We start from the raw sequence: 288358 nt of genomic DNA on the forward strand, positions 1-288358 counted from the left end.
AAACAGCTATCTGGAGAGGCGCTTAAGGAAAACTTACCTGTTTTAAAGAGAACTGACTTCCAAGAAAACCAAATACATTTGAGCAATATGCAAGTACTCATAATTCCTGGAAATAAGGAAATAATAAGACTATTATGTTCTTGTCCTCTGCCTAATACCTGCCATTTACAAATGACCCCTGCATCTGGGCCTGGGTTTTTGCACATTCTCACTAACACTTGCAATGCAGGATTTTGCACACCTGACTGCGATAGCAAAATAGCAGTAAAATATCTTATGTGATAATATGCTTTTTCTTCAATATTCTGCTCTAGAAGGTATGGCAGAAGTGAATAAGCTACATACCCAATACTACTACCTATAACCTATAAACCAAAACCTCATATGGCTCTTGGGCCAGAATGTAAACATCCATATGAACTGATGCCTTTTAATATGCCCCAGTATTGAAATTGATTGGTATTGATAGGTATAAAAATAAATAAATAGATATCGATGCTTATGAATTGATACTGGTGTCTATTGTTGATCACCATAAGTATCTATGTCTATTGAAAGATATAGGTATTGATAGGTATCAGTGCTTATCTAAATCAGCCTATCAATACCAATCAATACCTACCTATCAATAGGTATTAAAAATTATAGGTACTAAGGACTATTGCTATAGATAGGTTTCAATATCAATAGGTATAGATGCCTGTTGATACTGAAATCAGTATCAAAATCAATAGGTATAGATTACTATTGAAATCAGTAGGTTTTGAAATCAATAGATATTGATGCCTATCTGTGTCTACTGATGCCTATTGATTTCAAAGTCAGTATAGAAATTGATAGGGTATCAATGCCCGCCTTTTGATACCTATTAATTTCTGTATCAATGCCTAATGATATCAAAATCAATATTGAAATTGATATGTGTAGATGCCTGTTGATACTGAAAGCTCTTGATGCCTACTGATTTTGAGACTGGTATTGACAGGCATTGGTATTAATAAGTATTCCTTTCAATAGGTTCCATGCTCTTTCAGTGCCTATTGCTATCAAAATTGCTATTGAAATAGGTTTTGAGGCATACCAGTATTGAAATTGTTTTCAAAATCAAGAGGTACTGATAACTTATCAGTAGGTATCAATGTTTTTTGATAGATATTGCAATCAGTATTAAAAATGATAGGTATTGATGCCTACCAGTATTGGAAGGTGTTGATACAGGTATCAATGCTGGTTGGTAGGTATTGATGCATGTTGATGCCTATTGTTATCAAAAGGTAATGATGCAGAGAGGTATCAGTGCCTGTCAGTATCAAAGTTTGAAAATCGATAGGCATCAGTGGGTAGAAATGCCAGTGGATATTGAAATCAATAAGTAGGAATGCCTATTGGTAACAAAACAGGTATCAAAGTTGACAGTATTGATATCTTTACTATGCATAGAGACTTGCAAGTGGGAGTATATACAACCACTGTGTTCCCAATAATTACTGTTGGCTAGCACATTGGTAGGAACAACATTCTATTAGGCCAACCAGAAATATTTGCACTGTCCCTAATGCAAACATTTGATGAGTTTCTGCTGGTCAGTCAGGTGGAGAAGTACTGGCTTCTGCTGCTTCTTGGAACAAGCTGTTCCTGATTTTGCTGACTTTTCATCACTATTATTTCTGCAGGGTTTTATACCTTTTCATGGCAGTATTTGTCTCTGAAGTCCTTGACTGCCAACTCAAAAATTTCACAGATTTCACTTTAGTAATTTTTTTTTTAACTTCTTACTACTTTTACTTATCTTGCATTGTTTTAGCTTGCATGCTCTCAGCTCAACAATAATTTCTCTATAAAGCTAAGCCAAGGTCATAGCTCTGTGCTTTGCAGAACTTGGCCTTATACCACAGAAATCTGAACGCCTGGGCCATGGGTCTGGGTTCAAGTCACAGAGAAGAGATGGCAATGGCTCACTGTGTCAGAATTCCTGTTTGATTAGACTGACTTCTATATCCTTTAAGTTTAATGGGGATGAATGTTGAACGGTCAGACTCACCAGGAGATGTCTCACTCTTAGACAGAATGATGAATGAATTCACAACTTGGAGAATACCTTGGTGTTTTAGTGATGTTGCACACATTAAATGAAGAGCAGAATCTGATTCTGATTCTTCTTGAGACAATCTGGACTCATATACAGATATGAAATTCAGTCAGTCCCAGCATCTGTATTTTATTTATGTATCTGAAAACATGTGTCCATATTGCTACAGACAATTGCTTTTCTTTCAAAGAAAAATGCCTGAACAGTGCAACTTTCTCTTCTAACTTTACTATTTCTACCACAGTCCCATTTAAATTTCCTTAAGGTACTTTAATACTAAACAGGTATCTTGCTTGTAATCTTTTTGCCAGTCCTAAAAGGTTATTCCAAAGTTAGTAGGCTTTGTAAGATTCCTGAAGAGGTACTGGGTTATTAAATCAGGGAAAGCTTTTATGAACAGAACCCTCATGGAAAACATGCTGTTCCTTTATCTTTTTCTTAATATTAAATGGTTTCTGCATCAAATATTTCTGCTGATTTCAGGGCGCATATATGTTAATCTGTTAGTTTGGAGAGGGACTGTCCTGGTGACATGAATCTTTCGATCTTCCTTCGTTGCCTCCCTTTCGTTTGTGTTGGAGAACACAAATTGAGTTCCTTTTAAATTAAACGAAAGCAAAATGGTACAGGACCATATTTAAAGTGCTTTAACTGCCAACAGTCATTCCGTGCAGGAGACAGGAGCAGACTGAGTACAAAGCATTTCCCCTTCCATCCAGAAATACCTTTAGCATGGGGTTTTGGTTTCCAGCAACACCTATTTTGCTCTTCAGACTTGCTCTGATTATGTTGCACAACTTGCTGATGAATGCATAGCCACAATTATGCTGTCTTATCATCAACCTCAAAAAAAAAAAGTATTTAAAGTAAGGTATGAGTCGTAAAAATAGGCTTAAATAGTAGTAGCATTTTGGTACTGTTTTCAAAAGAATACCATTTTAGTAAATGACAGCCTACAAGCTCAGTTTAGACCTTGCCATCATTAATATAGCCTATTGGAAAAAACAGGTTATCAGCACAGTTTGGTGTCTTAGTCTTTAAAGCACATGTTTAATATTTAACATCTATTTAATCCTGATGCTATCAGATGTGTGTGACAGAAGTTTAGTAGGAAATTCTACTGATGGTTACCAGAGTGAAATAGAATTCGGTTCTTTCATAGCTATTCTTTGCTGAGTTAAGAGAGTAGTAGATCCCATTTTAATCGCTAAAATAAACACAAAGGACTCGTATTGAGTGAATACATTTCTGAAATGCAAGAGCGCTGTTTCTTAATGATGGTGACTTCAGTGGAGCTGTATTTGCAGACCTGAATTTCACTCATTGGCATAGCAGCACTCCAGAAAACAACTTTCCTGTTTAAAATGTTGGACTGTTTGTTTTCCCATGGTGGCTTTCCTTCTAAACTGCAAGAGTACAGACAATGTAACTCCTGCCACAGCTCACACCATGGCGTGGAGATTTGTTTTTTAAATTGCCACAGCCATTTTTCTCTGAATATTTATTACTAAAGCAAATCATATTAAACAAAAATGATTCCTACTGCAGACTGTCTCACTCTGAAGGTTGCCTTTACTATGGAGGTAGCCCAAAAATATTAACCTCATTATTTACGAATAAAATAGCAAACTCCATGTACTTTCTGAATTCTCTTTAATTATTACAAAGTGTGCAATAATTGAGAAAATGCATTCAGAGAAACATCAGCTCTACGATGCAAAGAATGAGGCCACTTCTGCATTATTTCTATGAAATGTTCCACAACTCTTATGTGACAGTTTTTTTCTGTGTACCTTTGTTAATTAAGATCAGCACATGGCCTTCCCTACAGAAATGGTTCCGGGGAGCGGAAGAAGAAAATATGCATTGACTGCTATGTATTAGGTGCCTGGACTATCATAACTCAATGAAATTGGAATAGGAGTAGTCTTTAACCAACATGGTAGAAATAGTGGTCAGAAAATAAACCCTAGCCATTCTGCTGGGTAAGCAAGTAATGGCTCACCTGGCAGAAGATAGAACTTTTAAGCTTATCTGTGTAATACCATGAAAAGAAATCTGGATTTACAGGTCTTTTGCTACCCACATTTGGAATGGGGAAAACAAGTACTCCAGCTGAGAAGTGAGGAGAAGTTAATGTTTGGTGGGTCTTCTGTTTCAGAGAAGCAGCTCTGTGTAGAATAGGGAGAATTGTATACTTCTTGCAGGACTTTACTCTTGGACACTTTTTGGACTATTTAGAGAATCAGGTATGTATGTACATGGGTGTATTTAGTATACAAGACATTTTTAAAAGCTAAATCTGCAAACTGCTTGTGCTTCCTGAAGTGGAGATTTGCAGCTATTAAGTTGCACAGAGAGTTAAGGATCAGTTTGCTTCAGTAGCCATGTGTCCTGAAGAAATGAGCTGAGAATCAGCGTGTCCTGAAACAGAGATGTAGAAAAGGGCCTATTTTAAGAAAGGTGAGTATTGGTTGATTCAGGACAGCAGTTGGACTAGGAAGTCTCATGAAAGGGTGACTGATATAGAGCTAGTGAGTGCTCTGGAAATGTACCAAAGATGCCAAAGAAAGAATACTTAAGCCTGTTCAAACCAAGCGAGCCTAGAGACACGGAGACTAAATATGGAGGGCTGAAACCAGCAGCTTGATGAATGTCTAGACAGCTGTTTCAGACCGTGACATGTTTGTAACACCGAGCTGGATGGAGAAATCCAAATCTCATTCAGTCACAGGGTACTCACCCACTGTGAAAACCAGCAAGGCTCCCTGGCACAAAAATTGCTTCAGAAAGAGGGTGCTCTTGCTCAAGGAACCGCGCGGCCTTTAGTAACTAGGGGACCACCAGTGTGATGCTTCTGCGTGGCCACCAGCTTCCAAGTGACTCCTGTCTCTTGCTGCTGTTGCAGCTGCTGAGAGGAACAGCTGCCAGGAAGGGAAACAACATAAACAAACATCCATGAGGATCAGGAGAAGAAGAAATAAGAAGCATTAAAATGAAAGAAAAGACGCAAGGCAGGTTTTCCTCAATTAATGTAAGAATTTTGATGAGGAAACTTTATATTGACTAAGCAGAGTGACCTTTGAGGGAATGTATGATTTGTGTTTTGGCAGCTGGATCTAGCTTGTGATTTCTGGTGCAGAATTACTCTGAAAAGTTCTATTTACTTTGTGTATGTAGATTATACATATATTAGTAAAATGCTGTTGTGCTTTAGTTACCTATTCGTAGGAAGGGATGGCTCATCAGATTTTGGGTTCAAGCTAGTGCATTTTCCAGGAAAATCTGTACAGCAAGCTCCTGCTTCGAAGTAAGAAAATAAATTGCAGATTGTTTTCTTAGATAGTTGAAGTTTGATATATCTAATGAGCAATTTTCTCCTGAAAATGTTAGTGCTGTGGTCTGTATAAATGAAATTATTTAGTTCACCTACTATTTTTGCTGTTTACCAGAGGGCTTTTTGCTCATTCCAGAAAGGTTTAGTATAATCACGGCATAGATTTGGATATTACAGTAAAAACACTACAATGGTATGGAGGACCTGGAGTGAAGTAGTTCAAATGTTCTGTTGTTTTGGTTATCAATTACTGTTCTGTTTTCATTTTAGTTGCATGGGATGTAAGTGGTTTGATTCATTTGACCTTTAATTCCAAGTATGAAGGCTGGCATCAACAGGCACAAAAGAAGGGCTTTGACCTTGTATCTTGTGGCAAATTTAACATTTCACAGAGTATTCCAAGAAGATTCTAAAAATTGTGTCCCAAAATTGGGGTAAAAGAGATCAACTTTTATATTTGATGTCTTTTTCCTTCCAGAACTGCTACTGTAACACTAGAACAGAAAAATTAGTCATTCCTCAGTCTGGCACCTAAAACGGTGAAAAATAAGGCTGCCTCTCCCTATGAAATGCAGCAATCAGCAGTTCTTACATAGATGAAAAAAGGGAAAAACATCAGGAAATGAGGGCATTCCAAACTCCGGATCATACATTCTGCACATTCACTAAGGGACACGCTGTGGTTTGTCATTTACCACAAAATAGCTGTGGAATTGCCCTTTATGTATGATCCCTTCTCTTTGTGTGTGTGTGTGTTTGGGTTTGGTTTTTTTGTTTGGTTTTTGTTTGTTTGTGTTTTGTTGTTGTTGTTTGAGGTTTTTTTTGGGGGGGTGCAGTGTTTTGGTGGTGCATTTTGGTTTTCGTTTTTTTGTATGCGAGAGGAAGACGTCGTGCTCCAATGTCCTGTACTCTTATAGTACATGAAAAATGAACGCAAATAATCTTTTTTTCAAAATCCAAATAGAGCTCCAAATATATAAGAGAATATTTTTATAAGATTATTTTGGATTATCAGGAAATATGTGTATTTTCTAAATTAACAAAAATGGATATACATTTTAAATACACTGACTGTGGTGAGAATTCCTGTATATGTCCTCTTGTCTTTGTGAATATAAAAATATATCAGCACACAGAACATGGTACAAGGACTGATTAGGGAACATCAAAAGGGATGTGATGTAGTGGTGAACTTGGCAGTGTTGGGTATGATGATCTTGATGATCTTGAAGGTCTTTTGCAACCTAACTGATTCTATGAAAAGGAGAACTATAATATTTCCTAAACATTTAAATTCAAATCATTTGTACATAGTTTTCTTTTTTTTTTTTTTTTTAAACAATAATTAATTGCCTGGGGCACATGGCTTATGAAGTTGCCTAATTTTATGTATGATAATAGTCTAGTTGATGCCTTTGGACCTAAATGTGTGTAAACCAGTGTTTGTGGAGGTACTGGGTCTGCCTGGCAGGCAGTTAACTTTCTTCATAGCAGCCTCTATGGTAGTGAAAATACTGCACCGAAAAACTGTTGGTTTTGCTTTGTTTTCAAGCAAAATAACATTCTAATTTTTTAACCACTTGGGATCTGAGCTTTGATTTTTTTTCTTTTGCATTATTTTATACAAGAAAAGAGAAAAATGAATTAGCAGAGCAGCTTTATCCCAAAAGTTATTATGAGCTTACAATTCCCTCTAACAAGATTTTATAGAAAGATAACAAATCAGTACATATTACAGTTATTAGTGTTAATGTGATACATTAAAACAATTAAACTATTTAAATGTTAGTTTTTATAAATCATACTTTTCTAGAAGACTCCACATATGAAGTTCAGATTGAATTTGCAAATATCTATGTGCTTTATTGTTGCTTTCTGTGGGCTGCTTCTGGTTTTATCATAATGCAAAGCTGCACTGGGATGTTCTGATTGCCCTCTGAAGGTTCCCCAAAGCTCGGGCTGCTTGTTCATTCATGCACATGTCTATGAAGTTCTTCTCTTGGACTTATCTCACTAATCTCAATGCAATAGAAATATCTCTTGATTTCCACTGTGCTAGTGAGATCACAACTTTTGTCCTTTTATGATCCTCTTTGTCACTAGAAAAAAAACAATATTGGGAGGGCTTCTCTGAATGGAAAAGCAGCAAATTGCTGGTGACATAGCCATTGGTTGCCCCAGGAGTACGTGCTGCATCCTTCAGTTTAATTTTCTTAATATATGTAATTAATTAAGCAACTACAAAGTGATAGAAATGTATTTGTGGATTCAGTCTCTGTAAATTACTGATAAGCAGTTTGATACTGCAGGATGTTAGTGCTTTCTCTGTGGGAATGATGATTTCTAATGCCTCAGCAGTCATTTGTGAAGCTCATCATGTTTACCTATTAAAATGAAGTCATTACATTTTGCTGCAGAAATGTTAGAATGCTCTTGGTATTACCTGTATTTAGTTGTGAACTTCTGATCGTAATAGGAGCTGAATGTTTAGCTGAATCTTGGTGGACAGGACCCTGTGTTACAGGTAGATACTCTTTTAACTTTAGAGGGTGTCTGCAGAGACATGGAGGATTCAGCTGAAGTATCAGCAGTTAATTAAGCGGTGCGTGGTGCATGGCATTCTACAAACTGGAATTTAACAGAATTACTTCTTTTTTCCTTTCTTTTAAAGCCTCACATACTTGATCTTTCTCAAGTTGCAGTCTTCTGCACAGCAGCCCTATGAGGCAATTTTTAAGAGTGATGCATTTTATGGAAGACAAGGCATTAAGGTTTCTTCTTAGTAACTTGCTTTGTAAACATTTGGTATGGACGCTTCTGTGTAATGTCACTGGAGAGCAGAGCGCTACTCATGAGGATCAGTGACTTCAGGGTTAAAATAAGTATTTTCAACAAAGGTGAAGAGTGGTCTCCTAAAGGGTGGAAATAATTTAAAATACCTGAGCTGAATACCTAGAACTTGTCTAGAAACAGCTTTAGTACGTGCAGGTGCTAGGCCTATGTTGTGTGCCCACACTGGAGGCAGCTTCAATAGCTACATGTGCAGCTACTGAGTCTGCATGCACAAATGATAAATTTTTGAATATGAAAACCCATAGAACAAAATTCAGAGGCTAAAGAATTTTCATGAGTAGACTCAAGACTGAGCCTTCCTCCTTTCCTATGCAGCATTCTTGCTGTTTTTCTTCCCTCAAACTGTTTCAAGGAAACTGATAATTTAGCTCGAGCCCAGGCACATGGTTCTTAGTGTCATCTGTACCCAAGAGATAACAGTGACGTAACCTTCATGCGAAGAAAAAAAAATTGCAAATTTACTTGTTCTTTTTCTTGAGGAAATTCATGTGGTTTGATGCCATTGTTAAGCAGTGTAACATACAAACCTCACCTCTTAGAACACATATTATTTAGTTATTTATTGCAAGCTATGGCCTATACATACAGGAGTTTTTCCTGTATGTGGAACAAAATGATTTCTCAATAGGGAAGGGTAAGCTGAACATAGTGATGTTACAAATAGAGGTTAAAAATACAAAAAAGTGAAGACATTTTAGTTAGTGTTCTAAGTCTGTAGCATGTCCAGCATAAGTCTTATGCAAGCCTCAGACCTAAAATATTAGTGTTCTTTTAAAAAATGAGCATTAAGAGTTTTTTTTCTTGCAGTTTTTGAAAAGTGGTATAGTCAGAACAAAATGATGAAGTACAAAAATATGAGATATAATGATTTAGCCAAAAACTTGAGCTGAGCTGTGTGTTCTCCATCTCTTTTATTGAAGTTGAGGCATTGTGCAAGAGGACAAAAAGTCATGAAGCGGGATGAGAACAAGCAGGCCCTTTGGCTCTGCAGCACTGTTGCGAAATTCAGCTTGGATTAAGTGGAAGCATCTAACTAAACGGTAGCCCTAGACAATCGCATCTGGCTTCATTCTAAATAAGTTTAGATTCTTCCAGAGCCAGAATTTGCTGAACTACAGTTTTAGTGTTAGACATCAAAGTCCTTTGAGAACCTAGTCTCAGTAACCTAGCATATTTTTGGCTTTACTTGTGTTTAATTCTCTCAGACCAGGCCTAAATTTTCACAGGGTTAAATGTATCTATATTTGTGCTATGACGTGTCAAAAGGATTAGTGTCACAAACACCTTGCTAAATATTTTTTCATTTGGTGCATATGCTGGAAATGACATGCAGCTTTTAAACCCTCTGTTAACTACTACATCATTTGATGTTCAGGTTGAGATGGTGGTCTTCAGTTGGGGTAAAATGTATTGTTTGATACATCAGTGTATTTTAAAATATCACACAGTTTGAATGACAATGACTATATGGAATTATCTGTAATTATAAAACGTGGACCCAGGAAATATCCTTGTTCCACAGAAGTTAATGGCATAAACACTCATCCCCAGTTAAAAGAGAAATTTAACTCATGCTTTTGGTTTCAATGGTTGCTTACAAACTGTATGTATGTTAAAGGAGTTTTTAAAATAAAACAAATATCAATGACTTCTTCCCTTAACTGGGCTTAGAGATTTCCTGACTGTGAGACACTTGCAAAAGCGAAGTGTTCATGTGTGCATGTTGTAGAAAAGGATTTTGTGTGTATTTTGTAGCTTGATTTTCTGGACTGCAATTTTTTTCATGGAAAAATATAGAATTGAGGGTATTGGTGATCTTTGGCAACTTTAAAAGAATTTGAAACATTTAACCAGCCAATATTAATTATATTCTGAAGGGTAACCAGCTTATGGTTAATGGGGCTCCCTCACTGGGGCAGTATGTGACAGAAGTACTCATTTTCAAGAGCTATTCAATCTGTTCACATGAAAAGATGGGGCTTATGAAGTTGGTGATCTTGATCTCTTATTCCATTGACCAAGGTTTGGGACCTTTTTGCTGCCACTGGTTTCCTTCACTGAAATGGAACTCCAGCAGACAAGCTAACTGGAATGTCCGAGACGTGTGGCAGGCACTGCTGAGTGCACAATACTTGCAACACTTTGTTAAGGCAGTCATGAAAGATGCTTAATTTCCTTAAAAAGGGGGGGGGACCCCAAAGAACACACATGAGCAGCTTTTTGAAAAGCACAAAATAAACATGTAAAGGTAGAGCTATTGCTCTGAGATCCAGCGTCAGCTTGTTGGGAAAAGAAAAATGTCTGTGCTCCCTCTGTGCATCTCTGCCCATCAGTCAATATGTGCATTATTACAGATGTTACTGATCCAAAGCACTCCACCGGAGAGCCAGCACAAGTTGTACTCTGGCATGGGACTGTCTACTACAGAGCTGGCACTCTTTCAGGCTTGCCTGAACTTACCATCTGTAACCTTTTTTTTAAATCTCCCTTTGTGTGCTGTGGCTCAAGACTCTGCCTGGCTCTCTTAAGTAGTTGGGGCCATTTCCAGAAGAGATCTGAGACATTGGGGGTTCACCTTTAGCTTTGGCTGAGGTCAGAGATGCTGCTGTGGTTGGCTGAATATTTGAGAAGCCAAGTAGGCTGGAACTGTGGTTTTGGCAGTTACATAAGGGTACGTGTGCTCACTGCAGGATGTGCCCGTTCCTCCTCTACAGATACTAGATTACAGGCGGTTGGCACGTTTACTTTGCCCCAGTACTGGTGCTTCTACGTGAAGAAAGCAACCTGCCTCAGATTGTCAAAGAAACATAAATGCGCAATAGTTTAAAAGCATGCCCTGGATAAAAGAGATTCTTTCCTGCCTTGTGCAATTTGAGGAGCAAACATAGATGTTTACCCTGTGCCAAAATCTGCCCACATAAGCACATCAGACTTTTTTTTTTATGCTGTTCTGGAAGGTCAGAGACTATTTTGTTTGCTGCAGGGTTGTTTTTTTTTTTTGCTTAGTGAAGCAAGGTTCACAGGAGCCAGAGTAATGATTTGATTTCCAAGTTTTCTTCATTCTTCACTGTGGGCTTAGTTAAATACATCTGTGGCAGTCTTGGTTTTGAGCAGCAGCAAAAAACGGTAACTTCTAAATAAGCAATAAACTCCTTTGTATCATTTAAAAAATGTAACTTCAGAATTACTCTTATGAGTGGTATGAAATGACTCAAGGGCTGTTTATATCCTGAGTGCTTGCATTATGTGCACTGAAAATCCACTGTGCAGCTGTTTGAGGTTTTGCCTCTGAACATCTTGATGTACAAAGACTCTGCCACCTCCTGTAACTCTCACAGCTCTTCTAGAGTCTGAAGCAGAAATTTGGGGTCAGACACATCCGGTGTACAAATGCACTGTTAAGGATACTTGACCCTTTACATTGTGTTTGTTTCAAACAGCCCTGAAGGATCACACAGCTGTAATGTGTTCAGACTGAATCATGAGATTGAGTCTCCTCACTTTGCCAGGGGCAGTTTTCATTTGTATCTCTTTACTATTTTGTCTCAATGTCTTATTTGCCAAATAGATAATAATTTTCTACCTGATAAGGGTGCTGTGGCTTTTCTTGTGTTTGTGAATTTTTTGCGGGGTGTGTATTTCTGATAAGCTCCTAGCAACGCGGAAGCACAGCCGTGTGAATTGTGGTGTTTTGGCTATGTATTAATGCCGGCCAGTTACAGAGGCAGTCAGCGAGGGCCATTTGCTGTGAGGTTATGTGGCCCATTGATAATGTGGGATAAACTGCCTTGTTTATCCTGATACGTCCCTGTCTTTTTTGGGCGATGAGAGATGGAGGGAGACAGGTTAGCAAAGGAGTCAGCTTCCCATGCTGTGTACATCTTTTATCCTGGATATCCTGACCCTCTTGTTCCTAGTCCTTTTTGGTAGTGTTGAACCTCTGAATATATATAATACTGAAATGGAAGTACATGAGACAGCTTTTATTGCATTTATGCTGATTAAAACTTTCTAAACTGTTTCTTTGTGTGTGCTCATGCAGTGAAACTTGTAGAAAAGCTCAGCAATCAATATTGCCACAAGAAAAAAAGACATTTATTTTAGTTTTCTCAATCATTTTTCCTCTCTGTTAAACACCTAATAACTTAATTTCTAAAACATAGAATTGGCAAAGGAAAATAGCTCAAGTAAACAACAGTTACCTGTTTGTTTGGCTAGCATTTTATTTAGAAGTAATGGCTTCTTTACACCTTTGTTGCCTTATATGTGTGTACTATTGAGGTAAAATTTAATATTTGAGGTAGGTTTCAGGACAACTGCATCTGAAATCAGTGGATCCCTAATTATTTATGGAGAAAATTTACCCTTTGTCAGAATTATGATTGACACATCCCCTAAAGTGGATTTCAAGCATGGAAACTGATAAGTGGGTAAACTGGGGAAAGTGAGCTATACCTGTTGGGGATAAGCAGAATTATCTCCTCTGCATTGCAACTTATAGATAATTGTCCTAGGTACATTTTCTGCCATGGAGGGTGTATGATTTCTTGGCCTTTGTGGCAGACCTCAGTTTCATGGTCTGGAAACAGCTTTGAATTCAAGGAACTGTGAGTCATTGCATTTGGAAGAGGCTGAGGAGGGACCACAAAGAGAAGCAACTCTGGGGCGATTCCATAAAGTACCAAGTGGAACCCCAAAGGGCCACATGGGAAACTACAAAGCTACTTCCAAGGTTTCTGCACTTTCCAGAGATGTTACCACAAGCTGCTCTGAGTAATTTCAACAGCTGATTTTTTAATCTTTTTAATTTTTTTTTTCTGACTCTTCAGGGATCCAAAGTTGAAGTTGGCTTTTTTTTTTTTAAAGTCATTTTGGCACTAGGCTGTTACTGAAAAAAGAAATTGATTTTTGTTGTGCTTCCGCAATAAACTGGTACCACTATTCCGCTTTTAGCAACCGGTTATCAAGACACACTCTGTAATCAAAAAATCTGTGATCAGATTCTTCTGAACTTTTCTGGGACTCTTGTCACAGCATTTCATACATGATTTCTACCTGCACAAAGACAATTTAATATTGAAGTTCATTTAATTAGCCAGTGTAATGTTGCTTGATGAGCTGCCATATAGGCACATGTATATACTTCAACTGAGATTTGATCTGCAGCTACTGAACTCTCACTTGCCTGAGGTTTCCACAATCCATTCTTCTTGTACTATAGGGCATTACCTTGGCTGCTAATTACTTCTCTCATAATGTATAAAACTGTGTTGTTTACCTAAAAGGTGATGCAGCAGCTTCGCCCTGCTTAAGTCACAGGCCTGCAAGTTAACTGCCTGCTTGTAGTTGTTCCCCTGAGGTTCTTGTTCTACTGGTTTGCTGGCAGCTTCTGTTTCTCAATTAGAATAATTTGGAAACACAATTTCAGTAGCTATACTTTTAGATTTTGGAATTTATTAAGTTTTACCTATTAGGCATGTCTGTTCCCACTTCACTTTTAGATGAATATACCACGTCAGCAGTTGCATATCCATGCAATGACTGTGTCTGACTTGCAAAAATATTTTAAGATATCTGTGTGCAAAATGTCATGGAGTTATACTTTGTACTGTGTTATGTGCTACAGATCAGGCCAAAGGAGAGAATATCGTTTAATCATTAGAAACCTTGGATTGAGAGGCATGACTTTTGGTTTCTATTCTTGGTTTTAATGCTGACTTAACATGTGACTTGTGCAAGTGATTTAACCTTTGTATGCCTCTGCCTACCCACATATAAAATTAATATTATAATCTCTACTTCTCAAGTTTTGTCAGTAAAAAGACTACACTAGTCTGTCTGTTGCAAGCACCGTGTTTCATAACATGTTAAATATAACATCTGCACCTCTCTTCAGCCTCATCTCTTAATGGCACAGTTTCTACTCATTAGGGTACTGGCTCATGCACCCAGTTAGTGACCTCTCACAACAACTGCACTTCAATAAAACAAAGGAACTATTAACCAAAAGAATGAGGCTTGTAAGCATAGGAGAACGCGCATCTTTGGAGTATGGCCTGTGAATCTGCATATCACTCCCACAAGCAATCCTGGTAGCTGTAAACCTCAGCTTCAGATTAAAAAGGCAAAATATACTACCTGAGTTCAGTCTTTTTGACCCCTAATCCAGACACACCAAAATTCAGTGCTTGTAGATAAGAAGGAAGAAAAAGCCAGAACACCAGTTATTTTTTTATGCATAATCTTGTGGTCAGGTGATGTGTTGCTGTAAATGATATACGTGGATTAGACAAAACTGTGACAACTGTGTTCCTCTATGGTCCATACATTTTTTTTTTCTGCAGGAGCTAAAAATATTACACATATGCAATCTATAAGTGGTATAGATTTACGTATGCACGAGTAAAAATATTTTTCCCCTTACTCTCAAGTGAGTAGACCAGCTAGAGACAAAATGGACCTCAAGAGAACTCTGTCCTACTCTGCATCTGACTTATCTCTCTGCAATGCACACATCTCTCACAGGAGATGTGAAAGCTCTCTGGAAGTTCTTACTCTGGAAGATTAAGTACAAGCCAAAATCTTGACAGTGCTGGTTTGGCTCCACACTGTGTTCTTCCCATCACGTTCTTAGCCTTCAAAATAAAGAAGGAGAAAATGGAAGTAGAAGTTCTTTGGCTCTTTTGGATCCAGTTTCTAAGAACTGCTTTGAGTTTTAAGTGATATGTGGGCTAAGTTTAACAGTGGGGAAACTCAACTTCATTAGCTCTGTCTTCATGTGCAGAGACTCTGCAAGGACCAGTGGAAAAGATTCCAAGTGTAAAAAATGAGTATTATCACCTAAACCAAACAAACAAACACTATTTTATCAGACACTGCTGCAGCAACAGACTTCCACTAAAGGCTGGAAAAAAGTGCTGAAAAGCCACATATTCTTTCCTTGGCTTTGTGCATCTGCTCAGAAATAAGAGTCAAGAGGGAGACGTTAAGAAACTGTATAAACAAAAATTTAAATAAAATGTAATATGGAGTCACTGTACCTGATTAAACACAAGTTCTGTGTGTTAGTACAAAGCCTAACTCCAAGCCTGATACATGTCTTCCGAGTGCTTCTGGAGTTAGTGTTAATGCTGATACAAAGATGACTCGGTGACGCAGAGAGTCTAATTAATGTAAGACATTTTATTATAACAAAATGCCTGCTTTGCTGAGGGGCTAAATATCTGTTAGAGATGAGGGCTGAAATTCTGGCCCCACTGATGTCCATGGCAAAACTTTTACTGATTCTACCTACAGCAGAATTTGATGCATCACCTTGAAATTTAGCCAGTGGAGGTAGCAGAAAAGTACTGTGAGGTATTCTCTGACTGTTTGGTTCCTAATCCTTAGAGTCAAACTGTGGTCAGGTGTTTAATGCAGAATTAAGGTTTCTTTCTTTGCCTCGTTTGTCTTGCTTTTACCATCCTCCTCTGTTTCCTCCTGGGCAGCCTTCCTGCTCTGGCAGGTTTAGCCGGGCACTGAGGTGGGAGAGGAGCAAGTGAGAATCCCTCACACAGTCCATGCCGGTGTCTGCTGCTGCTGTTCTCAGGCAGGAGTCGTAACGGTGTCTTAAGCTGCTAAAGCTGTTTCTGCAGATCTTTTTTATTTTTTTTTAGTACTCTTGTATTAATGATGCTAGTGGCCTACTCTGGTATGCTCTGTTATATTCTTTCCTGTTTGACCATAGCTATATTAGTGTACAACTTCGTATCTGTAGTGCTTTAGCAGTACAGGATGTAACATCTCCTTTGTAAAGTGTTTTCTGATAATTTCCAAAATTATTCTTCTAACTACAACACTTCAGTTTTTCAGTATTTACTTTTAAATGTATGAGTACATTATTCCAGAACAGTCTCAGTGATACACTGCTGGCAGAGACAAAATAGCATCTTTGTTCCAGTTGCGTTACCTTCCTTGTAAAGACTGGACTAACTGCTTTTACACTGCAGAGAGCTCATGTTTGGTGAGTTTTCTACAGTAATGTAGAATAGCATTTTTAGCCACTACTTTCTAAAACACAGCCCACCACTCTGCAAACATTCATGTTCTGTTCCTACTTGGATGGCCTTGCATGGCTTCCAAGAGAAATGTTCCTGAAATGCAGATGTAACTTAAACTTGGCTGTATATGCAAAGGAAAACTAATTAAAGAAAAACAAAAATATTGCCTCAAATCCAACAAGTTTGAGAACGTTTCTCTCATTCCTCTTTAGAAATCAGAGTGCATTCACATTTAAGGTTTTCTCAGAAGCTGGTTCTGAACTTTCTTGGAAAGCATTTGGAAAAGTGGGACAAACAGCATTTCCAGTAATTCTTCAGTCTTTCACAATGGTCAATATTAAAAATCATATTTATCTAGTAGAGGTGCATACCTCTGTATAGGAAATGCCAGCTGACAATAGCTTGGCTAATCTTAATTTTTAGGGACATATGAGAAGTAGTCCACGAGCTCCCAAGGGGCTTGCAGACCACTGAGTGAAAAAACTCTGACCTAATCTATGGTTTATACCATAGCACAGCAGTGGGCACCTGCTGTTCAGATAATACAGATCCACAAAGTCCCCAGTCACTGATTCCTTTGGCTGTATTCAAAATTAGTGCTTGGGGTAGGTTCCGGGAAGCTCAGGGGTAAAATGATTGGTGTATGAATGTAATTCTGGCAGTAAGCGGATTATTTATCAGATAATATGACCTGGTGTGTCACACAGATGATCACAGGTGCCCAATACCTCTACTGTGAATGGCAAAAATCCAAGGTCCCAATCCTGCAAATATGAATGACATTAGTACAGCTACTTGTAATTAGACTGCTGATGTGTGCAAAGCTTCTCCATTAGGTATCTTGACAAGTCTGAATGCCAAGGTAAGTGTGAGAGAATGTAGAGAATGTGGGGTTTTAAATTTTGTTATTGTTTTCCTGTAGATGAAAATGAGGGGAGTCAAAAGTGTTAGTTTAGCCTCTAAAATTTCAAGATGCTTCAGGCTGTTTTATGAATAAAAACATGACTGTCTTCTCTTCACAGTGAAAAAATATCTTGGGGGGGGAAATGATATTTTTGTAGTAAACTACAACTTTTTAGGATGTGTCGCAATGTGATTTAGTTACTGGGTAGGTAGGTGGGTGAGACAGTAGGATAAATGACTTGGTTTGCATGGATGAGTAACAAACCAATTCCTCTGTTGAGCTAAGGTGTGATTCTTTGGCAGACTAATATTGCTGTGGAGGCTGCATTAACTTGTGTTTGTAGACTATGGGGATTACTTTCCACAGATCACCTTAATTCTGTGTCTGAGATTATGCTGAATCTTCTCCATGGTGTTTATTACCTCATAGTGTATTTGCTCAGGAATTCTGCTCAAAAGGGGGAGTTCTCCTTCACCCAGGGAGTACAGGTGCATGGACTGCAGTAAAGCATTTTATGTGGAAAATAAAGAAATCTGCATTCAAACGTACTTTTTTGATAATGGGAAGTTTAGTATGTAATTTGGTGCCAATTTAAGATAATTTTGCTCCCTGCTAGAAAGATGTGAACTGAACCGCAGTATGAATCGCTCTTTCTAGTCTTTGAGATGTATCAGAGTTAGGGAGCTGGAGGGATAACACTGGGGGCTGAGAATAGGGAGCCTGCAGTTTTATTCTTGCCCTGGCAATTATGCGCTATGTATGTGGCCACAGCGTTTAACTCTTACGTGCCTCAGTTTCTCTGCCCGAATAATAGTGAATTACGTGTTATGCATAGGGAGCCTGTGCAGCATTACGATTCCTGGTTGTGAAATCGGCTTAATTTTTTTGGAGAGAGGAGTTAATTGTTGCAGGGTAACGCCAACAGTGCCCCAGGCGGGATCTCGGTGCAGACACGTATAATTTCCCAGCTGCCAGCCTTGCAACGTTGCCTCTTCCTTTTCTAGCCTGCTCGAACACCAGCAAGGACGCGGCAGCACCCGGGCGGCCGCGCACCCTCGGGCTCCGGCCAAGTCGGCGCAGTTGGCAGCGAGTGGCTCCGCGGGGAGCCGCCCGGCCCTGGCCGCTGCGGAGGGAGAGGGGGGGACGGCGACGAGACCCAGCGCTGCCGGCGGGAACCCCGCGCTGCTGCGCGGCCCCGGCCAGGCCCGCCAAGAGTTAACGGCGGCTACCTCGGGGCAGCCGCCGCCACCCCACCCCGGCGCTCCATTATGATTATTTCCCCCCTTCCCTCGCCTGCCAGTTTTGGCAGGGGATTAAAGCAGCTCCCCCCTGTGGCAGCAGTGACCCAGAAACGAGTTTTATTCACGGAGTCCTTCCTCCATAACAAGTACAAACGTCAGTCAGAGGGAGTCTCTGTGTGTGTGAGAGTGAGCGCGGGTGTGTGTGTGTGTGGTGCAGGGAGCCGCTCTCCGCGCCCGCTCCCCGGCGCCGCGCCGAACTCATGAGGCGGCCCCGAGCCCTCCGCACAGGGGGAGCCCGGCCGCGCCGCCCGCCCTCGCCGCCTTCGCCGCCGCCGCCAGCAGGTAACCGTGCCCGCCGCCGCCCCGCCGCCGCCGCCGCAGCGCCAGCCGGGGGAGCTGCCAGCACAGCCATATTTGATGGGTTTTTTTTGTCGCTCCGGAGGCGGCGAGAGAGCAGTTTCGTGCCGAAGGTCGCTGCCTAGTGGAAATAAGATAGTACGTCATTAACATGGCGCCAAGAGCCGTGCGGCTCGGTCCGGGGCGAGGGGAGGCGGCCGAGTTGCGGCTCCGCTATCCCACAATCAACTTGTGCCGGGCTGGGGCGGGCGGGAGGGACGGGGCGGTGGGAGGAGGGAGCGGAGGTTCTGCTGCCGCCCGGCGCGGCGGGCCGGTGCCGGGAGCGGCCGCCGGCTTTTTGTTTCGCCACGGGCACCGGCGCGGCAAATAAGGACCGCGCAGCTTGGGCGTCGGGCGTCGCTGCAGGCTGCGCTGCGGGGGCATCGCCGTGCATCACCCTCCGCGGAAAGTAGGAAGCGTTGGAGCAACTTGGTAGAGAGATGGCAATGGCAGAGCGCAGGTCCTTCGCAGATATTGACGTGTAGGAAGGTGCCGGGGGGAGCCATGGCCAGTGTCTGTCACCGTGTCACCCCACATCTTCACCTCACCCGTCGCTTCTAACCGTGGGCGGGGAGCGTGTGCGTGGGGGAGGAGGTGTTTATGTGCAGCAGCAGCTTTGTAGTTACACTGACACCCCCCCCCCCCATCCACCCATTCGCACTTGGCTTTCGCTTGTAGGAAAAAAAAATGCTTAGAAAGCATGAAAACTGCTCATCGGTGAAATTAAGCAGAAGTTGCTTTTCGGAGCGGTAGAGCCGCAGTCTTGTGTTCGATGCGCGCAGGAGGGTGCGCTCAGGGGCACCGGTGGGTGTTCGCTGGCGGTGGAGAGCGGCGGGCTGTCATAGGTGCTTCGCCTCTCTCCCCTGCTCCGTTGCGAGCGCACGGTGTCTCCGGCTGGAGAACAAGTTGCGAGAGCCCCCAAATGCACGTGTTTGACAGCGTGTGCGCGGGGGGAGGCGTGCGGCGCTGCCCGGACCGCCGGGAGCGGGGCTGCATCCCCTGCCGCCTGGCCGGCCAGGCGGGGCAGCGGCGAGCAGGTGCACGGCGGTCCCGCAGCGGCCAGCGCGGCGCGCCCGACCCTCGCCCCGGGCCGGGGAGTTTAAAGTGCGAAGCGGGGCCCGCGGCCGGGCGCACACGTGTGGGGAGGGGGGGGCGCGGTGCAAACTTGGGGCTGGGGGAGGTGGGGCACCCCTCCCGCAGCCCCGCGGGTGGCTCGGGCGGGACGTTGGTCTGCGGGGCGCCGGTGAATCCGCGTGGCCGTGCCGGAGTTTGTTGACGGGGGAGCGGAACGTGGAACGGGCGATGTTGGAACGCCAACAACAACCGCGAGGTAGCGGTGGCAAGAGCCTGAAGTTGCTCGGGCGCGAGGCGGGGCAGCTCCGAGGTTTCTCTCTTTTGCCAGTGTCCCCCGGGGCCTGGCAAGCCAGGTCAGGGCTGCGGTGTTTCAGATAACCGCGTTATTTTCGTGTAACGGTCAGTCCCCGGCGTCCCGGAGGAGGCGGGGAGGAGTGTGCGGCTCCAGCGATTATTCCACTTGCTGAAATTAGACAAAGCCGCCCTGATGCTGCGGCCGCTGCCACCCTGCCTGTCTGCGGGCTCGGGTGGTTGCCTGCTCAGAGGATGATTTTTTCCTTTTCCATTCCCGTGGGCTCCCGCCAGTTCATTAGCGGCAGGCGGTGGGGTTGCCATTATTTTGGGGAGGGTGGAGGCAAAGGGTGTTTGTTTGTTTGCACCGCCTGCTGGTTGGTTTCCTGTGACAAGAGGTGATACACAGTTTCCAGAACTGTCTGGGAGTGGGAGGAGAGACAGACACAGAAAATGAGCTCAAGTCTCCCCCGTGCTGCTGCCGTTGCTCAATCCACTAAACCGCCGTCCTCGTCCCACCCCCAGCAGCGTGGAGACGCGGGGGAGGGCGGGGAAGGTGCTTTGGCCGTTTTCGGCAGTGACAGGGGTGCGGAGCGTAGGGAGCGGAGCCGAGGGAACCAAGTTTGATTTTCAGCCGGGGCCGAGCGGATTGGTGCGGCCGGCGGCGGGGAGGAGCGGGAGGGGGAGGCGAGCCGGGCCGTTTCAAATGGAAGCCGGGGGCCGTAGGGCTGGGGGTGGTGCCGCCGCTCAGGAAGGTGCCACCCCGCGGGGAGGTGTAGCCCGGCGGCCGGGCAGGGAGGCGGCTCCGTCTCCTCCCCGCTGGCGCTGGCTTGGAGCCGCCCGCGGTGCGGGCGTTAACGGCCGGCGGGCAGGCGGCGGCTGCGGTGCGATCGCTGCGTGGGGAGCAGCAGGAGCAGCAGGGTAACCGCCCCGAGCGGCACCCGGCCGGCCCAGAGCTGCCGGGCGTCAGGCGCCGCTTTTGAATTTCCTCTTCGAGCAGCGTCTCCTGCCCCCGGGAAAGGCGGCGCTGAGCCGGCAGCCGGTCGTTGACTCGGCGGGTGGCGGTCGCTCGTTAAGCTCGTTGGAGGCACCGCTCACCTGTGAGGCGATTTCAGAAAGCCACGCGTGCCGGGGTGCGTGCTTCTGCCTGACTCCTTGGCTCCCTTTTCCTTCCGATGACAGCTTTTTTCTAATAAAGTTCATTAGGTCACCCATGGGTGAAGTCTGTGAGATCTTGAGACCTGTCAGTCACCCAGTAAGAACTGACCATGTGTGACATACAAATGAGTGGTTTGTGTGGCTGCACAGAGGCGTTAAAAATAGCTTACTTCTCCTTAGATAGCTGTTAGGTAGTATTAGAAGTTATGACAGCATTTAGCAACATGCTTTGGTTGACATTTTAATGTTGAAGCAGGAAGATGCTTTTATGCTAGCTTCATGTTTTCTTTTTAGAGAAAGATTTAGCTGTCATTTGGAATAATTTCTTTTTTAAGCAGGCACAGTGTTTTAAGTAAGTCAAAAGCTGCCCACACTTGCAAACCTAAAACCTTTGTAAGAGTTATGCCAGAAATATGCTTGTTATGGTTCTGTTTCTAGAGATTTCTCACACTCAGTGGGATATTGTTGAAACAGCAAGGGTTGTACGTTTTAGTATCAGGATTTTCCCTCTGGCTTCAGATACCACTTGCTCCCTGCTTTTGAGCTATGTTTAATACATGTGTTTAAAATAATAATAATAAAACCCCTTTTCCCCTCACAGCTGCAGATTACCCTTCCAGCTTCTCTGGTTTCATTCCCAATTCACAGAATGTAATAAAAAAAGCTTCCCGTATTTCCTCAAATGCTTTCTCCATGTGGTTAGTACTGCTGCTTTGCGCTGCTGTTTTCAGCTGGAGCTGACCAAGCTGACAGCTTTTTCCTACGTGGAAGAGATGAACAGCAGTGGGTGCAGAGTGGGTTGAATTAATTCTTAGAGCGCAATTTATCATTGCTCGAGATTCTAGGCAGTGGGTTCTGCCAGCACAGTTTGGGAATAATTTGCTACCAATGCCCAGATTGTAAGCTAACATGAGCTGACTCGCACAGGTGCATAAATGAACATGTGGATTGCTGAGAAGTGTTGGGCTGATATGTCCAAATGGTGCTTTTGCTTTCCCTTGTGAAATTTCGAAGAGCTGTGCTAAAGTCAGTAGAAATATTCCTTTCGGGGAACACTCTTGGCCTTAGAACATACTTCTTTGTTTAATGAGACTTTGAAGACTTTTTCTCCAAATTTAAGGTCTAACTTTTTGTACCGTGTACTGTGCTACGTAGTACTGTAGTATTTTGAGAACTCCTTTATCTTTGTGACTATAAAATGTCACCGTAGAAGCTTTCATAGATGATAAAGAGGAGTTTTAGGTGGATTTTAATAGTATAACTTATTTCAAACGCAGTTCTGTGTTTTGTGTTTTTTTTTGTTTGCTTGGTTGTGTTTTTTTGTTTTTGTTTTTGTTTTTGTTTTTGTTTTGTTGTTTTGGGGTTTTTTTGGTTTGGGAATATAAGGAAAAAAACAGATTATTTTCTTGCTATTTCAGGTGTTGGTTGGTAAAGACCAGGGGGGTGTCATAAACAGGCTATTTCAGAAGTACTGTAGTAGAAGCCAAGTGTCTTCATCTACCATCCATTTCATTAAGACTATGTTACGGTGTACTTCCATTTGTACAGTAAGTGTTTTGAAGCAATCTCTTGTGTACTAGAGATAATTAGGTCTTAGTTTTATTGCAGTTACTGGGTTACTTTCAGGAAAAGCCAGTTTTTCAGTTTGTCTTCAGGGTGTACATGTGTCAAAGTTCCACTTTCTTCCAACTCTGTCTCTGCGGCTGTTCTGTGCATTTTATTATAGTGACACCCATTAACATGGTTACAGTTAATTGTCTGTCAGAGTTGGAATTATACACGCTTTTTACCCAAAGGTTTATACAGCCCTTAAAAATACTGCAGTAAAAATTGCGCTACGTAAAACCTTTGACCCGAGGATGTAGAATTTTTTCGTCTATAATTATTTTTTAAAAATCTAGTTCTGTTTAGCTATTTGCATAACAAAGACTGACACACTTTACAACTTTCTCTTTGATCATCTTTCTACTTGGGGTCAAACTGAGTGAAAAAGTGTACTGGGTTCTTAACTGCACAGTAGTAGCATAATAAGTGCTGTGGTGTGTTCATGGGTGTATTTGAGTGCACACTGCTGTGCCATTTATGGGCTAATGTCTGGAATTCTGCTCTGAGGAAACTAGGAAAAAGGATTCTGTTTTTTTTCACTTGTATCTGTGCAATGCCTGGAACTTCAGTGTGGGAGAAAAAGCGTAAAAGGGAAGACACTGACATTGCTGTCCAGTGTCGTTTTTGGGTTTTGTTGGTTCTTTTAAATTAATCTCTCGTAGCGTTAAAAGTGGAGGAACATGATAATGCATACTGGTAAAAAGAGTGGATTTGCTGTACTGTGTCACATTGCTGATTCTAACCCATTGCCTTGCATCTGCCAGCAAATTCTGGGAAGTAGACAGAAATGTCAGTGTTCCTAACTGTGTCAAGTTATTTGTGTAGAGTTAGATATTTGTTGCTCACCTCCGCAAGGATATGTAAATCCAAATGTAATTTTGTGGCCTGACATTGATTATATTGGATTATCATCTAGTCATTTCACTCGCATAGCATTTTACAAGTATTTTGAAAGAGGCTTAGTGCTCTCTCCAAAACACAGTAGCCAGAAGAAATGCTTCAGGCATTGTAATCTTGCCTTTAAAAACAATCTGAGCAATTGTACCATGTAAGTCCAGAGTCAGGTTTTGTATGTTTGAAGTTTGTACCTAATCAATGAGTAACCCCCAAACTTCGCTTTCAGAGCTAGCATGATGCAAAAGGATGGAAAAGCCCTTGCTCATGTGTCTCTGTAAGCGCAATGTCTGCAGGCTCTGGAGCAGCAGCAGAGCATGTGTCAAGCTGTGCCATCCTCCCCAGGGCTGCCCTGGCTCATCTCTGGGTGCTTGGTGGCCTTTGCCCCATCTGTGCCATTTATTGCAGTGGTGTGATTGCACAAGGTGCTCTTAGATGCTTTGTCCACCCTTGGACATGGCATAACATTGCCAGTGGAGTAAATCTTGTGTTTCATTGAAGGCTGGCATTTGCCCGAGTCCACTTTTTTTCCCCCGTCCAATAAATGGGTAAATGTAATGCAGTCCTCAGGAGAAATAACTATCAGCACACTGTGTGTTGGTCTGTCTGATTTCTAAAAGGCTAGTTTTAACATGAAGAAACAGTCATCTTCCAAGGAAATGAAACTGAAATGATGTATAAAAGTTGCTGGGTTATTAGGAATTTACATGTGTCACTGAAAATGCAAGGAATGTTTCTCTCAGTCATGCAGTGGCCTCTGTTACATTAGGGCTACCGGGCTCTTTAGTAGCTTCTCAGGTGTTGGGCTGATGGTGCAGGTGGACATTATGTGGGCAAATGTCCTTTTGGGGCTGGTGTAGGAATTTGGGAAAAACAGCTGTAGCAGTGTTTGTGATAGAAGATACAGTGCTCAAGGGCACTACTTGATTGGCTGTGCCTTGCTTCAGAGAAGCATTCGTTTTGCGAAGGGGACTGGGACGTTGTTTTGTGGCATGTGTGGGTGCAGTGAATGTTTTGTGGAAACTTCTTGACTAAACAGCGATTATGTGGTTTTGTGCAGTTGTTGGGAATTGAGCTCAGTAACCTGGGTGGTCTCTTCCTGTCCTGCAAGTGTTGCACGCTGAGTTCCATAGCTTTTACTTATTATTGGTATGAATCTTAAAGCTTGGCTTAAATGTTTTAGCTTTTCTATGCTTGCATATATATTCTCTTTGCTTACAGGCATAATAATCATAGCCAGTTTGTACCATTAAACTAGCTGTGGTACAGTGAGTCTTGATGAATCTGCCTTTACTTCTGACCTGTTGGAATTGACAGATCCACTTCAGTTTCAGAATATGTTTTAATGAGATCAGTGTCAGATCAGATGCATTATATATAAACCTGAGTATATTAAGTGTATGTCAAAATGAAGTCAAGTGAAAAATACCAACACTTCTATGACTGTGAAGAGTGAGAATTTCAAAGAGTAGTAGTATTGCTGGCACTTAAATCCCAGGTTAGGAAAGGGAAAAAAACATGAGATAAGTGATTTTACTGAAAAAATTCATAGTTCTTCCATTCTGCCTTTTTCAGTGTAAAGATACCTCTGTATTTTTATTGAAAGATGTCCCATGAGAATGAGTTATTATAATTTCTGGTTGTGTTTTGGTTGTTGTGTTGTTTCTTTTTTTTTTTTTTTTCTTCCCTGAAGGTTAAAAAAGTTACTTGACTTCCCAGTATCCTCTAAACATGCTGGGAAAATGTGCATGTTGGTGGCTGAGCAGGGAAAGCCTGCACCTTGAGTCAGCACCTAACCATCACTATCCAGAATCTGTGTTTATTTTTTATGTACTTTTTAGGTGACTTTGAGGTCACCGTCACCTGCCAGAAACCCATTGTCTTTGAGACAGAGGCACAGTGAGACCCTGAAGAGCAGCAGTATTTCAGTCTGTGTGGTTGTAACTCTTGTTAGCTGTTGTAGTGTTGCCTCTAGAATGTATGTTCTGAACTGTAGATATGACCATCTGGTGAGAGCAGCTCAAAATTATTTTAGAAGTTGAAAAAAGCTGCTTTATTACTTCTAATGACAAAAAAAAAGGGGGGAGGGCGTTAATCTTACGAGGTTTGAGACTTGTTTTGAGAAGCCAAATACTGCTTTTCCATCTGTCACCTAGCTCCCTGCAAACTTGGGTTAGGTTCAGAGATGGGAAAATGAGATCTCTGGATTTTGACTACTTTTTTTTTCCCCACATGGGTCTATAAAGGGACCTCATATGAACTTCATCAAATTGGGTATTTCTTTTAGTGTTACTCATGAGAGCACAGGCTTTTCAATGTGGCCAGCTTCAGAAACGTGACTAGAGTGGACAAGGAAATCAACTGCCTTGTCTAATACTCTGTACTTCAGGGAAGTGGCCTTTGTTCTGCTTCTTGTTTCCTGAAGAACTGTGGAGAGTGCTGGAATTGGGAGTTGTAAACACTACTCTCTTCCTTAAACAGCAATACATTTTGTTTTTTAAAATGTGTGGTAGGAAGTAGAAGCTTCTGAGCTTTTCCTTATTTTGTGACTTTGCAGAAATATGGCTAGGAGAAGGTGAACTCAAAATACACTTACCAAAAGGATGTGGAGGAGCAGAATTTCAAGTTCGCTTGTTCATTACAAGCTCCTGAGTGTGTCCTTATGTATAGGCTATGTTATTTTGCTCTGTGGTGCATAATGCTTTTCAGACTCTGTGGGAATGAACCAAGAAGTGAGGATTTTAACCATAAATACGCAAGTTATATTTCTGAGATAACTTAATTTTTCTTTTCTTTCCTTTTCTTTTTTTTTTTTTTTCCATATCTTCTTTCCTTATGGGAGATATTCCCATTCTAAGTGAGTATGTGCTTTTACATTGCTATGGCTAATATATCTTTCAAATACAGAAAAAGTATGTGAACTACTAGGGAAAGGTACCTTACAGAATAGGTATTTATTCCCGTGTTTTTTGCCATGTAGCAGCTAATTGATTGTTCAGTTCTGTCTTAGCGTGTTTTGGATCCGAATGTTGGCTTTCTGTCTTCACAAGTGACCATATCAGAACTTGGCTCTGGATCTACTACATTTATACCAGACCTGTGTTCAGATGATTTTAATTGTCCAGGCTGGTCTGTGTATTTATTCATTGGCACCATTTCTGTCTGCCATATAGACAGAGTTCTGTACTGCCGCAAAGCAATTCTTCTGGAGAGAATTCTTCTAGCACTATAAGAGGTTGTCATTTATGATTCTTTATTCCCTGGCATCAGACATTATGTCTGAACTTTGACTCTGTAAAATGGTGACGAAAGATCTTGGTGAAGTGAAGCATTCAGTTTACCTTTATTGAGCAAAATCAGCAGCTCAAGACTGTTCCCTGTTTCAAAGACAGCTGTATTAAATCCCACTCTGGAAAGTCACTCTGTGGGAGTGAAACTTCCCCACCACACACACTTTGCATGTTTAATATATATAAAAAAGGACTAAATCTTGCAGTGCTTGGGCTCTTACAACTACAGGATGTTTCAGAAAGATGGACCAAATTACTTACTGCTTTGAAATCGGGTCCGTCATTTTGAAACACCCTGTGTATTAAGTTCATTGGAAGTGTAAAATAGAGTCTCAGGTTCAGTTGCTTGTGATCTGCTCTTGATGATAAAATTCAAAAATGCTTATTTGTTTTCGTTTGAATAACTTTTGGAAGAGAAGATATTTTTGTGCTTTTGTGGAAGTAGTGTCAGTCTTTGGGTAGGCTTTTTAGATTTCCTCATTTTGTGAATTAGTTGTAGTCTTAGGGGAAGACATTACTGAGTTTACTACAATGAGACATGTTCTCAGTGAACAAAGTTGTAGGTAACTGTATATGAAGGGTCAGTGTCAAGAGTTTTGCTGAAAGGTTTTTAGAAGATCCCAGCTCACATGAAAATGAGGAGGTTAGATTTTCTGCACCTACCTAGAAACAGAAAAGTACTTTGACATCTGATTTCCAGATCTATGCCCCAAAAGTATGTATGAGGGCTTTGCTGCTAGCCGAACACCCAGACCTTGTTCATATCATGATTGATATGTGGTAAGCAGAGACTTAGGGGATTTGATGTGCATCTAGAGTCCTTGTCAGCTTAACTTATGGTGGATATGCCTTTCTGCTATTGTCTTGTCATATTTTTTCTGCTTTTCAACTTACACTTTTTAATAGCTTTTTACATGTAAATTCTGACTAGCTATTTACAGCTTCTTTAATGTTTCTGAGTTTAGTTTTTTCCATAGAGAATACATGTGAAAATACTAATGCCCTGCGAATAGCTGCTGAAACGATTTGGAACTTTTTGCCTGTACATCAATGATTCATGTGCAGTTGAACTCAGTATTGCTAGAAGTTGGGCATTTCAAAGGAGTTTCTATGTAATCAAATTGTGGTTTGTTTCATGGAAAATGGTGTTAGACATAGAGCTAGAAACATACCTGCAGAAGAAAGTAACTTTTACCTTAGAGGTAGTGCCTTCCAGGGTATAGGTGTTGCATGTTTAGTTAATCTGGAAAAATGGCTTGCTGCTGCTGATGTTTCTTTATATATATACACATACATATATATATACACACACATAAGTGAACAACTTAAGTATTTGATTTAATAAATCTGGCACTTTAAACAGGAATAAAACAGTTCCAAAAATGTATTAGCCAAAGTAAATATTTACATAAGTAGTAAAAATGTTATTGTATAGCAAATCTAGTGTTAGAATGGGCAGGGAAAGTTAAGCACATTGACTGCAGATATTCAGTGATTTTAAGACCTCTCAGAACAAAATGTGCTTTTGTTTCGGGGTGAAGGTGTTGGTGGGGTTGTCATTGATACTCTCCAGTCTTGTTCACCTGCTCGTATGATGACTGCCTAATTAATGATCCTTGAGACTTTCGCTGTTCATATTTCAGATGCTCTTTAAAGTTGTTTGTTTTCCTTTGTGTGCTTGTAAATCCTTGAATGCCATCAGAAACACAACTTGATGACTGTGTGTTATTCTCTTGGGTGAAGTGCTGTCTCATTGCTTTGCAGGCTGCCTGCTGCTTCCCGTGGAGATCATGAAACGACGTCGGCTTCCTAGCAGCAGTGAGGATTCTGACGACAATGGCAGTAAGTGCTCCTTTGTTGTAGAGTGCAGTAGATTATGAGTTTGAAAACACATTTTAATGCAGTGTTTTATGTGACAGAGCGATTTTGCATATTGGTTGGAGTGGTAGAAATGTGTATTATAGGAATCCAGTTTTGAACTCAGTCATTGTGAGTACAGGTGGATGGTAGAGCTGGGCCCCCCCTCTGCCTCCAGCCACTGTATTGACTATACAGTGTTAGTTAACAAGGCAAAATAAGTTGGTCATCTTCAAAAATCTTTGCAAGCAGCATAAATTATTACTACAAAACCAGAAATTGCATGGAGACACCTGCTAATGTTGTCCACAGCTTAGTATTTAACAGAAGTTTGCATTAGGATTTTAAATATGCTTCAGTGTTCCTGTACTCTCTTATGGAATGGAAAGATATATTGCTTCAAACTTGAGCAGAAAAGATTGATGATGCATAAAAGTTGTTCCTTACTTCGTTTGAAGATCATCTTACTTGAGGAATAATTTACAAGAATTTGAATTCAGTAAATCAGTAATTTTGATACAGGTTTATTTAACTGTTTCTGTACTGACATAACTAACACTGAGCTCTGTATTGTTTATCTCTTGTGTTTGGATTCCAGGGATTGATAGTTGTCATTTAAGAAGAAATAAAAACAGAAGGGGGGGGGGGGGGGGCGTGGAAGATGGCAGTTTGGGAAATGTGCCCAGGTATTTTATTTGCTCAAACAAGCAAGCTGATTGTACTTGACAATAGTGCACATTAGCCAGTTGTTAGAGAGGTTTTCCTGGTTTTAATTTGATCTGAGTGCACATCTTCAAATTCTGAAGTCTTTTGTGAGACTTCAGTCTGAAATGTAATAGGAAATGATCAAGGAAGCTTTCCAGGTGCTCATGAAAGCTCTAATCTCAGAACATAACTCTGTGCTGCACTGTGGCCCTGCACATGTGACTGCTGCACCTGCATGCGTTTCTTAGGAGTGTCTGTGCTGCGTGAGAAGTCTGTTCCACTATCTCTTATGGCCAAATCTGCACCTTAAAACAACCTTGGGCCAACTAGTGCTGAAATGAAGGAGTGGTAAAAGGATTGGAGGAGGTGAGAACTAGCAAGCTGATTAGGAGTCAGTCCAAATAAGGATTGAGTAAAATCTATTAAAGATGTGTGAGATTTGGCTTGTTTTGGAGAACTTCCTACAGATAGTGATTTTGGAAGGAAAAAATGACAAACCTGACCTATTTTTTCTTGGTTAGAATATTTACTTGGGGTTATAAACATTGAAACTGGTGTATTTCATCAAAGGTGACCTGGACTTCCCAAAAACAAAGATATGTTTTTACTTGTAAAATAGACAAGTAGCAGCAAATCTCATATCTTTCCTTAGAATTTTACTTTACCCTTTTCTCATTCCCTAGCAGCTTTATATAGTAGTGTTTAATTTTGAGAAGTGTTTATTTTAACTCTCTTACCTCTTCTTTACTCTTTGATCCTTTCATGTGGCAGTGTTACAGGCTTTACCAAATAAAATATGAAGCAGATAGTCTTGGAATTGAAGTTCTGCAATAGATATAGTTGACTGATCTGTTGCTGCTTATAATGCTTGTTTGTAATGTCATTTGGTATATAACTATCTGGAATAGAGCTGTGTGAATTATGTTTTCCAAAAAAACATATTTTCATCTGTTCCATAGGTCAAGATCTAAGAAAATAAGTTAGGGAAAAAATAGCCAACACCTTCCCCTTTTATAATGGCTCTGATTTAAAGCCTAATTAATATGAATAACTATTTCTCGAATAAATTATGTGGCAAAAGCCAGTGAAATTTTAAGTGTATTTTCAAGTATTGTTTGAAATACATACCACTTCTCTTTTATTACAGTTTTTTTTTTCTTGATTTGATTCTGTTTTTTTCCTATTGTGAAATTAGTGGGCAAATTCAGATACAGGTTCCTGCATATTCATTTTATTACTATGCACATGTTCAGAAAGATTAAGGGTTAATAGTCAGAAGCTGAGATAACATTTAATGTAGGGTCAGCATCTCCAAGGCTTTTTGTCATTCACATTTCCATGAGAACAATGTTGGACACTCAGGCCCTTTCCCTCCACTTTTCCTGTTATAGGAAATACCAGTAGTTCCTTGTAACTGTGTTTGAATGTCAAGGGTCTCCCCTTACAGGTTTCACCTTCATTAAATCTTTTCTTGTCTTTGGTAGAATTATTCATTACTTTCACTGTGTTAATTTCTGTATAGAGATTCATAATTACTTTGTCAGTAGTATGTCTGATTCACTATCTTGATGCTAGAGTTAGGAGGGTAAGCAAATTTTGTTGCCTAAAAAAATAAAACGTAAAAATTTATGTGAATTTCTGGGCTCTGTGTTGAAGCCTTGAAGCTTTTCAGTAGCTATTTTTCCTTCTCAGAGATTTGAGAGGCAGAAAACAATTAAATAGACTATTCTGAGCACTTCAAACAGCCATCTTCTAATTGAAAAGTTGAAATTTTAATCAACACTTAGTTGGAATCCTGTTGCCAAACATCTGCTTCCCTTCAGTCAGTGGCACCTCTTGACCCTCTGGCGCGCCTCTTGCATTCCCATCATACTGAACTCGATAGTCCTTCAGCTTAGAGAGCACTGCTCTCCCTCAGCTTGCAACATGGGGATTTGGCCTCCAACTGTTGGGTTTCTTCAGTTCTGAAATTGAGTTTTCATGCTGTGTCTCAGTAGTTTGTGTGATCAGGCGTCTGAGATTCATCATGAGTGTCACTGGATAAATGTTGTTGAAGTAACCTGAATGATGATGCTTGTCTGGGGTAGACTCCAGTGTGTATACTAGTGCCACCTGGAAAATATTTTGACATGAAGAAACACATATTTTATTTTATTGAAGTCATGAATCTGCATATTTATAAGGTAGTAATAATGAATGGATAATGGAATTTATCTAAAAAAAATTAATGAACCTTTATTGTTTTCCATTAGGTTACCAAACTGAATCAGTTTCCCCGATAGTCACAAGGTGATAGAAAACCAAACCTCATACCCCAAGCACTAAAGAAGTGTTACACTGAATATAGAAGGATACCTGTAGTTCTTCTGAGGATGAAAAAGGTGCTCTCCTTTTGTGAGATGAAAGAAGGGAGAACCATTTTCATTTGGTGTGAAATACAGAACTGAAGAAAGCTTAACAACATGGTTGCAGTCCCAGAGTACATACATGTATTCATTGACATAAGATATTTTAGTGTGGGTGGTTATACGCTATTTGTAGTATTTTAAAGCCTTGCAGCTTAAAGACAGAACCCTTGCTTTTCTCATCACTAGCTTTTTTTGCCCTCTGACTTGATCCTTTCCCAAAATCCAAGTGCAGGCTTCAGGCCACGAAAGTGTTTATTTTATGTCCTTCAGCCTAACTACTGAAAATTGTCGAGCTGTGTCCCCTTAAAATCAGACTTCTAAATCCTCATTTAGACATGAGGCCAAAATAGCGTATTTGAAGCACTGTGCAAGAGGCATCAGCGAAAGTTGTGCGCAGCAGTTCTGCAGTTAGTCCCTGGGTATCTGTGTGTGTTCTCAGAGATTTCGTCTTCTGAAATTAATAGGTCACTTTTGAACATTTTATCCATGAAATATAATTGAATGAAAAATGGCTGTAGGCATAGTTCTGGATTTTGAACTTTTATCTAAATACAGAGGAATGGTATTGGGAGAGGCTTGGGGAAGAGTTTAAGATTATTGGCACCTCAAAGTAACCCTTTTTTGTCAGCTGGCAGCTTGTTAGTTTCTGTCCCTTTCCAGATAATGTATTAGAGCAACTATAATAGATGTTAGTATTAGCCAGGCCCATCATAAAAGGCTTGTGATGTACATGTCATCTTCTTCCAAACCTGTATGAAGTAAATTAGTAATGTTTACCTCAGACCCAATTATGTCCTTGTTGTCCGCACAGCTGGCTAGGGCTTTGATATTTTTATGCAATTTTTGTTACCTTGTATTTCAGCGTGTTCCCCCATTGCAAAAGCTCCTTATCCTTACCATTCCAGGTCTCGCTCTAATTAAATGTTAGATACTGAAACCATTTTATCTTTCATGCTCTGTGTTTGACCTGACTTTTTAGCCTTGTTGGTCTGTAAATCTGTGAAGGTGCTTTGTGCTGAGTATTCCCTGTGCTTTGTTTCCTGGTGAGATAAAGCCGTGCAGTGGAGTAGTCTCCATTTATAGCTTCAGGGTATCCCTTTTGCACAAATTGCTTGGACGCATGGACAAGCGTTTGAGACAAGATCTGAAGCTCAGATAGTTGTAGGGAGCTTGGGTGAAATCCAGGCCCTCCCTGATGTCAGAGTCCTTGTTTTTTCACAGAATCACAGAATGTTAGGGATTGGAAGGGACCTCAAAAGATCATCCAGTCCAATCCCCCTGCTGGAGCAGGAACACCTAGGTGAGGTTACACAGAAAGGCGTCCAGGCAGGTTTTGAATGTCTCCAGAGAAGGAGACTCCACAACCTCCCTGGGCAGGGAGCGAGGAATTCAGAACATGATTTTCTTCACATTTTACTTGGTCCCATGATGCCTCTTCATTTATTCTTGGAGGGGTTATCAGTTCATCATACTCGTACGTGCAAAGTATCTGAAAGAAGTGCTGAAGATACTTGCAAATGAAAAATACTTCTAAGATTTACAAGGTTTCACATCAGTTCTGAGAAATTAAAGATTTAATACTTACAGATTATGGAGTGTAGTTCTGTAATTAAGATGGGCCCTCCTCTATCATTGCTAAACAGATGTTATTTTAAAGTTAAACATATTTTGCCAATATCCGTTGCTCTGGCTGAATGATGGGCATCGTAGATTTAGAAAGGGCTTTTCATCTCAGTGGACTGCTGTTGTGTTTGAGATGGATCCCAGAGTGCCTTCACAGAGGTTGCTGAGTACATAACCTTAGGTGTGTGTGTCATTTACCACAGAATTGCAGCCACTGCTGGTCTGAAGTGTGGTAATTACTTAGCAGTGTGCCTAATGCTGTGCAGCATTGCATGAAAGGGAAGTGAAGAACAGTTTTCAGTTGAACTGGCTGGTATGTGAGTAATGCTCTTTAAACAACAGAAGGTAACATAGTACAGTGCTAGAATTCAGGCAAAGCAACAAGTTTAGTGATCCCTGCTGTGCTTTTGGAAAAGGGTTGTGGCATTTGAAGTCATGACAGACGGTCAGAACCATCTTACCTGAAGGTTAAGCTCACTGGGGCTTTTGAGCAATCTGGAAGAGTGATTTGAAAGATTTACCTGGACTAATAGGATATCCTGTCTGAGGAAGGGACATCACGGGATCATCGCTGTCGCTTTTACAGAGGCACATTTCTCTTTACAAGACTGAGTATACCTGCCTAACTGCACTTGAATTGTAAGGCCTGACAACATCATGTTACCAGCCTCTGAATGCTAGCTTGGGAGTTGCTCAGACTGACTTTTATAACCTGTAGTAAAACTTGTGCTAAAACTTTGTTTACTGTGGTGGTAAAACAGTGCTACAGTGGGAAGCCTTGGGCTAGGGAGCTAGAGTGGCACTGTTAGGAGAGTGTCACTCTAGAGAGTTCCTGGAGTGTAGAGTTCCTCACTGTTAGGAGAGTGACATGTGCCTATGCGTATTTACATGTGTCTTCTTTGAGATTATAAAACTAAAATGTGTGCTACTGAGAAAAGCAATGATAGGAGGGAACTTGTATTGAACTGCTGTAGCAGGGAGCTGCAAGGACTGTTCATTATTTGTGTCAGATACTGAGCAATTGTGCCATGTTGTGGCAAAGCACTGCAGAGATCATATGGATCCATGCATTGTTCAGCAGCTGCCATTGGGTAGTTCTCAAATGACGCTAAATTCTGAGTAGCATCAGTGTTGATAAGAGATAAAAGGCCTTTGCTTTTTCTATCTTGATCTTGAATGAGATTATTTTGTAATAATATACTACTATATAAAGATAAGGAAGGTAGATGTACAAATCCTCCAGCGACAGAAACATGAGAAGGGGAATTTGGCTATGTGAAATGATCTCATAGGTTGTGTTTGCATACCTGTGGCTTTCTCTGTGATAAGGCCTGAAGACTTCTGCACAAACAGCTCTTTCTATACCTGACATAATGGAAAACTGCCATTGGAGTAGTCCGATTCTGTTTTATTTGTGCTGGAATTTGGGTCTGGACATGTGGAGTTACATCTAAGTGGCATGAAACCTTGCTGCAAAGAGTTCTGGGCCAAGCACTAAACTGGGAGACTCTTGAGCATCTTTGTTTCCTCTTCAGGCTGCAGTTCTTCCTGACAGTGTTGGCAGCAGCACCTCGTTGGTCTCAGCGTGAGTTGAGGAAGAATATAGGCATCTGGAAATGCCAGTGTTAAGCAGAAGCGACAGCCAGACATAAATCCATGTCAAGGATGTTTTGCTCTGTTGTGCTGCCTGGTGTAATGGTATAGCGGGAGTGTATTTATGAAGGGAGAAGTGCTTTCAGACACCCAGTGATCTGAGGCTTTGAAGTGTTCAGAGGCTGCAGCAGCAGGTAGTTCTCCAGGGACACAGCTGGGTGCCTTGCAGGTGGCTTTACAACAGCCTTGTGTGTGATACTTAATAGCTGAGCCTTTTCTGCTCATGCTGAGGAGTATAGTAGTTGTGGGGTAGAATTCCCAGAGGACCTCAATCGTTTTATTGGTCCTGAGGAGTTTCTGTTTTGATGGGCTTTTTTTTGAATGAAAACATATTCTTGGCAGATCATTTAATAAATAGATAGTTAGAATTGATTAAGTTTTTCCTTTTGGGAAGCATATGTTCTTCACAAATATGGAAAAAGAATTCACACTCCTTGATTGCTTTCTTTATTGTCAGGGTGTGTATATGTTACGGACACCTTGTAGGAGTGTTATAAAAACAGTGTTTACAGTGTAAGGTGTATATAATAGCCTAAGGGAACAGAAGGTTTCCCTACTTGAGTCTTAGAAGTCTTCCTCCAGCACCAGTAGTATGTTATAACTTTGCCTCTCTTGCTGTGAATTATACTTCATTAGTTGTTTGAGATTTGTTTAATAAGACACCTTTTATCTCTGGTTGCTAATGATGATAGTGATGAATATTTTGGATATGTTTATTTAGCTCTGTGCTTTGAAGTTGTGTATTTTTCTGATTCACATACCTTTTGGTAGTATGGGCTCTCTTAACATCTCGTTGATTTTCCATCTGCTGTAGAACTCATTTCTCTCATGAGGTTTATAATGTTATTATACAAAGGTTTTACGTCTTCCAAATCTCAGTGATTCAGACTTCCCTTATATTTTTTTTTTTGTTATTTTACCAAAGCTGGGTTTAACTCTGCCTTGTTCTTCTAGTATTTTTTCTAGTCTTCATGATCGTAACCCAGTCTGGGTGCAAGGGTAATAATCAGAAAACTGTTGATCAGTATAGCCATTTTTGATGTTTAATATGAGAGGATAATTTTGGTGAAAGGTGTCTGGAATCTTTCTAAAATTAATTAATGAGGTTAATGTGCTTTTATAATACAGAAGAGCTGGTTTGATTCCTGTGTTTGTTTTGTCCACAGTAGATTGTTCCTTCCGTATAATCCAGGAATGGTTCTTACTTCACATATTTAGATTTAAAGATTAGATCATTAATCACTGAAGTATTATAGCTATAATTGCCTGTGAACTTTTTCTTTCAGTGCAGTCCCTCTTCTGGATTAGATATGAAAATTATACTTAAAAGGCAAATAACATCCTTCATTTTCCTCCTGCCCTTTTGTTGGTATACTCCAAGTGGGCGGATTGCTTATGAAAGCAGCTTTGGGTGATTCAGTGACCTGGTCTTGGCACTGTTGACGGCAGCGAGATTTTGCCGTTAACTTTAATGGAAGCAAAGTTGAAACTCTTCTTTGAGTCTTCAAAAGCAGTTAAATTTAATGCTGTCATGGGCTGGATATTTTACTGTCATTTGATTGGCTTCTTTAATTTCTTGCATTTCTGTGGCTAGGTGGTGGTGGCTGGTTGAGTCTGTGAATGCATGCCTTATAGTTGGGTTTTGTTTATTCAGTGAGTAAATGTTTTCTCTATTGAGTGAAGCCCTTGCCAAAGGTCATCTGTTAGCTACAGTTACAGATCTTAGTAGGTAGTAAAATCTCAGTCTCATGAGAAATCAGTCCACCTTTTTCTCATAGTACTGTGTATAGACAGTATACACTACTCAGAAAAATACAATAGTCTCTTCAGTAACTTACTAAAAACGTTATGTTTTCGCTATGCGTACAACAATTTTATGTGCAAGGAAACAGCTATTAGAGAACTATGTAAGAAACTCTTTCTTCCCTTGTTGTAGGAAGTTGGCATGGAAAAAATACTCATTATAATGTATCCTGAGGAAGGCTGACTGTGTTTGAGTTGTCCCTTGTGCATAGAAATTTTACATAGTGTGCTTTCATCTAGTGCTTTAAAAAAGCAATTTAAAATGAAAATTCTGTAGTTTTGGTGCTAAGAGTTGACTCTTCATGTTGCATGAAATAGTCAATCAATCCAGTGTCCTAACTTTTGTGTACATGGACTGTGTCTAAAATCAGAAGTACACATTTAAGGCACTGTTTTGACATGTAGCATCTGCAGATGACACAATAAAGAAATGGGGATGGAAGATATGCTAGGGATTAGTTTACTCCTCACCTTTATATAATAGCTTCTCTGTGGCATGAAAGAGACCTGGAAATCCATCTTTTAATACCCACATTTAAAAAACAAAACCAAACACCACCACAACAAACAACAACAAAGAAAACCCCCACAAAAAACAACACAGGAGAATCCCCCAACAACACAAACCACAACACACACCAGAAGATCGGGTAAATGCGTGCTTGTATTCAGTTTATGGTAACTTGTCATCAGAGCTGAGTTGAAACACACAGATAGAGATCCAAAAATACATGATACTGCTACTGCTCTAATTTTGCCAGATGCACACGTTACTTGGGAACAACTGTGTTAAAGCCTCCGTAATCACCAGTTCTTCTTCCCAGAAACTTCAGACTCAAACATCACTTTACCAGTGCAGCTTGTTGTTCTTAATTCCTTGTTCTATATTCTGGCTCACTTCCCCAAGGCCAGCAGTGTACAAAACACTCAGATCCAGAATGAATTAGGAATTTCAAAGTGTCTGACTTGCTGGTACAGTGGTCTAACTAGCTGAATACCTTGCTGGCAGATAGTTGGTCAGATAGTCATGTCCTGCCAGTGGAAAATATCAGAACACAGGAAAAATGAATACTGGTCTATGTGGAGATATATATATGTGAGGTCTGTGTTTTCTAGTGAGTCTGTTGATTAAAGAAATCACATCTGTCTGAATGCTAAACCACTAACATATTGCTTTGTGTCAGGAAAAATCTGTTTTTCTGTTACGAATTTTAGCTGTATCTGACACGTTTTGAGTGATTTCACTTATTCCCCTCTGATTTTATTTAGATTGAGTTTGTGTATGGGCTGATAGGATCCTCAGATGGAGTTTATCTGTATTGCCGCTTGTGTTTTTTTCTTTAGTTTTCAAGAGAATATTTTAATAGCATGGTAGATAAATTATCTTGGGAGTCTGGCTTTCCACAGATGAGTAAATGGCAGTCGGTCACTTTTCTCTTTTTTTTTCCCTTCATAGAAATACAAAGTTGTAAAGTAGAGGGGCTTAGGAAAAGGGCCCATTACTTTTAAAAGCCTTTCAAATCACCAGCTTTTACATTAAAACACTAACATTTGCTTAAAAGAATCTTTTCTGTATTCTTACTTCAGAAGGGAATATTTTCAGCTGTTTGCTGCGTACCTTCCTTCAATTTTGACCATTATGCATGTTCTGTGTAACGTGTTATTCAGTGCTGTGTTACAGAGTGGTGTTTGTTGGGTTGTAACTACAACATAATGAATTCTTCTGATGACTAGTTACTCAGTCATATCTTTCCAATGAAAGTCTTGGAGAGTTGCTTTACTTTGAAAATGATTTATAGTTTTGATAGAGAACTTATCCCATCCTGTGCAATCTTTTTGAACAGTACTTTCTGATCTCCAAGAGGTTTCTGCTGGATGATGTGAAACGATGCTGCTTTTATGGACTGTAGCCTGATTTTTTTATTCCTAGCATCTGTGTGCCCAGGCAGTGAAGAAATAAGCAGTGTAGGAAGGCCTGTGCATCGAATCTCTTTTGTCTACCATTAATGCCCAGAGTAGCAAAATCTGTGTTCAGCCTGCAGAGTTCACCATGTAGGTCCTAGCGTCTCTGTCATATAGACTTGTTATAAGTCCTTCATCTCTCCAACCCGTAAGGGTTTATTTGCTTTTCTTTTAATTACTACTGTTTAGTTGGCAGTAGAAAATACCTGCCATATCTGTAAATCTTACTGAATTAAAATTAGTTCATTTGCACAGGTATAATATACGCTGCTGTTCAAAGCACCACCTTGTCAATGGAGTGTAGTTTCCTTCTCTTTTTCTTTCCTCCTGTTACAAAATTTGAGACTTTGTCAAAAGGTTTCAAGCCAAAAAGGTATAATTTGTTTTGAATGTAATCAATAACCATGCAGACAAACATCATACAACCACGCCGGGAGACTTGCTCGGGAGAAGAGACAACGGCGTGTTTTGTGGTCGCTACTGTGTCCATGGCAGTGCGTTTCATTTTGAAAAGGCTTACTCAAGTGAAAATTGGGTAGCCAGTATAGCTATTTAGGACATCAATACATGAGCTTCAAAGAGTACATCTCAGGCTATTGGCAGACCTCCTGCTCAGTTATTAATCTGTAGAAAGTGGTTTATTGATGCTCAGAGGGAAGCATGTTATGAGGCAGCTTTCTTCAAATGCTGAGTGAAAGGCTGATAAGTGCCGTGCAGCCAGTACATGAATTTATCAGTAGAAAATTATAAACAAAACCAAACCAGAAGAGTGATCACACAAGTTTATGACTGAGTAATTTTTATTTCATGGTTCATCTTGAAAGAGTCTTCTGGGGGTTTCTCATAGAAGCCTGATTCTGGCTTGCCTTATGTAGTCCCACTAAAGTCAATTGGCTGCCTCGAGAGTGTGGAGAGAGCAAAGGCTTTTATTGATGGCAACACTGTCTGCAAATGATAATTTCTGTGTCCTAGGTTTGTCCACCTGGTCCCAGCATTCCAGATCTCGACATCAGAGGACTTCGTGTTCCAGACATGAAGATCGTAAACCTTCTGAGGTATTTCTGGTATTCGATTTGCATTTCGTTACATCTGTCAAATACAAAGCTGTATACATGTAATGAATCCATTTCTTCTGATTTACACTTTCTTTTCTCTTTTGCTACATTTTAGCTGGCACCTGCCCCCTCCCCGCCCCCCTTTTTTTTTGGCAAAAGAAGAGGGAGTTCAGCTGTTCGCACAGCCACTGCCAGCACCAGTTTCTATCTGTGAATTTTGCTATAGTCTGACACCCATTCAACATAGCTGCAGAGTCTTTCTACTAGTATTTTAGGCATCAGGGTTTATTTATAGTTTGATTTGTGAACAGTGAAAATTTATATTAGGTGCATTTATTTCATGGTTGGTATTTGGTATTGGGTTTTGGTATGTGATCTTTGTTAATGTGCTTGTCAAACTAGAAATCTGCTTCCTGACAGTTCTGTCTTGTGTAATGCTTTGAGGAAATCCTATCAAGGGAGATATAAATCACTTTGAACTTTCCAGGATGGATCAGCTGTTAGTAACACATAAATGCGATCCAGTTCTTTGGAAATATTCTTGCTGAATCTCTGTGTCTTCAGGCATATACTACACTGCAGACTTTGCAGAGGCTGCGAAAAAAGCATTAGCTTTGGGTGGTGGAATTTCTTCATTTAACTTACTTCCCTAATACCTGTATTTCTGGTGCATTAGTGAGTGATGAGTGTTGAGAAAGAACATGCTTTATTAATATCCCCAGTGACAGTGTACCTGAGTCCCAGGGAACAGTTGTGACAAGAAGAATCCCATTCATTACTCAGTGTGAACTACACCTAATACTACTGGTGGTTTCTGATCTTCTTTTTTGATTGTTGGCTCTTAAAGACCTTTTTAAAAAAATATTTTTAACATGGAGACCTCTGATGAATTTATTCTTGCTGGTGATAGACTTGCTATCCTTAGTTATCTTTTGTACATCGCTTTGAAGTAAGCCCTTGGGCCCAGTTTTGAGAACTACCTTTTGAAAGGCTATCCAGAAATAATCCAAGATAATTATGAATCTTGCAGTTGGCTTGGTTTGTTTTTGTTTTTTTCTGCTTCTGTTTTCTTCTGTCCCTTTTCTTGTGTTTATTGTCAGAATCTTTGCAGTTTTGTGCTGTTCCTTCTTGTTTTCTCAGCCTGGATGGACTACTCATATACTTCCATTCAGCTCTGTTTCAGTCTTCTCCTCTCTCCCTCCCTGCCTATGTGTTGTCTCTGCTTGCCACAGCACGCTATTCTAATAAGTGTGCTGGCAGAAAAGTGACACTTGCTAAACTCCCTGGGTGGAATCCTGGTCTCATTGAAAAGGATGGCAAAATTCCCGTTGACTTCATCATGGCCAAGGTTTCACCCTTTAGCTTTGAAGCATTCAGTGCTTCTGAGAGCCAGCACTTCTGTAAGCTCTGCTTTGCTCCAGGCAGTCTGATTGCATCAGAAATTAGAGCAGAAAGAATGGTGTCACAGGGCCAATGGCCTGGGAGGGAGTTTCTTGGCTGTCAGGTGCTGCGTTAGTTAGCTTTTGAGAGAGTTTTGTGACAAATTTATCTGAGAGCCTGAGTTACTCTGGCTCTCAGATTGAGCAAGTTTTGCATCCCATTTTATATTTTTGGTCTTGTTTTCATTTGACATTTGATTGCTTTAATTCAAATCACTTGGAAGGGCAGGATCCCCTGGCCAGCTGTGCGTATTTGTTTTGTGAGCCAGTTTACTTTGTGGCTTATTTTTCATTTCTTGATTGGAGCCTCACAGGACTTGTAATTGGATTGCGTAAAACATTTTTTGTATTTCATTACCTGCATTCACCCTTTCCTTCCTATGGTAATATTATTCTTTATTTTTTAAGGCTGGCAGTTTTTCTGAACATGTCAAGACAAGTGTTAAGAAAAATGTCAAGATTTTATGCTTTTTTATGACAAAACCACAGCGGAAACAGAAACATACTGAGACAGAAGTAGGATAGTATGTGTGTGTTGGGAGGGAGGTGGGTTTCAAGAGGTTTCAAGATGTGCGGTGTGATAAGGCAAATCACACTTAGAAATATTCTCAGAAGTACAAATAACCACCATCTTCAGTCTTTCCCTTCCTAAGAATTGTAGGGAATCTGTTAAGATTTCAGGTGTGTGAATAGCGTATGACAGAAATGGCTATCCTGAGGAGACCTGCCTAATTTGTCCTCTGTATGGATTTGGTTCTTCCTCAGCCATATGCAACAGCTGGCTAACGTAAAACAGACAGTGTGAGCATTGCTTTGGGGCTGGGTAGGAGACTGGGGGATGGTGCCACTTTGTCCCATTAGGAGCACTACCACGATAATGTCTTTTCCTTTGGCACTGTGCCATGTGGGGCTGCATGGATGCTGACTCTCCCCACCACAAACCGAGAGGTCTGCAGGGAACTTTTGTTAAAATGTTACCTACTTTCTTCTTGTGCTGGTGGTGCTTACTTTTTTGTCACCTCGTTGCTTTTTAATAGTTTCCTTTGAATGTGGCATTTAGTAGTTAAAATTTGGGGTTGTGGAGGTGGGGAGTGCTGAGTGCAGTCACTGTAGCCTGCAGCAGCCTTGCCTTACAGGAAGAGTGGGGTGAGGAGAGCTGGGAGACATGTAGACAAGTGCAGGCTTGTAGTTTGGTGCCTGTGATAGCACCCTTTGCTTTCTGTGGTGCTGACAGGCAGTGGCAAACCAGGCTGAAGCTGCCGCAACAGTACTATAGCATGCCTGCTACCAGATTGAATCCCCTTTTATTTCATTCTGTGGCTTGTTGAAGACAGCACCACCGCTTATCTAATGCTGCTAACCCAAAAGCTGCCGCACATCCCGCTCTTTATAGAGGTGGATACCTTTGCAAAGGCAAAGTGAAATTAGAGTTATGATTCACAGGTGTTTGTAGATGTCTGAATAACAAGCACTTGTGCTGAACGTGGAGCTGCTACCAGAATTCCAGTTTGGGTCTTAGTTTATTTGATCTTTTGGGTTATTATTTTAAGTACTTGCACAAAGAATCATCGCCTTAGAATTTCCTCTTGCAGCTGGTCATTGCAGAGTCACGCCTTGATTTCTACCACAGGGAATTTCTGGAATGTCTTTGGATTAGTCAGAGCTCCAATAATTAAAAACCAAAACAAAACAGAAGAAACACCAACCGAAATTGTTGGAGCAAAGATGGAGGTAAAAGTGGTAGTACCTTTCAGCATCGTGTCTCCGGTGCAGGGGAGCATCAGGGCTTGTAGTGGAGTTAGCTGGAAGTCATTTTATCAGTATTTGCACCTTCTGCCACCCCTTTCCCTGCGATGAAGCTAAACTTCTGTCCTGCAGTGGGCTGGGTTAGTTCACTGTTGATACAGTGATGTTGTTACGCACTGTGCTCCATGGTTACCCTGAAGCTGTGAATCATAGAGTGTAAATATCAAATGTCAGTGTCTCTATTTTTCTCTCTTGGTCACTCTCTTTGCAGGTGTTCAGAACGGACCTGATCACTGCCATGAAGTTACATGACTCCTTCCAGCTGAACCCTGATGAATACTATGTGCTGGCAGACCCCTGGAGGCAGGAGTGGGAAAAGGGAGTTCAGGTGCCAGTTAGCCCAGGGACCATCCCAGAACCAGTAGCCAGGTATAGTGTGGAGGAATGTACACAAATACACGTACCTTTATGCTGGCAGCTTATGTCTACATTGCCTTGGCTTGTTGAGCTTTATTCCAGTGTCTAGCTAGAAAGGGCTCAGTTCTTGGAGACAAAGAGCAATCTGTGTCAGCTTTTTGAATGGTTGGAGAGGTCAAGAGTCAGGCCTGTTCTGCCTGTGTGTTGAAATATGAATGTTAGAGAATCATTTTTGGCATGACATTAGGATGGAGTATGGTGACAGAGCCTTAAAAAATAACTTCCCTTTTTAAGCCCAGACTTGACCTCACTCAGCATTGCTGGGAGAGCCCTTGTCTGATGCTTCTTGTGCTTAGTTCCAAGCCATCGGTTCCTTTCAAGGAACAGCTAGATGAGCTGGATTTAAGGGGCAGAGAAAACACAGTATTTATTTTGGTTTCACATTATTTTTTTGTTGTTTCATTTACTATCTTAGGAAATTTTTTGTTTTGCAACATTTCAGCTGTTTTAAGAACCATCCAGATGTGCATGTCATTAAATACACTAATGTGAGATTTTGTAGCTCTTATCCAAGAAACCCTTATTTTCCTTACCTTGTTTGGGACACTTAGATATTATTTTCTGTTTCAAATTAAACAACACAGTTGTAAGGGCAGGAACATGCTGCAGCCCATCTATCTATTTGATGCTTAGTTGGGATTGGAGTTGGAGAAAGTGATAAAAACAAGGATTATTGCTGTTTAATCATATTAGATTTCTTTGAGTAAGTCCACGCTGGCCCATAACACATTGCCAAGTGACTCACCAGTGCTGGTGGGGCCAGAACAGTCCAATTGCTGATACAGAGCAAAAAATTCTGGGTGGCACTATACTTCTTCTGTTAGATTTGCATCTGCCAGCTTTAACCTTGCAGTAGGGGGACTACAGGAATGTTTGTTAGGGCTTTTTGTGTTCTGTGCAGCAGCCTGCAGACAGCTGCACAGCCCCACTAGATCTGTACACACATCAGGTAAACCCTTTCCTTCCTTCTCCTGAAGGACTGAACCTGGAGAACTCAGCATTTTCCCCTCTACTGTGCAGTTTGGAAGACAGGAAAATACCATTTTCCTGCAGGCTTGAAGCCTTATGCACACTGGTCTCACGCAGTCCCTGCATAAATACACATTGTTCGTGTGTACTCACGTAGTCTCCTCACTGCTTTCTCTTTTAAGCATCTCCCAAGGCTGCGGGATGGCCAGGAGACCTGTGGACTTCACCAGAGGGAGACCTTCCAGGGGTTCCCCACTCCCATGTGTTTCAGGAAGGTGGTTTAGTGGCTATATCAGGTCCCAGTACTTGCTTAGGGGAGAGCTTTTCTTTGACAAGGTGCAACAGAGACGTTGCTCCAAATTTAAGCTGTTAAAGGAGAAAGAGAAAGAAGGCATCCACAGGCGTAGGTGTCAGCACAGGAGGTACCGCTCTTTTTTAGTTGCTGAGCTGAGTTGTTGTATGGTCGTACTGGTGAACACCTGCTGGTCAGAGTCACCCTCTGTTCCCTGATTGTTATGCTGTTTGCTCCCTCACTAAACACCCGGAGAGCCCTGCTATGGTGGTGCTGGAGTGCTGGAACTGTTCTGTGCCTCGATTTGAGAGGGGAGGGAGATGTTATTGTAAATTGAATTGTCAGTAGTCATACAGTAGCTGGTGTGGAACAGAAGGAAAATACAGTACAGATAGCTGATGATAATAAGGTATATAATAGAGAATAAAAGGTTTTTGCCTTGCAGCAACTAGTCAGGGCAGCAAGAGTAGGTCTGGGGGGTGGGGAAAGGAGTGAATCTGTGTGGTGGTTCAGTGTTTGTTGTCAGATTGATAATTCAGTTGAGGTTGTTGGTTTTTTTGTTATGTAGTAAGTGTTGTTTTTTTTCTTCTTTCTATCACAAAAAATGAAGAAATGAAGATGTTTTGAAGCCAAACTATTTGTGCTTATTTATTCTGTGCACTATAGTGGTATTTAGACAGCATGTGCAGAGTGCTGCTCCAGAGGCCGTGATTTCCACATGGAGAGGTACTCAGGGAAGAATTTACAGTACAGAAGATTCAGAGACCAGTGCTCAGTTTAAAATAAATTCTCTGTGAGATGTAGTAGTCTGTAATATTTTAATACTGTGCAGTATGACCAGGAACAGTTTGGGGAGTGTAGTTAGCCAGCAAGGGCATTCAGGTTCTTATTCTTCCACAGTCCTCTTCTGCACCTCAGAAAGCCCCAAATTCAGCATTTGGCCCTCCCCCATCGTGTCACAGATTGTTGTAGATGAGGGGCAGGAGACTGAAATTGGTAGAGGATACTGAGATCTGTGTGTGCAGATACAGCAGCAGCAGATCAGGCTCTTCTGATGGGAGGAGGAGTTAACATGTTGGACCTCAGGGGGATGCAAAATAGAGTAGGGGTTGTCCTGCTTGTTGTGGAGCTTAGGCTGTTCCCAGCAGATAGTTGTGTCTACATGCAGTGGTGCCATCTCCTCCCTTGTAGCACAAGAACACAAAAAGAATCACTGACTGGTGCTGCAGGAGGCAGTGATTTGGCATTGTGGCCTGTCACTTCTGGTGGTACCAGCATTACCTTGTGAAGTGGGTTTCATCCAGACTGACTGAATTTCAGAGTGTGCAGTTAACTAAGAGAAGGTGCAGTGTCCTCAACTGTGCTGCAGGTGAACTGACAGAATTATCTTGCTGTTTAGAGGCGAGTCATCAGCTTGCTGATAGAATAACTGCTGTCCTTTGTGAATTGGGCAGCTTTGCAAAGTTGTGGCATCACAGGCATCTGACCTGGAACAAGTTATGTGCTGTAGGTACTTTACTGTTTTCTGGACCAATGCCTGTGGCTGAACAAAATTTCAGTTGGCTTGCACCTAAAATACGCTCTCATGGTTGGTTCTTGGCCAACTGGAGCATAAAACCTGAGAGGAGGTAGTTTCAGCACCAGCTGATTAATATTTGCACTTGGTCCAGCATGACCTTAGTGATTGTGAAAGAGGAAATGCAGACCCAGAATGCCAAGAGCTTGGATCTGCTTGGGTAAGTGAACATGAAGCCAGCGCAGATTACGGAGTCTCTCTGGAAAGGTCTTTGGAATTTCACGAAGATGGCAGTGCTGTAGACACACTTGCAGGTGCGCACAGACACACACTCTCTACTGTAAGAAAGAAAACTTCAAATGGAGCAGCAAATACTATTTTTTTCCTTGAATTTTCTTGATCTTGGTATTGTAGTTAAACTGATGGATTTTTAAAAACAAGTCTTAAAACAGATTTAAACATCTGTGTGGACAGCAGCCATCACTACATAAATAAAGTGTTCCTGCTCTAGCTTTAAATAAGTGTGGATTTCAGGTAAGAGTAACGACAGTTCTATCCTCTGACATTTTCATTTCATTTAGAATTCTGGTAATTAATTTGGTTTCTAGACAGCTCCAATTTATTTCTTATAATGCTGCCAATCTGTTATGGAAGTGCACTGTATTGTTTTCTGTTCCCATCTCAGTGGTGCAAGATGATTGCTTAGATTATTGCTGATGGTTGTTAGTCACTTAGAAGGAAGCATTTTGAATTCTGTAGAAATAAGCCTCTCAGCAACCCTGCATACCTGATGTCTGCTTGTCTGTTTGTTTTAGGATTGTGTCTGAGACGAAAGCTGTCACGTTTATGCGTCCCAGGAAGTACATTGTGTCATCCGGTTCGGAACCTCCAGAACTGGGCTATGTTGACATCCGAACCTTAGCAGACAGCGTGTGTCGCTATGATCTCAATGATGTGGATGTAGCATGGTTGCAACTTGCCAATGAAGAATTCAAAGAAATGGGTGAGCAATGAGTGCTTGTGGTTTTGTTGCTTTTTTTTTTTTTAAAGTTAGCAATCTTAAGAATAGTTTTAGGGAGGGCAGCAGTGGGAAGAGATGGTAGTGATATCGAGAGATAATAATCATAGGAGTTGGGATAGTCATGGGAAACCAGGCCTGATGTGATTGAGCCCTAAGACACGTGCTTTCGTAACTGCTGAGTTGCATCTGCTTAGACCAGGTCAAAATCTGGCCACATGGGGTTTTTTTCTCTGCTGCTTTCCATTTCACAAGGAAATTCTCACAAAGTTCCCCTTTTGCCATCACGGTCCTTGAAGAAAATATCAGATAGACTATCCAGGTAGTTTTTCCAGTTAGTCCCTTTATTTAATTATTTATTTGTTTGTTTTTGTCTGTGTCATGTATCCGTATCATCTTTTTAGCTAGTGGTGTTCAGTGTGAAGAAGGGGCAGAGTCTTGGGAGGTCTGGAAAACCTACGCCAGCTGAATTGCACAGGGAATGAGACAGTAAGGAATTCCTGCTGTGATTTATTTGAGGAGCCTCCCAAACTTTACTGTGACCATGTGCTCCAGTTTTGAAGCAGGAAAAGATGCTGCCACAAGAGGAACAACTGTTCCCTTTTCTGTAGGATGGCTTGTGTGTGGGAAGGGGCAGGGGAGCAGGGAAAGAACAGAAGCATTCTTTCGGTAAGGTGTGCGCTTCAGGAAAGGATTTAACTGGAATTGAAGATGATGTAGATCAGCACAGAACTTTTACCACATAGATAAGGGGATAGATGTTGTGTCAGATGGAAGAGGTTTGGACATGTTAGTGAATACTGATTTTTGTTTTAGCATTGTGGCAGTTCCCTGCTTTGGGTTATAGTTAGTCATACGGGTTTTACCTAGCTGTAGCCCATACATGGCATGGTTCAAGACCTCTAAATCACAAACTGACAATTTATAACTCTTTAAAAAAAAAAAAAATTCTCCTACCTATGAAAGAAACTGATGATGCAGCCCCCAAGCCTTTTTTCCAGATCTCGAGACAGGCCTGCTCAGGTTTAGTGGTGGGCTTAGACATTTTGAAAATAGTACATGATTCAAGAGTGTAGGTTACCTTTCCAGTTATCTTCAGGAAAACAGCAGCAGCAAGCCCCCTTAGATTTTTTCAAATAAAAAGTTAAAACACTTTTTATGATTTGTAATTGATACTGATCCAACATAGATAATCCGCTCTGTTTTTTGCCAGAACCAGAGGAGGGCTACCACAGTGTTACACTGGGGGTATGAGTAGCATTAGTGATAGAGTGCATAAGAGGAGCAGATTGTGCAGATTCGTACCTGTGCTTGAAGGCCTGTGGTAGCCATTCTGCTACACCAACATGACCTTCAAAAGTGTGCATTGCACATGAACCACTGAACAGCTAGAATTTGACAGATCTGATCCTCAGTGTTGTGTTTTGGTGCAGTTTCTTGTAGTTTGCTTGCTCTGAATCTTTATCCACTTGGTTTTGCTGTACACAGAGGGAAATAAATGCTCCTGTCAGTACGAGGCAGTACATTATGGGTCTTGAAACGTGCCCGTGTGCTCCGTCAGATACTGCACTCTACAAATATTAATGGGCATTTGAAAAGCGAACTATATCCTGGTCTCCAGTTATAGCACTTGCTTTATGGTGTCCCTGCATCTATGAACTCCCTGTGTTTTGGGTACCTGTCGGAGTGCTTCAGGTACTGAAAATGTATATTCTGTCTATAAAAGAATGACTGTAAACATTTTAACTGAAGCTGCAGCCACTTGATTCTTTTTTTAACCCTTATAAATGCACAGTCAGTGGCTTATCTCTGAAGGGCTTTTTGTAAAGTGATAGCAATTGTGAGGTTAGAATTTAGTTTCAAACTGGTCTAAAACCTGCCATCATCTGCTTTGCTGGTGCAGTGTTCGGGGCTGCTGGGCATAATTCGCTCCTTGATCAGCAGGATTTTGTATGTTCCCTCTTGCTACCTGTCAGCTGCTCAGTTTGGGTAGCAAGGGATGCGCTGATCTCTTTTGCAAGGATTTACCTGTCAGTAAGGGAAGCTGGAAGTACTTTTGGAGAGTGATTGTCTTCTGATTTGGGTGAGCTAGAGACATTTTTTTGGTTGTTGTTTTGTGGAGTTGGTGGCTCAGTTATTCACAGAGAGCCACAGGGAGGATTATCTTGTTAAAACACTTGTTGCCGTCTTCTGTATGTCACAGTAAATGTTAAGTATTGGGAATCAGACCAAAAGCAGGATATCCTAAGCTTACACTTCATTGTACTGATTTAAGTATATGGAAATTATTTTGCTAAACTGATTTTGCAAGAGAAAAATGATGGTTTGCAGTAATGTAGCTTTCTTTGTTTTGTGTGCGCGTGGCATGACTTTGTACCGAAGGTTAGTGTAGTACCAACTTGGAAGCACTACAGCCAGCTCATTCTTGCACCAAGTGAGAGATGGAAGCCAGAGGGCGAAGCACTGTGCTCTCTTTTGATATTTCTCTTGCTGCTTCTATGATAGATATTGTTTTCACATCTATAATAGTAATTTAATTTAAATTTTGAATTATAAAATACTGTAATGTAATCAGTCTGTAGCTGTGGTGTCCTGAAAAATTTTCTGATGGATGCTGTTTGAAAAGACCGAATCCCACATTAGATGTTGCATTTGTTTTTTGTCCTGCAGTTGATGTTGCATTTATTACAACTGTGGCTTTGACTTTTTAAAACAAACTAATTTATTAGTGTAGCAGGGTCTGATGGAGACCTCGGTTGAGATTGCAGTCTGTTGGGCTGGATCTTGTAAAAGCACAACTATTTCTAGACAGTGCAAGTTTGCTACAAAGCAGTTTTTGTCATTGGTTCCCCACCTCTGCCTCCATCACTTTTGGTTCAAAACACACTCAAATCTTTCACCAGAAGAGTCAACGTCTGGGTTGTAAAATCAAAGCAAAATCCATAGACAGTGCTGTTTCAGAAGGAAAAACGAGAACAAGACCAGGAAGCCAAAACAAGTTTGTGAAAGTTTTTCTCAGGCTTTTGAAACATTGGTTTGGATACTCTGCTTCTATTAGTTTAATGCAGTTATAAGACTTAGTTGACTTTTTTTTTTTCCCACAGTTTTTCTAGTTTATGCTGGAATAGGAACAGCTGTCTAGGAATTAAATGTGTTAATGTGCAGGCCAGCTCTATCTACTCAGCTGCTAAAAAAAGAAGCTGAAGTTGCGTGTGGCAGTGGTTGTGACTATTTCCTTTAACTATTTGCCAGGGATGCCTGAGCTGGATGAGTACACAATGGAAAGAGTCATTGAGGAATTTGAACAACGATGCTATGATAACATGAATCACGCTATCGAGACGGAAGAAGGACTTGGGATTGAGTATGATGAAGATGTTGTCTGTGACGTCTGTCAGTCTCCAGATGGAGAAGATGGCAATGAAATGGTGTTTTGTGACAAATGCAATATTTGTGTGCACCAGGTATGGTGGCCAGGGCAGAGTCGGGGGGAGTGCAGGGGTGATGACAAACTTTTCCAAACCATTAAAGATTACAGGTTGGATTTTTTCCAGTGACAGATGTTGATCCATTAAGTTGTTGCGGAGTTCACCATTGAGTGGTGGGATGAATTAAGAAATTATATAATTGAGAAAGAGAATTGTTAAATGTAATTCTACAAATGTTCTGCTAAGTGAGTTAAAAGTGGTATTGTGTATGTATGAAGGAAGTTACTAGATGAGAAATAGCCTCCCCATAACATACACATGTGGTGTTGTACATTCTCACCTAGACGCTTCTCTTGGTATATTCTGTTCCTCCCTGTACACTTGTTATATTAACATACCTTTAGTATCAGCAACTTAGGCTCAGCAGGGAGGGGGAAAAAGAACTTTCAGGCAATCAGTGGGGACACTGGTAGGATTTATCATATTTTAATGGAGAACCTCCTGAGCTGAGCCAAGCTAACAAAGCACTATTATGTGGCACCTTTTTGTGGCAGTTAAGAAGTCATTTTAGCATGGAAGAACAGATACAATTTTAGCATATCTGTTTCCGTGGGTGCTTCTTGCTGTGTAAGGTGCCTTCTTATCAGCCTGTCCTTCCTTTCCACTTTAAGAAGTTTGCTTTTGTCATTCAGTGTTTGGAAAGCCGTGTTGCCCAATGAGGAAGAATAGCATTTTCTTCCATGTGTTACTTAAATGTGTTTGTACTAATGGTAAAGAAATATGTCTATGATGGCTGTAAGGTACAAGTGGATATCCTGCAAGATACTCAAAACTGACTTTTTTAGACCTGTAGAAGTTCTCCGATCCTTAGTTGCTGGTCACATAAGATCTGAAACTTAAGAGGGTTAACGTTGACAGTAATTTGAACAGAGGTCTCCAGAAAGATGCAGTCTTCTGGAAAAAAGTGATCTTAATCAGTTGCTGTTCTGTACTTTTCTCTTTGAAGAAGAAGTAAAACCCAGTGCTTTGGAATAACATCGAATATTGCACAGCAGAGCTCTTGTATTTAGGAAAAAATTCTTCACGTAAAAGGTTGTCAGACATTGGAACAGGCTGCCCAGGGCAGTGGAGGAGTCACCATCACTGGAGGGGTTTAAAAGGCGTTTAGACGAAGTTCTTAGGGACATGGTTTAATGCTAGAGTTAGGTTATGGTTGGACTCGATGATCCTGAGTGTCTCTTCCAACTGAAATGATTCTGTGATTTGTGGTTTTTGCCTTCTGAATTAGATACAGCCCAGTTCCTGTTACTTGTAGACTTTGTGACACTGAACTTCATCGTAGCGCACTGCTGTCAGGGTTGTCTGTCGGGATTCCCCTTGCTTTTGGGGCTGGTGAGCATGTTCTTCATTTTCCCAGTTGAAGTAGGCCGGGTTTTTTTGCATAACAGCTGATCATGGCTTCACCTCCTTTCACTGAGATATAATTTTGGGGAATGAATGGATAATGTCATTGGCTAAGTATATAAAGGTGCCCTGAGATCCTCAACAAGCTAATGTTTCTATAGTTTCAGAAATTCCATCAAGAACATTTTGAGAGTTGCAATAGGCTACATGTAAACAGCTAAAATGTTACAGAAATCCATGTTGTTTCCTGTGTTTTCTTCCCCTTTTCTGTAAATGGGAATACAGGCATGTTATGGGATCCTGAAGGTGCCAGAAGGCAGCTGGCTGTGCAGGACCTGTGCACTTGGTGTTCGGCCCAAGTGTTTGCTCTGTCCCAAGAAAGGCGGTGCCATGAAGCCAACCCGGAGCGGCACCAAGTGGGTCCACGTTAGCTGTGCTCTGTGGATTCCAGAGGTAGGTGCTGACCCTCTGCGAGCTCAGGGCTGCAGTGATTTTGAGGGAGAGAAAATCTGTTAAGAATGTTATTCAGCCTAGTCTGTGTTGCTACAATGAGTGTAGCATATATATATATATGACACTTAAGACAGAATAAAAGATTTTCAGTTTGATGTAAAGTCTGGCAGGATGCTGCATCATCTATAAAGAAAGTAGTTATGTTACCTTTGTCAACTAAAATTAGACCTCCAAAATTAGGTCTTTGCTGCTGGAAAAGCTCATTTAACAAGCACAAAACGTACCAGTTTATCTTGTAAATGGAACATTAAAGGTGAGTCAGGAAGGTTTGGATGTGACAGTGAGAATTCCTGCGCATTCTCATAATCAAAATATTCATCCTGTATGATAATTTTAAATTAGTGGCTTCACCTTGAAACTGTTTTGTTCATGCAGTGAGGAACTGATTTTTTTAAAAAAAGGAATTTTGATTTTTTTTAAGTTCCTTAAAAACTGAGAAACTTGGAACATGCTAATTTTGTACAGGCACGCAATGAATTTGATTTCTTTGGTAAAACTGATTCCCTTTTCAGTTAACGGTATAATAATCACTCTGCAATTTTTAACCTTTTTTATCTTAGGTGAGTATCGGAAGCCCAGAAAAAATGGAGCCCATTACAAAGGTTTCTCACATTCCCAGCAGTAGATGGGCACTGGTATGCAGCCTTTGTAATGAAAAAGTTGGAGCTTCTATACAGGTAAGTTAGTAGCACAAATGTCTCTGTGGTTTTTTTTTTTGTCACTTCTAAGTAGACACATAAAATATATATCTGCAGTAAATTTCCTGTTTGTTACTATGGTCTTAATTGCACACAAAGTGCTTTTGAAGGTTAGTGTGCTCTTACTTTCTCACTGAAGTCAGTGGAACTGAACACCTTCATTTTGATGATTAAGTTAGTTGTAGCTTTGAATTGCTAATTTTAGATACTGCTTAACATTGAACTGTTTTGGCCATAACTATTTTTTCTGTAACTATTTTATTGTTGGTCCAGCTTTTAAGTTGCTGAGGAGAATATCTGTTCATTTAATAGTAAACTTGTTGAGCAGTAGGAAAGAAACAGGTGATTCGACTGGCCTGCCTGAGATTCAAACAAGCCACAAGCTTGAGGAAATGAGCTCCATTTCTTCCATTGGTTGTGCGTAGATTCCAGAGCTCTTGGTGTTTCTTACACCCTCCTGGGTGTGAGTTTCCCAGGTCCCATTGCTATAGAAGCAGCGCCACGTTATCATTCTGACTTCTGATGACTGCCTGAAACAGCAAGACTGGGCAGAATAAAAAAAAGTCTAGTCTTCATAGTTCCAGAAAGAATGATTTCCGTTTGCAATAAATAAACTATAAACCCAGCACTATAAATGCATTTGTGGCATACCAACAACTCACATTCCTGGGCCAGTGCCAGATTGTTTCATTGCGTACTTCTGAAATTCTTTCTGCAGTTCTAATTGGATATGGATGCAGCCTTTGTGGCTTGCAGCCTGCGAATTGTTACTGTTAAATAACTGAATCAGTCTGCACCAGAGCATTTCAGACTGGGCAGTGTGGTTTCACGTGCATGTTCATATTGGGTTGTTAGCTGTAAAGCACTTGCAGATCCTTCACAGTGAAGATCACTCAAATGTTAAATAAGAATTTTGAGAAAAATTTTTCAATGTAGAGAGATTGAAAAAACACCTTACCAAGCTCCTGAGTTTTGAAAGAGGAGATACTTTGTTTCATGAGACACAAGACAGAAGTTTGATCCATCTTACTCGAGAACAAATCCTGAGAAAGAGTAAGAATGGGTGATCCCCTTGGGGCAATGTTGTGATTGTGTAGAAAGAGACAGTAAAATGTAGCTTAGTATCTTCACCTTCAAAGTGCTTGAAATACTTCAGCAAAATGACCTCAGAAAACTCCCTGAGACAGATAGGAAGATACTATTGTCTCGTAAGGAGTCTGAAGAAGGAGAGCGCTATTTTGTGGCTAGCCTAATATTACAGGATCCACGATGGTAAGACCAGCAGTAAGACACGAGAATTACTGAAGTCCTATACTTCTTAAAAAGTAGGTTTTATCCATTTCCTTTCTTCCTCTGCATTGACTCATTTGATGAGGTTGCCAGAAAAAGTTGTAAACCAGCAATGCAGTAATAGTTCCAGTGAAATCTATCAGTCCATTTCCATTTAAGGAATGTATAGTAACTGTTAAGTAGCAAAAATAAATCTGTTCACAGCATATAAATTTGCAATCCTAATACCTCCATATAGAGCTGTCCTCTGCTTCTTGGCCGCTGTTAGGTAGTTGAGAGAAACTGTTTTGTCCATTTTCCAGCCCTGTTCAGAGGGGTAGCTTAGAGTAGTTTAAGTTGAACACTTGGAGTATTTGTGTATGTTAGTGTGCAGGGGAGGGAGGGGTGTCCTTCCATATTTCTTCTGATACCACCTCTCCCCTTCTAGTGATGACACAGGATGATGTGCAGGCACGATGGCTGCCACTTCAGACAGTTCTGTATTTGAAACTGTGAGAGAAAGACAAAAAAAAATACAGCTTTGCCTGTATTTATAGGAGTTGTGTAAACCTTGATATCATTAAAACTAGCAGTGAGAAATATTCAGGTCTGTGCTGTGAAATTTTATACTGCAGAGAAGCACATTACACAAAGCCACTGCAATAGAAAGGAAGTAGCATTAACTGGATGAACTGAGAGAGAGAGACCCTCCAGAGATGATATGAGATGTGCACAACAATTAGAAAAGCCTGCAGCTGGAAGTATGCGTCAGGCTGGGCAGAGAGCAACTGCAATAAGCTGGGAAAATGAGGCTGCACATTCTCCCAAGTTCAGCAGATCTCCTTCCAATGAGACAGGCTTTCCTCTCTTCTCCCAGTAAAACATTAGCCACACTAAGAGCTCATTATTCTAAACTACAGCAACTTGGAAACCACGGCTAAAGTACTTTTCTGTACTGTTGGGTGTTCCTGTTGGGCTGCTTTTGCCCCGTTTGCTAGTAAGAGACAAAAGGGCAAAGGATGCTTTGGTATTTTTTCATTCCTTTTATATGTTGATTTTATTAAGGAGTGTTCATTCAAAACTTCTGCAGTTTAAACCCTGGTGTACCTTTATTTGCCATCTGGCTGCTGAGCAGGAAAACCCAGAGGAGAAAGATACTTGGCTTCTTTTTAAAATAATGTATAAACATCCTAGTGCAATGCATTTCTCTTTCAGGTTAGATGACTTGGGTTAAGCATAGTTTTGTTTCCTCCTAGTTAATAAATCTAATGTTCCTTTCCACTTCAAATTCTTTTCACTGGAGGCAGAGGTGTGAGTTGATACAAATACATATGTATGTGTGCATGTATATACATATGTTTAAACCTTTCAGTTTGTGTCTGGCAATAGCTGTGACAGCGTTTTGCAAGAGAAGGTTGCATATAATTGAAATGAAGTGCTAAATCAGCTGAACTTGTGCCCATCACACCATGATGGCTGGGTTCACTGGGAGGGAAGAAAAATGGCAAACAATTGAATTTCCTGTTCTCCTCATCCTGGAGGTGAAGTGAAAGGCTGTAGTCAGTGAAGCAGTGATTGACAGTGATTTAATATTTGGCATTATAAATTTGGGATAACAGGAATTAAAAAAATCCTCTCAGTTGAGGCCTTTTGGGTAGCATGGGTCCAGGTGCTGGGAAAGACTTAATTAAAAGTATCAGGCTGGCCTGGAGTCATGGAGATGTTTTTCCCTCTTTCTCATGCTGGCACAGTCAAAGGGGAAACGTTTTCCTTTGTGTAACACTGCCTCAAGTGAGCGGCTCCAGTGATGGCAAGAATGGTTCTCTTGTGGATTTGCTGGTTATTGAATTGTGTGAGTGGGCTAGGGAGGGGTTAACCACTCCTGTCCCACTGGGACACTTCATCATTGCCTGGCCTGAAAGCACTAAATCATAAACCTAATTAAAAGAGAGCAAGAAACTACATGCAGCTTAGAAGCCGAGCGTGGTGACAGGCTTGTTCTTCCAAAGCAGTCCTGGCTGCTCAAATAATTTTAGGCAGTGTGGCTTCTTTAATTTATATTTGATTAATTTTAATTTAATTTCTGTAGTGTTCAGTGAAGAACTGCAGAACGGCCTTTCATGTCACCTGTGCATTTGACCGTGGCTTAGAGATGAAGACCATACTGGCGGAGAACGATGAGGTGAAATTTAAGTCGTACTGTCCCAAGCACAGCTCTACCAAGAAGGCAGATGACGAGACTTTCAATGAAATCCCAGGCCAGGAGAACGGGAACGGGATTCAGGACGGCTCTCTTCCTGCCCACATCGACCCTTTCCACGGCATGAATCAAAACCAGGAGGAGGCCCACAGAGTCAGCCTCCGCAAGCAAAAGCTCCAGCAGCTGGAGGATGAGTTCTATACATTTGTTGACTCCTTGGAAGTGGCTAAAGCGCTGCGGCTGCCTGAGGAGCCAGTGGGATTCCTTTACCAGTACTGGAAGCTGAAGAGAAAAGCCAACTTCAATAAACCTTTGATTACCCCAAAGAAGGATGAAGAGGACAATCTGGCTAAACGGGAGCAGGATGTTCTATTCAGAAGATTGCAGCTCTTCACGCACCTCCGGCAGGATCTCGAGCGGGTAAGCTACTGGAGTGCCTGTGCTTGTGAGAAGTGTGCTGGCCTTCGTTAGCTGAGTTTCCAAACTACCCACTCAGTTCTTGCCCTTGGATGCAGGCACTCCCTGCTGTGTCTTAACTCAAAGTTGTATTGTCAGAAAAGACTGTTAACACTACATTTCTACAGAGCACAGTGGTTACACCAATTACCCTTTTCAAATAGAGGGCTGGTTCCCAGGGACAGCAGGTCTGGGCTTATAGCGTCCACTCTCCTTACAACTGGATTTTGTTGTGTTTCCGCTCATGCTTTTTTACTGATTGATGGCTGTGGACTGTACCGCAACTCCCAGATGGAGCTTTTTTAGCCTTTAAGGGCTTGCTTTGCTGCTTTCATCTGGTGCACAAGGAGGAGAAGATTATGAAACATACCTGGATTTGGAGCAGATCTGTTCTTCACTGACCCAGCATAGTGGGATGACATTTCATTGGACTATCTGTGTATTAGGTTTGGGAGGCACATGATTCCGCTTAATTAGGTTTTGATTGTTTAAAGAACAGTTTAATAGGATCAGTTTGGTGTTTTCATCTTAAGTATATTTGATCCTGTAACAACCTGAATTCCTTCCTTTTTCTTTTTTTTGGGAGAGGGCGGGGGTTAACTAGTAGAGAGTTTAAGATATGCTAGAGCCAGAAAGAGTACTGGTTATTTTAGTTTTTCACGTATATACAGCATAAGGCTCGGGTAGGCCACATATGGAACCTGGCCCAGGAGGTCGTCACCCTCAATAACGTGGGTGAACTAGAGCCTCTCTTCCAGAATAGTGTGTAGCCTTTCATTCAGGACAGCAGGTGCTCATGCATTTACTACATCCTTTGTAAAGGATCCTGATGGCTAATTATTTTTCTAATTAATTGCTGCAGTTTTTCTTTTAAAGTTTTTTTTCTAGTTTCAGCTTCCAGCCAGTGAGCTTTCTCTATCTCGGTGAGATAGCTCTTACCTAGTGTCTTTTGTTTCTTCTCAGTGTGCTCAGGGTTTCTTTTAATCTTCTCTCTGATCAGCTAAATAAGTTGAGTTTGTCAGTATGTTCTCTGGATTTTAAATTATTCTGTATGCATACTTTCCATTTTTAAGTGTGATGTCAAAACAGGATACATCACTCTAGTAATATTTTTAATATTTTACTACTGTGTTGTTCCCACCGATCATACATCCAAGATAACTTGGATAAAAAATAAATAAAATATGGGGCCTAGGGTTTTTTTTCTCCTTTTCAAGATAAAGTTGGGTAGACTAGATTATGAATGACATTCGTGACAGTGTCATCTATCTGGAAACAGATTTTGAAGTCACATCATTCAGTTCACTTAATGATTAACAGGTAATTCTGTGGGCATGATCCATCTGTTGTGCTGCTCAGATCAGACAAGGCAAAGAACAAAAGGCCGTGGACTGTATCAGGAATGGTACTGGGCCAGACTAATCCCTTCTGATTCAAATCCACAGAGTAATGACAGTTACTTAAAGTACTGTCTGTCCCGGGACTGGCAGCCTTGAATAGAGCAGGACCTTAGCAACAACAGTCACACTTGTTACATGTCTCCTTAACAATAGCAAGATGAGCCTACAAGGCTGTAATCCACAGAGCATCACACTGGATGCAGCTACACTGAACTGAGAGCAGCTTTGGAAACACCCACATCTACCTCTCAGCGATTCCCTCATCTGGGGAGGAGACAACTTTTAAGCTCTAGGAGAGCTGTGGTTGTGAACTTGAACAGTTGTCTAGATTGGACAGTCACATTTTAATGGCAGAAATGTAGTTTTCTTCTAAAACAACCTGAGATAGTCCAAATAATGAGTTCATTACCGTTTCCAGTCCCTGTTACCTCCATTGTTCTATGGCATGAATAGACTGGCCTGCCTTCATTTTGATTGATCACACTGCAATGGCAGGGTCATCAAGAAGACTGCTACTGTTGAGTAGTTCTCCACATTTTCCTACTATTAATTACGTATAATTTTCTGTTGTGTCTTAAGAATAAGAAGCAAATGGTGCTAGGCCATTTAATACTGAGTATATTTAAGCATTCCCATTGTCCAAGTTTTCTGTGTGTATATATATGATTCAGTTGTTCATAAAGCTACTTCTCTGCTGTGGGGCCTCCTGAATCTGATGAAATGATGTCGGTTAAATAGTATTTAAGACTCTTTTCTAAGAAGCATGTTAAAGAAGGTTAAATTTAAAGACACTACTAACTTATTTAAATAGTGTGTAGTCCTTAAACTGAATTAATTCAAAACACAGATCTATAACATAATAGAAACACGTCTCGTAAAACTCATCAACTTGATGTCTTCTAGGTGCGTAATCTTACTTACATGGTGACCCGAAGGGAAAAAATCAAAAGATCTGTTTGCAAAGTTCAAGAACAGATATTTAATATCTACGCAAAGCAGTTGGAACAAGAAAGAGTTTCAGGTATGCTTCAGTGTTATGTTTGTCACCTAAGACCACAGGCACCAGCATTGAAAGGTTTGGTTACAGCCTAATGAATGATTTTGAAGGACAAACAGGACCTCATTTATTCTCATTAAAATCCTGTGTAGTCCACCATGCAGCAACAGATTGGAAGCAAAAATGAGAAATCTGTGTAGCTCTAAAGGTGGGCACATTGCTGTAGAAACTGGTAAGTCTGTGTTCTTATCCATGGGGCACTGAACGGCTCACTGCTTCACATCCTTTCTGGTGTGATTCTGTAATGACTCCTTACGACAGAGAGACCGTGACTTACATTCCGGTGCCGTATGGTACCTAGTAAGTCTGTGGTTTATTACTGCCACTGCACTAATAATGGCGTTTTAAAGAAATGAATTTTGAAAAGGTAGCACTCTGGTTTTAAAATAACATGTTTTTTTCTGCCTGATCTCATTGACAGTATTATTTTCTCAGAAAGATAATGCAGTAACTTTGATGTTTTTAATCTATATTATTTGGTAGCTAATAAGCTATATTTTAGACAGAATCAATCAGATCCACTTGCTGGTTGCCTTTCTCCCCTTCTTTCAGAAGTGTCTCTGCTTTAGTGGATGTAGCAGTGCTAGGATTTATCTTTGCTGCAGGTGCAGCACAGCTACAGGAAAGTAAACTACACCAGCAGTATGTTATGAAACCACAACATAGCCACATAATAGTGATGTGAAGGTGCTGTACAGGCAAATAAATACCTATTTATGCTGAAGAATGTCAGGCATGAGGAACAGAGATAAAATAGGTACACTGAAAAGTGGTATTTACCCAGACATGGAATTGCTTGACTTTAACTTAATTTCTTTACATTTAAGGTGTGCCTTCCTCATTCTCCTCAATGGAAAACACAGTGTTGTTCAACAGTCCATCTTTGGGCCCTAATGCCCCTAAGATAGAAGATTTGAAATGGCATTCTGCATTCTTCAGGAAACAAATGGGCACATCTCTAACCCACTCTTTGAAAAAATCACACAAGAGAGACAGAGTAAGAAACAGCTCTGGGAATGACAGCAAATCCATGCTGAGGCAGCCCAGCCAAAGGGAAGGCGGTGCAGCTCCAGGTAGCTTTTTAAATTTTGACAAGACCTTTGCAGAAACACGGATTGTACCAGCACAGCAGAAAAATGGCATCGTTATACCAGACCACAGAAAAAGAAGAGACAATCGTCCACAGTGTGAGGTGATCAAGGCAGAGTTAAAGGAAAAGACTTCTAAACACAACCACAAACCGCTGAGACCCACAGAACTCTCTCAGAGGCAATCAGAAAATAAAAGGGCTGTGAACCACTCCAGTGGTAGGTCCGCACCTGGCACGCGGAGGGATATAGTGCCTAAATGCAACGGGGGTCTTGTCAAAGTAAACTCTAATCAGACAGTAGTTAAAGTGCCTATGACGCCCACGAGCCCAGTGAAAAACTGGGGTGGATTCCGAATTCCAAAGAAGGGGGAGAGGCAACAGCAGGGTGAGAGCCCAGAGGAGACCTGTCACCAGAACTCCAGCTACCCCTACCTGGGCATGGGCAGAGCTTCACCGAAGGACAGGGCAAAAAGGAAGCTAAAGCCTGACAGCGAGAATGATGGGTACATCCCCGATGCCGAAATGAGTGACTCAGAGACCGAAGTGGCTGAAAAAAAGTGCAGGCAGCAGAGGCTCAGCCCAAACAGCGCTATCAGCGGAAGGACGGACATTATTAGGAGAAGCATCCTGGCATCCTGACTGGATGCAGGGACACAGCACCGTGGTCAGCAGAGTCACTGCCTACAAGCCAACTCCACATGATTTATTGGTGTGAGAGGGGAGAGTTCTTAGACATGGCTACAGACTGACAAATTGATAACCCATTATTCCTGAGCTGTATAAACATGTTTACATGCACTTAAAGCGGTATTTTCTTTTCCCCCTGCCCCCCCAGTCAATTCTGCGAGAAGTTTGATTTTCCTTTACTTGCAACTTTCCTGAGTAAGCAGAGAAATGACATCACTACTAAAATAGGATTTGCGATGAACACTGAAGTAACTCAAAAAACACTTTTAGAAGGGGCCAGGGTAGGAAGAGGGAAGTAGGCTGCATTCACCCCTTTTAGCTAAAAAAAAGCACTGATAAAATTTTGCTCCCTTCCCCTGCCTTCTGGAAAAGCACAAGGTCTTAATTTAAGTAGTATGTATTGAATTGAAGATGGTTGTTCAACCATAGTGCACTGCTAAACCCCATTACAAATGGGCACTCTCCTTGGATGGTAGTAGATCTTCTCTGTTTGCAGAATGTTTTCTGTCACATTCAGTTTGAGCACAGATGGCAGCTCAAAACCCCCCATAAACCCCAGAGTGTACATGTAAATACATCTACACGATGACCAGATTTGACCATGACGTTATACTGGAGAAAAGGAAGGGACAGATAGGGGCTGCAGCTGCCTTGCAGCGCAACGGCTTGAGAAGAGTTAGACTGAGCACAGAGGAAGCTCTCAAATGGCTCATTTCTGAGAAAGGGGACAGGCTTGGGGGTTACTGCACCCTGTGGGATAGCCCATCACTGCTTAGTCAGTCACCTGCCTCCTGGAGTATGATGACAATTCAAGAAAAAAATTCTAAGGCACTAGTCTGTAGGATTTCCCAAAGCCCACCACAGATGCACTAATGGTATGTATTGGGAAAGCCAGGCTTATGACACTAAAGGGTTGCTTTAAAATGGATATGAATATATATTTTTAAATAGACTAAAATGGAAAGGCAATAAATTGTGATTAGCTCTTTACAGTCAAATGAAGAAAAAATATTTCATTCTATTCTGGACTAGATTTGATGGAAGAGGGAACTCATATTCTGATTGTGTACTTTTTTAATAATTGCAAATGGCAATAACTAGTAAGCTATGAGCAATAATATTAACAGAAAATTAAGATACTGTTTTGTACCGAGTGCACATATAACAGTGGATTGTTAGGAGCCTGTAAATTTTGAAATTCTGCATAGACTGAAGTCAGGTATGTACTCATGAAAAATTTTAAGCAGCAATGTGTTACAGAAAAAAAAACAGGCATAAAGAACACCCATGTGTTCCCCCCCCCCCACTTCTACTCCTAGCCTGCCATTATCACATCCACTTAGTTTTTAATGTTAAACCCTTGCCTCCTGAGCAGAGAACACTTTAAAATACAGAACTCTGCCATAACCAAGTCTTCCAGAGGATCCAATTAAAAAAAGGAAAAAAAAAAATGCTTATTAACACCCTATCTTGCTATGCAAGTTATCACTTAAATATTTCAACAGAATGCATCCCTGCCATTCGTTACAATACTCAGAAGTTTTATCCTTTTGATACCTTTTGGGGTGATGTTGAGGAAGGGTAAGTTTGTGTAAGATTAGTGTACTTTTAAAATACCGCTGCTGGTCCCAAGAAGTTAGATTAACCTCCTGACTTACAGAGGTAAAAGTCAAACAGGGCTCTGAAGAATCTGAAATGATGTAGTCACTCGGGATGTGTTAAAAGTTCTTATTTGATCAAATAGCAGACAAAAGGTAAATGCAGACAAGTTCTACTTGACATACAGCAACTTTTTGCAGACAGGCACTGTTATTTTCTGTAAGAAAGAACTCATGAACATATAGGGAAATGTTTGATAAGCCATAGGTGGAATAATCTAAATTTCAATTCTAAGTAAACATTTAACCTCACACCAGTTTGAAAGAGGTACCTTGTTAATTTGCACTATTATGAATGCTAATGTTGTGCAGAATTAATGCCTTACCTGTTTTGCTCCCCAGCGTTTAGGTTAATAAGCTTTCTAATGTTTCAAGTTAAGCTGAACCAAAACCAAAAAGCTGTAAGAAGACTGCAGTATGACCAGCTCTGTAGGTTAGTTTTGTCTCCCATGCTTAGCGCTCAGCAGAAGTGTCGTAAGTACAAAAGTGACAATACAAACCCTCCCCTGTATTTTACTGAGATAGAACCATTTGCTGAATTTGTTTTTAAGCGTTACCTTTCCTTGTGCAGACTGACCAAGAGATCTTTGATTATGATTGGTGTTTTTATCAAACTGTAGGCTAGTTGAACTTCTGTAAAGTTTCCTGGAATGCCATTTGTTAGGTTATAAACTCACACAAATCTAAATGAAGGGTTATAGGTGTTGTGTATAAATCTTAATTTCAGAAATCTGCGACAATTGTCATTACATTTGTAAAACCTTGTACAGAAGATTTTTCACTATGTGCCTAGCTTTGGTGTCCATTCAGCTGAAATTAATTGAAAAAGGTGCATGAAGAGAAACAGATAGAAATAAAAAGTATATGTAGAGATGACTATTTTATATTACATGGCCCAATCCTGTATTTATTTTCTCCCTTTTTTGAAGTATTTATAAAGACCTAGTTGAAGACAGCTGTATTTTTTTGTTAAAATATTCAGTAGAATTGTGCCTTTTTGTCTGTATGTGAATAAATGCTGTACATTTTTGCAGTATCCTTGCCAGCAGTGTTTTAGAGTTTGCAGTAGTTGTTTTGTTTGGGTTTTTAGATAAACACCTCACTGCAACAATACAAACAACTTCCATGGTTAAGGAAAGCATTTAATTTGGATTATTACAGGTATCAACATGCACACTGTAGTTGCAAGATTTCTTTTTTGTTTTTCCAAGGAATACGATGGGGTCTTTTTACTTGCTGCTGTGCCAGTGCAATCAACAGAAAATGGTATGTTTTTACCTTGAGATCCTCAAAGGGATGTTACATACCTCCAGTAGTTTACATTTGTTGATACACGATGCCCTTCCACAGTCGATAGTCTTCATACATGTTCCACTGGAAGAGGAACATGAGGTTTACCTGTAGCTCTTTGAGATAAGTATGCTGGGTGTACATTCACAGCGTGACCTGCCTGTAGTGAAGCGATGCTGACAGAGACCATTGGCTGTTCCAGCAGGATCTCTAGGAGACAAGGTGTGAGGGCACAATAGGTCCTTTCCTCTTGTTTCCTCTGAACTTGAGATGCAGAAACACAGAACAGACTTGGAGCGGAGCAAGAAAAGGAAGATGTGGTAAAGGCATACGTCCAGCAATACATCTTGAAAAACAGCTATGGTCCAAAATCTGTACTTGTATTGTGTGCATTCACATTGTGGGCAATTGTGAGTGGCACTCCTCAAAAATTTATTTCCAAGATGAAAGGATGGCACTCCTAAGACTACAAGCTCTTCAAGGCATGAATGACCTTCTTGCAGCTGCTTTACAGATCTTGGCTGACAGCAGCTTTTCTGAAAGGCACTGCACTGCTGAGGTCACCTGAGTAAGCTGGGTCAGAGCTGAGGGCAGCTTGCCAACCACTTAAAAAGACTGCATACAGTTTCCTGTATGCAGTGATAGATCTTTCAAGATGTGGCCTAGAGCAGAAAGGATAGGGCTCTTGGGAAGACCCAAAACGAAAGTCATGCTGCCTTCATAGTCAGTTTCTCTCACCTGTTGAGTGGAAACTCTTTTCCTAAATAAACAGTCAAGAACAATGTTTTACACAATGGGAAGCATTAATATTACTCTAGGGAATCTTTTAAATAAGCAAAAACTAGTGTTAGGGTGGGAGAGGAAAGTAGGGGAGACAAAAACTTTTCATTGGAAGAGTGACAGTACATATACATCAATAGAAACAAACGTAAAACCACCAAAACAGATGGTTGAAAGCCTTCTGCTGAATTCCATGAAACAATCTCATATCATGAGGGAAAAAGCAAAACTTAACTAACCAGCAAGCTTCAAGCTTTATTTGCCTCCACAAGTGCCTTTGCTCTGAAAGTACAACTTGTGAGGAACAGGCCAGCAGCCTCCTCTATAAGCCAAACAGAAAAGAAGAAGGTGCTCATAGGGTGATGAGCTTAACTTGACCACATTCTCTTTTCTGGTTCAGACAGATACATTTGATCAATTTTTAGCTGCTCAGAGGATTAGACAGACAGATGAAAGGGGGAAATCTTTTTCTTTCCTGTTTCATCTGCGGTAACTGCTTTGCTGCCCCTTAACTATTAGGTGCTTGTGTCATCAGCACAACTCATTCTGGCAAATAATGGTTACACAACAACTACACCACAAGTTGAAATGAATATTCCTATAATTAGAAGAGAACCAAGCAGGTGCCCTTCTGTGCCTCAAGAAACAAATACACAAACACCATTGCTCCAAAACATATGGTTACCTGGTATTTTCAGGTGGCTTTCACTTCACAAGCTAGAGCATCTGTTTAAGGAGTGAATGGGATTAATAGCTCACTCAAAATCTTCCAGGTGGTCTGTCATAATCTCAGATGTGCATTATGCTAATGAAAATAAGGTGCTAGTTAACTCCTTGTATATCATAGACACAGTTGATGGATGAAAATTGCACTACAACAGACGTTTGGAGCTTCCAGACAATGTGTCCATGTTGCTTTGAAAAATCTTTGAAGTCTTTTAGCAGAACAATAGATTACAAAGGATACAGATACATATCAAACTGAAAGCACTAGTAAAGGAGTGCACAACTGTAGGAAATAGTAATGAACTTCCTCTGCAGTAAGCAGAATTTTTTTCTTGAGGTTGCACGCATGTTGCCGGCTCTACTTCAAGACCAGCCAGGTTTTCGGGAGGTGGCACAATCTCCTACTTCCATGTGGTGATCAACCCAGGTTTGTCCTCTAAAATGCAAATATGGTGAAGATCCACTGCAACAGATGTGTTTTTAGTCCAACACTATTCATCAAGCATTGGGTAAGCCTTATCCATCAACTGAATCAGAAGTTGCAAACCAGAATTATACTCTTCATATTTAAAAGGAAGGACAAGAAATTATATCACTTTAAGTCCCAGATAGGAACACTTCAAAATCAGTTACACCTATCAAAGGTTTATAATGTATTCTGAAAGAGAAAACAGAGTTCACCTCCAATGTTAAGAGTAATCTATATAAAGTTGCTTAGCTATCAAAGAAAACCATGTACGCCAGAGGATACCCACATCTGGCATCTCTAGACTTCAAACACACTACTTCAAAATGCAAAAGCTGGATGACTTCACCGGCTTTGTGCAAGCTAAACTAATAGAGAACTGGAGATCCCAGACATACAAATCAAGAAAGCAGATCAACAGAAAAGAACAATTATAACGTACTAATTAGGAACAAGCAGCACAACTGAAGAAAATTACGGTCCTTAGAAACCAGCTGTATGAACAGCTGTAGTGGCACTTTGTTAACTGTTTCCTAGAGCAAACCAATCTGAATTCTTAAAAATAGAAGGCAATGGAAGCATTTCACAATTGTAACGCCTACCATAAAAACAACAACTATTCGACATTCATGATGTAATTAGTGTCTGAGTGCATCTCAGAAAAGTTCCCAAGTCACTGCACTACAAAGAAAAGTTAAAGGTATCGACTGTATGGGAGCAAAGCTGTTCATGAATTTCAATATAATGGTATCTGATCCCAGTGCACAATCCTGTCATAGCTGGAGCTGCTGATTTTTAGACCAAAAAAAAGACTTACTATGCCACAGCACTGTATCAGATTTTTTCATTTTCTACATTAAAGAACTTTATTAACATTTTGCAGTTGTCTTACAATCTTACTATGCATACAGATACCCCCCTTCTTACCTGAATAAAACAGAAAATATTTTATCTAAGCTATGCATTTAATTTTAATGCTCCAATATGAAGCTTCTCCAGAAATCTTCTTAACCCCAACAAGGTATGAATGAACAGTACATGTGTTCAAATATTTTCCAGATCCCTCAGGAGAGCAGCTTTTTTCTTCTGTGTCGTTATCAGGGTGAGCTGTAATTAAAACCAGATAGTTTCTTATAAAATGTTTTGTAAGATCAAAATATCATTAGAACTTCAATATGGAAGGTGTCACGAAGGAGAGGGAACAAGCACAGGTAAGTGGGAATCTGGGGTAAACAGGAGCATTTACAATACACTCTGTAGATGACTACTGCTTTTGTCTTGTTTCAGATGCCAAAGAATTCAAGATGATGAAAGATTAAGTAGCAGGAGTGCACTTTAAAGACATTAACATAGCATACACACATTTTAAATCCCTACAATCATTATCCTGTATTTTTTGTTTCTTACTGAATTACTATTATTTAATAATAAGCTAAAATTTATAGTCATTGAACAAAAAAGGTAATTTCTAGACTCCCTAATAGTCTAGCTCTAGCCTTTATTGGATTTAATTTTACAAGTAAGCTGGATAAAGTAATGAGGCTAGCCAAGTCACAAAGTAGCCCTCAACCTACAGATTCAGAATACAGGGAAGAGCTACCATGCTGAATGTGAGGAAGCACACCTGAACATTCAGTCTCCTGAGACCTAGAAGAGAATAAACACATTTCTTCAGATCCAGAAGAGTGGACAGTCTTGTAGCAGTACTGCTGGAGGCTCCTTTTTCCAGGCTTTAGTGGGAACAGTGCACCAGCACGTTGTGGGGGGAATGAGGGAAGTGTGGGGAAGGGGCTTAGCACAGAAGTCCTTATGTGCCTACGCAGAAGCCATGCCCAACAGCCGGCAGCAGTGACATCTGCCAGGCTGGAGAGGGCAAGGCAGTTGTAAAGTGGCAATAAGACCTGGACAACTATTCAGCTGCTAAACATTAGATCTCTGTTACCCTTCAGAGAGAGACTAGTGAGGAACAGTTGATTATCCCTGTTCTCAGGAACAGCAAGACCTCTTCCTATATGGGCAATGAGGCTAGGAATTTACTCCCTTGAAAAGTGACGTGACCACATTTTTTAAAGGAAGATACCACCTCAGAAGCATTAGAGCTCAACAGATCCACATAACAAACAGGAGGTAAAAAAAAATAATAATAAAAATAAAAATAAAATCACTCTTTCAGAGCAAATCTTCACCAGCTGGGTAGACCTTGTCATGATACAGCATTTAGAGCCAGGAAACACAGCTTATGCTATGGTAGCTTGGCAGCTATGCCCATTTATCCACTGCTGTTGGAAAAAAAATGCCAATGGTCCTAATTGGACAATTCAGATCAACCAAACATTTCCTCTCGGCAACTCACATGGGATCACTCACATTAAAAAGCTATCATTTGCAGCTGGGCTTCCTAAATCACTGTAAAAAATCAGGAGGCAGAAAGACCACCTTTACATAATAGGAGACCAACCTGAGTATCAAATTGCTTGGCAAATAAGTGAACCCAATGTATAAGCCCCCCATACTGGACACCCTACTGTCCAGCAGAGAAAATACAGAATTACAGGTAGCACAAGGTTTAGACAATTAAAGCCTAAATTTTCTCTCTCTGAAGAGAAGGAAACCCTAATATCCCTAATGTCTAGAAATATTGAAGAATACTGCTCAAAGTTGGAACTGAGTAGTAAGAGAACTGGAAAAAAGAAGGCAGCAGCAATTTGGCTCATCAAGTGATCACAATGGTGCACAAGGAGGTTGTAGGCATATAATGGCTCTAATAGACGCAGCCTGTCTGAAGGCCTCAAAATCACTGAAATGTGTACTAGACATGTTCACTATGGTAGTGAGATATGTCCACCATCTCTTCCTTCCCCCTTCCCATGGCCAGGAAAAAAACAAGTATTTCCTCTTCTGTCTGCACAGTTTTCAGTATTTTTGACATTACAGAACTTTCTGTGTCTGTTACAAGTAACTGGTGCTACCCGCAGCGGGGAGTACTTCTCCAACAGTCTTTGGTGACACAGCTACTGGAGGCTACTAACAAAATGCAGGTGGATAGACAAGGAATTAGCAACTTTGGGAGTTCACATGACATGGGAGAAGGGACTCAAGGTTGCAATTTGATGAACACTATACAGGTCCATGCAATCAGTTCTGTCCTGCAACCGCTGCACACCATCTCCCCACACTCTGTGCAGCCACACAATGAACTGGACCAGGCAATGAACTTGGCTGAAAAAACTACAAACAGAATTGCCACCAAACAGCTGTGCTGCCTAATCATTTGGATACATGCGGGTCTCTAGCCATCAACTCACCATGTGCTCTGTTGTAAATAAGATGCCCCATGACAGAGGCTTAGGAATTAGCACTTTTGCTCTTTATCCCATGAATCCATTGTTTGTGAGTGCTGCAGTAGGTTACACCAAGCTAAAAAGGTCTGTTTTCATGTAAAAGGAGCCACAGTTATTTAGGGAGGTTTTTTTCCTCTTTGTTAACTTGCTGCCATTTCTGAGTACGGAAATGATCATACACCTTCATTTTGAACCACACAAGTTTAATTCGCAACAAGTTTTTCCATAAGCAAGTCTGTACAGTCACTTAAACATCCTGTCAGAACGCCACATTTAACTGAATATGCATCAGTCTTGTGACGACGCATCCAAAATACAAGCTTGTTGTTTATATTAGTAATACTGCACATAAATTATCACCTCTGCCTCAGGAATGATACAAAGTGAATATTTTTGTAAAAATGCACTTAGTTAACACTTTGTTTTGTTAGTTTTGTACCTTTTGAGATGCTGTAGCTGCCCTCTGTTCGGCCTGGCTTAGTTGCCTTTGAAGCCTACTGATGCATTGTCGATATTCCATCATTAATTTTTCATCCTGTGTAAATGAAATACTCATTAGAAATGCAAAGTTCTTTGTACTGGATGCACACATACTGTAGCAAAAACTTTCAAAACAAGATGAACTTAAGAAGCAGAACAGTTTACCACTTAAAATAAGACTGAAGACTTACTGCTGACACATTTATAGAGAATTTCCAGCTCAACTATGGCACTATATGCATTTTCCAACCAGAGTAATCTGCAGAGGAAGTTTTACTCATTTCACCATCTTAAAGATGCACAAAAGCTCACATATAATATAATTTACACAATCTTACAATGTAAATGTTTTAGCTATACTCAAAAGGAAAGAATTATACTAGATAATACAAATGACATGATACTCTTGCTACAGGTTTATTCTGTTCTCTTCAAAGGGTATGTGTAAAGTCTTTCTTTACTTACAGAAATCTATTCTCACATCAGCACCATTTTTCTCCTCTAAATAATAGAGCATGACAAAAAACAACACAAAAGGATGTATCCTGAAGTGGATATTATCCCAGATTTATGAGGCTGACAGGACAGCTTCTAAAGAAGCCATTAATTATTGGACAATGCACATTCCAAAACAGCCCTGCCCTTACTCTTTAATGGATAATGCTTTTATCTATATGCATATATGCACATACAGTCTAAGTATGTATAGTATGCAGAGACTTTCATCTCTCTGCATGTGCTACAGTTATCCATAATGCAATGCCTCCTCCTTTTTAGAGGTACACATGCTTACACAGGCATAAATGACTCCAGAAACATTTCCTGAATCGTCTAAAATTGGTAGATTAGTAACTCTGAAAGCTGATCTGTCTTTTACCTGTTTGTGTAATTTGAGAGTAAAGTTAATTTGTCTTCCTGTCATTTGAACATGTCAGTCAGCAGAAACAGTGGGGTTTTCTAGCTATGACTACTTCTGTCAAACATGCTTAATTTTTTCTAAATCACCAACATAACTCATCTAAATAGGTTTCTGTTAAGATCTTAGCGTTCATGCATCAGGTGGTAACTGAAAGTAGTCGTCAGTCATTATCTTACCTCAGTTGCCTTTTCATTTGCCATTTCCAGCTGACAAAAAAGCTCCTGACTGCGAAGTTTTTGTTGACTCAGCTCTCCTCTATTAATCAGAAGAAAAAAATGCTGATTAACACACAGTGGTACATCAGTTGGTGGAATATAATTTCATAGATACTTTCTTGCATTGTAGGGGCTTATGGTGTAGTTTTAATTGCAGTGCTGCTCTTAAAACAGTAAAAGCACTACACAGCACTTCTTCATGATGTGTATTCAAAGCTATAATGGCAGAGAAATGAGATGTATTTGTTTGAATCCAGAGAACTTTGTCAAGAGCATTTGACATTTTGCAGGTTATTTCTGTTTATTGAATCTCATTTTATAGGCATGTTATCAAATATCCTACAAACATAAGCTGCATTTGCATAGTGCATTCAGCTTTTTGATTAACATTCTAACTAGTGTCCCATAGCCAGATTTCCATGTGGACATTTTTGAAGGTGCTTTGAAGTAACTAGAACTAAACCATTCTATACTTGTGAGACAGAACAGTGTAGCGCATCATGAGGAAAAGGAAAGTGTCACCTTCTTTGAAGTGTTCTTTTATATTGAATGAGTTTTAGTGATCCTAAATTTGTATAGTATTGAAAAACAAAATATCTGGGCTATGGTAGACATCTTTTGAGTTGGTACTCAAAGGAAACAGCTCTTGCCTTCTGTAATCACAAGCAGTGAAGAAGAGGAATGACCAAAGATCAAAAAAACCTCTGAACTTCAGTAATTCTAGTCAGAAGCAGATGCAAAACTGAACTAGCTGCTCTAAACTTTGACCAGTGTCTGTTCCACTAGCAACAGCTGTCACAAAAAAATGGTGTGATGAGGTTCAAACATCTTTGTGAAGAAAAATTCCCAAATTTATTCTCACTTCCTTTTCCTTTCCCAATTTGCAAGTATGCTGAAATGCAATCACCTTCATGAATATGTAGCTCATTGCAATGCCCAGAATGGTGATACTTACCCCGTAGTGCTCAGCCTAGGGCTGAAATGACACGCACTGTAAAGGAAGCTAAAGCCTTTGTCAGCTCCGGGGGAATGGAGGTAACGTGGGAGATACTGTAACCTCACATTTCCATCTCCAAAAAGCCTCTGCTGTTTTTAATGATTGCATTTAGTTCTCAACAATTATCTACTTTTAAAAACTTTTAAATAGTATTTCATAAAAGTTTGACTAAAAATGGCTGTATGGCACATGAAAGAAAAGGTTGCAATAGATGAGCTAATAGAAGGTTGCAAGTATACCTGCCTGGTAGTTTTCATTCCCTTGTTCTCAACCAACCCCTTTAACCAATCCCAGGTAGATATCATAAAAACAGTTCAGCATCTTTTGACTAGCTGCTGTATAAATAAGACTACATAGGCAGAGACTTAAACAATGTTAAACAGTTAAAATTATATATAGATTATACCTGTGTTACAACATGTGAACATTTTATATAAAATAAGAATTAAAGATGGATTAAAATTGCAGGATCAATATAGTATGTTAATACTTACAACTGCTATTGCAATTTGCCTTCTGTAATCAATATCGAGCATCAAGATGAAGAATTTTCAATATGGGAGTCCAAAGGAACAGCTGTTTTGTGAAAGTTCAGCTTTTATAGACCAAATGAGAAATTTTATGCAATTCCTGTTGTATCTATTCATAGATACCTTTTCAAAATAAACTCCCTAGAAAACTATTCAAACACTACTCCTTACAGTGTCTAGGCAGCTTATGTTCAAGTGTAACTATGCTAGTAAAAAGGCTTTGAAAATAAGGAAATTCTTATATCATGACAAACCATCTTTACTGTTACATCATCCTAGAAGACTATCCAAATAGTTTAATTTTCTAAATTAAAAATTCTTAAGTTAGTGAAAACAATCTGTCTCCTATAATTGACCTGAGGTGTGGCATTGGCATTCTTAGCAGCACAGGCCATAAACAGAGTTTACAGGCTCATGTACAGCTGTGTATCAAGAAGTTATTTTTATAATTACATCACACTGAATATGTATTTAAAGAAAACAGTTTAACCTTGTAAGCATAAGGAAAAATGATGGCTATTGAGCTAGACAAGTGATTCACTCTGGTTGTTAACCCCCCCCCGAGACACACATTAAGAGATTTTAATGTTAAACTGAGCAGTAACCTCAACTGCTGAATAATCAGATCAGTCCCTACTCCATATTGTCCTTGTTAAGTGAGGAGGAAACAAAAGGTGAGCTTTCGGTATTTTGGCAGACGGGTGATAAATCCGCCAGCTGTAGCAAGTACATTCTGCAAAGCTCTCATATGACAAATATAGCACGTGCCAGCTGTTTTTGCAGTTGAATTATACTATAATATGCTTCAGTTACTCTTAGTAATTATGAATTTTGTATACTGCTGGTACCTGCAGCTGTCTCTCATCCTGTTAATTTTTTTCTTTAATGAACATCTTAAAATAAGCAGCTACGGCTGCCAAACACTACAGAAGTGCAGCCAAGAATAATGTTTTAGAAACTAAGGAAACTTGGTCTCAAGATGCTGTGTGATTCCTGCAATGCCCTGTACAGGACGCAGGGAGGAGAAGGCAGTCCTGGCCAACGCTTCACACACATGCACCCGCAAAGGTCATTCTTCAGAGGCAGATTCTTTTCCATTATAGAAAAGACAAAATTGAGAACTCCCCAAATCAGACGTGGCTACCCATGAGTCAGGGACTCCAGCTATGACACAGAAATGTTTCAGAAGCAGAAATTGGAACAGCCACCTGAAATAGCTGCAATCAGGTGAGAACAACGTTATGACTTAAGCAAATTATATAAATTTAAAATCAATATGGCAAGGATTCCCTTTTAATAAGTACTGACAATTATAATTCAAGTGAACATTAAAGAAATGAAGCCACTCAATATAAGTTGTTCAAATCTATTTGGTTTATGTTACAAAAAATGTATTGGACTTTTTTTCCCCAAAAGTGACACCGTACTACTAGGCAATAGTGGCTGATGGTGAAGATTATTCATTTACAGATTTGTTAATACATGTATTAGTATTAAATTTTATTACATTTTAAAATTAGTTTTTTAAAGGTACTCTAATGCATTGTTACATGAAAGTAATTTCTAAAGTACTTATCCTCTTTTTCATTTAAGCCAACATTTATAAATTGTTTCATATACTGTCTCTTTTGTAGATTCAGTTTATATTTCTAAAAAGAGGACAGACTTACGTATACCTGTTACTACTCCTACTCAGGCTTAAGTGTACCTTAACTGAGCAATCATCCACATGTCTAACAGACCCAAGTAATATTCATAGCAAAGCTAAAAGAATTGTCAAATTCCTGTAAAGTCCTGTACTTTTTTCTCATCTGCAGTTTCCAAGATCTGCTCCATTGAACAGCATTCTACGGATAATTCAGTCATTTGATTGAATACGACACTTCTCGTATCCATGTGAATCTTGTTCCAATCCCTGGTCCAACCAGAATCATGGTCAACAAAATCGTGCTCTTTGTGTTGGCCACTGGTGAGGAGTCTGATAAGTGCTTATGTATATCTGCCAAATTCCTTCTTGATTTACCCCAATTCTTTTATTAGTTCTCAAGATTAGAACATGAAAATCTATGAAAAATAATAATATGCTAATTGGAAGAGATTAACCATCTATTGCTATTTGTATTATGACCTCTTTTTTACTTGTTTGACCTAGTTAATATAAGTACAACCAGTCAAGGTGGACTTTACAGAATGAACTACCTGCCTTAATTTTTTAAACCTGCATACAGTCTTTCACTTACTTTTTATTTTAGTAAATACTGGTAGATCTGATTATCCTGGTTTTGCTTACATTCTGTTGCCAGAACTTTCTCTCTCTCCCCTTCTCAACATATCCTGTATTCTCTTGTTCCTGAAGTTTCTTTCCTTCCAATTTATAAATTTCCTAACTACTCCTTTGGTATTTCTGATCTCTATTTCTATCTCTGCTGTCATTTATTTTTCTCAGCTTAAGTCTGAAGAACTATAGAGCTTTATATACAATGCTGTAAGGTACTAAGAACAGTTCCAGTCTCTTCCCCCACACTATGGCTATAGAAACCGCTTTTCTAGATTATACTACTTCAGTGAAAGCAAGAGCCTCAAGTATGTGTATATATTCCTCACTTTTGAAAGTAAATTTTTTCAAATGAAGACAAGAAATGAAAAAGAAGCTGGAAGCACTTGATACTGTTACTTTGCTACAGCTGTCAGGGGCAGATCACGTAAATCCCTTGCAGTTTTGGGGCATTCAAACTGACAGTGATCTTAGAGCTTACAAGTTTACAATTGGAAGCTCTACACCCTGCAGATCAGCAACAACAACATGGTTTGCTTCTATTTCTTATCAAATTCCACACATATCTGTGGAGAAGTGATACTGAAGATCAAAATACCTTTTAAAACATATACCTAATTTTGATTTGGTTATTTAGATTAGAGTTCCAGATATAGGGGGATGAAAATACCAAATAGAAACTCATGTCAGTTACTGAATTACTGAACATATAATAGTGAAATTAGTCATCAAGATTTAAAAGATCTTTTTGTGTTATGAAAAAAACCTACCTTTAGAAATAAGTTTGCTAGTTTTATAGAATTTCTATACTTCTCTCCTTACTATTTTCCATTTAAGCCCCTTTCACACTAGTAGTAACGAGTTGTTAGTCATGCTGCCAAGAGCAAGGTTTTTATTTGGAACACTGACCTATGTTGCAAGAAGCACTGACCTTCTTAGTTACCTTCAAGATTGACATTTGGCACAAGTGCACTGAAGCAAAACCGGTTCTTTGCCCTCTTGCAATGTGAAGGTGAGGTCTACTACCAATAAATCATTCTAAAAGCGCAGAGCATCTTAAGATGCTTCAAAGGATGCTGCAACTTTTTTCAAGTGAAGACTAATGCATTTTTATGAAGAAAATGGTGGGATTTAGCCTACAAGTATTCAATGCATTACCTACTGTTTCAACACTGGTTTTTAATTTCAAGTTCAGTTTTATAGGCAGCGATTACATGTTTAACTTGAGCTGAGACCCAAATGTCCAAGAAAGCACAGAATAATTTCCAGTGAAGTCTGAAAGTATGTCGAGGGTTTTGATTACAGGGTGACAATATAACCGTGGCAGATGTATTGTTAGCCCCCTTTTCCCTCCCTTCTCCCTTCAGTCCCTCCCTCTCCCCCCTTCCCACTCAGGACAGGCAATCGGGAGGGAAAGAGGGACAGAGAGAAGAGAGTTGGAAAAATTAAAAATGTTTTACTAATGCTATGAATAAAATAGAGAAAATAATACAAAATATACAACACCAATCTTGGAAGTCCCAGCAACTGCAGAGCTGGCACCCGAAATCCTGGATTGGACCCTGCAGCCAAATGGAGCTGGATTCAATCTCTCACTAGGCCTCAGTTCGCAGGGATGACTAGCAAGGTCCTCTCCTAATGTCGGACATAAGGAAAAGGGCCAAGATCCTCGTGATCTCCCACTTTTATATAGAGTATTCACGTGAATGGGATGTTATACTGAGTTGGTCAGTTCCTTGGTCACCTGTTTCTCGTTGCCCCTCTCGCGAGATGTGCATCAATTGTTATCATAATTTCGCATTCCATTGCTATGTTTACCAAAACCTGTATCTGATTTTCCAGGAAAATGCAGCTAATATGAAAGCTTTAGCTGAGAGGCAAATTCACTAAAAGAGAAACTTGTTTTTAAACAAAACCAGGACAAAGTATCAAATTATTTATCAACATTTTTACCTACAAGTTTGTCACTGATCTACCAGATTCTTGTATGATTTAAAAAAAAAAAAAAAAAAAAATCTTCACTCTGCTCTACTGTTAGATGTTGCAAAATTTACTTTTCCTTCTTTATTTTTCTAAAATTACAAATCACCCAATAAAAATGTTTGCTGATGTCGCTTTAATTCTTTGAAGTATTTATGTAATGCTGCCTTCATGCCCATGTATTACACTTCACAAACAAAACACTGCAGACTGAGAAGATGACAAACGAGCAGCACAGAATATGGAAAAGTTAACAGCTGCTGCTGGGAAGTTAGTCAGGAAGCCAAGATGTTTCAGACACCTTCACATGGAAAATGAAAGTAATGAGGAGAGAACTGAAAACCAGCAACAGATCATGAATCTAAGACCGAGCAATGGGAAACACCTACACTAACAAATGGGACACTGACTCAATGAGAGCTGCACTAACAGTAAACTTCTGGTGAAATGCAATATAAACTACCTCCCCCGAATACATGCATATGATTTCCTAAGAAAGTTTATAACTTCCTGAAAAACATTCACCTGTAAAGCACATTACTATGCTGCAGAAGTAATAACTCTTAATAAAAAAGAAATTCTGCTATATGTCACCAACGCAATCTCTGTATTTGCTCATATATTTACATGAATACGATATATCAAACAGTAACTTCATGAAGTGTAAAGGAATGTCTCAGACTTTCCTCAAAATACACTAAATAACCACAATATGCTGCTAAACTTGGAAAACTCTCAATTTAAATCTGAAAAGGGTATGTTGCTATCTGCATCTAAGTTCATAGCCCTGCTGCCCAGTCAAGACAAGATGATGTTTCTAATGAAGATACTAATTTTTCCTTACAAGCTCACAGCTTAACTAATCTTCTCAAAATGATATAAACTTTAAAATGCATTTATCTAGGAAAGTTGGGTCAACATCGGCCTTTCACTTGGACCCTGCTATAAGGCTTGGCAATACGATTTTCTGCATTAGCCTCAAGAGGGCTTTCAAACAGAACCTTTTATTCAATAGATCCTCTTTACCTAGTATCAGTCTATTATTTAGTGGCCTTGCTGGTATTTCTATGATAGATGCATTTGCGGAAAATTATTTTGCTTTTTAAATAAATCAGCGGCTTTATTTTCTATGACAACAAAATAAGAACTGATTTGCCATTCTATACTTGCACGCAAACCAGTTACTCAAAATGTTATTGTGATAGGATTAAAATATGATAATTATCAATTTATAATATGAGCAAGGACTCTAAATAACTACTACTGCTTAACAGTTAATTTTCACACCAACTGTGTTCTGCACTATATAGCTGGTAATACATAGAACATGAAAAATAAACTGGTTTTAAATTTTCTAGGTAATACTTATAGGTTCTGTTACAGCTATTTGTCACCGTAATATCAGAGCATCGCTGCACAGATGTAATTATGAAACTCCTTACGTCAGTTTAAAGTACAACCTTCTAGCAGAGAACAAACTTGCTTTTATTGCCAGTCTGCTTGTTTATGTGGCAAGTATTACCCCATAAAAACTTCTGCTTCTAGCTTATACAGTACGAAAAAGCATCGCCTGTTAAATCCTCTTTAGAAGTAACTGACTTTGCTTTTATACTTGCACCAAAATGTCTACTGAAGTGACAGAAAATCATGGACTTAGTGTAGACTTACAGTTTCGAATATGCGATTAATGCTTTTGTCTCTTCTGCTCATCAGGCAGTATTCTGTGATGCAGGATGTTGGAGTGTTGCAGGAGTTTTCCAGATGATGCCACATAGGCAGTCTCTCACATCAACAGGGACTTTTTCAAAATTTACTACCTATTTTTTCACACAGATTCACAAAACAGACTTCCTCTGACATCTGATATCTTTTCTATGTCAGCATTTTGCTGCAGATAAAGAAGGTCTAAAGCTTTTGGTCCACTACAACAACATTTTAACACCGAACATTAAAGCTTTACAAACGAAAGCAGATGTTTCACAGCTAATTCTAATTGTTTTGGAAGTCTGCAATTCTTCCCTTTTAATTGGAAGGTGCTGAACCAAATTCAGGATCTAGTTATGAACCCAGATACTCAGCTGTGAGAGGTTTTGTAGTTTCATTTACAGAAAATAAACTACAAGTTTAACAGCTTAAGTTTATCTCGGCATGAAACATTATATATTTTTTCTTTAGTTACTGCATTTATAAAAGATGTCAAAAAAGAATTAGTGAAGCGATAGCACTAGAACTGTCAGTGAACAAGCACAGCTCCCAGTGTCTCACGGACATGCTGAACAATCTGACGACTTCTGAAAGAGACTTTTTGCCTTTTTAAAGAACTCTTTAGTAATTTCTGAGAAATTACTCAGTATATAAAATATACTCCACAGTATATTTTAAGGCAAAATAAGCCAGCCCATATCTGGACAGATAAGGTAAAAAGGCTAAAACTCTTTGGTTAGGAGATGTGACAATGACCAGAGTGATTATATAGTACTTGATTTTCTAGAAAAATGGGCAAAAATATTATCTCAATTTGCATCTGAAAAATTTAAACTGAACTTGTTATCATAGGTAACAATTCACTACTACTACAGAGTGTTCTAAACACATAGAAAAGGAACACTTGAAAAAAAATGAAAGCCTTTCTAGGCTGATCACTGAAGCTGCTAGTAAAACAGAAAGGTCATCAATAAATGTTGTATCATTCTTGTATTTGAATCAGGATGAAACTCATAAGCGTTCCTCTATTTGGACAGTCTGTAAAATTAGTCATAATAGACACTGTCACTTTAAAGAGGAATGAAATTAGTTTCAAAGGGAAGAACTCCTCCATATGAGACTGCTACTTCTGAAGTTCACTGGAGGTAGGGTAGGGTAGATTTGTCATACTTGGGTTCTAATTCCAGTCACACCATAGGCATTGAACAACTAAGAAATGTCAAGCTATGCCTAAAAAGTTGTGATGCAAAAAATTGCACAGAATACTGGAAACGTTACGGTTGGAGCTGAGAATACATAAGCCATTATAGGAAAACCTGAAAAATTCAAAGATCACTCCAAAGGAAAGAAAAGCTAGAATTCACAGGTTTCCAATTTTAACAGGGCAAAAACTTTGCTTCCTTGTTAAATGATGGCAAGCAACTTGTAAAAATCAGCCCAAGTACTATACTTGAGTGCATGCTGCACATTAAGTGACTAAAGGGTCATTTCAAATTTCTCAAATTAACAGAGCTGCATACTCCAAATTTTTCTTCTAAAAACCACTGAACGCACTTCCTAAAAGACAATGATACGTGCAACATTATTATATTCTCCTCTAACCATTTTTATTTTAAAGAAATGAGATGCATGAAATCAGGCTTCCTAGTTTAGAGGCTGCTGTGTACCTGTCTGACAGTCTCCTCCGATTTTCAACCGGTTTGGGAGAGAAAGAGATCTTGAGGACATAAATTTCTTAGAAGTTCCATAAAAATATCAGGCTAATTTAATCTCTAATTTATAGGCTATTTGATCTGACAGAGATTCCTGAGCTTCGAAATCAAATAAAGCAGAGGCAAACACATATCTCTACCTCTGTTAAGAGAAAGTCTGTTTAAAATTTTGCATGCTGTAAGCACCAACTCTCTGGCCAACCAGAGTGAACGAGTGAGTGAGTGTAGCCACAGTTTGGCTGCTACTTGCCAGCCAAAGACCTGTGTGGAAGCTGAGTTGGAGGAATTAAAAATACCCATTTTTAATGGATATTAACATAGAAGTAGAAGGAAACACTACCTGTAGCAGTGTGCATTTAAAACAAAGATAAGTTTGTAGAATTTATTTCAAACATAACTTGCAAATGGCTAATTTCTTATTGGGAGGCTGCCTTCTCATTCCCTCATTTCCAGTAACTCCACTGTCCTCTCTAAACCAGCTGATGTCTCTCTGAACATAGGCTCACAGGCTCCATCCCAGCATCTAGGAATGGTGTGTAATCTCTATCTGTTTGGTGATATGCCCTTATTGTTATGCCCTTTCAAAACTGAAAATTTTCCTCTGTTCTGTGCTGGGAATAAGTTACCAGGCAACCAGTAGGAATTAAGAGAAAAATAGAGTTTATATCATATTTTTGCTTAAGGCAATCACACAACTCATTTGTATCCTCATTTATGACAGCAACTGCTCAGAAAAGAGCATTAGATGCATGTCCCAATAGGTTTTTGCAGCTTGTTTTCGAAGTCTGGAGATTCACTCCACTACTGATTTTATGGTGACTGTTCTGAACAGCTACAAATATAGGAGTTTTCATAATCCAAAGCTAAAATTCTCTACATTGAGCATGCTATATCTTGCAAGAGAAAATTAAAACGAATACCTTCAATTTATTTTTTGTCATTACAAAATTCACACACGTTAACAAGATGCAAAATTTTTACTTCAGTGCTTAGCTGCTAACTTTATAAAGAGCATCACACGTTCTTTTAGAACATTCTTTCCTGTTTTGCTGCAAGCACGTCATCTAGTCTGGGTGGTTTGCTCTTCATGGTTTTCACCACAGGTCTCCTGCCATACACCAAACTAACTACAACTGTTCACAACTTCCAGAAGAGGAACTAAATTGCACTTACTTTAGCTTAGTGATCCTGGCTTCTGTAGTTTCAGTAAGACTTTTTGTTTCTTCTTTCCACCGAATTGTTGCTTTTTGCTGAGCTAGTAACAGACGTCTAAGTTCAGCAGTAGACTTGTGACTGGTGTCTTCCATTTCCTTAAGTTGAGCTTCATATCCACTTTCTTTCAGAGCATACTCATGCTCCATTGTGCTTATCTAGAAAAAGTACAAAGAGGGTACAATCGAGTTTCTCATTTGTTACTACTTCTTCTTTACAACATCTGAGTTAAATTTATAATCATTTGTTGAAAGCATGTAACATACAATAATTAAACTTGTAATTATATGCTCAAATAGATACATGTTCCCAGAGCCAATTTAAGCAAATAGTCCAACTGACAATAAAGGATAATGAGCTGTGTATGCTTATTTTAGTAAATAATCTTTATCCTTCTCCCTTGTGTTTTCTCCACAGAAACACGTTCTTTCTTTTTCATCTAGTTAAATGCATTAGGAATTTCTTAACTGCATCTAAAATCCTTTGTACATCAGAGGAAAATGAAAGCAACCAATACATATTATCTGTGACTACAATAGAAGCCTGTCTGATTAAAAATGAGATAGACAAAAGATCTGGTATCTATATTTTTCAAGACTCTGATCCTTTGCTGTTAAATTACGTTTGACCAAAGGGTTCTGGAGTTGGAACTAGATTTCCTGTTTTATTTCACTGCTTCCTTTATCTTGTGGTGCAAAGCGGTAAGTGGATTTGAGATGGTTCCCATTCAGAATTTGTAAAATTGTTCACTGAAGTCACCTGCATTGCTGTGGATTCTTAGATCCCTTTTCAATATGTTTATATGCCTGGGGTTAAGAGCAAAACAGAAAGTACCAGTTTTCTTTGTTTAGAAAGCACATCAAGGATCAAAGTTGTTACTTCCTTCAGAAGCCAAAGGTACCATGAATCTGCTGAGGTTACTGTTAAGTCATTATCCCACCTGCAGTCTGTTCAGTTGCATTTAACAGAACACATTCAAAAAGAACATCCATCTTTCAGCTAATTATCTTGGTTGCAACTACTTGTATAGAAATATATTCTCTGTAGAGAAAATACAGAACCAGTGTTCGATAACCATACTATTAAATTATGTATTATTTACACACTGCTCTGACAACGTGGTGGACTAACAAGTAGACGAACACTCTGGGCTGAAAGTCACACAGGGATTCTTAACACATTAAAGACAGCAGATAAATGAAGACCTGGAATTGGAGTAGGTGAAGCTTGAAAGGAAGCTTGAAGGAAAATACGTTATTATTTGATCTTTTTATCTTATAAAAAGCAAAGAACGTTTGGGATCTTCTTAGTGAGCTTAAATTAAGAAATTATAATACAATTTAATTAGCAGAGATTGAGGTACTCAAGAAATTCTGAGGACACACAATGCTACAACAACATTATTTTTAAGCAGAAACCATGAAGCATAATTGAAACTCATCCTTATTTTAAACTTCTGATTATTTTCTCTTAGAAATGCTGCCTTACTAAGCAAATGTCAGTCTTACATTAAAAAAAATAACATATAAACCATACCTTTACTTTAGCATTTCGTTGAGCCTCTGACGCCAGTTTTCTCAAGCCATCCATTTCTCTTTGCAGTTGCTCATTCTCTTGCTGGAGTTTTAGCCTGTCTTCACTGATGAAGACACTCTTTTCTCTTTCTGAGGCCAGAGTGCTTTCCAATCTAGAGACAACTTCCTGGGAACGAGATTTCTCTTCCTCAAGGCTGAAAGAGAAGAAAAGTCTTGTTGGAACTCAAGAGTTGAACAACTCCAGAAAAAACATATATTGGGTCAGATTTTGGGGCTGACACCGTACAGCTGTTCCCCTGTTTCTTCCTCAAAGTTTGTATCAGCTCAGCACATTTTATGGGCTTGACAGCTAAAACTATAACCAAGTCAGCAAAGAATTTTATCAAGATGAGGGAATTCATAAAGACAATCTAACATTGCAGCAAGCTCAGGAAAATGACCACGTGAAACAGGAGATTTTTATTTTAATAACTTTTCCAGATTGCCAGCTGAGGATTGTTCTAGTGAAGTGACAGGATTTATGATCAGCAGAGTACAGAAATGACTGAAGCTTTCAGAGAATCCTACACTTTTCATGCTGAAAAAAACAACCTGATCTAAAAATGTGTACCATATTGTAGTTTTTACCATTGTATAATATTATTTGAACTGCAATAACATCTCTTAGCTCTGGACACAGACCTGAAATTCAGTATGCTATGTAAACATAAAGTGTTCTGCACATACTAGGAGATACCACACTGTAGGTGAATTTATACATTCTGCCCGAATATTTCAGAGTAACTTTACGTACAAACAGTATTGAAAAATGCAGTAAGATTCAAAATAATATACACCTCTTTCCATTTTTTTTGTTAAACAACTGCTTGCAGTTCTCATCTTTTAAAGAAAACCTTTCATTCTTTAGTGTGTTATCCCCTTTAATACTTTTATAGTGACTCATAATTGCCCTTGCTTCAGAATTATGGTAACTTGATACTATTCTGGCTGCTGGTTAAAACCACGTTACAAAAACCTAACACATAACCAACAATTTGTCAGAAATAATTTTCATTATTTTCCATTCCAATTTCTGTAACATCTATTCCTTACTTCATTTCCAGCTGTTTCAGTTTATTTTGTGTTGTCTGCAGAGTTAGCTGAAGGTCACATTTGGTAGCTTCTGCAAGTAAATATTTCTGATGCATTTGCTCTAGTTTTCTCGTGTCAGACTCATATCCTCTGTCTTGCCTGTAAACCTGAAGAATAAACTTACATGTGAGATCATCTTTACCTTGCACTGGAGATCAACAGTGTAGTACTGACAAGGAGGCTGCTCCTCATTGCGTCCTATTTTCCAGTGATTTAAAACAAAACTTAATTCTATCATTGTTGGTGCTACTTGGAAAAGAGTTTTCAAAGATCTGGCATTTATGTAGTTTTCTGTCTACTGAGTTGAAGTTTAACTGGAACATGTACCAACATTCTTTTGGATTATGTCAAACATCTCTCCTGTTACTTTTTAAACTTTTCAAAGAACCCTCTTTTTCAGTTTAGTATTAATGCTTTAAAATGCTTTCCGGATTTAAAAAAAAACAAAAAAAAACTTGAAATAATGACATGAATTTACAATTAAGAAAAACTACCCAAAAAATAATAAAATTAAAGGAACAAAAAAATCCATGAGAAATGGGAAAAATCAACATCACTTTTCCTTCTGAAAAGAGATCTTAAGCATAATGTCAAAATGCATGCAATTGCCTTACCTTTTCAAGCTCTTCTTCTACTGCTCTCTTTTCTCTAATGGCTCGTTCAATCTGACCCTGTTTTTCTGCACATTCCTAGTTTTAAAAGTCATATTAAAATAAATCTAATTTTAAAAAATCTCAAAAATTCAAGAAACGCCAAACCCCAAAACCAGCCATTGTAAATATAATTCTAGTCACTGGTGTGTAGGCATTTGATTATATTTACCTCCTTGTTATTTTCTCTATAGGATGAGTCTCATTCACTATACAGACCAAGACACACATAAATTTAACCCATAAATAGGTGCATATGCACCAAGCTCTTTTGGTCTCCCCATTTAATTTGTTACAAGTTCCTTCCTCATTGATTCAATAATATGATGATTGTGATGCACAGACTTTCTCTTAGCATACTTCATTTCATATACTTCATTTCTACATTCTCAACCATATATATGCAATACTGAACTTTCTGTGCTTTATGAATCTCTGTCCTGACTGTTAAAGACACCACACACGGTCACTTTTGTCAAGTAACACAAAGACACCGTATGTTCCATTAATGTCTAGAGATGTGCAGGATGTAAAGTGCTGTACAGTAGTAAAGCACAGTCCTAAATGATTAACCATTAATTGACTTTTACCTGAATTTAGCATCTTACTTGAACTCTCAAACATTTTGCTATCAAAACCATTTTCATCAGTCAGCACCATACCATCTGAAGAGCTGAAAGTTCTTCTGTTAGTCGAGAAATCTGCACATTATATGGCTTCTTTACCATGTCTACCTGTGATCAAAAACAAAGTGCAACCAGAAAAATCAATCTTGTGAACTATTTTTCCATCCTCTTTTTATATATATTGCCTATATGGGGCGCAGGTATATAAATATGAAAATATATGGGACTGCAATAACTGACAAATCTTACTGTATAAATGTTAGAAGAATGTTTATTATCAATACATACTACTTTAACTGAGGGTGTTTAGGAAAAAAAGCAGAAAAGACGACATCACAATAAGGCCTTTGAAAAAGAACAATAAGACTATCAGGAAAGCTGCTGCCCATTAGGTGCAAGATATTTGCAATTTGTGTAACATTCTTTTTAGATCACATAACAAAAGAACTATTTGTTAATAGTGTAGCTGGAGAAGCATGACAACACTTTTAAAAATGCTTTTGATATATGCACTTTTACTGAGATAATTTCAAAATAAGAAATAGGGCATTTCTAATTTCTAACTTCTGATTAGTAAATCATTGTCACAACTAGACTGAGTGGTTATCCCAGTTACTCCTGCACCTTCTCCAAACCATGTATGACATTAAATATTGCAGTTTTAAGTAATTCACACAATTTTTGTGATTCTTTCAAGTAACCACCAAATAGAAGGCACAAACCATCTTTATCCTCATTTTAAGGGCTCTTAAAATTTAGGCAGTATCTTCCTGAAACTTCTCGAAATGAAAGGACTGGAAAGAAAAGTAATCATTTCAACCCTATACAGTCCATATGCACATCATGTCATAGCGAAGAAAGTGAAAGGAAGAAAAAAACAGTTACACCACCAGAAATTTGCATATGAGACAACTGATATACATTGTTGTCCACTTGCAACAGAAAGAAGGTATTGGCAACACATGCCTGTAACAAGCCTTTATTTCCTCTGGAGTTTGCCATAAAATAAAGCAAGTCTCTTTGACCTGCAGATAATTATTGTGGACCTCTAGGTACATTAGTCTGCAGATGGGATAACATGGAATAAATTAATTTTGTGAATAGTCTTTTATCAGAAGATCTTCATTATTTCAGCTGCTCATAAAGACAATAACAAAAATCATAAACAGACTATCACATTTTTAATTTCTCTGGGTTTCTAAGTGTACTGTGATACTGAGCCTCTTGATTGTTAGCTGTACTTGGTAGAAGAGTCTTACTTGCCTAAATAAGGAATATTTTTAAATACTGAGATGCCAAAAGAAAGTGTAACTTTCAACAGGTCCCATCACCTGAACATATATGAGCTTCCATCAGCAACTTCCAAGATAAGCCCATGTATCAGAAATTAAATTCCTTGATCTCAATACAACACAGTCTGTTGATGTGCTACTGAACAGAATCTCTGAAATCAAAGTGCCATTCCTCATGTCTTCACAGTGTCTGCACAGACATCAACACTTGTGCTTCTTGAGAGATTTAAGAATTGCATTTAGTTCGGAAGAATATACGGCTAGATAACAACGCTGAAGAGTACTGCCAGTATGCTGCCTTGCAACCTATATCATCAAAACACTCTAAGATATGACCATGATGACCATGCACCATCAATAGTTTTTCACGCTGAGGAAAACCAAAATATTTTCCCAACTGTTTATCATAGCGTCACTGTACTGTGAACTACTGTCATAGGATAAAATTTATTAATGAATTGATGTCAGCTTTTAGTTTGCAAATTTACTAGCATTATTAAATCATTTAACTCTAAAATTTCTCACAATGTTAACAACGTTCTGCAAAAAATAAAGCAATTAGAATTCTGCATATCGTTCATATAACTTCCAGAAGAGGCTTCATATTAAATCGGTCAAAGATTTCAATTCCTTTTTGAAACATTTGACACTCTCCATGCAGTTCCTTTACCTTATATAAATTATGCAAACAGCTAAGCTAGGAGGAAAAAAACCCCAAACCTTCATCTGGGAAACTTGGGTACTCACTCATGCCTGGTTTGGGACTGACTTACAGTAGTTTCTATTCAACTGCAAGTCAGCTGTTTAATTCCTTAAAAACCGATACACCAAACCAAAAAGTGTCACTTTGCCGGCATTCACTGTGGGTTTTTGTAGAACAAATTTCATGGGCAGAGATGTACTTCATGCAAGTAAAATGAAATTTTGGTTCAAGTTTTCAACAGCAATGTCAACTGTTACTCCTTCTTATACACTCAGTATTTCCCCAGCTCCCAAATAAAGTCAAGAAGGCTCACGAGCCCTCATCTTACCATTTGTCCCTCATTAGCCTCCAAGGCACTTGTGCAGCTCACACAACATACTCTTTGCAGGGCTAACCATTCAAGGAACATTTGCAAAGTTAAGCTCTATTCAGGGAAGTAGTTCAGGCAACAGAAATCATTCACAACAGCAGCCACAGATGAGGCCAGCTGCCATTGCTGTGACTATTCTAAGGCTCAATGAATCTAATCTGAACTGCTATATAGACACAAGAGGCCAATGCATGACCCACACGGGCACTACCATCCTAACCATTAAAATGTGTATGAGCCCACTCTGACACATTCTTGGAAAACAACAACAAAAACTTTGCTATAAATATTTAAACTTTTCTTTCAGACTTAACCCAAAGTCATTCCTTCTAAACATCACAACTTACTTCCTTTCTAATTCTTGCAGCAGTATCTTCCGCAAGTTGAGCCATTTCATCTTTCATTTTTTTAATATCCTCTTCTTTTTGTTTCTCTGCAATTAGTGCCTAAAAAAAAATAACAACTTGAAATACTACTGATAACATTTCAGTTGTGACATCATATCTCGTACTGAGAGAAGAAACCACACCTAGCCACGGTTCAGAAAACCTTTTTTCCTTTTTCCTTTGGAGTAACTGACATCGAGACCCAACAGGAAAACTAGAACAGCGAGAACATTTTGCACTAAATGTACACTACTGCAAACCAGAACCACACAAAAAGTTAGTGTCGGTAGATGCCTTTTTCTACTGGGACTTATGGGTACTTTCAGATTTTGGCTGGACATGGAATTACACAGAAGCAAGCACAGGAACTTGGAGCAAAAGGCAAGGCTACTCCCCAGTGTTCTCATCTGGGGCTGGCACCTGTAATAGAAACCAATGCCAACGCTACCACCTAGAAAGTTCTCTGTTAGGAAACTAAATACCTGTACACACACACGCGGTCCTATGTATAGCTATGCATTTTTTAATGGCTGCTGTACTAAATCACTTACCTTCCAGAAAACTTAAAAGTAAAAAAATAAAAAAATATAAGCAATTAACGAATGTGTATGCAATGCCTTTCATGGTGATAACAATGAACCAAGGAGCTCTTTAGCATAAAATAATGGTGAGAATTACAGAAAAAGGTGTCATAAGGAACCCTTCCTGAGGAGGATGCAAGAAAGCTACTGATGTTAATATATAATAGGAGATACTGGTCTGAAAAGATGACAGAAGGTAATATAGAATTCTTGACGGGAGAGATGAAAAGTCCTAGGTGGCACTTGGAGAAAATGTAGATGCATAAAGGGAGAAAGACGTAAAAATGTCCCTAATGGATGACATAAATTCAGCCTATAGAAGGTTACTGACTTCAGGCAATAAAATGCCACTTCATTGGTCATATTCTCTTTTACTGCTGACATTCAATTTTATTTCTCAAACTACTCTTTTAAAATTCTTCTGATGTCTCTTGGTAAGCTCAACTTTGTGTGCTTTACAAGGTTAACATAAAAGAAGCAACATTATCATGACAGCCCGCTACTGCTACTCCCCCTCCCCACCAATCTGTTACAGAGCAGGGAGAAACCTCTGTGGCCACAGTTCACGACACAGAATTAACTCATATATATATATATATATATATATATATATATATACACACATATATATGCTGCATTTTTTTTAATCCTTTTCATTAATAAACTTCCCAGTTTGAAAAATTCAGGATGTTTTTAGCCAGAGCAATAAATCAACAAGTGTCTGCAAATTCCAGTTAATTCTTACTACAGCATTATACTAAACTGTTACTTATAAAAAGCCACTTATTTATCTGTGATTGTTCAGTTACTGTCTCACAGATAAAATTTACATGACAATAATTTTACTGGGCCACTTCTTTCTGTCAGCTTCATGTGAGTTCATAGCAAGCAGCATCCAATGATCTGCTGAACTACTTTTGGATGAGAAACGGTGTTCTAACACCACTCTGACGTACTAATACTTAGCAACTGGAAATGTGAATTATACTCTTTACCAGTAATTTTCAAATGAGAGTGTTTCTTGGTTTTTAAACTCTGAAAAAAAATGATTTATTTTTATCTTTGAGATTCTCCCTGCCACCAGGCTGTAGTGGAATGCTGCTAAGGATCAAAATTTCTTGCTGAGAAAAAGGAACTGACAAGTCCAAAGTTGGCCATCAAGAGCTGGAGGATGGAAAACTTATTTTTTCATCCCTTTCCGAACCAGGGCCTGACAGGTAAAGGGAATTGTGGAAGATCAATTCATAAAGCAAATGAGATGCAGAAAGTTATGAGGAAATTATAAAAAGGAAAAGATGTCACCAAAGGTTTTCCTAAATGACTATAAATACATGGGAAGAAAGACTATATATCACAAGATGATAATCCTCTTTTGTATAACAAGAATCACAGAAGTTGAACTGCAGGAACGACCAGAACCTCTAAGCTTTGTCAATATCTTAATCTATTTGGGAAGCAAGCCAGAAGCTAGAAGGATGTCCTTAGAGAGGTTAGTTCCTTTTTCTGCCAGAAAAAAGGAGGCAGGTGTGCCTCCTTCGTCACTGAGCTGAAATCAGCAAGTGCAAAAGAGACAGCAGTAACTTTAATATTCCAAAAGTTAAAAGCAAAAAGCTAGTTTAGATACTCAGGAGACTCCCCAAATTTGAAAAGTAACTTCAGACTGGAAGAGAACATTGACCTCTTTAATTGCTCAACAGTTCAACATGCTAGCCCAAATAGGATCAATTCTAAGATTCTCCATTTATTCCCACAGACTTTAACTAATCTGGGTTTCATTTACTGATGTCTAGAGTCATCAGTTCTGTCTTGCCAGTAAACACAATTCATTTGATTTCTAAAAGCCTGACTCAAACTGAAGCTTGGTATTAAAACACCGAAGCATCCATATTAGACAAAAGTTTACCACACCCTGTATCATATCTCCTAAAGGGGTAAACAGCCGATACTTCAGGAAGGTTAATATCTGGGAAAACAGGAGGACTTTTTTTTTTTGATCAGTAGATGCATGGATTAGATCCTGTACTTTAGGTAGTTTTAGTGGATTGTTCTGTCATGAATTCGACTGTTTTCCTACCTATACTTTTGGTATATACATCATCTTACGACAGTTTACTCACATATTGTACAGAAAAATTTGTTTTAGGGCCTCTCCACTTGTCTAGTTTTCCTTGTTGACTCCTCCTGCACTTGCCTAATTCTGCTATGTCTTACCTGAAATGGGCTGATCAAAACTGCACATGGAGGGGCACTATATTTAAAAGCATCTTTAATTCTGATTCTGAACATTCTGTTCATTGTATCAAGTACCACTGAGGACTGTGTGAATGCATTCTTAAGGGACACTCATACCATCTCCTAAACAGTTGTTTGACTGGTAAGACTAAATTCAGCACCCAATATAACATATTTGAATTTCTTCTGCGATTTTATCACACACTAACAAATGCTTTAGCAATTTTTTCCTAGCTGCAGACTTTACCAACTCATTACTCAGTCATTTTTCCAGATTTCTTCTGAACTCACTCATGCAGAACTCACTGTCTTGGTGACCTATGTGCATCACATAAGAAAAATGTCCCTTCAGTTTTAGCTATTCTTTCCTAACCATTAGTAAGTTATAAATTCGTAATAGGCCTTTCTTTTTATTCTGACAGACCAATTTCTTTATAAGCATCTGATAAAAAACCCTGTCAGAAATTTCTGAAAATTCAAGTTCAGGTACAGTACTATCACTTAGATTGCCTTTATCCAGGGACTCAACATATTCTTTGAAATTTATACTGTGTGACAAGTCTAAGTAACATATGGTCATATCACAGTTTTCTATCTTACCGCTGCTAATTTTAGTATAACAGAGATAACAGAAGCTTGTCTGTGTATGCATGTATGCCTAGAAGAATGGATAACCAGGCACTTCACAACTGTAAGTGATGGAAGTATTTGAATACTTAAGAAATACCTTCATCCATTGCCTTACCTGACTTCTTTGTAGGTTAGCATCTTCTAAGAGCTGTATGCAATCTTGGACTTTTCCAACAGCATCATACTTCTCCCTTTCTACATCAGCATACCTTGTCTGAAGCTCTTGGATTTGTTTCTCCAGGGCTGTTCTTTCTCTTGTCAGCTGTTCAGCATCTTCAAGAGCAACACATAATCTACAAGACAGCAATAATTTTATTCATTCAACAATAAGATGCTTAACTAAGACACTAATTCTTTCAAACTAAACTAATATAAAGTATGTATTCATAAGTTGCCGAAACTGCATTACTAGCTTTCTGCTTGTTCTTAGGGTCTTTGAATTGAATATTAAAGGAGTTAACTCTGATATCTAATCTCAGAAGATCCTTAGAAGAATGTGGCTATCTTGGGATACATCACTGAAAACATTCTATATTAAAACAGAACAGAACAGCCCCAGAAGGTATAAAGTTTTCCTCTGTGAAGGAAATGGAATAATTGGATGTGGGCAATGAAGTTGCAGCTGTACCATTAGAACATGAAAACCACAGGTAATTTTACAACAGCTCAGAAATTCTTATTGTTTAATTATGATTGTCAGTATTGGCAGGAACAAGAAAGAGCAAGAGAGTCTCAGAGGTATCCTCAAAAAATCTCAGAAAGCTCCACAAGTGCTGCTGGTTCAATAAAGTTCACGGTTCTAAATATCCATAGTGAACACTTTGGCAACAAAGGATCTGCCTTTTCAAGCAGCCATGTTTTTTTACTTTCTAACATGTTTGTAATGAAACATACAAGGACAACCAATCACTCTATTTTTGTGGGATCAAACACCATTTTTGTAGAACCAATACCCTACAGAAAGTAATAAAACTAGCTCATTTCTTAAGACATTCTGAAGTAAACTTAAGAGCTTCCACAATGCTTAGGCCAGTAAAATTCATCAAGTAGAGGCCACTTATAGTCCCAAAGTTGGCTCCCTGGTAATTGTTTGGTTTCTAGCATTACCAAAGAGCCTGCTAGTTACGCTCACAGGGCTGGGACCAAGAAGGAAAGATGAATTCAATTATTTTAATAAGAAATTTGTGAATTCTTCTTAGCTATTTGGTCATTTGATTTATGTTAGCAATTCGACAACTGTGATCCTTCAATCAAAATCACTTTGCATGGCTAAGTGTGGTATCCTTGGAAAGTGAAGGGGGAAAAAACTCCCATCATATTTCTTCTGTATCTAAGACTCACTCAGATACAAAAGAACCTGACCGAATCTTCAATCTTCCAGTAGATAGTGTGGAGTTAAAGTTCTACTCATTATCAGGTATTCAAAGTACCTTTGTAGCTACCATTTATTGTTAAGATGTATGCTTTAACTGTTTTATTAAATAATTTTTTTAATAAAGATTGCTGAACTAAGACCAGAAACCAAATCTTATTTAACACGGGAAGAAAAACCTGTGTTCACCTCAAAAACAGCTACTTTACATGAACATTTCAAATTTCAGTATTAATATTTTTCTTTAGAACTCCACCTAAGTCCACTGAGAGTTGAGTAACTAGAATTTACACACTAGAATGAAAAATACATGACTCATTTTTTCTCCATTACAGTCAATAAAATCAGGTGGTCTGTTTTATGTTTTTTAATACATTGAAGTCAGAAGCTGTTCCGAAAGGTTCTAGAATAGAACAAATAAGATAGAGAGCAGCCAAGCATAAGATATCTGTATTTTAAGACGACAGAACTGCTCAGAAACACAAAACCCAAAGGCTGAAAAAGGGTAATATTTTCTCTCCCTTCCTCGTATCCTGTTATTAAGACCCAATGAGCTATCTTTACCTTGTTTCTAATTGTATTATACTAGACTGCATTTCACGCAAGCGTTTGTCAGATGCTCTTTCTCTTTGCTGGGCAGATGTCACATCTTCTTCCTAGAGAGAATATATGTATTATCTAGACATCATCTGAGCTTTCCTGAACAAAATCAAGATATACCAATATAAAACAAGTTAGAGAACAACTTGTGATTAATTTTCACGTCAGCACAGAAATAACTGACAAGCCATTCAATTGCAATGGAAAATTATTTCTTTCTCTAGAATACCCTTCTCTCCAATTCGCCTTGAAGCTTCTCTGTCAATTTGGTCGTTTCATCAAGCCGAGCATTTGCTGTCTGCACATCTGTTATGGCTTGCCTGTGTAAAGAAAAAAAAGTCTGTGAATTACATTTCAATTATTTATAGTGGAAAAATATTACTCCATTACAATTTTGTTGAAACAGCTGTGAGGGGCAGTCACACTTCTTAACACTGTTCCTACAGGGCAGAAAAAAATCCCCCTATCTTCTGACTTTGTGGCAGTGAGAGAAGAAAACCAAATTCATTAAGCATTTGTCCTGTAAAAATTACTTATTAAAGACATCTTAACAGGAACATGTATATGTTTGGGTGGACTAGGCAATCAAAGAGTTTAAGTGCTTCAATAACTTAAATATAATTGGCCACAGATGCTTGATAGAGAAATCTTTTTCAGGATTAGATTTCACTTGATTCATCAGACTCCCTCCGCAGCAGAAAAACTTATTGAAGTGAGCAACCGTCCTACTCCTCTGACTTGGGAATAGAGCGACATACAAAGTCCTTCACCTGGGGCGTAACCCAATTATTCAGGCTGCATATCAGGCCAAATTTTAAAACCAATAATTGAACGTATTATAAAGTTTAAAAAGAACAAATGTATTAGATTAGATAAGCTAATTGGAACTAGAGCACTAATAGTCACGAAAAAAGCTAGAAAACATTTAGTACTTTTAAGAATCAACATCAAGCAAAAATTCCTTATAGAAATAGTAAGTTTGATAAAATTACATAAAAGGCAAGAACATATTATAGCTATATAAAAATCTTAGGCAAAGTGCAGATAACATCAATTCTACAGCAAATACTTAATTTCAGCTTAATTCATCAGAAGGGCTGACTTCATTAACATTTCTTTAAAAAACAAAAACAAAGATGAAAAACATTAATCCCAGACACATGGCCCTCATTACAGGTCCAAATGTTTGATCTTAATTCATCTGAATCATGCACATTTCTCCTACAAAAAGTACTGTTAAATTTGTGAGGACATTCATTTGTTTCCCACCCAAAATTGAAAATGTGCTGTAAAACAAAACAAAATCTCAAAACCTAATATAACAAGGAAAAAAAATTAAAAAAATAGAAAGAGGTCATAAAACTCAAAACAGCTTAAGTAATAAAAATGCATTTTTAGGACCAAATTCAGATCAGAGGTGTGTGTTAAACAAGGAACAAATTGATTCTAAAGATGCACCTTTTATTCTCCACTGTGCATCATATATTTAATGTAATCTTGGCAAGTTATCTATATTTAAAAGCTTCAAGATTCTGAAATGCAGATACCTGCTCTAGCAATGCATGTTCAAAATGTTTTGTGGCTATGTATATCAGATTGTATACTATATATTATTTTTAAAATACCTATACTATATATTAAAATACCTAAACCAGACTTTTTAGCAGGGTCTGTTATGACAGGACAAGGAGCAATGGTTTTAAACTAAAAGAGGGTTTTCCATACGTTGCTACAAATTTCTCTGTCAATAAATGCCTTTAATCAAAATCTAGGGATGTGCACCACCCTTTCATTACTGTATCTGTTGCAGCGTGAAGTGCTTATCACTCTAAATATTGGACATTATACAAATTTCAGCATTTCTAAGTACTATTCATAGATACTAAAGTTACTGTGTCACAATCCCCACAATAAAAGATACAGGTTTACATTGAATGACTAGATTTGTTAGTGCTGACTACTAATCATCATTGAATATTTATTAACCAATTTCTTTAAGATTGGTTGTATCCAAAATTTTTTGCTGTTACAGCAATAAAAAATAGCTGCTTCTAATACTAAACTTTCACTCCCTGATTGGTGAAGTAAGTCACAGTTTACTTACTAGAAGAATTTTGTCTTTATTTTTAAATTTTGTTTGTACAATAAATTTAGGACCAGAACCTGCTTACAAATTCAAGTTACATTAACCACTGAAGACATGTTTTTCAGAGGGACTTGTTAGCACCTCTCATGTTTTATTTGCCCAGATTTTTCCACTGAAAAACTATTTTCAAATATAGTGTTCTTTGGAGAAGGAAAATGGTGCGACAAGCAGTCAAAGATTGAGGTAGCATTCAAGGTATTTGCTAAAATAAAGTCTTTCCAAACTTGGTCATCACTTGCAATTTATTTGTGCATGTGTCAAGGTTTTGATTGCAGGATGACAATTAACCCTCTCTCGTCCCTATCCTCTCCTTGAGCCCCCTCACTCCCCACTAAGTACAGGTGATAAGAAGGCAAAGAAAGAGAAAAAGAGTTGGAAAAGATAAAAAATGTTTTACTAATGCTACTAATAAAATAGAAAATACAAAATATACAAAACCAATCTTAAAAGTCCCAGCAAAGATCAGCACTGTTCCAGCAGCAGCACAGCCTGCACCCAGAAATCCTGGACCAGACATTGCAGACAACCAGAACTGGATTCAGCCTGTCACTAAGGCCTCAGTTTGCAGAGACGACTCGCAAGGTCCTCTCCTAATGTCAGCCATAGGGAAAAGGGACGAGATCCTCATGATCTCCCACTTTCATATGATGTATCACATGAATGGGATGGAATACTTAATTGGTCAGTTTTAGTCACCTGTTTCAGTTCTCTACTCCTTCCCCTCTCGCGAGACATGTATCCTTAACAGCAACCTTGCATTCCATTGCAATGTCTACCAAAATATGTATCCTACTTTAGAAAAGTGCAGTTACTAAGAAGACTTCAGCTGAAAGGAAAATTCACTAAAAGAGAAACTTGTCTTGTTTTTAACAAAACCAGAATAGCATACTACTATCTAATTCTTAAAAGACAAAGAAGAACATTTTCATATCCTCACATTTTTGGAATTTCTTTCCTTGCAGAGGATACTGGTATTGCGTTACTGTTTGGGGTATCTCATTCATCTATAAATCTTCAGTCCTGCATTGACATGATTACATTTATTCATATAATAAGTGGGTATGAGAGCAATTAGCATTAACTGAACCTATTTTTGACATTCAATAAATAACATCAACATTTGGTTTACTATTGCAATTGTAACATTTCCAATCCCCTGATGTTTTTAATTAAAATAAAACAAATTACAGGAGTTGCGATTTCCTTCAGTCCCAGCTTTTTTTTTTAAAAGGAAACTCCTTTTTTAGGCTTGTTTCTATCATTTTTTAAATGATACCACTTTGATAAAATAATTTAGAATATGGCATGCCAGCTGAAAGGCCAAAGTCTTTCATTTGTAGCCCTGTATGCACACAGGGACCTGTATAACTGTCCACATGGCAATGAGCCTGCATAGTAGAAGTGTGTGTTTTCTGCTTTAACTGCTGCTTCAGGAAGAAAATATATTAACAGGTAGAAGTCCCTGGGGACTGACTGAAAGCTAATAGATCATCTCGTTCTGATGAGATGTCCACGTGCCCAAATATATGTGCATATTTTTGATTAGTTGCTGGTTTTTAAGTAGAGAAACTGTGAGTAGATTTTTATTTACATATATTCCTTATGCATGCAAGTATCCACAGGGTTGGAGCAGCCTAGTCATCTTTATTCTTGTTTCAGAACACTACCTTTATGATTTAATAGGTTCTAGCTGGGCAAAACTGCTCAATGTATGTGGCCTAAGTCAATCAAAGCAGTTAATTGCATACCACTAATAAACAGACAATTGGTGGTCTACGTTTTAATGATCAATATTAATAATGTAACAAGTAAACCATGAAACTAGGCATTTGTGTTGTATTACTGAACACACACAAATCTGTGAACAGTCTTCTATAATTGAGTACTGATCTCACATACTTCCTTGCTTGCTTTTCTATAGGGACACCCAACATCTATAACAGGAAGCACGGATGAAGTGCATGCACACATGTGCACATATTCTCCCTTTTTGGGAGGTACATGTCCCCATCTGCACATCCTTCCTGCTGGAGGTGCAGGTGTCCAGCTTGTGCTGCTTCCCAGAGTCTGCTAAGTGTGCACTGCTAAGAGAGCACCCCTTGAGTTCCCAAACACACGCCTGATATGTTGGTCTCCATTTACTTCACCCTGCGCTGTCAGTCTGCCAGCTGAGTGCAGGCTGCTCACACTATCTGGTGGGGCAGCTGCTCTCAGACATGGGAAAAGGTGGCAATGCCCATGGAGTGACGCCTGGCAGGGTCCAACACACCTTCACTGCTGGGCTGTCACTCTAAGGTCTGTCACCCACAAACACAAGTTTTCATGCTTCCTTTCAAGCTGTCTTCTCAGAACTCTGTTCATAAATGTTTAATCTGGCTGATAATGATCATGAGCAACCTTTGCCATTGTTACTCTACCCATAGCATTCTTGGTTTTGGACAAACAGGTCTCAGAGGAATCTTGTATCTCTATTTAAGGGCACTAATTACACTCACATTCCTCTCAGATTAGCTAGAAGTTCTTGCAGCCCTAAAACTGGTACAATGTTATCTTCACAAAGCTAATGACAGCAGCTCTACATAGCTCTAAAGTAACTCCTGCAGTGATGCTCAGAGAAATCTGGAATATTTTTACCAGTTGTTTCTTCAACATGAAGTTACACAGAGTAGTTTGCATGGATTTTATAGCGTACATTGTAGACAATTCTAATACTTTTGGATGTTTTTAATAGATTTACATTGATTTATAGTTATAGAGTAACAAGTCTGGATTTTTACAAATTGTATTCTAATGAAAGCCTATCTTCAGAGTCAATTTTGCTGTGATACTGACACTCTGTTCAAATGTTAAATATTTCAGGAAACAGCTGGATCAAACAACACTAACTGGAAATATGCTACCCTAACAATAATGATGCACACTTTTGTAATGAACTTAAGAGGCATTAACTGAAACTATTGTAACTATCACCATCAAATCAGTTTGCAGTACAAACAATGCCCGTGATACAGCAACAGGTTAGAAAAACTATAGAAAAGATCTTTAATAATTTTAAAAATTGCCTGGCTTATACCTCAGCTGTTTTCGTAGCTCTTCTAGTTCCACATTCTGTTCTGTTACAGTTTCCTGCAACTGTCGATTGCTCTGCAAAATAAGGAGATATTTGTAACATTCTCTATATTGGATTGAAAATGTTTATATTTAGATATATATACATATATATAATTGTTATAGGGCATTTTTACAGTACATAATACCATAAAAATAGCTGATAAGGGCTATTTAACACTGTGGCTGGTCTCCAAGTGCCCAGGTTTAGGTAGAATACTGTAGAAAGGCAAACACAGAGTAATGTTACCTAATTTTCCCCTTCTTTAGGGAGTGTAAAAACTTTCCAAGTTGAGAACTGTAATAGCTCAGACCTACCACCTACATTCCCATCCACTTTAGATATCTAGAATAGCTTGTGGCAATGAGTATCACAGCAGACCACATGTTGCTGGAAATAATTCTTTTGTTTTAAATCGGCTGTTTATTGACATGCTTAACGCTCTCCAGCCCTGAGGCAAGAAACGAGGAGCACGTGTTTCTCCTTCACTTTTTCCATGCCAGCCATAGTGCTGGAGGTGTCATTCTCCTTCAGCTCCCTTCTCATGTGAAAATCCTTCCATATTTTCATTACCCTACTGGCCTTTTCTAGATCTTGCATCCCCTTTTGAGATATCAGAGATGACTACAACTGCAGGCATCATTCAAGATGCCACTGTACCATGGACTTAAGCACAATAGTCCATCCCTGTCCCCCCTCTAATAATTGCCAACTTCCTATTTTTTTGACTGTTGCTTCCTACCTCTAAAATACCTATTCTGAGTGATAATTTCAAGACCATCACAGAGTACCCAAAGTGAAAGCTCCCTCTTGCCCACATGCATTATTTGGCTTTAATACCAATGAAATGTCAGCTAAAACTCATTCAGATATTCAACATCATGAGACCTCCCTGCAGATTTCTGCAGTTCACTTCAGTTCTCATTACCCTAAATAGTATAACATCACTAGTGAACACTCAATACTGAACCTCATTTCCAGAATATTTGTAAATATGCTTAATAGCTTCAATCCGAGCACATCTAGGAAACTCAGCTGTTTTACCACAATAAAAACCTGACTAGTTACTCTGGCTCTTCACTGCCCATTTCTAAATTCACTAGTTCAAGAGAGAGCATGCTTCTTTATCCTGTGACATCTTGAGGCCTTTGGTAACAGACCTTGCCAAACAGATAATGCAAACAAATTGATTACCTTTATCTTAACATTATGTCTTTCAAAGAGTTCACATATTTCACTCTTTCCTCTCCACATCATTTCTTTCCAATTTTATTATTTTAAGCATTGATTCTATTTTGTTCAGATACCTACTACTGATTTGCTTGCAATAGCCGATCAAATTGCTTTAAAAGCTCATCATTTTATTTGCTTGAAATTGTTATTGGACAGCAACACCTCCAGCAACTCTAAAGTATCTATCTTTAGAGAACAGTTAATTTTGACACCATCTCTGACTACATAACATCAAATTTCCTCTGAGTGCGTTATTTTGCTTTTACGAATACTAACAAAATGGCTTGGAAAGAGGGCAACTGCTTTGCAAGATACAATTCTGTAGTAATCTGCATTATACTACTCAACATTACTAAGTGCTCAATTGGATTATTGTACTGTTTCCAGCACCACAGATCAAGAATGATGACACAGATTGAAAGAATTTAAAGGTGAGCAAGAAGAATTATTAGATATCTTAAAAACATAGTCAAAGAACAAAGACTTGACTTGCTTTGAACAAAATAGAAAAGGCGGAGAAAGGGAAAAGATGGCAATATAGAAGTTTTCAATAGCAGAGGCACCATGACAAATACAGAGTCATCTTTCCTTCATACCTACGATATTTCACACCATAAAGACAGAAGAGAGCAAATTGCCTAGAGCAGGTTAGGAGTCTTTCTGCACTGCCAGTATCCAAGACAAACACTGATCAAAAACTGATCAAAGGAATCAGATCTTGCAGAGAAGCAGCTGCTCAGCTAAAAGCTTCACCATGTCTTTCACTTCACTTTTCCTATGACATTAACATTGTTTGTCACTCCTGGAAGTCCTAGGATAAAGCTTGGAGATGAAGTCTCACAGTCTAGGGAAGTGGATGATGCGCTAGAAGATTAGGCCTCAGAAAAATTCCTAAAAAAAATTTGGCATGTAAACTTACCACTGACTTCTTGAACAACGAGCTCACAAAATATTAAGAGCTAATCTCTCAGCCACCCTGATTTGGTGTTTGGAGTTCAGGAAAAAAAAGCCATTGCTACTCAATTTTTGAATACTGACTAGAGAAGTTTGCAAATCTGAATGGCACAAGCTCTTTTCCTGTGTGTGACTTTGTTTTTCTTTTGTACTTTGAGGCTCTAGTAGGAAAAAACCAAAATTTATTAGGTCACTGTTTAGAAGGTTTTACTTACCAACTCTATTTTCTCATTGGCTGTATGCAGTTTCTCAATCAACTGTTGAAGGCTAGTCAGTTCATTCTAGAACAAGAATTCAGAGTTTCTTATAATCATCATAAAAAGTGTGTAATTAAAGAGTTCCATGGTCAATTTAAAACATTTTCAAAAAAAGTATACATGTTACAGAAAATTCAATATGCCTGTGTAGATTTTTGTTAGATTACTTTTAGCTGTTAACCTAGTAATCTGGCAAATTAAGTTTAGTATTGAAAAGCATATCTGAATTTCACTCAGTTACATATTGCCTCCTTCCAAAACTCATACACTATTACTATCAAAATATGAAAGCATACATGAATAGTGCCTTTAAAGAGCCACACAGACTACAATGCTACTTGGAGGAATTTGCTAAGCAGATCAGCAGACATGTACCCCTTCATAATTAAAAATGATGCCTGTATGGACACACTTAATTTGCTCTTTGCCATATAGAATGTCTTGTGTCTATACAAAAACCTGTTAGATTAAACTCTTGAGTCCCTGAACTTGAATGCTATTTTCCTAGGAAAACCAGCATAACAAACAAAAAAAGAATTATCTGCAGCATGCCAAGTGATTTCAGAGCAGAGAAGATACTCCTGAGCTGGAATATGTACTGTGCTGTGTTTTTTTAACAGCCTCAAGGACAAGTATATGCCAGAAACCTATTCCAACAACTCCCTAATTTACGTCCAACCCTTACAATGGTCTCCTCTCTCATCTTTGCTTTCTGTCACTTCTAATTCTAGTTGGTCTCACCCATTTACATCTGGTAGCTATTTTCTGCTCCACCATTAAAAGCAAAACCTAAAATAACATGTATTTAAGTGAGAAGTTTTTTCCTATGGGAGACCAGTAGCATTTAAGAATAAAAGGCAGCTCAACCTCACTCTTGTTACAATGGCATTACAATCCACCAAGAATTTAGTTACCAATGAGAAGTGAAATCTGCCAACCCTAAATTCTGCAACAGCTACCAATGACTCTGTGTGCTCTACCATAAGGCTGCTGTTAGAGGATGTAGGAAGGCAGCTAGGATAGCCAAGGCCTCCTTAGAATTACAGCTGGCGAGAGGGGTCAAGGACAGCAAAAAGAACTTTTTCAAATACATAGCAGATAAAACTAATACCAGAGGCAATGTAGGCCCACTGATGAATGGGGTGGGTGCCCTGGTGACAGAAGATACAGAGAAGGCAGAATTACTGAATGCCTTCTTTGTCTCTGTCTACTCTGCCGGAGGCTGTCCTGGGGAGCCCCGTACCCCTGAGACCCCGGATGAAGCCAGGTCAATGGAGTAGTTTGCTTTAGTTGATGAGGACTGGGTTAGGGAGCAATTAAATAGTCTGGACATTCATAAATCCATAGGTCCAGATGGGATGCATCCGCGGGTGCTGAGGGAGCTGGCTGAAGTCATTGCTGGACCGCTCTCCATCATCTTTGCTAAGTCTTGGGAAACAGGAGAGGTGCCCGAGGATTGGAGGAAAGCAAATGTCACTCCAGTCTTCAAAAAGGGCAAGAAGGAGGACCCGGGTAATTATAGACCGGTCAGCCTCACCTCTGTCCCTGGGAAAGTAATGGAACAGCTTGTCCTTGGTGCCATCTCAAGGCATATCAAGGATAAGAGGGTTATTAGGGGCAGTCAGCATGGCTTTACCAAGGGTATGTCATGCTTGACCAACCTCATAGCCTTTTATGAGAATGTAACAAGGTGGATGGATGATGGCAGAGCGGTGGATGTGGTCTACCTTGACTTCAGTAAAGCCTTTGACACAGTCTCCCACAGCATCCTCACAGCTAAGTTGAGGAGGTGTGGTCTAGACAATAGAGTAGTGAGGTGGGTTGCAAACTGGCTTAGGGAGAGAAGCCAGAGAGTGGTAGTCAATGGTGTGGAGTCTAGTTGGAGGCCAGTATCTAGTGGAGTGCCTCAGGGGTCAGTGCTGGGGCCAATATTATTCAATATATTCATTAACGATTTGGACGAGGGAATTGAGTGTACTATCAGCAAGTTTGCTGATGACACCAAGCTGGGAGGAGTGGCTGACACGCCGGAGGGCTGTGCTGCCATCCAGCGGGACCTGGACAGGCTGGAGAGTTGGGCGGGGAATAACCTAATGAAATTTAACAAGGGCAAGTGTAGAGTCCTGCACCTGGGCAGGAACAACCCCAGGTTCCAGTATAGGTTGGGAGATTACATATTAGAGAGCAGTGTAGGGGAAAGGGACCTGGGGGTCCTGGTGGACAGCAGGATGACCATGAGCCAGCACTGTGCCCTTATGGCCAGGAAGGCCAATGGCATCCTGGGGTGTATTAGAAGGGGGGTGGTTAGTAGATCGAGAGAGGTCCTCCTTCCCCTCTACTCCGCCCTGGTGAGACCACATCTGGAATATTGTGTCCAGTTCTGGGCCCCTCAGTTCAAGAAGGACAGGGAACTGCTGGAGAGGGTCCAGCGTAGGGCAACCAAGATGATTAAGGGAGTGGAGCACCTCCCTTATGAAGAAAGGCTGAGGGAGCTGGGTCTCTTTAGTTTGGAGAAGAGGAGACTAAGGGGGGACCTTATTAATGTTTATAAATATATAAAGGGTGAGTGCCATGGGGATGGAGCCAGGCTCTTCTCGGTGGCAAACAATGATAGGACAAGGGATAATGGGATCAAGCTGGAACACAAGAGGTTCCACTTAAATTTGAGAAGAAACTTCTTCTCAGTAAGGGTGACAGAGCACTGGAACAGGCTGCCCAGGGAAGTGGTGGAGTCTCCTTCTCTGGAGACATTCAAAACCTGCCTGGACATGTTCCTGTGCGACCTCACCTAGGTGTTCCTGCTCCAGCAGGGGGATTGGACTAGATGATCTTTTGAGGTCCCTTCCAATCCCAAACATACTGTGATACTGTGATACTGTGATGTGTACGTTACCAGTAACTGACAATGCAACAAAAAAATAACAGAAAGAATAGGAGCAATAAGTTGGAACTACACACAGGTAAAACAGTCCTCACAACTATTACTTGGAATAGTTACGAAACTTGCCAGAGCACAATAGCTGTACAGATATTTTACCTGATTCCTGGAAAATAACATATTGCTGAGGCAGACTTAATAACACAAAAGAACAACAACAACAAAATCCTTAAAAAATAAATTTGTTACATAGGTGAATTGTAACAGTGCCCACAAGTCTAGTGTACTTGAAAACAGAAAGCAAATTCTAAAACTCTGTATTATCTTTTTATAGACCTAGAAATATCAATAGTGAGATGGACACATGCATGAAGTTTCTATTAGTTCTTCACAGGCTGAGCATCTTCACAGAGCTTGTCAGAGCAAACCAGCTTCTTTTCTGAACTAAGATTTACTGAAAGCCCTCCCCCAGAAACAGCAGCAGAGAAACCAGCTGCTCAACACAAGCTAGTGTTAGAAGAATACTGGTGAACTTTATTCTTCATCTGTTTCCACATGCTTCTTTACTGAATGACAACAGGAAACAGAGACTACTTTTTCCCACTATCCCACTGTGATCTTAGAAACAAAATTCAGGATTCAAACATATGAGAACAACATGAAAGACTTCCACCTTAGAATTCAGAAATCTTTAGCAGCTTTTTCAGATGTTGAACTCTACTGAAGATTTCCAACCATCCAATTCAAATTTATTATTTATATGCAAATGCATATCTTGTGCACATACACATTCATCCTCAGTGAACTCCCCTAGTTCCTGTCCATACATTTGAAATAAAGAACCTTTCCAGTCCTAACAGTGCATTAATCTGATTAATCAGTGGCCACATCTGACCACTCAACTTCAGATGACTATTACAGAAAATAATTAACAGTACTGGTAGAACACCACCCCCCACCCCCCACCCAATTCACTTTAATTACACAGACCCAGAGTCCCTACATTCTAGAAAGACATACCAAAATTAATACAAATAGAACTGAAAATTACTTTCAGATTTTGCCTTTCAGCCATGTGAATCTGTGTTTCAGTTGTACCTTCCTGGCACTGCTCCTGGAATTGCTTAAGCTCCTGTAATACTTTCTGCCAGACAAAACAATGGTTTATATAAAATACTCAATTAGATCACATTTTCCTTCATGTATTATTCTCTAAAAAGAGAAGTCTTAAGTTTTATTTTGAAGAAATGCCGTTTTCTGTACTTATGTCTGCATATATTAAAACTACACAGACAAAAGGCCAAATTCAGATGCAAAAAAGCAGGTTCTTACAAGTTCAAATCCCACCTACAAGTGAATTGCAAGTTTTATGGACTTTTTATAGCTCAAACTTACAGGTATTTACTGTAGGTCTACAGTATATATAATATTCAAATACAATTCAGCTGTCAATTTAACTTCAACTTAATCATATGCAGCAGGACTGATACATTATAATAAACTCAAAATTTTTGCTTATCTTCTCAGATTTAATTACTACTTTCTGTATCTCATATATACTTGTCTTCTCACATCACATTACAATGTTTTAATCAAAATGACAAACTACTCCGAACATTTTAACTGAACAAAATATTTCATTAATTTTCTGGTCAGGGATTCAATCTAAAGATCAAGTCAACTAGGTAAAATTACAAGCACAAATTAATATTAAAAACTTCCTATATGAATCCAGGATAGGAGGAAATAAAACTGTAAAAATGTTTCATCTCACGCACTTGTTTCATCACTTGTAGTTGTTCTTGATAGTTTCTCACTGTTTGTTCATCTCCAGGAATATCAGTTCCTGGTGGCATGATAGGAAGAGACTCCAGGTGGTCCTCAACAGCATCTTTCAATTCCATATACAGCCTGAAATTCAAAAAACTAAGTTCAGCAAAGTATTTAACAGGGATTTTTTTAACAACTGAAGTACACCATACCTTCCATCCGTACATAATGTTTACTTACAACTCATATTTAAATCGATTAATCAAGTTATGCTCTATGAACACAGAGAGTTTGAAACAGCTTAACAGCTAGTTAAGAGACACAGTTAAATCTGCTAAACCTGGTGCTGTAATCTATAATAGGCACTTCAAGACTAACATTAAGCTCGTGAGTATAAAATCTTCAACTATTAAGTAGATTCAAAAGATTTCAAGGTCCTAAAAAAAGATTAAGGTTTAGAAATTAAAAAAAAAAAAAAAAAATCAGCAGCAGTAATAGGGCAGTGCAATTATTTACCGTTCATTTTCCTTGGTGACTTGTTCACATTTCAGTCTCATCTCACTCACTTGTTCCTAACACAAAAACATGCAAGAGTAAGCATTTGTTTCAGTGACACAAACTTCAGTAATTCATTCTTTCACTTTTTAATTCCAACTGATACTGTAAAAGATGGACAATTTAATTCAGTGTAATACAGTAAATGAAAGGAACTTTCTTTTGTAAGGAGAGTCACAGGATGCCCTTTAAATTTAACAGTTGCTAAGTCCTGTTATACCTGAGCATTCAGAAGTCATTATGAGCATTAAACTTGGCTTCTGAAATTCTCATAGCTGTTACAGATTGATTCTTAATTAACTCAAGTTCTTTTAGGGATACAGTAGATAACTCATCTTTTACGCACCAAAGATTTGAGATAACAGTTTAGGACTTAATTGAGTAGAAACTTCAGTTACATGAGTCAAATAGACTGTTTTGTTAACTAAACAGTGCAAAAAAGCATAGTGCTTCAATTGCCTTCCAAAATCGGCCAAGTTCAAAAATGGTAATTGCAGAATCTTTATGATGGAAAGATCGAACTAAGTGCACTAACCAAAACCAGAGTAAAACTTCTGCATGTAGATCACAAGTAAAAATTGCCTTCTGTATGCATCATGTTTTAATTATTAAACATATCACTTTGCTTTTCAGTGCTTATATGAAACATTAAAAAGTTCAATTTTTCTGTGGTTGAGGGGACAGTCCCACCACCTCCACCTCAGTCTCCATGATAACACACATTTAAAGAATTTTTTGAATATGAAAAACTATTAAGAATGAAAAAAGCTGGGTATATCGACACTAGCAAGACTGAGCTGGACTGCATGGCCAAGATCAAATGTTTAGAGCACTCAGTACACTGTGCAATTTGGACAGTTTTCCAGCCTCTTCATGGAAAGCTCTCCAGCCACTTGAGGCAGACCATAGGCCAGCAAGTTTGTGAAGCATGGTGCAGACATACTTTCCCCTATATATTCTGGGCCCCTCAGTTCAAGAAGGACAGGGAACTGCTGAGAGAGTCCAGCGTAGGGCAACAAAGATGATTAAGGGAGTGGAGCATCTCCCTTGTGAGGAAAGGCTGAGGGAGCTGGGTCTCTTTAGCTTGGAGAAGAGGAGACTGAGGGGTCACCTGATTAATCTTTACAAATATATAAAGGGTGAGTGTCAGGAGGATGAAGCCAGGCTCTTCTTGGTGACAACCAATAGTAAGACATGGGGTAATGGGTTCAAACTGGAACACAAGAGTTTCCACTGAAATTTGAGAAGAAACTCCTTCTCAGTGAGAGTAAAACAACACTGGAACAGACTGCCCAGGAGGGTTGTGGAATCCCCTTCTCTGGAGACATTCAAAACCCACCTGGACACCTTCCTATGTAACCTCATCTAGGTGTTCCTGCTCCAGCAGGTGAATTGGACTAGATGATCTTTTGAGGTCCCTTCCAATCCCTAACATTCTGTGATTCTGTGAAAAACTAAGGGCCTGACACTCACCCTTTACATATTTGTAAACATGAATGAGGTCACCCCTCAGTCTCATCTTCTCCAAGCTAAAAAGACCCAGCTCCCTCAGCCTTTCCTCATAAGGGAGATGCTCCACTCCCTTGATCATCTTTGTTGCCCTGTGCTGGACTCTCTCCAGCAGTTCCCTGTCCTTCTTGAACTGAGGGGCCCAGAACTGGACACAATATTCCACATGTGGTCTCACCAGGGCAGAGTAGAGGGGAAAGAGAACCTCTCTCAACCTACTAACCACCCCCCTTCTAATACACCCAAGGATGCTGTTGGCCTTCCTGGCCACAAGGGCACAGTGCTGGCTCATGGTCATCCTGCTGTCCACCAGGACCCCCAGGTCCCTTTCCCCTACACTGCTCTCCAACAGGTCATTCCCCAACTTAAACTGATACCTGGAGTTGTTCTTGCCCAGATGCAAGACTCTACACTTGTCCTTGTGTAATTCAATTTATCCCCGCCCAACTCTCCAGCCTGCCCAGGTCTCACTGGATGGCAGCACAGCCTTCTGAAGTGTCAGCCACCCCTCTCAGTTTGGTGTCATCAGCAAACTTGCTGACAGGGCACTCTATTCCCTCATCCAAGTTGTTGATGAATATATTGAATAGCACTGGTGCCAGTACTGATCCTTGAGGAACTCCACTAGATACAGGACTCCAACTAGACACAGGCCTCCAACTAGACTGCCCCACTGACCACGACTCTCTGGCTTCTTCCCTTCAGCCAGTTCACAGTTTCCTTCAGTCCACCTCACTACCCAATCATCCAGTCCACACTTCCTCAGTTTAGCTGCAAAGATGCTGTCGGAGACTGTGTCAAATGCTTTACTGAAATCAAGATCAACATGACTGCAGGTAGTTTTACAGTTTTATATGCAACCCAAAGCTGTCGTTCTGTCTGTACTGTTATCATATACAATATCCCACATGATCACTTTCAGGTTTATGTTCAAAAAACTTTGAGTGCTGGCCCAGTTTGATATAATTATCCTTTTTTTCCCTAGAGAGGCTCTGATAGAAAGCATAATTGCATCTGAGGTGGAATAATTTCATTTAAAAAAACAATCCTAAATCTGTGCAAGTTCTAAGTTAATTTCCATGTATCTCAGCATCAGCAAAGCGGTGATGCCCCATCTTCTGCACAGACTTTCAGAGAGCCATATGGTTCCCAGCTCAAAAAGTTACCTCCACATGAGACCAATCTCTTACAAAAGACAAGTCTAAAAAGTGAAAAAGTCTACTAAAGAAGAAATCAAGTATTCTTTCAGGGATGTATTCTCCTGAAGATTACCAAGTTTTAAAAATGCATTAAAAGTAACAGAATTCACTGCTAAGGCAGTTTTTTTCTGCTATTGCCTGGAAAAACAACAAGCAACTCCAGAGTTGTGTGATGGACCCAACACAAGGCCAGGCCACACTGCAGCAGGCTGTGCTCTATGTATGCAAATGTTTGTCTCCAGTTTCATAACAAAAATTCTTAATACTTCCATCCCTGGGTTCACATACCTGCTTAACAGTGGTTCTGAAAATATCATGTATTTCATACTGTCCAAGTGCCACACTGGGCCTCTGATCTGCAAAATACAATGTTCAAGAATCACATCTACAACATGGGCTGTTATCTAGATAAACCTGACAGCAATCAGAAATAAGTTTAATAGTGTAGCGCTTTGAATGCACATGTTTCATAAAATTCTTCCATTTAGTACAATTATTTTAATGAAAATGGGACCTGAAAAAGCCTACAAAGATGGTGTACTAACAATGAATTCTATTTCTTTAGCATTTGTTCTGCTTTCTTTTAGAAATTTTAAAAAATGGAGTTTCTGCCTAGAAACCCCACAAACACATACACGTTAATGATCCACAAGGCCTCAATATGACAAAACACATTGTGTGTCCAATTCAATTAGCTGGATGTGTGACAACTTCTTGTTGTGAACTCAACCCTGCAGTTCTCAACAAACGTTCAAAAAATATGGGTCAAAAGAGCTTCACTGATAAATGGATATAAGCATTCAAGTACATCCAGAACAAACCCAAACATGAATGAAGAAATTCAGTCAGGAGATGCTTTCTCTAAAAGAAGCAAAGCACAATGAATAATGAGATTTCATACTGCTGAGTTAGAACATCAGCTAAGGCATCACTCTTCCTTATTCATCTGAACTCTGGCTATTGGGATTTCAGAGACTACTTGCTGCACTACAAATGAAAGAACCAGCAGAAGGCTGCAAGGGAGAAATAACAGCTCTTTCTACTGTTCATGGAGTGTTCCTTGTTCTAACAAGTACATAAAAATCTGAGTGACACCTTTGTAACTGGAATGGGTAAAGAGGAAGAAAAAGGAAGTCAGGAAGGTAATGCAAAGATTTTGATTTAAAACAACTTTTTGCCTATTTTTCTTTATATACATCCAAGTGGTTCTTTTTGTGGTTCTAATCTCCTAAATGAGACAACAGAAAAATTATAGAGGGGATAAAAAGAAGTAAAAGGATATCGAAGGACATGAAAGGCAAAAGTAGCCGACCTCCTCAGGCACAGCAGTCTGCAAACATCAGAGGCCACAGGTGCAAAAGGGGTCAAACCTTCAACACCACTTACAGGTGTACTCACCTGCAACAGTGAATCCCTAAAAACATTCTGATAAAATAATTTATGTATTTAGTAGCTTATCACAAAAAATATGTAATTCCTCTATTTCATTATATGTTTTTGTGATAAGCTACTAAATACAGCTAAAACTCAATTCATAACTGATCATTTCATTCTGAGAATCTCCTTTACAGCTACATATTTAACACAACAAGTATTTATGATACAAAGCAATATTTAGTAGTGCTTAGAGAGCATCTTTATGCATATTACACACATTCAGCATTTTAGAACTTTGATTTCACACTCATAAAACAAGAGGAACATCAATCCATATATTGGACTCAGAGCAAGTCTCAACTTAAATCACTTGGTATGCAAGCCAACTTCAAATTTGTCATTTGGCAGCCTTCAAGATGCATGAAGTTTTTAAAAGAGAGAATTCAACTCCTTGATAGAACAGGCAACTCTTACCACTTTACCATGAATTTAGTCTGAGCTCTATTTAGAGCCTAATGATTTATAAATAAGAAGCTGCGCCCAAACAAACTAAATCCATATTATAATGCAAAACCAGTATTAGAAAACACACCATTTGTTCAAATCATGGTATAATAAATACTCATGCAAAACTTCATAAAGATATGGGCTTATGAGCTGGTCTATCATCTTTGGCCACCCAAAGCTGTCATACAAAATCTAGTATCAGTTAAAATGTTGAGGTTCAAGTGATGCACAGGCATAGCACTTCATGCACTATGATCTTGTCCTACTTCCTACTGTGCTATCAAGTTTTCCCACAACACTCATTAGTGACAGTAACATACTCGGGACAACATATCAACTCATTGTCTATAAATTGTGCAGAGCAATTTTTCCCAGTATTTTGCTGATAAGTAATGAAACTGTACTCTGATTCAATCATATTAAGCTTAAAGTTATTAAAATGGTAACAAAGAACACACACTTAAAAATACTGATTTTAGTTCTTAAAGCAAATGTTATGCATAACTGGCAAGGCAGCTTTTTGCCTTTCAGGTGCAAGCCAAGCATAGGAGGTACAGTAGTTTCTTAACCAGAGAAAAGAGGTGTTATTTTTGGTTGTTACCCTCGTTAGCAGCTTTTAATTATTCGTCTTTTGATGTCGTTATTCGCTATAGCAAATACTAGAACACTACAGAATATAAATAAATCCTCATTGCTGCAACCACATGCAAAAGGGTTTCTATCTTGTGTAGAAACTGATGCTGACTCCCAAGAGGCAGCGGCCAGGCCCAGGCTCCTCCGCTCCGTCCTTTCAACAGCCCCGGGACAACGCCGGGTGTAACTCGCGCCGTGCCGGGAGCAGCCGGGCAGCCCAGAGAGCCGACCGCTCGCACAGACCTCACCTGGTTCTGCCGCACCAGCGAGCTCAGAGGCCATATTTCCAGCGCAGAGCTCCACCGCCGCTCAGAGTTCCGCTCAGGAAAGCCTGAAAAACCCCAGGAAAAGCCTGTGATTTCCAGGCTCGCCGGCGGACACGGAAGGCGAGAGCTACTCGAGAGAAAGAAGCAGGCAGTAACTTCCATGCGCCGGGGACGTCCTTCCCTCACCCACCGGCTCGAACCTCTTTCGGAAAACAAAGCCGCGGTTGCTGCTTTGGGGAGCTGGGGCAGCAATCACGGTTTCCCCTTCCGTACCTGCCGCTCAACCCGGCGCGGCGACCTCGCCGCCACCGCCGCCGCCCGACAGGGAAACGGCGCCCAACGGCAGGCAGTCCAACGGCACCCGCGCGCTCCGCTTCGCCACGCGCCCCGTAACGGCTAACAGGACAGACAGAAACCGCCGGCCGCTCGCCTCGCGGGCGCCTCAGCTCCTCCCTCCGCACCCAGCGCAGCCCGAAACGGCACGGGGGTCACGTGGCGGTGGGGCGTGTCGTTCTGAATGTCAATCTTCCGCCCGGCCCCTCCCACTCCCATATGAGTGCGCGCCAGCCTGTAGAAGGGACCCGGCGGGGCGGGCTGAGGGAGCTTGTGCGCGCACGCGCTGGAGCGCTGCCGCTGCAGGAGGGCGAAGCAGAGGCGCTCGGTTCGCCCGGGAGCCAGGTTTCATTGCAGGGATTGGCTGGAGGTGTAAGAACTCTGTTGTTAAACTTACCTAAGAAACGTATGGGTTAATGACAGGCGTTTACGCGTTGAAATTCTCTTCAGGAAATGCTGCTGCTGGAGTTAGCCCGGAGTAGCCGTGAGGCAGCCGGAACTGGGAGCAGTTTCAAGCCCTGTGGGGGCTCCTGTGTTTAGTAATGAACTCTGAAGTACAGCAAAAGCTGTTGTCTCTGACACGGTCTCCAAGTACTCCCCTGTCCTCTTGGAGCAGTTAAGAAAAACACCAATAGAATTACTTCCGCCTTGCTTTTGTCGGTGTTACTGAGGTTGATAGGGTTTGAGTGGAAGACATAAATCCCTTGGATGAGGAGAGACGTGAGGCGATCGGGGCGGCAGCAGCTCTGTCCTTGCTGTGCTGCACATGTGGCTGGGTCTGGCTGCAGCAGCTCCGTGCAGCCTGGGGCTGAGCAGTGCGGGGCATTTTAAACGGCTGAGAAAGTACTGCCTGCAAAGCTACTGCTTTTAGCGTTGGCATCTCTTTACAGGTCATTAACAACTGTCCGAGGTGTAGTGTTAAAAGGTAATTAAAGGTCTACTGTTGCGGTTTTAAATTACTTTTGCACCATTACTATGTGTTGTAATTTTTATTGTAATTGAAAAGCATTCTAGTAACCAGCTTACCTAAGTCTGTGCAATGTAATAAACTCAAGACTTGCATGGCCATTAATTTGGAAAAACCTGAGCTCTGCTGTTCATCAAGTCAAATAACTTGAGCACTGAGTAGACCTCTAATGAAAGCTAGTGGATATTTTGCAATTTTCCCTATTTTGTGGTTATCTTTAAAATTGCCTGTTCTTACAATTAAGAGTAGTATTTGTTTTCAAAAATACGTCAAAACTTCAATCCGGTTATTTCAGTACATGATAAGCTCTTCCTGCAGGAGTTAAGTTTTTCACCAAAAAAAGACGTCTGTCTCATATAGGTATAAATAGCGAACTGATAAGTATTTTATCTTCATTTTTACACATGACAGTTAGAGTAGTGTCTAAATTGGTTTAGCAGGTTCTGTTATTTCACTGTTGTGTCGTTTGGTGTTTTTTTTTTTTTTAACTTGGTATGTTGTGACTCTGTTCCTGAGACAACCTTTCAAATCTTGTGCACAAAGAGAAGCTTCGCATTCCTTACTTCAGTTGGAAATTATAATAGCTAGTTGTGCAGTTCTGCCTGGATTTTAAGATATTCCTGGGCTACTTTAATTAGAAGGCTATGTTTTCTTTAAACACTATTGAAATCTGTCGGTATTTTCTAATAGGTATTTCAGATATTTACCTTGACCAGTGAGTGCAAAGAGTTAAATATATTAGCACAAACTGGAAGTACAATAATAGAAGGAAATATCAACTTCTAGGTCTGTAATGTTATTTTAATAGGGCAGTATAAAATGGGTTCATAACACTTTATTAGCTTTCTTGGATATACCTGTCTGCTCTTAAACTTTACTCTTTGTGTAAGTGATCCTGCTTGTGTTACTCTGTCTTGTTTCCTTTCACAATAAGCGCGCGTACAGCATATAGAGGTCCGTTTACAGGAATTTTCCTGTTCATTTCAAAAACCACTAGGAAGGGTCTTACCATCTGTGGTTACTCCATGCTCATGCTGTTTGGTGTTTGCAGCTTAGAAAATTAAAAGCATGATACTTGTCTTCATTTCCTGTGGATTAAGATTTTCTAGATGACTTTAAGGTTAGATAGCCCATTGAATATGTTTTAGCAACTGTTTGTATTGTGCAAGGGGCTTGTTGTTTAATACATTTTTTGTGTTATTTAAAATATTTGAGGGTGTTGGTTGACAGCCATCTGAATATGAGCCACCAGTGTGCCCAGGTGGCCAAGAAGGCCAACAGCATCCTGGCTTGTATCCGGAATAGTGTGGCCAGCAGGACTAGAGAAGTGATGGTGCCACTGTACTCAGCACTGGTGAGACCCCACCTTAAATCCTATGTTCAGTTTTGGGCCCCTCATCATAAGAAAGACATTGAAGCACTGGAGGGAGTGAAGAGGAGGCAACGAAGCTGGTGAGGGGCTTGGAGCACAAGTCTGATGAGGAGCAGCTGGGGGAACTGGGGCTGTTTAGCCTGGAGAAAAGGAGGCTGAGGGGAGACATTATCGCTGTCTACAACTACCTGAAAGGAGGTTGTAGCATAGAGGGTGTTGGTCTCTTCTCCCAAGTAGAAAGTGATAGGATGAGAGGAAATGGCCTGAAGTTGTGCCGTGGAAGGTTTAGATTGGATATTAGGAAAAATTTCTTCATGGAAAGGGTTGTCAGACATTGGAACAGGCTGCCCAGGGAAGTGGTGGAGTCACTATCCCTGGAGGTCTTTAAAAGACGTGTAGATGAGGTTCGTAGGACGTGGTTTAGTGCTAGAGTTAGGTTATGGTTGGACTTGATGATCCTGATGGTCTCTTCCAATCAAAATGAGTCTATGTTTCTATTTAACAAAACATTATTTTGTAAAAACATAGTTTTGATTTCAAGAGATGTTTTTGACATTTTGTAGCAATCCCCCTAATTAATGATGTGAAATAGTCTGCTGGTGTTTGAATATCAAGAATACATTGTTAATGTTGTCAGAACTTTTGATAATGTTACTTTTTATATTTTTATAGGGTGGAATTAGTAATGCTTATTAAATGCCCCCAGAGTGTGACTGGATGAATGTTCTCTTACGACTAAATTAGAGTTTTATAGAAACATCGAACTTCTTCTAAATCTGCCTGGTACTATTGCAGAATGCCCAATTAAAACAATGTTTCCTAAATGCTCTGGGGATCTAGAGGCTGAGGAGCTATCAATCCTTGTCTTGAGGATAAGATGAAATACTTGGTCTATAATGTGGGGAAGAAAACAAAACACCAAACCAAAAATTCAAAAGTTACTTATGATTATAAGTCAAAATTATAATGGTTCTATTATTTATCATTGTAGCTAAATAGGTGATGGAGTTGTTGCCCTGGGGAATATAGAACCTTCTACATTTTGGCTTTGCCCATTTTTATCTAGCCTGTATTCCTGTTAAAATAAAGTACCTGTCTGAGCTTAAGGCTGTTCTTAAGGTTTGTGCAGTTATCTCTAAATAACAGTAGCTGTTGGAGTGCAGTGTGCCCTATTCTTGCTGCTCTGCAAACATCCAGTGTGTTTAACAAGATGTGCTTGCAGTTTTAAAATCCTTTAGTTTGGCTAGTTTGCAATGACTATCAAGAGAAGCTTCAGCTAATTATTTCATCATCTTGCATCTCACATTCATAGAAGGTTTTTCTCAATGTATTTTTGTTATGTTACGAAATCACCTAGGACCATTTAGTGGAGACTGTTTTATCTATTCTCTTGATAAATATTTCTGATAGTTTTGGAAGGTGTTTATTTAAGTACATAGTTGAAATGCCTTAAGCTTAGTAAGACTTCAGAGTGATTTGTAACCATACAGGTTTTAAAACCTATGAAAAGTATTCATGTAACTGTTTATTTAATTGCTTTATAAAGCTAAACTATTTCAGCTCTTCTGTTGCCATGACTGACTGTAAGAAAGTGTGCTTTTTTCCTGGCCAAGCAAATAGTGCAGTTGATGGTGGAATGGAATGAAATCTTCTTTGACAGAAACTTTTCTTGTTTATGTAGTACAGGAAGATGGAATTTAGAATTAAACACACATGGGATGGTTTACCTGTGAGCCATGAGCCAGTAACAATTGGGCTGAAGTCAGACAATGCAGGACTGCTAATGGAAGTTAATGCTCCATTCTTTAATGATCCTCCAGCACCACTTGGAGAGCCAGGGAAACCTTGTAGTAGACTGTGGGACTATGAGGGTAAGTATAACCATTCTGTTGCAAATATCTGATCTGTGTCAACACTGGTGTTCCTCTGTAGTTAATACGCCTGGTCTTTATTTAAGGGTCTATAATGTTTGGGGTTTTTTTTTTAAGTGATCTAGTGGTTGTGAGTGCATGATATCTAATTCAATTCAGTTTATTTAGTCACAGTACTGCTTTTAAAGATCAGATCTGAAATGTGAAAGTTTTCCTTTCTCTTATATCCTGAGGTCTTTGGGGAAGAATTTAGTTGCAATCACTGTAAACCCTTAAATGGCTCCTTGAGTAACTCTAAGCCTCATACTATATTCAGCTGTAAACTACCCCAAACTATATCAAGAGTGATGCTCTTTTTCTAGGTAGTTAATTGATTTTCATCACTAACACTCCTGGCTGTGAGGTGAGTGGTTGTTTTATGGTAGTGCAACAATACAAATGACTGTGAAAAGAAGCAAATATGTTTTGTCACTCAGTGGCCATAAAGAAATGGAGTACAATGAGCTGGATTAGTCTCAAGAAGGATGATGCTGACTCTTCCGGATCCTGTCAATAGTATGGGCACTCAAACTTAGTTTATGGCTTACTGATATAACTTGTGGAATAATAGAGGCTTGACATGTTAGAATAACAAAATAATTTTGTGGCATATGTGTAGAAATGCATTTGCACTAGGTAAATAGAAGTGAAATCCTAAAGATGGGTTCTACTTTTGCTTTAAGAAATGGAGAGCAATAGCTAGAACATGTTTACTTCAGTCGCTTTTCCAAAGTGTATTTGAGGAATACGAAGATATGAAACACAGAAAGAGCAAGTCATAAAATATGGCTCACAATTGTACCTAAATGGAATGGAGAATATCCTTATAGGAATGCTGTTTTCATTTTGCTTTCCTGTCAGTACTGTCACTTTTACCTCTTGCTTTGAATAATGCAAGAATTGAATGCTTCCAGCAGCAATCTACTTCCTGATTATTGAACTATTCTGATTAAAGCTATATTAGAACAACATTAACACCTCTTTGATTTTATTACCTAAAATGTAAAAATAAAGTTAGCAATCATATATAATTATTCTAACTAAAGCTTTCTAATAATGTTATTGCTGTGAGAAGCACCATTATAGTGCTACTTTGTATTCCGGAGACGTGATCCAGTAGTCACACCTGACTTTCAGTTACATGTGGAATACTGATCCCTTGTCCAAAGTACCAGCCATCTACAGGACAGGGAAAAGCCACTTGAGCTAAACACTTTCTTACTATTTCTGAGATTTAGCAGACTTGGTTATGGGCTGTGTGCTCTGCTGTGAGCGTATGTTCCTCTTTTCATCTTTTTTTTTCTGCTGCTCTGAACCCTCAGGCTACCAGCAAACATAAGACTTTTGCACTTAAGTGCTCTACCCATAGTGCCTACTGAGAGTATGACTGACAAGAATTGCTCTGTCTTGGTCAGCTTTGTTCACAGCAGGCATACTAGATGAAATCACTATGTGCTGATGCTTTTCTTACTGCATTGGCAGCTAGTGGTTGTTAATAAACCTGCCATTTTTCTGCTGCATCAAGATCAGTATTTCCAAAGCTAGAGTTGGTAAAGTAAATAAAATTAGTACAATGCTTTGTAAAGCTCTTTATGGCGATAGGTGTTAAAAAAAAGCTCTTGAAGTTACAATGATGGCACAGGATTTTAAATAGATAGGAAGCTGTCAGTAGCATGTACACAGCTAGACAAACTCTGGCATGGCACAGGCCAAAAATGAAAAGCAAGATTGTTTTAGAGGGATATGAAGGTGTCTAGGATATTTTAAAATAGTTATTATAAAATACTGATAGCCTGTGTTGTGGGTTTTTTTTTTTTTTTTTTTTTAGTTGTTGAAGCATTTTTCCTGAATGACAGAACTGAACAGTATTTAGAAGTTGAACTTTGTCCGTAAGTACAGCACTCTGGCAAAAGTCACAAATGTTGATTTGCATTTCCAGTTCTAATGTTTGTTAGATATATGTATGATGAAGACCGGGTACCAAAGTTGTTGCAATCTGAAGAATGTGAACGTTTGTTACAGAACAGTACGCTAATAATTTGGCATGATTTTAAGAAAATTGTGTACTGATTTCTTGACAGCCATGGACAACAGTTGTTGCTGCTGCTTTCTGGCAAAAGAAGAGTTTGGAAAGTAAGTGGTCAAGTACATTCATAAGGTACAGAAAAGATATTTGTTTTTAGGTACCTGTTGCCTGATTGGGAGATGATGTTAACTCTATTTTCCTTCTTTACCAGGAAGAACTTCCTTTAGAGTTTGAGGTGACCAAAATGAAAACCAAATGGGAGGGTAAAGCTCACCTTCCATGGCACTATTTTCCACCGTGCACTAACAAATTCAATGCATTTGCAATTCATGGCTCAGGAGAAGAGAGAAAGTATGAAGCGCTTCATCCTGTGCCTCGACATGAACTACAGGAAGGACAGAAACCAGATTTGTAAGCATGAAATTAGCTTTTTCGTAGAATAGTTGCACTATTCTTGGAATACTTAAAGCAAGCTAACCTGGTTTCCAGACTAAGTGCCAGTAGGATTTTAACTATACTGCTCAGCCCCAGCTCCACTGGCACTGTACTTTGTATAAGGCCCCATAGCAGATAGCTGTAACCAGTGCTTGATTGCTGGGTTATCCCCTAGCTGCACAGAGCAAGTGATACATTCAGCACCATTGGCATCTGTTTTATTACCTTCCTCAGCTAAATCATAGATAGGTTGTTCTATATTTTCCTTGCCTCCAGCACCTTCTGAAATGTTGTTTAGTGTTAATTTCACTAGGTACGTTTCCAGTAAATCTCTTTTGCTTCTCCTCTACTGTGATAAACGACCTCACCTATACAGATGGTTCCATATTATGGAAAAAAATTGAAAGGCAAACTAAACTGAAAAGTATATTAAAAAGATACCCAGTATGAATAGAAAAAACTAGAATATCTTGATTTTTAAATTATGCTTTGAGCCTCTTTATTTTCTTTGACTGTGAGGCTGAGATTATTTGATAAAACCTCTGGACACTTTGTATAAATGAACTAGCTCTAGAGCTCCACTGTAGTTCTTATACAAACTTGTTAATCAACATAAAATGATGGCCAGGTAAGGTAAATTTTAGATAAGTTACCCTTTTTTGCCTTTCTTTAAGAAAAACGTAACTTTTGGAAGTAAAAAATAAATTGTAAGCTATTGCTAATAAAGAATATTCTGTTTCGCTGTGTTCTGTAAGAAATAGATACTTTTTTTCCTGCGGTAAACTGGAGAATGCCGGTAATATTTTTCAGGAAGGGATTACTTATATGCTTTCTGTAGTACTTCTTCCAAAAAGAACCCTTGACTTTTTCAGACATTGGTAGCAGATGCAATTATGTGAAAGGTTGCTCCTTGCTATGTTCATTGCTCTTAGTTTGTCTTCGCTTTTACAAATTACTTTCTAATAAGAGAATTCTACTTACCTTTTTAAATGGGTAGTGCAGTGTCAGATGTTCTATCTACTGTTTGACAGTTATTTTATGTAAGAATTAGGAATTGGGCACAGTGTCTTCCTTCTGTTTCTGTATGGTAGCATAAAGGAGAAACTCTTAGCAAGAACTGATTTCATAATGTTTAAAGGAAATGAGCCTTCTAGCCTTCCAGAAAATATATATTTAGTAGCTTTGTTATCCTGTCCTGCCACCCTCCTTTCTGTAAGGAGAGGATATCACTGGGATACAATTTTTCAATTGCTCAAGAGCTGTAAATTATATTTACTTCATTGGAATGCAGGTAACTCATAAAGTAGAACAGTACTGTGCTCTTGCTCTGGCTGCAGTTCCAGGCAGCATAAGCTGAGGGAGTTTAAAAGGAGGGCACTCTGTTCACTTCACTTTGTGCTGTGTGATACTTGCTCATAGCTGAGGATTTTGCCCTGTTTTCTAGTACAAAATTTTCAGAAAGACAGTAGTGTTTTTATAAATAAACTCAGATTTTGGAAAAAGAACACATGGAATGATGGTTACATTCCTGCCCAAGAAAACATGAAAATAAAGATGAATTAAACCTCTTGAGGATACTGCCTTTAATTAAGACACATGCTGAGACTTGTAACATTTTTGTTTATTTCTTCTCTTTGCAGTCATCGCCTGGAATTTTTCAAAGAATTGAACCTGAAAGAACTAATGGGAGAAGACTGGAAGCAGCCTGAATCAGATATATGGAAGTCTCTCTCTAATTAAATGGGTTGAGACATACGTTTTTATACAATAGCATTACGGTTAGATGAAGGTGTGCGTAAAAAACTTGTACATTTTGAGCAGTGTTTGTAAATATCAGATTAGTAAGGCTTTCCTTGACAATGAAAGCATTGATCAGTCTTAAACTGTGAAGTATTTAGGCCACTTCATTCTAAATGTGTGAAGTAAGCAATGGCTTGTGTTTCAGTTCATCTGGGTATGGAGTTTTTCATCTGTATGACAGAGATGAATCTGCTTGTACCAATGAAGGGGGAAAAATGTGCCAAAGTTACACCTATGTTTTCATGAGAACTCTAAGCTTCACAAGGTCAACATCTGGCTTGGAATATTTCGGCTTCTTGTAGTTGCTGCATTTCTTAAGTATTTTCACTGCTGCTTGTTTGTTTCTTGGCTGTTGAATGAGATCATGTGCACTAAAGTCTTTAATTGCTATCAGGAGAAAGAATGCTTCCTCCAGGAACAGAAAATAATATAGCTGTTATGGCATTTTGTGGCACAGTACTTGCATTGCAAGATGCCGGAGGTATAACACTAGCCAGCCCCTTTCTGATACCTGAAGTTTTACTTTGTACAGTGCTGAAGGCGGAACTTAATTAGTTACTTTATTAGCAGACCTCTCTGCTTCACATTTAGTGTGGAACTTCTAGTGATATTTAGATAGAGGGTAGATTTACGAAAGACTTTATGCATTCCAGGAAAAGTTTCTCATAATGTTTAGTAAAACTTTTTGATATAGCTGTGTGCCTACAAAAGCTTGTTTGTTATCATAAAGTCATAGAATGGGTTGGATGGAGCCATAAAGATAATCTAGTTCCAACCCCCCTGCTATGGGCAGGGATACCTTCCACTAGACCAGGTTGCTCAAAGCCCCATTCAACCTAACCTTGAACACTTCCAGGGATGGGGCATCCACAGCTTCTCTGGGCAACCTGTTCCAGTGCCTCATGGTGAAGAATTTCTTCCATGATCTTGCTGGGCACAGAGGTGAGACTGGTCTGTAGTTCCCTGCGTCTTCCTTTTGGAAGGTCCTTTGGGGTTTTAAGGCCTTGTCACACCGCCTTAAGGATTCAGCTCAGACACATGAGGATTTTGTTTGCAGGCCACCTAACCTTGGGCATATTCTAATTGTATGTGCCCACATTTCTACATACAGGCATGAATATTTTTAACAGTACTGAATACTGTTAGCTGGTAACATCCAATATGTACACTCTTGCAGGTTTTACAAATGGGATTTTTTTTTTTTTTTTGCCTAGCATACTAAGTGCTGCTTGTTTGTGGCTGCTGACTTGATCCTTTTTAAATTAAATTAGAAAATGGGAATCTCACCCACTAAGCATATCCTACATCTGAGAAGTAGGTGACTTCAAAATCAAACTTTCGGTTTCGTTCAGAATGAGGATTCAGACCATGACATGATCTTCACTCCTGCATCCTGTTGAACTGTCATCACAGTGTAGAAGCTGGTTGTGTTCTCTAGTTTTGTGAGGAGGATTGTTTTGGGAGTCTGAGAGAATATCAACAAGTCAAAATTGAAGGAGTATATTTCAGAAGTTATGCCACGAAGATGTGGTTTTTTTTCCTCGTCCTTTTGTGCAGCACTTTCTACTGAACAGTTTAGAATCCCGTAAGATCCTAGAAGGGACTAGTGCTCTTGTATTCTAACATCCTGCTCAAAGCATGACTGTTGTTGAAACTAGATGAGTTTGCAGAGAGCCTTGTTGAGTTTCAAATAACTCCGAAGATAAAGTTTCAAATGCTCTGGGTAGCCTGTTTCAAAATTCAGTTACTTCTGTTACAAAAACTTACTTAATTTCCGTTTCCTGGTGCTGCGCCTTGTGCCCATTGCCTTTTGTCCTTTCTCTGAGCATCTCCAAGAAGAGTGACTGTTTTTCGCTGTAACTACCCATTAGGTGTTTGAAGATAACTGCTAGCTCCTCTCGGGTTTCTTGAAATGTTGTCATTCTCAGTTTGTCTTTTGTGACTCTCATTAGTAAGCACCTTCCCCTCAGACTGACAACATAAATGTGTAAGCTGGGTTGTAACTCAGAGCAGCAATGCTCCCAGGCCTTTCTTGTTTGTTTAGCTCATAAATGATTCTAAAAATCTTGTGTGTATCTGTAGTTGTCAAAATGCATGCAAAATTTTGCACAAGACTGCACTTCAAGTCACATTACTAAAAGGATTTTCTGTTATCTTAGCTTCTATGCAGTAATAACCATATTCTGGTCATGTTTTCTGTGCTATCTTTAACTTTACACGTAAATTCTGCTTGAGAGCAAAAGAAGATGGGAATATCTGCCTTTGTGAAGAATATCTTTGTGTGATTAATATCTGTGAAATAGAATGTTACTTCAGAGTTTTTGTTTGGCTTTAGAATTCCCTCTTTGTACTTCCAGTTTTATGTATACATACTTTCAAATTTAAGGATATTAGCCTCTTTCAGGTGCAGACTTTGGCATACCAATACACTGGGCCATCCAATTGTTTTTGCTCTCTTTTAATTAGACGCTATAGATTCCTTGCTATGAAGTGCCATCTGTTGAAAATTCTAAGTATTGTACTTTTAATTGTTTGGCTTTTCTACCTTCAATCTGTGTACAGTTTTCTAAAGAATGTCATCAGTCTGAAATATTGAATAATTCAATAAATGTTGATTAAAATGCTTTTTAGATACATCTAAAAGCTGCTTTTGAAATTTCAGTCAAAAGCAAAACAAAAATGAAAATTTCACTATGTTTTTAGACTTCATTTTAAATGGTTTGTCAACAAAATGCATGCAAATGTTCAGAATGAGTTTATTTTTTCCACAAAGGTTGTCTTCATGTGATGAATGATGTTTTGTATGTAAGGGACAGTAAATCAAATAATTTATTCAGAGGCTTCATCTCGTATTCATGTGCGCTTCAAACTGACTACTTCAGATTTGACTTTGGATGCAAATTATATTAACTTGGAGGGAAATAGATTACTTTCTCTAAATAAGTAATTTAACGTAAAATAATTGTCTCTGCAGTACAAAATGTAATGCTAGACGCTTCTGAAAATGGAAATTGCCATATAGACATCACTTGAGGCATGCTGTTCCACAGTGCTGTCAGGTAATTCACATGTGTGTTTCTGAGCTTTAACATTCTGTTTGAACTGTAAATGCTGCCCTTCATCAGAAGGTTTCCATATGGACTCCTGAAGTGCAGAGCTGAAACCTGTGCACTGACTTGTTTCTAAATATTTAAAGTTAAATTAATCCTGTGGTAGAAACTTACTGTAGGGAGGAGTCTTGACATAAGGTATGCATTAGATGAAAGCACAGTGTCTTGACTCACAGTAGTGAATTCATGGCTCATCACTGGACAGTACAATGCCTGCCAACGTCACAGCTCCCAGGACTTTGCAGGGATGGCATCGGTGTTTGTTGAGATGACAAGCTGGCTTGTAGCCTTCTTGCTCTGATTGGCTTTTTAACCAGGTTTCATTTTACACTGGAGTCCAGTTTTAGACTGTCTTTCCTCAATTGCCTTTTTTTCATGACATACAAACTTGAAGAAAAAACAAATTCTGTTCTGCATGAGTTCCATGTAAGTACATGTTCAGTGATTAATTTTGGCCTAGAAGGAACATGATTCGATCTAGTGTAGCTCAGTGTGTGTATACACATGCATGCACAGATAGAGAGGCATTCAGTATTGTGCTGGTTTTGTATGTCAAAGTTTTATCAAGAGTCTGATATGTACAGATAAATTTTCTAAATTGTCACACTAGGTATACTTTATGTAGGATATCAATTTGATAAAATGCAGAGCTGCATGATAGAAAGCATAGATCACGCAAGTACTCTAGCCACAAATCCATTTCTCCTTGAGCACTTCTTAGCCATTGCTCTCTTAAAAAAAAAAAAAAAAAAAAAAAACCAAAAAAAAAAAAAACAAAAAAACAAACACCAACAAAACAACAAACAAACAAAACCAAAAACCTACCACTCTGTCTTATAAGTGTTTTCTGTGGGTAGTATTTGGCTTTGTGCCAGTTATACCCTGTGACGTATTGGGTCTAAGATGCAGGGCTTTTATTACTTTAGAAATGGGGGAATATGCATTTGGGGTACAGAGTGGTTTTGTAGGTCTTCAAAGGCTTTAGATAACCTTAAGTATGAAAATGTCAGTGGTGTGGCAATTTTTAATTATTTTACCATATTTAGCCAGAATTCCCAAGAAAATGGAACTGTTGGGTTAGCTCTGCCTTCTTCACTTTCTGGCAATGTTGTCATCACCTTTTCCTTCACCATGACAACAATTTTAAAATTAATTAGCCAATTGCACCTGAACCAGACAGGGGAACAGACAGCCTAAAAAGACACTGGATTCTTGCCAAATGTGTGGATGTGAACAGCTGGAGGCAGTTCTTCACTATGGTACCCCAAGCTGAGGAAAAGGAGAGATCATCTCAGCCCCTATTCTGTTGCTTACATAGAACTCAATACTAATAGGCTTGTTTTTCTATTGTGGCCAGATAATTTGTCATAAACTTTTAATTAGTTCTTAGATACTCCTACAACTTTCCTTCCTATAGCACAATAGAATTCTCTGTCTTAAATAGCTTATACTATTGTGGTATTTGATTTACTGAGTTTAATGAAACACTGAGCAGTTTTACTGTGATTCTTTCCCCATCCCCCCTGCCAGTCTTTTCAGTAAATACTTGAGCAGTTGAGGCAGAATGCAGATTTGGGTATTTCCAACCACTTACTTAAAAGATGATCAGACTGAATAGCCTGGAAGACAAAAATACTGAGCTTCAAAAATGAATAATATACCTGTAAAGAGAACTTTGGCTTGTTTCAACAGTTTTGTCATGTAAGTGCATTTCTAAGCTCCTTGTGATAGTATGTTTATTACTTGTGAACTTCAACATTAAAACTAGAATTCTACAGGATGCAGCCCTCCTTATAACAACAGTGAATCTTTGTAGAGTTGGTTGAAAATATCTTATGACTGCACTCCTGAAGACCACCTTGTTTTTTATGTGTCTTGCCACTAGGTGGAAGAAGAACGTTATCAAAACTATGCCTTGGTGCTAACAGCCTAGTTATCCTCAACTGTATCATTGATTTCAGAAAAAAAAAAAAAAAAGTTTCATTCAAGCAGTTGATAGCTTATTTTTATTTCTTGGGACATCTTTATCAAAAGAAACAGTATTCTGTGTTGTGTAGCTAGAGCTCTTATGTCTAATTTCGTACAGTAGCATATTGATGAATAATTCTGAAGCAAAACAGGAAGATAAATTCCATGATGTGTGAGTCTGTAATAGAAAAGATAGTGTTGTGATACACAAATGACTTGAATATTCTATTGGGTTTTTTTATAAATGCCTTGGATAGTCTCTTGCAAACTTTCAAAAAAGACTGTATTTAATTCTGAAATAATATTTTCTTTTTAAATATAGCAGAATTTGTGTCCTTCAAGAGCGAGGCTTGAGTGGTGCGAACACTTTGGAGTGAAAAACGGTAGCCTGAGAGGAATAGAGAATTGCTGTTCTTCAATACAAAAATGCAAAAAGAAAGTTTTCTTTAAGGAAAACTTAAGTGTCCACTGGTAGAAGTGTCTTAAATACAGAGATGGAGCAACTTAGCCTGTCAGGTGTGAAAGGTGATAAAATCTAATGCTGCATGTACTGACCCTGCAGAGTTTGGTTTTTTTTTTTAATGCAAAAGCTCTGAATGGGAATAAAATTTTCCTCATGTGTTTGTATACTTTTAAATACTTTTCTTTAATATGCCAGGTCAGATGCTATCTAATAAACTGTAACTTCATGATGGATTATAATGTTTTGTTTGCCATGGCTGCCATCGCTGCTGTATCATCTGTTCTAGTTAACTCATTAGAAATGTGAGTCAGTTAATATTTGTACTGCCCAGCAGCACTATGATGATACAGGCCTGATGAATGTGATGTTAAATAACTGTTGCTTGCTGTTCCTTTTTCCCATGCTGAGGTGTTTTGTGCCTCTGAAAGGCACAGCACAGAATGTTCCTTGTATTTGAAATTCTGACCATGTAAAATGCTTTCAAAATATGAATAGCACAGTGCGTAATTTGCTGCATGTAAAATTTAAAAGTAGTCTTTCACGCCGCCAAAACCAATTCTAAAATGGACTTCATTTAATTATGGTGCATTTATGATAATGCTACTGAAGTTTGATAGTTAATCTGCATTTCTAGTGATGATTCCTTCCTTTTGCTTTCAGTGAGTGCTTTAGTTTACTGCAGTGTCTCTGAACAGTGCTTCAAGCCTGATTATGGAACCCTTATTTACACTGATTGTATAAGTTGCTATACACATGCTCATACAAATAGTCCTAGTGAGATCAATGCAACAGTTAAAGTATATGACAGTTATGCCTTTTTCTGTTTACTTGTTCATCTGTTGAAATCAATATCAGTGTTATCAGGAGAATTAAGTTCCAGAAGCTAGTCCTATGTGATCCTACTGCTTGGCATTGCTTGTTTTGTTTACTATGGTTTAAAACAAGGAAAAGCCTTAGCTGCAGTGTCTGTGGGAGGGGTTTAAGTGATGGTTCAAGAGACACTGTTTGTATCTGTATTAGCTATGAACGTACCAAAATATAATTGTGATTTATTTTCAGAAATAATGCTATAGAGTACCAGTGAGTATGTGTGTAAATACCCTCTGCCAGTTACGTAGTTGTCCTGGTTTTGTCCATCTGCCAGGGTTTATTGTCACCTTGCAGTAAACATTGACAGTAGTTTATTTACAAATACCAAATGTGCAAGGATACATTTGTAAAATAGAACTAAATTGTGTTAAAATAGCCCTGAAAAATCTAAATTACTGTGCCTTCCATGCTGTTTTAAAAGCTACCTAGCCATTTAAGTGGCTTTCTTGGAACATGCAACAGATTCTTAAGAATAAAACAAAGGAATTTTTGGATATCACTTTTTTAAATTGCAGAACTTCCCTCTCTAGAACCCTTTTTTGCCGGTTTAATCTTGTCTTTCATTTCATGAGTTCGTTCCCTTGAACTCAGTCACTGCAGGCAATGAAGTTTATATCGTGGTGTCAGTAGTAGCTGTCCTGTCATAAAATTATTCATCTCTTTAATTGTAGGCAATCTAAGTGGTTTACTTGCTTCTTACTGCTGAGTTTGCTTCCATCAGCAAATTGAACATTTTGGAAACTGGTGCTTTTCATGGTGCTTTATAGCTTATACAAGTCATGGTATTTATATTTAATTGTGCCTGGCACTTTAAATAATTAGGTTTTGTCTTAAAGTTGCATATTACTTTCCAAAATGTTAACAGGGTGGTCTGTAACCTCTTATGGCTGGTATCTACTTCAAATCTTTTTTTTAATTTCAACAAAATACTTTGCTGTTTCAGAGGTAGGTAGTTCATGATGTCAGAAAACAAAAATGTGTTCTTGTGCCTTGTTAAATTCTTATGTCTTACAGAATTAAATCTTGAGAGGTCCATATTATTGTCAAGAGGAGTCTTTTGTAATCTCTATGAAACAGCTTTTCAGAAACTATTCTGCACATCTTCAGAAGAGCTTTTTTGCAGCTTTACAGGTGAATTCTCTGAAGATTCTGCTGGAAGTGGGAATACACCACTGGCAGGTAGAATTGCCAGGCTTTAACTTGTTTGATGCTGAGTTGTCTTTCTGCCTCTCAGTGACAGGCTACGTGACAGCGTTTGTTTTTTGGTTTTGTTTTTTGTTTTTTGTTGGTTTTTTTTTTTTCAATGAGTGGTTAGGCTAGGTCTGTCCCCAGCCTGGAAAAGAGGTAGTATGAGCATGTGGTAGAGGGCTACAAATTACTGTATAGTGTTTGAATGCATGAAACTGAAGAGAAGTTGATTTATTCTAGTAGAAGGATGGACCATCACATGAAGCTGGTGAGTGCCGTTCTCAGAGCAGAGAATGGGTGGTACTTTTTATAACATTGTGTTGCCACTGTGTGTTTGAGAAGTTTCTGTGGACTCAGTGGGAGACTGGAAAAGATACCTGGAAGAAAGATAAAAGTGCGTTTTTTACATGTATAAAATCAGGTTTAAGAAATTCCCTCGGCTGAAAATAACTGGAGGTTGGGAGTGTAGTAGGATGAGCATATGCTTTCTGTACTTCCCGTTCTTGCTCTCCCTTAGGCATCTTCTTACAGATAAAGGCTGCTGTGTGAGGTGGATTCCCAATCTGAAATGCTGCAGCTATTCTTATATCTGGAAACCTGTCCTGGTTTTGTTAAAAACAAGCTTCTTTTAGTGAATTTGCCTCTCAGCTAAAGCTTTCATATTAGCTGCATTTTCCTGGAAAATCAGATACAAGTTTTGGTAAACATAGCAATGGAATGCAAAGTTACTGCTAAGCATGGATGCACCTCTCGGGAGAGGGACAATGAGAAACAGGTGATGAAGAAACTGACCAATGGAGTATAAAATCCCATTCACGTGAATACTTCATATAAAATTTGGGGGAGATCATGAGGATCTCATCCCTTTTCCTTATGGCTGACATTAGGAGAGGACCTTGCTAGTTGTCCCTGTGAACTGAGGCCTAGTGACAGACTGAATCCAGCTCCGGTTGGCTTCAGAGTCCAATCCAGGACATTGGGTGCTGGCTCTGCAGTTGCTGGGACTCAAGGGAAGGAATTGTTTTGTTACTCCCTGCAGCTGTTTCTCATTGCTTACAAGTTATACCAGAGCTGTGTGTTACAACTGAGGGGCAAAGCAGCTCTTGTTGCTGATGTTCCCAAAAATCTCATGCTGAGCCAAGGTAATGAGAAATGGAAGAAGCAGCTGCTGGAATTCAGGAAATTGGGAAGCTCAGTCTTAGCTGTTGTGGGACGAGTGTGAACCGTGAAGAGAGGCTGGGAAATGCAGAGTGGGACATGGAGCTATGAAGGAAGACTAATTCTGGGAAAAGGATACAAAACATTTTTGTGTAGCTGGACTAGGAAATAAAAGGGAATGGCTGGGCATACACGCTTGAAGAACTAAGGGAAGCTAGGGAAGAGTACACCTGACCTGGTAAAAAGTCCAGGAGAGTCAAGCAAAAGAGGAAATGGAAATAGAGCCAGGAAAAACAAAATAAAGAACCCCCTCCCCCCGCAACACTGACAAATAAATGAACAAAACCAACTTTTGAATGGCTTATGCCACAGTGGTTTTTCATCCTTTATTATTCTTTGATGGATCTCTTCAATCACTGCTATGGGCTCTTTTGCATTGAAGGTAATAGATAAAGTGACTCCAGTCTGTGTATCAGAAATCACTGTTCAAACTAGTGTTGTCATGTTTTCCTTGTAATGTTAAATAGATCTGGCTATCTTATTTAAAGTTTTAAATTGTGGAAATAAACTTCATAGAGAGGAAGAGAGTCAAATCTTCCTTTAAGGGACCTCATACTTCAAACTCTGTCAAGTCATGTAGTAGTATTGTTCTTTGGGTAGGAAATGATGACTATATTATATCTATTCAGATACTGTTGATGACATGGTCATTAGTAAAGTCTCTGCTATGAAAGATGGTTTTGAAAGTTGAGCACATGCTGCTGCTTAGAAGGGGACGGCTTTGTCCAGCCAGTGCTTTTGGCTTGATATCCCTTTTGTGTTCACTGAAGAATTTTTCCAGGCATGAGGTGAGTCAGTATAGACAACACTCTGGCTATAAAGAAGCAAACAAGCCCTTTCCTCACCCAACCCTCACAACTGACCACAGGTCCTCTCTGAGAGGGGAAAAAAACCCAACATCAAAACACCTTCAAAAAAACCTAAAACAAAATAAACCTCAGTTGAATTAGTATTGACATAAAGGAAGGAACAGGGACATGACATCAGGTCAAGGCAAAAGAGAGAGCTTCTACTATTTGAGGTATTGGTAAACATAAGGCACTTGCTTCCTTCAAAGGAAGGTGTGGCATTTTTTCTTGTTTTATCCTGGAAGTTCCTTCAGATATGAGTCCATTTTCACATGTTGCATCTCTGTGGTGTCAAGACTTATTGAGACTTAGCATTCAGGATTGGAACAGCATAGATGAGCTAATGAGAAGTGGTTTTTTTTGTTTTTTATTTCTGCACCTGTTCAGTTAGTTTTAATAAAGTAGTTAACTGAGAAGGAAAGCAGTCAATTTATCTGTGGATTTGAAACTTGGGTGAGGCTCTCCAGATCAATTAGCAGGTTTAGGAAATTACATAGGAGAAAGTAATCACATTCTGCATGTGTTAGTATCACAGTGCCAAGACTTTATTTTCATTCTCCCGAGTCTACAATGCCTGAAGTGCTTAAAATCATAATAACATTGCTTATAAGGTGTGTAATTTATCTGTTAAAATGGGGACAATCACACAGATTACATCACAAGTGTTGACTGTATTTGCCCAATTTTGTGTTCACTGTTATGTGAGATGCTGAATTCTGCTCTTTGGTTATTAACACCTTCCCCCTCCATGATTCTTAAATGTATTCTGAAAACACTCTATAGTTTTCAACAATGTATGTTTGGGGTTTTTTGTGGTGGTGGAGGTTTTTTTGTGTGTGTGTTTGTTTGTTTGTTTGTTTTTCCCCCTACTGAGATCCATTTTTTCTTTCCTGATTAGCAGGACCAGAATAGCCTCCTTAAAGTAGAACTTTGCCCAAAGATATGTGCAACATCTCTCCCTTCTCTGTTTAGCTCATGTATCAATGTTTGCAGCTCAAAATGTTGTTTTAGCCATTGCAGCCCTTAAAAATTTGATTTTTAGGCAGAAGAATCGTCTGATCTTCATGAAACATCTCCTGTATTTTTTTCTTTGCTTGTTGAAAGATGACTTAATTAAAAAAAGATGGTGCTAATTGACAGATGTAATGATTCTTTTAAACTATTAAATATATTGCCTTTAAAATCAGGCATTCATAGGTACAAATTAATGGCTAGTTTATTAGAACTCCCACTAATTGTCTGGTTTTGTCAGCAGCTGTAATGTAACTAATGACGGTCATAAGAACTGGATTGTTTAAAATAAATCCCAAGCATCATACAAGATGGTTTTTTTTTGTTTTGGTTTGTGTTTTTTCAGTAGGCCACATAAAGGCAGCCACCTAGCATTGCTTTCACATTTTCTGGGACTTGTGATCTTTCCTAACTTAGTTGTGATGTTTCCTAAACCATATCACGCATAGAATTAATTGTGGATGGTTGCGTGTTGTTCAGCATCTAATTAGAACATACTAATTACAAGCTGTTTTGTGAAGCCTTGTTTCCAGTGGATTTGTGTTCCATGTTCCCTGAGCCCTTCTATCTGCATTAGGAATCACTTAAGAATTTTAGGTGGTGTTAGAAGAGTGATGGTTAAGGAGCTTGTAATTGCTGTCAGACTCTGAATGAGCTGAGGATCAGTCATCTGTTTCTCACAAATGGAAACAGGACATGTTGAGATATTTTTGGTGAAAAGATTAACTGTTTCTTTGCTTGCATGCCTATTGTCAGTGTTCAGTAAGGTCTACGAGCTGGGATGTGATATCTTAGGAGTTTTTTTAAAAGAGAAGATAGTCTGAAGTTTTTCACATTTAAGATCTAATAGTGCTGTATTGAAGGTTATTTTTCTATCTAATGGTTGAAAGGTGGCAGAATCTGAAGTGGGTCTGAAAGGCTGGGTGTTAGGAGACATCTCACACTGGAAGAGCTGTATTTGTAAGAAATCACCTGATGCCATCTGTTTCCCACTGTGGAAGCTGATTTGTGACTAGATATATCAGGCCATAAGTTGCAATGAGTAGTACCATACATCATCGAATGCCTGCTTGGAATCAAGTAGTCTCGAGTGCAAGTTTGAAATCTCAAATCAGAAAACTCATACCAAAGTTGGCATTTGGGAGGGGAATATCTTTGGTAGATGATGTTGTAATTTCAAATGTCCATTCCAGCTTTATTAAATCAACTATGTTGTTCCCAGAAAATGCTACTGGAATTGCCTTGCTATAATGATTTGCATATTGATTGGTTTTAAAGTATATAAGCATCGGTAGTGTGAATCAAATTTCAGTTTAATTCTGAGATTTGCTGAGGAGCATCTGCGAGCTTGTGATTAGTAAGAAGTCCAATCTAATATTCTAGGAATTGCGGATGCTTGCTTTCTGGCAGGATCAGAGCCCTTGATAAATACAGAGCTGTGGTTTTGTGGAATTTTTTTTTTTTTAAATTACTTTTTGTTTGTTTGTTCATTTGTTTTTCAAACAGGCAAGTTATAATACACCAGTCTTTATCATGAACCAAGAATCCTTTGTCACCTAATTAGAACATATTGCTTGTGTTTTGCAGAGCATGGTTTCAATAGTTTTGTTTTCTGGGATCCATGTGCCTTTCTCTTCTGCGATGCCTATCCAAAGCAGAAGATGGTTTACTCCTGGAGCTGTGCACATGCTATGGGGGCTGATGGGTAGTCTGGTTGATATGCTGAATACGTGCATCAGCTGGCTGACTAGCAGCTGCTTATTAAATGAAATGCAAATGACTGGAAGTTGTACCCCTATTTACTTCTTAGGGTCAGTAACTTGAACCCTGTACCGATTCACTGTGTTTTTCACCATGATAATTGTAAAAATTTGCTAATGCATCTCCCTCCTCCCCCATTTAGATGATGTTGCTCCATAGACTCAAAAGTAAAGTCAGACAGATACACAAGCAGTGCAACCACATAAGCTTCACTTTTGGAAAATCAGACAAAAGTTCATATAGCTGCCAAAAGAGAGGGCCAGAGCAAAACCTTCAGGGTTAAACCACATTTACTAGTTTTTTCAGTAGGAATTTATGTAAACAATCATTTGCATCAGTTTTGAGTAAGGAAAGTTATGCCTTCGTTTCTGTAACAGACATTACACTGATTGTGAGGTTGATTACTGAAGCTTCACTTGACTTGAGAATTTGCGTATAGAGTTCTTTATCAGTTATATACAGTATGATGAGCAATTAATAATATGAGTCCAAACATCTGGTCCTTAAATTTCTTTCCCTATCTAATAATTAACTTGCGATGGAGAAAAAAAGTTAGCTGATGGGGTTTTTATTTATGCTTTGTCTGTCTGTGCATAATTTAAATTTGGATACAGTTTTAATTTGAACTGGTAACTATTGCAATCATTTGCATGAGGATAAAAGACCATTATCTTTTATGCGGCTGTGTATGCCTTTGGTTTTTGTTATTGATAGAAAATTAGGATAGCTCAGCCAAGTTGCCGACTGAAGAAGAGGCTAGATGTTCAGCTTGGTTTAACACTGTAATTGAAATTCTGTTTTGAGGTGATTTTGTTTGAATACAGAGGAATGTTCTCGGGAGGAGTCTACTTTTCAGTAAGTAGTATCCTGCAAGGATAACAAAATGCCTTCTGAAACTAACTCATGTTTCCTCTGTTGGTGTTATTTTTATTTTCTGAAGAGCTGAAAGGCTTCTTATTTGTGTTCCTAACAAGATCAGAGAATTTTCAGGGAAAATAACTTGAGACTGATCAGATTTTTGGAAAGACATGATTCATATTTTTTTCATATCTTCCTATCCTCTTTAACTAGGGACTGAATTTGCCTTGAATTTACACAATAAAACCAGACTGCGTTCTTGAACTTTTACTGAATTAAAGGCATCCTAATGGAGATGGTTTTCTGCAAGCAATGCTCCCCTCTTCTGTAATTTTCAACTACGTATGTGGAAAATATGGTAGTTATTTATGTGGAAAAAAGCAATGAGTAAGGAAGTCATAGAGTTCTAGGTGTGTTCAGTGTTTAGAAACTATTGAGATCCATGTGAAGAATTCTGTTTAGGACAAGAGATGGTAAATTTCTCAAGATGCTGACAAAATCCTCCATTAATCAGAGACAATAATTGGATTAGAAATAAATTGGATACACCTAATTGGGCAAAATGCCACTGACTCTTCATAGTTATTTCTGTAAGTACAGCATTTCTCTATAAATCTTGCATGTGAATTGGGCTTAAATTGTGCCTCACTGTAAATTCACAGGAGGAAACAGAGCCCCTGTCCTTTCTTCTCTTGGTAGCCACAGTGGTAAGAGTAGTTCCTGGAGATTTGCTGTTCTGCCCCCTTGGCCAGCAAGTAGAAAGTTGACGGTTGTAAGTTTTCATCCAGACACTGAAATATTGCAATGGTGAGTTTTGAATAATGCTGACAAGTATACGGGTTGAAAAGATACTCTAGTATTCTAGTGTTAATGGTAGAGAAACAAAAGTACGTTATTTCATATTTGTATGTTAACCATTCTCCCCACACATGTACTTTTTAATAATAAAAATAAAATTCTAGAATAAGAAAATTAGGTTTATTTTCCTTGGTAGATTTGGTTAGTCTATTTAGATGCCTAATAAGACTTGAGGATTTTTTTTTTAATGCTAGGATTTAGAAATATTTTTCTGAATTACTTTAATGTGTAACAGCACTAAACAAAAGACTCTTAAATCAAGAAGTGCTTGCTTATTCATGGTAATCTGTTTTAAGTGTAAAATGAGTTATTTGATGTATTTTTGAAAGTAACTTCAAGACCAGTATAACATAAGATCCAGGAATGGGTAAAATATTTCTTTTTCTTAATAATGAATTCACACCTTGCCAATTATTTAATTTAGTAGGTTTCTATATAAAATATAATATCTTCAAGGTTAAATGCAAGTAATTTTTTTAATGATGAGAAAACAGATGAGAACCATCATGGCGAAATCCATTTCTCTATCTTTGCTTTATGTTTTTCCAAGTTTATCAGTTACAGAGAGGCTTGCCAATTGACAATGTTTGCTCTTTTTACCGTATTCCACTTTATGATTTTTTTTTTTCCTCCTTTTGGCTATTAAAACCTATACCTTTCACTTCATTTGTTTTAGTGTCCTAAAATAAATCACTGATGTAATGCACTTTGAGTAATGACAAGGTACCTCCATGTCACTTGTAAGTTGGCTCAGGTAATCCAGTTAATCGGAAAACTGTTCTGTGGATATCTCTTCATATTTGAGTTTATACCTAAGCTTTATGGATGTTCTATGAAGACCAAAGCTGATTTTTCTCTCTTAGTTATGAAAAAGTCCAGCCTCACTTTAGCACATCGTGCAGAATACAAATACATGTTTTCAACAGCTCACACTTTCAGTTGACTGCGCATTTAAGTTAATGTTTTTAGACTAATAGAATTTCTGTAATGTGTGAAAAACTTGACAGGTAACTTTTATAATGTTTGTGTACTTTAATGAAGAATATTAATTTAAAATTAACTGAAAATTTTAAATTGTAAATAAAATGGAAAAACTAATGGGTACCACTGAGCACTTTGACAGAAGGCCTGCATTCTTCAGTGTATATATAGACTTTATGAAGTACTTGTTCCTGGCATGTACAAGTAACAGAACTGCTTAGAAATTAATTTCACTGTAACTCATAAGAAAATACGGTGCTCCATTTAATACCAACAGTAATACCATCTCTGTCAAAATCTGATCCTTATTGTGTTCACAAACTTTTGTCTGTAAAACACAAGTCTATGATGATTCAGCTAGGTGTGTATTCCTAACTGACATTTAATTTTCTGTTGCCCAGTTCTGTTAAGACAGCTAAAAAATACTTTAATGATGATTTTCTCTGGTAAGAAGTTATTGAAGTTACAACAATTATTTTAATAGCAAGCATGAGAGAAGTTCTTGAGTTGTCAACCCCCATGTGCAATCTTGAATGGGAGAGGAGGAAGTATATAGGAATGGCACTAGTTTAGAAGATGTTCCAGACAATCCATTATATCCATCAGGAATTGCTACTCAGTGGAGCTTGATCTCGTTAACAAAAACATTACCTGTCTCTGACTACACTGTTGATATGGAAGTTTGAAGAAAGAATCTTATTAAAAATTAAAAAGTCATCAAAATCAGTGACTGTATTTCAATATGTGCACTTTAATGTTTGCAATGATAACATTGAATAATTCTTTTTCATAGGTAATCTTCTGTATTTTTTAAAACTTATGTTGAAACTTTTTTTGGGGGAATCAGTTGAATAATCCCTAAATAATTATTGTGAAATAGTAGACAAGCTTGAAGATCATTGTCTGAGTAATGCAGATAATTAAAATATTTGGATGTGTTTGAAAATGCTTTCACTCAAAGTACTTTGCCAATATTACATTACAAATAAGGATGGAATTGTAACGACTTTCTTTTAGATGCCCTGCAAAGGGCTTGATCCACCATAAAACATGGATGTAAACTGGAGGAGTTGTAATGGTGTGTCATTTATTCATTGCAAGTGTTTGCCACCTGAGAGTAACAAATTCCATGTTATCCATGGATATATGATTGGAAGAATGTATGAGCATTTTATCCAATACTTGAAGAGATTGAACTGGGTCAGGAGCCTGATTTGTGAGTATGAACAGTTTCTTGTTGCCAATAAAGCAAGATTGGACTTTTAGGCCACCAAAGTGTGGAAATAAGTTTTTTTTCCTTTTGACTGTAATGGGTTTTGGATTAAATCCAGAATGGTATGTCATCTGGACTGTCATTTGCGATCAGACTTTTCAGCTAATAAGAATACAGATTATCCTATATAAGTTGATTATTTGAATACAGTTACAAGGAATGAATGTTCTAGAGGAAGTGTAACAGCTACATGCAAACAAGCTGCAGAGAATATATTCAGATATAGATATATAGAGATATATATATATATATATAAAATATATACAAAGAACCCTGCTGTAGCAGCTTTTCCTGTATTTCTGTGTTGGTGGTTCTGTAGTACCTCAATTTTATGGCTGCCTGAAGGATCCTGGGTGATCTGTTTATGTCACTAGAGCATGCTTTCCTATTCACTATTGCAGCAAAGGAATTGGAAATTGCTCTATCACTGCCAAAATAGCATATTTATTTGCTACTTTAAAACATTCACTGTTTTGATATCTAACTACCTGATTGGGGATATAATAGCAGTCATTCTCTTCATATTATACAATATTACTATACAATTGTTATACAATTCTAGTTCAGTCAATGCAAATAAGGTCTTGATAATTACTTGCAAAACCAACTCAAAAAACTCATAGCAATCAAAGCAATATTGAATTTGCTGCCCTGAAACATGTGACCAGGACACAATTGTATCTGATGAGATGTATGTGTGGCCTTGAGTAACATATTAGACTTGGAAGTGACTGCATATGGAAGCCAGAAACTATGAATTCTGGTTTCATCACATCTAAGAGAACTTAATTTTTGAGCATAAGTTATTAGTGGAACTTGTAACATTTACATGCATGCTGTTTTCCTCTTCCCTATTTTCTTAATTAGTTACCATTTGGTATATTTCAAAAAGTTAAGTCAAAAATGGAATATGGGGTATATCTAGGAACCAGCTGCCTTACTATTGTGGATACAGATACATCAGTTCCTACTGTCATGTAATGACTAAAACTACTTGAAAATAAACATCTGGTCTGGATCACTAAAGCTCTGTTTCATGTTGAAAGTCACATTCAGGCAAATGAGCAAGTTCTACCATCTAATGGGCTACAGTTCAAGCACTAATTAGGTTTTGCATTGATTGTTACAAGTTATGATTGTGGAGGGATAATTGGTGCTTTAAACTTATCTTCCTGGGCACAATGCACTTTCCTAAAACATTCCCTTAACAGAAAGTATTGGAAATTATTTTCACAAGTCTTTCAAGTAGTGAGGGTATTTATATTATCAAGTTATAGCTTGATCTCCCAAATTCAGAGACTTGGTTGTTCATATTCTTTTACCAGCAGCTGTAAACCCATGTCTTTTGTGACTAATCACAACAGTTATTTATATGAAAAGAAAATTACTCCTACCAGCTTTCATTGTCTTTGACTATAGAACATCAGAATACTTTGCAAAACATGATTTGTTTTTCAGTTAGTCATACTCGGTAGTCACAAAAGCTGTTATAACTAATCCTCTTGTAGGGAAGGAATAAGCCCTTTGTAACAGCTACCGTTTGTTTAATTATAACCACTGTGTACCTGTTCATTTTGAATACAGATTCTGACTTTGCAGATTTTCATGTAATGTATTTTAGAATGACTCCTGGGAATGATCTTGTGGAGCTGCTAAAATTGGACTCTTTCCAGTGGCAGAAACAGAATTCTCTCTAATGAGATTTTTCAGAATAATGGGGAGACTGAGTAGGTTCCTTGCTATTTGTAACATGGATACAGGAACGTATCAGCAAATAAGATGGCAGTATTTATGAACCATTTATTCTATACAGTACCTGACTTGTAGTTCATGGTAATGAATTAAGTTTTCTTTGATCCATGTAGATTTTACAGGATTTATATATTCTGGAGTGTTTCACCTGTCTTTGTTCTAAATAGAACCTTTAAGGTGAAACTCAGTGAAGAATTAACTGATTCATAAAACATAGAATGTTACCCCCCAAAATAAAAGCAGGACTGCTTTATACAGGCAATCCTATAATGTTTTTAGTAACTACTTTTGAGATTATGGATTTTATAGATGACTGAAAAGAATGGTTAATAATAGGGCTTCTTTCAATTAAAAGCAAAACTGTTGACTATACTGAGCATTGCTGGATATTATTGTTCTATGAGAAAATCAGAAAGTGGTATCATGACAATTAATGAAACAGTTGGTTATCATCTGTTTTGCTTGTAGGTAGAGACACATTTTTGTTCCGTGACCTTCTATTTCTCTCTGCAGTTGAGAACATTCCTCTGGTGATGGAGTTACTGCAATGCATAGGTCAGTTTTCTGAGAGAAATGAAAAATGGAACCATGTTTAGACATACTGCTGCATTATGTGTTCTATAGTTTGGGTCAAATCTTGTCTTGGATTCAGTACAGCTATCTTCAGGTCAGCTGTGTGATGGAGCATGGATTGAAGTCTTTAAAAACAGTCTCTGAAATGCCTTATAGTGTCACTTTAAATGTAAGTTTAGGAACTTTAAATGAAAGTGTGTTAAGTTTTCTTTGCAGAGTGTTATTAACTAGAGGGATTCTGGATTAATTTAGCAGCCAGGTCTGTTCTTTCAGCCATAAGCCATGCTGTCAGGGAAACTTAATTACACTTTAAGTGGGATGCAAATGAATTGTGACACTACATCATTTCACATGAAAGGTTCATTACTTACATTAACTGCACAATGCTCTCTCCTAAGCATAGGGCTCATTACAATTTTTTCTATTTTTTTAACGTGCCTACATCTGAGTGTGGCTTTTACTTTTAATACGTCTTTTCCTACTACATGTCCTTTCTTTAATCGCTTAAGCTTTAAGCTGTTTGGTTTATTAAATGAGTTGAACCTGAGTAGCATAGAAGATACTAAAATAAGACTTCATAGACTTCCAAAGCTCTCCCTTTGAATTTGTTTGCCCTCTTCTGAGTTTTCATGTGTATGGAATTGTTGCATGTGCTTTCATATGAAATGTCTCCCTTAGTAGACATCTACATTTCTTGCTTCGTTCCTAGAAAAATTAGAAGAAAATAGATGCAATTATTCATAGTGATTTACCATATTCATTGGGTAGTGATAAATAACGATGGTTCTTTTACAATGGAATGGAATGTGTTTATAATGGCTCAAAACTAAGGAATTTTGGTTCATTGTTGGTCATTCTCAAGGAGAAAATAACTTACAATGGTATGACTTAAACTCCTAGACCAAGTCCATAGTTGCTTAGCAGGTTTGTACCATCAACTGGTTGTGCCTATACTGGTGAAACAGGTCGAAAGGATATTTGTTGGAAGCAGTGTTTAGTTGCCTTAATTCAGCAAAAAATTAAATTGTCATCTTAGTGTTTGTCTATATAATGTCTTTTCTTGCTTTAAAGAGAGTCGGGGGGGAGAGAATCTTATTTTTCTAGCACAGCAGTGAGTGCCATTTAAGGCCATTAATCATTCTGTCGTGCAAGAATATCGCTTCAATATTGACAATTAATATAGGATATATTTATTTTCAACTTGCATAGTGCAGTAAACTGATGGCACTTTGAAACAGCATTGAAGTTGTCCGTTCTCAAGAAGTCCAACAAGTATATTTGATAAGAAACATTTCGACTTATTTTATTATCAGTAAACTGATTTTGTTTACAAGTTCACACTAACTGAATTCTAGTTAGACCCTGTGTTCTGCTTAGGCAAGGTCTTGAAGGTAAGACTCTCAAGTACTATCATCACTTCACTGCTAATTTAATAATTACTAATTAATCTGATTAAACCCATTCCATTTCACTGAACCTTTAGTGCTCGTGAAAAATGCCAACATGATATCCGTGAAAATATCTGGCAAGCCAAGGTCAGTGTTTTACTGCCCCTGTCTTTTGTATAAAGAGCGACTTCACTACCAACTCCATGGGGTTCCTCTGGAACATGTTGTAACCCTGGGCACAGAGGCTGGAACACTGATTCTATCTCAGTGCCTGCTCGGGCTGTTGTCAAGCACAGAGTCTGAATTCATGCTTTAGTAGCATCAGTAATCCTGCTGAGGTCAGTGGGGTCACCTTGCAACAGAGTGGGACTATTCCTTAAAATCAATGGGCCTTCCCTGAGTCTTCATTTCATTATGACTTTGGTAAAAAACGACACCTGAATAAGTTCTAATGAAAAGTTTTCTAGGTCAGCAATTTCCCATAGTCCTAATTTTATGCATCTCTGAAGTATGTATATCAATGGCTCATTAACTGCAAAGCTGCAATTTTAAGAAGGGTATCAAAGTTCATAAACACTGTTTGGTGTGCTGCTGTGGACCTAAGCAACAAAATCACTTGCTTTTCCTTAGGGGGACCTTGGGTATCATCAAGCTGTCTCTTAATTTCATATCGTTGCCTTCTATTAGATTAGAACACTGAAGAGTTGAGATCTCTTGGGCTTCCTACTAAGTTTGAACCAATGTATGAGGCAGTTTTGTAAAACTTTGGAGAATGATTACTGAAAATTAATGTGCAGCACTGCTTTTAAGTATAAATGCACCTCTAAGTATTTTCTAGGCTGAAAGCTGGTTTATACAGAACTATCACTGTGCCATCAACAAATTTTGATCTTGCCCCTTCTTCAGAAATTATTTGCTCTATGAATATACCTTTTGTTTTTAAAAATACAACACATTAGAAAAGGAAAACAGTTATTTTTTGAGGTGTTTACTCTTTTTAATTAGATTATTAAGATTATTCCTTCTGATGTTTTAACTTTTTTTTTTTTATGTACCTTGCATTATGCCCTGAATATTCTGAAGGCTGTGTGAACAAGCTGACTGTAGTTAGGTTCTAGAAAAACAAATCACAAATTACAATGGCTACATTCTTTAATGTAAAAGTCACAAGAACTTGGGTACTTCACTGGTTCTTCTCTAAAGCAAAATAGATTCATTAAAACAGAAGGAAACAGCTTGTGTCCTGGTGTCTTTCTGTTGTGTTTGTGGTATATCTATTTTCAGACCCAGCAAGAAGAGGACAGACTTGGCAAACTCTTCAGTTAAACAGAGTGAAAAGAGAATATGACGTAAGAACTCAGTAACCTGTTCAGACAGAAGTGTCTTCACAAAAGTCACATGTGATGCTTTAATGTGAATTACCCAGGGCAAGGCAAAAGCTGGTTCAGAAGCTCTGTTGGAATGTTCCACAGGTTTTATTTGGGGCTATCAGAAGAGATAGAGACCTCTAGGTGCAGTCAGCTAAAGCTTAGGACTTGTAACATTAGCTAACTCCGGCAGTGGAGGAAAACAGAGTTCATATGGAATCACTGAGCAAAGCCAAGCAAGAAATGGGATTTTTTTAGTTTACGGAGAACTTGTTTCCCACAATTGCACAATGTTTGTGTATTTTTTGGGGGACTGGAGATTTGGAAGCTTTACTTGTTTCATAGGTTGATGTGCTTTTCAAAAATGTTTGAAAGCTTATTTGGATAAAATGAAACTTTAGTTTTCTTTAATAGCATCCCCTAAGAACTGCAGTATTCTAAAATAGCCGTATCTTCCTTTAGAAACTTGTCAGACATAACCTTTAGGTATATAATGCAGTGAAAAGGGAATTATACTTGTTGATTATTTAACTTTTTGGTGTTATCTAGCATTTTCTTGTCTTAAAAAAAAAAAAAAAAAGGCATTTTTTTTTTTCTTCCACTCCCATCTCCAGCTTGAATACTTTTTAAAATGAGATGTGTGCAAGAGGTGGTGGGCAGATACCCTGCCCTGGAGTGGAAGCAGGATATTTTCTACTGTGCATTCCAATTTCTGGGAGCAACCTGGCTTTAATGGCTGGTACATAGGTGTCTGGACTGAAAAACAGTGTGGATAAAAGTCCATTGCTTTCCCCTGAAGTAAGAGGGAAGGACCGTATATATTCCAGATGTGACTATGTGGATGTTCACGTGAAGCACAAATGTATGTATCATAAATAACTTTTGAGGGAAAACAGCTTATGTTATTTTTGCACTTTGGAATTGTTTTTTTCGTGTTTATTATTTGAAACTTGCCATGAAAGGAGTTCAGGTTTTGAATTCTATTTTGGAATAAACTTTACTTTTTTACTATGTATCAGATTACTATTTAGTTGTAGTTGAGACAGAAAAAATGCCTATGCATTATCTGTGAGAGCAGTGCAGCGTGTCCAATGCATTAGCAATACTTGGATTTAATACATATTTACCCTTTCATTACTTATTTCTGTGCAAACTACTAGACTTCCTGGAATACAATGGGAAAATTCCTGATAACTTTTGAAAAGTGAAGCCCCAGTGATCCTTTCAAAAATGACCAGGAAACAGGTTGGAGTGATTTTTGAATATTTAAAGTTGTTTATTTGTATTCAGCTAGCCAGCAACCTAGAGGCCATCTGAAATGCTTTGGTGCAAAATATGCTAAGCTGCATGATAGTGAAACAAAATACTGACAGAGAGGTATTCCTGTCTCATTTGATTGTGTATAGTCTTGTGGGGGGACAGGACACTTGTAAAACATCTGATGTGAAAAACAAATTTCAGGACTTTGAGTTCAGCCTTCAAAAATCCTAAGGAAGCATGTAATGTGTAAGAAATGGACTAGTCTAATATATCATTAACAATTATGGATCTCTAGTAATACTGTTCAGACAGAGAATTACATGTAGAGTTAGAAATTCAGGACAGTTGTGGAGAAGTGTAATATGTAAAGCGGTTTTGAGGAATAAAAAGTAGACCAATAAATCACTTGTCAGTGTAGATAACAGAATCCTGCATAATTTTCTATCACTAAAGTAAAGGTCATACGCAACTGTTTACTGAAACACTATGATCTTCCTGGAAAATTCAGCATTGGCTTCCCCGGTTGCTGAGGGCCAGAATGCCCGGGAGTGAGTGGGTAAGTGATCTGTGTGCACTCATCTGCATGATTGTTTTTCTCTGCCGCCCCTTCCCTGCTGTCTGTTCTGTCTATTGCTTTTGCTGAACGAGGTAAGTTGAGAGAAGTGGGGAAAGGACAGCACTTATTTTTTAGCCTTTGCTGTGCCAGCCTTTCTGACTCATCCTGGGGAGGGTGGACACGAGGAGGGGGTGAGAACAAGGAAGAACTAAACTATTACTGATAAAGGTCTTGGGACAAAAAGTAGCAAGGAAATAATAATTTCAAAGATCCTGCCCTGAGGCAGAGCAGTTATGAACTACCCGGTTTGTTGTTCACAATGTGCTTTTGTAATTGAAATATTTTGCCTTTTTCCTACAGTTGTCATAATTTCTGAAAGAGATGATGTGGTATTTAGCAGCAATAGTGATAACAAAACTATCTGTGCAACATTTAAAAGACAATTATTATTGAACTGAGGGGAAAAGAATTACAGTCCTTGAAAATAAAATGTTGACTGCAAATATTCCAAGTGTTCTGAATAAAAAGTGTGGTAAATGAATAGCTTATTTTTCTTTGAATAGCAAGATTTTAAAAATCACAAATATTTACATTTGGATGGAAGCACTAGGGTAATTCAATGTCTTTATAACTAATGGTCTGTAACCAGGAACACTATTTTAAAGTAGCCTTTATAAGTATTACTTTTCTGCCATGAAATTGCACAGAAGGTAGGGAATGTTATAGGCTAAAAACAAATTGCAGGAGACAGTTGAGAATAGACATTGCCACCATTATATTGAGTGGTATTTTATGCTAAATTAGTTTAAATGGGACTGTCTTGGGACTCTCATCTCAATAAGATTTAGTCTGAAATAGGAGTTGCACTATGCCCACAGTTGTCACTAATTTAATTCTTTCCTTTGTGGCTTGTCTTGATCAGGATTTTTTTTTTTTCCTGTGTTCTTTAATGTCATGAATTTTCTGCCTATGTTCAGAGAATGTAGGGAATCTGACCCCTTTGGTGTTGTGGGGTGAAAGCATAAATTACACCTTCCTGTTTTTTTGTAGTTACTGTAATTTCATGAAGTTTATTTATAAGGTGAGGCTAAGGGAGCATCAAATCTTTGATTTAGCATGAAGCAATACTGTTTCCACTCAGCCTTGTGTGATGAGGAAGAGGCTTAATTCTATCTAGTTTAAAGGTGTCAGAAACTGGGATTCGGCCTCCACACTGGAGACTTGAGTTCTTTCTCCTGTCTATATTCGCTGTCACAACAGCAGTATAAACTATTAAAAAAAAAAAAAAAAAAAAAAAAGTTTGCTGCATTTTTGTATTAAAAAAAAAAATGTCATGGCTTAGACACTGATGTTTCTATGTGGTAAGTGGAGTGCATAAACTTTGTTAGATATATGCCTGAAAGCTTATTGCTCTTTAATCAAGAGGGCAAAAGCAGCTTGATATACTTACAGTATTTCATTTTCCCTTTCTCTTCAAGACATGATCACTCATCTCATGGTGTGTTTGCTTTGAGTAGTTCATTGCATCTCTTGTGGGTCCTCTACTAATATCACCCCTCTCCTGGATATCCAAGTGAAAGCATAAGAAAGCATTCAAATCAATGAAGCTAACAAATAAACAGCATGTGGCTGATGCATGACCTGTCAGAAAATACAGTGTGTCGGTCATATTGATAGTATCTGGTGAAGAACCATACTGAATATTGACAGCAAAAGCCTGTGTGTGATGAACATGTAATCAGGATTATGTTTACATGGAACTGTAGCAAGTTAACAACAGCGAGAAAAATGTGATCCAGCCTTCTGCTGTGAAAAAACTGTTAAGCATTATAACAGTAATTGAATCCTTTTATTTCTGTTCTATGTAAGAAAGAAATTGGTCAGAATAACAGAAAATTATCTCTTCCCAGGAATTCTCAGTTTATTTACTATTTTCATTTTATATTCTAGGTTTCCTTGGATTACAGACCAGAGCACATAAAAGCAAACAAAAAACTAGAGAAAAACAATCAAAAAGGCCTTTATTAGTATGTGAGTGACCGAATTTCTTTAGCAGACACACCCTTGTCCCAAGAGTAACTACAAACATGCCATGTTGTTTAGGTTCTGATATGCTGTAAATTACCACAGGCTTCCCTTTTGAACAAAATAAATTCATGTCAAATTTTAGTTCTTTGGGATGGCTAATATATATATATCTAAAGAGAAAAAGAAAAGAGACATTGTGTTACAATGTGTCTTTTTAAAAGGGATTTTCAGGTGTTGATCATGTTGGTCCAAGGCCCCAGAGTAGGTGACTGTTTCAGTTCAGGCTACTGTGGATGACTTTTTCAGGCAGCTCAGTCATTACTCTGAGTGTAATGCTTTTATTTTGGTATAATTTATTTAGTAGTTCTGAAGTATTCTGAAATATTGACATATAATGCACTGTTTTCTGAATTGTTTGTCAGATTTTATCAAGTTACATGCAAACATTCCACTGAAGCTGATGGAGTAATTTTTGTTTTGTCTTCCTCTCAAACTAACTCTCTTCTACTATAACGGAAGATTACATCTACTGTGTACAAATTAATAACTACAAATACTGATCAGATTGTAAAGCAAGTGAATTCTATCTAAAATAGAGGAAAACTAACTGAGCTGTTTGAATTCCAAAAGGTACATGTAGTTCAGTATTATTGTAAACACAGTGAGCAACTATTCTATGCATTTTTATGGTTCTGATACATTTGTAATGATCTTAGTGCAGGAAATCAATGAAAGTCATATTAGTATGCTTTCCACTTTTTCTGGTGAGATTGTTGGCAAGTACTTTTAGAAGAAGCCAGTGAGCACACACCTCACCTTGAGTAACCTAAGCCTTTAGTTTTAGTCTTGCAGTTATTTAAATAAAAATGGAGCCAAATACCTTACCCTGTATACATAAATTTTGAATGATGGTTGACAAAGCATTTCAGCTATAATGCGGAAAGATGTTTGTATATGTTTGCGTTGTAGCTTGCCATCTACAAATGCATTGCGTGGCAAAAGCCCGTACAGAAACACTGTGCCGATAGGATAAACTCTGCAAAAGGCTAATGCAGACCTTGCCCAAGTGTCACTAAACTTGTTTTGTGCCTTCTGTGAGATGTAGTACCTGTGTTGTTCTTCTCTACAGGGGAAGACTGTGGCAAAGCCTAATTGAGTGGTACAGACTATTTTTGTTGTGATCATTTGTTACAGTTAATTAAGGACTGAAAAATCTGCAGTGTAGATTCTAGACAATGGACGTAGGCTATATCCTATACGTCTGAGATAGGAAGCTGCATAATAAAAAGTAAAGGCCTAGTAAGGTATTACCTAGTTTTCACTGAATCTTGTTTTTAAATAAAAACTAATTCTAGTAGCATCTCTTTGCTGAGCTCTCCCTCACTGTTGTAAATTATGAGTTCAAGATCTTATGTCTTTGGGCATATTAAAACCATATAGTATGTCTAGAACCAGAACATACCATTAGTCTTGGCAAGTTCCACATCCTTTTAAAACATAATGAGATATATCAGGATTTAATAGGTATTATGTCATAGCCATTTAGGACACTGGCTTGGCACAAGTCAAATTCATTTTGCTAATGAAGGCTGCAGTATTGTGGGAATGGCCCAAAAGGTGGAGAGGCAAACAAGGGACCATTGAAAGTGAATGCAGAAAAGGCAAGCGATATGTTTTTGGAAACTGCTTGATGTTCAGGTAGAGACATAAGGAACTTTTACCAGTGTATTATCAACTCAGGTGTAGATTTGGGATTGTGACCAAGTGAAGGTACATGGTATGCAGTCAAGAGAGTAAAGGAATGAAATACAGAACTTAATACATTAATATAATGTCAGGAAATATCTGAAGGAAGGTAACAGAAAAGGTGAGAGGATTACAAATACATATGAGGAACAAAATTAGTCGCGCATAACTTATATTAAGTAGATATTACTAATTATAAAGCATCTTAAAAATTGCTGTAATCTGATGTTGGTCTTAATTTTAGGACAAATTTTCTATAGTCTATTGTGTATGACTCTGCACTGTGAGACTTAAAACCTCGTTACAGTTTTTGAAAAAATGAACTCCTTAATGATACATGATTGAACGTGATCCTCTTGTTAATAAAGGAGGAACAAGGACACCACTACTACCTTCTCATTCTAAAGGATTTTGAACCTTTATCTTTGCTGCAATTATTGCTGACTTCTAAGGGGCTACCTCTGTGCCTTGGATGACTTAACACAGTTAAGAGGAAAAAAACAACCTGTAAAATACTTACATTTAAGATCTGTCTGTTTACTCTTTCTTTTCCTGGAATTAGGTGGATTAACAATCACAAGAGACTTCTTCAAAATGAATGTATGCCATAAATATTTTTATAGGGTTTCGTGTGTAATTCAGCATTATGCTAAACAGGCTATTATTTTAAAGCACCGTTTTACTTTTCTAACAAGCAGCCTGCAGCTTTTGCATCTGTAAGCCATCGTGACACTCATGCTTGTGAATATTGTCTACAAGCAGATCTTTGGTGATTTATTTTTTTAAATGAATCTAAAGGCATGCTTACAATGTGACATACTGCATCTCAGAGCAAAGTAACTTTCAGTTGATTACAGGTTGTTTTAAACTTCCAGTCTTACAACCACAGTATCCTGGAGGTGGCAGCAAAGTACGCACAAGGAAAGCAAAATGAACCACGAACGCTTAAACGAGGAAGAGATCAATGATGCTGTACGGTACTGGTGATTGCTCTGATTAGACACATCAGCTTAGAATGACAGTGCACGTAAATATAGGGTTCATGCATTTATCTATTGTTTTTAATTATATTTGGTTTCATCCAAACGTACAGAATTCTTCCTTTTAAATCTTCATTTTTAGCAGAAGATGGAAGTCTTTGTTTTGTTTTGTTTTTTTTTCCCTTTCTTTCCCAGTATCATTACAAGCAGCTAAAGCAAAAAGCCCTTTTGATTAATTTTTTTCAGTTTTGTGCACCAATCTAACACGGCTCAAAACCTATATTCGCTAGTCTGCCTGTATTTTTTAAATAGCTTTGCTTAATCTGAAAATATATGCATTTCAATCCCTCTTGGTTTTCATGTTTTCAGCATTCATAATAGTATGATTAACTGGCAAGGTGATTCGTACTCCAATAAAAGATTGCAGAGGACATCATATTAGACATTGTAAGAGCCCTCTTTACTCCAAAGTATACATACAATAATGCCCCAGCAGAAATGAGTTATGGCTGCTGTACCTTGAATAACAAGAACAGCGAGTGCTGGCAGAAATGTTATTAAAATGAAAGAGAGAAAACTCCTGGCTGCCAAATTGCAACTGTTGGTTTCAATGTTAAACTTGTTTGTCAAAATACTATTGGGTAGAATCGATAAAAGCTGCAGCCAGAATGTTCTGTTTCCTGCAGTCTAATGCAGGAAAGTTCATTTTTAGATCGATCTAAATGGGATTTTTTTTTTTTTTTTAAGAATATAGTGTAACCTTTTGCAAATGTGTAGCTGGCTTTGTTGGTTAAAAGAGAAGGCCTGGAGCACAGAGCCGTTTATTTACAGACACAATGTAGATAGTAATGGAATGATTTCTCTGCTCCCACTTCACCTGTGTGCCTAAATCCCAGCTTGCCTGAAAGGCTTCAAGGGATCAAAAGATGTCATGTTTGAGAAAAATGTAATATTTGGCCTCTGAAACAATACGCATGCTGAAGCATTGTATGAAGCGGTTACTGGGAGAGGGAAAGAAGGATACATCTGGCTTGCAGGAGAAAACAACCTTTAAGGTCTGTCTTCCCTCTTCTGGCCTCAGTGGTGACAGAGCTGGGCTGCTGTAGCACAGCCAGTGGGGCAGCACAGGGATGAGTCACAGACAAAGGCTCTGTATCTACAGCACGTTCTGCTGGAGCTGGCCCCAGGCGTCCGGCAGAGCCTGAAAGCGGAGACCATCCTTGACAGCGTCGGGATACAATGTCCTTTTCCTCAGCCCTTCAATGTATCCAGAGGGAAGAGAGTTATTCCTAGCACCTGTCTAAAGAGGAAAGAACCAGGAAGCCTGACAGCTTTCTAAGATTAGTAAGAATATGAAAAGGAAAGGCTGAGCACTTGAACAATCTATTGCGAGGTGATGTGTTTTTCCTACTGAGTTGAAGAACTTGCAGTATGATCAAATCACCTCTCCTCTCTCAGCTTCTCACCCTGTGTGGTAGCAACAGTGAAGAAGTGGTTCTAACTTGCCCTTCTTGTGACAGGTTTGACTGAAGTAGTATCTGTCTGCTGCTTTTTCTCAAGATAAGAGTTCTTGCATGGTCTAATCCATGGGTTGTTGGTTTTTTTTTTTTTTGGTGAAATAAAGGAATTACAAGTGCTATGGATACTGTTTCTAAGTATAGGGCTATGATAGGGTAACTATGTTAGTAAACATGTAACTGTGTTATAGCTTGTGTGCATGAACAGTGAGAGACCCCTATATTTTAAAACACACAGTTAAGCTATTAGAAAAATATTTTAGATTTCTTTAGAGGACTTTAGTGGTGAACTGCTAAAAAGCTATTGCAGACGGCTTGTTTATTTGTGCATTGATTTGCTGTGGGTTTTTCCCAAAGATGGGAATGAATGATAACATTCTGGTAGGTTTTAAGTCTGCAAAATGACATCTTTATGATTCTATCTTCTTCATAATAAAGTGTTAATCTGTGTTAAAAACCGATAAAGCATTACATGCATTTATCCTGAAATCTGAATTTCAACTGAATTGTTCATTTCAGGGAGACTTCTGAAGTCCTTAAACCTATTATTTTTAATTAATGGCCTTTTAGATTAGCTTATGCAAAGCTTGAGATCACCTGGAACATGTGTATCACTTTTTAAGAGGTTTAATTTGAAGTAAGAGTCAAGTTAATCCCAGGCAATATTTTACCAAATTAATAGATAATGGGATGACCCCAAATTCTTGTATTATAACAAATTTCTAGTTGAGTTAGGATGTATATTTTTGGAAGACATCTAGACTTTTAGTCATTAAGTAATGGGAAAACAATTGGAAAAACTGAGTGTTGTATCAGGTGATAATTACTCTTATTGTTAAAAACAACAACAAAGAAAACAACAGCAAAACCCACCCTCTTCAATAAGTTATTTTCGACTTCCATTCTTCAGTCACTGGATCTGTTTGTTAGATTGAGTTGTTTCTTTGTAAGCGGCCTCATTGGCTTTTTTTTTTTTTTTTTTTGAGTACAAAATACTTGCTTTGAACACTGATTTTGCAATCTGCCTCGCAGCAGCCAGTTCTCTGAATGAAGAGAGAGGGAAACATCCCCACTTCCTGAACTCCCAATGTGTACCAATGAAACTGGCATAATCTACTAGGCTTTACTCATAGGCCAAATGTTTATAAAAACTGAGTATAATTGTTTAACTTGAGCAGGCAAATATAAACTAACGTAATGTCTTGCTTTTGTGCATTCTCCTTTGTTAATCAGAACTAGAATTCTTTCCAGTGGTTAAACCATCCCCCTGATCAGCTATCATTCCTTAAACTAGGTGTGGCCTCGGTGCCCATGGAATGTTTGGGCACCCTTAACCCTTAGAGGTCCCTAAATAACTGGCAGGAACACAAAGATGAAACCGACATTGCTAAAAACAGTGTTAAAAATAGTTTAAAATTCAGCCAGTTTCCTGTAATGAAAAATAAATTGCGTTGAAGGTGATTGAATAATTTTGATTTGTAATGCACCCTGTAAGTGTTAAAGAATTTAATCCTAAAACTAAGGATACCAATATAAAACTTTTAAATGAACACATTAAGTCAAGTCTTTCAACCATGACTACAAATAGTATCTGACTAGCCCAGTAGCTTGTAAAAGAATGATCAGCACAGTCTTGATTGATTTTTAAAAAACACATTGTAGGTCTTGCAAAAAATATATGCACTGCTAACCATGTAATCTCAGATTTCCATTGCCCACTCCTATGCTGTTAAGTGTTCTGTCTGTTTTGTGGACATAGTCTGTCTTTTTCCTTATTAAAAGCTCAGACATTTACCTTAATAACTTCACCTGCATCAGCTGAATTGCAGTAACTGGCTCCCTGCACATTTTCAGTATGATATAAGTGTGAATTTAAATTCTTTGTTCTCTCAACTAACACTTTTTGTATGTAGCTGGTGAAAATCATGCACATACACTGTGACTGCTGCTCAGTTGATTCATAACTCATTAAGCTATGGGAATATATCTGTCTGTATGATTTTTGAATTCATGACTGATGTCTTCAGGTGTGGTTGTTTTGTTGTTGTGGTTGATTGTTTGTTTTTCTCCAATATTGGGCCTTCTTTCTGCATTGAGCTGTTCATACTCCTACTTATGAGTAGCAAATAATAATTGCGTATTTAATTATTTGGGTTCCCCACTCTATTTCTTCTGTACCTAATTTCCTCACTGTGAGGGATGAATCAGACTCTATAGAAAGATAGCCAGAGGTTATCAGGGCTGTTATAGCTCATACAGTGAGCTAAGAATGTTAAGCTATATCCGTTATGGTCTTCCTAACAGTCTATTTTATATGGGTATTTATTGTACTTGTGAATGACACTTTAGTGAGGCTAGAAGTTAGTAAAAAGTTGAGAAGCAACTAGAATGGTCTATCACTTACTCCAGTAGAATGGCAGATCGCTAATGCAGGTTGAAATGAGGACTGAAAATTCTTTGCAATTTAGTTGCAGTTCTCAGAAACATTGAAGCATTAATCTTGTGACCCTCAGGCCTGTGACATATGGAGCCATCTTAAAGGAAAATAAAACTAAAAAATAAAATATTTTTAGTAATAAAGACTGAAGTGAGAGCGGACGACCTTTATGCCATTTTTACAAGTTGTTCTCATTGCAATTTAAGGCTATAATGCTGTTATGATATTCCTTGGCTAATGACTTCCTGTTGGTGTATTCCAGCTGATGAAACCAATTTGTGTTTTTTATAAGATGTACATTCAAATTTTCTCCACTTGTATTAAATCTCTACTGATTGTGTCCGTCATCACTTTCTGTGAGTGGGAAGACTGATCAAATCTGTATTGTCGAGAGGGCATAAAGGAGGTATAATTTAAGAAGATGTGGTTATATTAAGAGTGTAATATGTTACCACTCAGAGCCTGCAGCTGGGAATGAAGGCCTTCAGGTGGAGGGTGAAACTGGAGCTTCTGACCAGAATGGTGGTCACTGGCAGAGCCTGGTCTGGCCTGATGCTTCGCTGGGGTATTAATAAACGAAACTCAGGAGTGTTCAACTTTGAGATGGCACCTGGAATATTGTGTCCAGTTCTGGGCCCCTCAGTTCAAGAACGACAGGGAACTGCTGAGAGAGTCCAGCGTAAGGCAACAAAGATGATTCAGGGAGTGGAACACCTCCCTTATGAGGAAAGGCTGAGGGAGCTGGGGCTCTTTAGCTTGGAGGAGACTGAGGGGTGGCCTCATTAATGTTTATAAATATGTAAAGGGTGAGTGTCATGAGGAAGGAGCTGGGCTCTTCTCAGTGACAGACAATGATAGGACAAGGGGTAATGGGTACAAACTGGAACACAGGAGGTTCCATTTAAATTTGAGAAGCAACTTCTTCATGGTGAGTGTGTCAGAACACTGGAACAGGCTGCCCAGGGGGGTTGTGGAGTCTCCTTCTCTGTGGAGACATTCAAAACCTGCCTGAACACATTTCTGTGTAACCTCATCTAGGTGTTCCTGCTCTGGCAGGGGGATTGGACTAGATGATCTTTTGAGGTCCCTTCCAATCCCTGACATTCTGTGATTCTGAACACACCAGGAATTTTGGTGCAGCGTTTGTCTTTGTAACTAGTGTGGCAGTGACACACCCCGATGGGGCCCGGAGCCTTCAACAGGGCAGCTGATGGCTCTTTAGCACCTTCTGTTCCCTCTGTGCCTGTCCCCCCCGGCCTGGGGCATGGTGGCTCCTCACAGTCACCTCCCCCCGGGCTGGTGGAGCGGGAGGGGTGAGACCCCGATGAGGTGGCCAATGAGGTGCCCAGGCCCGGAGAAGCTTCTGGACTGAGATGCCCACAGCCCGTGCCGAAGAACCCCTTGGAGTGGTTTTCTCGGAGCGGGGGGGCTGCAAACAGAACCTTCACCTCAGCTCAGGGACACCATCTAAGGATGATCATCCTGGGGTTGAGACCCCACCTCCTCCTTGGTGAGTGATTTTTTTCTGGATGTATCCTGGACTGAGCCTTTGTCCACCCCAGGCAAGTGATTATTTCTTCTGGGTACCCTTGGGTGAGAGAGGCCTCTTCTTTCTGTGAGTGAGGGGCTGCGCCTTGGGTGTCATCATTCTTGTGGGGTCGTGTGGTAATAACATCCCCAACCAGTACATTGAACCTGCAGTTTATTAAATGTTGCCAGAGTGGTGGTCAATTTTTGGATTGCCAGCACCTCCAGCCCTTTACTCTGCCCTCCACCCTCGCTTTGTTTTCCGCGGTTTGCTGACTGTCTGTCGCTTGGATTCAGTTCAGAGTTAAAGTTGGTTTAACTCTGTTATTTACCTGTAGTTGTTTTGGGATGCCTCTGTGACACTAGTGGCCATTCATGTATCCTCTGCGTGATGTTTTTTAAAGTTATTAATTTATTTTGTTTTATTTATTTTTTCATTTGTTTAGAGGTGGAATTAATGGTAGATTTCAACTTCAAATACTTTAAAAGACTTCTTTCATGTTTGCTCTGCTTTGAAACTTTAAAAAACCTGCATAAAATCTCTTCATTTGTTGGGAACAATGAATCTCAGAATCATCTTAGAGCATTTCCAGACTGGAATTTGAGATGCAGCACGTGAAGTTACTTGAAGTTTCACATTCAGCTACATAGCACCAAGACCCTGTGACACTGTTTCCTACTGATTAAATAGAGGTCTAGTCACATCAGTGGAACTTCTCTCCTTGATGCTGACACATAATCTGAATTTCTGTTCGACTCCAAGTAAATTTGATTGACATGAAAAAGTGGAGCAATTTAACTTAAGAAAAAGCAAAAACAAAGACTTTCAGTACCAAGTTAAACACTTTTAAAGGTTTTCCTGTCATTTCACTCTCATATAAATAAAAACTCTATCTATCCCCAAATGAAAGTGCCTCGAGCCTTCTGGAACATCACTCTTTAGCCATTAGTTTTCCTTTTAAATTAGTAAATGTTCCAGACTGTTGTCAAAGAAGTGCTGGCAAAAATCAGAAAGAATGCATCTCTGTTAGTGCAAGAAGCAAAAGTGATATTGACTTGATCCTAAAAACAGTAATCAGGGCAAAAGTATAAATAATACTATGAAGTGTTTATGTGGGCTCTAATAATATTGAAAATGAAATGAACCTAATCAGTGTGCTGAAATAGGACTCTCACAGGCGTGCTGGGTATGGTATGAGTTGCTTCTCTATGTGATTTACAAGGCTTCCTGCTGCCTGATGAAGCACAGGTGCTACAGCTGCCATCCAGGGCAGTGACTTATGAGCTTTTGCGATACTACAGACGTCATGTAACCAGCACTAGATCAAGTGTATGTATACAGAAATAATGTTTTGCAATGGTGACCTGTAGACACCCTTTAGCTGTTCTTACACTTTTGCCATTGCTGTTCATTTTTGTCATTATTTTGAAATCCATGAGACTCACTTTCTGTCTTAATTCCTCAGCAATGAAATTTGCTTCACTGCAATTGATTTTCAGTTTTATTTCAATTGGTTTTCAGTTGTTATGTCATACCAGTAAGGAGTCCAAAGTAGTATTGAGAAAGTGGGATACCCCAAGGCAAATGAGATCACTGAGAAATTCAGATAGTAGCAGGACATCTCTTTCTTGTGAAATCTCTGGTAGTCTGTACCATCTTTCTAAGCCATACTGGCATGTGGTAAAAACATGTCTCAGTTCTAGTTTGGAACATATTATCTACAGAGCATTTCTTCCAGGAAATTAACTCAAAGGTTTCATTCTTCAGTTTTCATGATAGTGACTATCAATCAAAGTCACTGCCTGTTGATTATCTGTGTAGCCTTTGAATAGACTAGAGAAATCTTTAATTACTATTAAATGCTTGCCAAGCATGGACATAAGGGGAAAAAAAAATCAGTCAGTCAAGGTGCTGGTCTAGTGTAGACACTTAATTATTAATGAAAGGACACTTGAGAAAAGTAAATGAAATAAAATTAATTAGTTTGAAAAGCTGAGGTAATAAGCAGGAGGTAAAGAAGATTTCACAGGAGAGCAGAGACTTTATTTTTATGACCCTGTGTGCAAGCTCCTTTCTATCTTGTGAACGAATATCCCTGCCTGTAGTTACACTAATTGCATGTTGGGAAGAGACCCCACTAAAATAATGGGGTTTATATTTATTTTGGGGCTTTTGGGTTACAAATGAATGCAGTTCTTGGTCTTCATTAGTGTGCTCTCCGTTGCCTTCTCAGGATCCAGACTGAGGCAAAAACTGGATTTAAACTGAAACTTTCTGTAGCCTAGGAGAGGCCACTGAGCTGGCTTGTTTGTTTGTTAAGAAACTACAGAAAGAAAATAAATCAGGTTAAGTCTGGTATTTAAGGTTCTCACTTAGATGCAGTATGTACTGAGTTGGTGAGCCACTAGCATAATTTCAAGTAAGGTGCCCTGAATAAGGTGACCCAAAGATTGAATGAATAGATTTTGTTGATCAGGTGACTTTGCCTTCTGCTCACAGCTGAGAGCTCTTGGACCAAGCAGCAGAGATGCAGAGAGTTGCCCAAGAGAGCTGCCTTGGTCCTGCAGGCACAGCAGGGACAGTGGTGGCCAGAGTGAGGAGACAAAGGTGGCAAGAGTGGAGCGAAGGGTGGTGGGAACACAGGGAGCTGTGAAGTGCAGAGCATTGTTATTTTCTGATGCTTGGCTACGGAAGGGAGGGAGATCCTGGTTAACACAAGGAAAATGTTCCAAAGCAAGTGGCCTCTTTTGGGTAAGTGCTGATACCAAGATATGATATTAATCTTGTCCTTTACAATGAAAATATCTTTGCCATAGCTTTTATCCAGTAATTGGTTGCTACAACATGTTCCTACTCTGTAACAGAGATGGTTTTCAGATTTCTGCTTGAGAGAAGTTATTTCTATCCTTTGCTTCCTTTGCTGCCATGAGGAAGGCATATGGGTTGAACAGATAGGTAGTCAGGGATTTGGGGTGTGTGTGACATTTCAGCCACAGTTGCATTTCACATGCAGGTATTAGGATTTTTATACACCTGTTTTCTTTCTATTTTATTTGTCTTTAAACGTGACTTTTAACTTAGACTGGATGGAAGATGCTCAAAAGAAATGGAAAAACAAATAGTACACAAAGTTATAGAAAGAAGGCAAACATGCACAACAAAGTATTTATTGAAAACAAAAATATATAATGTCCTCATTCATAGAGTGCTGCTGAGGTATGAACACTTATAAGTTAATTACAAATAAAAAGTTGCTTCTGAATGCTACAAGGGGCTAAGTTATACTTCTTGGTGGAGAGAGACATCAAATGTAATGGGAACCATCTGAAAGGTATTTGAAACTTTGCTCTTCTGCAGTTTGGAGTGAAACCAGATTTTCAGTTGTAGAAGAACTCCATAAACGTAATTCACTGAAATGAGAGGGTGATAAAAGACCTTTTGCCTCCCCCCGCCCCGATAAATTACACTAAAATCTACAGGAATGTTCTAGTTTGAGAGTAAGTGGGATTGTATAATAAACATTTCTGTAACATTCAGCTACTTTGGCCCAGACAGCTCAATTAGGGCTGTGCAGTAAAATACAACTTCTGTGCATTTTGTGAGCACTTAATGTGACCGAAAGCCTGTTAGCAAGAAATCTCATAGAAAGTAAGTCCTGTCAAGTGTTTAAGGAAATTGAATTGGCATATATTTAACTCACAGATCTGAAAAGCAGGAGATTTCTGGATGCTGAGTAATTTAATTATATTGTCATTTTTGACTTCTCCTGTTAGTCTCCTGTATTCATTATTTTTAATACATTAAGAGATGTGCAAAAGGGTATGGAAGTTACTCATGCAAGCTGACAAAAGCAGAAAATATAAAATTAAGCCTGACAACGTTTTCCTCCTTTCATAATTATCCATCAAATCCAACTTTCTCAGGTAAGTGATGGGCTAACATTTGTCAGCCAAGTGTTCTTTGAAAAAGAGCACATTTTCCTTCTTAAGGCTTTTTAAAGAGTGTTCTGATAATGGAGAAAACAATATTGTTACATTCATGTAGCATTGTATCTATGCTACAATTTAGTTATCTATAGCATAGTTTTAACTAGTCATAACATAGTCTTCTTATCTGAAACACTGTTGCTGTTGTCCTACAATTAGGCCAGGAAGCACAGGTTGGCTGTAGCCACTACTCCATGGACGTGGGTTCTGGTTTGCTGTTGCTGAGTCGAGTGTTACTTTGGACAAAGACACTCTCTGAGAAGACTTTCTCATCTTTAGTTATTAAAAAAAAGCAAGTATCTCATTTATTCAATCGCAAACCGGTGACAGCAATTTAGTATCATAAAATTTGTTTTAGGATAGGACAAATTGCCCTCTGGAGATGCCTGTTTCTCACTACTCACTCTAAGAAGAGACTAGAGGGCTTGCTTGTCCTATCAGTATAACTTCTGGTAGTCAAAGTAAGAAAAATTACACCTCTCTGTTTACTTTTCATCATGAAAAACTTGGGGTTTGGTGTGGATAATAAGGTTAATGCTGAAGAGCTGCTTTCAGGCATAACTAAGGATTTGACCCTTTATTTATAGAGTAAGTATTTCAAAATAAGTGCCAGATCGAGCCTTTAAAAGAAAAGAAACGATATCGTACTACCAACCCTAGGAACAGCACACTACCTAATCAGTTATTTTGTCTGGTAAAGATGGAGATGAGATTCAGAAATTGGTAGCAATTGTGTGCCTGCCAGGTGGGAGCCAGCAAATGAGGTGACTTTCTAGCTTGTGAATTATACCTTGTTGTGCTAAATTCACATTTAATTCTGAAGAAAGGCGTAGGCAGGCAGGCTATTGTTTCTACTTTAGATGAGATTTACTCAAAATGTTTTGAATGCTCAAAATTGAAGTGACATTTTGGGCTATCCTTATCACTATGTATAACTGCTGATTTACTCTCAAGAGACTACATAGTTAAAGAGATGAGATATCTGTTACCTGTCTACTACTCAGACAAGATGAATTTTATACCAGTGGTAATAAACAATGAGAGGGCTCATTTTTGTTATGGATCAAATAACCATCTGCAGGCAGCTGATGTTACTTTTATAATTGCCATTGTAGCATAAATGTGTTGGGAACTGTGTATAATGTGAGATAGATGCTCAGCAAGTGCTGATGATAGTTCATGCTGGTACAGCTTGAGGATGCCAGATCCATCTTGTCATAGTGAGAAATTGCTATTTGCTTCAGGGCAGAGAGCAGATAGGAAAATCAAAGTTCGGGATGAAACAGTAGCAATTCCAAATGTATTTGGAAGTTTACATTTTCTAATTCACAAACAATAGGAATACAGAGACTATTTTGGCAAATATTTTTTTTTAAAAGGAAGATCAAGTGATTATGAAGGCTCTTTTATTGCTCAGCAGGGAAATCATCAACACTTCTGAGTGAAAGTAAATATTGAAATGCTGCAATTTTCTTTTGAAGAATCAGTCAAATATTTACTGTCTTATGTAGTGCCTTGTTTTTCATTACTTGCCAGAATACCTCATTTATTGAGTGCTTCAATTATACATGGAGGAAGGTGATTTTGTGTTATGGTAAGCAGTTTAAACATCGTACTGTCGAAAATAGTAGTTGAAGTCTAATAGAAATGGATTTAAAAATGGATCAAATAGGCTAGCCTGCTGTCTACTAGCACTGCTCTGACTCACACATGCTGCTGTTTTGCTAATGAAGCTTGGCTTACTTATATTAATGATTCTGTTTCCTTACGAGGGAGTAGGCACACCGCCACTTTTTCTTCTTAGTGGGTTCACTTTACTATGAACATCAAGTGGCGTTATAACCTGTAATGATTTCATTACGGTTAACTACATTTGATCATGTTCAGCATGTTCCTGAAGAAATGGTTGGGTGAGTGGTTACTATTTTTACATGGAAGTCCTACATGCAAAGGTTTTAAAACAAGAATGAGGGGCTGATGTACTGTTGGGTGTTTAAATCCAGATGTAGGTGTAGAAATGGAGTCAGGAATGAGTGTATAACATGGGCAGTTGTGAAGAGCTCTAGAAAGGATATGGGAGCTCTAAATGAGGTTAGGATGGACACTTGTTGGCTGTTGTGTAGTTTGTCACTCTGTTACATGCAAGTGATGTCAATCAACTGGCTAAGGTCTTTGTGTTTCATCCCTTAATTCTATCGAGTGTTTTATTTCAAGAGAGGAATATGTGCACCCATGTTATTTTTATCTAGTGTAACAGTATTCGATAGTCAGAAAAAACTTGGACCTTCCAGGCACTTAACTTTTAGCACTGTGCAGACATGCCTAAACTGAGAATGCTGCTGTCTCAGGCTCCCTCTGTATTCACTTAAAGGTGGTAAACATACTCCAAAAGCCATTCCTTCCATTGACAATCTGAATTTCTTTCTCATTGTCTGTCTGTAATGATTATAGAGGAAGCTCATGATTATTGCACACCTTGGTATCTCAGTTAAGTGTGATGAATCTGAACCTCAGTTGCTGTAGGATTCACACTGAATGATGGTCAGTCCCTTCTCTAAAAGTAATCTGAAAATTAATGGAAATCATAGTATATACCAGAGCTCAAGAAGGAAGGCTGAATGTCTTGCTCTTGATGCTGAAACCATGGATGCCCTGATGCATTCCCATGTTATCATGACACAATAGTCACAATGACTAAAAAGATTTTAAGTGATGCTGAATAAGATAGTAAAGAAATTTGCTTCAAAAATTCTCAGAGCCTGATGAAGGCAGCGCCTCCTTTATTTATATATTTTAAAATTTGTATTAAATTCAGGTGCAGTTCACTGGAAGAGGAAGAATCTCCTAGTTTGCCTAATAAGACTCAGAGTGTGGAGGGCCAGTACCAGCCTATTAGAGGAAAGAAATGGTGAAAAAAGATTTCACAAGAATGGAAACAAATAATTGTCTGGAACTAGAAAGATAGGGAATTTTTTGCAAAGGTAAAATAAAGCACCAAGACTAGGATAACTCTGCCTCTTAGCAAAAGCAAGGACATGCCTCTTAAAGGTACTGTTTGGTCCATTATTAGTGGAGTGCAAAAAATATTCTGCACAGTGCAGATGTCCCTTATCAGCCCTCACAGTTTATTTCTTAAGGTATTATAAATGTTTAACACAAGCTCAAATGGCAACAAAGCTTAAAACCCAAGCAACAAGAATCATGACTCCCTAACAATGTTCTCTGTTGACCCTGCAGATTTCTTGGCAGGAAGCTGATGGTGAATTAAAGCTGCTTTAGAAATAGCACCCGACTGCCCTCACTTGCTCTCCTCCAGTGGAGAACCATGCCAGGGATAAGGGAGAGCAGCAGGAGACTGACAGGCTTCTGTGCCAACTCCTTTGTGCCACTAGGGCAGAGGTTCTTGTTTGTAATTTAAGCCTCTGCTAAGAGGGCTGGTAACGCATAGACACTTCTGTGGGTTTTATAAAGCCCAGTTAAAATGTATTTGTATATAATTGATTCTTCTGATGTTCTTAAAAGGCAGTGTTCAAGTGAAGGTAGTAATTTTGTGGAAATAAAACAGCCTTGAAGAGAGGTTTTTTGTAAATATGTATGAAGATAATGCCACTTTATAAACAATAATACTAGATAATTGATAATTTTATACATAATCAGTGCTGTCACTGAGCTAAACAGAACCCTTCAGAAATTAGACAAAAGCGACTGCTTTATTGTAGCAGGAAATTGTATAGAAAGGATTTAACCCATGAGGGTAACCTATGGGTGGAGTTGCTGACGTGTGGTTGGTAAACCGGGTTGTTATTTTTAAAGGCAGAGTTCAGTCTATTAGACCACATATGCAGATGCATTCCAAACTTAACTGTGCAGAGGGAGCAGTCCTCAGCCCTCCTCAGAAGTAAAGTGGGTGTGAGTGTGGAAAAAAACTTGGTTTTGAAAGCAAACTGCTCTGTTTAAATTAACACTCTCTCCTTAAATATAATATACATCTTTTTCAAAGATCTGTATTTTAAAGCTCTTACAATATCCACATGAAGTGAAATTAATGAGAAACTTTAATAAGGTACAAAAGCATCGTCTAGAATTCAGACGTGAAAATACCTCTCATGTTATTTGTTGCATTTGTCTTTAGGAGAACTGCTGGCTTATGTGAGTGGATCTGTTTCCAGGGCTTTAGAATCACCAAACCCAGGTAGGGAGGGACCTCAAATCAGGTCTGGCTAAAGCAGGTTGCTCCAGTCAAACTTGAATATATGTATATTCAAAGCAGACAAAACTGTTTAGAAACGTTGGAAACAACTCCACCACTTCCTTAGTGGAACCCGAATTCACGGTACAGGTTTTCGAACTGCAGTTGTTGTCAAGATCTTTGATCTTTAGAAAAACGGATTCTTTGCCCTTCTTAAAGGATACCGTTACAGAGGCTGTGCAAAATACAGTTATTAGTTGCCAATAAAAGATAACAAAACTTGAAATAGGGAGCTGAAATCGTCAGCTAATTCACAGGTCAGTTTAAGACCGATTTTAAGAAGAAATAGGATTTACAAGCCCAGAGAAGTCTCCAGAGTAGTAAAAATTTTATTCTGAGACCTGACTTTTAGGTCTTCCCTTGAGAGAAAAGGATACAGCACACAGGTTATTTGTAGTAATATGTAATTTATATTTCTTGTGTTATATAAAACATGAACTTTAAAATTTTTTTTGAGTTACTAAAGAATACTTAAATTCACATGGGACCTTTTTTTTTTTTTTTTTTTTTTTTTTCTCTTAAAGCATTTCTTTCTTTCCTGAACTGGCTGAGCCATTTCTCTTGACACATATCAAACTGACTTGGAGGTTTTGTTTTCAGTATTCATTTTCAAGATTGCATATACAAGGATTAGGGGTAGAACAAATAATGCAGAGTAATGCAATCAAAATTAGGAGGAACTGTTTCACTTGAGACCAGGCCAGCAGATGGCAAATAAGAGTTCAATGCAGAATAATGTAAGATAATTGAAGTTGAAGTAAGGAACTAATCTGGGGAATACCTGCTAAGTGGAACAATCATCTAGCATAGTGATCAAGAAAAAGACTTGGGGGTTATTGTGGAAAAAAATTATTGAAACCATAAACCCATGAAGCAGTTTCAGTGAAATACCCAAATTGCACATTAGATTATATTAGAAAAGTGAGAAGGCATAAGATCAAAGAAGGGCATAGTGATCACTTACTAAAAACTACTGAAGCTGCTGTACACATTTGTTATAAAACCTTATTTTGACAGTGCAATATGTTTACTACAGGCTGTTGAACCCTCCTTTAGTTATTCTGTCAGTTAAATTTTTCTGTGTCATCCAAACTTGGGGTATACTCTTCCAATCATGTGCCCTGTAAGAAAGTACATTGGGCTTGCTGCTGTTTTCCACCCATAGCTCTAAAAATGAAGATTTCGAAATAAGGATTTCAATGAAGTGGCTTTTTTTAAAAAAACAAAAACAAAAACAAACAACACTTTATTTTTTTTTTTTTAATTTGTCCTGGATTTTGACCTGGATTCAAAGTTAAATCTGCTCTGAAATCTAATCTGATTTATCATGAATGGATCAGGCTAATTGCTCCTACCTGGTAACTTGTGCTCTTTGCAGGGGGGAATTTGTAAGCAACAGTAAAATTATTTTGTGTGCGTGTTCTAGGGCACCTGTTAGAGTTTCGTATGAAATCCTATTTGTGATTTCTTTGTACGTGATTATCTGATTGGCTTAAGTATGACTGCACTGAAGTTTTTGTTGGGACAATCAGCTTGCAGGAGGCTGCCATGTCTTTGTAAAATATAATACCTGCATCAAATCCCCGTAGAACATAATGAGCTGGAGGAATTTACAGTTTGATAATTTGGAGAACCTCTCAATGAAAGATTCCATAATTTCCTGAAAGTGTTAAGTTTTATTTTACTTGATTATTTAGAGGTGCATGTATATTCCCAAGACATTGGTGCAGATGTGTTTATGAAGGCTTTAGAGCTTACTAGAAAATATGGAGGGTTGCTGGCAGGGTGTGTTTGAGAACTTGTTTTATCCTCGATCTGAAACAGCTTCTATGTGTTTAAAAGGTTCTCTTGGAAGCCATGGTTTGGACCAGGTGATTGTGTTGTGCTGTGCTGTGCTAAGCATCTCTGACCTATTTGTCAGTCAATGAAGGAAGAAGGTCTGTGCCTGATTCTTAGTTGGCTCTGAATACTGTATGAGAAGCAAAGTGAATGGCATAAATAGTCTGAGAGGAGGTATAGAGACGTTAAAAGTTCAAGGGCAATCAGAGAAGTATTAAATGGCACTTCATTGTTTTATTATATGTAAGCAAGAGGAGTAAGGATGGAGGAAGATAGTCAGAGAAGAGTCTTATTTAAGATATCAGCTAGCTTGACTCTTGTGCTGTGTTTAGCTAGTTTTAACTCATGCAGAGGAAGTATAGAACTGTCCTCCATCTAATAATGAACACGACTGATAACTCTTTTAACAGTGTCTGAAAGAAAAAGGGAAATTCTGCTGAGTTTGTCTTGCATAAAGCAGAAGTCCCATCTTACTTTTTTTAATACTGTGTTTATGGTGAGAGGTGGGTGCATTCTTCGGTATGTCCCAGGGTCCTGATCCTGAAATGCCCACTGAAGAACCTGGAGTGCTCTTCTCCTTGTGTCCTCTAGCATATGTTCCTGGGTTTCTGTCCTGCAAAGATCAAGGTGCAAGTTTCACAGCAGTGTGGAAGTGGTTGCATCCAGGATTTCTGTCTAGACTGGAGAACTTATTAGTGTATTTACATCTACCAGTTTTGGTAGTGTCACTAAGGTCCTTGCTAAGAGCTGATACCTTACCTGGGAGTTAAGATATTATACATGAAGTGTTTTTACACACTAGGCACATTTATACTGACAGCTAGCCCAGATTCTAGCAGAAATGTGTTGTGTATCTAATCCTCTGTCCAGACTGCTTAGCCCCACAGGTACTTGTTTTAGCAGATAAATTAGACCCCCTAGCTTTAAAGTTCCAGACCAATGATTTGGACACGGGCAGACAGCCAACCTGGATCATGGCACACTGGTGTCACAGCTGTCTGCTTATTGAAGAAAGGGCTTTGCACATTTTACATTAGCACAGCTTTGCATGTTGACTTGAGCTCTCCATGCGGCATTAATTTATTGAGGTGACCATGAAGGTGACCTAGGTGACCTAGGCTTCTGGCTAATAAGTGCACTTTGCTACAGGTATTGCTAGTGTTATAAAGAACGCATAGTGCCAGCTATTAAAATGTAGGTTTTTGTCATTATACCATTGGAAATACTTAATCTTTGTGTTATGCTAGATTCTTTGTTACAATATATATATATATTTTTCCATTAGCGGTGCACAGCACTTGGAAAAATCTAGAGGCATAGTCAACTCTTTCCAGGTTTGAATTACTCAAATGTGAAAGTACCAACTTCAAGCAGGTCTGTTGGAAGGAAGTGCAGGGCATGTGCTTCAATTGGAGATGTTTATAGATTCAGTTTCATAACTGCTAAGAGAGCTGTACTTTTTGTGTTGGAGACAAGAGAATACCATATGTGAGGACTAGGGTTACTGAGTTAGCAATTTGCAGTGGTGAATAAAGATGTCATTTTTGAGGTTTTGCAGAGCGTACTGTTCTATGTAGGACTTCTTTGGTATCCATTCAGCTGCTTTAAAGCAAAAGCACTTGATCCATGAGTACATCAGTCTCAGAAGTGCTTTACAAGGAAGTCCAGTTTCCCAGGGGTCTTCTGAATCTCACAAGGACTATGTTCTTCCGTCCTCAGTTCAATAATTAATGTCTTCCCACTCTTCATACCGTTGCACACTTCAGAGATGGCAGAGCACTCAAATAAAATTTAGTTTTGTTAATAAGACCGTATTATATATATATTTCTATGTGACACAAACCATGATATTTTTAATGCTGAAGGTTATTATTGCTATTATTGACTCTTGAGAGCTAACACAAAAAAGCCAAAGCCTCTTTCCTCTAACATACAGAGAAGTATAGCACTTCATTCTTGGCTATGGGTCTTCCTACTATACTTGTCAACCCTTAGAAGGGCTGAATGATGTGGAAATAAACTGTTTCACAGGAGACTTTAAGGAAATTTCTATCTGAACAAGTGATGGTCCCATTTTCAAGGCTCATGGTATGGCTTCTGAGTTAGGACAGCATGATTTTGGTTTAGTCCTGGAGCAATCATGGAACAGAGGAAACTTCAATGCAGAAGTAAACAGATTTCTGTCATGGGTCAGTTCTGATTCAAGAATGGTGACATGATTTTCTCCAGCAGCCTTATTGGCTTTGAAGGCTTACTCACCTACTGCAGAGCTGCCTGCTCTCTGGAGAGTGCGCTTGCAGCTCTCTTAGGAGATGTGTGGAGCCAGGCAGTCCTCTGTCCTTTGTCACCTGAGCATTAAAGAGTCTCTACACATATCACAGAATCACAGACCTCTGAAGATCATCTAATCCAACCCACCTGCTAAAGCAGGTACACCTAGAGTAGAAGGTAGTATGGTCACCTTTTTTTTTCTTGTCAAAATAGTTATATTTGTTTTGCAGTCATAGAAAATCAGGCATATATTGGGCAGGTGTCAAAAGTGGCTATAGAAGAAGAATGCTGGCCTTAGATTGGCTTAGACAGGTGGAACTCAGAGTGCATAATGTTGCCTGCTACTGTATAATACAATATGAAAATAGAGAAGGAATAACTATAGTGAGGCTGTGCTGGTTTGACTGAAATTGGGTAAATTTTCTTTGTTCGGTTAGAAGCCTTTATTCTTCATAGCAAGCATGCTCATTATTTGTACTCAGTTGGAGAACAAGCAGATAACACCCCAGCACAGAGCTCATGTTTTTAATTGCTCTGGTCTGAGAGCCAAGGACACTCTGAATGCTCCGCCCACAAGTGTGAGGCAGTGAGGCAGAGCTTGACTGACATTCAGACTGATCAATGAGAGTATTTCATCCCATTAATGTCATGCTAATTATTTAAGAAGTCAGGGCCTTCTGGTTGACCCTTCTGATATCTCTTGCTCTCTGTGTGTAGCCAGGGAAGTTTGGTTGGAATGTTTAGCTTGGCCTTTTGCCATTTTATAGAGGCCTCTGGGCTTTTCTGCCCTTTTCCTCTCTTTTCTCTATCTGAGATCGGCTTTAGGACCAGCTGTGGCTTGCTGGGACTGGCTGCTCAGTTGTGGATGGAGTTTGTTTGGAATTGCCTTGAGTATCTGTTATTTCTATTTTATATATATATTTACTAGTAGTGTATTAGTATTTTGTTATTTTATTAAACTGTGTTTATCTTAATCCAAGTTTCTCCCTTCCTGTTTGATTCTCTCCCAAGTTGGGGGTGGAGGAGGCGGGGGTGAGCAGGGGTTATCATGCTTGTATTGCTAGCTTGGGTTAAACCATGACAGAGGCAGAGTTAATATTTAATCATTGTTGTTGTTTTGTTTGTTTGGTTTTGTGTTTTTGTTATTGTGTGTTTTTTTTGTTTGCTTTGTTTTGTTTTCTTCTTCAGATTTTAGCTGTATTGACTCTGCTTAGCTAGTACTGTCTAGCCATGTAATTTTACGGATGCTTGGACAGCACTCCTAAAGTCCTATAGAGTGAACGGAGAGACACAAAGATTTGCAGCTAGAGGGTGCTTTAGCTGCTCTGCCACTGTCTGTTAACATTAGGCACAGCTCAGAGTAGTTTAGGTTAGCCTAGCTTAGGTTGCTCAGTAAGTCTTGCTGTCTAAATGGAAAAGCAGGGAATCCCAGGCATCACAAGAATACATGTAATACATACGTATATCATAGTGCAAGACAATTAATATCTACCAGACAAAATGAAGCTAGTAAAATAAATCCAAGCCCTTCTAAGCTTCTTTGAGTAGAAACACACATTAAACAAATCTAAACTGCAACGTACCAAGGATACATGTGGAAAACAATGTCTGAAAGAAAGAATCCTTTTAGGAAAAAAATGATGAAGCCCCATTCTTAACATCTGGTCAAGTCTCTGGGAAAGCTTTCCCACTAAGTTCCAGTGAAATTGTTTTGACCTCCTTGAAGTCCCATCAGCTTCAAAGGAAGCTGAGACCCAAACCAGCAACTTGCTTTGAGAGTCAAAACCCTTTGAGGGGGTTTTATCGCTTACATTTCTCTTTTGTGTACCTGTCCAGAGGGAAAGGCAGTATGGTGGCTTGTGTATATTTGTAGTGTTAGAACTGGGATAGGAAAGCATTAAAATGACAAAATAATGAATACAAGGAGATAGCTAAAAGCAGTATAAGTGATAGGAAAATATGCCCCTTGTTGCAGAAAACCTTTCCTATTACAGCTGCTTCTCTCTCCTGAAAGCCCACTGGTGTTGCTACTGTCTTGTGAGCTCATGATCTGGTGAACAGAGAAGGATTTTCTCAACAAAGTACTTGAGATCTAGGGTTCAGAGGAAATCTGGATAAACTTGCATTTTGTTTCATGGTTTTGTTAGGAAGGACTCACTTCTATAAGATCATGGCTCCCTAGACAGGACAGACAGAACTGCTCAAGATTGTTTCAGTAATATTTCTAACTGTTTTCTCTGACTGATACTTGTCTGAATGCAGGCCTTGGAAAGAGTGATGCCTCATCTGTGGGTTGTGGAACAGCTTTAGCTGCCATTGAATGTGATGGGAATGTCCTGCTATCAAGTTCAAGTCATTGACTTCTGATTAGTATGTGCAGGTTAATAGTTGTAGAGAAACTGGATATTCCAAACTGGATTCCTTCCTCTCTGTAAATGTAGATAAGAGATACAGAACAACAGTGAAATCTGTTGGGTGGGTTAATTCAAGTTCTCTGCTATGCAGGTACAGAGAGATTTAATAAATACATGCATGGTGTGTGTTGTGAGTTCATTTCTTCTCTTATTTCAGGCTGGCAGCTTTAACTAAATTAGATGTCAAGCACCTGCTGTTTTCTTCTCATCTCTATTACAACATTATTTGACATTCTGGGACATCTCTCTAAAAGTATTCAGAAATGAATATATCATAATTAGCTTGTCATAGATAGTGACAGCCTTAAGGAAAGGGGAAGTAAGTCAAACAGAACAAATCACAAATTGGCAAGAAAAACAAGAAGAAACCCACAAAAGCTCTGTAAAGTTCCCAAGTACAGTGGCTTGGCTGCTCCCTGGCAGGGGAACATCAGCAGGACCTTGCATTCCAGCTTCATTTAACACTGCTGCTGCTGTCACTCCACAGAGCTGGAGCTGCTTTCGAATCAATTGCAAAGCATCACAAATAGCTTGCTAACACATGGAGGTCTGTACAAATGTCACCAGAGAATATTCTGTGAAGGAAATGAATTATACATTTTAATTTTAAGTCTTCCCCTCTTGTGGACAACTTTGTGTTACTACCATAGTCAGATGGCTAACTCAGTGCTTTCCCATGACTTTACAGCGGCACCTGTGTCTGTATCAGTCATTAGCAAATGTAAGATTCAGCAGACAGAAGTGGTGAGATGTTTTAGCCTTGTAGCATATGTTTTGCATTTGTGATGGAGATGATAATGACCTGCTCACCAGAATATTTGAGTAAGCAATTCTGTGCTTGTCTTCTATTGACATTGCAAGAGTGGGCTTACAGGGAAGTGCATATTAGAATATGTTATGAAACTTAAGCCCACCAGTCAGTCTGAAAACTGCCACTCTGCACTGAACACAATGCCATGTAGTCCAGAGCCTAGTAACTGCTTCACTCTGCTAGGTGTCTGAATAGAGCATGGGAACTAGAACTTGGGGTCTTTTGCTTCAAAAACTAACGTTTGCACTAAAAGTGTCATTTACTGAGCATCATTGAACTTACTACTACTGAACTGAGTGTAGTAAGTGGGTTTAATATGCTTTACCCCAAAAGTTTATCAGCACAAGTAAACACTGGAGTTACTGCCCTCCCCAGTCATATGATATTTTTGAATATTATTTTATTTTGGAAGATTTTTTTTCCTCTTGTCTGATGGATATAGTACAGTGTCTTCCAATTGTCCAGGCAAGATGCAACCAGAGTGAGAAAACACTTTCTGAGGTTTACTCTTAGAAAAAATACTGGAATTTAAATAGGGGACTTCTGTCTTGTTTTGCTGTATTTTATTTTTTCCACAGTCTGTAGAATGATTTCACTGCTGTGGATTTTAGAAAAGTGACAGAACTGAACCTGCCTCTCCTGGCATTCAGTCTTGTGCCCTATTAAGAATTACTTTATCCTCTAATTATTTCACAAATGAAATTGAACACTTGAGAGGAGAGGGGAAAAAAAGATTTCCACCTGACTGGTAACTGCTTTATACTCCAGTGGTAGAATTCCCTTGATTTCAGTAGAGCTTCATCATTGCAAACTGGGTTAAACAGTGGGTTTGTGTATTACAGATGGATAAGAGCTGTCACTATCTAGTGCCACCTCTCTTGTCCTGGGTGCTTTGTGGGAACTCAGGGAAAATGAGCCATCAGTCAGTGATCTGTGCATTTAAAGAAGTGTTTAGTGGAAGCAATGGTGTACAAGGTTGCGTGACTTTCTTCAAAGGAATATTCAAGGTAACTTGTATGACTTAATCTTGCTGAGAGACCTGGTAGATTCCTGTAAAATCCAGAAGCAATGCAAAAGATGACCTTGATATCTTGTGCGATCAAGAGATAACCCTGCACTTCCATTTGGAAATCTTGCTTGGGATGATTACCATGCTGGAAACACGTGAAGCTTCTATGAAACAGGATTTATCTTTACCTTGAATAAAATGAAGTATTTTTAATATTTTATAGTTCAGTATTGAACTGAGTTCTCAGAAAGTTGAGTACAATATTACAGGACTAGAATTTATTACTCAAATTTATACAATGGAAAACTTTCTACATTCCAAAACTGGAAAACAGTGGTTAGGATGAAGCATGAAGGGCAACTTGGTTCAAAATAATTCCTGTCTTTCAAAAGGAGAATGGAAAGAATAGACACTGAGGGAGCAATGACTGCTCTACTACTTATGCGTGGAAGAAACTTTATATTTGTAAATTTGAAATGCAAGAAAATCTGACTTATGAAAGAGAAACTGATACTGTGGGAGCATAGCCTCAGCCCAAATTGAATCCAGGCTTTTCTGAAATGATGTTACAGGGCATACAGGCCAATATCAAATATGGTTAAAACTCACTTTATTCCTTCCATCCTCAAAAAATAACATTTTTCTGAGGGGCTCATTCTATTCCAGGCAAACAGTGACAAACTAATTCAATCAGGACATTACTATTGTTTTTGTAACACCAGGAATTGTATCGTCTTTATAGACAAAGGAGGAAAAATGGTAATGTCCCTACCTCAAGGGCTTAATTATTGAGAGTTGTGAAGCTGTAGAAGAGTAAATTGCTGAAAGGGGGATAAGGTGCTGAGGATTGATCTGTCTGTGATATCTGTTTTGTTAAAGCTAAGTGCTAAGATGAGACCCCATTTCTATATAACTTCCTGCTTGTCAACATAAAGCTTCTGGGTGTAAAGCTCGTAATATGAAGCTGAAGCAGGATATGTAATAGTGTGGATTTATGCTGAAGTACCAGCACCTGTGGTCAAGTTGTCATTACAGCAAATAATGGTATTTGTTTTGTGTTGTGTGTAGCATGTATATACAGCTGCCATTTCCTTTCTGAAATCAGGCAGCAGCTGAGCTGAGTGTACTCAAGGTTTTGGTAGAGAAATATATGTTCCTTTAAATCTCTTTGATTGTTGTGCGGTAGCAAGCCAATTCTAAATAAGTTTTTGTTTAAGATGATGCTGTTTTTGAAAATCCTGTGAAATCTGATGGATGACACAGAAAATCAGTAGCCCATCCTTCCCATTTTACAGGGACTGTCCCTCAAGTTTAGATCTCAACAAGACAGAATAAATTAATTCAGAATCAGCTGGAATAGCTATTTTTCCCATGTGCACTTCAAAAATGAGTGTTTAAAAATTTGTATTAAGGTGGTTCTTGGGGGTGAAGACCATAGTAAAACTTTATTAAAAAACAAACAAAAAATTGTGGGTGAATAGTTGTCAGTCTAGTGGCTACCAAAATAGCTTCTGATAGGTTTGGCATTTCTAGGGCTGCCTACTTAACTGTTTGTAAACTAGTATTAAATGTCAGCTATATTGCCGATAATTATTTCACATCATTTGCAAATATTTCTCTGGAAAGACTGGTTAGGTATAAGGTGTAGGGCAAAATGAACCAGTTGATACTTGAAATGTACAAGTGAACAGAGATCCGTGTGGATTTGGGGACATGTACAGGCAGGAGAAACCTCACTGGAGGAAGATGAGTGTGAGCACACGGGTATTTTTTTTTGTGTGGTGCTTTTCCCTGTGAAGCCTGGCTGGATGAAGAGCTGGAATTGCAACTGTTGCTGCCAGTAATTGCTAAGTGGAATATTGAGCTGGAAGGTTTTTTTGCCCTGAGGTGAGGACTCTGAATAACTGTTCCCCACTTTGAGTCCCCTATACTTCTCCAGACTGTATGCTAAATACTGCATCAGAGGATTGAAAGAGAATGGAAAGGAGTGGCTACTCTTTTCATCCTGTCCATATTTTGCCCTCAAATTGCTGCAATTTGTTACCTTTCTCCTAAAACAGACCTTGCTTCACACTTGAAGCTTTGGAAAGGGGGGTGGATTTCTTTAGGTTGGGGAAAAACCACTTTCTTATTTTTAAGCATTAGATTATTATTAAATGATCTTATTTTTGAAATAAAGGATGTCTAGTATACCTATAATTCTGCCTTGAAAGGCTATTTACTCAGTTTATACTGGAATCATTTTTTTCTTTCTTTGCTAGCAGATTTTTCCTTTCTGCAGTATGAACACATTTCTCAAGGAAATAATTGACATCTTAGGACAGGGTCATAAGGATGTAACTGTGAATGATCCTGCATGTTTAAGACTCCCATTGAAATGGTATATGATATGTGTATACTGAGAACTAACACTGTACCTTAGATATTTTTAGGAAATGGCAAATATACAGATTTTTCTCACTTTGCAAGCCCAAGAACACATAGGCAGCAGTTTCATAACAACGGTGTTTCTTATCATAGCTTGCTTACCTGAAACCTTCCACTAGAAATGAAAATATGGGTACACCTTGCATTTTATCCTTTACACTTGTAGCATGATGAAGGCATGGCACAGCTGTCAAAAAAAATTTCTAGTATCTATGAAATTACTGGGTACAACATAAATGGCTTAAATGTGCAATTACTGCCTGCTGTATATAGAACAAAGATGATGACTGCTTATCCTTTTTGATGTCTAGGAATATAAACAGTAGAGAAACCTGTTGCTTTGGTATCTTCAAGCTGATTCAAGCTTCATTATATCCCCAAATATTTACACGTGCTTTACATACAGATCACTACACCTTTGCTGTACAGTCCCTGCTTCCTCTGTGAAAGAATTTATCAGTGGTCTACTAATAGATATTTCAAGACTAAAACTATTTTGTTTCCCCTGTCTTTTGATTAGAAAATTCTGTGATTTTTGCATTCAGCTGTGTACTTCCATATTAGAAAACTTATGGTTAATTTATTTCACTATGCTGTGTTAACATGAAAAGGCAATAAAAGAAATCCCTGCGAGTGACTGCTTGCTTCCCATGGCATAACCATTCCTATATGTATGCTCTTTGCCTCCACAGGGGCCTGGTATACAGCTGCCAAGAAACTCTTTTTAAAAAGTCCTGCCTTGCAGTGATCAATTTCAGCCTAGCAGTCTGTAAGGGGCTAATTATAGCTAGCTGCAATTAGCCAACCAGCCCCACGAGGGCCTAATTGTAGCCACAAGCAGCCACGGTGCTTGACTGCAGGGGCCAGCGAGCAGCCTGGGACGAAGGCAGGGGAAGAAAGACATTTTTCCCTGGGACTCAGAGGGATGGCTGGAAAGCACAGTCACCTAGGGAGCTTCTGCCCTTGCTGGCTTGGCCATGGGGCTGAGGGCAGAGCTGGGGATGGTATGGGCAAGTCCTCTGCCTGGCTGTCCTAACTGCGGAGGTGGCCTTTAGCTGTTTGAAAGCTTGCCGTTGTAAATTTTGTCTGAATAAAACTTGTCTTCCACTTTCAGAGCATTCTCACTTGTATTTTCATGGGAAGGCTGGCCCACGCCTGCCTGCAGCTCCCTGACCAGAGCTGCCTCCTGCAGCCCTGTGCTTGACAACAGCAAAGTCCTTGGATTTTCCTTTTGCAGAACTTGGTGACCTTTAATGGGACAGTGCCGCAACAAGAGGCAAGTAAGAGCAGGAGTGCTAAGAAATAATGTTTAAATCAAAGGCAATGAGGAATGACAACAATGGGGTGGCAGGAGGGAATGCTCGAGAGATAGATGGTACTGTTCTGAGTGGTTTTAGTCAGCAGTAAAGGTACTGGCTCTGCTGCTGATGGGTGAGCAGCTGGATCTCCATGGTGCCTTGTGTGCCTGCATTCCTGATCTTCAGGCCAATCCTTGGTTAGCTCCCGTTAGGGGTGTAGGGAGAGGGGAATGGAAAAGGGACAGTGCACAGACGGATTTTGTTCTGGGGTGTGACTGGGACAGAGCTTAAGTATATACTCTTTATAGATACGATCTCTCACTGCACTCCTATTTATTGATAATGCTTTTTCCAAAATGGCATTTTCAGGACCTGGCCTTCTGTTTAATCTCAGTAACCACACTTGGGCTGAAAAATGCTCTTCTGTGTGCATTGGGGAAATCCTGTCTTTTCAGACACTCATTTAAAGACTTGAGGAACTGCAGAGGCTGGGGGAACACGGAAATAAAGGAGCTGGGCTTTGCCCTTTGGAAGTTTGTACAACGCCAGTCTTTTGTGATATTGAGTCTCACAGGAAAGTCTTAGAGATAAATGTAGTTCCCACTGCTACTAGAATCCATTTTTCACTGAGTTACATGAGAATGGGGTCATGCCATACTGTGGTTTAACAAACTTGGATGTTATTTTGAGAAAATTCTCCTGAGTCCCTCCTGGGGTTCATTTTACATGGTGATACATGGCATTGATATGTCCCTATAAATACTTTGCCTTCCTGAGATACAAATCATCTAGCAGTTCTTAAAATTCATTTTCCTTTGGCTCTGAACTCTACCAATTATTTCTTCCGCTTCACAATTTTTGTTCCAATGCCTTGATTCGCTTAAGTTTATGTGGACTTTTTTTTTCCCCCAGGATAACTCCTATTCATGTATTTAATCATAATTCCCAACATCTGCTGTGAATGGCAAGTATGTACTTCTTGGAGCAGAATTAGAGGTTATCTTTAACATAAAGTATCTATTAGTCAAAGGCAATTGCATTTAATGCACTTTTGGTACTAAGTTACAGCAGGCCCTGGACACAAGTTGTTAACATGTTTCAGAAGACTAGTGGCATACACTGGCAAAATGCTTCCTTATTTTTTATTTTTATTGGTGTAATTAAGTTTTTCAAAGATCCTTGAGTGTTTGCTGGCATGTGTTTTGGGCTGTTTTCTGTAAACGGAAAGCCTTCTGGTTGCTGGAGCAGGAAATGTGAATGAATAAAAAGGTGGCTTAGAAACTATCTGCAGCAATATTTAAAACCATCTAATAACATATCAGTAAGGAAAAAATGGAGAGAGGGGAGAGAAGGACTTCAGTAAACATGGATCATGGAGGCAAGATTTGAGGCTTAAGATACTGATTCATCTTCTAGGTCAACCTGAAGACTATATAAGGCGGCCAGCCTTGCATTTGATTTTATGATATCATTTGCTTTTGTCACGTTTCTCTGATTTTTTGTTGAAATAACACAAGAGCTGTTCACAACATTTTGATAGAAGCCAAGATATGTGCCCTTTTTTAGGTCAAAAAGAAATTGCAAGTACAGTCTGGGGCTGATTTCAATCTAATGTCATTTTTTTCCTGCTTCTGATTTAGTGTTTACATACTGGGTTTCCTCTAGCATGCATTTTTCCATCACATGTATTCTCAGCTTGTGCTAGAAATGCTCGCCCTTACTGTGGTAGCTGGGCTTGAGCTCTGTTTCTGCAGATGTTCTGCAACACGTGTTATGTCGGTAGTGCGGCCGATCACATGGGAACACAACCAATTATAATAATTACATTCTTGTCCATGATGTTTCTACTTTGCACAGAAAGGAGCTGGTGATATTTGTTTGTAATTAGCTTTCTGAGCTGCTGTAACTATACATTTGGCAAACGATGGCATTTTACTTTTCCTCATTGTTCAAAAGAACAGATGACTGTAGATGAACTACCTTGTAGTGGCTCTGAATTGCATTTCAGTGTTTGCTGTTTAATACTGCTTGATCTGGTGTTATTACCTTTACTATTTTTGAGTGTTTACTTGGGTTCAATTCGATGGATTTTATAATGTTGGTGTATCTGATTGTTCTGGCTTCAAATTCCAGTCAGTATATGAACTGCTAAGTTGTCTCTCAGTGCAATTGTGTATATACACATGCCATATAAGCCCATCTTTGTTTACATACCATGTATGGGGAGCTGATCAGGATTTGATATTTTTGTATTGTGCCCCTGACTGCTTCACTTGCTTTATGTCTTTTTTAAATCTCTCTCTGAGGATTTACAGTGGCATTTCAGTTTCATGAGGCAGTGCGAATAATTGTCATTAAAAGATATACTGAAAGGAAAACACTTTGTCTTACAGTACTCGTCCCCCTACCCAGTGCGGAGCTTCACTCCAGCCCTAACAGAAAACTTCATATTTTGCCAGACATTCTCTATAACTGGAGAAGTCCATGCTGCTGTGAGCAGAATACATGCATTTGGTTAGTGTATGTGTAATGGCTGAATTTCATTAGTGACTGATGGAGAACTCTCTGTAATTTTCAGTTTGTGAAGTACACAAGTTTGGAATGCAGGTTAATAGACATATGCTATTAAAACATACTCTTCTGAAGTTTCGAAAAGTTATTTGTTCTTTTTCTCAAGTTTTATTCATAAAGCCAGCTTTTGTAGTACCATGGCTATAAATCTCTTCTCTCAAAAGAGATGATTTACAGAAAGAGCGGGGAAAATGTAGATGTTCAGATAATAATGTCCTGTGAAGTCATGTCATTCAGACAACAATTTCAGCCCAGCTCACTGTTGTAGTCTGGGGAGCTTTTCTTTAGAAAAATCACATTTTTAATGGGATATTTGTAGATAAGTTACTTACACTTTTTTTTTTTTTTTTTTTTTTTGGTGTCAAAATGAGGTTTTGAAAATTAAGTTGACTTGTGTCATCAGGTGCCATCAGTATAACAACATTTTTGCATATTATAATGCTGTACATTTAAGTCTAGTAATAATATGTCTTTCTGGCATAACCTGTAATTCCTTATATACCTTTTCTTGGCTGCTTATTCCTACATTAATCTAATTTGCAGCCCTGTGACTTGTAGTGGAACACCTATATGTGGAGCCATGCTGTAAACTGGATCACCATCTGAGCGTCCTCCTCTCCTAAAAGGATGATGTTGGTTGCAACTATGTACATGCTTAGAGAGTGAATGCAGGTACTGTCCAGGGGATTGATACAGATGTGTATTATACTTTACTCAGAATTATGAGCCTGGAAACTTAAAATCTGATATTTCTAAAGGTCTTTGTATGCTTTTATTACATGTGCATCATGATACCTCAGATATAAATATGCACAAATTTGGGACTACTTGGAAAGATTAAAGTCCAAACTCTTAAGACCAATTCAGCTGCAGAGCAGATGTGACTAAGATTAAAATAATAGCTTTTCTACTTGGATGTAGCACAAGACATTAACAGTATAGTGTTTCCAGCAACATAATATGTCATGAGAATTTTGGAGGGTGTAAATCCTTATTATAAAATCTACAATAAATTTATGTATTTAAATTACTGAGAACATTTTCCCCTTTACTTTTCTTTTAACTTGTATTTATACACTTCAATTATAGTTCTGGGCTTCATTTTCTTCCATGCACTAGAAAAAATTTGAGCTTATTAAATCCCAAGTCTTTTCAGTGTCTGTCACAAATGTAAATGAACAGTCTGTAGTGTTGCATGCTCTCTGGATTGCTCTGATGATCATGTTGCCATGGTGATAACAGAGCATACAGGTTCATGAGACAGTATTAGTAATGCAACAGTTTGAAACTTAATCGATGTACTGCTACTTCTCCATATTTCAATATCACTTCAACAAAATTGAATTCTAGTCAGTTGTCAGTCTAGTTTATTTCCTATGGATTTCTTCTACAAAATTTCCCTCTTTATTCTAGGTACTGGTCATGATATAGTAATTGAAATCTCTAGTGGTCTGTCATACTAATTACATGACTCTGCCTTGTAGCAGGCAATCTTTGGCTGTTGTATTCAGCAGCAAGCTGGAGAGAAATATTTTGGGCTGAATACATAAATCATAAATCATAAGTTTTGTGCAGAAAAGATTCATTCTTTTTCAGAAGATTCATCTTGGATAGTTTTGTTAATTTTGACAAAGTTCAAGCATGGTGTAGAACTGGAAAATGACTGTGCCTGTTAGAAGTAAGTTAAAGCTGTCAAACCAACCAAATGAACCCTGTCTCCTAGATCTTAAAAAATACATTGACAGGAAGGTATTTTTCTCTTACGAAACATTAATCAAAAATACGTTCACAGCAGTACCTCAGATTCTCTTGCTTCGGGGAGAAATTTGACTTTTAAAATAATGTCATCAAATGATTTTTGATAGTTATTCATCTATTGATAGTATCATTAAAGGCAAACAGTGAGATAGGGATCTATATATTTTTAGAGATGAACGTTGATATGTAGTTAAAATAATGCAAATTCTTCCCATGTGAACAGCTTTGATCATATTTATTCAAGAGTAGCATAAAAACCTTAAGTTTTATGTACTGCATATTAGTGCTAAAAATTATACACCTATTTTTTTCTTTTAGAGTGCCATGTTAATGCCATTTGACATGCAAGTTCATACTAAACTGAATTTGCACCTATGAGTTGTAAATCACAAAAGCTGTTCTTTGAAGGTTTTTAATATCACAAAACATCATACATGTATAACACAGCTGTCCCTAGACTGAATAAAAGCCTGTAATTAATTTCAGAGCCGCTTCTCATACCACAAACATTCAGAAACAGCTTTTATTTGTTTATGAGGCATAACATGAGGGTAAATTCAGCTTGATAGGCTCTCCAGAATCTCTTCTGGAAACAGCATGGCAGAAGATGTTGAAGCTGAAATTAAACTCTGCCAAAATATGTCAACTCAGAAAGTTTTCTACTATTTTTTTTATTTTTTTTATTTTTTTTTTTTTTTTTTTCTGGCTAAGCAGTGCCATTTATATGCAACTGGTTACAATTTTATGGTAGTGATAGTTTAAACATCTGTAGCTCTTTTCATTTTACTTGAATATATTTAGTCATTGTGTGTGTGTTTTGTTTTGTTTTTTTTTTTTTTTTTTAAATGAGCTATTTTTCTGAACAGACTGAAGACCTGGGTAAAAACTGCTGTTAGCAGATCGTAGACTGGAAAGCAGGGCACTGAAAAGGGATCTGTCTTCTGTTGGGTTATTCAGGGAATTGTCTCTTGAGCAGGAACCCGACCTCTGAAGCCCTTGCTCATGATCTCTTCTAGCATCTGGAACATGATTGCTCTTCAGGCCTGAACAGCTTACAGTGCTGTCACACACACATTAGAGAAGACGGAATTTTTAGTTCTGTGTATACTTGTGTGTGTTGTTTTAAACTACTAAACTAAAACCAGTTTACATTATTTATTTAAATAAATTTGGAAAGCACAGGATATGGAAAGACAAGAGATGCCCTTTAAAAATGTGTGATTGACTGACTGCAAAGTTAACTGGTTTATCAAATTTTGTGGACAAAATCAGCCTTATTGACTCAAAACATGTATGCTGGAAGTGCAGGATCTATTTCTTAACAAGTATTTAGTGCATAAGCTTTCAGAAGTTATATAACTTCAATGTTTTAGTTTCCCCCCTCAATAAAACGTCTTTCTCAAGTGATGTTGTAGGGCTACATGATGATTCATGGATGAGGTCATTCAGCGCACAGAGCTCTCCAAACTCCTTACACACAGACTTACTGTATCTCACACCGTGTACCAAATAAGTATTTTCCTTTTAACCTCCTGCTGAACATGTGGGATGCCTGTAAGAAACCTTTATCACAAAACCAGAGATTTAGAGGGCAGAACATGACCTGATGGGAATCCAGGGAGGAGAATCATTATGAGGCAGACCTGGAGGTGCAATCACTCTGTAAGTCTCATTTCAGCCTTCCAAAATAGCTCTTATGAAGGTTGCTGTTAACAGGCTGGTTTGGGGCCAGATCTTCACAGCTGAAAAACTGAAGGTAAAGAGCTGTTACTTTTTTACTGTCCTGTTTTCACACGTAGCTGTTGCCAAAAATCTGCAGGGCAGTAATGAGTCACATCTCTAGAGTATGTGTGCACAAGAAATGTGTGCAGTCAGAGCCCAGAGAGTTGCAGCAACTGCTCTGTTTGACTCTTTCAAGGCTCCAAATCCCAAAGGACCATATAGTTTGCCCTCCCACCTCCCCCTCTTCAGATAAGCCTACAGTAGTTTGGAAAGTTTCTCAGGGAAATGCAATTAGTAAAAGGATTTAATAAAAGCAAAACAACTGAATATGAGGAAAGGAGTCACTATTCTTTTGTTCTTCCTATGTAATGTAAGATAATAGTGAGAAAACGATTACATTACAACTAAATGAATTAAACAAAGCTCCAAAACATAAATTAGAATTTAACTGTGCCATTAAAAACTAATTTAATTTGCAAGCCATCATTACTAGATAATAAAGACCTACTGCAAAATGCACAACAATCTCTTGTGAACACAGGAAAAAAAAGCAAGCAATAAATCTCATTGAGCAGATGAGTTTCTGTTACATTAGTAGAGGAAAAAATGCTGAATGGATGTTTTAGTACATAATGAGAAGGAGAAAATAATAGAACAATTGGGCAGCTTAACTTTAGCCATAAATGGTTTTATAGTTAAGGGAAGACTCTAGGGCAGGGGTCTCAAACTAATTTTCACCCGGGGGCCACATCAGTCTCCCAGTTGCCTTTGAAGAGCTGAATGTAATTTTAGGACTGTAGAAATGTAACTACTCCTACATTTATACAGAGAATATTAGAAGAAAACGTATGCAGTATTGATGTTCTTGGTATGAAGCTTTTAAAAATCAAAATAGCTTATGAATTTACAGTAACATTAAATCAAAAGACATTAGATGTTATCTTTAGTTTCAGAAAAAACAGTGAGTTGAAGGCTCCAGCCAGCTTCTTACGTGGAGATTTATGGCATTGAAATACAAAGTGTAAGTGTACATCAAAAGGTGCTCGCTTTCCTCAGACAAAAATAACCTTCAGTCTGATTAATATTTTTCTGTGTTCCTAGAGTTTCATCTAGTATTGAATTTGTGTACTACCTGCATTAAAACCTGCTTCCAGGTTTGTGTATGCGAGCAAACATTTACTCTGCTTCCGCAGTTAGCCTTTGGTTTTGGTTTTCTGTATAAACTTATGCTGGTCCCTATTACATCTTCCAGTACACATCAGAAAGCATCATAATATCTCTATTTCTTGATGCAACCCAGGGCAGTTATTTTGGTGCGGTGCCACTGGCAGATGTGCCAAGAGCCAAGTCCTGGAAGAGCTGCTGAACAGTATTTTGGTGCCATGCTTTTGTTAGATGGCAGTGCCAGCAGATGGCAGTCTGGTACTATGCTTCTAGTCTACTAGTGGTCAGGTTACAGAATTTTAGTTTTAATTTTGATGCAATTAATGTTGTTGCGAAGAGAAATGCTTTTAGCTTGATTATTCCAATGATTTTGTTTCCTTCTTTCCCATTTTTACCAAGGCTCTGGTGGGAAGTCTACCCCTCTGCTTTCTCTTCTGCATGATACCAGAGTTCAAACTTCACCCCCAAAGCATGGGAGTTTGAAATTGAGCATAAGTGTATGGAAGTTGCTGTGTAGTCAGTCCCTGTAGCATTGATGGGACTATATAATTTGTAAGCTTTGTATTTTAAGACCCATTCCATCTGAATAATTTTAATAAGCCTACTGCAGTTCTCCCTGTAGTATTGTGAGGTCAGACACCCTCTCGCCTCAGTGGTTGTGTCATGTTGATGTATGAAGCTAAAACAGCTGCCATGCTCAATCACAGAGGCATAAGAAATATACTTTTTAATTTAGTCCCCACTCTTGCAAACACTTACGCACATGCACAGCTTCAGGCATGTAAGTTGTTTTCTTAGCAGTTGGAGCTACTCAGGGTTACAGTTATCTATAGACTTACACATGATTGCAGGATCGGGGTATTGCTTGTGAATCAACATGTAGAACTGGTCAAGGTACTTTAATCACTCTGAATACAAAGAGCTGTATTAACGATAGCTGGCATTATTTTACTGAAAAACATCCTGACTCATTGCAGCCACCAGGTTAAGAGTCGTCAAAGAGAAAGACAATCCTTATCTCTAAGCTTGCACTGTTCATTTTATTTTTGCTTTGGTTTATTATTTATGTGTTCCCATAAATGCTTCTGGTGCTGCTTCTGTGGGTGCATACATAATACTCACCAAAAGAACATCTTACAATACAACAGCATAGACCTTGTCTTTTTAGCGGTGTGACTTTTCCTGACAAGAGAAAGCATTTGGGAACTCGGGGGATTCTAGAAGCTGTGGCTGAGCAGAATAATTACCCAGTATCTTCTGGGCTGTCATTTTCACCAGCTTGTCCCAGTGCAGACTTGTGCAGAGCAGTGGAAGGGAATGTGCTAGAACATTGGCAAAGGTTTCCAGGAGGAGCTTGAAATCTATCCACACACGTGATTGCATTTGGGAAAAAAATTAATAATATCTTAAAGCTTTTTCTAATATCACTTCCCACTCTGTCTAGACATGACTTCACACTGGAGACAAAGTTGGTGATGTGCATTAATGATATTCTCTGAGTGTAACTATTTACACAGCCATGCTACTCCTGAAAAGAGATGGTTAACACAAGTGACCAGTGAATAGAGTTACCTGATGAACTGATATAATCTGACCCCAAGGCCAAGCTTTTACTGCTTGTGTGTCTTTGCCTCTCCCCAAGCTGCTTTGACGTTGAATCCTTAAACAGCATTAAGCTACCACCACTGTGTTTTCTAAAAGTGAAAAAAAACCCTAAACATAGTCTGATGAAAAGAGATTGATAGGTTATAATATCTCCACAGGATGATGCTTAGAGAGTAGGCTTAATATGCTAGTAAAGTACTGTTATAAAAATTTTGAGTGGGTGAGAGTATGGATAAATGTACTGTGCTGTACTGTTCCTTCACTCTTGCTGTGACACCAGTCCTATTTGAAAATGTACTAGGATCAGCTGCCCCTGAATTAAAGAATATCTAACTCTGTAACTAGTGGCTTGGAAACCAGTTGGGCTTTACAGTGCATAAAATACTGGCAGAAATTGTCTCAGAATTAAGGAATGATGTGATACATTCTCACTGGTTAAGTTGCCTTTACTGGTATGATTCTACTGAAGAAAATAGGGCTGCTTGTGTGACTACAAGTTCTATTGCAGAATTAGTCATTAGTCTGTTCTAGCATATCGGGACTGGGTAGTTTATGTTATGCACAAACTATAACACAAAGAGTGATTAAAAACCAGGTAATCACCCATAATGCTAATGGACTTGTTGCCACAGAAAAGAAATGTCAATTAAAATTCTTATGAATTATTTACACAGTCTTTTTCCCCCTATAATTTGATTCTAAATTGAATGTTAGCTTTAGGTCAGAGTTTTATGTGGAGATCTGTAACCCTTCTGAGCTGCACATGCACTCATTAGCTACAGGCACATTTGCAAATGAGCTGGAGTTCTCTCTTGTAGCTGCCAGTCTATTAAACAAAGATCAGCTTCGCTCCTTGAAGCCCTGCTGCTCTGTTGCCTCCTACAGGAATACGCCTTACACTTCTAAAAGCTGTCTCCTCCCAAGGATTCTCTATCAGATTCGAGGAAATGACCAGCTGTCAAGTTAACAGCTACGACAGTTGCTTTGTATTTTACTTTGATTTCAGGCAATTAGTATCCAGCCTCTAGCAGTGGTGTAAATATCAACAAAATATACAAAATTTGCAGTATTCTCTCTCTGTGTATGTAATGCCTAGCTTCACCTCTTGTTCTTTGAACCAATGAGAGATGTAGTCATCTGAGTAATTATGAAGTAGAGATATTTCACAAACGTGTGAAACTTCTGCATGCCACCCGAAGGACATGCCTTGCAGGCTTCTTTAACACAGGAGCGCAACACATGTTACCATCTCTGACACTGTCATGATAGATTTGATAAAAGGATTGTGTTGTCCTATACATGTTTCAAACATGTAGAAGGTGCATAAAGGTTGGTAATTTAGGTAACTGTCACAGTGAAGATCATGGAATTAGACTGACTGGTGTTTTTTCTTCTGTTCTATTGGTTGTCTGTTGCTGTGATATAATTTTTTGCATATCAACACAAGTATCTATAATCTGAAGGTGATTAAACAATGCTTTCCTTGTCAGGCTCTAGTAGACAATTGAGTGGCTCCTGTGAGGACAAGAGAACCACCAATGAAATGGAGACCATGTCCTGTCTGCAGGAAGATTACAATCTTTTCCTCTCGTACAAACTTTTTTCACTGCATTGTCATATCTGTTGATTGTGTTTTTTTTTTTTTTTTTTTATTACTCTTTTTTACTAGCAGCAATTCAGTTTTGAAAGTTTCACTTGCAGGTGTAGTGTTTACCAATGAGCAGGATTTTTTTTCTTCCTGATGTGTCAGTAGCGTTGCTGGACAAGTTCCACTGGTCGGATCAGTTAATTTCATGGCCAGGCAGGTGATACTGAATATCTTGCAAGAGCATCATAGAGTGTAGGATCAGTTTAAATGTAATAACTTGTGGAAAAAAACCCCCAAACCGTTACTGCTAGTATTTACATATTAAATAGAAAGACCTTGTACAGTCTCTTTGATCCAAATAAACTTAGCATTGTTGGGAGTCGAAACAGAGCTTGTTTTTGCATGCAAAGTGTGTGTATTTGACCTAGGAGTCACTGAAGGACAAAATGCTATTCTTTTCCCCAAAACAACTGCAGAGCAGACCTGAGCCTTGATTAGCTATTTCTTTCACAAATATTTCCCTATTTGGAACATCACTGGAGTCTTTAATTTGGTACAATTTATTGTTTATTAAAAGTGGGTTTAATTTCGTTGTTGAGCTTTCAGGATCTGATCTTGTATGCTGCCTCTCCCAGTGACAGAGGCGTGTGTGAGGGAGGAAACCTGTTTATTACATTTGTGGATACTTTCTGCTGTAGCTGCTTGTGTGAAGTAGAGAACTAGTATGTTGACCATAGAAATGTTGTCTCTTGCTCTTGTGGAATTCTGGGAGGGTTTTGCCTTTTTAACATTTTTGAATTGAATGGAAGAGGGGAAGGATGAGGAGTGAGGAGCCAGACTTTTTTTTTTTTTGCTAGTATCTTGGTCTTGTGAAGTGCCTGCTGCAATCCAGTGGCACGAAACTGGCTTTTTTTTCCCCCTCTGGATGTGTTAATAGTACAGACAAAATACCTGAGGTCTTGTCTCTGCCCCAACAGATACTGAGGGATTATGTGCAAAGTGGAAATATTCCCACAGAAAAGGACAACAGAAATCCATCAGAGAGTAGCAGGCCCTAGGGTGTTCAGGCTGGCCTTCTGCAGGCTGGGACAGGAGGACTCAACACTTCCCTCCCTGTCAGGCTTGGTGTGGGATCCAGATTTTAATTGCACAGTGCAGGTAAGTTTCCTGCCTGAGGAGATATTGTGAAGGAAAGGGATGCTCCGACCCTCACTGTGTTTTCCTTGGCTTTGTGACATTTTCCTAATCTATGTTTCTTAACCCTCCTCAAAACAGGTTTTCATCCACAACCACAAAGTTAAGCAGAAATCAGTCTCATGGCAGCTAAAACTGTGTTACTGATGGGTAAAATCTTCAACAATAATGACATCTTGCTAGTACTGGCATGGCACAGAAGGTTTGGGGTTGAAGTGGTGTTACTGATGCTTGGGAGCTCTCAATAGTACAAAAGTTACTGGGATAATCCTGACAGCTCTGGGATTTTGTATTCCTTAGTAAATCCTGTCTCAGATGTCAGGGTTTGGTTTTTATCTTTCCCTTTTCCTCTTAACAGTATGTTTACTGGTTTCACAACAGTATCCTGGGATTTGTGCTTCTGTAAAGCCAGCAAGAATGATGTGGTTAATCTTCCTCACTGCTTTACAAATGTATACCCTTTTCTGAGTCTTCCTAACTAAGTATTTTGTATTAGCCTATACGTATTTCTCCTTGTCATCTTCTTCACATCCTATTTTCTCAATTCTGTTTCATTTTATTAACCAGAGTGATATACATATTATAAATGTCACTTCCATAATACCTAAGCTAGTCCAGTATTAGAATAATCTCCTTTAATTTCAACGTGCTTAAGCATTGTTTCTTGTCCCTTTTTTTGTATAAAATCAGCCAATTGACCAGAAGTTGAAGAATTTCACATATTCTTTTCAGTTCTCTCTTCTGGTTGGTGTTTTTTACCATACAGCAGCAACTACTGAAAAAAAAAAAAAAAAAAAAAAAAAAGGCTGGCAGAAAAGGGAATATTTTAGAGAAATGTGGGTTTACAGCATACTATTTCCTGCATTGAAATGTTAAAATGCAAACCTTTTCAGTAGTTGCCTCTCTGTCCATTGAAGATAGAGTTCCCTTTTCTTGTTATTTTGAGCACAGATTCATTATCTTACCTTTTTCCAAATTGAATTGCATAAGCCACTTATCTGCCCATGATTCTAGTCTAGCCAAGTCCCTGGGAATTTTATTGCTTTTCTATTGTGTATTTGTTGATTCACCCATTTCGTATCATCAGCACATTTCATCACTTTACTGCATTTTCTTCCTTTCAGGTTTAAAAAGTAAACAAAATCAATACTAACATTACAGTATTTCACGAGTCTACTCCTTCTGTTTGGAAAAGCTTCTAGTCCTAAGGACCTTCTGGCTCTAGTGTGCTAGCTAGTTTTGATCCATTCAAGCAGCTCATCTCCTATATTGCACATACTAATGTGACTATGCAATAATTTGCAAAACATCTTACAGCATTCTTCATTGGAAGTCAAACACTGCTTCAAGTCACGTCTGAAACAGCTGACCAAAAAATTGTGTAAGCTCTTTAAAAAGCAAATTGGAGAGATTATCCCTAGAGGTTTCATAAAAAGAAGAGCTTTATATCTGCCACCTCTTTGCTCATTCTTGTCTCTGTGTTACGAGGCTCTTCCGCATATCATTATATGACTGGACAGTTTTTTAGCTGGTGAGAACTGGTGAAGCTCGACTAGTCTCTGTGGTGTTATGATGATTTATGCTTGATTAGCACCTGACTCAGGCTGCTTAAGTAATGAATGATGTTAGTGCCCTGCCATGGTGATATTTGCTGAATACGATTTTGTGACCTTGATATCAAGTATCACGGTTCCATGCATGCATGACGATCTTCCATCATGATCAGATTCCAGATACTCTGTGCCAAGAAGGCAAGAACTGGCATTTATGCAAGAAGGGTAACTCTCAACTCCAAATGCCTAATAGACTGTTGTGTCTCCTTGCAGTGGTCACTGAAGAAATTAGACAAACAACATCAAACTGCTGCATTTGCTTTCTCCAGACAAGACCCAGCCTATTTTCCAAAATATTTGCAATCAATATCAAAGTAAACACGGGAACACTTGAACACTGGAACAGGCTGCCTAGGGGGATTGCGGAGTCTCCTTCTCTGGAGACATTCAAAACCTACCTGGACACATTCCTGTGTAGCCTCATCTAGATGTTCCTGCTCCAGCAGGAGGATTGGACTAGATGATCTTTTGAGGTCCCTTCCAATCCCTGACATTCTGTGATTCTTTGTCTTACAAAGTCATAAAATATTACGTTGCAGGAATGCCAGCTATGTCATGTTTTACCTGATATTTAATGAGAAACCTACACATGAACCTACCTCTGGAATGAGATTTGTTATTCAGTGAACCTATGAGGAAAGAGCTTGTGAAAAAAGGAGGGAGATCTATGTGTGCCTTTCTTTTTGCTGAAATGCACAAAACCAGCTAGCATGAACAAGTATGTTGTAGGGAATTTCATTTTGAATGAGGACTGGACCCTGACATGGCAGTTATATTTAGAGTGGGCACTTGGTCTCCTTGTACCAGTCATTTAAAAAAAAAAAAACCCAAACAAACAGGGAGAGAGTCCACCCTTAGAAATACGAGTTTCAATAAGCAAGACCAATTCTGGAAGCAACGGGAGGGAAGCATCAAGATGTGAAGAAAATTGATTACAGTCATACTGTAAATAAGTGGCTTTAAAGCAGTTTTATTTATATCCCTTGAAAGAAGAATACATTTTAAGCAAGCCTTCAAAAAAAAGCTGAGAGATTCATATCTTCATGAAGCCCATCCTATTATATCCAGTGGCATGTACAAATCAAACAGAATTTCTTCAGTGGCCTCTGACTCCACAATAAATTCCAGACACAAAGGAGGTGCTATCCTTTCATTTCCACAATATGAATGTTATCTTGCTTTCCATTTCTAGTTCATGTACTTGTGTTTGACATTAACAGGACTTTCTGCTTGTGTAAAATACAGAGGACGAAAGGCTGGTCTGCATGTTGCAAGCATTATGGGCTGGATTTGTTTGCCCTAAAAAAAAGAAGAAAGTCTATACCTTTGCTTCTCCAGAAGCAGTACTGTTTCTACACTGTCTGGCTTTTGACATTCACCTGATTCACTTTAAATGCTTAATTGTTTTGAGGTGAGTTCTTTGTCATTATTTTAGGACTGTCTTCAAGGTCTGTGGACAAGGTTAAGAAGCAGGATAACAGCAAAGAGCCCAGTCTAGCCATGTTTACATCTTTGTCCTTTCACAATAACTGTTCTTATATCTACTGTTCGCTCCCTGAATTGCACAGTTTAATTGTTTGTCAGCAAAAAAGGACAAATTGGGTTTTAAAGGTGCATTGGGGTTTTTCCTCCTGACAAGTCTGTTGGCTATAATGAATGGAAGCAATGCCTTCTGCATTTTGCAACACATTTGGACTGGAAGATCTATCTAGTCAGTCATCCACTTCATTCTTCTGTATTCTGTGTTTCCTAATATTCTATCAAAGTGCCGGGTTCTCTATCCTCACGAACCCATCACTCAAAATTATTGTGTTCTTCCATCCAGGAATTGTCACTGTTACCATTAATAGAACTGAGAAGATGCCAGTCACCTCACTGAGACTAGTTCTTGCCTTAGTGAACCTTATAGTTTGCATAATAGGTTCTATAGGCTTGATTCTCCATTGCTTTCACCTTGAGTAGCCACCCATGCCCATAGAAAATGGGTGTTCAGAATGGTCTCATTTAACATCCAGTCAGGATAAATGTCAAGGAGTTCAGGACAGTGTGGATCGAATGTTTCTGTTTTCAGTGTATTTCAGTGAAAATGAAGAATGTTTTTTTCTGGGTATAATTTCCTTGATAATGCTGTTTTGAGGTGCCATTCTTAGGAATGAAGCATATAAATAATTCAGATACTGCCCTTCCTAATTGTATAATGCAGCATGTTTTACATATTCTTAGCTAGAATATAACTGCTGTAATCCTTTTCTGTGCAGTATTAATTGACTATTGCTGTCATAGTGGGCAAATAGCTTGCACTACTACAGAGCACCTCGCTGGCTAGCTAAGGAGATAACCATGAACTAATTTACTAATTATGTTCATCTCAAGATCTTTAAGCCCAACAGGATTTCACAAAGGAAGTGAAAACAAATTGCACTGTAAGGTGAAAATCATGCAGGCTCTATTTTAACAGTTGCTGCCAGGTTCATACTAGCAGTCTCTGGTACTCCAACAGGTTTTTGTTTTGAAATTTTCAGGGAGTCAGTAAACAGAGGAACCTGTGAGTCCCTATTAGCTGTTACAAGTCCCACATTGCTCTTTAATTAGCAAGTAAATAACAGTGCTGAAGACCAAGAGGGCCACAGTTCAAAGTGAGTGTTTTTGTGAGAGAGCAGTGAGAACTCTCCCTTTTGAGGTGCATTAGCAATGCGGTTTCATTACTTGCTGACTGTACTCTAACCTACAAATTAATTCTTTTTTGTTCTAAATGCAGTTATCCACGTACCCATGTGTTGGCTTTCTTGAGAAGGTAACCAGATTAGGTGCTGGTGCTGAGGAACACCTCTCCAGTTCTCATAGCAGCTGACCCATCACGTACACTAAATGGAGTTCATTTGCGATTTGGACAGAGGCAGAGTAAATTAAATTGGTCAGATTAAAGTAGACTGCTACTAGTAGTGCATTTCATGGATGCCTCCTGCTCTCTGTCTGACTTGGTCTCTGTGAAGCTGCTGCACATAAAACACTCAGAAATGACAATTTTATATATTTGGAAGAGAAAAAAAAATCATAGCCTGAAATAGCACATTCTTTCTTTCTAACTGACAAGCAGTATCATAAAGGCAGCTGCTGGGAGCATAGTATATCTGTCAAAATGTAAATTGTTTGTGACTGAAGCACCCTTCTGCAAAGATACAGCACCTTCCTCTTCAAAGGAACTGTGTTGAATCAGAACTGTACAGATATCATACCTTATTGTAGGAGAGCCTATAAGTAAGCTTTTAAAGCTATTTTCCATGGTTTCCTCAGGATTTATGGCAAATTATATTCCAGGATTTGTTATTTTTACTGCATATTACTACAAAGTTGGTTTAAAAAAATGTACAGATGCAGTGAACCTGAATGGAGCCTCTGCCTTTCCCCCAAGTAGCATCAGAATGGATGGAAGTATTTTGACCTGATCCCCCCTTTCAGAAAATTGGCTGGTGCAGATTGTCTCTAGATGGCAGTGGAGCTCTTTCAATGATGGATCTGCTTCCTTCCCCCACTCTCTTTACATTTCTTCTGGAGAGTCTTTTCCAGCAGTACTGCACTATGATTTAACAGGGCTTTGATGCTGTAAGATGTTGGCGGGCACAAATCAGACTTCTTTTTTTTTTTTTTTTTTCCCTAAAAGGATAATATACTGCTTTTTCAAAGTCAATTAACACTTAGGGCAAATGAAATGGGGAGAGCTAAAGGTCAATTACTAAAGGATGGCCACAAAAACCTTTCTGGTTTACACAGCATTCATCCAGGGACTGCAGATCACTGGGAAAAGAAAGGAAAAAGTAATTAGCTCATTTCATTTCTTGATGGTTACCAATAAGATGGTTTAATATAGCTTATCTGTGTGATTTTCAATCAAGTGTGACTGGTGCTAATGATCATTCTGACCAGCCCAAGATAGTGTTATTTCAAAGCATTGTACAGTCATCACAGTAGCTGGGAGATTGTTGTGGCAATTTATGCACCAGGCAAATGTTAGCATAGAGAATAACATTAAAACTTCAAGTTTGGAGTGCACTTAATAAGCTTTATGTGTAAAAGAAATACTGTAGCTGGGCAGTCCAGCCATTAAACAAACACAGGCATGAAAGAGATGAAGAGCCAGTGGCATTTTTACTGTCATTCATCATTCTATTAAAAACAAGCAGATAAGTTAAAGCTGGGCCTTTGGAGGTATGTGGTGGTGATTCCTTGGCTTACCAGCTGTTGACTTTTCACGTCATGAGCACGATGCTGCTTTACAAGTGGACTGCTGTGGATGTAAAGATTTTATCAGTCAGGGCTCAAGTTCTGCTTAGACGTATTGGCCTTTGTGCTACTCATGTGAGTCACTCTGACATCAGTGAGGCAACTCACCAGTGAGAAGTACAAGCAATGTCTAAATCCTTTTGAGATGTGTTTGGAAAAAGGAGACTAATGTCAGGAGGGCACACAGCTTAAAGGAAACTTTGATAAAAATAATAGTAACCCCAAATTAAAGGACTGTTCATAACAAAATGAGGTAGCAGATCACTGTCTCGTCAGCTTAGTGGTGTCTATACTTGAAAATGGCCAGACTGGAGTTGAATCTATGCTTTCCACTTGCTTTTTGTGTGTCAAACAGCTTTCTAGGCAAGACTCACACTCAAGATTACAGTCACAGTTCATTCCTGTCTTTTTTTAAAATAACTCTGCTGAATTTAATAACCTTTTCCGTTTTGAATAAGGAGTTTCTGTTTGCAGTCACATGAAAAGAAAAAAAGGCCAGTGCTACAGGCAGCAGGAGATGATTTCATGCCTACCCACTCAAAGAGGGTTTTACAAGAGCACAAGTGCCAGGCAAAGCACATAATGAGCAAACCCTTGTGAGGTAAATTATTATTTGGGATTCTGAATGGGCCATTAATGTGTAGGGGAAGCTATACTGCCAACTAGTTGTGTGTGGCACTTGACTTGCAGGTAAGTAGCCACTTTACCCGGTAGCTGTCATCCCTGCCTCATGTCACTGTCTGTGACAGCAGGGAGAGGAAGAAACAAAGTGCTGGACCTAGAAGTTGTGATCGCTTGTTTGCTGCTGTGTCAGAGACAGGCCGCTTTCTAGCCATTGATGTGCACGGGTAGTGCACTAATTGTCTGCCCTCACCTACGTGCAGCCAGCAGTCTTTGTCCTTTGGGTTTGAAAAGCACAGCAGCCCAGCTCTTGAACAACAGCCACTGAGGCACAGTGCTTAATTTGGTTCCTTGAGTTTACAAAAGGAACGATGATCAAACGTGGAGCTCCTGTTCCTCAGCTACAGACTATGTCTCACTTTAAGGATATATGTAAACTTCTGTTAGGCTGCAGATAGATTTGCATTGCACAGTCCAGTCCAAAATGAGCAATTTTGCTTGAAAATGTGGCAGCTGCATGGGTGCAATGTTTTCTCCCGACTGATCAATCCTCTTGCTAAGCTGACAGGTAGATAATGTATCTTTCTGGGGAACTGTAGCAGGTAGGGCTGTTTCAGTGTGTCTGCAGCAACAATGTCCGGAAAACAAACCATGCCCACGGCACACGTTCATGTCAGTTGTAGTGTGCCTACAACTGATCTGCATGTGTATCATAACCCAATGCAAGGATCACATGTGGGGAAGGGTGCACATGTATCTTTTTGTCTGGGAAGAATACCAGCTCTGTTGATGTTGTCTCAGATTTGTCACTTTAATGACCCTAAAGCAACTTTGGGGAACACTCTGCAGGGTTTTGGACCATTTCATGAGAGCATGTGTTCTGTTGGTCACATGTTGGGGAGCAAGAAATTCCATCAGAGCTTGTCTGTAGATACACATGCAGGGAGATACATTTTCCTACAAGCAACTTAATTGTAAGACTGCCCCTCCTCCCTCCCTTTTTTGGACTTATTTTGTTCTCCGTTGAATGAGATGAGATCTATACTATGCTATTAAAGAAAAAGAAAATTTGGATGCAACTTCTGTCTTCACAGCTTTGAATTGGTAAGCTTGTGAGAACAGCTGTTCTTTATTTCAGCAAAATCAGGAAATGCAGAGATGAGCAACAATAAAAAAACCCCTGGGTGATCAAAACCAGTCCCTAAAGCTTTGTTTGTGTATACTGTCTTTGCATCTGAGCCAGCATCTGTTAAAATCAATGATACTTGCTTTTCTTTGTTGTTGATGGAAACAGCTTCAGGCAAAATTGGCAAGGTATGTTAGACAGCATTTTCCCAGCGTGTTATGTTTTAGGGAACCCACTCTCCCACCAGTATATATAGCATGCACACCATTGTTTTACCTGGAGTAAGTGAGTAAGAAATAGATATACTGCCAGTTTTTAAACTATTTGGTTTTAGTGTACGGATTTAGCAAATACTTTTGAAGTATATTTTCAATACATCTTCATCTAAACCTTACAAGCTAGAAAGAAATAGATTAGTTACAGTTCTCTGCAATAGTAAGTTTCTTTAACAAAAATGAAACCTTTTCTCATGAGTTGATATCATGGCTCATTTCAGACAATCTGATCTTCCTGAATAGATGCATATAAAACAGGACGGCATGTGGCCATTGCGATTCAAGACTCCTCATGGTCCTACTTGTGAGCCACTCAGATCAGACAGAACCTTTCAGAAAACATACATTTTATTCTGAAATCCAAATGATCAGGTAGCTGGAGAGTAGTGATTTATGAGAAAAGATGAAAGTCTCCCAAGAATCAGTCGGTAATGCATCTGTGCTCTTCACTGCTTTGATTGCTATGGATAGCAGGGCCAGAGCTATGAACATGTATTTACTGGTTATTTCTATTATTTCACTATTTCTAGTGGATTGTAAGGAGAGTAACAAAAGTGACCTTAAAATAGCAGAATTAATATTTTGTATCTCTTAATTCAATTGAGAGGTTTTTGTGAGGTTGACAAGGCACATTAATTCATCTGCTGTTTGGCTGGAAGATGCATCTTTCATTTTCATTCAGGCTATGAAAGATGCAATATTTTGGTTTCTTGACTTCCTTAGAATCTGCACTCTTGTGCCTCTTGCCTATTATAAATAGGGTTTGGATTATTGGAAATGGTTTGCTGGATCTTTTGTTAGACATTGGGTTAATGTGGCAAGGTCAATAGGAATTAAAAAAAACCGTACAGAATTGTTATCTATTTCCTTTGTGTAGCTAGGAAGCTAATTCAGAAGGTCTGTGAAGATGTTTCTTTCTGGAATAAAAAAAACATGGCATGAGGATAAGGAAGTCTAAACACCCTTCTCAATGTCACTTCTCTGTCATCTTGGAGCTAGAAAGAAGTCTTAGTGTATCAGAAACCAGATGGAAGCATGATATGTTATGGGCTGCACAGGATTTGTCAGGACCAGGAATATTCAGATGCGTTCCCAGTCTTTACTTACTTTTCACATAGGAAGATCCTGGCGGCTGGTTCTTCAGGCACCTGTAGCTACAGGAGCCTGAGGCATCACAGCTTGGAGGGAGGAGGTAAAGAACATCATGAACTGAAGGTGGGTGGTGTGTTTGTGGAAGAGGCTCCCTGACAGAAAGCCCCTGGTACTCTCTTTTCCTTGGACAAATCTACAAGAAAGAAAGGAGGTGAGTAAATAAAAACTGCTTCTTTGGTTCAAGCCAGCCTCAGAAATGGTTGCTTCCCCCTGTGGAAACCAACTCTTGATTTAACATTTTTGTCCTGTACCCAAAAGATCCCTAAAATACTATTGGAATTTGGAGCAATTAATTAATTAATCAATTACAAAATTGGGTTCACTATGAGGCAAGTTTTAACATAGCCCTAGTTTTGTGTGCTTTGAAAGTGAAATATAGCCCTGCCTCATTCTGTTCTCAGTGTCAGACTTGGAACAGTCATTGTCATTCTTTTTGCTTCCGGAAAGCCTTATTACTCCTGAGGCAGGAGTAATACTTAGGTTTTACTTTTTTATTTTATTTTCAGCAATGCTTTAATTCAAGTGTCGATTAAGCAGCGCATGTTGAATGTTGCTGAATGTCTTTCACGTAATTCATATGGTATTTTTATCACGTTTCCTATGAAATGACTTTTAAGCAGTGGATTTAACCGTACCTTCCCTGTCAAGCACATACAGGTTGATTTTCTGAGGGTGCAATATTAAGTTCTCACACTGCTGAAGGAGTGATCAATGACCTTCTTTCTGGAAGATTGTCCATTTGTGTTACTCTGGGCTGAGTGCTGCATGTTTCATGATTCTAAAGCTTCTAAACCTTTCATTTATTTTTAAAGGGAGGAGCTTTTTTTTTTTCCTTTTTTTTTTTTTTTTTCCCCCAATACCATAAGGAATGATGTGCAAGAGAATATAGAGCGTGTCAGAATCTTTTCAGATTCATCATTTCAATATTTTCTTCTGCTACAATGGTTTAATTAGAGTAGTCTTCTTTTGGTAAGGGCTTTTGTATATCTTTAATGAAACTGAAGAGCATGAAATGTGGTTTCCCTGCTTTTAAATGAAGCCACTTTTAGAGAAATAAAATGAGAAATGAAGAAATTGTTGAAGTCACAGTGCATGAAATTAAGAGAGCCCTGACTATATTGGCAACAATTTTTTTCTTTAGTATTTTGATGACCATATAGCTAAGTGGTTGTGGGCTAATTGTGAAGAGATTTTCCTGTTTTGGTTCATATGCCTTTGATGGTTATATTGCCTTTTGGTTCATCTGAGCAATTCATGGTCCTGATCCTGCAGATGTCTTGAGGTAGGTGGAGCTTTGTGCTCTGGTGGAGTCTCACTGGCTCCAACTACATCTTCTGTGCATAGAAGATGTGCTTGCAGGCAGGTAGTGCAGGGCTCTGCACAGACCTGTGCCTTTTCCTGGACACAAAGATTTGCAGAATCAGATTTTTTTTAAAACTTTCAATGAGTTCCTAGTCCTCTGAAAAATCTGGTCTAATGCAGTGTGGTGGGTTAACGATGGCTAAAGGCCAAACACCCACCCAACCCCGACCTCACTCCTCTCCAGCAGGACGGGGTGAGAAAACAAATGAATGAGAAAACTCCTTGGTTGAGGTAAAGACAAGGAGACCACATAGCAGTTACTGTTGCAGGCAAAACAGGCTCAACTTGAGGAAAATTAATTTGTTGCCAACTAAAATAGATCAGAGTAGTGAGAAACAAAGACAGATGTTAAAACAATGCTTGTCCTCTCACCCTCTCCCTCTCTTCTCTGCTTCACTACCGCACCGAGCAGCACTGAACGATAAAGGGGGTATGTCATGTTCTGAAATTGGGCTTTTCTAAGCTATCCCTCATGAAGGAATCTGCTTGTTCTGAAGCAAGCTGACATTTCTTTCTAAAAGAAAGATTGTTTTCAAATGATAAAGATTTATTATTATTTTTTTTTCCTCCGAAGCAGACTTGCCGCAAAATGTTCACCATGGCAGTTTTCTTCTGCAAATTGCACTTTCATCTAAATAAAAATATTTTACAGCAATTTGCTATTTGCAATTAAAAAAATTCTAAAAGTACACATTCAAATTGAAATTGCGTGTTACTTGGACGTTTTTTGTTAGAAATTAACTTAGCATCTATGAGTATGTGTTTAATACCCCGTAAGCCAGGGCATGCTGGATGGTTAGTGGGCAGCTAGTGTGCCCAATGCAGTAGAACTGTCCCAGAAAATGGTCCCTGAGGTGCTTTTTCTTTGCTGCCAGGCAGTCTCAGCACATCTTGCAAACTGTGGAACACCTTCCGTATCTTCTAGAAAACTTCAGACTCTTCCAGGGCTTCTGGAGACTCAGAAAAATTACAAAATCCTTCATGAAAGGGAGGAGAGAGAAATTACATTAATTAAAAAAAGCTAAGGCCTTAAAAAAAAGTGGGAGAGTAAAATAAATCAAAATTCAATAGAGATAACAGTGAGAAAGAGAAATTCAGCATTCTCAGAGTCTAAAACAAAGATGCAGTAGATTTCAGAATAGGACCTTTTTAGACCATTTTGGAAGTATAATTTTTCAAAATGGAACAGAAATTCTGACTTTCCACCACAAAAAAAAAAAAAAAAAAGTCAAGAGATGTTTTACTGAATAGAGTCCTAATTTTGAATGAGTACTCATCAGAACAGATCAGTATTCTACCACTTTTGCTAAACAGAACATTTCTTTTTAAAAGCGCTTTGAGAGGTGTTAGCTTCTTTTGAATTGTGACATTTCCCCATGCATTTTCAATTTTGTGTGTGTCCCTGAGCACTGTTTCAGTAACCTAAAAGACAAAGTTCGTGTTCTTTATGACAGTAAAATCGTGACTCAGCAGTTCCTTGGTTTTAGCAATGTCCTTATGCTGCTGTTGCACTTTCCACAGAGACTGACTGACTCCAATGGAATTGAAGTGCTGTGCTGATTCAGGATCTAAATCTGCACAGTTTCCCTGAAGGTTTTAACCAGCTGAAGATCTGGCCTCACATGAACACAACCGTATGTATTTAAATAAAAAGTCAGTGCCTCTTCTGGTATTTTAATAGCTTTAAAGACATGTCTCTAGTAATAATTGCATGGTGTCACATTTGACTTCTGGTCAGCGTAACAAAGCTTGCAAGCTTACAATGCTTGTAAACCAGTTCTATAATGTTTTAGTGAGGAAGATGAGAAAAGACAAATATTGGTTTCTTGGTGAGGGAGGGTAGAGTGGGAATCCATGAGGTACATTAAGAATTTGGTAGATAAGAATATAATTTGGCCATGTAGTTTTAACTATAAGCAATGGAAGCTCGACTGTGTGTGGTGACTAAATGGTAAATCACTAACCCCTGTCAAAGATGCTGGGTCTCTATCCCTGTCTTAGAAATTAAGGATCAATTTGTGTAACCAAAAAATTATGGTTAATCAGGAGTACTGCTGCATGAGAATGGGAATAATTGTTTGTGGTTTTCATGAGAAGATTGCCAGTTTGCAGATTTGAATTGCATACAAACTTGTTTTTTATGTCTGTAATTGAAGATGTGTTGTCTTTAGGGAGGATTGACTTGACATTGACAAACTTCGACAGAATACAAAGACATGAAAATGGGTTTGTGTTTGCCTTGAAAATGATTCACTGGCTCATACTGTGATGTTTCTTTTATTCTTAAGAATGCCGTAGGATGTTAAATTTGCTTACTTCTACGTGAGAATAAAGGTGCTAGTTACACAGCAGTGGTAAGCGGTGTTGAAGCACAAACAGGCCATGCAGAAAGACTTGGATTTCCAAAAGAGACATATTTTATTTTTGAGATGAAAACTCATACAAAGGATGATTTTGAAGTGATAGTGTTCATGAAGTTTTCCTTTTAATGAGTAAAATTTACTCTAGAGCAGACACAAGGTGTTCAATAGATTTTATTATTTAAAACCTGATATGTATTAGACTAAGAGGTGTGTATGCTTTTAGGGTGAGCTTCATCCTGTATAGACATAATTTGGGAATCTTTTTATTCTTAAAAAATGTACACCGTACTGTTTTGTTTGTTTGTTTGTTTTTTAATAGCACAGAATTGGATTTCTTCTATACCTGTTAGGATCACTTTTTTTGTTTGTCTTTAATCAGGGGAGTCATTGCTAGATGATATAGGATAGGGTAGTTTCTGAGACCTGAACAGTTTGTCAATGAAAGTCACGGCATGATAGAAGAAGATAAGGAAAACAGTGTGAATTCTGAAAACAGGGTACCGTTAGCTCAAGGACATTGTCTACTTCATATAGCTAAACCAAGACTGAGTTGGCTTGGAATATAGGCAAAATTTGCTTGCATTTGTCTTTAGCTGCCTGTGAAGATGCATTTATTTTTATTGTTACTATATGCTTTGGTACATGTTAGTTGCTCCTAAATGAATGTTACACTAATTTTCTTACTTTAGACATTTAATAAAAAAAATGCACAATTACATATTGATGTTAACTGTATTAAAATGATGGTAAAAGCACAACTGGAATATGATAACTAGTAATGTATAACGTATTTAATTTGTGAGGCTACAGATGTACAGCAGAGTTGCATTCTGCAGTATGCTGAATGTATAGAGCAAATGCATTTCCAAGCATTGATACAATGTTCTGAAGAAAACAGAGTAAAGCATATTATTTCATTGCAAAACTACCTTATACAGATAAACGATTATAGAAACTAGTTCAAACACAGGGTTTAGTGAGTGTTCATCACAAGAGAAGCATGCCATTGATGGTCTCTCCTAGCCTGGAGGTGGAAGATGCAAGAATGACTTTCTGTTTTATTTCACCCCTTCAATTCTCTTCCATTTATATGAGAAAGACAGGAGATCAGCTCAAAATTACAACCTAACCCATATTTTCAAGTGGCAGTTTTTGAGACATGAACATCAATAACATGTTGTTATAGACCATGAGTCAATATGGGTTTATAGGGGCTTCTAGAGAATGAAAATGTGTTTCCTGACCATAATTTTGAGATTTACATTGCCTGTTTAATCATATTGTCTGTCCCGCTTCTGAAAAGGGATGAAAATGAATGTAGATATAGGAGATCCATAACAAATAATAACATATGGCCAGTTGCTCAACACATGAATTTTCATCTGATTGCACCTGAGGATGAATGAGTGGGTTATTAATGCCTTGTCTAAAATACATTTGCATTTATGAATTGGCAGAAACAGACATATTCTCTGGATGACTGTTAAAGTGCCTGGTATACCACCAAGGATTTCAATGACTAAACTGTCAATGGGTATTATTATTAAATCCTGGGGACTAAAAAGCCTCAAAGAACCTTGTTACAGTTTTATGAAGATTAGATTTTTGTCATCTTTACCCGAACTGGATTTCACCTTACTCTGTGTGTAATCGTCTGATTTCTTCGTTTGCCCAGAATGAGATTCTGTGATATCTGAGTAGCCCGTAGGTTAAATGTACCTTATTACTGTAGTCAGAACTTGGCCCTTGACACCCCTCTCCCCTCTGCCTGAGAAACTGAGTGGTTTTCATCTGGCTGTAGATCACAAAGAAAAAGAAGGGCAAATTTCTAGAGCAGAATACCTTGCTTTGTCAGGGGAGTGTGTTGCAAACAAATCTCTTTTGGCCATTAAACCAAAGAGAAAAGAGTAGTCACTGCAATAATATTGCGTATTTGAAAAGATTACTTAAAACATTCAAAACTCACCTGGATGTGTTCTTGTGTAGCCTCATCTAGGTGTTCCTGCTCTGGCAGGGGGATTGAACTAGATGATCTTTCGAGATCCCTTCCAATCTCTGACATTCTGTGATTCAGTGATTCAACATACATGCAAAAACCAATATATTATATTACACTCAGATATTACAACATGAAGTAAGTAGAGATGCTCCTCTGAAGTGAAAAAATATTAGAAAAGGCACTTGCTGACTGCATAAAGAATTTTCTTTGTAAAAATAAGAATACAGCCGCAAACAGACTGTCTGCCAGCCTCTCACAGAGGAACCATGCATGTGACAGGTGGCCTGCTGTAAAAAAAACCTCCTGCACAGAAGACAAAGGAAAAGAGTTTTTTCAGTGAGTATATGAAATGTAACTTAAGGCAAACCTGAAGATTTTTGTTATATTTATCTAAATGGTCTTTATTCAAATTGGGCATAACTTATACCTAAAAAAAGAAGTACTAAAACCATTGTGGCTTCTTCAGGTAATATCCATCATTTCACAGAACTAGAGTAGTTTCAGAAAAAAACCAACAACAACGAACAAATGAAGAAAGCACTCTTTGGAGCTGCAGTTTTAGTGCACACACAACCTGTACGTGTCAGTAACTGTGTGTTTACTTTTCTTTCTAACCACATGTGCAATTTTAAATAAAAGTTCCCGTGTATCTGGGGTAGGATATTTAAGAGCACTTCTCATTGGCCTTTGTGTATTCTGGTGGCAAATCTTTACAGTAGGTTTAGTGGAAGCAGAAGCCTCCCAGAACAGTTAGTAAGTCTGACTACTTTTTACACTTGCTCTATTATTTTACTTTTGAACAAAAACCCCTGAAATCTGGCCAGATGAAGTAAATCTGTTCACTGGAAATCAACTTACATAAAATAATCCCTTTAGTAAAGTAACTACCAGAAAACTTCACATGGACCAGAATGGTAAAATAAAAAGTATGCAGCTTTATATTAGTGTTTCATCGACATGATGTCCCTACACTTAGAGATTTACTGTATAGCATACTCATCACACGTGTCAGTTTAAGATCATCTAAATCCTATTGTAACAGCTTTCTAGATGCTAAAGTGTTAATTTTGGTGAAGACCTTACTTTGTGTAAAACTCTTTGTTTTTCTAAAGCATCCTGTTTATGGGACCATTCCCAAGAAGAGAAAGCTCAAGAAATCTCTGTAACACCTTTGGATTAAATGAATACTGACAACAAAATGAAACAAAAACAGTTGCAAAATAAAGAGAAAGGATAAAACATGTCATTCCCAGACTAGATTCTCTTCACTTACATCTGGACAAAAACATTTTCTGGAGGTAAGAATTAATTGTGTGCTACTTCTTTCCCATTCAGTTTGAAATAGTAATACAGACCTTTGATTTTTGACTTTGGCATATCTTCAGTTAGGTATACACTTTTTTAGCTTCTTTGAAAAATAACTTGCAACTCAAAAGGTTTTCCTGGATGTTATTTTTCAAAAATGACACTAGGTTCTTAGAAGCTTTTTTGCTCAAGAGTTGTTTGGGACTTGTTGAGGTTAATAATAATAATAATAATAATAATAATAATAATAATAATAATAATAATAGAAGCTGAAAGTATCAAGTAGTCACTTGTTTACTCTTCCTAGGCAGTTTGGGAAAAACATAGCATTTATTTTCTGTTGGAGGCTCTATATGTATGTCATGTTATACATTAGCTGATGCATAATACAGCACATTAAAAAGTGAGTCTGTATTACTTTACCTCAGCTTCTAGATTCAGCAAATTAACTTTAATACATGTCACGTAGACTGTGAACCTTTAAGTGAAAGTACATTTCAGATACAAAAAAAAAAAAAAAATCAGGCTAGTAATTAGAACCCAACTTTCCTTGCATTGACAGAAGCCAAGTAATTTATTAAGTCAATGTAGCAAAGTAACACGGCAGCATCACACTTGATTGAAGTCTTGGCCAAGTCTGACAGATGTTTTCAACTCATTGTCAATCTCAAGTATGTTTTAATGAGTTTCAAGTGGCTGGAGCTCCCCTGTGCAGATGCCACTGTTACTGAAACTACAGAAAGAATCTTTAGGGCAATGACAACATGGAAAATTCTTTTGAGTAAGTGATGTGTCAGAAGAAATCCTAACTAGTGGCACAAGTGCTTTTCCTGAAGATGAACCTCACCTTTTGAATATGATGAGCTTGTGCAAAATCAACTGGGTTTAGCTGAACACCCCTAATTAACAAAGCATTTGATTCTTGAAAATAAAGGTGAAACTTTGGAAGAGAGAGTTCCTTAAGTGTTACAGATAATTCCTGTTTCCATGTTACTTAGAACAAAATTGCGGAACATTTGATTTTTCTGCTTACACGTCTGGGTCTGGTTAGGAGTCAGAAGAACAAAAGTGTATCAGAATAGAAACAACAACAGATATTTTATATTGGGCTAAGCAGACACAATGGTGACTCTTTAACTGTGATAGGATGATTTATACAAACTGGATCAAGTGCAAAGCTGCTGATTGTACCACTTATCTAGTTGGACAGAGGTTATGTATTGCAGAACAGAGAAGTGGGATGACTGAAAAAATGAGATGGAGATACAAGGGATGCCTAAGGTGGCACTCCACTTAATCTTTCGGTTTGACAAGCTTTTGCTGGGCAAAAGACAAAACTGATGCAAAATGAATTTTGGGCAAACCAACTTTTGGTAGGTTGCCATATGAGCAAAGTAGAAGCACCTAAAAGTTGGTGAAGCATAAAGTGACTGATTGACCTGGCCAGTTTCATTTTCCATCTGCCCAAATGAGTGCATTTGCGTGTTCTTCACAGCTCTTTCTTCTTTTTATGCACATTAGCAGCATTAGAAGTCTAGTATGTAGCAGGATATATTTCAATATTTAGAAGTTACAAGAAACCAGTTAACATGGAGAATGGATATGTTTTTTTTTCCTACTTAAAAAAATAGACAAGCAGGTTTATCCCTGAATGGATGATAAATTTTGAATACAACTCATCATTATCTTCATTGTTCAGTTGAATGTGAGCAGCATTACATCATCTAACTTAGTTGTTAACAGCTGGACTGAAACACCATTAGATTTCCCAGTGAAGGGAAATCAAAATCTTTCAAGCTTAATCATACTAAAAATCCTCCTGAATCCAAAACATGTTGTGGAAATTTTTAATTTAGAGGTTTATTAGTTATTCTCTCTGTCACAGTAATACCTACATTTATATATGTAGTTTTGAAACTATAACTTTGTGGTTCAGGCACAGCTCTGTGGAGATTTTTTTTGGGGGGGTGGCAGGGAGGCATTGTTTTGTTTTTCACTTCTTTCTTTTTCACCCTAGCAACCCATGTGGAGAGTGAAAAACTTTCCCTGATAGACAGAAGAAAATATTTTGGAAATATGAAGCTGTAGGCTCTTTGATAACATATTTTTTGTTGACATATTTGTCAACATTTTCTTTGTTGAAGCAGCATGTCAAATGGAGTGCAGTATTGCCCAGTGTAAAAAATTCAATTTTATGTAATGCTTGCTTGGAATCCAGCATGTTCCAAAACAGCCTTTTAAAATGTAAATGACCTGCTAAGTGTTCTAACTGAAAGCTCTACCTTCTTTAATGACTCTGTATAATGTCAGGGCAAGGAAGAGGGTATTAGCTGTGAAGAGAAGCTGGCCAAGGCATTTTCTGGTTTTAGTTTTTTGTTTGTTTTTTTTTTTTGCTTTAAAAAGCATGCCATCTTTTATCTCTGCTATACAGTAGGTTCTGAATAAAATACTTTTACAAAATCATTTTGGTGATACTGAAAACACACTAAAGCACTTCTTGAAACCCAGTTTGAGTAAATGTCTGGGATGTACATAAAGTAGCAATATGTAAAAATTCAAAAGGAAACAACCCATACAGAAAAGAATTGGAACTGGGTTTTACGTCTCAACATGTATCAAAGAGAACTCAAGTTTATCAAGGGATTTGGTTTAGATCCTTCAATGACTAAATGATGTAAGTATAGAAGGATATAATTTCTGAAATTATTGTATTTATTTTTAGGTGATTTAACATTTGGGATACCTATGAAAGCAGGAGCTTCCTTCTAACAAAAAGGTTTATTTGCCATATGTAAGAAACAAAAGATTCACAATTTCATTAGGTTTTGCACTGGTGTCTGGATTTCATGTTTTGAAGAAGTATGTTAAAAGTAATGTTTCTGAATGGTGAGTCCGGAATTCCCTCTACAGCAGGGTCCAATGGCCTCACCTGCCCAGAAGAATATACTTGCCTTAGTCTCTGAAAACGGCATGGAAAACAAGAAGCAAAACTGATTTTGTGCTAACAAGTGCTCAGCTCTCTTTTTTCCAAAGGTCTGAGTTAGGTGCTCCAACCCAGTGTTACTGGAACTTGTACTTCTACCTCACCGAGGTATGTGTGAAAATACAAGCCTTTAAACAGTTCTTACAAAAATTCTTTGATATGTATTTAAGGTATCATAATTTCATTGAGAAAACTGTAGCTCAACCCCAAATATTCAGGGATTTGGCCATTTGGCTGTTGCTTACATCAAGCCTGTTGAAACTACATAACTCCTTTTCGGAGCTTTCTTCTTCCTCCAGCTTTACTGCTCTCAGCTGATGCATCCCCTGTGCGTGGCTGGGGAACATGAGCAGTATATGGCCAGAGGTACTACATAAATCTGTGAGACTTCCTTGCAGCCAGCTACAACAGAGAAAATAAATGAGTGCTGAAGTGGTTGCCATAGGTTTGGAGGTGAGAGGACAAACAGGGAAGAACTGTGTTGTTTGGAGCAATTTGCCGAGTGCAGCTATGTGTGACAGAGTATGAAACAAGGCAGGTACTTATGTGTCTGTTCCAGTGTCAAGGCTGTAGCTATCGGGCTGGACTGTAGAACTGGAAGTTCTTCTGGCAGTGTGCCAAACCAAAGCTATGCTGCTATTCTGCTGTTAAGTAGCTAGTATCGCCGTTCTTTGGTAATCACAACCTGTCATAATCAAGTACACAACTCACTATTTACTTCATTCCAAGGAAGAAAGAACAAATATCCCAAATTTTAAATCTGTTCCACTGATCTGTTTGGATTCTGTTAAGGTTATGGGAAAGTTTGCCTTAAAAATGAGCAAAGTTAACTTGCCTTTTCACCACCTTAATTCGATGACAGAATATTCTGATTCAGTTACCATAAAGTAGATCTCTGAGAAACCCAGTATTTGAAATTGGGATTCATGTTTTCATTGGAATAAACCACACGTTGGGTTTCATCTTATTAGGAAAATCAGGCATTTGCTTGAGAAGGCTCTGGTGCCTCTGAAACACAAGGGCTGATCAGTACTGGTGTGTCACCAGCTGGAGCTACTTAAGCTGGAGGGCACTTCGTATTCTTCCCCTTCCCATTGGTAATTGGCAAGTGTATTTTCTGCCTACAATCAATTGCTTTTATATTCTGAGTAATGTTTCTAAGTAAGAAGAAATATTACAGCAGCTGGAGAAGCTATTGATTTTAGGCACAAAATGCCCTTTCCAAATGCCACTCCAGATGACTGAAATGCAAAGAAAATCTGTGACGTCACTGACATGGCCAATAAACTTGTCACTTGGCAAAACAAGGAATGAACACAAGTAAATGGATTTCTTAATTTAGGTTCTGTATGAAGTGTGGCATACAGACAAGGAATGGATCAAATGGGGGCATCAAATCCAAAGACTGTTCCATTAAGCTAGTAAGTGAAAAAAAGCCCAGATGTATAAGAGAGCATCAGATGCCCCATTTTGTTTTAGGGAAGAGATTAGACTAGCAAATATAACTTTTACTATCCTGGAGACCAACAGGAGGTTAGAACTGCTTTTGCAGCCCATGGACAAGTATGTGTGTTGTGGTACATTTCTAGATTCACAGATGATGTGGTTTTAACCCTTGGTGTATTCACCTAGATGGCAGCCATCATGCAGAAGTATCAAGATAAATGCTTTTGTTCAGGAAGTCTTTAATTTACAGGGTTGCCTTTGCAGGGCTCTGAGTATCATAATAATCTGTATCTCCAATGTTCCTTGTCAAGAGTTGATTATTTTAGCTATTATTGGAAATGCAGAATGGAGAATAATGGGAGTATCTTGGAGGTAATGTATCCAGTGTAAACTCTGCTCATTTTAAAAGAGACCAAGAGAAGACCCAATGTGGTCTTCCGGGTACCTTTGTTATCATGAGACCTCTGTTATCATGAGTGTGTCAGTCATCCATCTGGTTCTAATGTATCTGTGTTATCATCCTGAAAAGCTATATAGAACTTTTTTGTGCTCTCTGAAAGTTCTGGCAAAAGAAGAGGAGTAGGAGGAATGATTACCATTTTTTTTTTTTCCTTGTGAATCGTTTCAATCATCTTTTTGTGCTTGAAGAAAACAGTTACTTCCTAAACTTCCTAGTTTCTAGACCAGTGATCTTAACTCATCTGGTGACAGTCCCACTTTTCTTACAAATTACAAGAATCTCAGAGGAAACTGTTTGTGATAGAAGGCTGAAAATACAGATGTACAAGTCCTTGAGAATTATAGGAGGTCAACACCTAGATTTTAATTAAAGGCTTAGATTTGTGCGAGAGCCAGTTTATCAACAAGAACGCTGACGTGGTGGTTAGTATCTCCCCATGTTAACAGTCTGGTTGCCACATTTTGAAGTAATTGGAGCACGTATCTCTTATTTCCAGTTCCAGTCCCAGGTGGGGTACCTTGTAACCGAAACTGGAAGAGACATCTTGAGAATGGTCTGTGAGCGATCCTCTGGTTTTATCTAAAAGATGTTTCTGTAGTATTTTACCATCATCACGAAAGTCTCCCTCTGTTTAAACATTGCTGCTTCTTGAATTTTATACTAGGGAGATGCATGAGAACTGACCTGGTTTCCCTCTCTTCAGGTGGCACTGTGCTCTTGCTGAATATTTTGAGTGATAAACAGAAAAAGAAACACACATAGGATATTCAGTGAAGGAACTCCTGCATCAACCTGTGTCAGTTCAGAGGAGTGGGAGAATAAATTGTGAATTTTGAGTGTCCTCTGTGATTTTAAAAAATCTCCGTGAGATGAGATGCTTGGCAAAGACATGTTTTATTCATTCTCTCTGTTTTAGTTACTTGTGCATTTTATAAGATGGTCTGCAGTGTCACAGAGACTGTGGTTCTTCATGGCACATTTTCTACACCTCCATGTCAATGTTAACAAATGTAACTAAAACCAGCTAACGTGTGTATGGCATATTATTATGTGTACATTTTAACCAGACTGAAGCAAACTCATTTCATTTCTAAGTGCCTTCTAAGGCCACTGGGACTTCCAGGTTTCATATGTCACTGGAGATCTGCATTGCTGTTGTCAGAGAGCACTAGTCTTTTTATTGCAACAGTACCATGTCTTAACCAACTGCTTCCAGAAGTCAAGGGGATTTATGTCAACAGTTGGATCCAAAATCACCTTGGAATGTTGCCTGTTTGAGGCCTTTTTGGGCAGAATGGCGACTTACTCCCTTTGCCTTTGGAGGCTGAAGGGGCTGCGTGTTCCTCCCCAGAGAGCACGTGTCCAGGGTCACAAAGTCATGAACTAGTGGAGTAGCCCTGTTGGTACGTCCCTTCTAAAATGCATTATTGAGTACTATCATAGTTGCACATGGTGTCACTTCTTCGAACTGAAGTCACCGTGTTTATATTCTGTTTGACTGTATTTTGTCTTCATAAATTTTCAACTTCTCTGTTTCTCCAGTATCAGCTTCCAGCATTTTAAGTGTTCTTGTTCTCAATGTTCTGTTAAATTAAATGTCAACAGGTGATGACTCATGCTTCACTGGTGCAATCTTTCACTTTATGATGCAAGATGTGCATTTTTTGACTCAAAAATTTAGTATTTAGTGACACTATTTGAATAGTTATGAATTTATGGCTTCATGCCCAAGCCAGCTGTACTTCTCTGAATCAAATGTAAACTCTAAACTGCAGTCTGCTGCCAGAGGTTGCTGTAAATTTTCTCCTGTGATGTAATCCCAAATTTCAGAAAAAATCTGTCACTGTATCAGTGCTAGTATCTACTTAATGAACAGCAAAGGTGGAATTTCTAGTTAGGGTTGTCTGCACAGGTGGCATTAGATGATTGGTATGGGAAGATGGAGCATCCATGAACAATGGTGGTGTTTTGTGAGCTTTACATGTGGCTACTCTGTTTGCTTCTGGGAAGCGTCAGTGTGCCTGCTCCTGTGCTAGGCAAAGGTCTTGTCCCATAATCAGACAAACCTTTCAGGTTTAATTTTATTTTAGTCCTTAATCTGAGGCTGTTTTTTAAGAAGCCTTGAGCTGCTGCAGGTAAGAATGGCTTTTGGCATCTACTAGAACCCCTTTTCAGTTTCCCATAGACGGCTTCACACTGTACTAAAAGAACATGGGTACTGCCTTCTGTGCAGTGTGTCTAACCTTAACTTGAAGGCTTTGCCAGTCTAGAATTTAAGAAGTATGTCAACAGAGGAAACCAGGCCCCCAGGTATTAAACAGTTTCAAAATATTGAGTGTTAAGGAAGTGGAATATCCTGCCTTTCTTCTTTGGCTTCAAGTAATACACTCTTTGGAATGAAGTTAAAGTAACTCACTCAATATGGTAAGAACATGGTCATGACACTTCTTGCATCACAACCTTTGTTTTAAGTAGGAGGCTGATGAGCATTTGAATATGTGACCATCTTTCATATGTAGTTTTATAATTAGAAATTAGTAATACTTTAGAACCTCAGTAGAGAAAAGCTTCAGTGGCCTGTGCTGAAAAACTCTGATTTGATATTTGAAAATGGAACAGCCAAAGAAAGATTTAAAAAAAAAACCACCGCAACCAACTTGCTACAGGTTTCATCTTGTAAGCTTTCATAAAAAGGTGAGATGAAAGACAGCAGATGGATTTGTCTTTTTACTTAGCAGCAAAACTACGAATCGGCTTCATATAAACAGATCTGTCAGCTAAATATAGCTTGACAGTAATTCTGTAAGATTCATCAAGTCAAGGGAAGTGATTAGGTCTGATGCCATGAAATACTTTGGAAGTAGGAAATCTCATATGATTTCAATATTTCAGACTTGAGTCCATTAAATACGACTTTCTGATGAAAATGCTATCCTGTATTGCAACAATTTTCATCTTCATATAATCTTTAGAATGCTGTATAATTTTTATACCTTTCAAATTCTCATTTCCAGTAATCTTAAGCATTACTGAAACAATTTCCAGAGTGCAGATAATACTGTGACTTTCAACTTTTGTAAAATGGTGAAGGTAATTTCTTAAGTTTTTAAAGCAGTTTTCTTGGGTATTAGTCTAACAGGTCTGTTTTACACATTCAGGCTGTCAACATAATAGTGTCTTGAGCTATAAAAGCTCCAGACAAAACACATAGTGTAAGATATTTAATGAGATGCAACAAAGTCTTGCTTTCTTCTTTTTGTAATGCCCAAAGGTGGGTTTGCACTGCCATGAAATAAATTGAGGCATTTCCTATTGCATCAAGGCTCTCAGATGTAATTTATTCTAGTGTAATGAGATCTGTCTAAGCTTCTAAAATGGCAAACTTCTAATTAATTGCTTCTGAAAAAGCATGTATTTAAAAATGCCTATGTTCTCATCCACTAAATCAGATAGGCTCCTGATTCTCATTGACTCAGTAGAAATCAGATGCCTAAAACGCCTTCATAGATTTGTCTTCTTTTACAGGCTTTCCCTGCATATAGAATTCAGTAACAATGATGTACCTAAGTCCTGTTTTTGTAAGTGACTTAAAGCCAATTTGAAAAATATTTAGATGCCTTATAATAAGTTTGCCTTCTCAAATTCACGCATGTACCCAAATCCTGTTGACTTTACTGGAAGTTAGGTAGCTAAAATGCCTTTTGGAAAGGATTACTTTTAGATTTTTCACATTAATTACCAGCATATATTAAATATAATAAGAGATGCTTGCAAGTGTTTTATTTCTTTGCTTACATATATCTTTCTCTTGTACCATTTAAAGCACAGTGTATTTTTTTGAAACCTTTACAAGACTTGTGTACTGGTTCATTCAGCTGTCATAAGTCTTTGAAATGACAAATCGATAACCAGTACCAGAAGAGGATGTCCTTGTTAATGAGCCTGGAAGATCAGGTCTGAACATGCAGCACAGGAGAGTTGTGCTGCAAAATCTCCTTTACACGAAGCAAAGGCAGGCAGGGATGGCCCGTGCACAAGCAGATCATTGGGCAAAACGAGGAAGAAACTGGCAGACTATCGTCTATGGAAATTAAGCTGGTTGTTAGAGTGCACAAACTCAGCAACCTGACAAGTCCCCTGGTGTAGTAGCTCTACCAGACCTGTGTAAAAGTGGGTTTTGTTGATATTATACTGCCAAATCATGATTGTCTAATGTTAGGATAATGACTGTGATTTGACAGGAAAGAGAAGGATACCAAACCTGCCAAGTTCTCTGTAATTACACTGATCTCAGGCACTCTTTTCCCTAGCTGTACTGAAGAATAAAAATCTAAAGTTCTATAAGGAGTATGGAATTTGTGAGCAAATGAATAGTGTTAGTGATGTTGGCAGTATCTCATGGAGGAGAATGATTAATAAAAATCCTTCTTAGTGACGTCTTTCTCACTTAAAAATAAGCTAAGTGTGTTTTTTAAGAGCCAATTTAACACAGATATCTCAGAGCAGGTTTCCAAACCAAGCTTCTAGGGGAATGGTATTATATTTTTCGAAGCAGATATCCCAGGTTAGATATCTAACTGTGTTGTTAGGCCCTTAATTAGAGTTCTCTTCTACAAGGGCTCCTGGTTGACTGCAGGAGTCACCCTGCAGGGAGCTCTTTATAAAGCTAGGTGTAAGTGCCTCAATTTTCAAGCTTCACCTCTGCAAGAGATGTCCTGCACAATATAGAATGGATTAAATCCATGGAACTCTGTTTAATAGGGTTCTAGGGACCTTCTTTAAGGTCTTATAAAATGTTGGTAAAGAGTGAGAGAAAGCAAAATGCAAGAAGAATGTAACTTTCTTTGAAATCTTCCATATCAATTCACTATATGTGTTGACTGGGCTATAGAAACTCTTAAGGAAGTTATTAAAAAGGAAAGTCCCTAGATATGACTGTTTGAAGGGTTTGTTCAACTTACTGTGGGGCCTTCGACTCTGGAATGGGCAGTGTTGCTTGCCCTAAGAATGAGGAAAAGATACAGGCAATTGTTATATACTTTTAAACACAGCATTAGGGTTGCACAGTTAAAATCACAAAAATATTTATGTTAGGACTTTGATCAGAAGTTCATCTGTGTATTTTACTCTGTTTGTTGTTAAAAGCATACTTGGTACATTACTGTGTAGTCAGTGGCCATCGTCATAATGAATACTGAATGTACCATACAGTATAGATAGATATGTTTCAAGTTTAAATTTTACAAAATTTCCCAAATAGTTTCTTTCAGAAGAAATCATGGCAGTTGTGGATGAGCTTTTGTTTTTCTGGAGCATATTATGGGATATTTAGTCCTGTGATGCACTGGTTAGCAACGCTATAATACTTCATTGATTAGATTAAGTCTGCCTAAAGTGAGTCCTGGACACTCTTAGAGCTCTGCTGCATTCAGGGACTTAGATGTAAATTTAATGACAGTGGCAGCAGGAAAAAAGATATGTGCTTGTGTACTGTAACTCAGGAAAAGAAGGAAAGAGCATAACAAATATGAAGAGGAGGAAGATATTGGTTGTTATCATATCTATTTTTCTTTTAAGTCTAATGAATAATGCTAAAAGGAGACTGAGACACTGAGCTTGTGTACTTTGCATGGGATAAAAGAGGCTGTTATTGAAAGAAATGCTATTGGCTACAGCAGGTAACATATCCCAGCTCAGTAACATGAAATACCACCCAGCAGTCATATACTTGGCTGATACTGAGGCAAAGAAGTAGGGGAAGGATCTTCCGGACAACTTGCATTACATAGTTAACGATGTTTTCCTTTTATTAATCAGAAACCCACTCTTCTATTCTTCAACCATTATCTTATTAGCTAAACTCAATCTCAAAATGTAAGTGCTTGTCTTTGATAAAACACATTATATACATGAAACTTAGCTTGGTGCTCTGGTGGGACAGAAATGGCCTTCAGGTGGAACTAATGAGTGCTCCTGATTAAAGGGAGTCTGCAGGTGCTACTAATGATTGTATAAGAGGAACAGAGGTTGGAGAGTTTCTTTTTCGCTCTTCTTTTTCTCTCCTCTGTGCTTGGAGGGTTTACTTCTGTCTCTGGAGGAAGGGAAAGGTTTGTTCCTTTAGAGTCAGAAGGGTGCTGTTCTGTGCAATGGAGCTCTATTAGTAGTTTTTGCAGTGAAAATCAATCCAGGACTTGTTGAGCCCCAGCCTGTGTTGTTATGAAGGTAAGTTGCCTCTGGGTGTGGAGTTGGGCCACTGCCTGTGCTACAACAAATGTTTGTGCTGGTTCCTCTTATTACTGTTGGTTTAGAGATACAGCGATTTCCCAGTCTTGGTTAAGAAGTGTTGTAGTGATCAACTTGATTTCCCAGTCTTTGATAAACTTGTCATGTCCAAAATAATGCTGTGATGACCAGCTAAGGTTACTAGTGGAGACATTCTCATAGTACTGTAAATGCCTGTTGGTGTTTTTGGTAAAAATGAGTAGTCCTCTAACAAAGCTTGTCACTGGAAAGTGTTTCCCTCCTCTGGTCGAACTTTTTTGTGTGGTGCTTCCTTTAAAATAACCAGAGATTTTGGTATTTGCTTATGTAGGCCTTGATTCAGTAAGAAAAAATATTGATTTAAAAAAAAAAAAATATTTAGGGTCTTTCAGTCACTGTGATGTGACGGACACCTGTCTTAAAATTTGCAAAGCATAAGTACTAATTGTTGTTCCACTAAAACTCTGATAGTCAGTGCTGTTTCACAGACCAGTTTTAGTCCTTTTTTACTTCTGCTTCTCCCTTCTGTAGGGTGACTTTAGTGGTGATGGCTATAATGTTTCCCAAAATAGAACAAAATTTGTATTATAGAAATTGCTTACTGAACCAGGGTTTAGTGTCTTGGATAGCATATGTAAAGTAGACTTGGGTAAAGGTAGTTTAAGAAGTTGGTGTTGGAAGTTACTAGGGCTTCAGCATTCTAGAATTTCTCTCTGTATTCTCTGACAGGGCTGGGTGCCATTAAGCTTCTAATGTGGTAAATGTCTGCAGGTTTGCTGATTCTTCTGGCTTCCAGGAAAGACCAGGCTACCTGCGAAGACTTTACTTGCAATTGGGAGCTAGTCATGATTCTTATTGTGGCCACTGCATAGATAAGTCAAGTAAATGAAGAGACACTTTTGGGCAAGGATATTACAAAATATTATCAAAATATCTCACAGAAAACCTTTATGCTTTCCCTATTTTCTGCTGAGGAGTGAGCTGATCCTGTGAACTCAGATATACATGCGTGACTACTTGAAGAGATATGTTTTTTGGTGATTTAGGATATTATGGAAGACTAGATTCAAACTGTGATGTTAATAGTTAATGATGTCTTGAGTGAAGATGAGGTCTTTCAGCTAAGCCTGGGAAACATTTGAAATACGAGCCCAAAACTTAACAAGTCACTCAGTGAAGCAATCTTCCTGCTTTATGGTGTAGATACAGCACAGCTTAAACAACTAATGATGCTTTTTTTTTTTTTTTTCCCCCTAATACCTTCAGTAGTACTTAGAAATGTAGGAAAAAAGATTTGTCACTTTCAGAGTCTTGAGACCTGAATGAGTGACAAATGATCTTAGTAGAGGTTATAAAAGAATAATTAATGGTGCAATATGCTGAAATGGATAAGTGTGGCAGGCTGAAAATGCATTCATGGAACTTTTATCTTCAGGAAAAAGCCTTTAATGCTGCTCTGAATATGAATGATTATTGGAGCGATCTATTTTGTTTAAATTTTAACTGTGCTTTTGTTTCTGCCCCCCCCCCTTTTTTTCCCCCTCCTTAAATATGCAATCTAATCACTAAATTAATTAATCTGCCAAGAGGGTAAGGATTCTTATGAATCTCATTTCTACCCATGCCACAGTAATTTCCTGGAGATCGAAGATGATGATCATTAGCTAAAAGAGTTTTTAGGACTTTGTGAATTCCAGATCATGAAAACAGTAAATGAGAAAGTGTCGGTAGTTGTGAGTTCTTGGCACTTGAATCTATTGTTCTGGACTTATATGGCCACAGATATCTGCTGAATTGTAAATTCTGTATTTTATTCAATACTATGTAACAGTCTTCTGTGACTGAAAAGAGAAACAGTTGTGCTGATAGTAAATTGTACTGTCCATGTTGATCTCTTAATAAACCACAATTGTAAAACAGCTAATAAACTATGCTAATAATTTCATTTCTTTCTGTAATATGGAAACTAGGTTTTGAATATCTGTTTTGCAGCATGGTGACTTTTCAATAGCAGGAACTGGATTACCTACCTTGAGCTTTCCTCCCCGCCCCTCATGCTTGGCTCTCTAGTTGTCATAGAAGGATGTGCTCCCATTCATACATTCTGTGCAGTAATCTGTTGTTAACAAAACCAAAAGGTATGCTTCATTGGTGACAGCAGGCACAGCTTCTGCCTAAAATCACATTTTTATGGCAGTCTGACAACTGCTGAACACTTGACTCCTTAAGTAGTATTGAGGCCCTCAGTGCCCTACTGCATTCCTGTAGAAATGTTAGAAATCAGCCAGCTTCTGAATACTGAGAATAGGATTGTTACACCACTCCATATTATTTACTATCAGCTCACTCTTTAATTTAGGGATGTTTAATACTGTTTAATAGCAGTTTTAGAACTTGTACCACTGAAAAAATAATCCAGAGATGGGTTAACATGTCTTACTGTGGAAGGTACTACCAAAAATTAAATATAATCTTTCACATGTTCCTGATGATAGCGTCACAAACTATTAGTTTGGTGCAAAAGTAATTGCAGTTTTGGACCGTGAATTTGAAATTGTTATAATTAGGCTCAAACATATCTTTATTGATCAAAATAGGAATCATTACAATCAACACATTTTTGCCAATGAAAAATAAGTTGTTCATTCCTGTAGCATAAAAATTCATGCTTCAGGATTTTATGAACTCTTGGAAAGCATTTTCTGCATCTGGCTTGTTGTGGAAGCATTCTCCCTGCAAAAAGGTGAGATACTTAAAGAAGTGGTAGTTGGTTGGTGAGAGGTCAGGTGAATGTGGAGGGTGAGGCAAAACTTCACAGCCCAATTCATTCAACTTTTGAAGTGTTGGTTGTTGGATGTTGTTGTGGAGAAGAATTGGGCCCTTTCTCTTGACCGATGCCAGCTGCAGGTGTTGCAGTTTTTGGTGCATCTCATAAATTTGCTGAGCATACTTCTCAGATGGAATGGTTTTGCTGGGATTCAGAAAGCTGTAGTGGATCAGACTGGGAATGGACCAGCAAACAGTGACTGTGACCTCTTTTTTTTGGTGCAAGTTTGGCTTTGGGAAGAGCTTTGGAGGTTCTTCTCAGTCCAACCACTGAGCTGGTCATCGCCAGTTGTCATATACAATCCACTTCTCATCACACATCACAATCCGATCGAGAAACAGTTTGTTGTTGTTGTGTACCATAAGAGGAACCTTCAAAACAACTATTTTCTTTTTTTTTTTTTAAATTTTCCTTGGCTACTTAGCAACTAAAACATCAGTGTGTTATCAACATACTTTTCATCCTAAGTACAAAACACAGCACTGTACCAGCTGCTAGGAAGAAAATTACCTCTATCCCTGCCAAAACGAGGACACATGTTCAGAAGAAAGGTCTAGTCTGATGTGTTAAGACTCTTCTGGAAAAGAAGAAGAGAAGCTTGCTTAGTTAACATAAAGGAAACAGAACCATGTAGACAGTTTTACATATGATAGTAACTTGAAAGTGTCTAGTTTTGCTGCTATTTTAGTTTAGCACTTCTGTTGAAATATAAGGTAGCTTAAAAAATAAAATCAATTTATGTCTCTGGGGAAATCAGTATGCTGAAACAGGGCAATGAAATCTGCAGATTGTCAGAAGTTTTTACTCAGCAGAGGGCTTTAGAGTGAGGAGGTGCAAGAACTTCAAAAGAAGGCAGCATGTCTCCCACCCCACACGGCATTATGAAAGAAAGTAGGATAATTTTAAAGTGACCTACAGTGGTAGCTGTATGATATGTCTCAACAGATTGAGATGTCACACAGGAGCTCTGCTGAATATAAATTGTCAATATTGCATGTGATTCTGTGCCTTTTCTTGAAGCATGTAGTGCGAAAATGAGATGGCTAGGTGTCTAAATCACAGAAATGACTATTTTGTCTGTCTGTGTTATGGATAAAAACCAATAATGACATATAGAATAAATGACCTGAGATAGAATTTTAAATCAAATAACTTACCGCTTTTGTATCTCTACTGATGACATTTATTAAAAGAGCTCTAATAACAATATGCAGCAACTTATTGATGCATGCTTTCACAGCAGTACAGCGGGAAATGCCTCGCCTTAGTCCCATTACTGCTACCAGAATTTCAGGCCTTATTCTGTACCTATTCTTTTGGAAATTTTACACCATAAGGCCTCAAGCATTTGAGGGCAGAAGGATGTCTGGCAACTGCAGCCTGAGAAATGAGAGCTGACCAAGTAAAGTGTCCAGCTGCAAGACAGAGGATTTTTGTTCTTAATTTTAATTGTGTTTCTGCTCAAACACACAATCGTTTGTCTCATTAATAGGGTAGTTTTCACTGGATTTTTTTTAATCAGGTGTGTGCTACACAGAGAAATTAAGTTGTAATCATACTGCATAGACCTTGTGTCTGCTGCTGAACAGGTGGAAGTTACATGAAAAAAACTAACTTATTTTCCTCAGCTTTTAAACATTTAAAAATAAGTGAAAATATTTCAATTTCTGTGCTTAACATATCCCTTCTGATGAATGTCATTTATATGGTAGAAACAGAAATTAAAAGACCTTCAGAATGTGCTTTTCAAAACCTAGAATCACAAAGCAGCTCAGGCAATGCTTAACTTCAAGTGCTTGTGCAATCGTGTTGCTCTCTACTAAGCTGGTGGTATAATTAAGCAAATGCTTTTTTAGTATACTTTTGTGACACAGGCCCAAAATATGTGCTATTTTTCCTCCCTTTGTAGTAACTATTTTAAGTAAAATGTTAAAGTGGGATCACAATTTTGATCTCTGCTGATCCGCTTATCCCCATGCTGTTGCTTTAAATAGCACCTTAACAGCTTGTGAAGAGAATTAGTTGGGAATTTTTTACTAAATCTTCTCCACCACAATACAAATTTATGAAACTTAGCTATAAAATGCATTCTGTTAAATTCAAATTCTTGACTTTTATGGTTGGAAGAAAAGAGCCTTTCTAGAAAAACTGTCATTTGTATCTTATGTCTGCAAATGGCAACATGCCACCTCTCAAGGAGAAGGTTTGTTATTGGGCCATATTTTTTTATTCAAATTAGTTTTGGCTCTACATAGCTGTACCTTGAATTTGTCAGGATGTCTGTCAGTTTATTGTTTGTTGTGAGCATGTTTTGCTGAAGGATGTAGTTTAACTGAAACTGTGATTAAAGACCATGTCATTTTTTGCCAAGTTGGTTGCTTGGCGAAGTGTCAGCATAAAATCAGCAGCTATTGCACATAAAATAGCCTGTTTTAATTCAGTAGTGTACACTGGGTCATATTTAGCATTGGTTTAGCTCTAATTGATTCCCTGGAAGTGCACCCAGATTTAAGTTGGCTCATTATTTTAAGACAAACCTGTATTATTTGCATTGTGGGGCACCATTAGGGTTTTGGGGCATGTAACTGCTGTAACACAACTACTGAATGGCACAGCACCAGGTTCAGGTTCAGTTGCCAAGGTGCCTTTTTCTTTTTTCCTTCTCTCTCTTTTTTTTTTTTTCTTTTTTCCCATATTTTTAAAAAAATTATCTTTTTTTTTTTTTTTTACTTTTTCCCCCTCCCTTCTCTCTCCTCTCTCTTTTCTCCTCCATGGAAAATTCACTAAATGTGCTGGAGGTTTAAAGCACAACTGTTTTATCTGAGGAGTTCCTGTGTGTCCCAACAGTGTTCAGATTGCATTTTATCATTATCTCTTTAGTTTCAGGAGGCATCTCAGCTTTTGATACCATCCCTAAAATTCAAATGTGTTCTTTTTGGGAAAAGATATGGAGGGTTTTGTTTGGAAAGCAATAGCCCATGACTTTATGGTTCCTTGTCAAGTTGGAAGGTGATTAAGAGCAGAGTGTTAAAAGGCTTTGCCCACTATGTGACTGTTATCACTGTTTATAAATACACCTAAGTTAAAAGTAGGTGCTATTGTTATATAAAATGAGAATGATTAGGTATTTATATGGATATAGCATGATATCTTTGGTGCTAATTCCCAGTATGATTAAGTACTTATCAACTGGTTTATATTAAATGACAATATAATAGTCAAACTACCATAATTTAAAACGTTGCCATTATTTTCATCAGGACTACTACAACCATGCTACAGATATATGTGGTTTAAGAGAGAGGGATTCTTTTTCTCTGTGTTGTGGCTTTTTTTGGCTGTTTTTAACTGTTTTGAAATGCATTAGAATTTCATCAAGAAATGAGTAATGATAATTTAGAAATTTTGGTATAACTCTGTGATGATAGGTGAGGAAAAACAACTGCTCGTTGCTCTGCAAGAACTCTGCTGGCTTGTGCTGGGACCTTTCATGTGTTGCTGCCTCTGTTGAAATAAATGCTGTCTGTGGCTAACGGCCCTTGTCTTATGTGAACAGAACTGAAAAATAAAAAAAACAACAATGATGTAATGGTGTTTAATAACACTGCAGTGGAAGCCATCAGAAGCATGCACCCTAACTAAGAAGCATCTATACGGAGATAGGGATGCCTACATCTATTGCACTGAGGACTTGGGAGTAATTAAAGTACATATTTAATAGACTCTTAATCAACTTTATTTGTGGTATTTTTGATTTCAGCATTTACGTAACTTGATGACAGGAAGCAATGTATTATAAAATGTGGTGACTAGAATAGTATTTTTTTCTGGTAAATACCCTTAAGACATTAATAGAAGGAACTTTCAAGGGGACAAACTCTCATTATTTCATTGACACCCTCTAATGTAATTTTAGAGCTGTATGGATGTAACTACACCTACATTTATACAGTCCTAAAATTACATTTGGCCCTTTGAAGGCAACTGCGGGGCTGGTGTGACCCCCAGTAAAAATGAGCTTGATACCCTATATGTGTTAAAAACCAGTCTCACTGATGCTAATATGTGGGACAGAGCGGGGGAAATTTATTTCTCATAAAGAAATAGTAGGCCTTTCTGTGAAGGATTTTTCTTTGGGTCATTCCATTGTGTGTATAGGTAGAACAGCAAAACTTTCATTCATGTATTTTCAGGCTTTGTTGTAGTCCTGAAGTTTTGCAATCCTAAATGAGATGCTAATAGTGGGGACATTACAAAAGGATAAACTGTTCGTATGTTTGCTGATACCTGCTTAAAAGTGAAGAACGAGTCCAGAAAGCTCTCTTGATTATGCTGCTAGGACTCATGAAGACATTAAATTATTGTAAAAACTAGAGTTTGGATGTCAGCAATGCTAGGCTTCTTTATAAAGTTTTCTTAGTCTGATTTATTAACCAAACAAGCCTTATAAATTTGTTTTTAAGTAGATGTTGTAGAGAATGTCATTACATGCACTGATCTCCTGCTGTGGCCTGTTACGCAGCCAGCTGAAATTGTCAATAACGCAAGCTGTTAGAATTGGGGGGAAAACAACAAAAAAAGGCATTAAATGTTAAATGATATTAGGGCATCCAGTTAGTATGCGGGAGGGTGGGAAGAGGAGGTTTTAGAATAGCTAAGCCTACATATAAGAAGACCCCAGTGAAAATGGAAAAAAATAGGTTAAAATAAAGCCATCATTTGATTAGAATCTTTGTTAATATTTATTTCTGAATATTCTGACTTGGAAGACCATTATTAGGGAGCATGCAGTAGCAGGGGGAATTTACGAGACAAATATGGTACTTTTGAAAAAGCAAGTTTTTGCTTTTGATTTTGAAGGCACTTTGAGAGGAACAGAAAAGAAGTAGAAATATGCAAATTTTAAGTACATGTAGAAGTAAAGAAAGTGTGAATGGGGAGACAGAAGCTGCCACTCATTTTCTGTTCTGATTTTAGTCTGTGACCTGAATCTATTATGTCATTTATAGAACATCAATGGAATGCTGGAATGAGTTGGATATGCTCAGCAAAATTATACACAATTTTTCTAGTCTACCTGTAAACACAGCACCATTTGGGTGGTTATCCTAAAAAAAATAACCCCCCAAACCTCTTAAGAGTTGAAACAGAAGCTCCAGGGATTCATTTAAACACACTGATGTGGTACAAACAGGTATTGTGTAGTTTTGATGCTTTGGTCTTTAATATGTAATTACAGAGCTTAATCAAGGCTTGAGTTCATGGCCTTACTAGTACATATTAGTTTTTTATTATTATTAAACAGTCTTTTATTTCTTTTAAAAATGCTTTATACCTTTATTAAGATTCAAGTAATTTCTGCCTTTATGTGATTGCTAGAAGGGTAATGACTGTATTTTTCTCAAACTAATGGAATACATGTGCTAAAGCTTTAGACCAGTTAGGTTTCCTCAGGTACAGTTTAGACTGAAGAAATAGGAATCTGAGTAGGCTGAGTAATTGCCGTAATGTTTGTTTCCCTGTCCTCATTGTGAACTGCAATAAATTATGAAGAAGAAGATATTACTGTTTGTTGACGTGGTAGCTCAGGGTGCCCAGTTCTTGAGGAAAGACTGTCATGTTTCAGGGGCTGGAGGAGACTTTGCCATGCCAGATCAGATGATTGATATATTCAGTCTATTTTCATTTGGCAGTGATCATTGCATTTTAAATGAAGGGTATCTCTGTTAATTTACTCTGAAATTTGTTCCTGTTTTCCCTGGAATAACTGCTTAAATGCACAGTTAATAATCATTGATAAAAACCTGGGTAAAAGAGAGAGAAGACCTGTTCCCTGTGAAATAAATGGCAAAACTCCAGTGAACTTGCTAGGGCAGGATGTTACCTCAGATGTATGGGATGTCTTTCAAAATTCTTTTACAGATCTAGAATAGAAGTGTAAATCTTTAAATTACAGCATTCTTTTCTGTCTGTGCAAGCCACAAGTGTGTCTGTGCCCTGCCACATGGAGTCTACAGTGTACATGGACAAGGGACATGGATGTTTATGTGAAGTAGGTTTGTGTGTATGTCTAAGCTGCTGCTTCAGGAACAATCTCTGATCACGACCTGAAGTTGTGCAGGGTGGTTTATATTCATGCTGGTCAGGACTAACTCGTTCTGTGGTGGACTGGATCCATCCATATTACACAGCTTTCACTCAGGCCTGTTCTGGGTCATCAACTCTGATGACCAATTTGTGGTAACAAGATCACTGAAACCATTTAAGTGCTTTGAAACTTCTGAGATGTTCTCTGCATTGTTTCTTTTTATTTGAATTATATTAAGCCATTCAGTTGAAACCATGCTGTTTGGGTGGAACAGCCAATTACACAAAGCTGAATGTGGGTGAATATCTGTGACAAGTGCTAGTATAGACAGACATCTGATCAAGGAGGGTGTGTAGCACAGCTGATCTATTTTTTGACTCTTTGTTCTGTTAAAACACAGAGTAGCCTGAATAGTCTATGGAAGACTAGATTTAACCTACTTGTAGAATAGTTTTGAATGAGAAGATGCATTTAATTTGTACCTCATCAAAATGTAGTTTTTGATAGAACGTAGTTTGCTTTATGCCTTTTAAGCCCCCAAATGGTGCCTGCCTTTGTTTTTTATAACACTATCTCCTTCTATTTGCCTAAGCCACCTCTCCTTTCAGTGTCCCTTACCAAGGTGACTGAGGTAAGTGCTGGATGACCTATACTTGCTGGTTTGAAGCTGTTTGTGTGCTGAGTTGGATAGCTGGAAATTTCAGTGGCTAGTTGGCTGCTGTCTGTGGCAAGACACAAAACCTTTGGGAGAGGTAATAGCTGGGTTATCTATTGTGTTCAGCAGCTGATTTTGATGTAACGTGGATTATTATGTGTCTGAGACTATGACCTTGTTTTCATATTTCAGCCAGATGTCACTAATGGGTTCTGAACTTATTGACAATTGGGTTAGCAGGCTACTGTTGCTTCCCATAAAAGACTAGGCTAAAAATCTGCTTTTTTAAAACTGTAAGAGAAAATGATCTCTTTCAGCAAATGATTGCCACCGATTTTTAAGGACTTGTTTTTTTCAAAAGTCAGCTTCCACCTTCCTTTGCTAAAGTAAATCATGTCTTGTTTACTTCAAAGGCTGAACTTTTAGAGGAATAAAACCAGAATGTGTGTCCTTGGGAGTCTTATTTACTAGAACTGGAGACTAACATTCTCCCTGTTTGACTTCATGTTTTATGGCATTTTATGCTTACAATACCTGAGAATTTAAGCTCTTTGAGTGAGAAGTAGGTAGGTGGGGAAAAGTCTTATGTATCTGCAGTTGCTTATTGCTTCAGAATCTTAGCATAAGTAGAGCCTTAACTGAACACTACACAGAGGCAAGATTCTGGGAATGAGGTGCAACTAAGATGTTATTTTATTAGCCTATCTACTCTATGTTGTCATAGTGATAAATCATATATGTGAAGACTGGCTCTGGAAAGCTATTTACATCATCTTCTGTGTTGTGCTGGGATCCCATTACCATTCTCTTCTAAAATAATTAAGTTTACGGAGAAAGGGAAGAGGGCTATTTAACATCTTTCTTAAGAAGACATTTCCTGTGGAGCCAGAAACCTGACTCTGCTAAACAGTCAGTTTGTTTGGGAATCTGCCAGAATACAGTTTATGCAGTCCTGTCTGGAATTGTCCCTGAACTATTAGAAGATGGTCTTCCCCTGCCCTCCAGCTAAACCTGTATCTAATCAGACAGCAAAATTCCTCCATTCCTCTCATTCTTTCCCCCCTCCAGTAACTGATGTGTTAATCAGGGTATTGAAATTCTTTTCTGCATAAGTAAAGGAAAAAGAGAGCAGTTATGCAAAATATACTGAGAGGCGGTAGGTTTCTGCTTTGTGTGGTGCTGTTTGTGTGTCGTGGTTGATTGTGTGGTGTTTTGTTTGCTTTTTATTCCCCCACCCACCCCCCATATGATACAAAAGGGGAAATGTTCTTCAGAGTGATTAAGTATCTTTGGGAATAATGCTTAAAGACACCAAGTATCACCTTAGATTAATGGCCTGATAGACCTTATAAAGCCACCTTGAGGCTAGATATATTACCATGTGAAATTTGGAAGCTGTGTTTTGTGTTTTTCTTTTTTCCTTGGTCCTGAAACAGCTTCTGCATTTCTAATTCCATTTTTATGGGAGGGGGGCTGGTTTATGTTTTTCACCTGTTATAGCATGCATATATTTTTCTCTTCTCCAAATTGTGCAAATCATTGTTCATAGCTATCTCTCATGCATGGAAAGGTATGTTTGTGAATGATTCTGGAAGTATGATACGCCCTTCTAAGTGCAATCCTAATATTTCACGGTTCCTGCACTTATTCACATGTATAGTTTCCATTGCTACTTATAAAACTTGCTAATTTTAATTATTAGAACTTCTGGATCATACAGCATTGCCAACATCCTCCCTTTATTCTGTATCTCTTAGGAGCAAGTTCACTAACAAAATACAGATACTGTGAACTTTTGCAGAGAAAGCAGCTGTGTCAAAATCCCCGGCCTTATTCTGTTTTTAACTCTTCCTTTCTGAAAATAAAGGAGTTTAAGGAGCTTAGGACTTCTGCTTAATGCAGAAGATTGGTACATAATGCTGTACATTACAGAAACTTGAAAATCCCAGGCTGTCATGCATCAGATACGTACCACACACTTTGCATACTTTTCAGTGCAACTACTTTATAGAAGGTCCTTAGAACTAAGAGTTGTGGCCTTAGTCTTTATTTTTCTGTTTGAGAGTTGTTAAATAAAATAATGCAGTATATCTATGTTTGCAGTGAGCATAGAATATAGCAATGTTGTTAGTCTGGTCAGAACTTGGAAAGGAAGCCAGTGTATAAGCTGCCAACTTCAGGTCTAAATTGTGCAGATCCATTTTTTCCAGTTACGTATTTATTATTTGTCAGTGCTGTTGTGGTAATTGTGCAGCATCTTCCAAAGCAAACAATCATGGAAGTAAAACGTTATCGTCACTAGTGTAATGAGCCATGAGACTACAACTTTTAAAAACTCAGCAAATAACACTTTCCATAGGCAAACAGTTCCAAGTCATTGTGCAAGGCAGTTAAATCATACTGGAGTTCAGAATCAGTGAAAAAAAGAATGAGTTTTGGTGCTGTTGCAGTGGGTAGTGAAACTTCCCTGGCCTAGGACAGACACAGAATTCCTGTTGCTCTGCATATATGGATCTATTAGGAATCTTCTGTTTCTTGGCATTTCCCTACAGAACAACTGAAAAATTTCATAATGAAACTTTCAGTGCTAAGAAACATTAAATTAACTGGAGATCTGAAGCCTGATACCTATGGCTAGTTTTTGGCTCTATTAGGTTGATGTAAATACTTCAAAACGTTGACAATGGCAAGTGGTGCTGGCTTTTGGAAACTTTGACTGGGAAATTTTGATTGAAGGAAGGAGAAGAGAGAAGGTTTATCAGGTGTTCTGTGGATTCTGCTTATCAGGTTCAATGCAATCATTTATCTACTTCTTCTCCTATCTCCTGTCATCTGAGTTCTTATTTATCTGTCAGCTCTAGACTTAAGCGATGTGCTTTTGAACTATACTATCTCTTTGCTGCAGCTGTACTGTGCCTAGTAGAGTGGGAGTTAGGCCCATAGATGTTACTGGAACAAAACCAGATAACAAGGATACTGGAGGACAAAAATTCTGATATTTCATGAAGCAGTGCTTTGCAGTTGATACATGAAAGGGAACTGCTCCAATGTGTTCTGATAGAATGATTGACAAATCATGTTTTAAAAAAAATTGGAGGACGAGGGAACTTACACATCTGTAATCAGAAAAGCAGTACAAAAATCCCCTTGAGTGTCCTGTATGCTGTATAGCTTAGTGTCTAAGGATTTAAAGGCCAATAAGAGAAGGCAAACAATATGAAGTAACAGGATGTGCTTGTTTTGATCATGTTAAACTTTCATAGTTCTCTTCAAGTCCTTTGTTCTACCCAAAATATATAATCTTTTGACTTTCGGCTTCAGTAACATGTAAAAATCATGACAGCTTATTGTAATTTTGAATAATTTGCTGCTCATTTATCTATAGTATAATTAAAAATGGAGTTTGAACTCTGTTTCTTATGCTCTTGGTAAGGACATGAATTCAGAGCAAAATTTGCATAATAACATTTGCTTTTGTCGATGTTCAGAGCAGGAATATAATTAAAAAGGTGAAAGGCTTAAGAGATGATGGTTCATAATGTACTTATTAAAACTGATTAAAATAAAATGTCTAAGGAAAAAGGATTAAGCTGCTTTAGTGTTTCATTTTTGATTTTTCTCATTATATGTGTGGTGAGCGGATGAGTCAACAGTGTTACAAGAGAGGAAGCATCCTAAGCTACTGCTGCTTGGGCAAACCTATTCAGTTGCAGCTTTTAACAGCTGTTCCCAAGCTTCATTAAGACTCATTATGAGTTGTCATGTAGTAGAGAACTTATATTTTCAGATGATCTGTGCACAGCAGTAAAGATAAAAGTCTATCTTAAGGCTGCACTAAAAAGAACAGAAGATGGTACATATTAAAAATAGATTACTGAAATCCCCTAATTAGCTAGCATAGACCTTAAAAGCAAAGCAAAATCAGTGAGTTTTAAAGAGAGATGAGGAAAAAATGACTCATCTAGGGCTGGACTCTTTGACTCAAGCCTGGCGTAGTCATTAATAAGTATTATTTACTGATTGTCCTTTAATAATGTATGCATACTTAAACACATATTCATGTGTTCTTATTTCTCCAAAACCTAATGCCCAGCTGGTCTGTTGAAGAATTGTCTTCAGATCTGGTATGTGACAAAAGAAATGAAAACAGTAATTTCAGTCTAATTTTTGTTTGAAATTGTTCAAAATGTTTGATTCTGAATTGACTCATTCCATGAATTTAAGTTCTGAGTGTAAGTAGAGCTTGAAATGTGATTACCTCTGACTTTTGGGGAGGGAAAAAAGGGGAAGGACAATGGTAATAACTCAGATCTCAGTTTTGCAGCACTACAAGTCTGTTTCCATGCCTCACTTAGCCTCCTATAAACTATTAATATTTGTGTTTCCTCTGTTTTGAAGGGTGGGTATTGTAGAAATATTGAAGATAATGAATACATCTTCCACAACAGAGCTAGGAGGGGAGAAATGACAGGATCAACGAAGTTATTCTTCTTAAGAGAATTTATCAAGGTGAGAGGAGACTCAGTAAGGGTTGTCACTCTGGTAATTTTTATCTCATCCCTCTTCCTTGAGGATATTCTGCAATGTGGGCATAATGCCACTCATTTGTCTGAAGTGGTGATTCCATGTGAAATAAGCTATCAGCAAGGGGAAGGGCAGGGTGCAAATAAGGCAAGAAGTCCCAGGACAGGCATCTTCTCTGAATGAGGGAGTCAATGGAGAGAAGACTGAGCAGGATCAGACACCTGAAACTAGACTTCAAGTCTTGCTGGTGATCTTCTGATAACCTCATTGTTTTGATATTTACAATGAGGTGCACTAATATTTTCAGTCTCTTCTGTTGGTGTTAGAAAAAGATCTGGGCAATAAAATGCTTTGTATGAAGAATATCTATAGTGTTTTGTGAACTTGTGATCACAAAAGTAAAACAAAAATTCCAGATAAAATTAGTCTGCTGCTGCTGGTCTGTGTCACAGGTACCATTTAGCATCAGCCTAAAAATAACCATGTCCAGTTGGGCTGCTGTTATTCTGCCTGTAATGCTCAAATTCTGTAATACTTATGTTCAGAGTTGGATTCTGAAGGGAGGAAAATTCTGATGTTGTTCATCTTCATAAAACAACTCTTCCCCTTGTTGCAGGTGTTTTTATTTGGCTTATACAGGTCTTTTTTTTTTCTAATCCCAATGCTGTCAGTGCCCTTAATTTGTAATGAATGTTTTGCAGTAGATAATTCCACTGGCTTTACTGTATGTTCATTTCATAAAACTAGAACGTTATCTGGTTTTATAAATAGGTTGTTCTCACTAAGGAGAGACCATCTAATGGGCATATGAATGTCTTTCAGGCCAAGACTGAAATGTGTTGACAGAGAAGCATACTGTGCTTGCATATTGCCTACTTACAATAAGGCTAACAATAAGTATACTGAGCTGTCAACGTCAGCTTCCTCTGCATGAAAAATCCCCCCCCCCCGCCCCCCCCCCCAAATTAAAACATTATGTGAATCAAGTTGGGGGGAAAACCCCCAAAGTACTGTCTTCCTTCTGTGCCACTGGCATTGGATATAAACAGGGTCTCTTCTTTTTGGAAATGATGCGTGGTGGAAGGTCTGTAAATAAGAAAAATACCTGAAGCGGGTAGATGTTGTGAAGGTGCAACCTCACAGCTGAGGAAAGCTCGTAGATACTCAAACATGAAACTCCCCCAGGACAAGAGGAGAGATGTGAAAATGGTCTGCGTGAAGTGCCTGAAAAGGTAACTTCTAACAAAAATGTCTGGAGGAAGAAGGGTAGAAATGTCCAGCAGGAAGGTACAAAGGGCACAGAAAATAACAAATCACAGGAAGAACAATATAGAAATATCTTCAAGAAACCTTTTAGCAAAGATTAGGTGGGATGGAGAAGGCTAGAAGAGAAAGAATATGAAGGAGAAGAGAGAAAGACAAAACAAACATTTTGTTCTTCTTGGAAATATGTTCAGGCAGAAGTTGCTTCATTTATGAAGAATCTTCTCCAGGCAGTTAATTAGCTTTGTCAGTCAGCTGTCGTAAACCAGATTATTGAACTGTTTCATATTTGAAATTCTTTAAACTAACATCTTGACATTGCCAGTAGGTGTGTCAATAATCTGAAGACATGAGAAGAATTTATTAGCTTTGGTGTGCCTGTCTGTGAAATGTAGCAGAGAGTTAACTTCATATTATCCAAACACAGCTTGAGCTTTCTCCTGAAAGGTTCTAATTGCATTTTGAAAATGCTATTAGCTTACTTTGAGGTGGCAAATAGCAATATCATTGTGTGGGAGGCTGTGTGTACATAATAATGAATCCTAATGGAGCAAATAGCAGATTCATGAGTGTCTCACTGCTAAAAAGAAGAGTGAAAGGGGGAAAAAAATTTGTTATTATTTTCAGCTGGCAGCTTCCAGCATTGTCTGCAATGATTTGAGTGTAAATTTAAATTGTTTTGATCGCTGTCTAAATGCTGGGTTGGACTAAAAGTATGTTGTAAATGGTCATACAGGTTTATCTGTTTGGCGTATTTACTTTCCCGTAGTAAGATGAAAGTCTTTATTCACAATAGAGCTATTGATTCCAGGAATATATTTCACAGGATTATCTGTGCATGTGCGTGCAAGTGCAGCATTATTACTGTTTAAGGTCTTTCTTATGCCACCGGACTGATCAGACATATACTCTTTTTTTTTTTTCAACCATATTAAACACCATATAAATTTCTAGTAATAAAAATTATTATTAGTCTCATGAAGTATTCCTGCTCTCCAAATTGGAGTATGTTAGTTTTTTCATCATTTAGATAGTAGTGTCCTATCCCATCTCCCTTTCTGACTGCTGACTTGATATTCTGTACTGGCTGGTCCCTGTCTCCTGTGGCTGCCGCCAAGTGTTTTGAGCTTCAGTCTCCTTGCTAAATTGGTACTTGTTTTATTTACTTTTTGAACTCCTGTTTGCTGCATTTTATTTTCTTATTCCATTCTGTTCATGCACTCATATGGTTAATGTTTAGATATTCTCTCCTCTGTTTCTTAATTCTGACTGATTCTTCTGTTCTGCTGACTTCTTCATGGGAAGAGCCATCTCAAAGAGACCTTGTGGCCTGTAGCAACCCAGAGGATACAAAATGCAGGGAAATTCTGCTCCAATCCTGCAGTTGCTAGAACATGCCTAGAATGGCTGCATTCTTCAGGGAATTTAATTAAAATAATGAGATTAAGCCAGATCATGCTCTGCCATGTACAAAGCAATATTTTTCTGAAGCATTATAACTTGGCCAAATTTACCTCTCTCAGGCTGCTGGCCATGATTCTTTTGATGCAGCCCAGGATATGGTTGGCCTTCTGGCCTGCAAGTGCACATTGCCAGCTCATGTCTGATTTTTCATCCACCAGCACCCCAAGACCTCTGCAGGGCTGCTCTCAATCCCTTCATTCCCCAGCCTATATGGATACTGGAGGTTGCCCTGACTCAGGTGCAGAACCTTGCACTTGGCCTTGTTGAACCTCATGACCTTCAGATGGGCCCATTCCTTGAGCCTGTCAAGGTTCATCCGGGTGGTGTCCCTTCCCTCCCGCTTATCAACTGCACCACTCAGCTTGGTGTCATCCACAGCCTTGCTGAGGGTGCACTCAATGCCACATTCGTTAAAAAAGATATTGAACAGTCCTGGTCCCATTATGGACCCTTGAGGGACACCACTTACTACTGGTCTCCATTTGGACATTGAGCTGTTAGAAGGCTCCATATCCAGAGTTTACAAATACAGTTTTGTAAAATAAGTTGATGGACTGTTTTGATAAGTGGTTTCATAGTTGACTGACTCTTGTTTCCTTCACGTGGGATTTAATCACCTAGGATTTGCCTCACTGGCAGTGCAGCCATGTGAGACAATGTGTGGGTGAATTCAGAATGCTGCCACCTGAATTGGTACTCAAGACGTGCCTATCAGAGTTTTTGGGGAAAGATCTATATTCTCAGACAATTGGCTAAGTAGTGTTTTTTGTAGTTCTGTAATGAGATCACCATTGTAAGATCCTAAAATGCTAGGTATAAATCAGTATTATGTGCATGTTTTTCTATGACCAAGATTTTCTCAATTCCAAACACAATCATGTCTTGTATCTCCAGTGAAATATTTTGTCATACTCCAACCAGTTTTATAGTGTGTGATTCATGAAGAATAACAAGAGTGTAAAAATATTATGAAATTTTCTTCTTAAGTTCTCCAACTTTGCCTGGCAGATGGTAGTACTGCTTGTAGATCATTCTTTACAAAGCAAGCAGTGCACAGCTTTGCTAACTTTATCATGCTGTACTTCATACTCATCTCTGACCAACCTGGTACATCCACATATAACTAATAGTCTCTGAGGCTTAGCTGTGCACCTAACACTCGAGACTTAAATCTTTCTTATCATCCATCTTGCCTCTACTTATCTTGCATGAATAGCCTATTCCTATGAGGTGATAATTAACCTCTCAGTTTTTCTTTTTAATCCCCTTTTGACAAGCCACTTATCTTCTCCCTCTTTTTTTTTTTTTTCTATTTTATTTTATTTTCTGAGAATTTTTATAACAATTTATTGTCCTTCTCCCAAGTTGGTCCCTGTGCATATCTGTCTTGTGGCTTGCCTGCAGTAGGAGTGCGCTTCTTGTTTGCTTTTGCAATTTGTTTGAAGGTTTGCCCACTTTATCATCTCGTAGTTCATTATTGTGCCTTCTTCTCTTACCACCCATCTGCCCTTTTCCTTCATTCTTCTGTTCAGTGTAACACCTGCACTTTAAGGTTGTGTGTCCTTTACAGTGCTAACTTTTTCCTACTTCTATTCGGTTTCGTACATAAACCTTTGGGATTGTAGTAGAAGACTGTATTTTTAATAAATTGTAGTCGATGGGTTCCTCAGGTAAGTAGGTAGTCAAGATGTAAGATCAACAGCTAAACTAACTCTAATGTCTACAAGATTCAGATCATGTTCTGCTCCTTTAAAACTAGTTTCAATAGCAGTTGATATATGCACTGTGGGTATAAACATGTGGTTTGGAGCAATACATGAGTTAAACACTATTATAATTTTTACAGAAGTGTATACCATTCATTTTTATTTTAACCTGATGAAATTTTATAATTACCAAGCATGTCAGTTTTTAAGCTAGTGTTAAGAAGATGTGTGTGCACTGAAAAACATAGATCTTGAATATTATATTTGGAGGTGAAAAATAATAATAAAAAATAATAAAATCTGCCCTGTAGAAAATGAAATTAGAGAGAACACATGTAAAAATAGCTGTAAGAGTTACACTTTCATATTTTAGGAGACTTCCTTGCAAACTGAAAGGTTGTAGTCACAGTGTTCAGAAATAAGCACTGCTGATGCAACTTGGTGCAATGAATGGTCATAGAAATTTTGTCAGAAACTTCAAGGAGTCCAGGATTTTATCCCATATCTTTAAAAGAGATTTTCCATATCCGATGTCACTTTGCATATCAGCCTGGTTGATAAATGATGACATTATTTCACAGAAAAGGTACCCTTGAATTTCTTCCTCTGGCTAGAATTTTAAAGAAAGATTAAGATAAAAAGAATTTTTAGGCTTCACTTTGCAAAGCTGCCCAGAGGGTTGATTGCCTAAGTTCAATGTAAATCATTCTGAAAAGCCTGGTCTCTTTCTCTCTTTTCTTTGTCCTTGGGACTATAGAAATACCAGTTACTGTTATTACTGATTTATTTGCAGTAGCACTAGACCTCCTGCTCGTTCTGTTTGCAGACTGTGATGTTAAAGTCACTTGCTGTGTAAAGGAAAACTTTTGCTCCTTATAGACTGGGTGTATTGGAATAATTGGAGAATTATGTAGTGTTGGAAAGCAAATCAAGGGGTCGTGTAATCTGCTCATTTCTTGCAAACATTTGCTTGCTCCTACCATTTGAAGAAAACAAGTTGTGTTGCCTCTCACTTGCAGCATCTCATAACAGAATCTGAAGGAAGAATGGGCATCAGCAGCTAAGATTAAATTAACTCCCCCCCCAACATCAAAACACCCCTCAGAGCCCCAAAAAACCCGAAAGAACCCCAAAAAGATAAGGGCTACATTTTTATGGACTACAAGTTATGGTGGTTTTGATTTAGTGGTTTGTTGTGGTTTTTTGTTTGTTTTTTAATTTACTGAAATAGTGTTAATTGCTTTAAAAAAACGAATAATTAATTATCACCAATAAGCACTAATCCAGCAATGCATTAATTAATTAATTATGCTTCATTGCCTAAAGTCAATTATTTATGTGAATTATTTTTATTTTTATGAATTCTTGGACTTCAATGGATAGCTTCTATAGTATGGTCCCAAGTATAGTATATACTAGGTAGTATCTAGTACACATCAATTTTGTAGTAAAAATTGGTAGGTTTTGCCCATGTATCTCGAAACTCCCTCTTTTAAAGAGGTAAATACCAATAGCTGATTAATTTAAATATGAATTTCTCATGTGAGAGAACTTGATGCTGTGAGTACGATCCGAAGAATCTTAACCTGAATTGGAGAAAACATAATAATTTGAAAATAATGGTGAAAAAGTATCTTGATAACTTTCAAGACTTGCTATGCTTTAACACTTTCATTTGTCATTAACAAACTAGCCACTTATACTTTACCAGTAAATGCTAAATAGATGTAGGATTTGATGAAATAGCAATAATTTGGTTACAAAATATTTAATCAGGAAATTACATATGGCTTCTTGAAAATGTTAAGTTTCAAGCCATCTCTTAAAGCTGTTTCTAAGTTGTCCTGTATTACTTTTTTTGAGATATTTTATAATTTTGAATAATTCTTATGTAAAAAGGGTATTTTTTTGTTCAGAAACACCACCAAATCTTTATGGAAGTTCTACTTCTGTTATATATTAAAAAAAAAAAATCTAATGTTTTTCTGTTTGCTTTCAGCTCTGAACATGGACAAATCTCTCAAAATGCTTTCTGAAAATAGCTGAGTGCTTAAAGCTTCTTTTAACTGTTTTAAATTGCACATTTTGCTTTATAAGCAGTTAAGGAACAATTATTTTAAACTGGTGAATGTGAAAGAGCTTGAGGAGGAAACCAGATACCAGGATCAGCTGTCAGCATCATGGAGTGTAGTTGCAAATGATGGTGGTTCCCCAAGGGCAAGACTCCTGGACTGTGGAAGCAGGACCTGTGTGGGCAAGGGATTCATTTACCCTCTTGGTGTGGTTTTAGTTGGAGAAAAGGAGGACAACTTTCTGTCCTTACTGCATTTTTGGATAACTGCCTTCATACAACACCTTGGCTACAAAAATGCCGCTAAAGCGTTCTTATTTTGAAATATGGTGATGTGTTTCTTATGGATATTCTTGCTAAAGGTTTAAGCGTGCAAAAATCCTTGGAGGCCTTGGAGAGCTTGGAGGTTCATTCTTTTTCTTATCTTGAAGGAAGAAAAAAAAATGGACAGATTCCTTCTTATGGTAAAGACTGTAAAATTATGGTTGTCCTGTTTGCTTCAAAATAATCACTTGACCTTACAAAACTGGTAGGTACCTTTAATAAGGAAAGAGCATGTATTACAGTGGATTACCTTTCCTAGTAATATTTTCAAACTTTCATACCTTATGTTTTTATTCCTATTTAAATAGGTTTTCATATCAGCACAAAATGTGTACATACAATTCTGTAGGCATTTTGTGTGTATTGATTCTTCTTTTTTTTTCCCTTGGTACTTTAAGTGACGGACCCAGTTTTGGTTTTATGCCTTCAGTTTGGGATCAGCTCTCAGACTGCTTCTAAGAGTTATTTGTCTAAGTCTAATGTATGCTGTAATCAAAGTAATGTAGTGTGTCTGTTAAACTTGGCCTTAGAAACATTAGTTTTGTTACATGCTTTGTGTATGGAAATGTGGATGAGGGATGGATTTGAAAGCAAAAGTGTTTTTCAACTGTCTTATGTACTCTAACATCAATCAGTCTGAGAAATTAGTGGTATTTGTGTTGGTTCCAGTTGTTTCTGTTGAGATGAGAACTGGGCGACACAGACCAGTGCCTTTGGCATTCCTTATTCAAAGAATGTGAACATGTAAGATTTAATTGATCTGAAAGTCATCAACTGCTGTTTAAAAATGTACCCCTGCCCTGACAGAAGCTTCTCCTGGCTTTCTTACCGCTTGATGGTTCTGGTGCCTCTCTGGGGCCATTCACATTGCAGAGCCTCTTCAGCTCCCCTCTGCTTCTTTGGATACGCAGGCAGGTATCACTCTGCTTTATCCTCGTGTTCTCCTTCAGTTCTGGGACTTGCAGTTCATTGTCACATTTGTTGTTGGTGCAGGTGGTGTTATTTTGGATACCACTGACAAATGAACATTTAACTGCTTTTTCATTTAGCTGAAGGGAAAGATAGTGGCCATGTCCATATGTGCTTGGTGAGCCCCTGCCTGCATGGAAATCAAGAACATGCTTTTTGGGAGCCACTGCTCTTCACCAGCACATTACACCCCAATTGAATCAAAATGAACTGGGATGTTATTAATCTCCAGTTTCCTCAACATTTTAAACATAATCACGTGCATGAGAGAGTAGTGCTGAAGGAGCTCAGTGTATAAGAACAGAAAAAGAGAATACTGCAGTGGATCAAAATGTATTCACTGACTCAGCATAGAATTTGAAGATTGTAATTTATCATGCTGGGGACAAAAACAGCTGATACAAGCAAATAATGATTTTTTTTTTTTTTTAAAGATACTTTTAAAGCATGTACAATTTGATAGCTCAAAAAACCTACATGTTTTAAGTAGCCCATGCTGCTTAAATAGAGTGAAGCACTGAAAGAACTACAAATATGTATTGGAGGATGGTGACAGCTAGTTACAGAACTGGTGAAATTTCAGAGCACCGGGTACTGAACAGCAGCTGTAATACCTGAAAGTATAAAGTAGGTTTTAAATGTATGAATAGATTATATATATATATTTACAATATTTTATATACATAATAATATACATTATTATATATAATTTCAAATCCACGTTTTAAAGTCCATCCATACATATATACATACATTTGATACATGTATAAACATAAAATTTAAGATCTTTATACACAGGGAGCAAGTGGGAGATGGTTAATCTGTAGAGTAGAGGAATTATTGACACTGTTTTTTACACGTATGGGGAAGAGAAAGGACCTAAAGGGTCAGAAAAAAGGAGAACAGAGAGCTTACAAAGTTTGGAAAAGTGAATGAAATCACTATTCATTTTGAGATTTGATGTGAGCAAAAAATGTTGGAACAGCTGAAATGCTAAAAGGATGGAAAGCAAAAGAATAAAAGTTATTGATTCATAGCGGTTATAAATGGCAGGTCACTTTTGAACCATGCAGATGGATATTAGATGTGTTTTTTTTCTGTTAATTCTGTACCTAAATTACTTAGTGGTAAATTTCTAAAGTGATTAATTTGATAGGACTGAACAGGAGATCCAGCTCCACATTTGAATGTCTGGTCTAATTTAAATGTCTTCAGAGAGCTGAGTGTGCTAGCAGAGGGTGCTAAAGGAAAGGCAGGGCTTTCCACCAGCATTAGGTTGAGGAAAGGTCTGGATTTGGGTTGAGACATTGTAGCAAACATAGTCTGCAGGGTTGCAAAATAACTGTCAGAGCTGTACTGGAGCTGATCTGTCAGAATCTTACCAGTTTTCTCCTGTAAGTGGTCTATGCCGGGGGCTCTGATCCTCACAAACTTAAATGAAGGGACTGCATGTTTGTCTCACTTCAGTGCTCTCCTTTCAGTAAATGTTTTTCCTCTATGGATTATGTGTCTGGCTTTATTGATTAGGTAGCGAAGGTGCCCTGCCAAGCTGGGCTCTGAAGGAGGTCTGGAGAGATCTGGCATGGTTGCCTGGCTCGGATGGGGATCCTTTTTTGCTTGGCAAATCACTCGATCTGCACCAGTTCCCCAAGTACATTCTGCAGAGAAAAGACTGCTAACCTTGAAATCAGCCTAATTCTGGAACAGCTTTTCTGCTTGGAGTAAAACAACCACCTCCATAACCCAATCTGCTTTGAAGGGGGAGGGAGAAAGTATGTGAAAGCACAATGGTTCCTTTCTTGCTCTGAGCTCCTGTTGTAGGCAATTAAAAAAAAAATCTCTGTCAGGCAAGACAAGCATTCTTAAACAACTATCTAATAGAAGATCTGTACATAAAAATACTTGTAGTTTTCTGAGTTTCAGAAACAGCCAGTAAGTAGCTGCTTCAGTGAAAAATCCACTAGCATCAATGCACCCTTCTTGCAAGCTGGGATTTTCAGTCACCCACTCTGTGTTTGTTGCCCAGATTGAACAGCACATCTCCAAAGCAGTTTCTGTGTGGAACAGTCCACAGATAAAGTGTATTCCTGCAAATCTTTGGTGACTGATTCAAAGACCAAAGTGTGTCTATTGACAGGTTTTTTAATAGCAAGAATCTATGGCTATGGAAAACTTTGTGATTTGCATTTCCCTGGTCCTATTGGTATGGATGTTGTTTGAAAACTCTTAAATCAACCCACTGTAATCAGATGAAAAAGGATTATGATAGCAGGACCTAATGATTTCAGTCCCCCAGACAGGGATTTTCAATGTTGGTTTCATTCTAATTCAGTTTAAGAGGAGAGTCCTTTTTCTTTTGTTTCAAAAAAGGGGGGAAGAAAAGAGAGAGAAAAAATAAGGAAGGTGGAAAAGATATACATTTAACATTCTTTCTCCATCCATCCATCCATCCATCCATCCCTCTTTTATTTCTTCTTGCAATTATTTTAGTACCAAGGAAATCAGTAAGGGATGATCAAATGACATCAGAAGATTGAAACTTGGTGTGTTATCCTTCTGTGCTGCCAAACTTGCCAGTAACTTAGCATGTAATGATGCTGAAGGCTGTCACTTCAGTCTTGCATATGCACAGGCTGACCATATTTTCTGTATAGTACAGAAAAACAACTGTTACTGAGAAGTGTTACTGAAGCCAGCAGTCGAGGCCAGTGCTGTCCATGTCTTCGTACTCAGATTGTTTTATAAAGAGCACTTCTGCAACAAACACTTTAGCTGATGTAAACTGGACTTTAATCCTTATGTCATAGCTCTAAACTTAATTCTGCTTATCTTAGTACTTAAAAAACATTGTCTATATTTCACCCAATATGGCTGTTTTCCATGACTGTTGCATCTGTGAATTAAACTCCAGATACATTTTTATTTTTTGGTAACTCATTTCAATTTTGATTTGGCAAATGCAGAAGGCTAGTAGGCTTCGAATATATGGTCTCAAAATGACATGGAATTGAATGCCTCCAGTTGTCATTACTGCTTACAGGAATAAAGGCTGCAGGTTGCTGTGAACTGGCAAGGAAGCCTGTGCAGGTTTGGGACTCGTTCCCCAGCTTCCATCAATTGGCAGTGCTCTGACTGTGGAGCTACACCTGAATAAATCAGTGGGGTAAAGAGCTTTGAGGGGTAGTTATGCCCTTCAAATCTGCATATGCAGATCACTCACTAGGCCACTGATCATGCACAGCGGTTTTTAAGTCACTGCTTATCTTTGCATGTGAGAAAAATGCACTGGCTCTAGAGTAACAGTGTCAAGATGATATGTGCTTATGGAAGAGTTTTTTCAGAGGTGCAGTGATGGAAACACTGTCATCCTGTCAGGGTGGCCGGATTATCAAATGTTTGATGTTGTTTGCACAGTGTCCCTATGCTTACCACAAAAATCAAGGTTTTTGATGCAATAGTTTTATGTGAGGTTTCAAAATGAGCTCAAGTAAATGTAGCACTTGATTAAAAAATATAGCACTGTTATTCTCAATAAATTTCTTTCAAGTGCATTTGCAATGAATACCTTCAATTTCCTTTTCTTTGTGAAGATTCACATTTCAGCAAGAATATGAGCTACCTTCACCCTAATGAAAGCTTTAAAATCTATTTCAGAATGCTTTGTGGCGGTCTCACTTAACCTAGAAGCAATATTGGTATCTCTCTTCTTAATTACTTTTTTTTTTTTTTTTTTTTAATTAATGAGGCTCCCTACCATTATTCAAGCAACAAAGTAGGCACATTTGGTCATGCTGTTTTATTTCTCTCCCTGCATGTTTCTTTTTAAGGTGGAGTGCTTGCTGTGCTGAGAACTAAACCTAAGCTAGGTGGATGTTAAGGCATTTAACCTTCTTCATTCAAAATTCTATTGAGCGGAACTGTACTTTTTTGGAGCTAGTAATGTTTTTTTTTGTTTTGTTTTGTTTTTTGGAGGTGTGTGTTGAAGGACTTGCCTGTACACCTAAATAAATAACGCAAGAAAATCAAACAATGATTTTGTTTTCCTTTCTGACCTTATACTCCATTCTTCCAGTCTTTTTAAATGTTATGAATATTAGGCAAGAAAAGGACATTCTACTTTTATGGCTTTATAATTGCTACTAGACATACGTGAGGACCTGAAGAGTTCACCTCATGGAGTGTTCTTGATATGAAGTCCCTGGACTACCCTGAAAAATGTTTTTGACCATTAAGCTCCTGGCAAATCTAGTATTGCTGGTGCTGAGCAAAGCCCTGAGGCACTTTGGCATTAATGAAATGGAAGAAGCACCTTGTGACTCTAACTTTAATCACTGCAATGAGCAACAAAATTACGTGCAATAAATCTGAGATCAACCACAGGAAAAAAATAATTTTTTTGCATAGGAAGAACTCTATGAAATTATATCTTGCAAAATGGAGTCATAGTACATATTAATCACAATTTATAGAATTTGAATGCACGTAAATTTTTCTTGCATCTGGTTATTATACTCTTACTCCTGAAAGAAGAAAATACTTATTTTTTTTCATTTTAAACTTGTATTGGTTTTGAGAAGACCATAAACAGGGAGGGGAAAGGTGAAATCCTTTCTAACTTTCACAGTGAAGGGCTCAGGAAGATATCCATGTCACATATGTGTAGCTATTTAAGAGCTTCTAGTCTGCAATGTGTTATTTCAGAACATTCTGTTTCCAGCATGCAAAACCAAATATTTAAGTTCAGTGCTTACAAGATGATCAGCTCTCAGTTTCTCTTGAACATTCGGCCACTGTATGTATATCTACTCTCTTTCCTTGGCTAGGTGAAATCGAAGTTTGAGGATGGCTGCTGTGCTTGAGGATTTACAGCTAGACAAACCTGTGTTCTTCTTTTAAGGTTCCTCACTTAGCAAATTCACTCTGACCTTTTCCAGGTGATAGAACAGATCATTTATAAGGCTGTGTGTGTGGATAGCTGAGTGTTTACAAACATCTGAATTGAGTTTTGAAAATTTCTTCAGCAATCACAGAACCGTAAGTTTATTTGGAAAAAGGGCAAACAAAGATAAACCAGCTTGAATTTATGTAATCACATGAGGTTGGGACCTGACTGTCTAAGAAAAACACAGCGGACTGAGGTGTGTTGCAGCAAGTACTTGGAATAGCTACTATTGTAGGAGCTCCACAGAAATGACTAAAATGCATACTTCTTGCCATATGTGAGAAAAATACTTTAGGTGTTTTAAATCTGGTTAGTAGGAAACTGACAAAAGTTTTTCATGCAAATATTAAATTAAAGTCTAGGAAGAAGCAAGTTCAGGATACTGAAGGAAAACATGGCTAATATCAGTTCTGATTCATGTTACAGAACAAACCCTCTCCATGTAGTTTGAATGAGTTGATGGTAAAGGCTCATTTCATTTCAAAGTAGCAGTGCAATAGATAGTGAATACTTGTCCATACATTGGCAATGTCAGGTCAACGGCAGTGAAAAACACTTTGCAAGGCAGGAAAATCCAGAAGTGACTTAACTGTAGCACCAAAGTGGTGGCCTTGGAGCAGGGTGCTAACAAAAGGGGTGCTCCAGGGAAATGTACCAGCTAAAACCTGCACCTGTGCTGGGAGGTCCTGAGGATGCAGGTACCCATTGATTGCTTGGGTACGTGCATGTGTCTAATCTTATTGAAGTCATTAGATCACCCCTGTGCTGGAATGACACTGTGTTTTGCCAGGTGACTGGGCTATGATGAGTGTGTGTGGTGAGTTGTGCTGCTATTGCATTGGAGTCTCTAAGTGGCACAAAGGTGCTGGAATACAAGTGTTGTGAGGCAAGGCTGGTATTAAGCACTTGCCCAAGTGCTTTCCTGCACCAAGACGTAGAGGCAACTCTAAATTGTAGCTGATGTATACTTCATGTTAAAATTTTCCTAGGTGGTTAAAAATTGAGTGCAGTCTCTGATTGACCTGTCTGTGTGTGTGGCAGTGTTCTTGTCCTCTGTGTGTTCTCTTGTGGGGTCAGGAGGCAAAGATGTATCAGCATTTTTCACAGGACTTCAGGTAAAGGTAAGCAGGAAAGTGAGAGGAGCTGAAATGTGACCCTCTGGTTGGAAATACCAGATGTGAAAACAAGGTTGTGATGTTTACTCAAAGGATTTTCTCCTTGCCAAAAGACACTAATGCTTACAAGACTAGGTGTCCCAGCAGCATATGATTAGAATTTGTGATGGCGTTTGGATGTCCCTTCTAGACCTAACAGTTGTTATGCTGCTTCTGGCTTCTGTGTGATAAAACTTAAATGAGAACCTCTTATTCTTTCGAAGTGCCAAAAATGCTTTGTGAACAAAGTTTTGCAGTGGAGAGCCTGGGCTTCTGGGATATTGAGAAGAGTTGTTGGATGATAGTCTGTCTCTATGCCAACCCATAAAGAGGATATAGTAAAAATGGAAGAAATGTAAACTGCGTCCTAAGCAAGTGAACTCAGTCACATTAAAATACTGAAAGTGAGACAAAGTGCCATAAAACAGAGGTTTAAGGTTTATGCTGTAATTCATGAAGTTGTCTCTACCACGTAAATGAGAAACTGCATTCAATGTATACTAGCCTTTGCTTTCAACTTCATTAGTTTGATGCATTTGACAGTAAAGGTAACTATTTAATTTGGAAAAATTTCAAAAGTTTTTGCTGTGTTGTTCCTTTTTCAAAAAGATCAAATTGTCTTTATTATTTGTAACTTTGTTTGCAAATGCAGAAAGATCTCTTAATAAATGGTTGCTGATGTATTTAGGCTACTATCTTGATAAGCTCACTAAAGAGTCAGTCTAAATTAAACTAGACCACAATCGTAGTTTATAATTGTAGCTAATTTGAAAACTGGTAAGATAACAACTGACTGTTTCTTACACCTTTTTCTTCTTTTTCTGCTTAAGATTGGAATATTGCTTATTAACACTTACATTCAAGGCAATTAGGATACATGTTCACAGTTTTTTCATCAAAATTTCAACAAAAATTTAAAATGGTTCTTGATCTAATCTGGCTAATGAAAGACTTCTATATCTCGTTGAAAAGGAATGCAAAAAGAAATGTTAGAGAATTTGAAAGGAAATGTTTCATGTGCGGATATTTTTCCCCTCATGTTTTTTTTTTTTTTTACAGATGCCAGGGGACATTTAAGTAACTTAAGGGACTGACTTCTCAGTATAACAAAACCCCATTACATGTGTTTATTTTCAAGGATGCATGTTTATAACTGAAGAACTTTTGTTTTTAAACCTTTAACTATAAACTTTTAAACATAAACCATTAAATGTACTTGTAGTTCTTGAAAAGGAAATCCATGAGCTTAATTTCTTGCATCACATAATAGAAATAGCACATAAGCTCAAGTATTTTGCTTATTTAGGATCAAAGTGCATACAAATAGTAGCTTGTGATGTTTCTTGAAAAGAAGTAACCAAAGAAGTACCTTACATGTTTATGTGAGAATAATGCAAATAATAAAGAGAAAATTAAACTAGGGAATATTAAAGCGGAGGAGGGCAGTCTCACTAAAAGAACTAATGAAGGTATATGTGGGGTTTTATAGTTGTGTAACTCTATAGCCATCTATAAAAATAAAGAAAATTACTTACAAGTTGAATTGTGAGGACTTACCAGGCCATTAAATTTACAGTAGGAAGAAATTAATAGAATTTTGATTTTCAAAAAATCTCGCAGTATTAGGTAGGTTATGGAAGATTGCAAATATGATAATGCTGTGCTGTATTCAATATGGGTAAATTAGATGACCAGGGTAATTACAGGCTTGTCAGACCAATATTAATTCAGCCAAGATAATGAAGAGCCTGATACAAGACTCAATTAATATGAAATTAAAAGAAGTTATAAGATAATTAATGCAGATTGTCATGCATTTATAGACAATAGATTTTCTTAAACTCACTTATCTCTTCTGATAACACGTTTGGTTTGTAACTGTGGTGTTATTAATGCAATGGAAGTACTTAGAGCATTTAACTTGCTACCATCTGTCATTTCAGCTAAGAAAATAAGCAAATGTACAGGCAGCTAGTGCATATTAAATGGGTGGATAATGGCAATTGATAGGGCTCAAAATGTGCTTATAAATTGGAAGTCATACCAGACTGCGTTTCTAGTGAAGTTTCTTGAAGCTTAGCCCTCTCCTGTTTCATACTTCACGATAAAGTGGATGAAAAAAAGTAATTATTGAAAAGTCTGTAAATGCAAATGACTGAGGTAATGGCAAATCTTCAAGAGAGGAAGGAACAAGAGAGAGCTCTTTGATCATGTTGATCATATGCAAAGTTACGTATTTGGAAATAATGAATGACTGTCCTGTGTTCTTGGTTGCGTTTGTGTCTCAGAAAGTAGTGAAGGTCTCAGATCCCTAATGTCCCTGATAAGCCTGAGCCCCTGGACCCTGTCTTGCTCAGCTCCTGTCCCTTAGGAAACGATGGCTCATTGTCTGGGCTCTGATGCTGGTTTGGCTCCTGCAGTTGCTGAGGACAGGGTGCAGCCTGCTACTTTTGGCCTCAAATAACGTATACAGTTATGTTCATGTTTTAAAGCCTGCTGCTCCATATTGTATGGTCATTGTATGCTCCATGTTGTAGTTCATGTCAAGTTTATTACAGGCTGAGTATTCTGTTCTCTCTGGGAAGCAGAGATAATTCTCAGTTTAAAAGGAAGGCTGATTTTCTATGCAAACTAGGAGAATAATGAGCCATCCAAAACAAAAAAAGGGGGGGAATGTTGATAATCACTTTTAATTGAAAAACAGTTGAACTGAAAAAGATGAATAATTTGATAAAATATGGTAGCGAGATGTTGAAGTAGATCATGCTCTTCTAAAGAGAGAGCAAGATGTGGTCAAGATGAAACAACTGAATAGGTATAAATGAAATCTTGCCTTTAATGAAAGTGCAATCTAGTTTCCCTTGTTTTAAAAATTCAGCTTCATCGCTTTCTTTTCTAGATTCTATTTTGTAACTGAATGGCTTCTATCCAGGGATGAATCTCTTCTTTAAAGAGATGCTTAAAGAAATTATTATCCCTGGGGGAAAAGAGATATGTGCAAAAAGAGTATGTATGGTAAATATGCTTCATCACGAAGTCAAGTCTTGTCCTTTACATGTAGTGCCCACTGTAAAATTATAATGGGGTGATAAATGAAATGTTCTCTCTAAGAATATGCAGGCTCCACCCCCACAAACTTAATGCTAGTGGAAACTGGTAGTAAGTCTGTAATGACTAAATCCAATGTGTGTGTGTGTGTGTGTGTATACTTTTTATGCGTAATAAAGTGTTTGATAAGGCAGTAAGCTCGAGAACATCCTTTATCATGTTTGGGTTTCTTAATTAAAACTTGAGTATTTGAATTCCTCTTCTCCAAATACAGGCTTAAAAAGGAGATGAGAAAAACCAAACACACACCAAACAAGAAAACAAAACAAAAATGAATCAGGAAAAGAGGGTTCAAAACCATTCCTTGAAAATACAGAAGAAGCTTTCTTCCGTAACTCATGCACTCTGATGAGGCTGACCTCACTATTTACTGGTTGGTTAATGCTTGTCATAACTCCTGGCTGATTACAAAATATGATTTTAACCACTTATCTTTTCTGCTGTGTTATTTAGGTCATAACCTCGTAGCAGTGAATTTCACAGACTAATTGCCCAGTGTAGGGAAGAAGGGATGATACACAGGAGTTTTGAATTTTCATTTTTTTACTTGTCTGGGCAGTCATCTTTTGCAAGAAGAGATGAATAGAAATTCATAAATTATATTTTCTGTCAGTTTATATTTCTACAAGAATATCTGCCCTATCACTTGCGTATAGAGACTGAGTGCTTCTAATCACATCTGTCACCTGTCTCTGAATTAACCAGCTATTGTCTGTTCCTTTTGATATGAAGAATCTTGGGGTGAACAAAATACACCACTTGACTATAACTTTGATTTCTATGATGACTTTATACTATCTTTCACCTTATCCTCTTCCCTTTCTTATGTAAAATAGAAATGTATTAACTTTTTGATTGTTACAGTACATCGAACAGTATTACAGTAGTTTCAAAATTGTTGCATTAGGGATTCAGATGTTTCCAGAGCTCAATGTATCTTGAATGTGTTAATGATTCATGTGTAAATGTTAGTTTATAACATCTCCTGCACTGCCATTGGTTTGATTTTATTTCTTCAGCAAAGTTGTTTTCAATACCCTTTTCAGTATCTGGAGGCTGCATGAAGTATACCATACTAACTTTATTTTATGAAGCAAACAGAATTTTATGGATGGGATTTTCTTCTAGTTTAGTCTAAGTCCTCTGAGAAATCCTACAGGGCAAAATTTTTGGACCCATGCTGTGTATTATTTTTAGTTGCCATTCTGCAGAAATATAACTCCAGCTGGCTATTTGGGATGATGACATGCAGGTTCCTTTTTTTCCATCTGAGCTGACACCAGGGAAGCAATTTCTGGCTTGATTAGATACCTACCATGACTTTCAGACTGGTTACTTGAGGATGACCTGTACTTATATTGTAAGGAAACAGAGCTGATTTTGAGCTTCCTCCCCCGCTGCCTTCTGGATGATGCTCTGGACTCTGCGCTGCTCACAGATGCGTTGCGGTGCAGGGCCTTTTAGTTGTTTGTGGTGTTGAATTTGCTTTCAGTTAGCTTTGTTTTGGGCAGATGAACATGGACCTGTCTTTTGTAAGTCTCTAACAGGGTTAATAGCAAGGATGAGCTTGGTCGGCTGTGCCTTGATAAACCTGTGAGAGATGTGAGACACAGAGAAATTTCAAGAAGGGAAAGCAAAATCCAGTTGGGAGCAGAACTATTCTTCCTGCTGCTGGAAATATTCTCTATATCAGCCCCTGCCTTCCTGAAGCAAAAGACTAGTACTGAGTCAGGACAATGGAGCCTTTATCCTTAGAGGTTTGTCTGAAGGAAGAGGATTAATTCATGACCCTGATACTTTGATTTCCTATGCCCTACAGATAGTCCTGAACTGATGGGCTTACTTGGGTTCAGCAGGAGGGCAAGACTGACAAACAAATCAGTACAACTGGCTAGCTGGAGCTTGCACACCAAAATTTTGATTAATGCTACACCTTCTTAAGTCTGTAGTTGAAACCTGGGATGAAAAACCCTTTAATAAATCCACAAAGAAGTTCAGGAATGTTGAAATATCAGTGACAGAAGTGATCCAATCAAGATTTATGCTTTCATCTTGTTCAAAATGTCATTTTTTGAATCTGCTGAAAAATCAGCCCCTTTATCTGTATGGTTCAAGTACCAAATAGTTTTTCCTTAGTGTTGGAATTTTCAGCTTTTAAATTGTGCTTGAGGATTTTTTTAATGGATATTAAACAGTTGTTAGCATAATGTTACATAAAAATGTGACAGAACTTACAGCGTAATTTCTTCTGAGGCTTATACAGTGTTTATAAAGCCTTTTAAGGAGAGAACTTTACTGATTGCATTCTATAACTATGAAATGTCTTGCATAAAATACCATAAACTTTAGAACTTCTGCTCCCATTAAAATATAATATTGTATGCAGTTGCACCTAGTGAGGGACACAGCTATGCCAATGGCACAAATACTGCTCTGATAAGTCTTAGAAGCATACTCTGAGAATTGTAGTATCTGAGTATCATTATATTATTTTACAGGTACTTGCTTGATGTAGGAAAAGCAAAGAAGAGTGAAACTTTAGACAGTGAAATTTCAGCTCCATCTCATCACATCTTGATAGTCAATGAAGAGAGTTGTTGATGTTTTAACTTGAAATGGGAATTTGATTGGTATGATTGTATTCTGGGAACTTGCCTTCACCCTTTCTCTTTGTTCATCACCTACAGGGAACTATCTAGAGCTCAGGTCACTCCTACATATTTGCTATTATGTTTTTCTGGGCAGGGGAAAGATCCATCTTTTGATTCAATTCCCCCCTCTCTTCCCCTGCCCCAATGCACTGAGAACCACAGGGAAACTAATGCACAAAAGACAGTCATCTTCAATGGAGCTTTTTCAGCAGTTACTTCTTAATCCCCTCTTGTGAAGGGACTGACAGCAGAATTATGCCTCGAGGACGTCTCTGAGCATGGGAGTTCCTGCAGTGGTTTGTCTTGTGTAGCTCCTTGTTCAGGGCTGTCTGCTGTGTTCTCACTGAATCTCCTTACCCAGAGAATTGAGCTAGATCTGTTATAGCTGTAACTGTGGCATAGCAGTCCTCACAATGGAGAATTCCAGTGTCTGTGAGCTTCTTAGTCCTTCTCGGGATTACTTCTCTCAGTATAATATTTCTCTCTAGTCTGCATGTAGGGCATCACTGTGATATACTGTGCACCTGTAACTTGTGAAAAAAGGATTTTTTTTTGTTTTGTGCACATGCAGTTTCAGTGTAGTGCCTCAGAATCATTATTAAAAAACAAAACAAACTAGCAAGTTGGTGTGTTATATTCTTTTACTGTAAGGTACTATTTTACCAAGTTAAGTAAATGGTTATAGCGGGGGTTATTACTACCTAGGTTTGCTTTGGTATATCAGTTAAAACATCTGTGGTGCTCGTGTAGTGTGGGTAAGATTTTTAGTAAGGTGAATATATTCTCAGGCCAGAATTGACTGTTGTGAAAATGCCCCAACTTAGAAGGAAACATGGCTCATTTTGAGGATGCTTATTTGCAGATGGGAAGACATGGGCTTCTGTCCTTGTTTACTAGATTTTTTTCCAAGCATTTAATAGTGTGTGTTCACTGCAAAATACATAAGTTGCATTCCAGACCTGCATGTTCTTATCTTTGTGCAGTAGAGGCCTAATGGCAGTCATCTTTCATTGAGTATATCATGTAGTTTAGATTTTAGCTTCTTTTAAAGAATATGGCTTGTAATAGTAATTACTGGGCTTGGTTGTGCATCCTAACTTTAAGGAGAATAATATTTTTGTAGTCCTTCGTCAATATACAGTGATTAAGCCAAGAAAAAGGCTCCTCCTCTATTCTGTAGCTTGGAGGCACAGAACATCAGGAAATCAGACTGCTGGCTATATAACCTTTTGTTATTTCTCCTGTTTAACTACATGTGAAACTAAATGGCAATAACAAGAAAATTTATAATTTTTCTTCTGGCATTTGTTCTACCATATGGACCACCATATTTTTGTGAGGCTGCCTGAAGTTGTCCCAGATGTTTGTTACAGCAAAACACAGATGCATTAATATAAAGACAAATTCAAGGTGAAAACGTGTGCTCTTTAGATGTTCTGGGTATGTAGAATGCAAGGAAGGTAAAAGAAAGGTTTGTTCCATATGAGAAGAATATTTAAAAAAAATAACAAAGAGGCTTCACAACAGCAGTGGAATATTCTGTGAAACATAAGCGTCTGAAATTATCATCATAACGATTAGAAAGGGAAAAGAAAAAGAAGCACTGATCTCTTGAGATTTCATCCAGCTTGGGCTAACTTTGAAGTACATCTAGAAACTAGGTCTTATCCTTCTTTGTCTTTGAACTGCAACAAAAATGTTACAAGAATAGCTTTGGATCAAAGAGTTCAGGAGTAAACTTCAAATTTTAGAAGATTTATGGCTGGATTTAAGATTCTGACTGTTCCTTGATTATTCTTTGGTTTATGATGTGATAGCGTAGCTTCACAAACTGGAATGGTGTTATATTTAAAAAAAGGTGATTCAAAAAGTTGAGTGGGAACTTTCTCATCTGAGTTTTTATGTGTCTTTGTAGTAGAACAGTTGTTCATACAGCCTCATTGTTGCTGTAGTAGACATCTAAAATATTTATGCTGTTACAAAGAAATGCCTGTTGTCAGTTTACTTTTTACAAGTATTTTGTTTAGTTTCTATCCCTACACTTTGCATTCAGTTAACCATTTTATCATTTTGTGTTGTAATTATGTTAATCTGTATTAATTAGGTACCAGAAGTTACTGAAAATAAAGAAATAATTGGTGAAAGTCATAACTTAATGACACACTCCATTTTATAGTGTGAGAGTATTTAGACCAAAAATACATTTTGCATCATTGTAAACAGAACCATGTTGCATAATATAGATTTGGTGGTTCCTCTTTGAGTGTATATCCCTGCGTCTACCCCTGTTAATCTGATCTCAGAGTTTTAAAATGAAGCCTGAATGTGATTGGAAAACCTTTTCACTGGAATTCATTAGTATATACTGTTTCAGCAGTTTACTTCTCAGTTTATATTCTTTCAGTGCGAGTACCAAGAGCTATGTAACTAAGGAATAGCACACAGGTGAATGACCTAGATGTTTCATACTATTCAGCTGTGAATAACCTTAAATATTTTTAATGTTTTAGTGCATTAGCAAGCAGAAGAAATAAGCTTATATGAGAATCTTTCATCTAAATCAGGCAAATGGATATGTACCAATATTTGCTTGAATTGGATGTAGTGGTTTACACTAGGGATAGTACAATAACAATATTTAGTTTAGAAAATAACTGTCATTGCAATGTCAGGATATTTTATTACTCTTGTCTGTCTACTGAGCTTACTGTATCACATCAGGAACTGGTGGCCTGGAAATACTAAGAGAAAATAGTAAGAAATTACCCACACACCTGGGAATATGATCGGTTGGTCTAACAAGAGCTATAATGAAGTACATTATAAAGTCATCTTCAAAACCAAAAACTAGAATAAAAGAACAAAGGTAAAAGATAAAGCAAGTCTTATAATGGATTTAGATAAGTCTGATGACACAAGATTTATGTGACTAAGTGGGGTTAAGAAAAAAATCACAATTTGATTTTCTGCTCCAGCTATCCTGGGATTTCCATGAAGACCTGCAGGATATTTTAATTCATGTTCATGTGCAAGGAGTGACTGTGACTGTGCTGAAGCTGGTTTTCTTTCCTTTTTTAAGAATGAACTTCCTGAAATTCACTGGAAAGCAATCTACCCCAGGCTAATTTAGCTTTCAAGAATAACTGTAATTGATGAAGCTTATCAGTTGTGCATGATTGCAATGTTTGTAGGGTGTGCGTGTGTTATGAAAACCTGAAAAATTTTACTTGTATAAAGCCTGGAAAATAGGTGAGTGGAATTTGAGCTCCTGTAGTTCATGTGAATAGGCTGTATGCAATTGAATGGGCATGTAGGCTGGTGGACAAATAAGCGTGTCAGTGCATTAGATCTCCTGTGGGAAAGTGCACGCTCTCTATTGTGAAGGGGATTAACTGCCTAAATTAGACACATAGTACACTTAATATTGAAAGACGTGCAGATTTGTTTAAAGGAGTTGCTTTCCTTTGGGTAGGTGTTGGGTTTTGTGTGTGTGTTGGTGGTGGGTTTTTTGTTGTTGTGTTTGTGATTTTCAGAACATTGCTGCAGCATAGGGACTGAATGCAAAGGTTCCTGTGGTGCAGGTCTCAGATGTCACCAAGAGAAAAAACAAAAAGAGTTGAAGAGTTCACATGGCAACCTGAGGGAGGCCCTTTTCTTCCAATAAAAGGGCCCATAGGTCAGTATTAATAATTTTTGTGAGATCCTGCTTCATGAAACTGTTGATGGCTTTTTGTGGGGCACTGTCTAATTCTGTGGCTGAACTTACTTGGATTCTGCAGATGCTCAGGCACCTTGTTAGTTTTGGCCCTTCTAGGAAGCAAAGAGCAGAATTGTCATTGCACGTTTACTAACTGTGACACTTCAAAACCAGTTCTTGTCACTATTTCCTTAAGCATTTTGATACTTACTTTGTTAAAATGTGTATATATTAAGATGTTCTCCCGCTGCTTCAGAGATGCTGAGTAACTGGATTAACCTTGGTGTGCTTTGGCAACAGAAGGGAAAATAAAGCTCAAGAAATGTCTTCTGCAACAATGGTAAATTCTGACAGGACAAAGTGAAGCATTTATGAGCCGTGGGGGATAATTTGGTCAAGTACATCTTTCTTTTCAAATTAACTATAGCCGCTTTAATATTAGGTGTGTTTTAAGTCAGCTCTCTTTGAACGGTTCATACTGTTTGGGTTGGCACAGTGAACTTGGTTGTTGACAGATTCACCAGTGTGTTTTCTTCTTTTATCTTCAAATCCTACATAGAGGACTCAAAATCTCTCTCCATTTTGCTATATTTGACTATTGACTGTCCAAACACTGTCTGTTTTTAGGAAGCTAGACTTTGTTTGAGCATCTGGACCATCCAATTTCCTGCAACCCCGAATTACTTTTTACCTTGTTGGTTGACACAGGTAAGCCTTTAAGGCTACATAGCAGGCGTCTGGTAGAGATAAGCAGTTAGATGTTTTAACGCTTGATTGCGCTATACAAGTTGTGGTGAGACTCTGAGGGGAAAAACATATGCCCCTGTTCTTAGGTGTGGTGTCTGAGTGCCTGGCACTTGATATCTGCTTCACATGCCCTTCAAGCTCTCTGTGCTCTTCAAAGAGTGTGGAAGGGACCCTCTCCAGGGTTGGAGTGGTCTGACTTTGCTCTGTGCTGGCTTGGAGCTGTGTAACCTCTTGTTCAGCGCTAAGCCAGAGCGTCATTCCTGCTCAAAATTGTGGTGTGAGGCTCAGGCTTGGTGGTGGCCAAGCCACGCTCAGGTCATTTAGAAGTGACCTGATAACCAGGATTGCCTTTCACTTGCAGAATAACTTAATGTGCATAAAATCTCTGGATGGTGCAACAGAAGGATGAAAGTGCAGTTGTATAGGAGCTGAAGTCAGCCTAAACAGTGTTGTGATGATCTGTTCTTACTGCTTATGGCATTTTCCTTTCCTCTACCCTTCCACTTTTACATGTAGGGCTGCTTTAAGGATGGTTAGCAGCTTCATCACATTGCTGTGTATACACTATGTTAGAATCTGTACTGAATGATCTTGAAGCTAAGTATTCAGTTCAGCTCTTTACAGGGGTGTGATAATTTTACTGAATATTCTGAAACACTCTGAATACTGAAACTAGCCAATGCTTTCCACAGCACTTTTGAGAATGTAGTTTATTTTTCTCGTTTTTAATCAATCAACAAGAACAAACCTCTAACCTGAAGGCTAAATTTAACAAAATTCCCTTCAACTTCAGTGGAGCAAAGTACTTATCCATCCTATGAGCCTTTGATTTGATAGTCTTTGATTTTTATTTTAGTTATAATTTTTATTTTTTATAAATTTTCTCCCCTGAATGTTGGAGCCATTTGAATGGGTCTGTTAAGAGGCTGTGGGTGATTTTCCATCTTTGACATCAGTGAAGATTTGCTTTCCTAAGACTACATATAACATGTATCTAACAGGAAAGGAGAAAAGAAATTTAATCTAGTTGATGTTAGGTTTATTGGTGTTATTAGCCATCAATCTTAATAATATCTTAACTCCAATTTTTGCACAAATTTAATAATATGAATACTTTCAGTCTCTTGGAAGAGTTGCAAAACCAATTATAGAAATGTCAGAATTTCCATAGGAAGGTAACCTTGCTCTTAGCAGTAGCAGGGGAAAAAAACCCAAACTGATAGTGATTAAAGTGTCAGGATATAATTGCGTTTTCTTCCAAATAAACCATCAACTCCCAATAAATAATTAAAACGAGCCATGTTCCTCAGGATGCAATAGTGTAGTAGCTGTGATTAAAAAGTGCTAGGAGCCATTATTAGATTTTTTTTAAATGATAAATTTTCTCTTATTGTCAGATTGTCAGATTTTATTACCTTGCTGTTCTTTGGGGTATATGTTCTTTTCTCCAGTTTTATTGGGAAAGCATAACTTGAGTCACAAACTGTAATGAGATATATGCTCCATGATGATTTCAAAAGTGACCTTTGAATGATCTCAATTCTAGATAGAAACGTGAATCTAGACTTATGAATAATAATTAAATTTTTCAAATCAGTGTCCCAAGAGCCACAATATGTCTACATAAAGCTTTGACATATATATTAAAGAGTCTGGTTCTCTATTTCTCTTCATATTGTCTCTGGCTAATTGCTTACTCTTTGACTTAATAAGACATTAAGTTTTAATAAACAACGTAAAACGTAGAAGAGCCTGGGGAGCATAACATAGCCATGAGAGTGGACTGTATCCTGCTTGTTGGTGATGACGAAGCATAAACTAGATCAAAGATATTTTGTCTTCCAGAATCCAGGGAGATTTTGTGGAACTGTCAGGTTGCATGGTTGCTATTAGACACTAGGTATTTCTTTTTCTCTCTGATCCGGGCTGGTTGTACAATCATACAATCATCTCTCTAAATGATAGACTGTTGAAAATGTACTTACTTTCTACTTTATAAATGGAAGTTCAAACATGAATCTTAAATTTTCATTTTGCTTTATGAGTCTGTTCGGTAGATTAAATTTCTTGAGCAGGCACAAAATAAATGGAAAGTGAGTAAACTGTTCTGTAAAACAAATGGTTAGCAAAAGTTGTCATTGATTGATCTCTACAAAATCTGTTTTTAATATTATATGTTTTGGCCAGTGAATAGGGCTTCTTTTGAAATCTGGTTGCCATAAACTTACTGTCTGTGCCCTGTTACATTATAAGGTCTAAATCATTTAAGAGCAACATCAAAATAGATGTTAGGCTATATATTATAGTACTACCCTGGACAGTTGAAGGAATGGAGTTTTAGCCACCTGGAGAATTTAAGATACAATCTGAGAAATGTAGGTGCCTTTGCATTAGCTGACAAGGGTTGTTCAGGACCAGAATTTTGGACATAAGACACATAATTCAGCTAATTCTGTAAGTGCTCCTTTGAAACAAAAGAAGATCTCACTAGAAGAGAATGGCTCACAGGTTCATTACAAGCATGAGGGTTAGAATGAAAATAAATGTTCCCAGTGCATTTTAATCCTAGGTCATGTGGGGGAAAAATTCTTTCAAGTCCAGGTCAAATCTTTGCTGAATAGGAATAACCACATCTGTTTAAGTTGGAAAAACTTTGTCTAGTTTGCTAGATGTAGTTCTCTACACAATGCCAATATTAAATGGGAGTTGCTCTGAGAAACTAACACTTAGCTATCCAGATTTATAAAGGTTTGTAAGGAAGAAACAACCAAAACCTCTTCCGTCCTCTCACTATCTTTGTGAAGACGTGAACATGTAATTGATTGTTAAGCCTGGGATGTAGTGGTCCTGTATAAATGAAATGAGCTTTTTAAAAATTAGGTAATGGGCCAGCGTGTTCAAAATCTCTCTGTAAGTGAAAGCTGTTGTCTTCTGTTTCCAAGCCCAAATTTGAGTACATGTGTGTGCTCACACTACTGTTCTATCACTGTATGCTTGCCTTTTCTCATGCTGGTGAGATACACTGGATATTCTCCCTGGAAACTCTTCTAATTCCATTTAGCTTTAGGGAAGAGAAGTGGATGTAATTGATCACTGCACAGCATATTATATTGATAACTCTAACTTTTAGATCCTTTATTGAATGTAATAACAAAGTAACATCTGCTGTTCTGAGCACCACAGATCTGTCCCTTTGAGTGTAAAGGTTTGCTGAGCATTGATAGTTTACTAAATATAGAAAAAAATTAATAGCTGATGAACAACTGCTCAATCGCTAATGTGTTATCCTCATAGGTCACATTAAGGACTTGTCTTGTTCTCTGGGAGTTGATCTCATTAGTAAAAAATTACATAATTTGTTAATTTGATAGACTCTGTATTTCTGTTTTTCTTCTCTCTGCAGTTCTGTAATTTCATATAAAGCCCGATGCACGGCTTGTACATCCCAGTAACTTTTTGGAACTTTCATGAAATATCCTCTTTAGGTCTACAGAAATGTTCCAGGAGGATCAGTGTCTGTGATTCGCTTACACAAAGCTGCTTTCCAGATGTTCATTATCACTGAAACAAACTACAGAGGCAGACACAACCATCCAGGAACATTTACCTGTTTTCCCATGTGCTCATCTTACCTTGATCAAATCCCCGCTCTGTGTAGCAGGCTGTAAAAATGCAAGTGCCTTGCAGCATGCCCTCCAGGTCTGCTAATGAAGTCTAATTCCCACTGGGCAATAGATGACAGGATGCTTCAGAACTTGAAATATTCTTCAGAAGATTTTAATTTATCCCAGATTTGGACTTCAGGGAACCTGGCAAGAAGGACCTGAAAGCAGCTCTTAAATAATACAAGCATGTTGGTGATGTTTTTAATCCACTTTTACTAAAACCAAACAAACCTGAATATCACTAGTATGGGATGCTATTGCAGTTGCCCCATAACAGTATGGACATTGCAAACTTCTTGCCAAATGCATATTTTTCTCATCTTCCCTCCTCTGATAATGCATTCTGCCAGCAGCCTTTCTCATTTTACTCTCTTTTTTCTGTCTGTCCTTCCTTTTTTTTTTTTCCCTCTCCTCCTGTTGGATCTCACCTTTGTCTCCCTTTTCTCCTCATCTTTCCATTTCTCCAGATCAGAAGACCTTTATGCACCTTTTACAACTGTCATTCTCCAATGGTGGTTAGGAAATTCATCAGCAGTATTATGATCCTTCTTCCTTTCTGGATTTTTAAGATATATCTATACATCTCAAGGTATTTGTGTCTTTACACTAAATAAAGAATCTTGACAGAGAAATAGGCTATTTCATTTGATTGAGGGGTGGGAGGAACTAAGTATTTGCATAGTGGCATTGGGTAAAATACATTCATATACCCTCTTTTACTTTTCTCCCAGACTGTTTAGAACTAGCAGGTGTGATTACACAGGATGATCTGGCTGATCATGACATACAAGAGCAACTGCAGATATATGAAATAGTGATTTCTATTTTGTTCGGTTCTGGTTGGAAGGTATGAACCGCAACAAAAATAGACATTTAAAATATTTGTATCAAAAGGGAGAATCACAAAAATCAACTGAAATAGTGGGATTCCTCTTACGGAGAGGATCTCAATTATTTTGAAAATCTATATTCAGCAGTATATAATCTGCATAGAAGGTCAAAGGTGTATTAAAGTAAAAAACCAGTCAGTTAGAATTTCTGTTGATTTTCATTAATTCTAAACCATGTAGTAAATGTAAAAAATGAACAGAGCAATTGCAGAGCACATAACTTACAAGTCTGCACAAATTCATATTTCACTGTTTGTGTTCAATTGACGTAGTTGCTTCTTGTGGTATTAGCAGTTTGTTAGACCACACAACTTCTGGTATAATTTTTCATGACTGGGCCTGATTCTTTGTAAACTGGGGAATACTGCTAAGTTTATTTCAGAAGCCATTTGAAGTCAAGGCATTGAAAAGGATACTTCTTCATCCTATGCCACTTTTGCATTTAAATTATACCAGGATGCATCTAATGCTGTTTTGGTTTAGAAAGTGGTTTTACACATATTCGCTATGTGTGTAAATGCTAATATAGTGTGAAATACAGTGAAGAATTCAGGTACGCATGTGAGTAAAAAGAGACCAGATTTAACAAACGTAAATCCATTCAGAATGTGACCAAATATATTTTTTCTCATCTTCCTTATTTCATGATGGGAGCTTGTCCATGTATTTTCAAGTTTTCAATCAAGTTGCATCCTTTTGCTAACATAGGAAAAGTGCTTTCAAATAGTTATTAATATTTGTTAACTTTGTCTACAAGATTGGGTGTTAGTTGTCATTTAATATTTTTTTTTCTTTCTTGGAATTCAAAAGATTGACTTTGAGACATCCCAAGAACATTTAATCCCTTCCTGGCTTTAGAGTAGAGGTGTGATTATTCCAGGCATCCCTTCTGAAATATTTGTATTTTAATGCTTCTGTTTAGTTTCCTTCAAGTCTTCAGAAGATGACACATGAATGTTCTGAACTGATTAAATGGAAATTAATGAGAACAATAAACACAAGTCAAAACGGTTCATAGAGTTTCAGTTGTGTATAACAAGCTGAAGCAGTAGGGATGTGTATGTTTAAAGGGAGTGCAAGAACCTCAGGATCACTGAGCAAGACACTTATCTCTGCAGCTGGGGGTGGGGAAAGAAGAAAAAAAAACAACCAGCCAAAAAACCCCAACAGCAAAACCGCACACCAAACAAACCAAAACTCGCAAAACCCCACGCCAAACAAACCAAAACTCGCAAAACCCCACAAACAAACCAAAACTCGCAAAACCCCACAAACAAACCAAAACTCGCAAAACCCCACAAACAAACCAAAACTCGCAAAACCCCACGCCAAACAAACCAAAACTCGCAAAACTCCACGCCAAACAAACCAAAACTCGCAAAACTCCACGCCAAACAAACCAAAACTCGCAAAACCCCACAAACAAACCAAAACTCGCAAAACCCCACAAACAAACTACCTAAAAAACCCCACCAGAACAAAACCAAACACACAAAACCCCCTAAAGAAAACACAAAACAAAAACCCCTACCATCAACAGGCTGGAAAAAAAAAAGTCTTTTAATTTGTTCTTGCTTTCACAGGTTAAGTGATTTAGCATAGGACCTGAATTTTCAGTTTGTAGCAACTACATTTGTCCTAACAGGCCATGTGTGTAAATAGATTAACCAAAGTGATTAATGTAGGAGAAAACAAGAAAGGCAACTCTTGGATTGGGCAATCACACGTTTCATTATTTTCTGAACTGGCTTGAAATTCATGAATACAGCAAACACTGGAAATAGAGTGGATTATCTTTTTATTTTCTGCGCCTGCTGTTCACCTTGGCAATCCTTTTGTGCTCTAACTTCTTTTTATCATCTTTATGTAATTTCACACACATACAAAGGCTTCTCCATATATAGGTTTCTGTTATGCTCCAACATTCAGAGATTTGAGACTGTTTCTAAAGATGTGGGTGTTTAGGAATCTCGAAGGCTTTCAGAGAATAAAAGCAGTTGCAATACTGTCATTACCAATGGGGTGTGCCTGTGACTTTTTTTTCCCCCCTTTTTTTGGAGTGATGCATTTTCTCATCAAAACAGGCTTTTCTGCAGTCTGTGAAACTGATATGTGAATTTATACTTTTAAATGTTTATCCCTTTCTAAACCTGTGTGACTGCATGAAAGGTCTTTAAAATAGCTTTCTTTCAAACATTGCAGCATGTGCTTATGTATTTTATATCGTGTATTGCCAGCTGAAGGACACTTTCTAAACCAATATGTGCTGTAGCATTACATGTATGATCTGCACAGGTGACCACAACCTGGTCATTAGACCATATGTGTCTGTCTAAAGAGCTTTGCACTGTTAGTCTGAAGTATAATAGTTGGCGTGCTTTCCATGTAAATGTGTATATTGTGATATTGTGGTGGTCGTTAGTAACTCACTTCTCAATAAGAATTTAACAACAACAACAACAAAAAACAAAAAACAACAACAACAAAAAAGAAATAATTGCTCAAAGACAGTTTATGTAGTCTTGAAAATTAGCTGCCAAACCTTCAAGTCATAGAGTATTACATTCTTCATATATTTCTGTTCTCCTATGTCATCTTTGGAGCTCATTTCTCAGTTCCATCCCACATATTTTTATCATTCTAGCAGAACACCCTAGCTGTAATTTTTATCTATGCTCTCTTCCTTTTTTCCCCTCCATCTGACAATTATCACACCTACTGACATGTAATTTTACTGTCTTAATAGTTGCGTTTAAATTCATTATTTCAGTAGACTCCCACTGAAAGCACCCTAATAATGACATTTTAAATGCAGCTTCTGTGACCAGGTTCTTTCAGCTAATCATGCTGTTTCGTGACTCTTAGTGGTGGCAGGTGCCTGCAGTTGTCTAGGGATAGAGATTTTGCCAGGGGAGCAGATAGGGGGCTGGGGATGCATGCAGCAGAGGTCAGACAGCTTTTGCGGCTGGGCATAATTTAAGGCGCATCTGAGAATTCTGCTTTAGCCTTTAGTTCTTGTTTGTACTGCGTTTCCAATCCCGGCTGGGGGTACCTGCATGAGCTCAGGGCTCCCAGAGAAGCCGCAGTTACAGGGCCCTGTGTGGCTGTACAGCTCTTCGTACTCACACTGGTTGGCACTGAGATCCAAACCAATGTGAGTTCAGAGTTTTTGGTGTCTGAGGTAACTATGAAATGAACCACTTCACCTGTGGCTCACATAAAACCAGCCTCCCAGGAGGCAAAGATAGTTTAAAGTTATTCATACCTTCCATTCTGCCTCAGCAGTTCTGTCTAAGAACCTGTATCTTGAGAAAGCACTTTCTTCCACATCTAATCCTTCTCATTTTGTAGCTGTCACTCTCTCTTTTCCACTCTTAGTTCTGCAAATAGATTCATACAGATGTGTATTTCCTGCAAAAAAAGTGTGAGTTTTGGTCCACAAGTTAAGGAGCTGTGTGACTGCTGTGTTACTGAGTGCTAGTTCTGCTGAGAAGCTCTGAAGTTTATAGTGATGTGGCTTTGGGACTAGGCCTGTCTGGCGTAGGAAAAGAGATCTGTACAGTAGTACAAGTACAGGGTTTCTCTGCACAAGTCTTGCAATGGATCTTTAGTCACCAAAAGGTAAAAAACTTAGCCAAGGGATGTAATAGTTTGTCCATCAGCTTATTATTTGCAGAAAAAGGGTCTGAGGGATGCATTTACTCTGGAATAAATAATAAGAAACTGGTAATAACAAATGAATTGTGGAAAATGGGCATGACGTCTTTTTCGCTGACTACAGAAGTAAAACCTTTGTTCTGATAATCCCAAAATGATCCTTGTATACGTTCTTCTTTAAGGTTTCCTGGATGGAAAGCTTAGGGAGAGTCGAAGCAAATGATATCCTTGTTACCAGTTACTTTGGCTGCCAACTCCAGCTCAGATTCTCTGAACAGACATAACCAATTAGCAGTGTTCCCCAGTCTGGTACTGCATATAAGTGATTTCCAACAGAGAACAACTTTGAGAGGTTCCTGCAGGATCAACCAATTACTGATATTCCAACAGCAAATCTGGTAGCACTACATAGAGCTGTGCTGAGCTGGTAGGCATTCTCACCTGCTGTACAGGCATGTCTTTGCTTTACAGGTTTTTACACATTTTGGAGATGCCAGTAGGTGTAACTAGGAAAATAACACTGTGATTGTGATTTAACATACTGTTTCAGCAATGCGCTCTTTTGTTAGATTGATCATGTAGCACACTGGTAGGTCATGTAAGCAGGGCTCTGTCCAGGAAAAAAAGTGTGTGTCGATTCTTTATGTGTATGTGATATATGCATGTTTTCTTTCTATCATGCCTGCCTTTTTAAATTTAGACTGATAATAAATGTGCTTTATGGATACAATCTTGTAATGCTTACACAGATAGTGTTTACTCATTCTAATAATGCTGCCTAAGCAGCTACATTTTTCTTGTTTATTGTTTGCTTGGTGGTTTTAAATGTTTTCTTTTCTTTCAGAGTAACTTACTATACCTTATTTTTTGTCTACTCTTGCATCTATTCTTAATTGCAAATCTTTGACTTAACAATGAGAAGGGTCTTAGCATGAAAAAGGGTCAGACCTGTAATAATAATTTGCTTGCATTAAAAGACTGCATAAGATCTTATTGGAAGAGCACTGCAGTTCAAGAGGGTTTGGACCAAAAAAGGTAGTTAGTAGAGTTAAAGGCCACAGCATCTTTAGGTACAGAAGCAAAGTAGTCTGAAATATGCAGCAATAAAAAGTAGATGTTTAATGGAAACTTACACCTAGTGTTGCTCAAAAGTTGAAAATCTATTTTGTGATATTGTGATACGTTTTTTTGTTGTTGTTCCTATTAATATCTGAAACATTTTTTCTTAATTATACTTGGGTACAAACTTTGCAATCTTTTCTAGATTGTCCAAATGTAGTTTTACTAAATCAGGTAAAGATGTAAAAGTTGGTTCATTGCTTTGGCTTACTGGTTTTGTTTTTAAGCCTAATTACTTGGACAACTTCTTCAACCATGTTAGCTACTGTCCAGGATAACATTTTCTTAAAATGCATCAAAGCTAGAGGTGCATGTGCTGCTTCATTGAATCACTGTGGTCAGTGTTTTAATAGAAAGTAAAAGGAATATTTGAATCTTCAGAAGCTACTGTTGCCTTTAACTGTTCTAGTCAATATCCAAGTCAATATTGCTTAATTTTAATAATAAGCTCAATGGTCTAGAAGCAGTATACTTTTACCTATTTATTTAGCTCATGCTCATATCTATATAGAATGCTTACTGAACCTATAGCAGCTTTTGGCAGTTTGAAAATAATTTTTAATTAACTTCTCTGCTTAAATTCCTGCAAGCTAAAATGTACTTGATGAGTTATGCTAAAAACAAATCCTGAAGCGATTTCATATATATAGTAGTTTAACCTAAATTAGATTCTCCATCAATGGAGACAAATTCATTATTTAATGCCATATTTCTATGGCATTATTTTGTATTTAGAAATACCTGAGTATTCATATATATGCACCTGTAATTCTGAGAGAGAGAGGATCGGAAATGGGATGGGAAGCCCTGATGCACACACGGGTATGTACAGAAATGGAGGTGTCTGTCAACCCAGCCCTGCAACTGTGCAACAGAGTCTGGTATAGTGCCAATGTTCTGCATCTTTTAATAATCTGCAACATAACTGAAGTACTTATTTCATTTTTCTTTCTTCTTAAAACTATGTGTTATTTATATTGAACATTTTGCTTGAGCTGAGAAGAGAATTTCTCAGTTTGATGTGACTTATTGGAGTTACTTGCAGGGGATTGTAATAATAGAATTGAACATATTTCCCCAAAAGGATAAGAACAGTACTCACCTGTTGTAGAGTTTAATTGAATGCTTAATGTATTCTTCAGAAAGCAATCTGTTCTCTCCAGAGGAAACACTGGTTGAAGTTTAAAAAGTACCTTTTGTACTCTGATCTCTGAGAACAAATAGCCGCACTGTGGTTGTTCAGACAGGAACAGCTGTTCCTATCCTTTCAAAGTCTGAACTGTGCTGCTTTTCCTCAGAGGAATGAGGGGAAAAAAAGGGGTTCCTGACCACTTCATGGTACTGACCAGTTGTGGATCTCATTCTAAGTAAGGGAGTTTTTGTGTTGAGGGAATGAGGACTGAAAGTTGTATTTGGTGGCTTCGACAGCATAGGCTTAGCATGCAAAAATGCAACGACAAGATTCTGAAAGCCAGGTCTAGGGAACATGTTTTTGTACAAGGCTGATGTTGTATTACCTCCAGATGGTGATCTCAAAGTATGCCTAGTCAAATTGATTCAGCAGAATGGCATGTGGGAAGAATTTTGGGTTTTCTCAGAAATGTATGAATCACTTTCTATCGCATCCTTTAACAACAGAGTAACTGAGAATTCCCTCTTTGGGCTTCTGTTTATAATTTTGCTAAGGGCAAAATAAACTTTAACGGCCTTTGTTGGTTGTGGTGTAGCTTTTTTTTTTTTTTATTCATCATTTTAGAAGTGACATAGAAAGGGTACTTTTCAGCTGGTTTTATTGAGCTAGTATAGAACTGGGCAAGTCAATATCTGAAAAAGAACTGAACCTGAGGTCTGAAACTTTATTTAATGGAATCTAAGGAAAATGATTGTACTTGTATGGGCAGAACTGATAACAGTTTGATATATCTTGGAATATTTGAGTCTCAGGTAAATATATATGTGTCTCTGTCATTGAGTAGAAGAGTGTAATAAAGGTGTTTTGATGATGACTGTGTTAGCAGTACATTGCAGCTGGAGAAAATATTTTATGCCCAATGACATAGTGAATGATGATGACTGATTTTTAGGAGGTAAAAAACGTAAAACCTGACACACCATTTCTTTCACTGTCCTTCAGCTACTTTCATTCTCTGCAAGCTTGTTTTTGTGAGGTGCAAGGGACAAAAAGCTTATCGCTACAATAAATTACTTTTTTGCTGATGGACTTTTATGGAGGTCTTTTCGCTTGGAGATATTGTTTCATTCATCAGTTGGCCGAGTTCCTAAATTCTGCTTGTTCTACTGGAGCCGATTGCTTGCTCTGTATTACAACGTGGTTGCTGCAACACTTAGTAATGTGAAAACTAACTGGAGCTTGCAGGGGGGCTGATTAAGCTGCAGAAGACTACTTGCTTGTTGCTGATGAAGACTTGATCTCTGTCCCAAGACTGATCAGAAGTGTAAGTGAAAGAGAAAGAGGCAAGGTAGAAGAAAATGGAACAGCAGAGATGTAATTTAATGTGCTGCATACTGTTGGAAAATGTGTAATAACCCATTAAATAAAGATATAAGGATTATCCCAGCCTTTGTGTACTATTATCAGCTAGATTGTTACTTCTAGACAACATGTATTATTAAATACATTTACATATATTTTACTTAAAAGAAAGTCATCCAGCACGAGAGACTTGCAGTTTTTCTTGCCAATCTATCTCAAAGTGCTGATATAAACCATATATTTGGTTGTTGTTTTTCTAGAGCAGTATCAGTGGTGTTCCTGCTGCTCACGCTGTCCATGTCCTCAGGGACCAATGGGCTGTGTTAAACTTTCCAGGGAGGTTCTGTGATCAGAAAGAGTGGAACATTGCACTTGGGCTCAATGCTCTGCCAGATATCTGGTGTATCTCTAAGGTCAATCCTGGCTTCCGCTTGCTGACAGCCAGTCCTTGCAGATGGGAACACCTGACTAGAAGTAGGTAATGTCAAGAGCTGTCCTCAGCCCAGGGATACGAGGTGGAGGCATGCAATCAAATAATTACGAGCAAAAAATTGTGACTGTCATATCTGCTTGGACAAAAAGTTTCCCTTTAGCTCTGCTCTTAGTATTTTCAGTGTCAGTTTTCAGGTGATAATGGAACCTGAATGAACCTGTTTTTAATTTTGAATAACATGACAGCTGTTATATAATTCTTCTATTAAGTCTACCGTGGAATAAGCATTAGAAGTTTTAAATCATTGTTCAACAACTCCTGACCTTTCTGCTGGGTGGTAGCCACATCTGCATATAGTGAATTTTTAAATGCCATTGAAATATCCTGATGGTATTTTAGGCTCTCCTTGTGTGGGTATTGTATAAATAGTAGACGAGCTGTGTCTGGAATGCCTTTGGGATCTGGCTGTGGGGGCAGAGTGTTCCTTTCCGTGATTTTGCAATTGGCATAAGAGTGCAGGCATCGCAGAGGGAAATTTCCTACTATGTTTAGTTTACTAAACAAAGGATCTAGCCACCTTTTATCTTTGACAGTAATATGAAGGAAACTTCTGGCTTTATAGATGTTTACTAGTGTCTTTTAAAGTGTCCCACCATAATTTTTAATTTATTTTGTGTATTACTGCATGAAATAATTTCAAGATGAAATCTAGAAAAGCAATCATATGCCAGATTATTTAAATCAGATGTTGTTAATGTCTTTCATTTTTATATTTTGATAATAAAATTAAATAGCTTTGCATAAAAAGTTAATTGAAAGCTCCACTAAGAATTCTTGTTTCTGTGGGACTGAAAATTGCTGTGAAGCTCTTTGACTGAACATTTTAAACAACCTCCCTTCAGAGACAAAGTCCAGGAATTAAAGAACCAATTTCACCCACCCTCTATAAATATTGCCTTAATGTGTGTGGGGTTTTTTTAATCATTTGCCAACATAAAATTCAGTTGTGGTAATAATAATTTTTTGTGACAGCTGTAATAGCTAGGATAAGTTGTACCTTGCAAAATATGTAAATAATGGAAAACTCGGTGACAGAAGTTTCTGTAACCCAGGGGACTATGCTGTACAGCAAAGATACAAGGGTTTAGAAAAACCCATCTCTTTGACTTTTTTTTTTTTTTTCTCATGGAAAGGTATGCCATATGCTAAGCCACTTGAAAAGCCTGGTCTTGTCTTTTATTTATAGGTTGTGCAGATTTGAGTGTAGGTGGTGGAATTATTTGCTGAGATGAACTTGTCTAAATAAAATTCCTTTCTGTTTGTAAAATACTTCTGGACAGCTTGATAGGTTTTAAAATTATTTATTATTAGCAATGTTTCAATAAAGACTTTGCAAAGCAATCTAGAGGAATTGGCTGCCAAACTCCCATTTAATTCAGTGAGATTTGAGTATGTTACTACTTTAGTATTCTTTAAAAATTCCAGCCTTTGTGATGCTTTTCAGAATCATGTGTTACCATCTGCTTAGTTTAAGACTGTTTTCTGTTCACACTGCTTATCTTGGTAAGGCATGATACATTTATAGTAGTAACTAATGAGAGAAGAATGTTTTATTTTAAATTTTGAAAGAAGAAAATGCAAGATCTTGCCTAAGGGGTTGTACAAAGTGACAGGCCTTTTCTGGAGTTAAGTGGGTCAAAGGAAATGCATGTATTTTAAGAATGTGATCAGTTAATCTTTTTTTTTTTTTTTTTTTTTTTTTTTTCTTTTCTTTCTTCTGAGCTCTCTCCAAGAAACGTCCTCTCTGGTCTGAGGATTTTGCGTGATGCAGAGTTTTAAGCTGAACCATGTGGCCATGTATGGTTTATACCTGCTAACTGTGGCACCAGCGAGTAAAAAATGATTTTGAATTTCTGCCCATTTCCCTTGAACTTAAGACCCTTTTCCTGAAATTCTGAGGATGCTGAAAGTGACCCAGAGCTGTGTAATTCTACTGAGGTCTAGAGTTTGGAAATAAAGATTTTTGTGTTTAAAAGTCATCACATTTATAGAGTGTGTGTGTGTATATATATGTATTTACTTCCCAGTTTTTGCTTGCACCTTGTGGTGATGCATACAGATATTTCCAGACTACAAATAGTAAAACGTTTATAATTGTTTTCTAACCATGTTGAGTTTGTTCATCTGCTGTTATTACCACCTGAGTGACACAATGTCTATCAGACTTCATAACCCTTTGCCATTTGCACTAAGCCACTGTTCTCCCCTGCTTGTGGCTTGCCAAGTGCTTTCTCACACTGTTGCATCAGGGCGAAGGAACATGTGGGGCAGCTGCATCTTACCCAGTATCTACATGTGAAGATAACAGATACTTGATGATTAAAATTGCAGCTTCTCTAATCTAAGCAGTAAATGGATGAATTTTCAATGTGTGCATGTTTTGAACTGCTTTTTGGCTTGCATGCAGTATATTCCTGCATAGAACAGCTTGTCGTTGTGGTTCGGTATGTAGCATATAGCCATGTAGGCTCCTATATCTGGGCAGAACATTTTTTACATATGAATGAAAGATTATGCAATAAATTGTTACACAAAGAAGTCAATTTGTATTACACTTAATTGACTTTTTAAATCCAGAATTATTTTGGTCAAATTTCTAAGTTTCCAATCAAAATGCTGCTGCTTAGTACTTCAGTTTTGTATATATGTTGGTTTCATTGGGAAAACCGAGGAGGGGACTGTAAAGATTTTCACATTCTTTTCATCTCTTTAGTTCACTTTCTGTTTTTGATTCTCAAGGAGACAGAGAAGGGAAAGTTTGATTGAATAAGGCATTTAGAAAACCTCTAAAACACCATCCAAAAACTTGTGTGAATTCCTCAGGCACTGTTCTTTGCAAAGTGGAAACAATTTCCTGGAAAACCTGTTTTTTTAAGCAACTTCCCTAATTTTTATGTGGTGTTTTGTATGGTTTTAGAAGACACATAATGATCCAAATAGATTTCTCTAAATTTATTTAGGATTTTGTAAAGTTCTTGAATAAGTTACATTATTATTCTTAGGTATATTGTCGGTCTGGAACAATGACAGATAAAATGTGCAATACTGGCTCTGATAATCAGTGTAGCATGACATATCATACAGTCAAACTTTCCCTTGCTATTTTTATCAATGTCTACAGTGTTAACTCTTCAATACTTCGCAGTTAAAGATAACTTTTGCTTTTGTTATGTCAGTACTTTCATGTGGCCTGTCTCGGGCAGGAGGATTAAAACCAGTTGTACTTCATCCATGAACCAGCTGCTTGAGCCTACTTACACAGTGAAGAAGGTTTCAAGAAAGCAGTTAAAGTTCAGATTCTCTGCTTTGATCAACAATGATTTAAAGCCAAACTTGCAGTGTCTGAGATACTTCAAGTGATTTTTCTCTTATTGTGGGTCTGAAGGAAATAGTTAGGTTGCTTAAGCTGTAGGTTTCTTCAGAATTCTCATTTGATTTGTTTTTGTCAAAAGAACTCTGTGACAGATTTCAAGTAGTCATTGGGATGCTTTTTGCCAACTGAGTTGCACTTTCTGCTGGTGTTTACTGGGATAACAGAATACAAGCAAAAGTGGCCTTGGGACCCAAACTGAAGTGTATGTGGCTGTACACTATATATACATGCTATAACTGAATGCAGACTGGTCCTTTTAGGTTTCACAAATATTTTTCTGTACATGTGGGTTTTTGTTGCTCTCTGAGTCTCTAAATGGTAATGGCTGGTGACCACAGGTGCTTGCTGCCTGTCACACAGCTCTGGGTTGAGACTGGTGTCTCTGCTGCGGGGCTTTGCAGAGCCCAGCTCTTGGCTTTCTGTTCCATCCTTGGTGTTTCCCCTTGCTGACTATTGTGGAAAGGCTTTTTGGGGAAAAGCTTTAGGGTGACATGAAGTGTTTCTGCTCTCAGGACTTAAGGCATACTAATTTAAGATGTTATTGCAGGAGCATCTTCATTAAAGAAGTAGTTTTAGTGAAGAAATAGCTTTGAATGCATGTAAGGAACAATATAAAAAGTTTTTATGGTGGAGCTCAACATTTAGGGTGCAGACCAGGACTATAAGTGTGGTACGATATGATGTTAAAGGGAATGTATTAGGCTTACAACTCTGTTTAGGCTAATGAAGATAAATATTGTCAGTGAGAGTATCTGATGATTCCTTTTACAGAAAAGTACCAAGTAAATTTAAATGTGATCTAAAAATCATATCAAACGGAGGCAAATGTACTAAAATAAAAATGCAGCTGGGAGAAGAAATCAGTCATGTTCAGCATTTACAGGTAAACAACAGAAAATATTCCCAGAGAATTTACCATCCTACTGTGGAGGAAAATGGAAGGTACAGGTGTTATCCATTGTAAAGTTTTGTTAAGGGCAGATATACACAGTTCCTGTGCTGACCATCACTGTTAATATAAAAGTCTATTCAGATAATTAGCTGCTAATCTGTTTGCTCCTATGCAGTTGAGGTGGAGACTGTCTCTGACGCGGTCGTACACAAATCCTCAAACATACTAATTATCCTAGATGTTAGTGACATGTCCTTTTTCTTCACCTATGATTAACCTCAGAAACACCTATTTGTTTACCTAGTAATGTCCAGTTACAGTTTTCCCCTTGTGCAATCTCCATTTTTATACATTTCTGGTTCCTGCACTTAACATCCTAGATATTTTAGTAATGTCCTCTTGCGCGTGTCATTAAATACCTATTTTCTGTCCCAGTGTAGCTTTCAATAACATATTGCTCTGTTGAGTCAGCTGTACATTTTTCTTCTTTTAACTGTCTTTTTATTATTATTATTTTTTTTAAATATTTTTTCATTTGCTATTCAATCCCTGTCTATATTGTTATTCTTTACCACAGAGCAGCAGGGCTTCTTCCTTTGATTTCATTAATGTGCCTCTTCCTTCAGGCTTTTCCTTTATATTCTTTTTGTTGCCAGATTATCTGTTTTCTGTGATTTCTGTTCCAAGGTTGAACACTTCAACAAGCCAATGGATGGTTTGGTCAGGAGTTAATGTGCATTGCAAGTAAAGATACAATATGATCTGCCAACCATCTGGCAAACCTTGGTGCAGTTCTGAACACATGCGTTCTCCTACTGTGAAGACTATTAGTTAGTTTAATAATAAAGATGTTTACATTAATTCATTCCAAACTACAGGATGGGAATACTGAAATGATTGAAGAAAATTAAACCAAAGTAAATTGGTATGTGTATCTCACTAACTTCTCTCTATTGCCTTTCTAGATTTCTGTACATTAAATTTCTTAAGTAGGGATAAAAACTGGAAATAATAGCCCAAGTAAGTTATTTTCCAATAAATAGTAGGAATGTTTTCTCTGATTAAAGAACAGTAATTGGCTGTTGTATTCAAATGCAGTTACTTCATTTCTTAATTCACTTTACTGAGCTGTCAATAAATTTCAGTCCATTAGATGTGGAATTTAATTAGCTAAGATCATGATTTACGTGATTTCTGACTTCCTTGTTATTTACAATTTCTATTAAATGTTGCCCTTGGCAAAACAAACATACTTAATTTATAGCCAGTGGTGAGCAATTATTTTTCATTTTGGCGACACTAAATGTCACTAAAATGCTGTCTGTTTTAAGGTTACAAATGGACTGTTCTCTTGCCGGACCCTGCAAATGTGTTACAATAATATGGAATCTGGAATCCTTAAGTATCAAGGACACGCTGTAAAGCCAAAGTGATTTATCATCTTAAGGAGCTGAAGGTGTTGTCTTGCCAAGCATGATGTCTGTGTTGGGCTTGAAGCTGGGAATGGGAACCCATTGCCTTTCCCGTGTTCTGCAAGACCATGCCTCCTGAGTGCCTTTGAGGTGCCTTGGCTGACGGATGGTTATCCTGCTCTTATGTTTAAGGGACTGTAGTCTTTTCTTTGAGACAAAATGGATGAAACTTTTTATATTTGCAAGGACTTGGCTGGAGGAAAATAAGGATCTGAGGGGAAAAATGTATAAAGGCAGTTATCAAGTTTTACACAAGGAAAAGGCAAGGGAGTGCACGTTTGTTCTCAGTTACTCAAGCATTGTCACTTACTTAACCACCCTCCCTGGCCAGTTCTTTTCATCCCACAGTATCTCTGCTCAGGATCTGTTTCTAGTTCCTCTCTAGTTTATTTCCAGGCTGTGTGCTGGCTGCAGGATGACTCTGCCTGCTCTTTTCCTGCTGTGAGAAATGCTGTTCTGTGAGGCGTTGGCAGCAGCTGGTCCCCAGCCAGCAGCTCTAGCATGGAATGGTGCCCTGCAGCAGTTTCATTGGCCATGTAGACCCGACACAGCTTTCTGCCAGGTCTAGTATCTCTGTGCTCTTGTCCCTTGCATGAGATAGGTGTATCGATACTCAGCTAGAGGGAGGCTGACCTTTCAGTGAGATGAGCACAAAGTAGACTTGTGCGAAGCCTGGCGATGCTGAAGGGGAAGGAAGTGTAGCTATGGAGGTTTGACATTATGTCCATCTTTACAGGTTTGACATCCTCCTGTGGTTTGCCAAACTGTCACATGTACCAGTACAGCACTCCCTGCAAGAACTGGATGGCTTTGATCCTGGGTGGTGTTTTGGGGAAGAACATCTGTTGGTTGAGACAGTTGTGAAAATGGGATTTTATAGGTTCACTTACTTAAAGATGAATGATCTGTGGCTTTGTCCTAGCCTTTAATAAAAAAAAAAAAAGGTGTTACTCCAAATGGCTTCAGTTCTACTAGCAGTGCAGGTAAAATTATATGCTAAATTTCATGCATGGTGAACACTTAAATAAAATAAAATTAGAATAATTTTGTTTATTTTTATGAAAATAGTTTTTTTCATAAGTTGGGTAAAACTTGTAGTGTTTTTATTCCTGGAGACACCCAATGGAACAATGGAGCTTTTCCTACTATCTGTGAAGTATGTTGAAATACCGATAAACTGACGTTCAAGGAATGTAGTTAGCCAAATCAGGGCAAGAGCTTGAGAGACAGTCTTCAACTGGCATGTGTGAAGAATCCTCCCGGTTTGTGCTTAGGAACTTCGAGTCCAGAGCTGTATATGCATGGGTTTTTTTGCTGTTGTTGTCATCTTTCTTTCTTCTCTTTTAAAGAAGTTAAAGTGAGTCACTTCACAAAACAAAGTAGAACAGACTACAGTATTCATCTGAAAAGTTTTGTGTGTGTATGCAAACAAAAGTGCCTTCTATTTGTTATGTATGTAACTGAGAACTTCCATGTAAATGTTAGAAAGACATTTATGTAAACAGGTAAATATTAAATTATTCTAATAGTGTTCATATATTGAATAGAAATATATAAAGTTATAGTAGGATGTTAGTACAGATAGACTTCTAGAAAAAAATTTAGAGAAAAATTATAGATATAAAATTTCTGGCAAGACAGCTAATTATTACCTCGTAAGAGGTAACAATTTTGCACAATTTTTATTATTCATCATGTACTGCAGAGAAATACAAAACCCAAGACATTAATTAAAATTATACTGTCTTAAGTATATGCCCATTCATTTAGAAATATGAGAAAAAAATTCCCAGTTCCATCACAATATGCTACATGAATGCTTATGAATTTATCTTAAATAAGGTAGGAGACTGTGTCTTCATTTTACAGGACTGTGAAAGAAATTTGAGCTACTGTATTGCTAGATTTATTTGTTATGATCACTGAAGGAGCAGGTCTACTCTCTTGGAAGGAAGGATTTTTATAATAACCAAAAGGATACTTGACTAGCTGTTTATAATATTGATATATTTCATGAATAAATGCTGATGGAGTGATGTTTGTTGGCATGTTGGCAATAAATTAGGAAGTACTTTAGTTAGATACATGCACATAGATCAATTGGGAATTATTATAGGCAGGCTATTTGCAAATCCTATGAATCCCCTGGACCTGCTTAAGAAAAGGCATAAAATAGTTATTTTGTTGGATGCAGAGCAGGTCTTTAATTTGGATAGAATGTGAATATATGTACAGTGTTTTAGGCAAGCACAAGCTTTAAAAATACACTTGACAAGAACTAATAAAAAGTACAAATATGGAACTTAGGAGAATGTTTCTTTTCCTTAAAATATGTGCAATTTTATCGCTGAAAGGTATGGCTAGGAAAAATGAGCAATGGAAGACCTAAGAAGAGAGCTGAGACAAAAGCTGAAACAGTATGGATGGAAATTTATATACTTATTAATACATAACTTCTTGCAAGCGACAGTACTGGTGTTGTCTGTGTCTGGTAAGACGTAAATACATACAGTCACTTATTATGGATTGAATGTGTTTGAAGACTTAGAAGAAGCCTGTAAGAAATGAATCATAATAGTGATTCTTGAGCTGAATGACAATAACCCATTAGATTTGTGTTTTTTTTTATATTGGAATATTTTATAAGTGATCTTCTCTGTGTCGTTTCACTACTCATATTTGTAAAGTAACATCACTACTCTATTCAGTAGTATGGATTCTCTTTATGCATTTAGTGAAGATGAAAGTTCCCCACTTCTTAGCCATGTTTCTTGTTTATAATTTTGAGATTTTTCTCAGATTTTTCTATTTTGCTACATCTTTAGGAACTGAGATTTTTTTTGTTCTTTAAGTATTGCTTTATGTTGTTATTACTCACAGTTTCTACCACCACATTCTGACATGTTCCACATATGTTTGGTGTTGTTGAATTTCTGATGGTCAGATACTGTTTAAAAGAGAGGCACAACCCTCACTCCTCCTGCCATCAGAGATGCACCTGCTGGTTTGGTAAGGTAATAATTTTAAGACATGTTGTATTCTGGAATAGCTTTGTTGCGTCATGGTTGATAAAGGCTGGAGAATGAGCTACATCTTCGATACTGAATTGTCGAAGTGCTTTTACAGCACTAACTCAGATGTGATATTTTTGTGAGAAAATCAGGTGAATGTCATAGACACTCTAAAGGTAAAGTTATTAGATGGACTGATTGTGTGCAGGCGTGGAGTTTCAGATGGGGTTGGCTTCCATTTCCTACTCCAGTAGACCATAATTCATCTAATTGGCTTGCTTTGTAGTTTCCTTTTCACTTTAGGGGAGCAGATGGCTTCTTTCACTGTACTGTGTCATTGCAGTCGGAAGTGTTGGAACGTCTAACCCTCTTATGCCTATAAGGCAGGGGTGTCAAGCTCATTTTTACCGGCGGCCACATCAACCTCATGGTTGCCTTTGAAGGGCCACATGTAATTTTAGGACAGTATAAATGCAGGAGTGGTTACATTTCTACAGTCCTACAATTAAATGTGGCCCCTTTAAGGCAACTGTGAGGCTGATGTGGCCGCCGGTAAAATGAGTTTGACACCCCTGTTCTAAGGGATATATCCAAGTTTCTGTGTATACTTTTACAGACAGCAGACAGGAATAAGCAGCATTACTTTGGTGTATCAGGTGTTCCCTGCCTGCTTACTGCACTGCGAGCCTGTATACAAAAAATACAAACTGTCTTCAAAATTGGACAGTAAACCACAGAAAGTTGGCATCCTATTGAAGAAGGATCCTATAGAGAAATTAAAATATAAAGTACCTCCTCTCAGGAATATTTTCAGATGTTTTTTAGTGGAGGATGGATGAGCTGAGGCAGATGTCAAGAGAAGTGTGTTTTACACCTCAAAAGCTGTCACAGCAGAAGTGCTAGCCTGTGGTTCAGTGATGGAATATGGAGATAGCAGATGGTGTCAGAACAGAGATATCTGTCAGAATAGGGCTGGAGAAGGAGAAAGCTGCAAAGAAGTAACAGTTTTGACTGTAGGTTTTAGAAGTGAACCAGGGAAAGTCAAAATCAATATGCCGCATTGTAGACAGTCAGGAAAAAAGGCACAGTGAGTTTAACATCATCCTAACGGATCAGTCAGCAAACACCCAGGTTAGCATTCTGCTTGTAAGCTGAAGAAAAGGGCTGGTTGAAAATGGGTATAAAAAGGATTTCAGTAGATTTGTCCCTGTACTTGTGAGTATAGGTGCTGCTGCCACAAGGATGCTGAAAGCTTGAATGAGGATAGAAATGGAATGTTTTTTTGTATGGTGCCCAGCTCATTCCTTTCTGCAGAAGATGTGGTCCTCCTCCCTGCCCCCATGAGTCTTTGCATTGCTTTGTGCTTCTGAAAGGGCCTCTGGAATATACAGAGACAAAGATGAGAGAGATTCCTAACCTGAACCAGAAATAAGACTTCCCTACCGCTCCCCCCACCTCCCATCCCACCCCAAGGTAAAGAGTAGAACGCTTTTGGCATTTTTTTTCCTACAATGGCAAATTTGTTGCAATAATTTCCATACCTGAGGATGAGCTACCAAGACTGTGGTTGGACTTGGTGAATCATTAGCGCTCTCAAACATTCTTTAAAATGTATTATAATAGCTGTGACTGTTGCTATAACTATAATGTAATGGTTGTACTTGTTGTTATAATATTGTTAATCCCTGAAGTGGTCAGACAGTTGGACTAGATGATTGCTATAGGTCTCTTCCAACTGAACTATTCTATTAAAATTGTTATATTGTTATCAGAAGGTGCTATGCGGTATATCCCATGTTAGAGACACTAGAAGTTTGTGCATTGCTGTGTTTTACCTCTTAGATGCCATCCAATGCTGACGGATCTTCTAGCTGCCTTTTGAGATTTTCTGAAAAGCAGCTGTAAGACATTTGCATATTGTCTGTATGAATGAAACATACAAATGTGTAGCAAAACCCCCAAAAGATTAATTATGACTGTGGTCAGTGCAAGGTGTAAAGCTTAAAAAAAAGTCACTGCCCAAGATGCCATTCTCAGAGGAGTATCCTCACAGAGGCAAAGGAGTTGTTTTCCACTTATATTCTCTGTTTGCTCCCATGGGAATATCTAGTCTTGACCTTGTGGAAAACTTGCTGTGTCATTTATCCCATGATATTAATAATTTATACCTCCCCTCTGCATTTATATCCATCTTTTATCCTTCAGTAGACCTTTCAGAGGAAACTTTGTGTCTAAAAAAGATAATAAAAACAACAATAATGCATTTTTTTTAACCTTTAAGCATAACATAGTGTAAAGGTCAATGTATTTGTCAATGTAATACTTAAATATAAAGGCAGTAATTTAGTTTCCTGATTGCTACAGGTTATAGTTCTTTATTATGCTAATAAGACTTGATAATAAACATCTATTATAAATGCCATAAAATTAAAAATAGATTGTACCAAAAAATATGACTAGGTTACTTTAAAATTAAACATTTAACTTCTCTTTCTTTTTTATGTCTGTTTTGATTATGTATAGGCAGGTAAAATTATTGTAAATCTTTCTTAATTGTTGCATATATTTCTTTAAGAAACCTTTAACAAAGTGCTATTTAATTCATTTAGGAAAAAAAATTGGTAGTTAAAATATTCCAAAAAAGGTATTTGTACTTTCATTGCAGTAGCAGTCTTTTATAACTCTGTGATCTTGAAGTACTGGATGGAACTATTAATATTTCAAGTGGATGCAGGAGCAATTTTTACTTTAGAGTAGCAGAGAACATTATGGTAAAATCTTTGAGGTTTAATTTCCTCTTATGTTAAGCGTGGCTGGCACCCTTACAAGCAGCAAGCCTGGCACTGCAGAACCCTGGAGCAGAGCTACACACCAGAACATGTGACAGGGATGTGCACCATCTAAAAAGCCGCTGAGTGGATGCAATCTCAATTAGTTGTTCTGATTAAATAGTGAATTAATAGGTAGGGGACTTCACGTATCTACAGGGGTTTGCAATATATAACCGAAAAAATGGAAATAAATGGCCTTTTATATATGGAGTAGCTTTATGTCAGCAAATGCTTTAAGTGTAGTTTGAAAAAAAGTATTCAGACCAATAAAACAAACTCCTTTGCCAGTCAAATCTCCCAGCCAAAGCTCCTGTTCATATAATAATAATTCTTGTTTATTTACTTTTCATTAGGAATCACAAATAACTTGACATGGAGGAGGTCAGTATCCTGCATCACCTGGGCCTCAGGCCAGTGCTGAGACCTCTGGGGTGCTGTGGCTGATGGAAAGGTTCTCCCTTGGGACTGCTACCTCTGCCGCTGCTCTGCACATCTTGCCATAAGGTGCACAGCAAATCTGCATTGGCAAAATTCCCGTGAAAGTCGTATCTCAGACATGAAAGAGAGGCTAGCTGCAGTTTTGCCAACTATTTCATTTTATCTTGGATTTTCATGAGTTTTCTTCTTGCTTTTTCTGAAAGCTTCAGCCAGTGTGTGTGTATATTTTTTTTGTTTGTTTTGGTTTGTTTTTTTTTTTTTTTTTTTTGAAAAAAAGACTGTGTCTTTTCCTTTAGGAAGGGATAGGCTTTCATGTTTACGAAGGAGGTTTGGTGACATAAACAGTTGGAAACCCCACTTTCAGAAGACAAGAATTGCTTTGTTAATATTATGACTTGGAAGTCTGACGTGGTTTTTAAGCATTTTTTGCTGGAAATATTTTCTGTGACTTAAGGAAAAGAGAACAAGGAAGCAGGAGAAGGTAGTTGAGCAGAGCTTTTTTTTACATCTGATTCTTCATTGCTGTCTTTCATGGCAGCCACAATATACCTCTGATTTATTCCTAGCAGCTGTGAATAAAGGAGCTTTAGCCAGCTCACTGCAGCCACCTCTCCCTACTACTTTTGAGTGTGGTTGGAAGTAGTGACGAATCAGAGCTATAAAGTTCCATTTCAAAGAACTCTTAGCTGATGTTGTGGTTTAACCCCAGCTGGCAACCAAGAGCCATGCAGCCTCTCACTTGCTTTCCCCTGGTGGGATGGGGGAGAAAAACTGAAGGGTAAAAGTGAGAAAGCTCATGGGTCAAGGTAAAGAATGTTTAGTAGGTAAAGTAAAAGCCACATACACCAGCAAAGCAAAACAAGGGATTCATTCACCCCTTCGCATGGGCAGGCAGGTGTTCAGCCATTTCCAGGAAAACTGGGCTCTATCACAGGTAACAGTCACTTGGGACGACAAACACCATCGCTCCGAATGTTGCCCCACATCCTTCTTCTCCCTCCAGCTTTACATACTGAACACTGTGACGTATGGTATGGAATATCCCTTAAGTCCTTAAGTTTTTTTACAAATATTGGCAACATCTTTCAGTATTATGCTGCAGGCACACTACAACTGGGACAAAATACTGACACTCGAGACCTTCTACTGGATCTTAAGAATTGAGAACCAAATTTAAAAATAAGTCACATACACACAAGCTCACACACTCTCAAACTTGTACAAACCCTAGCCAGCCCCTCATAGCTGGAAATACCTTGTCACCTCTACTTGGAACTACTTTTTTTTTTTTTTCCTTGGGGGAAATAAAATCATTGTGGTCTGAATGAGAGATCTGCAAGGCATGCTGACAAACCCTTTGAGGCTGCTCTTGATATGGATACTGTTTAACTGTTTGGGGATGGTGGTTTTATTCAGTCCTCTTTTTAATTAACATTCCAGTAGATACTACTGATTTTTTTTCTTTTTCATGGTAGGCTGAATCTGTTTGCTGCTGGTCCCTCTGCTTTGCCGCATAGTTTCAGTGTCTTGTAGCAAAACATGACTTGTGTAATCATACAGCCATGTTGTCTATGTTCTCTTAATTGTTTGCTGCATCATAATATCTTAACCAGATGCAGATGAAACTGAAATATATGTCTTACAGCAACATTAATGACTGGTACTGCAATTGAAATGCAAGGCTAAGAAAGTTCTGCTCTTGGCTCTGTCGCAAGCCTCTAACAATGACACTGAGTAAGGCAGTTGTATTCTTTGAGCTTTATTTATCTCCACATATAAATGAGAAAAGGAACTGGCTGTCGTCTTATCATTATGCCAAAGCTTTGTTTCCTGATGCTTACTGACCACCAAGTACCATTATATTTACCATGGAGAGAAAAAAACCCAACAAAATCTATAAAACAGAATTTATATCATTTGCTGGTGAAAAGAAGTAGGATTTGCTACCAGATATGTTACCTACAGTATCACATAGAATCTTGCACTGATAATGGTGGCATTAGTACGTTTTGGAGGACATAATTTGGTAACACTTTGTCTTCAACAACCCTGGGCAATTCATGTATTTGTATCAGGTGAGTGACTTCAGACATGACTTTGAAGGAGTTTTAAGATCTGTTATTCAACCTGTGTTTTTCCTGATAGAGGAAAGCATGCAGTAGGATGAAATAGAAGTTTCTTCTGATAAAAACTTCTTTAGCATTAATTTACTCTGAGTGAGATGGGGAAAAGATGGGACAGGACAGTGTGACATGTGCCTTTTTATAATCCTTCTAAAAATTCTTCCAAACAAGGTTTCTACTATTATGCTGAAAAGGGTCATAAAAGTATCTGTTTTGCCTCTAGGTGCATGGCTTTATTTGGTGGTTGCCTAACTTCAATGTAACCATAGTGGGGGAGGTCAAGGGGAGGTAAAGATTTAAAAACAAAACAAAAACAACGAAAACCCGCGATTAACCAACCAACCAAAAACCCCCCAAAACCCAAACTGCTCTCCTCACACAAACCAGCCCCCATAACCCCAGCAACAAATACCAAACAAAACAAAAAGCAACAATGAAGGCAGCAAGACCCATCCTCCATTTTTCTAGACTGCCTAACAATGATCTCTCCTGATCATATTTGATAGAAATTTTGCTTAGTAGTGTATACTAATGTAGGGGTCGGTGTGTGTTGTGGCTGTTTGCTGTGTGTGGTGGTGTGTAGTTGTTTTTGTTTGTGTTGTTTTTGGTGGTGTGGTGTTTTGTTTTGTTTTGGTGTGTTTGTTTGCAGATTGTTCAGAGACATTCTAATAGTTTATGAGCATATTTTGGTTCCACACGCCTTCACTGAGAACCAGTTGCATAGACTACATTTATTGGATATTTTCAGTCTTTGTGTTTGGCACCAGTCTTTTTCTGGTATACCAAACAGGAGGAAAAACGTCAAGGTAGGCCCTTTTGCAATGAAAATCCTAAAAAAAATAGAGTAGTTCCCTTGCTTCTTTCCACTTTTTCCTTATGTTTCCAATAAATGGTCTAAACTAGAGTAATTTAAATTAAAATTAGAGTCAAGATTGCTGGCTGATGTAAATACATATTGTTCAAATTAGTATTGCTCTGTATTGGACAATAGTTTGAGTGCCCCTTTTGATGGAAAGAGAAGAGAGTAGGAATGGAGTGTGTTATGTATCTAGTACAATGCAGAAGTGTTACTGTCAAACACAGTGGACTATTTGAGCACATTCTTGCATGGGATTGTTTTTAGTTGCACTTAGAGTTCAAAAAGTGCATTTCATTTTTGGTATATAGAGAGCTGTTCACGTTTCCTTGCATGTCTGCATTCTTCTGTGGGAAAGGATAGCAAATACTCTTTGGCTTACGCAAGCCAGGTCAGATTGCTGCTGGTCATAAAACAGGTTTGTAAAACTAGACTACTTGAACATCTGGTTAGGGGAATGGAAGAATTTCTGATGCTTTTTCAGTTACATTTATATACTATTCCTTTCATTCCTGAGTTGTTCTTTAGAAAGTTAAAAATGCAGGTCTCCCTTCTGTGGTCAGACTGATTGAAATGCAATGTTACTGTTTGACTACTGCCACTACTGGCCCTATCAATTTTTAAGATGTTAAACAGAAGGGCATGGATAATACCAACTTACAGCTTGGTTTGTACATCATAGAATATTCACAAATAACATTCCCTCTATTTGCTAAGTCCTGATCCAGCTTTTCTCCCCATTGCATTGCTATTACCATTTCAAAGGAGAAAAGAACAGAGAGAATTTACAATATGCATTTCTCTTTTGCTTTCTCTGTAATAAAATGCAAACAACTTTATTTTCCACAAGGCTATTGCTGGCTTGCTTTTAATCAAATAAATATCATACCCATTAATTATTGTTTGATTTAATTATTAATTGAATTATTGAGAAATAGTTCTTGATTCACAGAGGTTTCTCTTGAGCCGTCCAACACAGTTATAAATAAAGAAGGCTGTGAGAAAGTAGTACTGCAAAAGTTCTTGGTTAATGTTAATATGAAAGGACTCACTATGGGTTATTTGCATTAAGTAATGATGACCTGAGATCAAAGTCAGAGCCCACTGGAACTTGAGATTCCAAGGTAGCTGGATTCTGAGATGTCTACTGAAATCTTCCAGAAATGAAATATAAGCTACTGTAATGGGCTATCAAAACTGTCAAGCTGGCTCAGCAGAATGAGTGATGTGTTTAAGTCTGATCATCTTCAAAAGCTCCGTGAAACTAGAAGCGTTCCATCCAAATGGCCACAAGCGACTTCTGTATCCGATTATCAAAAACAAGCTTAACAAAAGCTGTCAAGTGTTGAATTGGGTTTTGGAATCATGTTGCAAAGTGATAAAATTGTTGTGCTTAAAGAGAACTTTGTACAGAGATTAATAAACATTTCTCCTGCTTATTGATTCCAAAGAAGTAATTAATATCAAAAGGAAGTAATTCCATTTTTAGCTCATGCATATATGAAAAGTTTAAATGTTACTTTTGTCGACAAGTCTTCAACAATACTGTGAAGTGTGCAAACACAAAAGGTGGGGATTTAACATTAAGCAAAGCCTGACAGACTGTAAGTGCTTACAGATCTGCTCTTGTAGAAAATCACTGATTGTGTAAAATTAATTAGTATAATTCTGATCAGTGATTCTCTCTCAGTAATAGTTTAACTGGAATTAATAATCAGCTGCTCTTTGTATTTTTAATTTATGCTTCTGACTTTACTGTATGTGTTAAAAATAGAGCTGAAAAGAGTTTTTAGGGAGCCTTGCTGCAAGCTCTTATCTCTTTAAAAATAAAATAAAGACAAGACAAGATTATGAGAAGAAATATAATTAAAGTCACAGATGAAATTAAAGAGGGTGGGAAAAATGAGGACAGCAAAGATTTCTCTCCCCTTTAGAATCTAAAGCACTAGAGGCAATGAAGCCAGGGAGTAGAGGGCAAAAAAACTCAAATCATTTTTTTTAGTTGCTAGAAAACTACCTTGAAAGTGTTCAATTCAACTGAAATTTCTATTTCCTAGGCCTTTGTGAGCTTTGCTGAGACTAGGTCTCTCAGTCTCTGGTTTTAGCAAAGCATAGCTTAAACATGGAATTCTGAAGTTAGGAAAATGTAGTGAGCATCCATTTTTTTGTTATAGGTACTCTGGTCCTGTGTTACCAGCACTTCTAGTCTATTAAAGAGTTTTGTGGTAACTTGCTGTTTTTCTTGTTACAGTCAATAGTCATAAAAGAAATTTTTTTTCATCTTGAAGGAAAAAAATAAAATTTTTACCTTTTAAGAAGAAGGAAGATATAAGTTGAAAACGTAAATGAGTATGTGCTCTTAGAGACCAGGGTTGAATGGAAAAGTCTAAAATATGTAGTTTAAAAATGTTCCCATGGAGTGTCAAAACTTTTAGGAAGAGGTGACTTTTTCTTCTTTAGTGTTTAGATTGTTTCAGGAAAATTAATTTAAAAAACCCCAAACAGCTGCTTTTGAGGCACTCTAAAATAGATGGTGTTTGTTACTAAGAACAATTCAAGAAAGGTGTATTTTGTGTTTTGGTAGCACAGAAAGACGTATTCAACGAAAGATTTTTATAATATGTCTATAGAAGAAAATACTTAGTTTTAATATTTAATTTCCTACTGGAAGAAAGGACGAATGATTTCCTATATTAAAAAGTTAACCACAGCAATTCAAAATTATTCACAGGCTTTTAGTTTTCTATATTGAATCTTGAGTGTTTCCTGGGACTAGCAGATGAAGATGAGCATTATCTTAGAACATCTGTATTATTGTTTCCTCAGCTAAGACAGAAAATAGTGCACAGATGAGCATCTAATACCTTTCTATATTTATTTGCCATTAATTGATTTTTTTCTTTATGCTTTAGGTGTTAGGAATCCTTTAACGCTTGGACTTCAGAGAATTGCTTCTATAGCAAGATCTAAATCTTTTATCATTCTTCAGATGCTTCACTTTGACTCTAATCTAGTCTACCTGGTAAGTATTGTCCAGGATCCTCTGTGGTGAGAACACTATCGATGTTTTTAATAGGTGCATTTTGTGAAGTAGGAGATGATGTTTAATGTCTTTTGTAAAGAGATGTAGTCAGAACAGAAGGTAAACTTTTATATGAAGAAACACTTATTTTTTCCATTGATTCCTGGTATTAAAATAGTCAATGGTATTGGTTTATATGGTAAATGGTATGAAATGTTGAGTCTTGTAAATGCTACCAAAATCACAGTGCAAAGTGTTCATATATACTTGGAAATGAGTTTTCTCAATTACATGGCAGTGCCCTGAAGGAACATCATGCACCTGTCTTGCGATTTCTGGAGAATTCTGCTGATACTGGTAAGAGCTTGATACGGGCATTGAGTTTAAAATGTCCTTAAAGTGTTATGAATCAAATTCTGGCCAGTCTGTGTTTGGAGTAAATCACTTTATAAACATATGTCAGTGTTTTATGTTGCTGCAGCAGAGATCAGAGTAAGCAGTAAATATTTATTATAAATTCTAACAGAGCATTTGGCTGTGATGTTTGTGAACTACCTAGAGGGTCTGGTTGGAAAAAAAGGCTTTTATTCACATTATGCACACACTATTTCATGGTTTTATCAACTGCTTCAGCCCTTCTCAGACTGCTGTAGCAGAACTAGTGTCAGACCACATTTGCTGAAACTCATAAATGTCTAAAGAATGTCTAAACTACTGGTTTTGGTAGTTCAGAACTTGGCTTATCTAATTTTATTTGCTATACTGCACATTTCATATTTACTACTTGTAATAATTTTGCTTTCAGGAGCTTCTCTGCTTTTCCAATGCTTTTCAGTAGATAACAATTCATGGTTTTTAGTGCAACATGTATCACATGGATAAATCGACTTAGTTGGCTTTTCAGTCATGGATTAAGCCAGGCTAAAGGATGGTTAAACTTTTAAAAAATTTTTAGTTTTCCTTTGTCATTTAGATAAATTTTTATTTTGCTTATTTGAACAAACAGAATGAAAATATTTTATGAAGATACTTCCTAGGACATCTGTGCTTTATGTTATTTGTATAAATTGTGAGTTACATAGCTGAGAATTTTTCCCTTGGAAAAATTGTCATCAGGAGAACTTGTTATGATTACAATTTTTTTTCACAGATCATATTGTTTTGGGTTTTTTTAAATTTGCTTTGTTGCAACAAAGAAATATAATCAGAAAACATGTCAACCAAAAAATAAAAAGATACTTCCAGCAGTTTTATGTTGCAACAGTCCTTATTTATTGAAATAGCAAAAATTAAATGAAAGAAAAAGAATGTGTTAAATTACCATTCTCTACTGGGATGTCATGAAGAAATATACTTGTGGGGTAAACAAAGCAGATAAAATTGGAAATTGAAACCTAAAATTAGATTTTCATAAGGATCTGTAGTGGAAAACTCTAAGGCTTTGTAATACCTATTTTGTTTGCTTTAGAATGAAATCAGATTTTAGAATTAAAACTATTTCCTGTGATCAATATCTGACAGTTCCTTTTTCTTCTTCTATGAATCAATCAAATTTTAAAATATCATAGCAACTAAGTTGGGTCTTGAGTCCTAAGCTGTAGTAACATTTTGTCTGCAAAGATTCAAAATCACTTTGTTTTTTTAAAAAAGTTATGATAATAATTTGTCCTCTTATTTACTTAAACAGTAATACTTTGTATTGGGAAAGAACATTTCCCTTGGAGGGAAGGACGTCCGTAAAAACTCATGAAGTTGCCTGTGTGTCTACTGGCTATTGGGTCTGAAACCATTAGACTGACGAATACCATTCATGTTGTCTCTCTCAAAGTGAATTGGCTGAGTGTCACAGTTCAGAGACGCATCTTCCCCACTGAGCACCGTGCCTGGGCAGGTGGGCAGAGCCAGGCCCTTGGGGAGCACAACAGGCACAGCAGGAGCCTGGCTGAGGTGTTCTAGGATGCTGCTTCTGTGCTTCTCCAAGTAGATTTGTCGTATTTTTGCATGTAGATGCTTGAGGAACAGATCTGTTCATTCTGCGGCATACCCAGTGAGGTGTTTCCCATTCTCAGTTCAGCGTAACAAAGAGCTGTGTGTTCTAGGAAATACTTGAGTGCATCCCTTGGGCCAACTGAACATAAGCTTAGCAAAGGTCTAAATGAAACATTGCGTGCTGCAGTTACCCTGTCTTTTAGTACTTCATGCTGTGTCGCATCAGTAGACACTTGAGTTGTGGTACTGAAGAACATGAGAAAGTGGTCAATGATATATTATAGCTACTTATTTTCAGTGCCTTGTTCCTTAATTAATTCCTTCTAGGTATAAGCTTGGCTGGTATTATGTCAGCCTGGGACTGAACTTTTTTTCACCTAATTTGATCAGTTAGTCAAAACATGTTTTACTACATTCTGAGTAATTGCCCTTGAACAAAAAAAGGTATCACATAAAGTTCAAATGTTTTGAACAATATGTAAAGCATCTCTAAAGATGCTAAAGATCTCTAAAGAGCAGGTAGTTTTCTTAACAGTTCAGCTCCTATAGGTCTGCCACTTTTTAACCTAACTTCAAAGTCATGGTGTTTGAGATGGCACTTCCAATGAATCAGGTTTGCTTATGTGATCATAAATAGTAGGTGTAAGTCAGACATGCAGTTGTCATTTCCATATCTAAAAAAAGAATTCACAGTAAAACAAGAAGATGGGTGCTTTGAGTGATTATTCTGACTTATTGTACTCCATATGCTCAGTACGTTTAATTAAAATAAAATCTTTCCCTGGGCATTTGGATAAATCCTGGCAAATGAATTTTGTTGTTTTCTTATATTTCACTATCTGTCTTCATCTTCTTCTCTTGAAATTTGAGTAGAAACTCATTAGAACAGGGGCCTTTTTAAAAAAAAATAAAATGAAAAATTGTAACTGTACAGCATAAAGCTCAGTGGAGAATCCTTTTACTTGCTCTGGAACATTTTGATGTGCCACAGGATATGCAGAGCTGAAAACAGAGCAGAAATGAAGCATCTCCTTTAAAGAGACCTGCCATGTTGAAGAATTTGGGGGAAAAAAACACCAAAACTCTTTGGTAGTAGCACTGAGAGGGGAATACTCACAAACTTCTGCAAACATTATTCTGCAAATGCCATTCTAAACAGACTTAGCTCTATGAACAGTAACGTGACATTTATAACTGTACTAAATAATGCAGCAAAAGAATTTTGAAGGTTCATGTGAACCTTTCTACATGCAGACTTTGCAGTTTCTTAAATTATTTACCATGTTTAGAAACCACCTCAGTGACTCATATTTTTGAAACACAAAGCAAATATTAACTGTTGAGTTATATGAGAATTTTGAGTTTACATCAGAAGGGAGAATATGTGAATTCTGTGTGACTTGTGGTTTTACAAATCAGTGAGGCAAACTACTTTTTCATTTCTACCAGTGCAAACCAAAGCACTTGATTTAATTTTTGTGAGATAGGATATACCTGTTTAAACATTCTTTTACACTGAATTGGAGCATCACAGTGATATTTCAGTAACAGAAGAAAAATAGGTAGCCGATTCTCTACAGTCCTGTACTAGTGACTGCATATTTCATGCTATCAGAATAAAATATCCAACTTATTGTGGACAGAGTATGTAAATTATAATGAAAGTGGTTATTATTGGCATTTTAATTAATAGGTATATTATCAATAATGTTATCATTAATAAGTTTATTATATTGTGTTCTTACACTGGAGGCCATTACTGACTTTCTTTAGTCTGACCAAAGTTAATGGGATATTTATAACGAACCGTCACATTACAGATAATTTGTCTAGTTTTAAATTTTTTTTAATATCTCTTTATTTTGCAAAACTGTGTGAGTGCCTGTATGTATTAATATATATCAGTGCATGGATGTAGGTTACAGGGATTTTTGTGATACGCAAACTATTCAGCTACAGTTAATGATATTGTAAATATCATAGAAATTGCTAAGAGGTATTGGTCTATTTTTTTTAAAGAACTGAGTACTGGGGAGAATGCAAAGCTCTTTCACTTAGGAGCAAGAATATGAATATTGTGCCATTAACCCTGGATTAAACATTTATTGAAAGAAGTCCTTTTCAAACTAGATTAGTTCATGGTCAGTCTTCGTTGGTATGACCAGAGTGCCAACAGCATCACTAAGTCAGCTAATCTAAACAGTGGTAGAAGTGTGTAGGTTGTGCATACAGCTGTGTCATTCCAAAAAAAAAAAAAAAAAAAGCTTTGTTCTTTTCAGAAAACTCACACCTGACAATGCTGGCACTGGCTCTGTCAGACTTAAGAGAAGCTTCTAACAGCTTCTCACAGAAGCCTGTAGCCCACTGCTACCAAAACCTTGCCATGCAAACCCAGCATAAGTTTATTTTTTAGAAATGTTTTGAAAATTCTCACAGCAGCCAGAAGCTCAGAACGTTACCCGTGCATTCAAGGGACTGCTTATTTGCATGGTCCTAATAGAAATGGTACAGGTGTTGATCCAATGTAAAGATAAAAACGATCTATTTCAGATTCATTGTTGTATATAAATGTATTCGTTTTTGCTTCCTTTGGGAATAAAACTGTTTGACACATAGCTTGGAATAGCCCTTTGTAATCCCTTCTTGGATATAGGGAAAGAACCGGTTTATGAGGTCAAACTGACCAAATAGTGCTCTGTGGACTGTGAGCAACAGGATGGACTGGTACACGCTTGACTTTCTACTTGAACTTTTATCAATATGAACATCAGGGAAAAATTGTATGCGTTCTCAGGGTTTGTTTCTTTGTTGTGTCGTGTTTTGCCCTTTAATTGTGTAGTGGAATACATTAGAGCAAAATCCCAACAATGTTCTTTTCTAGACTATACCACAGTTTGACTGCTCATAAGCACATATTTCAGGTACTGCAAAGGTTCTTCATAATTATTTGAAAGTCTGTCAGTATCCCTGGGGAAGACATAATTTGTAACAGAACAAACAGTAATATTTACTTCAGCCCCTTGTCTTCTTGATGGATAGTCTTTATAATGGAGGTATTAATGCATGTATGCTAAGGCTTAGTGTCAAGGATTAAAATTTAGTTGTGCAAACACTTCCTCATATTTCAGGGATTTGTAGGACAAGACTGTTTTGCTCACACAGATTTGTTCTCAAAGTAACTGTTCTGGAACTTTAACTTAAGTCATAACCAAATTTTCAGCTGCTACAATAGTGTAACATGAAGTAATTTATTTAAATCTGAAATGGAGTGGTCAAGACTTCTGGAGCTGACCATTGAATTTGTCTGTTTAAACAAAACTACTGTACAACAAAGACAACAGAATATGTGACATATTTTGGTAGGCAATGTTTAAAATACCCCAAACTATCTGGTTTCCATGTGCAATGCTGGATCAAGAAAAACAAAACAAACCAACTAATGAATTGCATTTAAAAAAGAGAAGCATGTGAACATCCTCTTCTGCAGTAAGCAACAACTGCAAAATAATTCTGCTTATAATGGGTGAAAATTTAGAAAAAAAACCCCACCCTGATGTTTTTCCTTAACCAGTCTGTTATTTGAAAACAGGATGAACTTGAATTTTCTTTAACTATTGAATATGAGA

General features: G+C 38.2%; 3 protein-coding genes across 20 annotated transcripts; 2 read left to right on the forward strand and 1 right to left on the reverse strand.

Annotated features, from left to right (window-relative positions):
• Positions 1–18241: 18241 nt before the first annotated feature.
• Positions 18242–64590, forward strand: JADE1 (jade family PHD finger 1). Of its 14 annotated transcripts, none has more exons than XM_082051578.1 (11): positions 18242–18958; positions 28936–29013; positions 40155–40237; positions 43694–43851; positions 47492–47679; positions 50947–51158; positions 52812–52979; positions 53600–53716; positions 57096–57626; positions 59966–60083; positions 60947–64590. In XM_082051578.1, the coding sequence occupies exons 2-11, from the start codon at positions 28962–28964 to the stop codon at positions 61846–61848; spliced, it is 2529 nt and encodes an 842-aa protein (XP_081907704.1). In that variant the 5' UTR covers positions 18242–18958; positions 28936–28961; the 3' UTR covers positions 61849–64590. The 14 variants fall into 14 exon arrangements, with proteins under 14 accessions (XP_081907704.1, XP_081907698.1, XP_081907699.1 ...); XM_082051572.1 differs by having other exon boundaries at positions 18242–18805; XM_082051581.1 differs by having other exon boundaries at positions 18613–18617.
• A 125-nt stretch (positions 64591–64715) lies between these two features.
• On the reverse strand, positions 64716–113097 carry SCLT1 (sodium channel and clathrin linker 1). 3 transcript variants are annotated; one of them, XM_082051588.1, is made up of 18 exons: positions 112956–113097; positions 110188–110255; positions 107153–107208; positions 106645–106777; positions 101947–102012; positions 99509–99579; positions 94519–94609; positions 94254–94345; positions 92433–92610; positions 88836–88934; positions 86160–86231; positions 85462–85536; positions 84809–84954; positions 83718–83910; positions 82143–82339; positions 71733–71811; positions 70597–70692; positions 64716–67923 (listed from the first exon to the last, which is right to left on the reverse strand). In XM_082051588.1, exons 3-18 carry the CDS (start codon positions 107191–107193, stop codon positions 67861–67863), a joined length of 1692 nt encoding a protein of 563 aa, XP_081907714.1. In that variant the 5' UTR covers positions 107194–107208; positions 110188–110255; positions 112956–113097; the 3' UTR covers positions 64716–67860. The 3 variants fall into 3 exon arrangements, with proteins under 3 accessions (XP_081907714.1, XP_081907713.1, XP_081907712.1); XM_082051587.1 differs by lacking the exon at positions 112956–113097 and adding an exon at positions 112665–112724; XM_082051586.1 differs by lacking the exons at positions 110188–110255; positions 112956–113097 and adding an exon at positions 112665–112876.
• A 215-nt stretch (positions 113098–113312) lies between these two features.
• Positions 113313–124546, forward strand: LOC309439045 (UPF0462 protein C4orf33). 3 transcript variants are annotated; one of them, XM_082051166.1, is made up of 6 exons: positions 113313–113387; positions 117036–117225; positions 119093–119153; positions 119346–119397; positions 119502–119701; positions 121366–124546. In XM_082051166.1, exons 2-6 carry the CDS (start codon positions 117045–117047, stop codon positions 121463–121465), a joined length of 594 nt encoding a protein of 197 aa, XP_081907292.1. In that variant the 5' UTR covers positions 113313–113387; positions 117036–117044; the 3' UTR covers positions 121466–124546. The 3 variants fall into 3 exon arrangements, with proteins under 3 accessions (XP_081907292.1, XP_081907293.1, XP_081907294.1); XM_082051167.1 differs by having other exon boundaries at positions 113313–113360; XM_082051168.1 differs by lacking the exon at positions 113313–113387 and adding an exon at positions 113908–113940.
• Positions 124547–288358: the final 163812 nt, after the last annotated feature.

This window comes from Streptopelia decaocto (genome assembly GCF_964273445.1).
Source record: "Streptopelia decaocto genome assembly, chromosome: 4".
Taxonomy (NCBI): Eukaryota; Metazoa; Chordata; class Aves; order Columbiformes; family Columbidae; genus Streptopelia; species Streptopelia decaocto.

Coding starts and splice junctions, on each gene's coding strand:
- LOC309439045 (XM_082051166.1), top strand. CDS start 117,045: ATGGAATTTAGAATTAAACACACATGGGATGGTTTACCTGTGAGCCAT. Junction 119,154..119,345: donor TTAGAAGTTGAACTTTGTCC/GTAAGTACAGCA, acceptor ATTTCTTGACAG/CCATGGACAACAGTTGTTGC. Junction 119,398..119,501: donor GCAAAAGAAGAGTTTGGAAA/GTAAGTGGTCAA, acceptor CTTCTTTACCAG/GAAGAACTTCCTTTAGAGTT.
- SCLT1 (XM_082051586.1), bottom strand. CDS start 112,844: ATGGAAGTTACTGCCTGCTTCTTTCTCTCGAGTAGCTCTCGCCTTCCG. Junction 94,346..94,518: donor AAGGCGAATTGGAGAGAAGG/GTATTCTAGAGA, acceptor TATTCTCTCTAG/GAAGAAGATGTGACATCTGC. Junction 70,693..71,732: donor CAAATGAAAAGGCAACTGAG/GTAAGATAATGA, acceptor TCATTTACACAG/GATGAAAAATTAATGATGGA.
- JADE1 (XM_082051572.1), top strand. CDS start 18,724: ATGAGGCGGCCCCGAGCCCTCCGCACAGGGGGAGCCCGGCCGCGCCGC. Junction 18,806..28,935: donor TTCGCCGCCGCCGCCAGCAG/GTAACCGTGCCC, acceptor ATTGCTTTGCAG/GCTGCCTGCTGCTTCCCGTG. Junction 53,717..57,095: donor AAGTTGGAGCTTCTATACAG/GTAAGTTAGTAG, acceptor TAATTTCTGTAG/TGTTCAGTGAAGAACTGCAG.